The 230,424-nt window shown below is 37.1% G+C and overlaps 7 protein-coding genes across 20 annotated transcripts; 2 read left to right on the forward strand and 5 right to left on the reverse strand.

Moving 5' to 3' along the window:
- The first annotated feature begins 19,946 nt into the window (after window positions 1-19,946).
- Window positions 19,947-30,257, forward strand: LOC128858678 (probable isocitrate dehydrogenase [NAD] subunit alpha, mitochondrial). The gene is made up of 6 exons (XM_054095129.1): window positions 19,947-20,106; window positions 21,085-21,252; window positions 27,983-28,377; window positions 28,453-28,588; window positions 28,832-28,945; window positions 29,218-30,257. The coding sequence occupies exons 1-6, from the start codon at window positions 20,080-20,082 to the stop codon at window positions 29,440-29,442; spliced, it is 1,065 nt and encodes a 354-aa protein (XP_053951104.1). The 5' UTR covers window positions 19,947-20,079; the 3' UTR covers window positions 29,443-30,257.
- A 3,092-nt stretch (window positions 30,258-33,349) lies between these two features.
- On the reverse strand, window positions 33,350-143,742 carry LOC128858679 (titin homolog). Of its 3 annotated transcripts, XM_054095131.1 has the most exons (9): window positions 142,720-143,742; window positions 139,024-139,180; window positions 58,650-58,977; window positions 58,485-58,561; window positions 58,177-58,406; window positions 49,589-55,245; window positions 44,807-46,622; window positions 39,837-41,135; window positions 33,350-34,669 (listed from the first exon to the last, which is right to left on the reverse strand). In XM_054095131.1, the coding sequence occupies exons 3-8, from the start codon at window positions 58,814-58,816 to the stop codon at window positions 40,026-40,028; spliced, it is 9,057 nt and encodes a 3,018-aa protein (XP_053951106.1). In that variant the 5' UTR covers window positions 58,817-58,977; window positions 139,024-139,180; window positions 142,720-143,742; the 3' UTR covers window positions 33,350-34,669; window positions 39,837-40,025. The 3 variants fall into 3 exon arrangements, with proteins under 3 accessions (XP_053951106.1, XP_053951105.1, XP_053951108.1); XM_054095130.1 differs by lacking the exon at window positions 139,024-139,180; XM_054095133.1 differs by lacking the exon at window positions 139,024-139,180 and having other exon boundaries at window positions 33,350-35,341.
- LOC128858680 (6-phosphofructo-2-kinase/fructose-2,6-bisphosphatase 1) lies at window positions 81,455-141,111 on the reverse strand. 4 transcript variants are annotated; one of them, XM_054095135.1, is made up of 2 exons: window positions 140,955-141,111; window positions 81,455-85,047 (listed from the first exon to the last, which is right to left on the reverse strand). In XM_054095135.1, exon 2 carries the CDS (start codon window positions 84,591-84,593, stop codon window positions 82,356-82,358), a length of 2,238 nt encoding a protein of 745 aa, XP_053951110.1. In that variant the 5' UTR covers window positions 84,594-85,047; window positions 140,955-141,111; the 3' UTR covers window positions 81,455-82,355. The 4 variants fall into 4 exon arrangements, with proteins under 4 accessions (XP_053951110.1, XP_053951109.1, XP_053951111.1 ...); XM_054095134.1 differs by lacking the exon at window positions 140,955-141,111 and adding an exon at window positions 114,056-114,582; XM_054095136.1 differs by lacking the exon at window positions 140,955-141,111 and adding an exon at window positions 86,447-86,522.
- A 4,150-nt stretch (window positions 143,743-147,892) lies between the features above and the next one.
- Window positions 147,893-148,515, reverse strand: LOC128856668 (protein kish). The gene is made up of 3 exons (XM_054091982.1): window positions 148,399-148,515; window positions 148,226-148,335; window positions 147,893-148,161 (listed from the first exon to the last, which is right to left on the reverse strand). The coding sequence occupies exons 1-3, from the start codon at window positions 148,399-148,401 to the stop codon at window positions 148,056-148,058; spliced, it is 219 nt and encodes a 72-aa protein (XP_053947957.1). The 5' UTR covers window positions 148,402-148,515; the 3' UTR covers window positions 147,893-148,055.
- A 515-nt stretch (window positions 148,516-149,030) lies between these two features.
- On the forward strand, window positions 149,031-150,928 carry LOC128856670 (U3 small nucleolar RNA-associated protein 15 homolog). The gene is made up of 2 exons (XM_054091983.1): window positions 149,031-149,263; window positions 149,322-150,928. Exons 1-2 carry the CDS (start codon window positions 149,174-149,176, stop codon window positions 150,804-150,806), a joined length of 1,575 nt encoding a protein of 524 aa, XP_053947958.1. The 5' UTR covers window positions 149,031-149,173; the 3' UTR covers window positions 150,807-150,928.
- A 15,696-nt stretch (window positions 150,929-166,624) lies between these two features.
- LOC128858682 (ubiquitin-conjugating enzyme E2 Q2) lies at window positions 166,625-212,377 on the reverse strand. 9 transcript variants are annotated; one of them, XM_054095146.1, is made up of 9 exons: window positions 212,134-212,376; window positions 210,715-211,549; window positions 179,462-179,578; window positions 178,814-179,077; window positions 178,637-178,711; window positions 172,639-172,930; window positions 172,430-172,578; window positions 167,861-167,939; window positions 166,625-167,806 (listed from the first exon to the last, which is right to left on the reverse strand). In XM_054095146.1, the coding sequence occupies exons 2-9, from the start codon at window positions 210,874-210,876 to the stop codon at window positions 167,775-167,777; spliced, it is 1,170 nt and encodes a 389-aa protein (XP_053951121.1). In that variant the 5' UTR covers window positions 210,877-211,549; window positions 212,134-212,376; the 3' UTR covers window positions 166,625-167,774. The 9 variants fall into 9 exon arrangements, with proteins under 9 accessions (XP_053951121.1, XP_053951120.1, XP_053951118.1 ...); XM_054095145.1 differs by having other exon boundaries at window positions 210,715-211,647; XM_054095143.1 differs by having other exon boundaries at window positions 210,715-211,647; window positions 212,024-212,376.
- Window positions 212,378-213,867: 1,490 nt separating this feature from the next.
- On the reverse strand, window positions 213,868-218,012 carry LOC128858681 (hypoxia up-regulated protein 1). The gene is made up of 3 exons (XM_054095138.1): window positions 217,855-218,012; window positions 217,235-217,714; window positions 213,868-216,925 (listed from the first exon to the last, which is right to left on the reverse strand). Exons 2-3 carry the CDS (start codon window positions 217,624-217,626, stop codon window positions 214,381-214,383), a joined length of 2,937 nt encoding a protein of 978 aa, XP_053951113.1. The 5' UTR covers window positions 217,627-217,714; window positions 217,855-218,012; the 3' UTR covers window positions 213,868-214,380.
- Between the last annotated feature and the right edge of the window lie 12,412 nt (window positions 218,013-230,424).

Raw genomic sequence — 230,424 nt, forward strand, 5'->3', positions numbered from 1 at the left:
GACTTCCATGCTGCCGTAGCAGGTGGATTTTCTCACATTTCTGTGGGTACCACTTGGAGACTGGATTCCTTGCCGGCTTAAATTCATATTTTTATATATGTAGCTCGAAACACTTGGAGTACATCCGTAGGTTAAAAGCCCAAAGAAAATTTAATGAGCTCCACGGGGGAGATGACCAGTTACTCAATAGCAAGAGACCGCTTCTAACTTGAAGAACAGACGCTTTTTGCAGCCGCTCGCTCCGTGGCAAACGCTGCGAATTTCGGGAGGCCTTTAAATTGTACCCTATGATCGGAAAGTTCCGGGAATGTTTAAATAAAACAAAACGAAGTTAAATTTCAGGCAAATTTATTTTATCTCCTTCAAAATATGACCCGTCTAAAGGAACACGCATGTGCCAACGTTTAACTCAGTCCTCCATGCCCCTGGTAGACCGACGAAAGGATGGCCTTCAGCTCCTTCGTCGCATTCTCCTTGATCTCCTCTATCGCCTAAAATCTCCTTCCACGAAGTGGTAACTTCAACTTGGGAAACAAAAAGAAGTCGCACGGAGCCATATTAGGGCTCGGTGCGATGGCGCGTTATCATGAAAAATCTAATATACGAATTGTTTGTCCACATTTCCGGCCGTTTGCGACGTACAGTATCTTTCAAACGCTTCAATACGGATAAATATTATTCGTTATTGACTGTCTGGCCCGATGGTTCACTACGCCTTGGCAATCGAAAAAAACAGTCAACACAACCCAGGGGGTTATCATAGGGTATATGTCAAAGTAGCCCCTGACCATGCCTCTAACGCGATTCGGATATCTCGTCTTCAGATATGGTTGCTTAGGCTACCAGGGAGTACCATGAGGAGGTGCGAGTAGGAATTGAGGTTATAGAATGCTGATAGCTGCTTCCTCAGTTTTCTAAAACCCCCTTAATATTGTGCGTAGATGCAAATAAATCAATTTTCAGAGCCCACGAATCGGTACCCACGCCACTATTGACAGTTATGATTTAGAGGTTGTAACAGACTTCGTTTATCTAGTGCCACTTTGGACTAAGTAGGCAATTAAGTAGTAAAGTTTTCTTTCAATGACAATATCCAAAGAGACGTCCCTTGAAGTGTTTGAGAGAAAGACCCTGCGGAAGATTTTTGGACCTTTTCACGTTGGCGACGGCGAGTATCGTAGGAGATGGAACAATGAGTTGTATGGGCTTTACAGCGACATAGACGTAACGCAAGGAATAAAGATCCAGCGGGTTGGTTGGGTCATGTCGTCCTGGGGGTAGCTGGGGGTAGCAGAGGAAGAAAAAGAAAAGGTGGAGAAGGACTTGGTTTCATTTGGTTTGTCCAACTGGCGTCGATTAACAAGAGTAAGAAATGACTGGCGCGCTTTGTTAAACTCGGCCAAAATAGAGTAAGCGGTTATCGCGCCAATCAAGAAGAAAACAACCAAACAAAAACTTGTATTTTACGGTGGTGAAATTCTCTCAACATAAGATTTAAATACAGAGGGAGAATTTTCCATTTTCTTTTATGTATGGCGCTCGACTCGGTCCAATAACCCTAATCCCATGTCGTTGGTCGTTCGTGTACGGCCCGTTTTTTAAGAAACTACTGCACGGCGCATGTTTAATACCATTTGTCTATGAGATATGGGAGGTTGAATTAGTTTTAAAGGTGACACACAGATGGCGCTATTTATCACTTTATCGCGTTGGCAATACTGAATATGTATTCATGACAAAGTCTCATCCCTAGGCTTTGTTTATTCATATCTGTCATTTCGCTGAAGTATAAACAACGCAGTGTTTTCGTGCTCCGAGTATGTCAACTTTCGTGCCGTCGAAACGCAATTTGCGGGAAGCTTTGCTTTTCTGCTTCAATTTGAAAAAAAAAATACAGCCCAAGCCCGTGAATTGCTGCAGAAGGCCTACCCAGACCATACTCCGTCGATTTCAACATGTGAGTACTGGTTTCGACGATTCAAAAGTGGTGATTTTCACACTGAAGACAAGGAGCGTCTTGGCCAGCCCAAAAAGTTCGAGGACGCGGAATTGGGGGAATTGGTAAACGAGGACTCGTGCCAAACCCAAGAAGAGCTTGCTGAATCATTGGGCGTTGATAAATCAACCGTTTGCAAGCGTCTAAAAGCGGTGGGAATGATCCAAAAGCAAGGACATTGGGTCCCGTACGAGTTGAAGCTGCGCGACGTCGAACGGCGATTTTTTACGTGCGAATTGCTGATCGAGCGACAAAATCGGAAGGGTTTTTTGCATCGGGTGGTGACTGGCGACGAAAAATGGATCCACTACGATAACCCAAAACGCAAAAAATCATAGGGTTTGCCCGGCCACGCATCAACCTCGACGGCCAAGCAGAATATTCACGGCAAGAAAATCATGCTCTGCATTTGGTGGGATCAGGTCGGCGTCGTATATTTTGAGCTGCTCCAACCGGGCGAAACAATCACGGGGGATCGTTACCGACTGCAATTGATGCGTTTAAGCCGGGCATTGAAAGAAAAACGGCCGGAAACGGTAAAAAGGCACGACAAGGTTATTTTGCAACATGACAACGCTCGGCCGCATGTTGCTCAACCTGTCAAAAAATACCTTGGAACGCTTGGCTGGGAAGTGTTACCCCACCCGCCGTATAGTCCAGACATAGCTCCCTCCGATTATCATTTGTTCCGGCATATGAGTCTCGATTTGGCGGACCAACGGTTCTCCTCGTATGAGGCTACCAAAATATGGGTTGAGTCATGGATAGCCAAGCAGCGGCCAGAATTTTGGAGAAACGGCATCCGGAAATTGCCCGAAAGATGGGCGAAAGTTGTAGCTAGCGATGGCCAATACTTCGAATAAAATATTTTGTACCATTTTTTCACAATAAAGCCCCAAATCTTTGAAAAAACCCTTTAAAACTAATTCAACCTCCAATATTATTAAAATAAATTTTTTTGAATAAATCTCTTCGGATATGTTTAGTTAAAGCTTAGAAGGTACCCTATAAATTTTTTCTAATTTTCTGCTGGCATTATAAATATAATAGAAATAGCGCCGACCCATCGACATCGGATTAAGGTGCCAAATCGAACAACATGGGATTAGCGATATGTATGCAAGTGGAACAAGTGCCCAAGTACGCCTAAATCTCACGGTAGGCCAAATAACGATCTTACAATATCAGTTCATACCAATCACCGGTTTTTTCTAACTCACCAAGCGACTTTATGAAATTCGCCTTGTAATGAAACGCCACCTCGACTGCGAAATATGGTATCTCGAGAAAATGTACTTATCATCACGAAAAGTCGAAGTGAGTAGATCGGCGAATAGTTGTTAGCTTAGCTCTAGAGTCACACCAAATCAAAGAGCGAAAATATTCACGATTTAATTCCATTTTTCGACCAAGGCTATCAGTCATATTCTGGAGATAAAAAAAAATCCACCGAAATCTGAAACCAAGCAATTTTCCGTTAAATTATTACTCAAGCAATTCTATAAATTCACGCAATCAACAAAATGGTGGGGGTAACTGTAAGACAATAAACCGCTCAAAAGTATGCACAGTTGGGGACAGGTGTTGTCAATGAACCATCGCGTATTCGTCACGCAATCAACACTCGTGCAAGCGCCGTCGGCATCTCGTTCGCGCTTGCTGGCAACAACAGACAACAGGGTAGCAACGGTAGTGTAATAATGATGAACAAGATTGAAAATTTCTTTTCACTTAACTAAAAAAAAAAGAGTGAGTATGTATGTATGCGTGTGTGTGCATGTATGTAGGCGGTGCGCGGTCTGTGCTTAATTGACGATGAAGATCTGAAAGCAACAATTTCATAAATCATTTACTGCAGTGAGCGATGAAATTTTGTTTGTCGCATTGAAGTCAGATGGCTGGCGATACACGCTGGAGTTGGGCACGGAAATTGCTGTTAAAGCAGCGACGATATCAAAATTATACGAAAACAATAAAAAGAAAAGTTAAATATGCATAAAAAATTGCTGGCGGTGATTTTGTCTGCCGGCGGTGTGGCAACTGCCTGCGACAAGTGACGTGAAGTGTCGTTGGCATAGCGTCGTAGGTAGGGTATAACTCTTGGATGTTGGTGATTTTTCCAGGATATTAATTTTTACACCATTCATTGATTTTTGCTATGCAAAGTTGGTGCTTTTGCCGTTAATGTCATTGTCGCTGGAAAAGTCGTTTCCGGTTTTAACACCAAATGCGTTTCGGCGTTTGGTTACTGTTTGTTTTTTGTTTGCTTTTGTTTTCTTATCAAGCAGATTGATTTCATTTATTGGTGGAATTTTTTTACTTCTGTTTGTTCGCAAAAAATACAGAACTATTGATGCAGAAAAATTGCAAAGGCCGACAATTCTGATAACGAAGTCTGGCATTATTTGCGAAAACGTTGCTAGCTCATGGCGTTCTCATCTGTATTAATATTTTTTGCCATTATGAATATATACATACATATGTATATATTGAATTTTTATGGTCGTGTACGCTAATTGAGTTTGCTTCTTTACGTAAAATAAGGAAATGCTGACGCTGGTTTTATCCGTGTCATTGCAGCTTTGGCTGATTGTATGGTAAGTTTTTGAGGAGTTTCGATTATGTCAAAGCGAGCTGGTAATCCTTGAACTTGTTGTTTTTGTTGTTGTTGTTATACAAGCATAAACATTCTCCATAAATGTACGGGGAATGCTGCTGAAGTGACAGTCCTTGGCCAGATATTAATACGGGTCGTTCCGGTTACGAAGAACCGACTGTCATGGGAACGTCTCGAGCTTGTCTCACATAGTGGTGTTACCAGAAATATTGACGATCCCTGATTCCTGATTTCACTAACCAGTAGCAATAGTAAAATTAGAGAGAGTGCAGAGAACTGCATGTGTGGGCATAACTGGTGCCTGTAGAACATGTCCCACCGTTGCGCTCAACGTTATTCTCCACTTAATTCTGCAGGTTAAATCCATTGCTGCTCAGAGTGCTATTAGGCTGAAGGAGTTTGGCCTTTGGAGACAACTTCCTGTAGGACATAGTAGCATCTTGAAGCAGATCTCCCCTTCCTTCTCTGATATTCGCACCGACTTCTCCATCCGCAAACTGTGCTTTGAGGGTTTTGCTAGGGCCATCTTTCCCAGCAGGCAAGATTGGAAAGAGGGGAGAGTTGGTGCGGATATAGATGCTTCTGTTTTCACTGATGGATCCAAAATGGAGTCTGGAGTGGGAGCGGGGGTCTACTCTAAATCAGCCAACATTTCGGTCTCCTTTAAACTGCCCGAGTCAAGCAGCGTCTTTCAAGCAGAGGTATTCGTGATCCTGCAGGCATGCAAAATGCTTCAGGATCGCCGTTGGGAGGGAGACATTAATATTTTTTCCGATAACCAAGCTGCAGCCCTTCTCAGACATCGGTATCCCCTTGGCCGTCGTTAAAGGGAAACTACACAACTTCTTTCTAAGAAAAGCGCAAGACAGATGGAGGTCTGTCTCATTGTGTGCCATTTCAAAAGCACTATGGCCTCAATACGATATAAACAGAACGCTTAAGGTATTGGGAACCCCCCGCCATTCAATTTCCAAACTCATTGCGGTGATCATTGGTCACTGGGTGATCGGCACTCATGCGGAGAAGCTTGGAATTCCGTACAACCCCCATTGCAGAAGCTGTGGGGATCCTGCAGAGAAAGAGACTGTGGAACACTTTCTCTGCAAATGTTCGGCTCTAGCGGCTAAGCGCCTGAGATTCCTCAGCGTCCCCTTTGGGGATGACTTGATGAAATTCTCCAGCCTAGATCCCTTTTCTCTCCTCCGCTACATCAACAGCACTGGATGGCTGTAGACGGTTTTATCTCCTCCCTTAATCCTTTCACAGGTAGTGGTCCACATTATGGTATCAAAACGGCCCGTAGCACCTTGTAGTGTACCTGGGGTACTCTTGCCATCTTACCTACCTACCTAGCAATAGTAAAAAAAGCGTACAGTTGCTGGGGTATGCCGATGACATTGGCATCATCTGCCTCAACAACTGCGCTGTTAGTTCTGCTTTTTCTAAACTATAGAAGGAACCAAAGCGAATGGGTCTGGTGGTGAACGAGGACAAAACGAAGTACCTCCTGTCATTAAATAAACAAACTCGTGTATCGGCCCCACATCACTGTTGGCAGTTATGATTTTCAGTTTGCATGGTAAGTAACTTCATTTGTCTAGGAACTAGCATTAACACCAATAACAATGTAAGCCTTGAAATTCCAAAGTATTGTTTACGAGCGCGCGGAAGCATTTTGTCGAGAGTAAACGCGAGAGAAGAAAATCAGTAATGGATTTCAAACGTAAAAGTGTGATTGCATTATATTTGGTTGGAAAATCAATGCTTGTTCGTGAGCTCGAGCACCTTTGAAGGAAATAAAGTTTTTGTTTACCGCACCATGACTCGTTACATAGCAAAATGTAGGTCGTCACGTGAAATGGTTCAAAAAGTGAAGAAGCGACTAAAGCGAAATCCCCGCATAATCTCACACCAAAGCAGCAACAAGTCAGACTTTAGGGAGTGAAGCAGTGGTTTCGCTTGAAGCGGTAAATTTCCGAACATTGAGTTTTCTGTCGAGAAAATTTTCCAAATTGAGCAATTCTTAAACTCCCAAAACGATAGGGTTTATTTGACCGACCGTTCATACGAGAATTTGAGTCATCGATTGGCCACCAGGAGGCAGCACCCGCCGCAGGTAATGATTTGGGCCGCTGTAACCGCAGATGTGCACTCTTCAATTGTTTACATCGAACCTAGCGTCAAGGTAAATGCGAAATATTATGGGGAAAGTATTCTGGAGGTTGCTTTGAAGCCATGGGTAGACAAACATTTCGGTGGCAGACCATGGACGTTTCAACAGGACTGGGCACCGACTCACAAAGCTCGAGTGAACTAAGAATAGCGAGTAGCTAAAAAACAACGTTCCGAACTTCATAACGTCCACACAATGGCTCTCAAATTCACCAGACTCGATTCCTGCTGATTATTTTCTTTAGGCCATTTTGAAGAGCAAGGTCTGAACTAAAATATCCACCAGTCTCGAGGCGCTGAAAGAAGCCATTCTCCGCGAGTGGGTCAAAATATTTGCAAGTCACATTCGGGCAGCTTGTGATTCATTTCTTCACTGGCTCAAGGTCATAGTCAAGGCAAAAGGTGGTCATATCGAGCAAAAGTAAATTGATTCTAACAAAACTAACACTCTACAAGCCTCTCATCATACCCGTCCTAACGTATGACGCAGAAGCTTGAACGATGGCAATACCCGATAAGGCGTCCCTTAGAATGTTTGAGAGAGAGGTTTTGTGGAAGATTTTTTGACCTTTTCACGTTGGCGATGGAGAGTATCCCAGGCGATGGAACAATGAGTTGTATGGACTTTACGGCGACATAGACGTTACGCAACGAATAAAGATCCAGCGGCTACGTTGGCAGGATCATGTCGTTCGAATGGATGCAAACGCTCCGCTCTGAAAGTATTCGATGCGGGACCAGCTGATGGTAGCAGGAGAAGAAGAAGGCCTTCTCTGCATTGAAAATATTAGGTGGAGAAAGACTTGGCTTCACTTGGTGTGTCCAACTGGCGCCGGTTAGCACGAGAAAGAAACGACTGGCGCGCTTTGTCAAATTCGGACAACATCGCTTAAGCGCCAATCAAGAAGAAGAAGAAGAAGAAGCAATAGGCTGTCACTTTGTTGAGCTGGCGTTTTTGTGTCATTATCGAAAATCGACTCCAAACGCTAAACTTCCCTACACAAAGCAACCTAAGTCGTAGCATGTCGAGAGACTGAGACACACATAGTACATGATCCGTAGTTCTCTATTTCATCTATTTAGCATTTTCTCAATTTTTGTCCCTTGGTATATTCGGAGGTTTTTTCATGCCCGGTATTTCGAACCTGTGCATTTCGTCATGGTAGTCACGAACCAGCCAGCCGTCATGCACCGCGGTCGCCAACTACTCCTAATAATTGGTGAGTTTTCCCACACGTGACAGAAGCATGCTTTTGATCTATAAGTTGTTAATGTATTCCTCGAGGTATTCTTCAGCTTTGGCATCATTATTTTGTGTCTAAGAGTGCGGTGGATATGTGACAAGTTGGCCAAAGAAAGACGGATTGGTAGATTGGTACATATATGAGACAGGCATTGCGGCATCGTGATACATTTTTTAATCTACTTTTCACAATACCTAAACCCCTTTGAAACGCTCGAACGGTATTTGGTCATAGCGAGAATGTGAGTATGCTTTAGTTCTAGTCTCGTTGAGCCCACATATTTGCCCGATTCCTTAATATGGTATCACATTCTGTAGATACCCACTTGCACCGATTTGTCCAGCAATTCGGTCTTAGGTATTATGAAGGGCATTACAAGGGCGGTTCAATAAGTACCCGAGTATGATGACAGAGGGAAGTTGGTGTTAGCATCGTGTGCTGGCATCTATCAAACGAAAACAAATTTCAGACTAGTTGGTGGATTAGTTTAGATTTGGTAGCTATTCAAGTAAGACGTGTTTCGTGATTTTCGCTAAGATCGAGAAAAAGCAGTATCGTTTGGTAATTCGCTTATGTTTTTGGATGGGAAAAAATACGAAGAAGCAAAGTTGAGTGCTGTCTATGGGGACACTTCGCCATCTATGACCACAGTTAGATATGGGTTCAACGAATTTAAACGTGGGCGAACATCCGGTTTGATGAGGAGTGACGTTATAGAGGAAATTATTCAAAAAGTCCACGACATGATTCTCTGAACGAAAGTGCGCGAAGCAACAGAGGCCAGTTTTTGGAGCAATTTAAGCGAGTCCCGAAGGAATTTTTGCGTCGAGTTGTCACGTTGATGAAATCTGAATCCATCATTACACACCAGAAACTAAGCTATAATCAAAACAATTGGTTTCTCCCGGTGAATCTGCTGCAAAGAAGGTGAAGACAGTCAGAAAGGTCATGGCGACGGTTTTTTTTTTATCCTCATTGATTTTTTAGAAAAAGGAAGAACGATCACTCTACAATACTACAGTGAGTTATTGGACCACTTTCGCAAAAAATTGAAAGACACACGACCGCATTTGGCGAAGAAGAAGGTGCTGTTTCACCACGATAACGCACCCGCACATTCATCCGGAGTTGTCGCCGCCAAACTGCATGAATTTCGTTATGAATTCCTGCCGCACCTCCCGTGTTCACCCGATCTGGCTCCCTGCGACTTTTTCTTATTCCCTAACATGAAGAAATGGCTTGCGGGAAAAACATTTAGTTCAACCGAGGAAGTCATCGCCGAGACAGCGGCGTATTTTGGAGAGTTCGACAAATCCTATTTTGGAGGGGTTAAAAAATGGACGGAGCGTCGGGAGAAGTATATCTTTCTAAAAGGGGACTATGTTGAAAAATATTTTTTTTTAAATAGTATCTTCATTTCTTATTGAACCCCCCTCGTAAACACCAACATCACAATGTTTTTCATTTCATACTAAATTTGTAGTAGAGTGGAATTATGGGCTTATTCATTTATTTATTTATTTAATATATGCAAAATAACAATAAATTATTATTTTACAAAAAAAAGGAGCATTAGCTGCCAGGTATGGACTTCTTATTCATTATTATTTGTTCAATGAAAATTTTGATTTATTTTGTTACCAAAAGTTGACAATTGAGCTGTCACGCCTTCCCTAAAGCATGCAAAATGATTACCATAATTTGCGTAGCGAGTGGCGTAGTAAATTGAAATTCAACCTAATTGCAGGAAATTTATATTCGAGCACGGCACGCTCGACAGATTTCGCTGCCGACCGACTATCCTATTCAACTTTCTTTTGTTGGCTTTATACAAACTTTCATACCTACATTAGGATCGAAGTAACGCGCTAGTGCAGAAGGACTTTTTGTGAAGTGCTAGCAAAGATGGGCTTATGTTTGTTGTTGTCACTGAAGAATTTAAAACGTTACTTTTGCTAATCATAAATCTTCAGCAAGTCTCATAATTCACCCACCACATTTTTTCTATTTGATACGAGTACTTGCGAATACTTCCTTGAGCGCTTTCTCACAGCGCGTTGATGTTATACTCACATACTCCTGATTTAAGTGCCTATGTATGTGTGTGTGTTTGATTGTTTGTTTTTTAGAAGCCACTCAATATCTTCTTGGGCTTCTACTCGGTCGCGCTTTGTTTGCGTCAATTCGAAAATCTTTGTTCATTGTATTTTTTTTTTTTGTTTTTGTTATTTGTAACAACCGCAAGTCCCAAAGGACTTGCACAGCTAAACTAAAGGAGTGATGGGGTAAGCACACAAAATAAGCTTGACGGTCACCACCCACTTTGCTATTGTGATAACAATGGAAAATATGCTTTTAAAATAATTGCCTGGAAATTGGTGAATGACAATTAATTTGCTTGCTTTCTGGATGGTATGAGGAAAATATTGAATAAATAAACAAAAAAATGTGTTAAGTTAGGCGATCGTCCTTAATATTATGAAATTATTTATTTATTTATTGAAGTCTATGATTGCCAGAGCCTTAAAGACTAGATACATATATTTACTTGTATTTATTTTTTCAAATCTTTGAAACATTTATTTAAGTGGCACAAAGAAAAGCATTCGCAAATACTATAAGTATATTGAGCTAAGAAAGAAGGTCTTGACTGCGTGAAATCAAAATCTAAAGCAATGAAGACTAGGTTAGGCACACTTGGACGAAGAGGGATTTGTCCTTTGTGATGCCATTATGGAGGGGTGAGGCGGGAGAGAAAGACCGATGGGATACAGGGAGAGGGCGGAGAGAGAAGGTGCTGGGATGGTTAGGAGCGCGCGGATTACGAACGATAACTATATTTGCGTCGACCGCTTAATGCTGCTGATGAAATTCATGAGATTTTTAATATCAGCACCAGTTATATCAGCAGGCGTGCCAAAAAAGTAGGAGCCAAGATGCCTAGATCTTAGCCCCGCCAGAGCAGGGCAGCTAAGGAGAAGGTGCTGAGATGATTCCACTCGAGGCGATTCCAAGTCTCACAGCATTCATTCCTCGCGCATTGTGTCCTGCGAGAGAGCCCACGAGATTAGAGCCAGCTCATCTGCCTCACAGTTTCCAGCAATGTCGCTGTGACCAGGAACCCAGATGAGGCTGATGTTAAAGAATTTGGACGCAGTCGAAAGCGAGGTCAAGCATTCCTTGACCAATTCCGAATGCACCGTCATAGACCCGAGGGCCCGTATTGCCGCTTGGCTGTCGGAGTAAATATTTACTTTCTTGACCGTTAATACGCATTTGAGCAGCCAATCGGCTGCCTCCTTGATTGCGGCTACCTCTGCCTTCAACACACTGCCGTGATCCGGTAGCCTGAATTTGAGTCTGATGGGGAGCTGCTCGCAAAAGACTCCTCCGCCAATGAAGACTAATTTTGAAGTTTGGGCAGTCCATAAAGCCAGCTATGATGTTAATGACAAATGAGCACGCTAAAATAGATCATCTGTTAAATAGAATTGTAGTGTAAGGCCAAATACGCTGCATACTCCAGTCTTGACCTTACCAATGCACAATACAGAGATTGTGCAAATGAATCTACGGCATGGTTGAAAAATATTTAATGCGCTACCCACCTTCAGCGAAACATATGTCTTTCAAGTTTCTTATCCAAGATTCTTCTTCTTAATTGGCGCGATAACCGCTTACGCAATTTGGGCGAGATTAACAAAGCGCGCCAGTCGTTTCTTTCTCGTGCTAACCGGCGCCAATTGGACACACCAAGTGAAGCCAAGTCCTTCTCCACCTGATCTTTCCAACGCAGAGGAGGCCTTCCTCTTCCTCTGCTACCACCAGCTGGTACCGCATCGAATACTTTCAAAGCCGGAGCCAAGCTCTGCGCCGTACGTTAGGACGGGCATGATGAGAGTATTGTAGAGTGTTAGTTTTGTTCGTCGAGAGAGGACTTTACTGCTCAGTTGCCTACTTAGTCCAAAGTAGCCTTTGTTGGCAAGAGAGATTCTACGTTGGATTTCAAGGCTGACATTGTTATCGGTGTTAATGCTGGTTCCTAAATAGACGAAGTCTTTTACAACTTCGAAAGTATAACTGTCTACAGTGACGAGAGTGCCGATACGCGAGTGCGCCGACTGTTTGTTTGAAGACAGGAGGTACTTCGTTTTGTCCTCGTTCTCCAAGATTACTCTTAGATATTTAACTTCGTCAGGAAGTGTCATACCTTTCAGAACTGGAAGACTAAGACCAATTTCCGTTTTCTCTAAGGTAGCTTTGTTCGGGTTGACGGAAGGACCTTGTCTTGTTGCCGAGTCATCAATTTTATCCAGAATTTTCTGCACTTTGGTATGCCTACTTACTTTCGAGGGCGGATCAATAAGTCCGTGACTTTTTGTATTTCTGACCTCTTTACTGAAAAAAAAATACTGCTCCTGTCAACAGGCATCTGTCAGCTGACTCCTGTCAAAATTTGAACGTGCTGCGTCAGTTAGTTTGTGTTTTACAGCTACCTTTATGTTTATGTGATGGTTGATAAATTTTAAGGTCATCAGTGGTTAGGGCAAACAATTGGCAAATTTGAAGTATGAGCTAATATCATTGATGAAAAGAACAAAAAATGCTATCTTGGGGACACCTAAGTACTCAATGAATGGTATTGAATTAATGTTTTCAACAGCGACAAAGCAGCTAAGTAGAGATTAACTTGGGAAAAGAATGTTGAATGAAAACCTAATGAGGTCAATTTCATCAGAAGCAAACGATGTGATGCCTTGTCAGAAGCTTTCTAGAAGTCAGTAAAGATAATATGCACCTCAGACTTATTTTCAAAAGCAGAGAAGCAGAAATCAGTGAAAATAGTCAGATTTGTGACCGTTGAGCGATCGCCGTTGGACCCATGTTGGCTTGTAAAAATAAGGTAAGACTCCGGAGCTCCTTTACAACACCACAGGCGGCTTATAAATTGGCCCTATTCTCCAAAAATCATATAATAGAGAATAGAACTTTGCTCTTTTGTGGAGATAAATATTTCTGGTGTATAACTGATTTCAGTATTAGACTGGGTTGTACTAGAACCAGCTAACTCGCCAACTTTGTAGTTTCTTCACATATTAGGCGAAATACCCTGAAACCATGTAGCAAATACAACCCGCTCCCCCTCAACATTTTGCAAGTTTTGACTATTTGTCTTTCATTTTTTAATGCCAATTATTTTTCTTTTTACAAAGTATAGCTCAAAGTATAGCAAAAACCATATAAATTCAAATTTCACTCTTTACAAAAATTTGAAAAATTGGGCAAATTTTCATTAAATTTTCCTCAAAATCTCAAACTTATCGATCAATAGCCCAATAAATTTTAGTATAATAAAGTAACAGTTTGAAGTTGCTAGAAAGTCTAGTTGCGTTTTCTCTGCATATAAAATACATTCGTAGATTTGTTATATGGAGAACGATTTTCTAGCCACTTCAAACTTGCTCTTTATTACTAAATCAAAGGGGTATAAAATTGCGTACCCAATATTTTTTTATTCTGATGAAGAATTTTGAAATTCGCCGAATTTAAAAAATCTTGCACAATATTTGACAATGGCCTTTATTATAAAATGAGCAACATTTTTATAAAGAAATAATTTAAATAAAAAAATAAATAAATAGTAAAAACCTGTAAAAATGTTGAGGTGATAAATTTTTTTCATGGACTGTACCTCAAATCGGCCGCGTTTCACAATTACTTTTAAAGTTAGCGACTTTTTTAGAGTTTTAAAGCCACCTAGTCGCCAGTGAAAATTGTAGATGCCAATACAAGGAGTCATACCACATTGTAGCGGTGACGCTGCCTTCAATTTAGTTACTAGGTTGTTCAATGAGTTTTGCGGGTCGAAGAAAAATACAATTTTATGGTTCGGAATACTTTTCATTATTCAGTATAGCTTCTCTGAACCTCAATACACTTGTTCCAACGAGATTCCAATTTAATATATGAATTCCATCCCTAAAGTGAGAATCTGGAAGGGCTGCAAAATACGCTTCCACAGCTGTTATGACCCCATCATTTGATGAAAAACTCCTTCCACGTAGGAATTTTTTAGGCCTGTAAACAGATGGAAGTTGCTAGGGGCCAAATCTAGTGAATACTGTGAGTGCTCCAGCAATTCGAAATTTAGTTCATGGATTTTAGCCATGAAAATGATTTTTTTCTTTTGCAAACTGTGCCTTTTTTAGGAATTTTTCCCTTCAGCTGATTACAATAATATTCAGAATTAATTGTTTTACCAGTGTGCAAGTAATTCACAAACAAAATTCGTTTTTGCATCCCAAAAACTGATACTAACACCTTCTTGGACAAGTTCTGGACGCGAACTCGTTTCGGAGCCGAAGAACCAGGGTCACACCACTCTTTAATCTCTTGGTGATTTTTTTTTTCAGGGTCGCCTGCTTTGAGAAACCTATGCTCAATGCTCTTCAATATAAGTTTCCATTTCACGTTTCTTTTTTCGGATAATATCCTCCACAAAATTTGCGACGGATTTCCAGTTTTCTTCGCTTATCATAATTTTCTCGATCACTTCTTCAGGTGTAAATACACCAATATTTCGTTGCAGAGCTTTTCTCCCTACGTTCCACCTCTCGCATTTAAAGAAGGTGTGCTCCGCATCATCATACTCAGTATCTCCATATATGCAGTTTGGTAGGCTCACTTTTCACATTCGCCACAAATACTTGCGAAATGACCCATATCCGGACAAAAACTATTAACCTTACCGTGCTTTCTTTCTACCCACTTTTTTAGATCGGGTATTAGTCTCGCTGTCCATCTACCGTACCGTTCAGAATTCCATATTGCCTGCCAAAGTGTGAGCGTGTGGATTCTAAAATCGGAGAAGCGAGGTACTGGGATTCCTGTGATTTTTGCCACCCATCTCCGTTTGCGCTATTGTGCCAGAATAACTATAGGGATGGTTCCGCTGATAACTAACACCGCTGCTTCAGATACTGTTCTGTAGGAAGAAGCTACTCTGAGAGCGCAGGTGCGTTGCACAGATTGCAGAGTTTGCCGCCGGCATTGCACTTTTAGCGAATCTGCCCATATTTCGCATCCGTATAAGAGAATCGAGTTCGTTGTGTCCATTAACAGTTTTAGCTTGTTCTGCGTTGGACCTCCAAGGTTTCCCATGAACTTACTTAACATGCCGCTTACCTTGGTAGCTCTTGTGGCAGCATGGTTTATATGCGCCCAGTAATTGAGCCTTGTGTCTAATTGCACTCCTAGGTACTTGACCACTCTTTTTGTCTATAAAGTGGCATCGAGTAATTTTATGTCTACTTCTAATGGGATACGTCTGTTCGTTAGAAGGATTAGCTCTGTTTTCTCTGTGGTCAGCTTTAATCTATGGTCTTCTAGCCATGTCTGAACTCGTATCATCACCTGATTTACCTTCCTTTTGGCTTCGTCAGTGTTTCGAGGGATTATTACAGCTGCGATGTTGTCTGCGTATCCCACTAAGTGCACATACTCAGGCATTTCAATTCGAAGGATTTCATCGTAGCTTATATTCCAAAGTGCAGGTCCGAGTATTGATCCTTGGGCAGCACCTGCTGTTATTTGTTTAGTCTTACACCCTTCTCGCGTTTCGTTTAAGAGCACGCGATTGCTGAGATAGCTATGAATAATCTTCAATAGATTATTCGGGGTCTTGAATTTTACCTTCAATGCTTCAATTACGTCGTCCCAACTTAGACTGTTGAAAGCATTTCTAATATCCAGAGTGGCTAGTAATACTAAGCGTTTGGAGTATCAATTACCTGCCTGGGCATGTTCTACGCAAGCTATTACAACTTGGATGGCCCCTAAGGTAGATCTGCCACTTCTAAAACCATGCTGCCTGTCAGACAGGCCGCCACTGTTCTCTACGGCTTCGCTAGGCCTACGCTTTATCAATTTCTCAAATAGTTTTCCTGCGCTATCTAGCGTACATAGCGGTCTATAAGCGGACGCAAATGTTGGGTCTCCCTTTCCCTAATTAGTACTAGTTTTTGTTTTTTCCATATTTCTGGAAAAATTCCCTCCTTTAGGTATGCGTTGTACATGTCTGACAGCAAAAGAGGGCGTTCGATTGCCAATAGTTTCAATATTTCCGCAACTATGCCTTCAGGTCCAGGCACTTTATTGCATTTCATTGCTTTTGCAGCATATTTTAGTTCTTCTTCTGTGAATGGGACAGGTTCCGTTGCTTCATACTCGAGTTCTTCCCTTTTAACACAGTGTGTTGGGAAGAGTGTGTCAACTATTTTCCTTACCACTTCGGTTTCCATATCAGCAGCAGGGGATTTGACTCCTAGCTTTTTCATAACGATTTTGTAGCCCAACCCTCATGGGTTTCTGTTTAGATCGTTTTTTAGCTCTTCCTATTTGTCTTTTTTGCTTTGGCTTATAGCTTTCCTGAATTCTTGTCTGCTCTTTTTGTATTCTTCAGATTCCGTTATCGCCGGGCCCAATCTTCTGTCGCATCGCATTGTTGTCTTGACTAGTGTTTTTGTTGTAATATTCGTACATATCGTTATTTTGTTTTCGTCAATAGTTGCAAGGAGCGTCGCTGGGTTTAACTTGTTTATGTTCCGTTTGCGTGTACTTTTATTTCGATTTTCACGCGCTCGTTTGATTTCCATTTCAATGTAAAATGTGATGTATTGATGGTCACTCCCATTGTAATCTTCCAGGACTCTCCAGTCTTTAGTAAAGGCGACTATGCTTTCCGATGCTAGGCTATGTCAGGTGTGGTGCCTTCACAACCTGGCTTTCGGCAAGTCTCATCCATAGTTATGATCGAACCCTGAGACCAATTTTTCTCATCATTATGTAAATGGAAGTGTCACAGACTATATAAAAATAGGTTTTACCAAGCGGACTTAGCTCCTTACACCAGCGATACACTCTTCTCTCAATAAGTGATTAACGATTTAGCTCCATATTTTTCAGGTGATGCATTTTTTCTGCGGTTGAAAAGACTTAGATCTTAACGCTTAACTCTTTAATTGAACTCTCAATAGTTTTGAATATTTTTAATTATTTTATGAAAATATAGGATCCCTAGTTATGCTGTTTAAAAAAATTTAATTGCGTCTTCATATTTCTTGCAACCAATCACTGTGCCACAATGCAAAAAAAGGTGTCCATCGAATCACTGCAGCGCAAATATTTGCATTTTAGTAGCAAAAAGTGTAGTAGAAAATAAAAAACGTCAACGTAGCTCCACCCTCCAACGCGCATATTTTTTCATTTTGAATTTTCTTCGCCTTCCTTTGGATTGGGTGAATTGATTGCGCTGGGTTAGCGAGTGTAAGTGAAGGAGGGAAATTGAACGCGAGTAGTAAAATAATAGAAATAAAAAGTATTTTTTAGGAATGGCGAAGTATTGATTTTAAATTAAATTTATACCTATATATTTGTAAAAAATTTAAATATATTTACTTATTCATAATTCGGAGAATAATTTCAGTAACAACTAGAATCATCAAAAAAAAGTAATAACACAAAATACCATTAAAAAGTTATAAAGATTATTAAATAATCGCAAATTATAAATATACTTTTTGCAGTACAGTCCGACAAGGGAAAGAGGTTTGTAGGCATATTTCTAATACAATTTTTGTTAAATATTATTAATTACGCAGTCATATTACAGAAAAAATCCTGTGTCCATAGACGCTTCGACCAGTTATTGCTTATTATTATTATTATTATTATTAGAAGGCCATTACGCACTGCGACCAGAGCTGATCTATTGTGAAAGGCCTATTTTTGTAATCCTAGAGTTTTAGGCTTTTTAAATATTTTAACACAATTTTGGGTTTGTTGTTCCAAAGATTGCATGGATATACTACGATATCACCAAGGTGATGAAGTCTCTGTCTGCCCAACGCAGGACATTCACAAAGCACATGTTCTGAGCTTTCTATGTCCATTTCGCAAAAGCGGCAGACATTGGTCTCAAATAGACCAATATTGTTTAGATGATACCTCAGGCTGCAGTGACCTGTAAAATATCCTGTTAAAAGACGCAGATCTACCCTGCTTAGTGAGAGAAGCTTGTTAGATATTCCTTTGTTGGGACTTAGGAATAGTTTGGCTTGACGCTGGCCGGCACAGTTTAGCCAGTGTGCAGCAAATTTTCTTTCTTCCCATTTCCTAAGGAATTCATTAATGTGGCCTTTTGTGAGTCCACAGAAAGGCTCAGGACCAGTAAGTTGCATATTTGCTCCTTGTTCTGCAAGGTCATTAGCCATTTCATTTCCCTCATGTCCTTCATGTCCCGGAATCCAGCGTGGTGTTACGATGTTGAGGTTCCCTAACGTGTTGAGAAGGTTTAGGCAATCATTTACCAATTTGAAGATGATAGTTGTTGAAAGCAGGGCTTTTAGAACCTATCTGAAAGTATGTAGATGTGAGTACCTCACATTTTCCTGCTAAGGCATTCTCTCACACATATTTCAATGGCATGTATTTCTGCCTGGAATATTGTTGGGTAGAATCCCATCGGAATCGATTTTTTGAATTTAGGCCCATTGATTCCTGCCCCTGTTCTACCATTTTCCAATTTGGACCCATCAGTAAACCATAGTTGGGAGCCAGGGTTGAAAGTGATAGAGTTAGTTCTCCAGTCTGTGCGTTCATTAATTATAACTTGGAAGTTCCTGAAGAGTATTGGTTTGGGTGATAGTATATCATCCTTATGAAGAATAGGACTATGTAGGAAGTCTTCTAAGATCTTTAAATGTCCTTTCATATCCCCACTTTTAAGTTCAGATATACCTTTTAATCTTAAGGCACTCGAGCGAGCTTCCCTTTCAATCAAGATTGGAAGCGGTGGTATGTTCAGGAGCACACCCAACGCATCCGTGGGACATGTTTTCATTACCCCTGTAATACCAACACATAGCAGGCGGTGCAGTTTGTTTAATTCGTTTACTGCTTTTCTTTGCTTGACCTTGGGCCACCATGCTAAGGATGCATAAGTGACTATGGGTTTCACAACTGTGGTGAATGTCCAGAAGGTCATTCTAGGGTTTAGTCCCCATGTCTTACCAAAAAGCCTTGTGCAGGCAAAGAATGCCCTTGTGGCTTTTGAAGTAACTCTCTCAATATGGGAATTCCACGAAAGCGTTTTATCAAGACTGACGCCAAGAGACTTCGCTTCTGTCGAGAACTTATTATAAAATGAAATATATTTGAAAATAGCCTTGACAATTTTGCAGCTAATCTGCCATAGGTATATGAACCGGTAGATTATTTCTTGTGGATTTATTTATAACCACTGCATACGTGAACGCACTTTAAGTTACGGTTGGTTTGAAACAGAATAAAATTGTCAATTCGATTTATAGAGTATTTTTAACAGATTAGAATAAGGGCCTGTATTTAATATTTAATAAAATATTTTGAAATAACAATGAATAAATAAATAAATAATTGTGGCGTACACCTCTGTTAGGTGTTTGCCCGAGCTCCTTCTCTCATTTGTGGCATGCGCCTTGCTGCTATTCCACGAATAGAGGGACTCCCTACAAGGACTCCGAACGCCAAATGGTTTTATGTGGAGCTTTTTCATGACAGAAATACACTTGGAGGTTTGTCATTGCTTGCCGAGGGGCGGCCGCTATTAGAAAAAAACTTTTTCCATTATTTGATGTTCTTACACAGAGATTCGAGCCTACGCATTTCCGAATGATACTCACGCACCAAATATTCAGCTAAGGCGCCCACTTCAACAATTACTTTGCGTAAATATTTCATAAAATATTATCGATTGTGAATGATGATAATTTTCTTGTATGCTATTGTGAATCGACTTGCACGTGATTTGATAAAACAAAAAGGAGACAGAAAATTTGTTTGACAAATGGCAATCGCCAATCGCAGCCAAGTTCGTTGTTAAGAATTTTTAGGAGTTTTTAGTTTTCCGACGAATTTCTTGGGAAGCGTGAAAGGTGTTTGTGCTGCTGCCGATTTAAGTTGCGAATATCTTAAAATCAATTTCGTGCGAATTTACGTGAAATAAAAAAGAAATGGCTGCAAGATTTATTCAAAAGATTGTGAGTGAGCGTGTTGCCATTAGCAATCCAAACTAAGGAAGCTTTAATACTCATTTGCTCCCTCTAACCATATATGGATGTTTATTTGTTGAAATTCCCTTTGCATCTTTTGTTTTGCGTGCTGTATTTTAGTTGAAAAGTTTTGGAGTTAATACCGCGCGTTATGGACAGGAGCAACTGACCGATGCAGCGACCAACGTCAAGGTTCGTCCTCTAGAGCGTATAGCTCTTTAAATTAGCGACGTCCAGCGAAGTCGATGCTGCATCGCTGTCAGATTTTTACATAACACCAAATTGAATTCAAAATTTAGCAAATATGTATGTGCCATAACAAAATTTTTTTCTGCCAATTTAGGACAAGTGCAAATAAGTTTGCATGTTTTTGCAGTGTCCCAACCAGTTTATGTCCTTATATATTAACTACTAAATTTGTACAAAAATGTTGACTAGCTATATTTTACGAAGTAGAAAATTTTATAACCTCAACAAAGTACCGATGATATACGTTACCGTGGCTAATAAGAATCAACCCCACAGCACCTGCATCAGCTCGGTATTGTCGTACTGCAACGAAGCATATGCGGTTCGGTTTTGCCAACAAGCAGAGCGAACGTTGCAGCTTTCGTGGTGGGCATAGATAGGCGGGAGACAAACAGACGGACGGCAAATACGACAGACCGTTTGGAGGAACTGACTTATGTAATATCAGTTGCTGTTTGAATGAGCGTATCCCATCAGATATGAAAGTGCGCGTGCCTATTTTCATTGATAAGCTAAACTAAGCGTCTAATGATAAAAGCGTCACTATTTGCATGTCAATATTTAATTAGTAAAAGAGTTGGTTTTTTTTTTAATATGTACATTGTTAAACATTTATAGAGCATGTAAATATTTGATTAGTAGATGTGTGCTTTATTTTTTATATTAGCTAAATATTTATAGTTAGTTTTAATTAAATTTTTACTGTTGCAATTGCAGGTTAGCACTGCACCCACATCTGCACGCGGTTATGCATCTGGCGCCAGAAAGGTCACTCTAATTCCCGGTGATGGCATTGGACCAGAAATCTCAGCCGCAGTGCAGAAAATCTTTACAACTGCCAATGTGCCCATTGAATGGGAAAGTGTCGATGTCAATCCTGTTATGGTAAGTAAAAACTTTTTTTGCTAGTCATATATATTCTTATATTCTAGAAAAAATAAAGGGGCAGATATTTTACAATAACTTGCGCAAATAAAATGGATATGAGTTTGATGTAGAGAAGTTAGATAAAAACATTTTAGCTGCTCTTAGTAAATGTATGCCCGCCCATATGTATAATTGATATGCACAATGCCGCTTTTTATTGCTTTGGTTGCTTAACTTAAAAATATGACAGTAAGTGGGGGTTTTTTTTTAATTTGAAATAAGACATCTAGCAATTATTTTAAGCACATATTCGCATATAAACTCACCCAAGGGTGTGTGATTTTGGAAAGCAATTTTGCTTGTTGGCATTTGATCAAATATAATTATATGAATGCATGCATATAAGAAGCTTTACTAAGTAGCTTCGAAATGTTTTTGCAGGTACTTGAAAGCAAAGAGATATCTGGTGAAACTGGAAATTTCTTGAGTCAACCTAAGGAAAAGTTAAGATAAGCACACCACTTTACGGCCGCATTGAGATTTTTTTTTGTATTTTTTATTTGAATCATACTGTTACTTTTCATTTGAGGTTATGGGTGGGATTTTCCTTATATCATTCGCAATATTAAGTGAAGTTAAGTGTTAAATGAAGCCAAAAGGATTTGTTAACTGCAAAAGATTTAAATGAATTACCTAAGTTCTTTTGGTCAAAGTCCATTAATACCATGTTTTTATTCAATTAGAATTTTAGAGGAAAAAACATAAAAGTAACTGACGCTGGTCGCTAGAGTAATTGCAAGATTTTATGCCGAACTTCATTTACAATTTCCCTTTTACTGCAAATTGAGAATCCTCCAGTATTGTACTGCCTCCAAATGTCGCGTTGGTTCGTTTAGAAGTCGTTTTTTATGACAAGTGCTTGTTGTTACAACAACCGCATAACATTTCCCGTGCATATACGAGGAATGCTGCTGAAGTGACAATCCTTGGTCGGATATAAATCCGGGTCGTTCCGGGCAGAAGTGCTCTTTGGTTTCTGTATTCATTGCCCAAAGCAAATCGACCGCTGTCGTAAAAAGGTTCCTTTTTTATGTATTTTAAATCTTCCGTCTGCTATTGACAGTGTGTCTTCAAATGACTAGTTTTTGTAGTTGATTAAATGTATGCACGTATATATGTATACGCGTATGTATGTATGCCGCCTAATGGGTAATTATATTTGATTTTATTTCAAGGTTAAATTTGTTTTGACAATTTTTTTTTACTTCTTTCAGCTTATAAATTTGTATGTGCGCATATGTGTGCAAAAATGTAGATATGGCAGACGGAAAGTTTGCAAACATTAAACAGTAATAAGTGCATCACTTCTTGATAAGCTCGGACCAGCGTGAGTTGCTGTTGAATAGTAATTTTCTTGTTGTGTTTGGGGTCATTAATTCAATTTTTGTGTTTATTTATTTACGGGTTGATTAGTAGAGATTTTAATTACTTTTGTTTTTTGTTTTTTTTGCTTTAAAAATGACGATTTTTTTTAAATCATGGTCTAATAAACCAGACTTTTTATTAGAGAGGTGATTAAACTTTGTTTTGAAATGGATCGAAAAAATAGGTATTTTACCAAGCATTGATGCATAGTTGTTTATTATATACACTTGTGACCTAGACAAATTGAAATGTACTAGAGAGGCTAGGCAATTGCTACTGAAGTCCAAAACCGCCACAAGGTTTTCAAATCGCTTGCCGGTAGTATCAGGTCAGTCCATAAGTTCGTCCGTTTTTTAAAGGTGGTTTTAAAAATAATAAAAAAGATGTTTAAAGTATTTATAAATCAATAATATATTTTCCTTCATTATTTACAATGTCTTCCCAACGTTTAGGCAAATTTTTTAATTCCCTGCTCAAAAAATTGTTTGTGATTGGAGCCAGAATACGCTTCGATATTCCTTTTTATAGCTTCTTTTGAGGAGTAGTTCTTGTTACTCATATGGGATTGAAGTCCACGGAAAAAGTGATAATCACAAGGTGCAATATCCGGAGAGTATGGTGGATGCTGCATTAGCTCCCATCCGAGCTCGTTCAGCTTGCTTAATGTTTGCCTTGCGGTATGAGGTCTTGCGTTGTCGTGGTGAAAGAAAACTTTGCGTCTATTCGCTAAAGACGGTCGATTTTTTTTAAGTGCCTCATTCAGGTTTGCTAGCTGATGGGAATAATAATCAGCATCATCGTCAGGTTTGGTTCCAGAAGTTCATAATAAACAATACCGGCCATATCCCACCAAATAGACAGGATAATCTTCTTGGGGTGAAGGCCATCTCTAGGGGTCGGTTTTGGTGTTTCATCTTTATCTAACCATTGACGTTTGAGAACAGGATTATTGTAAAGGACCCATTTTTCATCACCAGTAACGATACGGTTCAAAAAACTTTCATTTTCAAGCCGTTGCAACAGCTGAGAACACACATTCAGTCTCTGCTGAAGGTTGGCGTCCGAAAGTCTATGCGGTACCCATTTTCCCAGCTTTGAAACCTTTCCCAACTGAACCAGGTGCCTGTGAACTGTACCATGCGATGAATTTAACCTCTGAGCTATCATATCGACTGTCAAATTTGGATCAGCTTCCCCGAGTTCAAGCAAGGCGTCGGAGTTAAAGGCTTCAGGACGACCAGCGCGCGGGGCATCCTCCACGTCGCAGTTACCACTTCGTAATTTTGAAAACCACTTTTGCGCAGTCCTTACACTCACGGTATCCTCTCCGTGAACAGTATTTATTTCTGCAGTAGTAGTTGTTGCATTTTTACCACTTTTATAAAAAAATACAAAATATGCCTCTTATACGCGTTCGAAGATTCCATTTTATTTTTTAACAACACGTGCTTCTATCCGCGATTAAAATCACTTGTTGAATGCACAATATATCAAAGAAAATATAAATAGTTCCGTTATATAATTTTGTGTGTGCAAAAATCATACAAAAGTGAAATTATGGGTAAAATACGCACGAACTTTTGAACTGACCTGATACTTCGGGCAAAGGCAAAGAAATGTTGCTGGCGACATTTAAAGCAACTGGCCGGCCGGTTCTGAACTATGCTGCGCCTGTCTGGTCGCCTGGAACTAGTGATTTGCAGTGTATTAAGCTTCAGACATGTCAAAATACTGCATTCAGGACAGTCACGGAATGCCTCCTGATGTCCCTCCCTCCTAAAACAGCCGAGTCACTAATGCCTCTCGTCAAGGAGCACAGTAAAATGCTCAGCAAACAGTTTCTGCTTGAATGGCACCGAAGGTTTCACCCCTGTAGACACCTGCTAGAACCTTAGCCGCCACCCATGCGCGTCAGAAGGCATCTCTTTAACTATTCTGACGAGATCGTGCACAAAACGATCCTAGAACTACTGGATCGAACAGTATATAGAAAAACGCTCATTGACATTCATCGGGAGACCCTCACCACCTTCTAAAACTCCCGACATCTGTATGATGGAGTCTGAATCAGAGTCCAACACACCACCTATTGCAGATGAAGAGCTTCAGCTACCCGGGTGACCCGCGTACTTTAGCAGACTAATGCCCTACCTATCCAGGATCGATCCCGACATACCCAACTTTTGTCCAGCATGTGAAAGCACTCCGCACGATACTAACCACTTTTTCACATGCCCCATCAAACCTACAGGTTACATATTCTCAACTTTTAATTCTGATTAATTTAGTTTTGCAAGGCCTCCGATTGTATGTATATAATTGGCGCTTACACCCTTTTTGGGTGTTTAGCCGAGCTCCTCCTCCTATTTGTGGTGTGCGTCTTGATGTTGTTCCACAAATGGAGGGTCCTACAGTTTCAAGCCGACTCCGAACGGCAGATATTTTTATGAGGAGCTTTTTCATGGCAGAAATACACTCCATTTGCCATTGCCTGCCGAGGGGCGACCGCTATTAGAAAAATGTTTTTCTTAATTTTGGTGTTTCACCGAGATTCGAACTAACGTTCTCTCTGTGAATTCCGAATTGTAATCACGCACCAACCCATTCGGCTACGGCGGCCGCCTCCGATTGGTGTACAGCTATTCAGAGTCAATTCCATTTGATATCTTGGGGTAGTGTTCTCTTAGAAGATGTTGTTCATTCTACTTATTTTTGTTGTAACATCAGAAAAGGGGTTGTTGTTGTTGTTTTTGTTGTTGTTGTAAACAACACCAAGTAGAAATATCGGAAAACGCTTTGTTGTTGTAAACATCATAAAATAGTTTTTCTTGTAACATAAAATGGTTCTTGTTATTGTTGTTGTGACATCAACATGGTTGTTGCTATTGTTGCAACATCAAAATGGTTGTTGTTGTAACTTCACAAAATGGTTGTTATTCTTGTTGTTGCAGCATCATAAAGTGGGTGTTGATGTTGCTGCCATATCATAAAATTGTCGTTGTTGTAACATAATAAAGTGTGTGTTGTTGTGTGTTGCATAAAACATTTTTCCCCGCATACGGTTTTAAGTAATGTACTGAAGCAGTTAATCAACAGTTCTGTCAGTACGGCGTAGTCACCGGCGTCATCGTCTATCGCATCTAACGGTAGTCCCAGGAAACATGCCGTTTGAACAGGTTGGGCCCAAGGAAGAGGGGTGTTAAATTAGTGGGTTTAAATGGGCATGTCCGCCGGTTCTATGTACCGGAATGACTCCAGCTTCTCCCAACCAGGCGCTGCCGCACCCTGTACACTAGCCCGGTCTAGTGCGCTGAACCTCACACCCCTCTGGTGGTGTATACTCGAAGAGCAGTCCCTTTAGTCGAATGTGTTGTATGTGGCATAATAGTAAATAATCTGCAATTTGTTGCTTTGATAGCAGCTGCTGGCATAAATTAACAAAATTTGATAAAAAAAAGAAATTATTTCAATAGTACGCCTAGACAGGCTTTGACAGGAAACACTTGACAACTATAGATTCAAAATTATGGCTACTGTTAGGCGTTATCTTAGTTGTTATAAATTCTATTATTATTATTGTTATTGTTGTATGTGTAATTATTAGTTTAAGCGTTATTATTACTGAGTGTTGCTTATTGTTTTAAGTCATCGTTTGACGCAACAGATCATTGTTCGCTTCGCGCTGTTACGCTTTTCCATACATGAATGGAAAATTAGTCATAGAGTTAGAAATCTATACTCTTCATCTACGTGTTTTGAATGAATTCTGATATCACAAAGATATATAAAATTTTACTTCAACTTCCCTCGAGCTCGTAAAAATATTATTCAGGTTGTGTTCGAAACCTAAGGCTGAATGGCATTAAAGAATTAATAGTGGAAATACTGCTTAAAATTCTGAAATTTAGTGCCTGACAGGCGGGAAGTGTTAAGCAGAAATAAGTTCTTTTTTAACGAAAGCCTATCGATATATCTTTCAGCTTAATTTGTATTGCATTTATTTATATTTCTAAATCAGTGCTGTCCATCCCATAGATCAATTGATCACACGTATTCTTACTCTCCATCGTTCAGTCGTAAGCAAACCAGCAACGAATAAACACCAAGTTTGTCCGCGACGCTTAGTGTATGCAATAAAATGCCCTGTGAGAACTTTTTTTATGCTAGAAAATGCCTTTGCCGTCTTGCAATGCCTTTTATGTTACAAGTCGTTCAAAGGAGGTTATAGATGTAATATCAAAAGGCATTTCATTTCCTCCCACAAAAATATACAAATTTTAGACAAAAAAGCTAGTCAGGGATTATATGAAGAAAAAAAGTCGTGGTGGTTGTCTCAACAGGTTATTTGAGTTGTGGGAAGAAGTTTTGCAATTTCTTGAAATTAATTGTAATGAAGACACCCTAGTTCGATCTTTAAAAGATGACAATTTTATTTTGGATTTAGCATTTTTGGCTGATGTCTCCTTTTTTTGAACAAACTCAATTTAAAGCTTCAAGGAAAAGAAACAGGAATAAACGATGCTGTGAAAAATTTGCATCAATTCCAAACAGAACTATTTTTGCTTTTAAGGGAACTTCAATCTGGCGATTATGCCCATTTTCCGAAAACTTTGCTTATTATTACGAAACATGAGGGTGTTACGCCGAGTGATCATATTGCAATTCTCGAACAATTGTTTAACAATTTTGAAGACAGATTTCAGGATTTTGTTTGTTTTCAACCATTTCTTGACATCTTTGAAAACCCTTTCAAATGCGATATAAGTAAGTATGAATTTGCAATTCAGTCCGAGCTAATCATCTTGCAAAGCGAAAACGTTCCACCACATGGAGATAATATTGAATTCTGGAAAAATTTAGAAGAATCATTATATCCAATATTGAGAAGAATATCTTATCAGTGCCTTTCACTTTTTCCCACAACATATTTTTGTGAGAACATTTTTTCGGACTTAAAGTTCATTTGCTCCAAGCAGCGCCACAGTTTAACATCAAGTCATTTATCGAATGTACTTTTATTAAGAAGCTGCCACGAAAGTATTCATATTAAAGATTTTATTAGAGATAAAATATAGATTTACAAACCCAAATATATATAAAGAGTTACATAACGTTCCAAATTTTCTACTCCAATCCAATATTTATTTATTTTGGTTTAAATTTCCTACTGGGCTGCTCCCATTCTCTCGTTCTTACTTATATACTCACATTTTTCATTCTGGACAGTAATGTTCTAAATAAAAACATATTGCAATAATGAAAAAGAGCGAAGTAAATCCTTATTAATAAATGTTCTCTCTCTATCTCTCTCTCTCTCGTATAGGGCCCCGATGGCAAGTACGGTATCCCACAAGCTGCCATCGATTCGGTGAACACAAATAAAATTGGCTTGAAAGGTCCCTTGATGACACCCGTAGGCAAAGGTCATCGCTCGTTAAATTTAGCTCTGCGTAAGGAGTTCAATTTGTACGCCAACGTGAGGCCCTGCCGCAGCCTTGAGGGCTACAAAACCCTCTACGACGATGTCAATGTGGTGACCATTCGTGAGAACACCGAAGGTGAATACTCTGGCATTGAGCATGAAATTGTTGATGGCGTTGTGCAGAGTATTAAGCTGATCACAGAGGAGGCGTCGAAACGTGTCGCCGAATATGCCTTCCAATATGCCAAGGCCAACAACAGGAAGAAGGTGACCGTAGTGCACAAAGCCAATATCATGTAAGCAAAATCCATATATCTGTGAAAATGTATAGAAATACCAAATAATTAGCTAGCGATTTTATGTTGTTACAGGCGCATGTCGGACGGTTTGTTCTTGCGTTGCGCGCGTGACATGGCCGAGAAATATCCGGAAATTCAGTTCGAAGAACGTTACTTGGACACCGTGTGTTTGAATATGGTGCAAGATCCTAAAAAATACGATGTGCTGGTATGTTTAAAAATAATCCAGATATTTGTATGAAATTTTAGCATTCCAACTGTCAACCGCTTCGACAATTCTAATTACATTCCCACGACAGTCGGTTCTTCGTAACCGGAACGACCCGTATTAATATCTGGCCAAGGACTGTCACTTCATTAGCATTCCCCGTACATATATGGGGAATGTTTATGCTTGTATAACAACAACAACAACAATTACAATTACAATTAATTGTATCTTACATTTCAGGTGATGCCTAACTTGTATGGTGATATTCTGTCTGATATGTGCGCTGGCCTGGTCGGTGGGTTGGGTCTCACACCATCCGGCAACATGGGTCTTAACGGCGCATTATTCGAATCTGTAAGTGACTGTTAACCCTCCATTGGATACCTTTTTTAAAACCTTCGGCTGGTCACCCGGGTCTGTTTTTTTTTTCATCCTGTTCGAGCATCCTTTTTAAAAGATTATATCCATAAATCGATAGAAAATAAAATTTTTGGAAGCTCAAGTCGTTAGCTCTTATAGAAATATGTTAAATTCACGTCCAAGGCCGTAAGAGTATGGACAGACCCGGGTGTACAACGGAGAGTTAAAGAAAAAACACATTTGAATTGTATATTTTTGTCATGCAGGTTCACGGTACTGCCCCCGATATTGCTGGCAAAGATTTGGCCAATCCCACTGCTTTACTGTTGTCGGCTGTTATGATGTTGCGACACATGGAGTTGAATGAACATGCCGACAAAATTCAGCATGCTTGTTTCGAGGTGATCAAAGAGAGCAAGTATTTAACCGGTGATTTGGGTGGCAAGGCTAAATGCTCCGAGTTTACAAATGAAATTTGTGCTAAACTGTGAAGTGGTGAGCCAAACGCTTAAGGTGAACGTGTACGCCGTGTCGTGTATATTCGCCAGTTTCTCATTCGGCCAGAACAATAAATTTTACCCACTGCTGCTTTACCCAATATAATAACTAAAAGTAAATATAAAAACCTATAAAATAAAACTTAAGTATGTATGTAAAAACAAACTGCTTGAAATGAAAGTATTGTGCGTTCGAATAGAAAAATATACACGCATATGCCATAATGTGTAGGAAATTTAATACGTACACGAGTTGCTCACCTAAAAATGAGATAGCAAAAAACAAATCAGGAACAAGTCAAGCTATAAATTATGTTAGCTATCCATACACATTTACTTCACTTGTTAATGCGTCTATCATCGTACTATAGAAGTATTCATTTAAATTTTTATGATTTCTTTCATGTTAAAATTGCCAATCAGGTATTTAGTAATTAGATTACGTTTATTAGTCAATATTTATGTAAAGATATTTGATTTAATTTTATGTTTAGTTATCGCCAAGGGTCATTTACCTGCTGTGTACCCTTACAATAGTTTTTAGCAAACTCAAAAGCGTTAACATTTATTTATTTGCTTTTTGACGATATTCAATAGTATTGGATGAAGAGGCGCGTGCTTGCAAAGCACACAATATCGTAAATTTTCATTGAAAAGCAGTGATGAATTAAAATTATTATTTTTGTCAGAACAATATCCAACAATAGAGAAATGTTCAGACTTCAACAACAGTCATTATGAATACTACAAAGTGTTGAATATTAAGATACACCAATAAACAGTTATTAAAAATTGTAAACAACTAAAAATAGTGTGTTTGATTTTGTAAGATGATTTAATTGAGTTCGTGAAACAAATCTGGTGCATTTATGAGTGAGCTAATTTTCAATGGGTGAATAGAATTGGTCCTTTATGGATGCCGTTCTGGGCCCTCCCGAAGTAATATAGAAAGCAGTTCCAGGAAGGGTGTCTCCACAGAAGGAGAGGAGGGATCGTTTTAGTGGCCACACCACACGACGCAGTAGACGAAGGTCGCTGTAAGTGCGAAGGCATTTTGAACCCTATCTCACCCACCAAAAAAAAAAAAGGCAATGCCCCTTCTGATAAAAATTAAAATTATACGCAATAAGCACTGGACTTTTTATTTTACGTATCACGTGATTGTTTGTCGTACGATTGCAGATATAATTGCTTTCAAAATTGGATAATATTTAGAAAAACTATAAAACTATTTTCATTATTATTTTACTGTGTTTCCATTATTGGACGCAAAATGTAAAAGGCAACCCGCGTACAATGGCGACCTAGCCCCCTCCCGAGTGTTTCATGCCACCGTTACGCATCGAACCTAGACCAACCGAATGGCTCGAAACACTGACGAAACCAAAAGGAAGGTAAATCAGGTGATGATCTGAGTTCAGACATGGCTAAAGGACCGTGGATTAAAGCTGGCCATAGCGAAAACAGAGCTAATCCTTCTAACCAACAGACGTGTCCCATTATAAGTAGATATACAAGTATTCGATGCCACTTTATCGACAAAAAGAGTGGTCAAATACCTAGGAGTGCAATTAGACACAAGGCTAACTTACTGGGCGCATATAAATCATGCTGCCACAAGAGCTGCCAAAGTAAGCACATGGCAAACCTTGTAGGTACAACGCAAAACAAGCGGAAACTTTTAATGGACACGACGAACTCGATTCTTTTATACGGATGCAAAATATGGGCAAATTCGCTAAGGCTGCAATGCCGGCGAAAAACTTTGTAGTTTATTCGATGCACCTGCGTTCTTAGAGTGGCTTCTTCATACAGAACAGTATGTGAAGCAGCGGTTTTAGTTATTAACGGAACCGTCCCTATAGCAAGTGGGCAAACGGAAATGAGAGGCAGAAGTCTCAGGAATCTCAGTACTACGCTTCTCCGACATTGGAATTCAAACCCTTACTCTTTGGCAGGCAAGATGGAACTCTGAACGGTACGGTAGATGGACAGCGAGACTAATACCCGATCTAGAAAAGTGGGTAGAAAGAAAACACGGTGGTATTAATTAACTATTACCTCACACAGTTTTTGCCCGGACATGGGTCCTTTCGCAAGTATTTGTGGCGAATGGGAAAAGTGAGCCTACCAAACTGCATATATGGAGATACTGAGTATGATGATGCGGAGCACACCTTCTTTAAATGCGAGAGGTGGAACGTAGGGAGAAAAGCTCTGCAACGAAATATTGGTGTATTTACACCTGAAGAAATAATCGAGAAAATGATGATAGATGAAGTAAAATGGAATGCCGTCCCAAATTTCGTGGAGGATATTATCTGAAAAAAGAAGCGTGAAATGGAATAAATGAAACTCGTGCTGAAGAGCATTGAGCATAGGTTTCTCAAAACAGGCGACTCTGGATGCAGGGTGAGTAAGTAAGTGTCCTTCATAGTCTTGGCCCTCTAAATCCAAGAGAAGAGCAGGGGTATTTTTAATGGAATCACAGCACACACATAGGAGCTACGTTTACTATATATACAAGGTGACGCACAAGTAACCTTGCGATGTTTTTTTGCTGTAATTTAAAAAAAAATTAAAAACTTTGATTCTTCTTGTGGATAATTTTTATTTGGTCTTTTAATTTTTTTTACATCAAGTCGAGAATATAATGTCATGTAAATGGCCGCCGCCACAGTTGATTGCCATTTGAGCCCTTTTTCCATCACTTTGGCCAAAACTTCCGGAGATAGGTCCTCACATTCTTGACGGATATTGTCTTTAAGAGCTGCAAGAGTCTGAGGCTTGTTGACATAAGCCCGCGACTTCAAAAATCCCCGCGAAGTCTAGAGCGGTCAAATCAGCCGATCTTGCTGGCCAGTGCAAATCGCCAAAACGGGAGATTAGGCGCCCGGGAAATGCATCCTTCAGCATATCGGTTGTGGCACGTGCAGTGCCGTTGCACCATCCTGTTGGAACCACATGTTTTTCTATCCCAATTCATCAAGTTGCGGCAAAAAGGCACAGTAACCGTTTGGCCCGCGACGTCTTCGAAGAAAAAAGGTCCGATGACTCCTCCAGCGAAAACAGCACACCATACTGTGACTTTGAGCGGGTGTAATGGCTCTTCGTGGGTTACACGCGGATTTTCAGTGCCCCAGAAGCGTAAATTTTGCTTGTTTACGTACCCGCTAAGATGGAAATGGGCCTCATCACTCATGATTATTTTTGATGAAAAATCATCTTCCTCTTGGTGGTGATTAAGGATGGCTTGAGCGTATGTTAGACGCGATTGGCGGTCAGCAGCTAACAGCTGATGCACCGTCTGCACTTTGCACGGAAACATCTTCAAATCTTGTACCAAAATTCGCTGTAAAGACCGTCGACTGATACCCATTTGCGTGGCACGTCGTCTGGTCGATGTCGACGGCGCTTCCATGATATCCTCGGCTACAGCAGCAATATTCTCTGCAGAACGGCTACTCCGGGGTCTGCCACGCCTGGCAGCATCTCGTGTTGTGCCAGTCTCTTCGAGACGAGCGGCTAAACGTCGCAGTATTTCACCAGTACGCGTTGGACGGCGAGGAAATCTGCGACGAAATTCACGTTGTGCCAAAGTCACCGACCGATTATTGGTCAAATAAATAGTCAGCAATATTCCGCGTTCTGGAGCAGTGTAGCGTAACATTGTTTATTGACGTGTATTTCGCATGTGTTTACTACACAAATGTCAAAACAGAACTGACATTAGGGGCCAATCGCAAAATTTATAGCATTTTCTGATAGGAGGATTACTTTAGCGCCACCTGTTACAACCTCAAAAAAAAAAAATTGAATGGCATTTGAGGCTATGGCTTATGGCTGTGGCTATGCAAGTGAAGAAATACAAATTAATTAACGTGCAATTAAAAACCACATTTATATACATACATATGTATACATTTGCATTTGCATTTTATTAATATCGTTTTATTATCGTTTTACGGTAGTAAGTTGAGAGTTATACATTTTTAGAATTTACATACCGATGCATTTGTATGTGCTTATATGTTTATATGTATGTATGCATATTAATTATATAATTTTCTTTAAATATTTATCTTACTAAAACTACATACTTTTACACATACATATACCATCTGTTTTTATAGTATTTTTTGTTTTTTTATTTATTATTATTTTTTTTTTTCTTGCTGCTAGTGCCCGCCCCCATCATCATTGCTGCTGTGGCCGCTGCACTTAATTTGTGTGTACACGTGCGCCTTCTTTTAAATATTTACATACATACGTATATATTTAAGCATGTGTGTGTGTGTGTGTGTGTGTGCCTAAACAAATGGAACAGCAATAAAGGGTATGAGAAGTACCAAGCACAACAATAATGGGCAATTTTGACAAATTTCATGTGAACGTTCAACGTCGATTCACGTTTTTTATGTTACAATTATTAACACACAGTTGATGTTTTTTAAATTTAAAATTTTTTTTTTTGTATTTTTTATAATTTTTTTTTTTCGATGTGTGTTTTATTTTTAAATTTTTTTGTGGTTTTTCACCTTACTTTTTATCAAAATTTGCATACATCAATTTTTTTGTATGTATGTGTATGTATGCATGCTCTTAACGATTGCTAATTTTTCTTTAAATGTACATATAATTAAAGGAGTAACCCATTTTTTACTTAAAAACTAATTATTATAAGTAAAAATATTGCAGTATATTTGCTTTACTATGTTTTACTTTTTAATAACTTTACTCGTATGTGCTTAAATATACTCTCTAATTGCTATTATTTTTTAATTTTTTTTTTTCATTTATTATTATTTTTATTTTTACTTTTTTATAATTTTTCGCTTGAGGCATCAGCTTCAAGTGAATATTTTTTGCGCTTAAATGAAATATTGTTTTGATTTTATTTTTATAATTTTTTTTTCTTTGCTTGTTTTTTGTATTTTTCAAAATTCAATGAGTGTAATTGCTTGCCAAAGTTCCAACAGTTTTGCGCAATTTTTAGCACAAATTTAATAAGCATATCTTAAAAAAATATATAGACTTATGCGTATGTATGCGCAGATACAGATTTATTGATTATTTTGCATCTTAGCTTTCTTTGCTTTTTTTTTGCATTTTTTATTTTTGTATTTTTTTGTTTTTGTATTTTTTATTTTTTTTGTTTTTAATGTACTTATGCAATGATTAACACCTCGATATTCTCAGCTAAGCAAGGCTACGTGTACAGCTGGTTGTGCATGAGTAGGTGAGTGAGAAAGACAAGCAGCAAGAGAAAAAAAGAGAAAAAGAAGCAAATTAAATTTGGTTTCTAAAATATTATAAAATATTGTATAAAATAAATAAAAGTTAATCTTAAGAAATGAAAGAAGAAGAAGACATATAGCTAGTCAAGCAAATGGACTACACACATACATATGCACTTTAAATAAGAGCAGAGCTACAATTTCCTAGCAACTCTGAGTTGCTGTGCACTTTTGACAGAAGCACCGACTTAGTGCATTTTTCGCCAAACAAGTTATTTTCATGAAAATTCAATATTTATCCCCCACTGCAGAAGCTGTGTGAATGCTGCAGAGAAAGCGACTGTTAAACAGTTTCTTTGCAAATGTCCGGGTCTGGCGACTAGACGCATGAAGTTCCTTAGTGCGCCTGAGGCAGTGCTCCAGCCTAGATCCCCTTTCGCTCCTCCACTACATCAGCAGCACTGGATGGTTGAAGGTTTCTCACAGGTCTTCATTAGGGTCTTTTTCGCAGTTTCTTCATCACGAGAATGGCACTGGGCTGGAACCCGCAAGGGAGAAGGTCGATGTTGCGCGAACTAGCAGATGCCGACATCTCATAGGACGTTGCAAAAATAACAGTAGAGAACCGTGTACGATGGAAGAGTCTTGTCGAGGCCCTATGCTCCCAAGAGGAGTAAACAAGCAAGAAAAACAAAAAAACATTAGGGTATCAAAACAGCACTAAAGTGCTACTTGCAGTGTACTCATGGCAATCTTACCATCTAACCTACCTACCACCTACCAACCTCAGTATTTATTGGTACAAAGGCAAGAAGAGCTAAAGTGAAATAAGTTGCTTTGTTAAAAGTCTACAAGTTTACTCGCGTCAGATGTATCCCTATGATACCGGAAGTGTTTAATAAAAAGTGTAAGTCTCTTATGCGAAAATAATAGCAAATATTTTGTTCAACTAAGACCAGGTTTTGTGCTGGTGGAGTTGCCAGCAGTCCCTTTAACCAAATAATCACTGATTAAGTTCAAATTAGCTGTTTGCTTGAGATAACGCAAAATATATTTCGCTGTTGGAAAATGGTTCATATGCGGGTGGTTATGAAACTGTGAAAATTTTGACAGCGTATGGACAATATCTGGTCTTGCTATGACAATTAACTACGAGGGCGGTTCAATAAGTACCCGTGCTTGATGACAGAGGGCGTTAGAAAAAGAGCAGCATCGTTCGGTAATTCACTGTTTGTTTTTGGATAGGAAAAAAATGCAAGGAGATAAAAGCAAAGACAGCATCCGAGTCTATGTTGACGCTTCGCCATCTATGGCCACAGTTTGATATTGGTTCAACAAATTTAAACGTGGGCAAACATCTGTTTTTGGTGAAGAGCGACCAAGACGCCCGGCAGACGTGGCTATCAAGGAAATCATTCAAAAAGTCCGCGACATGATTCTCGCTGATTGACGAACGCAACTGCGCGAAATAACAGAGGCCATAGGTGTGTCAACCGGAACGGCAATTAATATTTCACATGATACGTTGGCGATGAAAAAATTGTCGGTCTGATGAGTGGCGCGATTGCTCACGGATGCGGCTGTTAACTTCGAAGCAGTGTTTGGAGCAATTTAAGCGAGTCTCGAAAGAATTTTTGGGTCGAGTTGTCACCGTTGATGAAACCTCAAATCATACCGGTGAATCTGCTCCAAAAAAGGCGAAGACAGTCCCATCTTCCGGAAAGGTAATGGCGACGATTTGTTTGGATGTGAACGGCTTCATCCTCATGGATTTTTTAGAAAAAGGAAGAACGATCACTGGACAATGCTACAGTGAGTCACAAAAATTTGAAGGAGACACGGCCGCATTTGGCGAAAAAGAAGTTGCTATTCCACCACGATAACGCACCCGCACATTCATCCGGAGTTGTCGCCGCCAAACTGCATGAATTGCGTTATGAAGTGCTGCCGCACCGCCCTATTCCCCGATCTGGCTCCCTGCGACTTTTTCTTATTCCCTAACACGAAGAAATGGCTTGCGGGAAACAATTTATTCGGTTGGGGAATAAGTTCATAGCGTTTTTATATTTTCTTTTATTTTACGATTTGTTTGCTGTTTGGCAAAGGGTAAGTATCTATTCGATAGAACTCTTTCTGCTCTACAAAACTATGTTAATTGTATTTCTAAGTGATTTAAGTTTTTATTTGTTTTGACACCTGCTCTTCTTTGGTTTTCATCGAGGTCAAAAAATTGTCGAAGCAGCCTGGGGCATTTGAGCCGTGTATGGAAAAGGTGTCATAAGCGAGTCTAAAGCACGGAAATGGCGACTTTGATGTCGATGACACATCCCGCAACAGAAAGCCTTCTGAATTCGATGAAGAACGCCTCAAATCACTCTTGAAGGAGAACGGTCGCCAAACCAGTAGTGAATTGGCGGAAAAAATGAACTGCGATCATAAAACGATTCTCAATCACCTTCATTCAATGGGATTTACCGAAAGATTGGGTGAATGGGTGCCTCAGGAGTTCAACGAAAAAAACAAAGAAAGTCGCCTTCAAATTGCTTCTCAGCATCTCGCCCGCGCTTTTTATACCGAATCGTTACAGGAGATGAGAAATGGTGCCTATACTCGTACTTCAATATGAAGCAAAGAAAGGAAGTGGGTGGCTCCACAAGATACGCCAAAGCCGAGAGTCAACCGGATTTTCCTCCAAATAAGATCATGCTATGTGTTTGGTGGGACTGGGAGGGCATCGTGCACTGGAAAATGCTCGAAAAGAATGCTATGGTCAACAAGGACCTCTACACTGCCCAGCTTCATCGCGTACACCGCATGAATGAGGCTATTTGACTGAAAATATCTGATTGACATGGTCAAACCGTACTCCTTCACGACAATGTCAGGTCCCATGTTGCACAAGTCGTCAAAGCCGCACTCCAAGAGTGGGAGGTCCTTCAGCATCCGCCGTTTCTCTGGACCTTACACCGAACGATTACCATCTTTTCCACTCCCTGTCAAAGAGGCCCTTAAAAACTGCCTCAACAACTTCTTTGACACCAGATCAGACGATTTTTGGCGGAACGGCATCAACAAATTGGTCGAGAGGTGGGAAGAGGTTGTAAACACCACCGGCGAATATTTAATTGATTAACTTATTGATATGATATAATTATTGTTTTGTGTTTAAATAAATGTCTTCGGTAAAAACGACTTATTTCCCAACCTAATATTTTACTCTTTCTAATAAAGCCGCTATATACCTATATACCAAAACACTGATTTTTGTTCGTTTCATTTTATTGTAAAAAAAGACATCGTGTTTGGATTACTGTGCAGCATAAATTTGCCAGTTTTTTCGAACAGGTGTTTCTATTCTAAGACACTTTAACGCTAAAGCAGTCATACTTAAACTCAATTATTACTACAGGGTGAACGATATGAAGTGTTACCTATTCAAAACACTATAACTTTTTTGTGTGAAATTAGTTCTTATTGATTTCAAAGACAAAATTGTTCAAAAATGATTACAATTTTAACATAGGTATATTCACTTTAGCTCGATATGACCACCTTTTGTCTTGGCTATAGCCTTCAAACGGTCAAAAAATGAGTTGCATGCTGCACGAATGTGATCTTGAGGTATTTTGGCCCATTCTCGTATAATCGCTTTTTTCAGCGCATATTTTTTAGTCCTCACCTTGCTCTCCAAAATGGACCAGATGGAATAGTCCATCGGATTGGCGTCTGGCGAATTCGAAAGCCATTGTGTGGACGAAATGTAGATGATTTTTTAACCATTCTTGGTTCACACGGGCTTTATGAGACGGTGCCGAGTCCTGTTGGAACGTCCATGGTCTACGATCGAAATATGTGCGTGTCCACGGCTCTAAAACAGCTTCTAAAACATTTTCCCGATAATAAGTCGCATTCACTTTGACACCAGGCTCGATAAAAACGATTGGAGAGCGTCCATCAGTGGTCACTGCGGCCCAAACCATTACTTGCGATGGAAAATTGCTTCGAGTGGCCATACGTAGGCTCAAATTCTCGTATGAGCGTTCGGTCAAGTAAACACGATCGTTTTGAGTGTTTATGAACTGCTCAATTGGGAAATTTTTTTCATCAGAAAACACAATGTTAGGAAATTCGCCACGTTCGTGCAAGCGCAACAACTCCTCTGCTCTTTCGCACCGAACTTTTTTTTGCTGGGGTGGAAGATCGTGTGCTTTTTGGAACTTGTAAGCCTTGACCTTGAGATCATTTTTCAATATGCGTCGAATGCTGTCTTGCGATATTTTCAGTTCTTTGGCCATTTTTCTTGCACTTCGACGTGGATTTCGTTCAAGCCGAGCCTTCACTTTCCGAACCATTTCTGGCGTTGTTACGGTTTTTTTTGGTCCACCTCCATAGCGTTTGACGTTGATGTCATGAGCTGTTTTACAGATACAAGCAGTGTGAAGTTGGTAACACTTCATATCGTTCACCCTGTACATATGTATGCATGTGTCCGTTTTTATGGTCATCTAGATTCCCAGCAGTAAACATTCAGAACACTTTGAAGAAACTAGAGGCAAAAAACTCAAATCGCAACCATCTAAAAACTGCTGCTGGTCACTTGTGATAAGAATTTTTTAGCAGCAGCGCCAAAGTTGGCTAAGCTACAACGTTCAATGGGCTGTGAGTACTGACAGAAATAGTGTAAAGTGGATATTGACAGTGAACTTTATTTTAAGGATATAAAAGATTCTACTTATACATAAAAACTAGGCCATTTCGGAAGCAAAGATTACACAGTTGAAAGCAACGTTTGGGTGGCGGCACAAGATGACCGCAAAAGGTGTCAGTCCCTCACTACTTCTGAAACGGTACGTTTTGCTGCTGGGCCATATTTACATACATTAAACTTAACTAATTGTTGTTGTTTATTTAACACGATTTTACAGTTTCTCGCATTACACCTGTACACAGCTACATACTAGCAATAAATGTAATGCAACTACTACATATGGACTACAACTAAATCATACTAAATGTAACTACTAATACATAAAGAAATATTTGGGAGCATGTGGGGGAAATGTCTAGGGCATAGGGTGGAGGGTTGATTATACGTGGTAGGTGATTGTGTGATGGCGTCTAATTGAAAAAGTAATGTTCGTTGAAACCTACCACATTTGCATCCATTTCAGTCACCTCATCCACCTCACTCACGCCCATGCCCATGCTGACAACACCAGCTCCCACATCTTCCACCGCATTACCAGCGCCAACATCATCCCCCATTGCACCCTCCGCACCGCGCACCTCATCCTCCAAGCCACTTGGCAGATTGTCTAAATAAAGCACGTTCGGACAATATTAACTCCCAGGATCGTTGTAAATTGCACGTTGTGCATGACGATATTGCGCATGCATTTGAGCAGCCGTCGTCATGTTTGGTATTAGATCGGATTTGGGCGGCGCAATTGCCGGATTGGTAACGGTGGTGGGCAGCAGTGTAGGTTGTGTCGGCACGACGCCTATAACAGCCAAACTATCGCCCAATGTGGGTCGACAGGCTGGCATAGCACTTCCTGTGTCGGCCGCTATGAAACCGGCTGCAACCAGTTGCTCGGGTGATGTTGCGGTTGCCAAATCGATGTGCCGTCCAGAACTATCGGCTAGCAAAGTGGTCGCTGCCGCTGCGGTGGATGGCTTCTCAAGTGGTGACATAATGGGTGTTTGATTGAGTAGCGCATTGGTGGCATTTGTGAGCGCAGGCCGCGTGCAAGGTGGAGAAAGTGGTGGCTGTGCCAGGGCCGGTTGCAATATTAGATTACCATCATCGGTGCCAATCAATTGCAACGTCTGAGTTGTGTCTATGTGCAGCAATGGTATCATATCCGTTTCGAGGCCCTCTTCACCGGTAACTGTAACTGTTTGCAGCTGTTGTATGAACTGTTGTTGTATCAACTCTTGCTGCTCCAGTTGCTGTTGCTCTTCCAATTGCTGTTCCTCCAACAGCTGCTGCAGCTGACGGTATTTTTCCTGCAGATTAGCATCTTGCTGCAGTGTTACTAATGCGTCTCGTGTCAGCTGGAAGACGTGCCCGTTTTCGGCGCGCAGATTGTACACGTCATCATTGGAGCGCATCACTTCCAAAAACTGATCCCATTCCATGTGCACGTAATTATTACCGATTAGTATGGTGACTCCAGTCTCCTCTTTGTAAGCGTCATTAGCGGAAACCGTCTGCACTTCCTCGGTTTCAACTGGGAACTCTGTTGCTTTGTCTGTGCTCGGCGTCAATATCGGTCGTCCGATCAGCACTTCTTTCGGTATAGGTCTCAATTGTTGATCACTTCGAGTATAGTAAAAAGGCTGCGCTACCACCGGTATCCACTCTTCGTCGACTCTACGGCATAGCAGCAATGTATCCGGGTAGCCTGGTACTGGTTGTGATGGCACGGCTATTACCGAGGGAGTATGCTGCAATGCAGAAAAACAAAAGAAATTGTGAGTAAAAAAAGGTAGAATACAGGTTAAGAAATCCAAAGAGATCGAATTTGTTAAAGTTGTATTCGTTTTTTGGTAACTCGGTAGCCTTTTCAGAGTGTGAACGCCCCTTTACTCTTCTTTTTCATTTAAATGAAGACGAAAATGCATTTCTGAACTTGTTTTACTTTTCGAAAAGAAATTTTGAGTTTAAAAACAATAATGTATCGGGTGTTTTTTTAAAAGCTAGAGAACTTAAAATGATGATACAATACAGAAATATTGTTGGAATGAATTTTTCTTTATTATAATCTGGTAATTATTCGGCCGTCGTAGCCGAGTGGGTTGGCGCGTCACTAGCATTCGAAAATCACAGAGAGAACGTAGATTCGAATCTCGGTGAAACACCAAAATTAAGAAAAACATTTTTCTAATAGCGGTCGCCCCTCGGCAGGCAATGGCAACATTCCGAGTGTATTTCTGCCTTGAAAAAGCTCCTTATAAAAATATCTGCCGTTCGGAGTCGGGTTGAAACTGTAGGTCCCTCCATTTGTGGAACAAAATCAAGACGCACACCACAATATATATATACATATATATATAATTGGCGCGTACACCCTTTTTGGGTTTTTGGCCAAGCTCCTCCCCCTATTTGTGGTGTGCGTCTTGATTTTGTTATACAGTGGAATTCCTTATAACCGGACACTCACCGTCGCAGTGTTTTTGTCCGGCTATGGGAGATGTCCGCTTATAAGGGATGAAGTCACAAAATATAATAATATATATACCACACATATAAATTGTATTGTGCATAGTTTATTTAAGAAATTTTTGGAAGTAAAGAATATTTGCATACTTTAGTATTACATATAAATACATATATGTACATATATCGATTAAGTATATTGTACAAGTCTTTACATTTTAATACTAATACAAACTAAGCTTCTATAAAAAGTTTTAAAATTTTGGATTAAACCTCCAAACCTAAACCTTGATCAAGGGGTTGGCTAACTGCCGTGTATTTGGCGGCAAGAAAATAATTTTTATGTTGGTTAAGTTTAATTCCTTTGGGTGAGAAGCCGCGTTATCTAAAAACAAGATAATTTTTCAATTCTGGGCTTTCATTCTTCGATTGAACTGCTGCAGCCATTCACTCATTACTTCTCGAGTCATCCATGCTTTTTTATTAGACTTCCAATCCACTAGCAGTTTTGCGATTGGAACATGTTTAAAAGATAGAGGACGGACTGCTTTACCTATAACCAAAAGCAGCTCCTTATCTCCCGCCATGTTAGCACAGAACAAAATTGTGAGTATTTCCTTTGATAGTGTACCGTCCACGCATTTTTCGGATTTAAGAGCAAGGGTTTGGTCAGGTAAGGCACGAAAAAAAGCCCACTTTCGTCTGCGTTGTAAATGTCTTGAGGCTTGTAACCGGTCAACAGAGATAGCAGTTTTGTCCTAAACTAAACACCATCCTGGTTTACATCTGCAGCTTCACCAGATACGCATTTGAAAGCAACATTATTCCTTATTCGCCATTTGTTCAACCATCCATCTGAAGCAATAAAATTAGGTACACCCAGTTTGCCTGCAATTTCCATTGCCTTTGCTTTCAAAATGGGACCAGAAATCGGAATGTTTTGACTTCTGGCCTTAGCGAACCAATTAAAACACATCTTGTCTATTTCAGAGCCGCCTTCTTTAAGAAAGCTTCGCTTTTGATGAACATTAACTCCAGACTCCCATTTAGAACGAATGTTTTCTTTATTTTTATTGATTTCAGCAGCTAGTGTTATTGAACCTTTCAAAGCAAAAGAAACGTGTACCTACCATTCAATTTTTGGGCTCACTATACTTTACCTTTTTGCAATTCCACGTACTGATAATTTATCTTTTTCGAAAACATTAATAATTTCCATTTTTTCTTTAATAGAAACTGCCTTCTTTTTCGGCGCCATGTTATTACGAACTTTGATGCAACTGACTCCATTCACATGCAACTGACTTAACAAACTGAATGGAAAACTACTCTTAATTTAAAACACAGGACTTGAATGTGTGCATTCATGTTAAAAGGGGAATCACCTATTTAATTTTTATAATGAACAACAAAGCTTGCTTGTGATATTTTTGAATTTTGTCCGTTTATGAGAAATTTTTTTATGAAAATGGTTTGAAATACTTTGTCCGCGTCCGGTTATTAGAGTGTCCGTTTATTAGGATGATATTTGTATGAAAAAATGAATGAAAAACCTGTGTGCCCAAAATTTGTCCGGTTATTGGAGCTGTCCGGTTATAAGGACTGTCCGTAATGGGGAATTTCACTGTATATATATATAATTATATATATATATATAACGAAATCAAGTAATTTCATACTTTTTTTTTTAAATATAATATCCGGCATATGTCCGCAGCGGCTACCGTTACATGGTTTATTTGATCAGCCCTATTTTTAACCATTTTCTGCCCCCAAGAAGTGTCTCATAAAGCAAATCTGCCGTTCGGAGTCGATTTAAAACAGTAGGTCCCACCATTTGTGGAACAGCATCAAGACGCACACCACAAGTAGAAGGAGGAGCTTGGCCAAACACCCAAAAAGGGTGTCAGGGTGTAAGCGCTATATATAAAAGCCAAGATCCTTACATAAAATGTTCCACGTAGCCAAAGAACAAAGGCCAACCAGTTGAGAATGATGGCAAATCGACATTTCAGCGACTTCTTTAACACTTCGCTCTGTGAACTTCACGAACAGATTTATTTTATTTCTTTTATTTTTTTTTTTTTTTCAAAACAAGTTTCCACAATTTGGAATCGTTGTTCTGGCATTACACTATTCATGATGGCTTGCCAAATCTTACTGAAGAGAAATGTCAACACAGTTCGCCATTCTCAGCGGTCAAACCGATAGATGTCGATATCGATAATTCTCTTAGCCAAAAACAATCCCCAATAATTTTAATTAGTCAAATTTCGACAGCCGGATCTTACTTAGTCTCAGTGGTTATACTATACTTTGATTTAGTGTAGACAAGTGCAGGGCATATGAAATTACTAACTGTAAAGAATGATGGAATACAAGACTACGCAGTTTGATGTGGAATTTCGAAAGTGATTTCGCCATGGCGTAACTATAGATGAGCTGTTTCAAGCAAACATGAAAAGCATGCACAGCTACTCAACTACCCAGTTCTAGTAATCTAGTTCTTCACTGGACACGGATGTTTTAAGTATTATCTGCATCGACTCAAACACGAACTTGATCCTGTATGCGGCCACTGCGGAGGGTACGCCATTGAAGATGTGCCTGGGGGCATATTCGGAGAAAATTGCACCCCCGAATCACTCGTTCAAAGTATGCAGGCAAGCAGCGAAAATTGGAGGTTGGCAAGCGACGTTATAGCCGACAATATGAAGAGGCTGAGGATGCTAGAAAGGCTTAGGCGTGGCAGCGGCGACTAATTCGCATTGTAAACAAACAATTTTAAGTAAAATTCTAAAATATCGTCTATTCAACAACTAATTCTTTCAAATTCACTGAGAGCTGCGTCGCGAAGCATCTAAAGTTTCAAAAAATTAAAAGATTTAGCTCTCAGTTCTCCTTTCTTACATTTAGTATGCCACAGGCATTCCACATTTGAGAAAAATCGTGTACTTACTTCATTCGCTTCAAACTCTTCAGCTAGAATTTCTTCGGTGTAAACCTCCGGTGCTTCCTCTTGCAGCTGTACCGCTTCATACTCCGCTGGTATAACGTCGGATGCTGACGGCGACGCAGCCAACTCTGTTATATGCACAGCAGCTACGTGTTGTTCTTGTTGTTGGGCTTGTTCTAAACACTGATGTTGCTGTTGTTCCAATAACACCATTTGCGTTGGCTGCAGCCGCTGCAGTTGTTGTTGTTGTTGTTCTTGTGCGCATGACTGCGTTTGCGAATGCGTCACCTCAGATTTTGTGCTCATTCTTCGTTGTTGTTGCGACGAATGACGTTTGCGATTGTGTAGCGGATGCAGTGGAGGTGGCTGCGTTGCACTGATAGACACACTCGTCGTTGGGGATTGTACTTTTTGTCGTTGCTGTTGAAGATGTTGCTGTTGCTGCAACTGTAACAATTGTTGCTCAGCCGTCGCCGCAAATGTTGACTCACTGTGTTTGTCGGCACTTCGGGAAATTTTGGCAGGCGACGGTGCGTGCGCTTCTGTATAGCTGAGGCGTCGATGCAAAAGGGTAGTAACTCCGTCAACAACATGTTGTTGTTCTTGCTGACGCTGCAGCTCTACTAAACTGCTGGCCGTGGCAGTTAGTCGCCGTTGCTGAACGATCTGCGTTTGTGAACGACGCGAATTCGTTGGGTGATTACGCTTTTGCGCTTTATTACCACTTACAGAGGCGGACTGGGTTAATTGTTGTTGTTCACTAGTTGTAGCCTTTGTGGTCGTTCCTGTAGCGGCTGCACTTGTCAGCCCATCCGTTACTTTTTGTTGCCGCTGCTTTACGGTTATGCTGCTGGGCAAAGTTATTGTATTGCCAGCCTGTTTGCGTCCACCGGTAGCTGCTGCTGCCGGCGACTTCGATTTGTTTGCAGCGATTTGTTGCTTTTGCTGCTGTTGGCGTTGTTGCTGTTTTTGTTTTGGCTCAGCTATCGGACGCAAAGTAACACCCGAGCCCAGATTGTACATGGTCGTTGCATCTGCAGGAGATGTCGACAATTGCTGCGTGCCTCCAGCGGCGATCGCTTGCGCCTGCTGTTGTGTCACTTGCAGCGTCGGTGACTGTTGAATGATCAAATCACTCGGCGCCGCCTTGATTATAATAATGCCGTGCTTATTACTACCCACTTGGCAATTTGCGCCGCCTGTTTGCTGCACCTGCTGCTGCTGCTGTTGATCCGTGGAACGTTTGCGCTGTCGCTGTTGTGCAGCTTGCAGTGATGATCTGTAAGCAGGTTGAAGAATTTGTTGTTGTAGGATTTGTGGACCATCTGTACGCAAACTCGTCTCTGCCTCCGCGGACGATGTCAATACGATTTGCATGTCCCCCTGTGCCGACATGAAGTGTTCATTACCCAGCACAATGGGCATATTGCTGATGTCGAACATGGCGCCAGAAGTGGCCACAATTGTGTCCTGTTGTACTACATTATCAGCAGTGAGTGGTTCTTCAATAAATTTCTCTTTGCGTGTGATTTTCACCTGTGGACACATTTGCTGTACGTGCGCAACGGCATCCTGTTCGCCAATGGTAAATTCAAGGCCTGAAGTCGACGCATGTTGTTGATGTGCATTGCCGGCCTGTCCCGGCCTCTCAATGATAAATGATGGGATGGACTCTTCAAGATTTGCCTTTCTGTGTTTTACGGCCGTTGATGCTGCACCACCTGCTGATTTTGTGGCCAAAATATTAGCTATTTGCGTCGAGAGTGGATTGGCGACGTCCACGTTGATGCGGACCTTCTCCATAGGAGAAATATTGATGCTGCAAAAAGGAAAAAAATTACAGTAATTACAAATACGATAAAGAGAAAAAATTTAAACTTTTTTTTTTCTAATCTTATTCCGTGATAGGCTTCTCCCCTACTTATAAGTTCATCACTCCAAATACCCAACAACAACTACGAAATTATCAGGCTGGCGAAAATACATCAGAATTTATTTTTTTTACTTTATTTTTACCAGAGGTTTCAACCACTTTTAAACCAGAAAAACAAACAGTTGAAATATCTGAAATTGTTCTGAATGCCTGCAAACGTATGCTAGGAAGGAGATGGGGTCTTCAACCGAAGTATACTCGTACTTTATGGCTGTATAAGGCGATTATACGACCAATTTTTTCATACGGATCGATAGTTTGGTGGAAAGCTCTTGGAAGAGATTACAATATCAAACTGCTTAGCAGAATACAAAGATCAGCCTGTGCAATTACGGTCGGTGTATCTAGATCATGTCCTAGGGAGACTCTTAATGCAATGACACATGTTACTCCGGTAGATCTCCATATCAAGAAGAGGGCTGCCATGAGTGCATTTTGGTTAGATGAAGCAGGTCGCTGGAGGGAAAAAACGTATGGTATTATTGCCGTCTATTATTGCTACAAACTCGATTAACCTTGGGGAGGACTGGACATTCAATAGGAATTTTGCCACTATCTGTCCATCTCGGAAGAAATGGAGTAAGACACTTTTACTAGACAATGTGACGAAGTTGTTGTTGTAGCAGCATAAAAATTCTTCACACATATACGGGGAGTGCAGCTGAAATGACAGTACTTGGCCGGATATAAATCTGGGTCGTTCCCGTTACGTAGAACCGACTGACGTGCGAAGGAACAGTCTACACAGATGATTTGAAAATGCATTGTGTTTTTGGAGCTGGTATATATTTTCATAGACTTAAAACTGAAAAATCGGTGCGTCTTTCACAATACTTGCAGTGTCTTCCGGCGATAGAGGATGCTCACAGACTCCTCTTTTAAGTGCAATATCGCACTATCTTTCGGATAGCCAAGCCGCAATCCAGGCACTAGATTCAGTTACAAAAACCTCTAAAAAGCAGAAATAGCCTTACCACCTTGCGTGTAAGTCATACATTTACCTTCATCTGGATGCCGGGACATCGGAACTTTGACGGAAACGAAAAAGCGGACGAAAAGGCAAGAGGTTGATCTGCCATGAATAACATTCTTGCATAATCAGTGTTCACACCACCGGATGCATTCAAAAACGCAATTTCCTTAAAATATCTACAAATCGCGGAGGGCAGATGAAGAGACCAGACAACATGCAAAATTAGGAGAACTTGTGGCCCACCTACAACCACAAAAAAACGTCAATGTTGACAAATATGAAATATTAAGGGATATCGGCAGACTCATGGTGGTAGTAACTGGCTGCAGGTGATAACAAGCAGCCAAAATGGGCAACACTCACAACACGCACTGGCACAGTTGTAAACAATAAGAGAAAAACGATTTTCCATTCCCTCTGTGAATGCCGCCCTGCCTTATGGAAGTAGAGAATGTCAACCCTTGGCAAACCACTATTCGAGAGTCTCGAACAACTGTATGGCTTAGACGTCAACTATAGAAAGTTCTTAAACCCCACAGACTGGATATAGCCACGCTGTAAATAACCAATAACAAGTTGGTAGTGAGAATGTAGCACCAAAATGGTGCGGAAGCACCTACTGCATTCTGGATGAATCCCAACTTTAGTCAGCCAATCAACCAAGAAAGATTGCCAGGAGCTCGCCTATTATCACGCTATAAATCTGATATGTCAACGTTCACCGATAAATAAAAATCTCAGGACAATGAGTTGCAATCCCTCATCATCCGCGACGAGAAGAAAACTAACATGGAAGGTTCGGATGAAGGCATGTTCATTGAAATTCAAGACCTGGCACGCCAGGAATTTTAAGGAAGGCTCTTTATTGGTAAAGGGAGGTTTTTGGAATTTGCACCTTTCCATGTTGATTATTTATGGAGTTCAGAGTGAATATTTAAGCGGGACAACGCTTACCGCCAATATTTCAGAGACAAACCCAATTTTAATATCAAAAAACAATTCGTCTCTCGATTGGCCTGCGGTAAGCTCTGATCTGAATCCTGTGCTGAAGCACTTTTTGCTTAATTGGACAATTGGACATATGACTCTTGTCATAAGGTCGCTTTGTTTGTATCTACCTATGTAATAGTCTGTAAGCGTCTTGTTTGTTGATAAAATAAATAAATAAAATAAAATGAATATATTATTAAATTTTGTTAATTTTCATTTAGTTTTAATTTTTTGAGTCTCCATTAGCGAAATCTAAACGTTGTCCCTGTGCGACACGCGTGAAATAGCTTCAACGCACTATATATATAAATGGTGCGTACACCCTTTCTGGGTGTTTGATGGAACTCCTCCTATTTGTGCCGCGCGTCTTGATGTTGTTCCACAAATGGAGGGACCACCTACAGTTTCAAGCCGACTCCGAACGGCAGATATTTTTTGAAGAGCTTTTTCGTGGCAGAAATACACTCGGAGGTTTGCCATTGCCGGGGCGACATTAGAAAAAACTTTTTCTTCACTTTGGTGTATCACCGAGATTCGAACCTACATTTTCTCTGAATTCCGAATGGTAGTCACGCACCGACCCATTCGGCTACGGCGGCCAGCTATAAGAATTGAAATTTAGAAAATCTAGTGTAAAAATGTTCTTCCTATATTTAAGGACCACCTTAATGGACACTCATTAGTTGTTGTTGTTGTTGTTGTAGTATCATAAACATTCCCCATACTTACATACGGGGAATGCTGCTGGAGTGACAGTCCTTGGCCGGATATAAATCCGGGTCGTTTCGGTAACGTAGAACCGACTGTCGTGGAAACGGGACACTCATTAGTATTCAATATCACTTTTTACATGCAGTTCACTGACGTTTCTCAGTATTATTTTACTCACCACACATTATCTGCCGTTGGCTGAGCATCACGTGTTGAGGCTCGTCGCTGATTCAAGGTCACATTTGCGTTATTCGTGCTGGTGTTTAGACTCTGCAGCGTGTCGCATTCCGTCGCCGCTTCTACTGTGTTGGCATCACTGACAATCACCTCTTCTATCGGCTGCTGATGCTCAATTGAGGCGTAATCGACATACTCCACTGCATTGGGTACATCGTGTGGACGAAATGAATTTATCTCCGAGACTGTTGCTTCTGCAGCATCTTCCACAGTTGCGGTATTGTCGTTTGCAGAGGTTTCAATTGCTATTTGTTGCATGGACATTGTATCGTTTAGGTACACTTCTTGAATGATGCATTGCTCCTCCTCTACGACAAGCGGACTATTGGCGTCATTACTTTGTAATTGTAATTGCGGACTAGCCATATTGGCGCCTTCATTGTCTTCAACGATCAATTCGGATTCGTCCACTTCTTCAATTAAACTTTCACAGTTGTCCATATCGATTGAGGCATTCAATTCTTCCGTTGTTTGAAATGTTTCAACATTTGCAGTGTTGTCTATATTTGAGCTCTCTTCCAATTTTCTAGTTTTTGCTCGCTGCATCGGCTCGTCTTTGTCTGCTAATTCACTCTCACGAGTATTAGTATTTGGTGTACCGCTGGCATTACGACGGGGCGTTATTATAGTTGCGCTACGCCGTTTACGTGAGGATCCTCCAGATTTTATAGCAGCTACAATTGCGTCATTCGATTGCTCGCCATACTGTTGTAGATCTAGCGGTTCAGTGAGCTCAGCTTCGTTTGGTGTTTGCGTGCGCTCGTTCAATACCTCTGCAGTCGCTAACTCTTCGTTCACTACTTGTTGCTCTATGGCAACAACTTCAGTTGTCACAATGTCCATGTCAGGCTTTTCATTTTGTTCGTTCACTTTTGCTGTTAATTTAGAGATTTTCGTTCCTTTTCGTTGGCGTGCTGTCGTTTTTAATGGCTTCGTCAACACTTTCTCTTCACTTTCCTCTTTGGTGGTTGCTTCGTGCAAATCGGATAAATCTAATTCTTTCATAAAATCGTTAGACTTTGATTGTTGCTGTTTTGTAGCTCGGGTCTGACGTCTTCTGCTACTCGTTTCTTTGGTAAATTCGGTTATGTGTTTCGGTGAAACGTTTGACTGTTCTGAATACGTTGGAGTGGGCCTTCGGCGCTCAACGCTATCTTCACTTTGTGTGCTCTCTTCAGTGTTTGTATTATCAATTGCAGTAATCGTACGTCGCTTTTGAGTTTTGGTCAACACTTTAGTTTTTGCAGACAATAGTTCTGCATCGCCTTCGTGTCCAGAAAGCGGTTCATGCGGCGGACTCTCGATAAAATCGTCGTCCATGTCAGATTCCTCATTTTCCACATGCTCAATAATTTCTGTAACTGATTCTTCTGTAGGCACGACTTCTTCTATGCTATTTAACTGTCTTGCGGTGCTCGCTACTTCGTCCACTGCTCGTTGCTCAGTGTTATCTGTAAGCGACTGATCTTCAACTTGCATATTTGCTGCCGCATTTCCCACTTGCGCATTTTGCACATTTCCAATGCCTTCCACTTGCTCCTCAATGATTTTGTGTACAAGTTCGCTCGCGGGTTCCTTATTGTTTGCCTCACTTTCTACTTCACCCGACGCCTCTGCAGGAATTGCGGTTTCATTTTGCATTTCTGGCGCCTCACTTTCTGTGTTTACTAATTCGCCATCTCCAATGTTGTGTGCACCATCTACGCCTGCTTCATTTTCTGCACTATCTTGTTGGTTATTATCTCGATTGTTTTCGTCACCACTGCATGGCTCCGCAATGTCTGTAATGTCACATGCATCTTGGAAACTGCTTTCATCCGCTTTTTCCACATGCTTTGCTTCCTCCAAAAGAAGTTCTTTCGACGCCTCCTGAATTTCGGTATCCTCCTGCTCAGCGATTGTTGCTATCAACTCATTACCTTTATTTTCCGTGGGATTGACGTCTTCTTCTGCAGTAAAAGTCTCAGTCGTTATTTCACCCATTGGTATTCCTTCTATATATTCTATTTCGCCTGTTTTATCATCTACATCAACCGAAGTAGTTTCCTGTGCTAATTCGACAGCATCGTTTTGTACTCCACTGCCATTTTGTAGCTCGTCTATGATTTCTGTTTGTTGTTCAACTTCTAATGCTTTTGCATCTTCACTACCGGCTGGCATTGCATCAATCAATGCATCGGTGGGAGTCATCAATCTACCAGTTATGGTTGGTAAACGTTCATCATCCAGCATTGAGGTGGGCGAACCGAATTCTGCGCCAGCCTCCGAGATACATATCGAACTGTTGTCGTCAGTGGGCGAAGTGAGTCGACTTTGTGGTACTTCTTCGCTTATCAAAGCGATATCGTGCTGCTCCTCCGCTATATCATTTTTCAGCGTAGCAGCTAAAGAATCCTCAGCTTCGTGCACCAGTTCCGGATCAGCGATGCGTGCCGGCAGCTCTGTTAATTCCACTTCTGATTCTTCTTTGTCTATAGCCGCTTGTGTATTTATAAAATTAGTTTCAGCAGTAGTTTCATTGCTTGCTATTGGCATGTCTGGAATCTCATTTGAAACACTTTCATTTGAGAGTTCCATTTCGTGAGCAGCATTTTCCTGTATTTGTTCCATCAGATCTTCCTGCACAACTACTAAGTTATCCCCTTCACTTGCATCCCTGTTGCTGTTTTCATCACCGTTTTCATGTTCACTCTCTGGTTGAACAGCATTGGCAATTTGGTCACTGAGACCTTCTTGTGTCTGCGAATTGTTTTCTTCAACTTTTTCTTCTGCAATTTGCGTCGTAGACTCAAAATCATCTCCATTACTTGGTGCTTCATCTGTAACAGTTTGTTCTGATTTCTCCTCGTTGTCAATATTTTCCCCATTCAGTCCTCTACTCTCCCATTGTTTATCTTCCGCACTTGCATGACCTGCAGCATCCTTTGCAGTTGGCGTACTGAGCACACCATTATTAACGGTTTTTACTTTTAAAACGGTTGGTTCCTCGTCGAACTGTTTTTTAACAATTTCTGCATTTCCCTCGTTTTCATTCTGTATTTCAAGTGTTTCCACGCCTTCCATTTTTTCAGCAGTAGTTTGTACAGCAGGTGCCGGTGGTGCATCAGAGGGTTGTGCTTTTTCATATTCATCAGCTCTTTCCACGCCCGCAAATTCTTTATATTGACCAACTTTTTCTTCATGGTCCCTTTCCCCAATAATTTGTTTATGTTGCTGCAGTTGGTTTTCCACAGTCACATTTGGTTCAACAATATCCATTATTTGTGCGGGCACCACATTTTCCATTCCAACTCCCGCTAATGGTGATGTCTCATCGATACGTGAACGGTTACGCGACTTGAATATACGCTTGCCTCGTTCCTTGATTGGCAACCCCTTCACAGGCAGCTCCTCCTTGCTGCTGCCGAATGAGTGCGTGCGCGCTACAGCAGCAGGTATTGCGGCATCGACAATGCTTGGTGCCGTCGCTTGTTCGAGCAGCTTTTCGATGTCGTATGCCAACTGCTGGTCCTTCTGTTCGGTGGAACGTCGTCTTTCGCTTTCGGACGGCAAGCCGTTATCCGCTTGCGCTTTGTCTTGTGATTTTTCCGGAGAGAGATATTTCTTTTTGAAATCGGCTATCGACTTTAAAGCATCGCTGCATGTATCATCCTCTTCCTCTTGAAAATCAAAACAATCTGTGGGAAGTTGTTGCTGCGCAGCTGCCAAGCTGGTTAACGGGCGTTCTTCTTCTTTCAAACGCTGTGGCGACCTAGGCATATTCGATTCCTCCGCTCCCAGTGAAAACTGTTCATTTGACAAATGCTCTTCTTTTGTTGGGGTTTCCAGGCTATATTTTGGCGCTTCATTTGTAGCTTTCTGTCTTCTTTTAAATTTTGATGCTTTGTCGCGGCTTCTTTGTTTTGTCGATTGTTTGCGTATTTCTGAGTTGATGTCGTTCACTTTACTTTCCTCCTTCAAATCGGCTCTATCGCTTTCTTCACTCGACGAACTTCGCACCATTTCTTCTCTGCTTACAACTTCATCTTTTGCTAACTCACCGGACATTAAAACAAACTGTTCTCCATTTTTAAGGCGCTCCGCATGAAATTCTTCTTTCCGCCGTTCGTCATTCCTACCGTCCCTTTGTATATATTCCACAAGTTCCTTCTCTACTTTAGCCTGAACTATTTCCTGTAATTCTGTACCAGGCTCTCTTGTTGGATTCTTCAACACGACTTCTGCATTGTCCTCGCCCACAGTGCGATTTTGATCTCCTTTTGTAACGTTAAATGGCAAATCGGACGCTGGTATCTCAGTACCTTTTACTACGATTTCGCCTCCTGAAGTTTCCGCTTCACCATCGGTTCCGCCGTTGTCATCAACGACAATGGTTTCACTATTTGGTGGCACCACCGCCACTACAACCACTGAATCGGAGCTGTTGCTGCTGCTGCAGTTGATACTCTCCAGATTCACGACGGCCGCTGGCGACTCGACGGTGTAGTCATTTATGAATTCTTTCAATACCGCATCTCGCCGATCCTTTTTCGGTATGTTTCGAATACGATTCTGATTCGAAGTTTGTGGCCCGTTATTACATATCGCTGAACTTATTGGTGTTGCCATGCCATATACAATCGGCTCATCCTTTTTAATGACGTCTGCCTGTACCGCTAACTTGTTTATTTCAGATTCATGTGCATTTGTTGGAGGTGTAGCGCTTCGAGTCGCAAGTTTCTTAAAGTCGTTCACCATCTCATCTTCCTTCTCACCGTCACTCCAATCAGCCAGTAGGCGTTGTCGGATTTCCTCAGCTGTACTGTTCAACACAATCGCGTTACTAGCGGTGTCGCTAACATCGATATTGTGCTTGCGCGGACTGCATGCCCTCAGCAACTCCTCCGTTGTAGGTGATGATGAGTTATCGGTGGTGTCGTCATCAGTAAGTTTAAGATCTTCTTTTGATGCACCTACCGGCATACCATCTGGCAGAGTAATTTCTGTCACATCGGCATCTATGCGCAACGATGAACGTAGTTTCGGGCGCGATGAACCAGCAACGCCACGACTTATTCCCTCGCCTTCGACCGTTGACAGTTGTGGTCTATTTTTGACAGCACTAGCACTTCGACTATTCACCGGAGCTGCACTGTTCGCTGACTTTGGTATAGGGGCTGCGCCGGTGCGGATTGTCTCTTGGCATTTACGTTCAACATCTTCGCTCAGGAAATTGCTTGTATCTTTAGATGATGTTGTAGGTGGTGGTGTGGTGCAGGCAGTACTATTAGTAGACAGCTTAGCTGCACTCGTTGTCGTAATGGTAGCAGAAGTGGTTTTCCGTGAAAGTATTGCAGCGGATGCTGGTGTGCCAGTTCCACTATGTGTACGGCGATGCATTATCATGACATTCTGCCGCTGGCTGGAGAAATTGCACAAATTACACCGATAAAAGTTTGTATTGGCGCTACTCGCAGCAATCGAATTCGTTGTGTTTGTATAGTTTGGTGTGATAAGCGGTGATGTTAATGATTTCACCGTTTCTGGAGTTCGCATGGCTGTTGTAGTTGCTGTTGATGTACGTTGTGGTGTAATGTTGAGGATTTTCGTTACAGAATCCTGCAAAAACATGGCAGAGAAAAGTTGATGAAATCAGAAAACCGAAAATTTAATTTGATTAAATTGAAAATAGCTGTAAATTATGAAATGAGATGATTTCTTTACAAATATTGTAAAAGTTTGTAAAAAAACTGTGGCCCGCATTATGTTCGCCCCAGTGTATTTATTCTAGACAAAATCTCAAGTTGCCTTGTCCATCTGTTTGGGCGCTTTAGAAAGTCACTTGCGAGCATATTTGGAGCGTATTTCAGCTTTGCCTTAAATGAATATGGAATTCAACATTTGTACATAAAATCTGAAATCTGTACATGAAATCCGAACCTGATACCTTTGTCTTCACTGACGGCTTCAAGATGGAATCGGGAGGTGGAGCGGGGGGTTTTTTCTAAATCAGTCAATTTATCTATTTCTTAAAATTGCCGGAATGCTGCTAGTGCTTTTCAGGCAGAAGTCTTTGCGATCCTGCAGACCTGCAAAATGCTTAGGGAAAGTGGGAGCGAGTGAGATATTAACATTTTTTCCGTAGTCAAGCTGCGATCAAGGTTCTGACGACGCCATGCTGCAGAACGAAATTAGTCAACTCCTGTAAGGGGGAGATCAAATCTCTTGGGTGTGCGGATGCATTTGTCTGATCTGGGTTTCAGGACATAGGAACATAGAGAGAAATGAAAATGCTGATGAAGTTACCAGGAAGGTGACTAAATTGGTATCAGAGACCTTCTACCCGGTCAACGGCATCCCCCTAAAGTGGAATTGCACAACTTATTTCTCAGGAAAGCGCCGAAAAAATGGAGCTCCCTTTCTTTATGTGATTTTTCAAAAATCTTTTGGCCCCGAATACAATAGACAGAGGATCTAGAAAGTTATGGGGACTCCACGCCATTCAATTCCCAAACTTGTAGCTGTTTTTGCCGATCATTGAACAATCGGTACACACGCAGAAAAGCTAGGTTTACCATTCAACCCCCATTAAAGAAGCTGTAGGAATCTTTCAGATACGGAGACTGCTGAGTAATTTCTCTGTAAACGTCCGAGTTTTGTAGCTAGACGATTAAGGTGACTGGGTGCTCCTTTCATCGACTGCCTGGAGCAGTGAGCCAATCTAAATCCCATCAATCTTCACCATCTACATCAACAACTATGGTTGACTGTAGATATCTGCCTCTTGGAGGTCTTATAATAACGGTATCAAAATGGTGCTTTAGTGCTAACTGGGGTACTTAAGGGGAGTCGAATTTTGAAAAAAAAGAAATTGTTTGCTAACACTACTGCAACTGGTTTTTTTTTAATATCATTTGCCTCGCTAAAGAGTTATTATCGTTCACACTTAGGGCATACACTACGACGTTGGGTCTCTCGACGATACGCAGATCCGTCAGGAGGAGTACCCCTCAGCGCAGTACACGTTCTCCTCTGCTGTGGATCTTGGCAATAAACTGATTATTAAAGGATCTATAGGAGTGAAGGGCACATGTGGTGGCCTACGCAGATGTAGCAACACTAATAAGCGGAAAATTTCCAAATACCACCTACAATATAATGCAAAATTCTTTGAACAATGTAAGCCGTTTGCGGAATCGTACTCTCGGGGTAAATCCCAACAAAACAGAACGAATCTTGTTTACAAGGAAATACAAGTTATCTGCTCTAAAATACTAGACGAATACACCACTTGATACCCCAAACAACAGGCCTTTGTAACTCAGCAGAGCTACACTTAAATACATCCTTTACCACAACTTTCCCAACGAAAAAAGATTGGGGCAATGGACTAATGGATAATGGAAGTGTAGTCAGTATCTATACAGATGATTCCAAGCTCAATGAACACGTAGGCGGAGGCTTTCATTCTGAGAAGACAAGTGGCAGTTTTTAATTCTGAGCTCAGTCCCTGATTTGTGCAACAAGTGGGATGACGTAGCCAGAATGGAATATGGACCGCACAAACCGACTGTTGCAACTTAACAGGAAGGACGGGAGAAACCTTTTTGGGGATTTAACATGGCATTGTCTTATAGGCAGGCATGCCACCAGACTGGGAGCACCCTATAACGACTACTGCAGAAGCTGTAAAGACATTGAAAAAGAAGAGACTGCAGAGACTGCACTTTCTGTGAGCGTGCATAGCTCTGGGTTGCTGCTTTCAATTGTCAACATATACGTGATAACGTACGCAACGCCGATAAGGGCAAATGCGAAAAAATCGCGTAAGAAAAAAATAAAAAAATTTTTTTTGGCCATAAGAGGTTCGTTCAAAAGTTCAGTCCTCAAAAAATGGTCCCCCAAAACAGGATTCCGCGACTCACAGTTGTCTGAAATCACCTTCTTTTTCAGTATAAATGTAGTTATCCTGAGAACTACGATCTTTAAAACAAAACAAAAGTTTGACAAAATGGCGGACGTTCAAAGGTGAAAAACCATTTTTTGAACCTTTCTTTTTTGACTTTAAAGGTACGAAAGAAATACTAAAGAAATTGTTTTCTCCGAATGATCGTAGCTCACACGATAACGACATTCTACGTCCTTTAAATTTTATTTCATCAAAATCGATTCAGTAGAACTGGCTATATCTGTGTCCATTGTCCATGTGAAGACCATTTTTGGAAGGCTGACAACTTTTTGAACGAACCTCGTATCGCCAAACATTTTTTTTTTTTATTTTTTAACAATGGATCAAAAAACAAAATACTGGCACTAAAAATAAAAAATCTTTTTTCGTTTTCGTTTTACACGCTTTTCAAGAAACATACAGAAAACACCATTTCAAATGAGACGAGGGCCTTAAATACGCGAAATTGCGCTCAGGGAACGTTGAGGTATAATGGGTTAAAGTGAAGAAACGTGACAGAACTTTTTGCTTCACCTAATAAAATAAGCAATCAACATTATTTCTTACAAAATGAATTAGCAATGCAAATATTTTCAACCTACCCCACTTCTGCGCTTATTGTTATAGTCAGTATTACAACTACTATTGTTGTACTCAGTGTCGTAGTAATCGCTACTGCATCGGGTATACGTTGGACCCAGTATAGCTTTGACAATACTATCCGGACGATCGTTGATGATTAGCAAATCTGTAGCTTTGCGCGTTAAACGCTCAGCGATCTCCACATCGGAGGGGAACTTCTCCATGAACTTATTTTTGGCATTATATAATGCTATGCAATGAGAAATGAAAATATAAATGTTAATAATATATACGTACGTACATATGTATGTATCTATTATACACTTACCAGTACCCTTTTTGATGAATTCATCTTTTTTGCTGCATTGGAAAGGAAAAATTTGCTTTGCACTCTTTATATATTCGCTAAAAATACATAAAAAGAAAAGAGAAAGAGAAATGCAAAATTATTTATAGAATCTTTCGCTTTATCTAACAAATCATTTCCACTTACTAGGCATCTTCTTGGAAAAATTTCACAACGCAATATGGCTTCTTTTTCAGGTGTTTGAGGAGACCTTCCGGTTGGCGCTGCACGCCGGTCACCTCACCAGGCCACCAGTTGTTGCCCAGCTTCACCCAAACGATGTCGCCATCTTTATAAACGCGATCGTCTGACATCTTTGCAGCGAAGGCGCTTATCTCAATCGGTCAATCAGTCAAAGCACTTCTCACTTGCGTACTCTTAATTTGCTGATTATGTGTTGCAATTTATTTAAAGCGCCACTGTCCTTAGGAGACCCCTTAGAGCAGGATTTCAATGTTTCACATGGTTAGATGTTCTGAAACGATAAAACGAGAAAATAAGTCTCAATGTAATTTACGTAGACTGATATTGATTGATTAGCTACTTAAATTTATGTATTGCAGTGTGTACGAGTATGTGTGCATGTGTGCATATAAGGGGTAAAATCTAATTATAGCTTCTAAGGTTTAAATTTTTTAAAAGATTCAATTCTGTTTTTATAAATCAAATCTGATAAATCTAGACATTGTCTGAGAGAGGTTTTGAGGCATGGTTCCCAAAAATACAAAGTCGCATTTTCTCTTTTAAAATCGTTTTTTATTTTCTGAGAACAAATATACTGTTACAAGTTAAGTCTGTTATAGATATGAAATTATAATACTTTTTCAATGAATTTAGTTTTATTTAATCACGTGAATATTGCAAAAAGTTTTAATTTTCATTCGATTGCAGCATTTGAAACTCTGACTGAAATTGTTTGAGACTCTCCAAATTGAACTCTTCGACGGGCTGTGTTCTCCAATTCCAACCACAAACTGTAGTCCAATGCATTCAGATCTGGACTTCCAGATGGCAAATCTTCTGCGGCTATGAACACAGGAATATTGTTAAAAAGCGAAACTTGCCACGAAACTCAGTATAATTTACGAGTAGACAATACATACGAACAAAAGTAAAATAACGAAACTTTTTTCTGCGAATTTGTTCTAGCCGTATGCATTGTAAAATTTGTCACAGAATTTATGGCAAGACTAAGTAGTTGTTTTCTTTTATTTAAGAATAAAACTAATTTTTAATGGAAAAATATGTCATAAGAATAGTAATAATACACTGAAATCAGAGTATAACGAAGCTTAGGTAAAATGGTTGAAGTACCACTCTGACACTCCCCAAGTAGCACTAAAGCGTAATTTTCATACCTCTATTAGGCCTTCAACTGGCAGATATCTACAGCCAGTCAGAGATGTTGATTTTAAGGAGAAGATAGCTGGGATTTAGGCACTACCCCAGGCTGTCGAAGAAAGGATCACCCAGTGACCTTAATCATCTAGCTGCCAAAACCGGATATTTACAGAAAAAATGCTCTAGTGTCTCTCTCTAAAACGTCCCCACAGCTTCTGCAATGGAGGTTAAATGGTAAATTGAGCTTTTCTGCGTGAGTGCCGATCATCCAATGACGGGTGAACACAGCCACGAGTTTGGAAATTGAATGGGTCCTTTGAACATTTTGAGTCCTTTGCACAGGGGTCAAAGGGTTTTCGAAATAACACATGAAGAAATGGAGCTCCATCTTTTCTGCGCTTGGGTATGAGGACTCTGAGATCAATTCAGTCACCTTCCTGGCAAGCTCATCAGCAATTTCATTTCCCTCTATGTTTCTATGTCCTGCAACCCAGATCAGAAAAATGTTACTTATATACCTAAGGGACTTGATTTGGTTCTGCACCATGACGTCATCAGAGTCTTGATCGCGACTTGACTATCGGAAAAAATGTTAATATCTTCCTCGCTCCCACTTTCCCTAAGCATTTCGCATACCTGCAGCATCGCAAAAACTTCGGCCTGAAAAACATCAGCAGCTTTCGGCAGTTTTAAGGAAATAGATAAATTGGCTAATTTAGAGAAAACCCCTGCTCCACCTCCCGATTCCATCTTGGAGCCGTCAGTGAAGACAGAGGTACCAGCTTCGGTGCAGATTTCCCCTTCGTTCCATTCCTGTCTACTTGGAAAGATTGTCCTGGCACGACTCCACTTTGCGGATAGAGAGATCAGTCCGAAGTTCAGAGTAATACGGTGTTAACTGCGCAAAAATGCTACCATGTTCCTTAAGAGAATACCTCCAGAGGCCAACAACCTTTAACCTGATTCCTTCCACTTTGGGCAGCGATGGAAATAACGTAAAAATCAAAAGAAAGTAAGTGCAATACGACATTCAGTGCAGCACAGGCGCAAGTTCTACACGCTCCGTTGATGCCAGTGCATGCAATAGAACCCGTGCGTTGTACATCCAAATCACGACCTGTGGCTTAAGCCCCCCCCAAACGAAGCTTAAGGGATGAATAAGTATTTCACTATACTAATAGTTTAGACGCAAAAGATCTTTTAGGTCGAACTATCGGTCATTGGGCACACTGAAGATACAAAAGTTGTATTAATAAATCCGTCATAAAGGGACTTTTAAAAACGCGCCTAGATGTTATTGTAAAATAAAAAATGTAAAAATTTTGATTATTTCCAGTTTCACTATTTTTATTCAAACTACTTATATATATATTGCTTTTGTTGTAATAGCATAAAACAGTCCCCAAAAGTGTGTGAGTAAGACTGGTTTTTGAGCCCAGCCTTGAGGCTTTTTTGCTACCGGCCACTCGAAATCATACATCTAGACTAAAATTATACAACACACAACCTCGGACCGAAATGGCAAAAGGAATTATATCCAAAATTTATTATTTCCAAAATAAGTGCTATTTTATACAAACAGCGGGCCCATCGAAAATATTTTACTCAAGTTTCGCGAAAGGTTCGGGAGAATGGCTCACTAGCGAATCAGACTTAGAGTCGTCATCGTCGTACGGCGAGTATCGACTAGAATGTAGCTACTCTGGCTAAGATCCAGATCAACTCGCTATCGATCTTAATAACTGTATATTTCACGCACTAATCTAAAGAGAATTTTGAATTATTTCATTAGAAGGTCTCAAAACATCGCTTTTCAGTTTGAGTCTCAAAGTAGCTCGAATTCGACTTCCGAAATCATATTTTCTGACGAGGTGCATTAAAACAAATAAAATGTGTGAATCTAAAAATCAGAAAAAATGCACGGTATTATCAGATGTAGCTGAGGGGACTTTTCGTAACAACCCTTAGGTGGATTTCGGGCTTAATGCCTACATGAAGCGATAGGAAAAGTTTTTCCAGTAGCAATTGCGACTGCTCAAGCAGACTCTGAAAAAAAACCAACTGCTGTTCGAAATCTTCATAAATCTCAAATTAATTACCCATGAAGCAACAAAAGCCCACTCCAAGCTTCCTAATTTTCGTCAACACCCCCAAGGCCCTATACGAGTATCATAAGCAAAACAGCTTCCATTTCTAAGTGAAGAGTGAAAGTGCAGATGAAAAAGCGATAACGCGAATCTGCGGTAAATAAGCTCACAAGCGATGACATATTTGCAAAGAATTAAGTGAAACCACGCAAATAACTTAAATCTGGTCGTATTAACTTATCAAATAAACTTAACGAGAGATTTGTGCACAATAACTCATGCGAAGCAAATGTAATAAATAATATGAACTATGACGTGAAGTCTCAGGTTGTGATCATTCGGTTCATGGCTGCTTTTACTAAAAAAAAAAAAAAAATAAATAAATAATTGGCGCGTACTCTTCTGTTAGGTGTTTGGCCAAGCTCGTCCTCCTATTTGTGGTGTGCGTCTTGATGTTGTCCCACAAATGGAGGGACCTACAGTTTCAAGCCGACTCCGAATGGCAGATATTTTTATGAGGAGCTTTTTCATGGCAGAAATACACTCGGAGGTTTGCCATTGCCTGCCGAGGGGCGACCGCTATTAGAAAAATGTTTTTATTAATTTTGCTTTCACTGAGATTCGAACCAACAACCTCTCTGTGAATTCCGAATGGTAGTCACGCACCAACCCATTCGGCTACGGCGGCCGCTTTTACTAGTGTATCGAAAAAAAGTATTGAAAACTATATAAATATAACCTAAGAAAGTCGAGTGGTACGAATAGTGAAGAAAAAATTATTTAAGGTAATTGTCACAATTTTTGATTAAAATTATCTTTAATCGTTGGTAATTTAACAGAATGATGTTTGAAATTATAATCCCAATTTCACTGAGGGCTGACTTAATTCGACCATTGTGAATACTTTAGAAAATAATACACAAATACCGACTGTGACTGCATGTAAACATCACTCAGCTGAGTTTTGTTTATAATTATTGTAATTACCCTGAAAGAAATGTCGATAGATTTTGTGCATCGATTCATCACTATGGACGAGACTTGGGTCTATCACCATGATCCTAAATCACAAACAAGAGGCTAAGGAGTGGTTTGACCCTGGTTCTTCGGCTCCGAAACGAGTTCGTCTCCAGAAATCCGTCAAGAAGGTGTGAGCACCAGATTTTTGGGATGCGAATGGAATTTTGTGGAATTGTGGCTTATTGCAAACTGGTAAAACAATAGATTCAGAATATTATTCAAATTTTTTTCACCAGCTGAATAAAAAAAAAGTCGTAAAAAAGATGCAGTTTGCAAAAGAAAAAAAATATTTTTCATCATTGGACAATGGCTAATATTCATCAATTAAAGTTCGAATTGTTAAAGTATGAATTGGAATCTCGTTGGAACAAGTGTATTGATGTTCAGGGAGGCTATACTGAATAATTAAGAGTAAAAGTTACTGAACAACCTAGTGTTCATATAATTAAATTGTTTCCTTTTTTTTGGTTTGATGCCCTGAAATTAGTCATACGAGGTCTGTTAGAAAAGTATCCGACATTGTTTTTTTATTTCTAACACCTGACAAATTTGAATTACGCGTGCTTGCATAATCAGACCTGTAACCTTCCTCTGCACATCTTCTTCTTGTTAATTGGCGCAATAACCGCTTACGCGGCTTTGGCCGAGTTTAACAAAGCGCGTCAGTCGTTTCTTTCTCATGCTAAACGGCGCCAATTGGACACACCAAGTGAAGCCAAGTCCTTCTCCACCTGGTCTTTCCAACGCAGAGGAGGCCTTCCTCTACTACCACTGGTACCGCATCAAATACTTTCAGAGCCGGAGCGTTTGTATCCATTCGGACGACATGACCCAGCCAATGTAGCCGCTGGATCTTTATTCGCTGCGCTATGTCTATGTCGTCGTAGAGCTCATACAGCTCATCGTTCCATCGCCTGCGATATTCGCCGTTGCCAACGTGCAAAGGTCCAAAAATCTTGCGCATAATCTTTCTCTCAAACACTCCGAGCGTTGCTTCATCGGATGTTGTCATCGTCCAAGCTTCTGCGTCATACGTTAGGACGGGCATGATGAGAGTCTTGTAGAGTGTTAGTTTTGTTCGTCGAGAGAGGACTTTACTACTCAATTGCCTATATAGTCCAAAGTAGCACTTGTTGGCAAGAGAGATTCTACGTTGGATGTCAAGGCTGACATTGTTATCAGTGTTAATGCTGGTCCCTAAGTATGCGAAGTCTTTGACAACCTCGAAATCATAACTGTAAACAGTGACGTGGGTGCCGATACGCGAGTGCGCCAACTCTTTGTTTGATGACAGGAGGTACTTCGTTTTGTCTCCGTTCACCACTAGACCCATTCGCTTTGCCTCTTCATCCAGTTTGGAGAAGGTAGAACTAACAGTGCGGTTGTTAAGGCCGATAATGTTGATATCATCGGCATACGCCAACAATTGTACGCTGTGCCCGAGCGATTAAGTTCTGTGGGTCGTACGATACTCTCCAACACCAAGTTAAAGAAGTCACACGACAGCGAGTCACCAGTTCTAGTCTAATATATAAGTATAATCATATTCCATTCTTATGCTTTCCATAAAACAGTTCTTCCGATAAATAAGCTCCAGTTATGACCTACTAAATGGAAAATTTTTAAAAAAGTTACCTAAAATAACATTGCAGTTCATAAGAAATATATTTTACTGCATGCTAGAGACTAAATACTTCTCACGACCATGGGAAATTGCTCAAATTACCGCCATACCCAAACCGGGAAAAGATGCCCACAAAATTGCCTCATATCGACCCATCAGTTTATTACCAATACTTTCAAAAGTGTTCGAAAAAATATTGTTCGGACGACTAGAATTAATTCTGACAGCGAAACAAGTGACACCAAGCCATCAATTCGGATTTAAATGGCAACACTCAACAGTCCAACAAATCCACAGAATTGTCAACAAAATACTGAACGATATGAATGACAAAAAAATATTGTGTAGCTGTACGACTATACTTGGACATTGATAACGTTTGGCATAAAGGTCTTTTGCATAAACTCCAACGAATCTTTCCACAAAACTATTATGAACTTTTGAAGAGCTGCCTAACTGATCGAAAATTGTGTATACGATTTGGTGATGAATATTCTGATATCTTGCGTTGCTTTTTGCTTTCCACTTGCTCTATGCATTTTCATGTACATCTTGTTACTTTTATTCCCCTTATATTGTTTTTGTACTGAGAATAAATAAATAAAATAAAATAAATAAATAAATAAACAGCTACTGTATATTTAAGAATTAATATTTTCAAGTTCAACCTTGATTATTATTTTCGAAAACACCCAACAGAGAGTGCATACATACCTACATCTCGTATATGAATTTAATAGGACAAGAAAAGGCCATATATAGAACATACGTGCAGACGTCCTTGATAACATAGGTGAAAGTTCATGGAATTTATAGAATCTCGATTTCAATACATATTTATTTAATTTATTGTTTTCTTTGTGTCTGCGCCCGTAATAAATTCTTTAAATGCATTTGGATGATAATGCCTGGAAATTCACTGAAACATCTGCGCCATCACAAACAAGCATAAGTAATATAAAATAATATACATAATACAAAACGACCAATGCATACTCCCAATTAAAAGAAAAATATACGATTTTCGCACTGCCTTTAGTAATTGCAGATTTTTCTAATGAGTTTCTTCAAACTACACCACTATTTCGGGTTAATTTAAAGCCTATTGCTGCCAAAATGCCTCTGCACAACTTTGCGCCTCTGATGATTCTCAGCTATACTACTCTCGCCCTTTTGATCTAGGAGAACATTTAGGGTTTACACTATTGGGTTGCCCGGAAAGAAATTGCCGATTTTTTAAAAGAAAGTAAATACATTTTTATTAAAATTTAAAATGAACTTTAATCAATTATATATTTTCCATTTTGCTCGATAACCTTTTGCCATCTTTCCGGCAAATTTATTATTCCGCGTTCATAGAACGTCTGGCCTTTATTTGCAAAAAACTGAACCAAGTGCGATTTTATAGCCTCGTCATTGCCGAAAGTTTTACCATTTAAGGAGGTCTACAAAGACCGAAACAAATGGTAGTCTGATGGTGCAATGGCAGGGCTATATGGTGGATGCATCAAAAGTTCCCAGTCAAGCACTCTCAGTTTTTGGCGAGTGACCAAAGATATATGCGGTGTAGCGTTGTCCTGATGAAATATGACACCTTTACGATTGATCAATTCTGGTCGCTTCTCGTTGATGGCTGTATTCAATTTGTGCAATTGTTGGCAGTAGACATCCGAATTAATCGTTTTGTTCCTCTGAAGCAGCTCAAAATATACCACACCCTTCCAGTCCCACCAAACTGACAACATAATATTCGTTTGGTGAATATCAGCCTTTGAAGTCGTTTGTGGCGCTTCATCAAGCTTGGACCATGATCGTTTTCGATTGACGTTATTGTAAACAATCCATTTTTCATCACCAGTGATAAGCCGCGTTGATTCGGTTTGTTAAATGAATTTCTTTCATTTCATGTGGTACCCAAACATCAAGCTTTTTTACCACTCCAAGACTCTTTATATGCTCATGAACGGTTGATTTTGGTATTCTTCAATCGCAAAGTTAAATGACGATCCAATTCGATTAAAGCCTTGATAACATCTTCATCGACGTCACTTGGTCGACCTGAACGTGGCTCATCTTTAAGTAGAAAATCTCCAGAACGGAATTTGATAAACCAATTTCGACACTGTTTTACTTTTAAGACTTCATCACCATAAAAACTTTTTAGCAACCTTCTCTGCGCTTTTTTCTTTATGGAAATAATAAAGTAAAATATGACGAAAATGCTCTTTTGCGGGCTCCATATTAAAATTGACGCCAAACAAACAAATATAAACAAAATTACGCCCACTTATTTTTCTAAAGCAAGTTAAAAGTGACAGCTAATTACTGTCAAAAGAAAAAAAATTAAAGTAAATAGTCAAAAGCTGTTCAAAACAATTATCAATGCTGTCTATATGTAAAATCGGCAATTACTTTCCAGACAACCCATTAAATCATTGTCTATTAGGTCCGAGACGGAATTGCTGCGGAACAGCGGGTAAAGAGCTGGCGGGTGGTGATTAGCAGATCCACTTCCGTCGGAAAATTCAGTCGGGTAAACACAATTGCTACGGAACGGTGACGAGCTAACATTTTGTGGTTACAATAAAATTAATTTTGTAGTGAAATGCTTTCATTTGCTATATTTGTACTCTGTATGGCGAAACAACAACCTGAGTTCCAGTTTAAAGGTTAAGCTCTTCAAGCCGAATGTATCTGGAAAAACAGCACCGCTATAATCAATCGCTTAAAAGTTTTTGCCAACCGCTATCTAAGGATTATACACCGAATTTTCTGGCCAAAAATAATGCCAAACAAGGAATTGGTCGAAAAAGCAAACATGGAGCCGCTAAACATTTGGATTAGAAAGCAGAAATGGAAATGGATTGATCACACTTTACGCCAGGAAAACGGTAATATAGCGAAGAAAGCAATGGAATGGAACCCACCCACAGCAAGAGGAAGAGCGCCTGACAGGCCAAGGGAAACGTGGAAAAGAATTGTGGATCACCAGACGGCTCAACTCGGGCGAAGCTGAAAGCAGGTGAAGGTGTTATGCAGTAATCCGACAAGATGGCGCGTAGGCGTTGTTGGTGTCCTATGGCCTGTTAGGGATTCAAGGAAACAATGGTAATGATGATATTTGTGAAACAACTCGTTGAAGCCCATCGTTACAAAACAACAACCTCTTTCTAAATTATCGATAATTTGCGTGTTTTCTTCTGCAAATCGAATATTATTTGCCTGCTGTTGCTTGTAAACAAACAAATTCATCAATTAATTAGAAAAACAACTCTAAGTATTCGACCCGTCGGAGAAAATAGAAATGAATCTAATTATTTTACCGCCGCACTATGGAAAATAGTAGAACAACGGCATATCAAAAATGATTTTTACAAATGTCGCTATTGTCATCCTTTTTTATTTTTTCCCCATAGTTTAAGGATAGAATTAAACTATCTTAAAAAATTATTAATAAATTTTATGAAATTAATTTTTTATCATTCGGCAATTTTTGTTATTTTTGGAAACGTCTAGGTGAAGCCACTTCACCTTACTACATTTAAAGTGATTTTAAGGTCATACTTTGTACGAGGAAATATAAAGTGTTATATACTTTCGGAAAGCTTATTTTTTGCAGATTATTAAAAAATTAATATGTCTTCAAATTTGTTTTAAAATTAGTACAAAAAACAGTTTCAAATAACATAAGTTAAAAAAAGGTTTTTAAGTTTATCGAAACTTTCAACAGTTACCCACGCCTCCCACGTTTAAAATTTAAGTGGCTTTATTATTGGTAAGAAATATTTATAAAAATTGGCTGCGGATTCTTGCGATTTTCAAAGTTATTGACGAGGTGCATTAAAACAAATAAAATGTGTGAATCTAAAAATCAGAAAAAATGCACGGTATTATTAAATGTAGCTGAGGGGACTTTTCGTAACAACGCTTAAAACATTAACTGTGTTAAACGCAGTTCGGCGAGGTCACTTTCGTTAGAAAATCTCAGTTCAGAATCACTTCCAAATACCAGAAGACAGGAACAGGACGTGTCAGCCAGCGTTAGGTAAGGATATTCTAACTTTAGTGTATTATTGTACGTATCGTTAATGTATATTGAAATACAAATAAATTATTGATAACGACAAAATACTAAGACATTTTCTTCTCTCCATCAAAATATCATCGGAGCGACCGTGGAGGATCCACATGCAATCACTACAACTGCGTCGCCATCCGATGATTACAGTAACCCTCCCTTTTCCACTTTGCTTTTTTTCTATACGAGGGGTGCCTTTTATATTTCGGGATTTGGCAACCCTGGTGTTGCAATCTGGCAACTGACAGCTGTATCGTAAAGTTTGACATTTTTTGGATTTTACGTACTCAGAACGTTTTGAAATACCAGCGCTATTTGTGTTGTTTACAGTAACTTAAAAGATTCATCTCGGTCTAAAAATGGAATTAAATCGTGAACATTTTCGTGCGATTATTTTTTACAACTTTCGACGTGGATTAACTCAGCAACATTGCATGGATGAACTTAATTCATTTTTCAAAGACCAGTGTTTATCGATGGTATGGTGAATTCAATCGTGGTCGTAGTTCATTCCAAGACGAATTTCGTGAAGGTCGTCCAAAATCAGTTGTTGTTCCGAAAACCATTGATGCTGTGCGCGAACTGATATTGCAAGAGCGTCATGTGACCTATCGTGAGATTGAGACAATCTTAGGCATTAGTGGGACCAGCATACATTCAATAATGCATAAACATTTGACTGTCAAAAAAATTTATTCGCATTGGATCCCACACAATTTGACAATCGCTCAAAAAAAGGCTCGTGTCGATTGGTAGAAGGAAATGCTCAAAAAATACGATCGCGAAATTCGAAACACGTCTATGACATCGTGACAGGTAATGAATCATGGATTTACGCGTATGAGCCCAAAAGTAAACAGCAGTCGACTGTATGGGTGTTTCAAGATGAGCCAAATCCAACAAAAGTTGTTCGCGCACGAAGCACTTCCAAGCAAATGGTCGCCTGTTTTTTCGGAAAAACTGGACATGTCGCAACCGTACCACTAGAACAACGCAGAACAGTAAATTCTGAGTGGTACACAACCATTTGTTTGCCAGTTGTCTTCCAAGAAATTAGGAAAACTAATCGCCAAAGACGGATCACTCTTCACCAGGACAATGCGAGCTCTCACACATCGGCTCAAACAACTGCATTTTTGAGCACCCAAAACATCGAATTAATGAGTCGTCCGCCGTGTAGTCCTGACTTGGCACCGAATGACTTCTTTTTATTCCCGTACGTAAAAAACAAACTGAGAGGTCAACGTTTTTCGACACCTGAAGAAGAGGTTGCGGCATTCAGAATGCATGTTTTGGAGGTACCTCATTCAGAGTGGCAAAAGTGCTTCGACAATTGGTTCAAACGCATGCAAAAGTGTATAGATCTTCATGGAGAATATTTTAAAAACCATAAAGTGATTTTCGATGATTAAAATTTGTTTTTGTTCTCTAATACCGACATATAAAAGGCACCCCTCGTATTACTTTTACTCGCATATTAATTTTCTTTTATTGCTAATTTTACTAATTTTATAGTACAAGTGCTAATTTAAGTAAATTTTTGCAATTCAATGGTCAAATATGTGCATTGAAAAGACTTCATATCTTATCATGCTTTCGCAAATAAATAAATAAGTAAATAAAACTGTATATATAACTACATATAGACACAGAATATGACACCCTTTCAAGTTTTTGAAGAATGCCACTAATAATAATAATGCCATCCTTCTACACTCGCCATATTGATTTCATGACTTCCGAGGGTAAAATATTGAACTTCATTTAGTATAAGGTGACCAGATGGCAATACTCGTTTTTCCAATTACAGCGCACGCTCGATAACGTGAACGCTCTAAAGCGTGAACACCCCAAAACGTGAACAGACATTTTTGTGCATTGACTACTCTAAAACGTGAACAAACCCAAACAGCTCTATAACATGAACAATAAACATTACAATTATTTGAATGTAGTTTACATTGATCTCAAGTAATTCTGAAATCGGGAAATCCCCTAACTATAAAACAGGCATTTTATTCGTAATTGCATGTAAGGAGTAAAATATTTCAGTTGCGATTTTGGTGTTGCAAAGAGTGTTTCGTCTTATGTTTTGTATGTTTTGTGGAGAGAGCTCTTTATCGTTGGCTTATCCGAATGCGAGATAAAAACTGGCCAGTAAATGCTCTAATGTTGAAAGAAAAGGCAAAAACACTGCATGCAACATTTAAAGAAAATGAAGCAAACTTCTTTGCTAGTGATGGATGGCTCCAAGGATTCCAGAAGAGGTACGGTATTCGTCTTCTTAAAATATCAGGCGAAAAACTGTCTTTGCAACCTCAGCTAGTGAATCCGTTTAAAGAAAAACTTAAAGCTAAAATGGTCTGATGAGTCGGCGTTATTGTGAAGGCTTTTGCCAGAGAAAGCGTACGCGTCAAGTTTGGAGAAAAGAGCCCCAGGGGTAAAGGCCGAGAAGCAGCGAATCACGTTTTATGCTGTTCAAATGCCACTGGATCCCACAAATTTAAGCTTTTGGTAACACTGTGGAACAAATTCAGGTTAGCAAAAATTAGCTCCATTCTGAGAGTGGCGAGTGAAAATAGAGGCGAAATTAGAAGACCCGTATCGCGCCGTTTTTTTATGTTAATAGGACTATCAATAAGTTCGTGCGGTTTTTTTTTCGAAATTTGAAACTTTATTGACGTAAAATGGTTACAAATTTAATATTCAAAATATTGTCCATCGCTTACTACTACTTTTTCCCATCTTTCTGGCAATTCACGGATTCCCTTTGTGAAAAATTCGGTCGGTTTTGCCGCAATCCACGAATCGATCCATTTTTTGACTTCATCGTAATTACGGAAGTGCTGGTCAGCCAGGCCATGTTGCATCGATCGGAAGAGATAGTAATCGGATGGCGCAAGGTCTGGACTATACGGCGGGTGGGGTAGGACATCCCATTTGAGCGTTTCTAAGTATGTTTTGACCACTTGTGCAACATGTGGCCGAGCATTGTCATGTTGCAAAATAACTTTGTCGTGTCTATCGGCGTATTGCGGCCGTTTTTCTCGCAGTGCTCGGCTCAAACGCATCAATTGTCGTCGGTAGACATCCCCCGTAATCGTTTCATTCGGTTTCAGTAGCTCATAATACACAACACCCAGCTGGTCCCACCAGATACACAGCATAACCTTCAGGCCATGAATATTCTGCGCCGACGTCGATGTTGAAGCATGGCCAGGGTATCCATACGTTGCCCGACGTTTTGGATTGTCGTAATGGACCCACTTTTCATCGCCAGTCACAATTCGATGCAAAAAACCCTTTCTTTTGTGCCGTTGAAGCAGTTGTTCGCATGCCATAAAACGGCGTTCAACGTCTCTTGGCTTCAATTCATACGGCACCCAATGGCCTACCTTTCGGATCATTCCCATGGCTTTTAAACGTTTGGAAATGGTTGATTGATCAACTCCCAAAGTTTTTGCAACCTCTTCTTGCGTTTGAGCCGGATCTTGATCGAGCAATTCCTCCAATTCGGTATCCATGAACTTTGGCGGCGCACCCTCGCGTTCTTCGTCTTCCAAGCCAAAATCACCACATTTAAAGCGTGCAAACCACTTCTGGCACGTTCGCTCAGATAGAGCATGCTCACCATAAACTTCCACCAAGATACGATGACTTTCGGCTGCTTTTTTCTTCATATTAAAATAATGAAGAAGAATTCCCCGCAAAAACACATTATTTGGCACGAAATTCGACATTTTCAAGTGTGGTAAAAATATTGTTGTTTACGCTTCAAATAAAAAACTTATACTGACGTTTGTGCCTTACGACAGTAGCTCTCCAATGAATGTTTGGAAATGTGGATCGATGGAATAATAATCAAGTTACGCCATCTGTTGTAAAACCGCACGAACTTATTGATAGTCCTATTAGTTCGAATTTTTTTTTAATCGGCCTTCGAAGTTGCAGTAAATGCCGATTTTCAGTATATTGTTTCATAAGTACCACAAAAATTTTCGAAATCAATTTTTTCAAAAATTGTAATTGTTGCACAGGTCTCTAGCAATAATTTGGCTTTTACAGATTGAAAAAATATCAATTAGTCGACGAGTTATAGCCAAAAAACCATACAAACAATTTTGCTCCGATTTCGGACCTAATTTTTGCTAACCTGAATTTGTTGCACAGTGTAACCGCAACAAGAAAAATAGCTTCTTTTCATAGTTTATTTTGTTTATTTTTACTAAAAATTCATTTTCCGAACATGAAACTGAATGTAAAAAAGTCAAATAACACTGGAACAGTATTTTAAATTTTGCGGTAAACAATGATGATCCCGCAGATAATATTCCGTTGGCGGTTTTAAAAGAAAAATGGGAAGCTGAACTTCGCACCTTGATGAGCAACACCCTCGATCTCCTTAGTATCATATTTTAAATCCTGAGGTTCGTTCGTGTTCGCAGATATGCTCAAAGATATGTGGGTTATTGAAAAAACTTTTTTTTATTAAAAATTTCAGATTGAATTCACGTTACCAGCCATTCATGAATGGAACGAAGATATCGAGGAGGGCAATGCAGACGACGATCATCTACAAAAGGACGAATCCGATGATGACAGCGTATCAGAGCAACTGGAGAAAATTAGGCCGACTGAAGCAGTTGAAATTTTCAACAAGGCTCTAATATGGGCTGGTTATGAAGACGTCTATCAAAATGATATGAGTGTGCTAAGACGTTTAAGGGAGAAAGCTGTGCTGCAAGTTTTAAAAAAACAGAAGATACAATACAAAAAAAGATGACTGATTTTTTAAATAAAACCATCGTATGACTTAATTTTCAATTAATATGTAACGAAAACAAGAATAAAATGTGAATTTAAATGTGCAAAAATATATTTACTTAGTCTTTTTGGGCATTCCAAAACGTGAACACTTTTGTTAACGTGAACCGCCTTGGTTTGAATTAGTTCACGCTATCGAGCGTGCGCTGTATTATGTTTCAACAACTGGTAAGTGACCAATTGCACCCAGCCAGCAAAAAATCATATGCCAATGTTGGCTCAGCGACTAAGTAAAAAAGGCAAATTGCCACAAGAGTGCAACCCAGCATCAATGCAGCCACAAAGATTAACTAACTGTGCGGTTTATGGCAAGATGGCATCCATGAGCAAAAATACACCCTTACCGTTTATTATCTTTCTATGGTTGAACACCAACCGCGGACATAAAAAAATCAAATGATAGAAAAATAGTTTCTAATAACTTTCGCCCCTCACCTGACAAAGGCCAACTTTTAACCGTATTTCAGTCATGAAAAGATTTCTCATAAAAACCATCTCCCATTCGGAGGACTGACTGTACAGACTGTAAGGCCCTTCCTTCACCTGTTGAACGATATCAATACACACACTGCAAGTAAAGAGAAAAAGTTCGCTCTAAAAAACCCAACAAAGATGTATACGATAAATGGCTATTATTACAATAGTTTGTGTGTCCATAAATCGATTTTTATTGCTTTATTTCTGTTTTGAATTGTTGCTAACCTATTATCAAAATTCCACAATTTTTCATTATCTGCAATTGTTATCAATAAAAGTCAGGTGCTATGGCCAGAACTTTCATTCCGAGTGTCGTTTTCTCAAGTCTTCGAACAGCTTGGGAAAGAGAGAGAGAGCGGGTGAGGAGGTAAAAGATGGGTTTTATGAGTTAGTGTGTGTGTTTATTTACTTTATCGGTGGGCTCGGTGCTAATGCGGAATAGTCTGCCACTTCTTGGCTGATTAACGCCAACTGTAGTCCCCCAGATTATCACCGCATGATAGTAAGTCATGCGGACTATCAAGCAGACTGTGAATAGCGCAACCTGCTATTGCGAATTTCATTGCATCGTATTGGCGGGGGAGACAATAAAGCAACCCTTATTAATAACATAGACAAAATTATGTTAGTTAACATTATTACCACTATTTGTGCATGAATCTTTTGCCTTAATAAATAAAAATAAATAATTGGCGTGTACACTTCTGTTAGGTGTTTGGCCGAGCTCCTCCTCCTATTTGTGGTGTGCGTCTTGATGTTGTTCCACAAATGGAGGGACCTACAGTTTCAAGCCGACTCCGAACGGCAGATATTTTTATGAGGAGCTTTTTCATGGCAGAAATACACTCGGAGGTTTGCCATTGCCTGCCGAGGGGCGACCGCTATTAGAAAAATGTTTTTATTAATTTTGCCTTCACCGAGATTCGAACCAACGACCTCTCTGTGAATTCCGAATGGTAATCACGCACCAACCCATTCGGCTACGGCGGCCGCCTTGCCTTACAGAGCCAATATCCAAATTTTCCATCGAAAACATAATTCGGCACTAATCTTGTGCACATATTTTTGTATGTGGGATGTGGGTGTTCAATTTCAATGAAATTTTCCATGCTTGGACTATAGCTCATTTATTTGTTTCATTATCAATACACACATATGTACATACATACGTCCAACAAAGTGAGCAAGCAGATTATATTACATTCACGACGTACGCGCATATGATTAGTCAGTTCATTGTGGGGCAGACAATGTGGTAAAAAAAAAAACAAAAAAAAAAAACAAACATATGGAAAAAAATTCGATCTTACGTCCCTTGTTAGAAGTTTGGTAAAGCTTCTGCTTCCATTCGTGGTGTGTATCTTGACGCTGCCATACAAATGGCGAGTCCTACAGTTGTATGCCACCTTGAAACGGTTGATGGATTTTATGATAATTTTTTCATGGCAGAGTTACCTCCGAAGGTTCTCCATTGCCTGCCATGAAGCAACCGCTTAAAAAACGTTTTAGACTTTAAATGCTCGCGTTTGAGATCGAATCCAAAAAATAATATATGTGCCGTTTAGAGGCCTTATATCCGCTCTCGCTACCGCGTTTTGCGGTCCCTGCTACACCACTCATCTGCTCAAGTTCAGAGCGGTAGCGACAGTTAAAATGAAAACTAGAAATTAGCGGAGCAATTTCCATCACTGATCGGCTGTTGATTGCCTGTTTTGTGTCTTTTGCAGAAATGATCAGAGTTGTGCTAAGAGGTTGGATTTTTCGGTTACTATTGGATCAGTGCAAATGGCATTCGTAGCCAATATGAGCGGATATTGTTGATCGCGAGCCATCTTTGAAAATTTAATAAGTCAAATGCTAAAACCAGGGGTATCTATATCAGCGAATATTGTTAGTCCCATGATTTCGGGATATCGAAGGTATCCTGATATATATACATATGTATATCCTCGAAAATTCAGTCTAATACTAAACCTAGTGATACCGATATCAGTGGGTATTGTTAATCCCAGGATTTCGGGATATTCTTGCGATCCCGATATTTTTTCATTCTTGAAGTTTCAGTAACTATTTCATAAAAACGGCCGCCGTAGCCGAATGAGTTGGTGCGTGACTACGACTCGAAAGTGCGTAGGTTTGAATCTGCGTGCATGAGACCCCTAAATGATTTTTTTCCTAATAGCGGTCACCCCTTGGCACACAATGGCAAACCTCCGAGTATATTTTTCCCATGCAAAAGCTTCTCATAAAAAATATCTGGCACTCGGCGTCGGCTTAAAACTGTAGGACCCTCCATTTGTGGAACAACATCAAGACGCACTCCAGAAAGCAAAAGAGGGTAGAGTTTGCATGGACATAGGTACCTCAGTGTTCACCGACGGATCCAAAACGGAATCTGGAGTTGATGCGCGGGTTTTCTCCAAATCAGCCAATATTTCAGTTTCCCTTAAACTGCCGAAATCTAGTAGTGTTTTTCAAGCAGAGGTCTTCGCGATCCTGCAGGCATACCAAATGCTTAGGGATCGCTGTTGAGAGGGAGGCATAAATATCTTTTACCGATAGTCAACCTGAGACCACGGCCCTGTCGTCGCCATGCTGTAGCTCTTTTCAGGTCAAATCCTGTGTTGAGGAGATCAAACACCTCGAACGTGCAGGAAACATTTATCTTATCTGGGTTCCAGGGCATAGGAACATAGAGAGAAATGAAATTGCCGATGTGCTTGACAGGAAAGGATCGCCAGAACCAGTTTTAGTTGTGTCCATCTCAGACATCGGTGCCCACTTGACCGTTGTTAAAGGGAAACTGCACAATTTATTTCTTCAAACAGCGCACACAGATGGAGTTCTATCTTATCGTGTGCTATCTCAAAAACAGTACGACAGAAGCAGGGCGCTTAAAGTGCTGGGGATCCCCCGCCATTCAATTTCCAAACACTTAGCGATGGTCACCGGTCACCGGGTGATCGGAATTCATGCGAGGAAGTTTGGACTGCCGTACAACCCCCATTGCTGAAGCTGCAGAGAAGGAGACTGTTCAACACTTTCTTTGCAAAGGTCCGGGTCTGGCGACTAGGTGCTTGAGGTTCCTTAGTGTGTCTTTTGTGGATAACCTGGGGCAGTTATCCATCCTAGATTCCTTTTCCCTCCTCCACTACATCAACAGTACTGGATGGGTATGGATAGATTTTTTTCCTTTAAGTTTTGAAATTTTTTGCAGGTAATGGTCTGCATAAGGTTATTTAAACGGCACTCCAGTGCTACTCTACTTGTAGTGTACTCCTGGTACTCTTGATATCTAACCTACCTACCCACATGAAGCAAATATAACTCGTTAAAAAAATTTTTTTTTTACTAACAGCAGTAATAGGAAATTGAAAATTCGGAAAATAATGGTTTATTGCTTCTTAAATTTTAACTTAAAAATAAATATTATCCGGGATTCAGAAAAATTACTTTCGATAGTCAAATAAGTATATAGCGGGTTTACACGAGACATTCGTAGTTCAAACCGAGCAAAGACCTGTTAAGCGGAGATCTTCTCAGTCCGATGCAACTACTACATTTTCAGGACGAACAGACTCTGTAACTCTTATTTTAATAACTGTTTGCTTACAATTACGCATTACATGGAAGTGCGGATGGATTTTTTCGGTATTTTGAAACAATGTTTTTTTGGTTTTGTTGTTTGATTATTTGTTTTAATTAAAATTTTTTTTTATATGCAAACAAATGCTCATTTTTTCCGCCACTATAGTGAGCTAACTCTTCAATGATTTTAAGAAAAATTTTACCTTCTCGTGCATTAAATACTAAAATTAAACAATAAAAAATATTTTTTGTTTTTTAAGTTTGGATCTTTATTGAATACTTTACTTGTAACAACTAACTAATAAAATAATTATAAAGCATATTTTAATTTCTCATTTGATTAAAATTTCAAAAAAAATTTCTTATATAATTATAGAATTTACTTACCTTATAGGATAATATTACGAAACGATCGACCAAAATATGTATACTTAATTTGTTTGATATTAAAACAGAATTTCTGTAGGGGAATTTTGAGTTTTTGTTTTGAGTTCCTTTTCCAATTCCAAACTCCAAAAAATTTACTATCTACTTATACCGCCTTTCCTCATTTAACATGACTGGTCGAAAACGGTTTACCAGCGCCAATAAAAAATGTAATATCTATGGCAGAAGATGCCTAAGGTATTGGCTTCTAGGGAAGACACATTCAATTTGCATCAGTATTTATTTTGATCTTGAATATGTATTTTTTTTAAGTTGGTATCAACTCCGACAAATATATCTAAGGGGATTTGTGTGTTGTTGTTGTAGCAGTTTATAAAACCCTATCAAGTACGGTGGAGTCATCAGTCGTCGTCGTCTATCTCATGTAATGGTAGACCCAAGAAAAAGACTGTTTCGACATGGAGCGAACATAGGGGAAGGGATGTCACATGAGTGGGTTGTGGTGGGTGTTAGTGTCTCTATATTCAGGTTATAGTTTATGAGTATGCTCGAGTCAAATCTTTATAGGTAAAAGTTGAACCTGCTACAGTATCCAGCACGTAAGTGGATTAACGCGGGTCTCCCGGGGTAGCTGAAGCTCTTGGTCTGCTATAGTTAGTTGGTGATTGGACTACGATAACAGCTTTCGAGAAGCGAGAGTTCATGAAGGTGGTGAAGGAGGCTCGGTGAATGTTATTGATGGCCGGTCTATATGCTATAGGGTTCAGTGGTTTTTATTCAAATGTCTGAAGCGCCTAGGAGGTGACACAGCCTCCATCAAGTGAGACCCACGGGTGAGAGTGTTACCCACAGCTCCTTAACAAGAAACATACACATCTCACTGTGAAGATGTCGACTTCAAGAGACATCCAGTCGCTGTCTTGATTGTCCTAGTCCCCGGCGCCCAAATGCGCGTTGCATAATTTAAAACCGGCCAACCTTGTTGTCGTTTCGGATCGTAGTAGCGATCATGTTTTTATGAGCTGAGAAGGAGAACAAACAATCGAAGGTTATATTAAATAACTTTTGATTGTTTACAAACAAAATTTACTTCCAGTTGTAGTTTGTGTTTCCTAGTTCAGGTGGTTGCAAGGCTCGCCACGGATTTAGTGGAAGAAGGTGCTAAGCTCCTCGTAGTGAAGAAGCGAAAAAGATCGGAAGAATAGCCAACTACTTGGGAACACAAGTCATCAATGTAACTGCTGAGCAGTAATACCGATCAAACGTCAGTCTAAGAAATCAGGGAGCTGTGTGTCTGGATTTTTTTATAAGAATATACATTTCGTTTTTTCCAAAATATATGCTGAATACATGAACATATTAAGAATTACTGCAGAAGAAGAATCCCGTTAGAGTCTGCAGACTATCACTTCAGCAATACTTCTTAAAAATATGGAATATTTTAAACTGCTACAACAACAGAATCGATGATGAGGGAGAATATATTTGGAGGGCCCTAACCCGTTATCAATCGACCGAAGTCCAGCGGCGAGAGGCAGCAACTGCTTGTAATGTTGTGCTGATTGACGATGAGGTGATTTCTCCAACACAAAAGAATTTAGGTGTTCTTTAGCTTCCTGTAGTTAGCAGCTGTACATGCAACGTTACAAGGTCCGAAGGGGTAATGATGTATTGAACGATGAGTTAAAACCTTCTCAGTATTTGCGTCTCAGCTCTTGCTTCAAGCTTAGTTTTAGTTAGTTCTCACTGCAGTAACACTTGTGAAAGGCACAGGACGCAAAAGATCTGAGAGGTCGTAGACTACATTCTGAGGATTTTGCGGCGGTGTATTTCTGTTGCCTGCGGAGCTGTTCAAATGATACGCAGTGTTTCTTCAACTACTTAAATATATATCGGGTGTTTTTTTAGCTGCATGAGAACTATCGATATCGACAACTCAGTTTGACAGCAGAGAATTGCAATTGCATTGTGTAGACATTTCTGTCCATTAAAGTAGGGCAACTCATCATAAATCGTTTAACGCCAGAACAACGCTTCCAGGTTCAACTTGTAGAAATTTACTTAAAAAAAAATAGTATTAAAAAATCTGTTCGCGAAGTTCATAGAGCGAATTGTTGAAGGAAAACGCCAAAATGTCGATTCGAGGTCCGAACTTTAGCGAAGTTCATAGAACACTGGCGGCATCACCGGCCCCTATGGCGAGTGCTATCGGGCCATACTGACCGAGTTTATGTTTCCAAAAATTAATTAACTAAACATCACCGACATTTGGTTCCAACAAGATGGGGCATCTCGCCATACAGCGCGTTTAAAAATCGATTTGTTGCAATATTCAAGCCGCTATTGACGCCATATGGACAGATTTAGTCAAAAATTAGACTGATCGAATGGAATATGCAACTCGCAGCCGCGACGAACATATATCGGATATCATATTCAAAAAATAAATGCCTTGAAATTATCTACCAGATTGTTATAACAACAAAAAAAACCCTTGCCATAAAAAACTTTACAATAAAAAAAGTTCATGGCAATAATATTTTTGTTTTGTATTATCATTTTAAGTTTACAAGCGCTTAAACAAACATCCAATATACATCATTTAAAGTTCTCAAGCTCTTAAAAAACACCCGATACATTATATAAAATTTTCAGTTCTCAAGCTTTAAAAAAACATCCGATATCTACCACTTAAAGTTCTGAAGCTCTTGAAAAACACCCGATATATATCATTTTAAGTTTTCAAGGTTTTTTAAAAATCTGATATATTATTGTATATATAATTTAAAGTTCTCAAGCTCTTAAAAAACACCCGATATATATCATTTAAAGTTCTGAAGTTCTTAAAAAAACATCCATACATATGTACATATCATTTTAAGATCTCAAGCTCTTAAAAAACACCCGATATCTACCATTTAAAGTTCTCAAGCTCTTACAAAAACACCTGATATGGATCATTTAAAGTTCTCAAGCTCTTAAAAAACATCCGATACATTAGATGCCACAGATAAAAATTTAAGTTTTCATGCTCTTAAAAAACACCCGATATCTACCATTTAAAGTTCTCAAGCTCTTACAAAAACACCTGATATAGATCATTTAAAGTTCTCAAGCACTTAAAAAACATCCGATACATATATAAAATTTTAAGTTTTCATGCTCTTAAAAAACACCCGATATATATCATTTAAAGTTCTCAAGCTCTTAAAAAGCCCCCGTTATATATCATTTAATGTTCTCAAGCTCTTAAAAAACACCCGATATATATCATTTTAAGTTCTCGAGCTCTTAAAAAAACACCCGATATATTGTATATCATTTTTAGTTCATCATTTTGAGTTCTCACCCGATATAATTAAGGTTATATTTTACACCGCTTTGCATTTTTCCATTATTTTTGTAATTGAAAGCGGTCGCACATTGGAAGAAGCAAATCAACTTAAGCTAACTTTTAGATATCAGACTAACTTTTAGATGGACAACATTTCAGGTGAGGGGTAAATAAATAAAACCATAAACGGTGTGTTGTGTCTTAATCATTTGATAGTTTATTTGGGATTCAGTACATGAAGCTTTGAGTTTATTTAATGACAAAAAATATATTGTACTTACAAAGTTAATTTAAGTTTGTATTAGTTTACAACAATAAATTTTATGTAGGGTATGTTTGTGTTCGTAGTGTTCGGTTGCTTGCTACTAAACAGTTTCAGCCTAAAGTCTTCTTACCTCTGCAAATATTATTTAATTAAAGTAGAATAAAATTGTAATAGCTTTAATAAAATAACAAGCATTAACAAAATAGCTGTTATGGAAAATATATTAAAAACAGTAAACAAACTAATGTGTTTTACAATCATTTTAGTACATACATTTAAGTTTACGACTAACAGATCTTCTTAACTTTTAACTCTTCACGTAAATATATTGAATACGATAATATATTTTAAAATATGTGTGCATGTGTTTGTGTGAGTGTGTGTGTTATTTTTTTATTTTTTTTTTTTTAATTTTTTGTTTTTTATTTTTTGCTTTTTAAATAGCTCGTAAAGTAGACGAAAAACATCCTCTCACAAATGCATACTACGACATACATAATTACATATCAATAGAAATATCGGCATTTAGCTAAAATTATTACAAAATCGAGTCCAGTCATATCCAAGTTGCAAATAGTAAACTTTCGTGTCATAAACTTTTTAGAACATTCGACATCCCTACTAAGTTGTGTTAAAAAAGTACCTATGCAAATTCACCATCAACTATCATTTACATTTCAATCAAAATCATCACTTAATTTCAGTTCGAGTGCCATGCATATTTATGTGTTATGTATATGCTTCCTTATGCTCAGTTTAATCTTATAACGTATTGAACCTTTGAAGGTGTGCTAGCAGTCCTCTCTTTAGTGGTGCGCCGGTTTGCCGTCAGAGGTGGGCGTTGTTGTTCGGGGCCGCATCGTTCGAGCCCACAACTACACCCTCCGTGACCACCGCCAATCCATTGCCCACAGCTCTGGTACTGCCATTTGCCGTGGTGACATCGTCACCTACAATCAAAACCTTACCCACGCCATCGGGTGCCACCAATTCACCACTCAATCCGTCCATACCTAAGGACACATCGCCGGGTATCTTCGGTTTTGGACGATGTGTATCGACCGCGTCGATGGGCAGCTTAATATGCTCCACCTTACAGCCATAAGCTACCGGTGTCAACTTGATAACCGTATGCAACGGCACAAATAGGTATGGCAACTCATCGGCAGACTTGTCCAGGAAGTAGGCAAACAAGCAGCGCAACACAGCTTGATGTGACACTACCAACACATTACCTTGACGTTCCAATTCCATTATGACCGGCTCGAGACGTGCTACCAAATCCTCATAACTCTCGCCGCGTGGATAACGATATGCAAACTTGTTGACATCGCGCGCTTTGAACTCCTCGGGGAATTTCTCTTTTATCTGCTCATAGCTCATCTCCTCGCAATGACCAGCATCAATTTCATTGAGTGCCTTCCAACGTTCCTGTGGTGCTTTCACATCCGCTACCGTTTGTATGGCACGCTTCATCCATGAAGTCCACACACGCAGCCCATCAATATGCTGCTGCTCGATGTATGAGGACAATGCCGCGGCGTACTGCCGTCCTCGTTCACTCAGATTTGAATCGCCACCAATCAATCCCTTAAGATTATGTTCACTTTCGCCATGACGCGTCAAATAAATAGTACGAGGAGTTATGTGCGTGTTCATTAAGTAGTAGACGATACGCGATTCTACATGCCCCTCGTTGTTGTACACTACGGTTTTCTTGCCGGCGTTATAGATTTTCATAAAACTTAGATGGGATTCTGTCTCCTCGTCAATCGGTTGGTAGCGTTCCTCGTAGTGTTCGATGCGCTGCAGGAAGTCCCGCACCACAAGTTCCGTATTCATATTGATATAGTCGGGTGAGCTCACCTTTACCTCCTTAATATTTTGTTCAATAATGCTAGGATCGTCACAAATCGATTCGACAAAGAACAAACGGAAGTTGTGCTGCTTCACTACAGTATCGTAGATCAGCTGCCGACGATCGCTTGTCGAGTTTGTCGCATCAAAAACTGCGACACTACCCAAGCCGCTCAACAGCCATTCACAGGAATCGTGAAGTGCCTGATTTGCACAGCGCGCCCGTATTGCCATGGCAGCCTCGTTGTCGGCACGGAAAAACTCATGCGACTTGTAGGCGGTGGTCGCACAACGACGATATTCACCCAAATTGAAAACGCGCGTCGATATGCCTATCCAGTTTAAGTAGCGTGCCAATTTCTTCGATATAAAGGTTTTACCGCGTGCCGGTAAACCCACCATGGCGATGACATGCGGTGTAGTCACATCGGTTATGGCGCGTTCACCACGCACCGGAAAGGGTTTAGTCATCACCGTTTCGGACGTGGGCGGCAGTAGTTTACGCAACTCGTCAGACATGACGCTCGGACAAACATGCAGTTCGTTCTCGATGGCAAGATCGGCCGTTTTCTTAAGTTGATTGAGCGAGGTGGTACGCACGCGGAGCGAGGGTGACGTGTTGAAAGGCATATCCATTATGCTAGTGGCGGTCACAGAGCGTACAAGGGACTGGTGCTTGATTGCAGCGGCAACGGCGGATGCTGTGGAGGAGAGCAGTAGGGAATTTATGAGGGTCAATTGGGTTTGTGTCTCTTGATTCTTGAATTTTTCAATGGACGATTTGGGAAAGGAAGGTGAAGTGGAGTTCGATGAACGAGGTGACGATGAAGCTAACGACGACGAAGACGATGATGATGACGATGAAAATGAATCGATTATGGATGGTGGTGGTGTTGGTGGCGGAGTTGGTGAAGTCACCAATACCGGTTGTAGCGTTTGTTGGTCTTCAATGCGAGTTTCAGCGCTAGATTGGCTATAAGATGGCGAAAATGATGTTGTCAGTGCATTTGGCGAAGATGTGTATGTAGTGGATGAAAGTGGCGCTGTCGCCGTAGTCGTCGTTGACGAAACGGATGAGTTTAATGAAGCCAGCGCGTTGAATGAAGTAATCGCTACTGGCGTGGATGATGATGAATATGAAGATGATGATGATGGTGATGATGACGATGATGATGACGCGACTACATTGATACTTTCAATATTATTCATAAGTAATCCTTTTTTACATAAACTTAGGCAATAAAATTCAGAAAATATTGATTTATTTTTAAAACACTAGCTAGCTGCAGTCGTCTATAACTCTACGACAATTTTAATTGTGGAATTTCAAGTCTGTAAAGACCAACGAGACAGCTTTTTCTCAAGCTTTTTCAATATCAATCAACGAAGTTGTATTTCGTTTCAAGCGAAGTTGTTGGACGTTGTGGTGAATTATTAAAGTTGCTCAGCCAGTAAAGCACAAATTTAACTACACCCTGCCTGTCTGCCTGTCTGCCTGCCTGCCTGCGGGCCTCTTGGCCAGGCCTATTGTAGGGCAGCCGCGAAGCGCTTTCGTTGTTGAAAGGAAGTTGTTATGATCAAAATTTTCTGTACAAAATTTTCACTGCTTTCGTTTCGTTTTGAGCTCAGTTTGGTAAGACTTTTTTCTTGTGTGATTTGCTTGCTGCAAATAAAATTCAGAACAAAAAGAAAATTCTTTTTAAACACCACAAAATTCACATATGCAACGCCAGAAGGTAAAGAATGAGAGTATTCGTATATTTCCAATTAAAAGTTCTGCTACACTATACGAATACAATCGATTTTTTTTCTTTGTCGATTATTAAGGAATGAAATCGAAAGTGAGATTTGACTAATTCTTAAGTTTTTTTAAATATAGGATTAAATAAAGAAGTAAGTTGAGAGAATTGAGAAACTAGAAAAGCATCAAATAAATCTGAAATAAAAAACAGAAAGCAGAGTACAAATATTAGTGATTTAGATTTTTTGTTTTAGATTCACGCCAAACTATAATAGAAGTGGGTAAAATGACCGTAACGTAGTTTGAACTGCTGTAACAACAACAAAAACCGTAGCGTCTGTCCTCACGTTTATTGCAAAATATCAAATAATTTTATAAAATCGCACTTAAAACTGTAGCACAAACTGTTTTTTTAAACCCCTTGCTACCTTGATTAGTTATGTCTGATTTCCTTCGCTCCTTCTGTGAAGTACTGAAACTATCCTCGTCAATTGTCTCAAACCGCCACCTGCCCCCTGCGCCCGTAATGTCCGATTTCCTTCTCTGCATAATTACAACGATTTCGTGTCCTTGCCAAGCGTAACTTTGTAAAAACGAAACCTTGAATAGAACTTTCAAAAAGACCGTGTAAAACAGTTTACCGGTTAGCCAAGCCATTTTATACAATTTTTATATGCCCATATGGCCTGATAGCTTATCAACTAAACAAGCTAAGGTCGGAAAAAAGTCAAACCTAATCAATAGTCAATGCTAAAAAGCGCATCGAAGGAAAGACTTATTAATTCTGGGGTCACTAATAAATACAGCGATCTTGCGAAAATTAGCGAACGAAGTAAACAGTGAGAGAAGCATTGACGTAGGAGTTAGCAAAGGGTAAACAGTATTTTCCAAGTAGTCTAGGCAAACTAGGTTATATAAATGCCGTTGACTTTCATGTTGTGCGAAAGCGATGGATTCACTTATGAACAGTCGATTCATGCCGATAAGAATGCAGAGAGCGAGCGAAAATAAAAGCCAGTAACAGTTAGTTTTTGCAAGATCATTCACGCACCAAATGCAGAATTTATTTTTTTATGAAATGTGGCATAAAACTTCACAAATGCAAAACCAACTACACAAAACTAGTTACAGTTGCGAAAAATGGCATCATTAGTAGCAGAACGTGCAGATGAAATATAAATATTCAAATGCCACACACAAACACACAAACTTTAGCCATATGGCATTCACAAGGATCTGTTTATTTGGTTTAAACGAGTATGCACCACCATTTCTTTCATTTTATATTTTCACAAATTAAGAAGAAAACCAAAGAACGTACAATTCTCAAAATTCTTTTCTATGAGAATAGTCCAACAAATGAACCGACTTGACTATCGAGGAACGAAGAACACGTGTTGTCTGTGAAATGTTTATTTGCACACTGTCCTTAGTTTCAGCAATAAAAACTATTCTATTCCACTACACAGCAACAAAACAAAAATGCGCACACATCGTTTTTGCAATAAAATTCACTGTGAGAAATTGTGAAGTAGATTTGAATTAAATAAATAATTTATGGAAATAAAAAGAAAATATATAAAAATAAAAAAACCATTAAGTAAAAATAAACAATATATATGAAAACGATAAAAGGGTAATTTAAATTGAAAAAAAACGATTAAAAAAACAAAAAACAATTAAAAAACAAAAATATTAAAACAAAATATTTACAACGAAAAATATCAAAAAGCAAAATTAAAGAACAAAAAATTTATTTAAAAAAATATATATTAAAAAAATAAAAAAACATATTCTATATGAAAGAAATTAAAAACAATAGTATACATTAAAAAAAATAATTATATAAAAAAAGTAATTATATAAATATTATATACCTTCTGCTCAAATATGAACGAAACGTTATCAATAAAACGGTCCGCGGATGATATATGGCAAAAATAAATTTTTTTGTTTTTTGGTAGGACTGTTATAAGCTTACATGGCAAATTTCAGCGTGATATGTCACATAGTTTGTTTTCTGTGCTACTGTAAACAAGTCAAGCACGAGTGTGTTCTTCGAATTTAACGATGGAAATTCAAGTTGAACAAAGAATTTGTTTGAAATTTTGTTATTCCAACGAAATTTCGGCTTCAGACGCCTTAAAAATGTTGCAGACAACCTATGGGGACTCTGCTCTATCGCGTGCACGTGTTTCCAGTGGTACAATACATCGGTTGAAAACTTGCCTCATTAACGTCGTCCAGCAACATCAGTAAACGACGAAAACATCGGAAAAGTAAAGGAAATTGTGCTTGAAAATCGCACAAATAGCAAAATCGGTTAACGCTGAATATTATTTAGACGTTTTAAAGCGTTTGCGCGAGAACATTCGTCTTAAAAGGAAGGAATTGTGGGACAACAAGTCATGGTTCTTGCATCACGATAAAGCACCAGCTCACACATCACGTCTTGTTCGCGATTATTTGAACAAAAATAATTTAATATCGTTCCGCAAGCACCGTATTCGCCTAATATGGCTCCATATGACTTTTTCCCGTTTCACAAGCTCAAGTTGCCGCTCCGTGGAAAACATTTTGAGACAATTGAAGTCATAAAAGAGAATTCGAAGAACACACTCGAGCTTGACTTGTTTACAGTAGCACAGAAAACAAACTATGTGACATATCAAGCTGAAATTTGCCATGTAAGCTTATAACAGTCCTACCAAAAAACAAAAAATTTATTTTTGCCATATGTCATTCGCGGACCGTTTTATTGATAACGTCTCATTCATATTTGAGCAGAAGGTATACATATAAATTTAAACAAAAATATTATATTTAAAAAAAAATAAAAATTAGTATACATAAAAAAATTATATATTTAAAAAAAAATTATATAAAAAATATTACATACATAAAAATATTAAAAAAAATGTTTGTATTATTGTATATATGTTCAAAAAATTAAAACAAAAAAATATTTAAAGAATTAAAATAAATATAAACAAAATTAAAAACAAAAATAAATACAAATTTAATTTTAAGAAATTGAAACACATTGAAAGGAAAAATAAAAAAAATTAAATTTTTATGAGGGTTCAACAATAATTTTGAGCAATTGGCTGTGCCTGGTCGGAATAAAGAAACTAAAATTACAAAACACAGTTTAAATAAATATAAATAATTTAAAAAAATTTACATACTACATTATTTAAAATTTGAAGGCCAAAAACAAAATAAATTATTTTAAATAAAATAAATAAATAAATTTAATAATAGTATTTTTTATTTTTATTATTATTATTAAATAATTAATAACAATATTTTTTTTTTTTTACATTTTTTTTTTTTTTGTATGTATGTGTAAATGTATATTTTATTAATTTTTTATCCTATTAAATAAAATATAAAAAATATTATATTAGTTTGAAAGAATTAGAAGACTACATGGAGAAATACAAAGAAGAAAAAGAAAATTAAAAAGTTTATTTTGGGTGAAAATCAAGGAATACATGTGGCGGCATATGAAATATTTGTAAACAGCATTTCAGCGCGAATACGGAATATACTTTATGGTGTACTTTGTTTACTTTGCAAAAACTAGTATTAAAAAAAATAATAATAATTGGAGCATACACTTCTGTTAAGCGTTTGGCAGAGCTCTTCCTATTTGTGACGCGCGTTTGGATGTTGTTCCACAAATGGAGTGACCTACAGTTTTAAGCCGACTCCGAACGCTAACTGGATTTTATGAGGAGTTTTTTCATGGAAGAAATACACTCAGAGGTTTGCCATTGCCTGCCATTTTGGTGTTTCACGGAGATTCAGGACTACGTACTCCGAACGGTAGTCACGCACCAACCATACAGCTACGGTGCCCGCCCACAAAAAATAGTTTTCGGTTCAACAAAAAAACATGATTTAAATAAAAAAAACATCATTAAAAAATACTTTTTTCTTTTTAACAAAGAAAGTTTCAACAAATGCCAAAAAACAAGTGTAGAGGCTCCTTCAAAACTGTCAGTACTCCAAGCTGTTCAGAAGTGGAGTAGGTTCTGAAATAATTTGTTTCAAGTAGAATCGCAACTTGTTTAAGAACAGCTAGAAGCCAGACGTTTTTTGCTGCCATATTTTTCTTAATTTGTGGCAAATTTCGCGATCTGCAGACAAATCCAAAAGAGGTTCCGTGTAATACTTGACAGCAGATGTTCCAAACGAGTCACTAGTTAAAAACGTATTTTTTATAGATTTTGACTTCGCAACACCAGACACGCGAAAAATTTTGCACTTCAAATGAAGTGAAAAACGTGAAATGAAAAATAATTCATTACAGACTTGAGCGACGAACGGGTTCGGTTTGCATGAAACAATAAAACCAAAATCCGAGTCTATACTAGTCGGCATAAAACTTGAGGGATCACCCATTTGTAAGAGAACAGCCTGGCGATCCCATCAAAACTTAGGGTTGAAGCTCGGGCCGAAATCGTCATCGTATTTTTATAAATATTAAATATAAATGATTTTTGCACTCAATATTTATCAATTAAACCTAAAAGGTCGCCAAGCACGAAAAATTATTTTAAAAATAAATATAATATTTATTCAAGTGTATCAGACACGAAAAAAATATTTTCTTATTTTATTAGTAAGTTGTATGTATGTATGCAGAAGATTTAGCGAAACATTAAACAGTTTAAGAATTAAAAATAATCACGTATGTTACACTCAACTGGCATACTTTCAAACGAAACACATACGTACATATGTATGTAGGTATGTACTTATTACTATCAGCTGAGGGTACAATTACATGCTATAAACAACTAAAACGACACTACTTATACATATATCGCATGATAGAAATATTGTATGATGAGCATGAAATCATTTAACGAGTAGGGTAATCTGACAATAAATTCACTTATATACATATATGTGTCTAAGAAAAAATTTTCTACTATCATGCCACATATACCCTGCGCTAACTGATCGATTAACGACAAAAATAAATTTTTTGTATATTGAAATATGCACATATTTCTATCACACAAGTAAGAAGAAGAGAGAAGAGTTTGTTAATTCTAAGCCACCCTAAGAAGTTATTAATATAGAAATGCTCAGTGAAAGTAGCCTTTATACAAAAAATATGCTTTAGGACGCCACTGTAGACACATTTCCAAATGCTAAGCATTTAACCGGCAGAAAGGGGTGTTAGTGATCACCGTAAATAACTTAAATAGCTGAGATTAATAGCTTTTGGCTTATAGATTATGTTGAAAAACAAACAAAAAAGTTAATAAATAAATAAATTTAATTAGTGGCCCAATGCATTTAAGCGCAACTCAAGGAAGACTCCCAAAGAAGGCTTCAGCATCAAACATTTTTCTCACAGCGGTCGAACCTTAACAACAGGCAATGGAAATTCTGAGAGCATATTTATTCTTTATAGAAAAATCATTCACCAGACCCATTTAAAGAACGCCAAGATTTTTTTCTTTTTTTTCATTCAGATGTGAGTTAGCAATGGAAGTCAACAAAGAGAAAATTTGGTACATTTTACAGTTTTTCTTTAATAAAAGCGAAAATGCACGCCAGGCCGCTGCAATTGTGAATGGTGTTTAACATCGCCCAGGAGCTAAAGATGCACCATAAAACAGTTTTAAACCACTTCCGCAAAAATAATGGATCTCGTTTTCCCCAAAGTAATATAATAAACAAGCCTAATGCGAGTTTATTACTGCTTTCAATGCAATGTGTCAAAATTTGAGGAGAGAGTGAGAGCAAAATAGTTTAATGAATGAAAGATAATTCGAGTTACATCAGCTAATTTTGCGTTGCTAAAACTTTTTGTCATTTTTTTTTTTTTATATTTTTATTTTTTTATTTTACCCGTTAATGTAAATTGTATGAAAACTAACCATAAATGATCTATGTTTATTTCAGTTTATGGCTGTCATATATAAATAATGTGATCTGCACTGCATATCAATCGAGCTAAGCGAACTAAGTGTTTTCCTAAGCTAACAAAAATGCCGCTAAACGTAAACATGCCTTAAGCTAAGCGACCAAATTTGTTCAACTGTCATTCCTTGAGTTGCTTTGTATTATTGATAAAAAAACATCTCCTCTGTAAAGAACCTAAATATATATATTTTTTTTTAATTGAGACTAAAGCGGCTAAATGTAAATTCGCCTTAAGCTAAGCAACCTAAATTTCTTCGTATGCCATTCCTTGAATTTATTTGAGCTATTGATAAAAAAATACAGCTACACTGTAAGGAACCTAAAAACATATTTTTTTTTATAATAAATTAAGACAAATGCCGCTAAATATAAATTCGCCTTAAGTTAAGCAACCTAAATCTCTTCGTACGTCATTCCTTGAATTTCTTTGAGCTATTGATAAAAAACAAAATACAACTACACTGTAAAGAACCCAAAAATAATTTTTTTTTGCAATAAATTAAGACAAATGCCGCTAAATGTAAATTCGCCTAAAGCTAAGCAACCTAAATTTATTCAATTGCCGTTTATAAAAAAAATACATCTACACTGTAAAGAACCTAAAAATATATATTTTTTTAAATTAAAACAAAGGCCTCTAAATGTGAACTCGCCTTAAGCTAAGCGACCAAATTTGTTTCGTATGCTATCAATTAAGAGTTTATTTGAGTTACTAATAAAACAAGTGTCATATGCACAGCGAAGAACGTAAATATTAAATATGTTTTCAAAAATTGAAAAAAACTGAAGTTTTGCTTCTTAAATGCGCGGCACTTTTCTAACAACACATAGGTGTAAGCCCATCTATAGTCAATGTTCACCTTTTTGTATGCATCTCTATTGTCCATTCTATACACCCCCATGTACACACTTTTTATGAGCACCCAACCGGGAAAATTTAAACTACAAAGTGAAACTAGTTTCTGGCTGCTCAGCACTAATACCAGTTTCACCAATTCGGAACATTCAGGATTTTGTCTATCTTCGCTGCGCGAGATCTTCAAATATATAGTTTTGCCTGCATTTACTCTAAGCGAACTAATCTTGGTACTAAAATCACTAGCAACGCATCAGCGCAGTGCTAATGAATTTCCCTGCTGGGTAAAGTGGTCCGTGTGATTACGTTCAACATTGCGTTGAAGTGCAACAGGTTGTGTGTACTATTGCATACGTGCGATCACATATGCATACTCGTATGTGCGTATGAATGCGCACGCTTAAAGGAAGAGGTAAGAATAATACACCCTCGAAATGGTTTAAGGCCAAGCTGCGCTCTAATTTGTGGTGCGCATTTTGATATCTTCACATAGATGAGCGCACCAATAGGTACGTTGATACAATCTCGCAACTGTTTTTATGAGAGGAATTTGTATGGCAGAAATACACTCAGAGGTTAGCCGTTACTATAGAAAAACCTTTTAATATCTAATCTCCGTAGTAGGCAACGAACAAACGACCTACTACTACCTGTACGCTATGCACAAATACACAAAGCTGCAGCAAGCGAAAAATATATCATAAAATACTGATATTTTCCATATTCACATATTCATACATACATACATACATCCATACACGAGTATTACGCTTCAAACGTCTTCGGCCGATACTGGCCAGCCAATCGGCTACATCAATCGGAAGGTAATGCATTCGTAATTCGAGTAAATAAAAACTAACAATAACAAAAACAAAAACATGAGCAAATATAAATTGTTTTCTTTTAATGGAATTGCAATAATTGAAAACTATTTACTTTAATGACGACTGAAGGTATGTAACATACAGGCACACATACGCATGCAATCGAAAAATAATCGTACAAAATTTACATGCGAATTTTCCATACGAGAATGCCAGCAAGTGCCATTTGAAAGTGTCTATGGTTCAGAGTTTTTTCGAAGGAAAAATGCACTATTAATTAAACCAATAATGATTTTTTTTTATCGTAAAAATATGAATGTTGTTCATAAATATTTAAATGGCTCTTGTTTGTGTGCGATTTCTGTTCTTTCTTGAGAAGTTTGTATGCAAATAAGATAGCAGGGGATTTACATACGGAGCCAGCACACCCCTGCGGCTGCTGGCAAGCTCACGATTAGTGAGAGGCTATAATCGCATTATTTGCATAATTTAATGAAAAACGCATAAAAATTTGCACAGATAGGTATGGTATGACATATAAAAATGATAGATAAGAGGTGTGGCTATAGAATAACGAGACTAATGCTGTAAAATATTACTCGGCAGTCGGCTCTACGTTGGCAGAATGAACCAGATTTATATTCCGCAATTACTATCACTTCAATCACGCAATTACTACTTCACGCCGACGCATATCACCGGTGACCTGCACTTAACTGTCTCAACGGCGGTGCGTTTTATCGGTGGTACGCGTTCGATTGTGCCATTGAAAAAAGAAAATAATAAAAAATTTCATTTATGTTCATTAGAAACATTTATTTTTAACAACAACGCGGCAACAGATGATGTGCAGCATGGATTCGCACGCCGCCTCATTGCGAAAAACATTAAAATCTGCCCCGGCGGGAAAGTATTTAAGGGGTGAACGTATTACACACATCAGTATGCCCCGTTAATTAAGTATCAGAATCGATAAAAAAAATATATAACATTGTTGTCCTGGTCTCAAATGGACCTGTTCAGAACAATCCTGTTGCGTTTTTACCATCAATGCTGCTTCAGTTCACGTTCCGCAATTTGTAACTTTTTATGCTGCACCTTACAAAGTATGCACCCCTAAACCGGTTTATGAAATGGTAAATTGCGCACAATGCCGGCATATTACGATAATGCGCTTGCCACTTAAGAACAAGTCCTTTCACAAGGTTCTCGAGTCAAAAGCCTATCAGTTGAGGGACAAAAATGGTGGTGAACAGCGCCATAGGGACGTGTGTCTACGAACCATATGAGCTCAGTTCGGCTTACACGTATGCCATGGTATAATCTCACTAGCTTTAATCAGGTTATCAAGTAGCACCGTACCCACCGTACTTCAGCTGTCAAGTTGAAATGAATTATTTATAAACACGGAAAGGAGAGCTTAATTGTGCACACACCACTCTAATACTAACCCCACTTCTCGCCTCTTTGCTACAGGCTCTCCACGCTACCTCATTTATACCAGAACAATATTACTTAAAACAAAAAAGTACCTTACAATTATATTAATCATTATTTACAGGAATTGATTATTTGACTAGCTTTAACGAGGTATTTGTAAACGCTTTGTTTTGTTCTTTCAAAATTTCATATGGTAAACTCATGTGCAGTAGGTAAGTAAAATCTACGAACGCATTTGTTCGATTTAAAAAAAAATATTTTAATAACTACCTAAATTTTTAGAACATATTTTTTTATGTTGCAAAGAATTCAGAAGGTGCTCCTAGCGAATTTGAAAGAATCTGGTGATTGGTTGACGTCAACGAGGTCATGACAGCGGTTCGTTTACAAAGAAACTGAGATTGTGTTGGTGATATACGAAAAAAACAAATCAGTCTTCGCTTATGTTTCTTTGTTGCCGTCTGAAAAAAGACTGATTGGACGAGTGTAAGAATACGTGTGAAATGAGCGAGCAGAATTGTGTTGCCGAATCTCCGGCGACGTGGCAGCCGTAGTTACTCTCACTATTTTGCTTCGGATGGCCAAACCTCGTAATCAATCATCTTTGTCACCAATTGCAAGGCGAATCTAAAGGTGTTGCTTCATTAGCTAATTGGTGACCAATTGTTAAAGTGAGAGCAGTTGAATCTTCTTTTCCTCTTCTTCCTTCAGCTGAAATTTGCATTAGAGCACCAAATGTTTGCATTTATAAAATCGATATCATCTTGCATATATTCGCCTTTATCAGTAACATATGAAGTTTAACACTTCTTCTTTGCTGGAAAATCGCCATAAGTCAAAAATATAAAAATTCTAGAAAAATGATTTACAATTGTCAATTGAATTTTCATCAAATGAGGTATTCTTAATAGATATCGCCATGCATTTGCATAACATAAAAGAAGAGCTGGTGGTAGTTTCCATATGCTTGTCTAGAAAATTATACTTGTTGGATTACGCCATTCTGGTAACAAACGAACGATATTTTATTCATAGCAAAAATTTTAACAAAATGCCGGTGTGTCAAATTAAAACGATGCGAATAGTAATTTTAGTGAACAACAACACTAAAAATACTTTAACGAAATCACTAAACTCCTAAATAAATGCCCAAGAATGATAGAAACAAGATTGCACCTATCAGAGAGTGCGTGAAGTCACATTGGTGCACTTGCATGAGAGAGATGTGAAAATGTGTACAAGAATGCAAGAAGAAGAAATTACACAAGCAATACACGAGTAAATTGCAAATTGCGATAATTCTGTCGAATTCGCTGAGAGCAAAGTAGCGGCACCACCTTATTATTCTCACCCAAAATGAGATGCCATGAAACTCTCTATATAAAACTCACGATTTGCCAGCAGTTTACCCATTCAAAAGTATGTATTCTGCAACATGGCCGACTAACTCGTTAACAGAATTTTACAGGGTTGCCCATATTCGACGGATCCGACGGATTTCGATCACTCTTTGGGCCCATTACAATCGACGAGGCTTGTCCGCAGGCAACAATCTTTGCGTCAATTGAATTTTATACGGGAATAAATGCAAATCAATGCGGATAATTGGTTGTAAAGTGGTCCGAGCAATGCCCAACTACTGAGAACGGCGATTTTGGGATGTCCTTGGCGACGCCTTGGTCGGTTTTGATTTGGCCTCTTTGGATTAGAGAGAAAACCTTTCACCAGTCGAAAACCTTTCGTACAAACGTTTAATGGTGCTCTTAGAAGGCGCACTTTTCACATTATTTAATTTTTTATACGCACGTTGAGTTTTCACAATTGACTTCTTTTGTTGAATGTAAATTTCAACAATTTGGGAGCGCTCCTGTGGCGTGTACTGTTCCATGGTAAAAATCTGCTCGGACAGACGCTTCCAACGCGGTATGTCATTAAGCGATCTGACGTCTCTGTTAAAAGATACAGGGTTACCAGATGGGTCCGTCGAATATTGGCAACCCTGTATGTTGGTACTTTTGAAAATTGGCAATCAAACTACTACCACTCGTTAGCGCTGTTGTTGTTGTTGTTGTTGCCCTTTCACTACCACTGTTCCCGTGTGGTGTCTTGGTGTTTTTCTTTTTTGTAAGAGTTATGTATAAGCACTTTGGATGAAACGAGTGTTCGCAGAATTTACGAACCCACTGTATCTAGCATGAGCCACGTACCATTCACATGGTGAGATTAAAATTGTTGATGTTGACACTTTTTATAGCCCCATAAATCATATATAATCAAAAACTAAATAAAAAAGAATCCAATGGAACATATGGCCAAGTCGTAATTTACGATGCGATGAAAAGAGAGAGTAAATGCAGGCTGCACAACAAAAACAAAGAAAAGTATTATTTGGGAAATGTACCGAGGAATGTATCAATAGCTTATTAGGTGCATGAAGTGAGTGTGGACTATCGAGTTCTTAACCTTTTAGCATTTATGTATACGAGTACTAACGAACATTATGGGGTAAATATTCATATTAAAAATAAAAATAAAAAAAGAAAAATAACAAAAAAAATAAAAAAATTAAAATAACAAAAAAAAAATATTCATAATAACGAAAATAAATATTCTTAATATTATTCTATAATATTAAAATATCCATAGTAACAAACCAAAAATATTCATAACAGAAAAAAATATTTACAATAAAAAATATTTATAATAAAAAAGTTCATAATAAACGAGCAAAGTTCATAATCACAAAAACATATTCATAATAATAAAACAGTAAAATATCCAAGTTCAAAATTAATTAAAAGTTCATAACAACAAAACAAAAATGTTAATTATAAAAAAACTCTTGATAATCAACCTTAGGTTGATTATTTTCTTGCAATAGTTTTTATTTGCTCATGGCAATTAATGACACAACGCCTGCGAAAATGTGTGTGTTATTAATAAAATAATTACATAAAATAAAAAAAATAACATAAACAAAATTAAGCAAAGAATTTACTTTAGTGGGTATCAAAGTTAAAGCCCCTTTATAAACACCTGCAATTTAATTAAATTGCTCATTCATATTTCATTTTTATGGTGATTTAAAAATCATTTGTAAATGCCGCTTAATTGCCAAAGACAATTCTTGTTTTTTTTGTAAATATAGCGCTTAGTTCACATACTCGTATATTGGGTTATCTAAAAAGTGCGGAAACAAATTGCAGGTCGATGACTTGAATTTTTCGTGTGGTATACACTTGCATCTGGTCACACTATGACGCATTTGTAAGCTGAAATTTTGTTTAGTGAAAAAAAAAAATTAAATCGAGAAAAAAAATTGAATTGAAAAAAAATGTTATTGAAAAAAAAAATTTGGTTCAAAAAAAATTTAACTCAAAACAAAACTCATTTCAAATGGAAAAAAATGGAAATTAAAAAAAAATTAATTTTAAAAACAAAAAAATTGAAATTGAACAAAAAATATATATTAAAAAAAAATTTTAATTGAAAAAAATATAAATTGAAAAAATATATAAATTGAAAAAAAATTTTTAATTGAAAAAAGGACTATATGGGCATTTCCACAGAAATGTCAACCGAAGCCAAAAAATTCAAAGTCTATAAAATTATGTTGTTTTAACATATTTTTATAGGGAATCTATCAAATGTAACTAATGTAAACAAATTTTACATTTGTACAAACCACATTTTGAAATATTCGAATGCAAAGTCGAACCAGTGCAAAAGTTCCATTTTAAACATTTCTGTTGCATGTTTTGTTTTGATTAATGATCTTGATAAGATATATTATGCCGTGACATTTACTTTTCTAAATCTCGGTTTATATGTAAAGAATGTAAGAAAAATGTAAAAGGAACGATGCGATTGCCAATTATGGTAAATTTTTTCTTTGATTTACCGTATAACTCGATGTCGCGTGCGACATTGAAAAAGAACATTTGTTATCAGTGAGTCGAAGGTAGTTGTACAATTTGCATCAAATATTAGTAGCAAATAGATATTTTTATTGCTAATTAAATAAACAAAACTTAGCTGGAAAATAATCAGCGCTTTGCTCTTTTTACTTATTTAAAGCTTGTAGCGTGCGACATCGTAAGTGTAAAATGTACAGATTCAAAATAAATTTTCGTTCGAAAATATCTTTATTAGTATATGTAAATACAAAATATAAAATTTTTGAATGTAGATGAGTAAAAACGGCGGCGAGAAAAATAAGGCGAACTGTAAACGGTGGAGAGAAAGGTTAAAGGATGATGGAACAAAATTACAAAACTATAAATTAAGAAACAAGGAAAGAATGCGAAAAACTAGACAGACGTGGAGAGCACTGGCTGAAGGCAAAGAAGATATAATTCAAGAAAAACGGAAATATAATCGCATACGACAACGAGAGAGGCGGCAAAACTCTTAGAAAATGGAATGTCATATGCACGTCAAAGCCAAAACGCATCTTACGAATGTAGACAAACCTTGGCGAAAGCTGTTAAAAAAGTGGAGAAAGCGATGCCAAAAGACATGCACAGAAGGCTTAAAGTTCTTGAAGTCCTGGTAAAAAAATATAAGCAGTTTGAAGAAAAGAAAAACGTTAACCAATCCAACAGAACCGTACCAGAAAGCCTAATTAATGCCATCAATGCTTTTTATCAGAATGATAATATTAGTGTGCAAGCTTCAGGAAAGAAAGACGCCATTATAATTGAAGGCAAATTAGTAGCTAAGCGCTTTATGTTAATGACTTGTAATGCCAGTTCTCACGGAAAGGGAGCCGTTGATGGAGTTGGAGCCGTCATTAAAAGAAAAGTGTGGCAAATAACAAAATCTAAAAACGTTGTTTTACCAGATGCACTATCGTTTTATCAATGTGCACAAAACAACACAAATGGAATTAAAATGTATTTTATGCCATCTGCTCAAATTGAAAATTTGTCTCTTCATTATAAGTTGGACGAAAAATGGAAGGAAGTGAAAAATATTCCAGGTATATCCTAGTTGCATTCGTTTTGTTGCGATGGCCAACAGTTAGAAGCAGGTAGGACTGCATATTCCATTAAAAGAACTTTATTTGACATTAGTAATACTATTCTCAGTTAAGTTAGTTTCCGTTCTTTCCTTTTACATAGTATATAAGATTAATATACTTATTTTTGTTTTTCTTTATTGAAGATATTTTGTTAAGTTTATAATTTTGGTTGTTAAAATAAATATATTGAATATATTAAAAATCATTTATAATCATCTTTTGCATGTCTAATTACATAAAAAGTAAAAAAATAAACATAAAAAGTATGATGGAACAAAATGTCGCATGCGACATGTCACGTGCGACAGTGATTAAAATTAAATAAAAAATGAACTACTTAATATTTTTGAATAAAATAAAAAGCATTATTAAGATACATAAATGCATAACATTTAAAAATTAGTCGCATTAATATATTTCTTCAGGTTTCGCTGAAAAAAGTGTTTGATTTTTTTGCTTTGAAAGCGACTTCTGTTTTTGTCGCATGCGAATGGCTTGATTTTTAGTAATTATATTATCTTGAAAACGAACGATTTCCCAAAATCAACCTTGGCACCAATCATAGTGCTAATCAAGTGCTATAGCTTTCGCCTTTTGTCAAAATAAAATAATGTATTGGTATATGTTTTTTTTCAGTTTGAATGCGTACGAATGCCGCATTCGACATTGGAGAAATGCCCATATGTAAATTGAAAAAAAAAAATTTTATTGAAAAAAACAATATAAATTGAAAAAAAAAAAAAAAAATTTATTTGAAAAAAAAATCTATTGAAAAAAAAACAAAACATCAATTAAATTAAATCAAAAAAATTTTTATGAAAACGTTAAAAAAATTTGAATTTTGAAATTAATTGGATTTTGAAAACATTCATCATACTTTATTTTACAACTCTAATAAATTCTTTAAACAAAAAAATATATACGAACAAAGTGCGCTTTCCCACTATTTGGAAATAACGAGGGCTTAGGCTTAAGGCAAGATGATAGATTTCATGAATGCGACATCCGTGAGAATACTTCTGGCCGTGACGTAGCAATTGAATAAGCAATAATGGAAACGACGTTGTACAGGAAATTCACTAATGAATTACAACAAAAAAGGAAAAATTAACAAAAACAAAAATCATTCATAAAACAAATTTAAAAACATAAAAAATTACAAAAACAATATATAAAATAAAATAAAAAAATATATAAAAATAAACATTTTAAAAAAATATATACATATATATAAAAAAAGTTATCAAAAAAAAAATCAAAACACGGAAATTAACAAAAACAAAAACATATTAAAAAAAAATATTTAAAATATATATAAAAACAAAAATACAAAAAAATATAAAAAAATAAAAAAAAATATATAAAAAAATAAAAAATAAAAATTATAAAAATAAATAAAATTATTATACAAAAATAAAAAAAAATTATAAAAATAAATACAAAAATTAAATAGATTCATAAAACATAAAATTAAATAAATGTATAAAACAAAAATTTAAAAATTAAATAAATTTATAAAACATAAAATTAAAAAATTAAATAAATTTATAAAACATAAAATTAAAAAATTGAATAAATTTATAAAACACACAATTAAATAAATTTATAAAACATAAAATTAAATAAATTTATAAAACACACAATTAAATAAATTTATAAAACCCACAATTAAATGCATTTATAAAAAAATAAAAATATTAATTTACAATAATTACGTCAGCTCAATAGCTTCATTGAGTGATTGCCACCTTCTGTATTCTCTCCACCGAGAGCTTAAGATGCAAAACCGCCCTGAAATTTTCAAAATATCGAATTTTTTGCCTAACTTGAAATTATCGGGTGATTTTTTAAGAGCTTGGGAACTTAAAATGATAATACAAAACGGAAATATTGTTGGAATGAATTTTTTTTTTCTAGTTTTTTTTTAGTTGGGTAGTTAATTCCACGGCATTTATTTTTCGAATGTGATACCCGGTATATGTCCGCAACGGAGCATTTATTTTTCATTTTATTGTAGCATTGCTTTTCATTTTTATTATTATTAACGAGCGAATTTATCATACTACGCTATTCCCTTTCTTGTTTGCCACTTGTTGCGTCACAGCCAGGAATACTCTCAAGGATTTCGATCTATCATTCTTGCATATCAACCACAATTGGTCGTGTTTTAACGGAACGAGCGACGAATGATGCGAATCAGGAAATTTCGATTTATCGCTGAGCAAAGTACCGACCTGGTCAATTAGAAAAATGGCATTCCGCTTTCGGATAACGAAATTAATTGTAATTTATGTTAGCGTTTTAATAAATCCCCTGTATAAGTACACGAAATTAATGAATAGAAAATTGTATCAAACAACTTTTATACTTATTTAAATGTTTCTTTCGTATGCCTGGCTCTCATTATGTCATTATTTAAGACAAAGCGTGCCATTGTTGTAAGAACATCTGGGATTTTGAGTCATTTCGGCTCGACGCCGTATAAAAATTCTCAAATGTCAGTAAGCTGTCATTTTCTTTGAAATTTCGCCATCAAAAGTGTGACATAATGAAAACCAGACCCTAATTATAAACCTACTTATCATATTTATGAAGCTACAATCACAAGCTCTCTATTGGTTCAACTGCATTAAGCCTCTATTGTTTTTCTACATGCATGGAGATATTCTCCATGCATTTGAAAATACGCTCAAAACTTTTCACCACACTATCTCTGCTAAGCGCTCGTGAAATTCACCATTTTACCACTCCTTCTCTCATGAAGAGTAGATGATCAATTTTGAACCTTCCAGCCAGTGTTACGAAAAAATATTTACTTTTTTATTAGCTATTCCTCAATAACAGTCACCTTAATTTTGCATGCATGCTTTTTCTGATTTGTGAAAAAATTAAACGTTTCACGCTAGTTTTGTGAACAACGTGAAATCGCTAGTTTATGAACACTCAAATTAGATGGAAAACAAATTAATTCAGCGATTCGAATTCCCATCACGCAAAACGAATTCGCTGTATGCCTTCACAGCCTTTCAATAAATCGATTTTTCAAGCATGTGATGCTTACAAATGTTTATGTTGATCCGCGGAAAAGTTAATGAAAAAGGTATACAATTTAAAAGGAAGTCCGGTTCTGCTTCAAATAAATGTGAATTGAAAACTTTAATTTATGAGGTGAAATTATTCGATGTAACTGTGTGGAGAGGAGGTAGCAAATTTTACACCATTTTCTTGCTTTTAATTATAATCATCAGATATTTCTAAATTCATTCCAATTACAGTATTCGCAAACGAAAATATACAACTTTTTCGAGTCTCCTTAAAATTTGGCAGTTTATTTCAACAAGACTTTTTTCGGCAAACAAAAAAACTAAAAGCATAGAAAAAGAAGAGAGTGTAAAATTTACTAGCACACCGTAAATTCAAGGTTAAACAAAAGTTTTTCTCATAATTAAATTTCTTATGCAACGGAGATCTTTTATTTTGAAAAAACAATCCTCAAAAAATTTGCAAAAATCAACGCCATTTTTCAACGACTTCAAACTTGCACTTAATTACACTGAAATTGAATGAGCTACAAAATTGCATAACTGAAAGTTGCTAAAAAATCTGGTAAACGCTGAAATTATGATAACAATTTTTGGAATTCGTTGAAATTTTTATGAATTTGTTGAAATTTTTGTGAATTTTGAACATAATTTTAAATTTCGATTTAAACTGCTTTTATAATAAGAACTATATTTCTTTAAAAAATTAGCGAAAAAGATTCAAAAGGATAAACATACTGAATATTGTGGAAAGAAGAACTGAACGCATATTTTTAGTGCCTAGTGTATGCACAAGCTGTTGACGAGCAATCTAAATAACATTTTATAAGCACTTTAATTTTTTTATTTGATTTTTTTGCGTATCATAATTTTATCTAGTAATTTTTTGCTGCGCATATGCGTGGCGTGCGAACAAAAGCAGAAAAAAGGCAGGAATATAATTTTTTTTGTTTTTCTTTTTTTGTTGTTTTGAATGTTGACATAAAAAATTAGCAAATAAAATACGGGTTGTACTAATAACTCAACTTTAAATTATGACTGATGGTAAACGGCGGGTGCATTGATTACTTTCTACTTCGCTTAATATACAATACGAAATTTTCACTTTTTTTCTTTTTAAGCTATACTGAAGCATATAAATTGAATGAAGTGGAACACTCTAGATTTCGTTTTAAAATTATGATAGCAAAATATAAAATATGGGCGCGGGCAGATAATTGTGATTAGAATTTATTTGAGAAATAATTAACCACCCGTCTGCTATTGCATTGATAAGTGTCGATAAGAAAATTAGACCGCCGACTGATCTTTACTTGTCACAAAATATCCTCTGGAGAATTAATGAAGTGCGCATGAAAAATTCATAATTCAATCGCACATAAACAGCTCAGCTGTGAAGATGATTTCAGCTCGCCATCCTTTAAGAAGAACAGCCGCTTTAACCACTTTCATTTATCCCAATGAAAATTTCTGGCGATTTCATTGAAATTCACTCGAAAGTGAATCACAGAACATGCCCAAATGATTAGTGTTTACACTGAGCCGCAACGCGTGAATTACCATTGAACAGTGTCATATTGCGACCACAACCACTGTTGCAGGCAGTGGCACAAAGCAGTGGCACCGAGCGTACGTCATTTTAACGCCAACTCATATCTAGAAAGACCTCACGACCTTTCATGTACAGTTGACCATCTGGCAATTCCGAGCAAAGCTAAAATACACCTAACCAGGCGCAGCTTGCAAGGTAAGACAAATAACAAATCGTCAATTTAAGAAATCCACTTCGCGAGTGTTCCGCCCTGGCACTTTTTCGATTCTTAACTGAGACTAGATTATTGCTGTGCACTGCTAACCGTATAAGTTTAGACAGCATAAGGGAAGTATGCTCACAAACTTGGCGAGTGTCTCCTGTAATTTATAGTGTAAGGCTTGACATTTTGTTACGTCTTAGAATGGCAAATCATGTTTATAAACAGCTGCTTTTACATATAATTCAATTATCTTTGTGTCGATTCCGACCCACAGCGCATATGCCACACAAGTCACCTCAGCACAAAAAATTCAAAAGACCAATATTAGCAGTCAGCCATTAAAAGTGGGCTAAACCGGAACTCGAAAAAGCACATACATTTGCTCGTCACTGATCCCGCGCCTTTACACCACATAAAATCGCACCCTCGCTAAGCAATGCTCAAAAAGTCAAAGACACCCTGGAACTCATCCAAACGAAGTAATAACAGCAATAAAAAGGCTCAAAACAAAGAAAGCTTCAGAATATGTTCACGTCACTGGGGAACTACTCAAACTACTGACCGATTGAGGAATCTCTTTTCACACGGGAGACTTCAATCACACCCATCCAACCCTTTAATCCCAGAAATAACTCTCAATGCCATCTCTGGTAAGAGACTGAAGAGGAAGTCAACAATGGATTTTTATGCTAGTAAGCTACAGTGCCAGAAAAACGGAACCGGTTTTTTTCTTGTAACTTCAAGATATATTTCGTTCTCCTTGTTACTGCATAATACATAGTCCCACCCAAGGGCTACGACGCTGGTACTAACTCAGGTTAGTGTCGTTCGAAACTGAGTGAGAAGTACGCGAAGCGTTTTGAGGCGGTATTTTTTGCGCGCATTCGAAAGAGCCGAAATTATCTTACGCCGCGGCTGCAAAAGTGATTAAAAAATCAAAAAAGTTTGTTGGGATGTGGAATAAGCGGTACAAGGTGTACAAAAGTGTTGATGATTTTTTCGAGCGCGGCTTGAAGCGAGTGACGACAACAAAGCAGGATAAAGTGATCGTCCAACTTTTTAAGCGGGACCCTTCTTTGTGACTAGGCCAAGCACGATTACTTCTTGCTAAAAAGGGAATAGATGTGAGTATCAACCCCATCGAATGTCGACTGAAGGAGACGAACATATCCCACCGTTCCACATAATCAAAACCACAGTATTGGATTGGCCTTCCCAGTCCCAATAAATGGAGTTAAAAACAAGACACCTATAAATCAGTTGTACTGGAAAGTACGGTCGAAATCCCTTGGGGGAGCCTGTTATCCCTAGAGGCGCGTCCCCGGGTCCCGCAACCACCAAGAGTCGAGAGCTTTTTTCTAACTAGCTTTGCTCTGTATACCCAATTCCGGTCCGACAATCAGAGTAAAGGTTTACCTTTTTAAAAAATGTTACACGACTGCTTTCTTGAAGGCGGGTGCCTCTATTACTCGTAGAGGCATACCAAAGTGATGAAATAACTAAAAATAACTTAAAACTTTTACGAAATCCAAAGGAAAATATACCGTTTCCAAACACTTCTTTTCAGCAAGAGCCTACTAGTAAAAGAGGTGTCGCTGCTGACACTATTTTTGTGTTCGTTCTAGTAATATACTGGTGATTTGAAAGTGTATATGTGAGGTCACGATCGCAGTAGTTGTCATTCGTTCGTAGCGTAAAGATCAATTTTTATCTGACGTCAAAAATGTCTACGATCGTCCCGAAAAAACAGCATTTGAGGGAAATCATGCTTCATTATTATCTTTTAAAGAAAAGTGCAGCTGAAACGCAATGAGAATGGTCCAGAAAGCAGATAACTGGATGCCACATCAATTGAAGGAGAGGGATACAGAGAGACGTTTGGTGACGTGTGAGATGCTTCTTGAATGGCAGAAAAGAAAAGGTTTTCTGCATCGCGTTGTCACTGACGACGAAAAATTGATCTATTATGACCATCGAAAATGTTGCCTGCCAGTTGAACCAGGTCCATCGACAGCGAAAAAAAATGCATGATTCCAAGGGTATGTTGTGCATCTGGTGGGATGAGAAGGGTGTCATCTATTATGAACTCCTTAAACCATCTGAAACAATCAATGGCGATCGTTACCGACTTACCGCCTGCAGCTAATGCGTTTGAATCGAGGCGTCAAAGAAAAGCGGCTGGAATGGGACGGTAGACATGACAAACTGATTTTGCTGCATGACAACGCCAGGTCAAACGTTGTTAAATCGGTCCAGAAATATTTAGAGGGACTGAATTGCGAAATCTTGCCCCACCCGCCATATTCCCCAGATATGGCACCTTCGGATTACCATCTGTTCCGATCAATGCGGTCAGCAATCAGCCCTTATTAGAGAGCGGTTCACTTCTTACGAGAGCATCGCAAACTGACTCAATGAAAGGATCAAGTCAAAAGAACTCGAATTTTTCGTCAGAGGAATCCGTATGCTGCCTGAAAGTTGGAGTTAACTTGTAGCTTCCAATGGCACATACTTCACATAATATCATGTATTATTTAAGTGTTAAAATAATTCGTCACTTTGGCTAGGAAAGGACAGAAACTTATTCCCATACCCAATATATCGATCTACTTGTATCTTCATCTTATAGATTGGCGCCAAAAACCGCTTAGCTTACGCGATTTTTACTGAATTTAACCAGTAGTTTTTTCGTTGTCGTTAAGTTGTAAACACCCACTGAAGCAATGTCCTTCTCCACCTGATCTTTCCAACGTACAACACCTAATACAACCCTGCAAGCGTTCAGACAACAACAAAATACAGTATATGGCTTTGTTATGGCTTTTATCTTTTTCTGATAAGTATTTGCGAAAAGAATTTGTTGCACAGATACACGTTTTTTTCGCCTTTTTTTCGCTAATTTGTGAATTCGGCCAATGACCTTTGGAAGCACAATTTTCAATAAAGCAAACTTTAAACGGATCATAAATATTTATAATCTTGTTTGTTTCCCCTGTTGCTATCGGTTTTGGCCAGCAGTTCAAAAGTCAATGGATAATTCTGAAAATATTAAGAAAAATATTAAACTTTTTCCAATGAGACATTTTAATTGAATCATAACATTTGACAATTTTTTTTGTTCACGGTGTTCGGTGTTTTCTTCCATATAAAAAAATGTGGAGTAGCCGTTAAATGGAAAAATGCGCTAGACCGCAACAAAAAAATCTGAAAAATCAGAGTGATTTCTGATCTACTCGAAACTTGTTGCACTTTATTCAAAATTGCACAAAATTCACCCGAAATACCCGAACTTTTTCTAAAAATTCTGAGTAAAAAGTTTGAAATTATGATGAAAATTTGTCGAATTTTCACAAATTTTATACAAATTTCAAACTTTGCTTTATATGATTTTGCTGTAGTGTGAACTACATTATTATAAAAAAATAATTGAAATTATGAAATATTTAAGACCTATTGGAGGTTTGCACTCCGACCTCTTTATCTTTTGTGCCTCAAAACTTATCAATATGTGGTGTACACTTTCTTTTGACGTCAACTGTATGTATTTCATCCACCACCTAACTTCAGCCATCGGCAGGCAATGGCAATCCTGCCATAAAAAGCTCCTCATAAAAATGCCTTAACTGTAGACCCATCCATTTGTAGAACAACCTCAAGACGAACGTCACATATAGGAGGCCAAACACCTGACGAAGTGTGCGCGCCAATTATTTATTTTTTAACTTCAGCCATTACGAAATAACCGCTCTCAACTATGTGATAACTTGCTTCCCCGACAGTCGGGTCTACGTTACCGGAGCGACAAGGATTTATATACGCCCAAGAGTGGTCATTTTAGCAGCATTCCTCAAAGACAAATTCCTGATATCTACCTGAGTGACAGTGGCATAGCCTATAAAGCTTGTATATTTTCGCAATTGTGTTCCATGTGAGTATTATTCACATTAGAGGCTTTCAAAACAAAAATTATACATAAAAAATTCGCTAAAGAGTTTATGTTTCTTCCCCCTCTTCTTTTATATTTCCGAAGCAGAGTAAATTTGGAAGGCAAAATACGATTTCGTACGCAAATTGCAAAAGTTAAATCTCTCCCATGCACATAGGTACAACACTTTTCAACAAAAATAGATTCAGTTCAAAGTAATGACGTCATTCGCGCCGAAATTTCTATTGGTGAAGAAGTTTCACAGCAAAATACATAAATATTTTTTTATGCAATGCCAGCGAGATAAGAATTTCACATAAACCCGGATTTTTTTTTTTATAAAAATTCGTTAGCTTTCATAACAAAATTCTTTCATAGGTCGACTTAAGCTGTTATTGTTTGTGAGGTATGTGCACATACATACATACATATAAAAATCTGTTAAATTTCGTAGTGACAAAAAATTGAAGGCTTAGGTTGATGGAAATGCTCAGCGCTAATAATTTACGTTTTATTATTTTAGCTACAACTGTAACGAAATATCAAAATTCTTATCACAGCTAAGCGTAAATCTTCCTTGAACCTCTAACCAGTAAAAAATTTTAAATTGTGCGAAATTCTAATTGAGAATGGCCAAATTTCGAAACCGGCACATACATACATGCGTACATATGCGCTTATATGTATGCGCGTGTATATTCAGCAAATGGCATTAGTTCGAACCGGTTGCGGTTTGTTGGCGCTAAAAAGTATCCAAGTGAAATTTAATTAGTTTCAAGTGTGAGAAATTCATCTACACACGGCGTCGCTCAATTGCGGTTTGAGGCGAAACAAACCTGGTAGAAAAACACGGATGCCAAGCGTGATCAGCTACGCGAACCCAGTCGTTATTCGTTACTCAATATGCCAAAATATTCCAAAAAGCTCAAAACAAAAGTAAACAACACAAAATCTGACACAAATACACATGAAAACGAAAGGAAAAAAAAAACAAAAAATATTACCAACGCGAGATTAGTGCACATGCAAATACAGTGGCTCGATAAAGAAGTCGAACAAAGTGTGGGTCGAAGTTTCGCGATGAAAAATATACATAAATAATGAATTTGCGCCATTTTTTATTTTATATTTTTCTAAAGATGCCTAAATGTGGCACAAATAATACTCGCAATAATTTTGAAAAGGTTTAATTTTCTTGTAACACAAAACAAATCCCTTAAACATAAAAACAAAAAATAAATAAAAATAAAAAATTAAGTAACAAAAAATTCAATAAAAATAAAAAATTAAAAAAGAAGAAAAAACAAAACATATTACAAAAAAATATATTAGAAAAAACATATTAAAAAAAAATTTTCTTAAATAAAAAAAAAATTACATACGGTGAAAAATGTGCATAAATGATCAGCTTGCGCCATTTTGTGTTTTATATTTTTCTAAAGATACCTTAATGTGGTCTAACTAATATTCGCAATAATTTGGAAAACCTTCAATTTTCGGGTAACACAAAAAATAAAATGAATAACCCCAAAAACATATCTAAAACAAAATTACAAAATACAAAAACCGAAATAAAAAATATGTAAAACAAACATATTAAAAAATTAAATAAAATAAAATAAAAAACAAATCTATTAAATAAATAAAAAATATATATAAAACATATGAAAAATATATAAAAATATAAAAAATATGTAAAAAAGTATATAAAAAAAAAAAAAAAATATACAAAAATATTAAAATAAAATAAAATAAAAATATTACAAAAAGTGTGGAACAAATTAAAAAAATAAAATAAAAAAACAAAAACAAAACCAAAATCCCTAAACGATGAAAATTAAAAATAAAATAAAAAATAAGAACAAAATTAATGAAATAAAAAATAAAAATTAAAAACAAAGAACATAGAAAAAACATCTTAAAAAAAATTTCATAAAAATAAAAAAAAAACTTAAAAAACAAAAATAAAAAAAACCTAAAAAGAAAAATAGAAAAAATAAAAAAATCCTAAAAACATTTTTAAAAAAATAAATAGGACTTATGGAAATCTAATTATACTTCTTCACGCTCAATTTCATGACAGCGGAGTCGGTTATATATACATATATAAGAATAATATAAAAAAGATATAAAAAAATATTCACAAAAATATAAAAAATATATATAAAAAAATATACAAAAAATTGAAATAAAATAAAAAAACATATTACAAAAAATATAAAAAAAAACAATATAAAAATCCCTAAAACATAAAAAAAATTAAAAATTATACAATATAAAAAGTAAGAACAAAATTACTGAAATAAAAAATAAAAATAAAAAATAGAAAAAAATTAAATAAAAAATAGAAAAAAATTAAATAAAAATAGAAAAAACATTTGAAAAAAAAAACAAATAAATAAAAATAAGAAACAAAAATAAAAAAAAAAACCTTAAAATATTAAAAAACAAAAATAGAAAAAATAAAAAAATCCCAAAAACATTTTTAAAAAAATAAATCGTACTTATGGAAATACAAGTATAAATCTTCACGTTGAATTTCATGAAGGAAGAGTCGGTTCTACGTTACCAGAACGACCGTGTTTTATATTTGGCCAAGGACTGTCAGTTCAGCAGCATTCCTCTAACATTACAGGCAAATTTTTCTACTGGCAAAACAACAACAAACTTTTTTTTGTAAAGTAAAAACCAAGAGTTATAATCTGTACTAAATTTAAACTTCGAAGTATTAAATGCATACCTAAAACCAAATGTGCGACAAAATAGAGTCATTCAATTGAAGTCAATTTTATTTTCAAAATTAATTACTCTGTCCAAGAGTTTTCCTAAAATGTCACTCAACATGAACAGACGCTAGTAATTATGAAAGATGAGGTATCCAAGATCAACATTGCTAATCCAGAGAGTCTGATTTTTATTACGCGACGAAAGTACGAATAGTTTATCGAAAGTATTATAAATAAAACAGCTTGAAATATAAAAGATGTTTGTCCGTAGACGTCTACAGTAGAGTAGGGGATCTTTCTTGCATCAGATCATTTTAGCCCTCTATCTCCAACCTAAATGCGCATTTTTTACCCTTTCTCATACAAGTTAATGTTAGTTAGAGGGTTAAATTGAGTATAAGTGTGAACTATGCACGGTTTTGCTAGAAAAAATATCAAAAATTTGGTTTGATAGCACTTTTTAAGCTGATTGCAACGATACTAAATTTTTATGATTAAAAATGGAGGGGTTATCGAAAGTAAAAGTGGAAGGCTCGCGGTGTTTTGCCAGAACATTTTACTGTATATAATTTTTAATTAAATAGTAGTTTTCGAAAAAAAAACAATTGTTTTGATTATTCCGTTCTTGGTGATAAAGAAAGTTTTGGGTTGGGGATTATTCCGCCGAATGATGCAAAAGGGCAAAGCTCTGCTAGCGAAGATTTGGAGCTTAAAATGATCAAGCGGCTTCACTGTTTGAGCTAATTTGGTCTTGTAAGGGTGTAGGCCAAAACGGCTATGCACAAAATTCGCCATAAGGTGGACTTAGAGAGATGCTCAACGGCGTAAGCACTCAGCATTTCGGCACTAATTCATAATTTATTTCGGATAGGATATCGGTCTTATTTTATTTTTTAATTCATAAACTTTGCGCGTTCGTTAACTTCACGATGATAAAAATGTTAGTCATCAATAAAAAATCAATTTGACAAAGTTAGATCATGAATCAGTGGTCCTATATGGGCTGTGAAATATTTTATGCGACCGCTGCAACAATAAAAAAGCTTAAGACCTTCATAAATCGCTGCCTTAGGGCCATCCTGTGGCCGTTGTAACAACAAACAAGCTTAAGACCTTCAGAAATCCCTGCCTTAGAGTCATCCTGCGTGGTGGGTGTCAAATGATGAGCTCCTCACACGAAGTAGGCAAAGGCCAGTTGAAATTGAGATGCGCGAACATAAATGGAGACGGATTGGTCATACTTTGCGAAAATTTGTGACTGGCATCAGGCTCTCAGACTCACAGTAGAGGTCGAGCGAAAGGTTCTTGGAGACGAAGCATATACCATGAATTCACGACAGCTAACAACCCGCTGGCAGGGCCGCAAATAAAGTCAAATAAGCCAGGAATCGATGCCAATGTAATTTATTTGTTTCGGAACATTGCACCCCCAATTGGCGCGCCAGCAAAATATTAATAATAGTCAGATCATATAGGAAAGGTAACGGGCGTGCGTTATTAGTGAAACACACAATTGTTAACTTGAGTTACTAGAGAAATTTATAAGAATTTAATTGAATTATTAAAAAAAAAATTTAAAAAAAAATAAAAAAAAAAATTAAAAAAAAAATAAAAAAAAAAATTTAAAAAAAAATTAAAAAAAAAACATTAAAAAAAAAATTAAAAAAAACAAAAATTTAAAACAAAATAAAAAAAAAATAAAAAAAAAAACATTAAAAAAACCATTTAAAAGAAAATTAAAAAAATATATATAAAAAGAAAATTAAAAAAAAAAATAAATAAATATTAAAAAACTTAAAAAAAAATTTTAAATAACAACAAAAATTCAAATAATAAAAAAAAAATTTAAATAAATAAATAAAAGAACAATTTTAAATAGGAAAAACATAATAATAATAACCATAAAAAAAAACATAACAATAATAACAATAAAATAAAAACATAATAATAATAATTTAAAAAAAAATTCCGACATAATACCCACACCCCATTTTTTTTTTTAATTATCTATTATTTTCTTTAAATGTTTTTTCATCCTTTCTGACAGGAGTTGAACTAAATTTGCTTTCTATTAGAATTCCAAAACGAAAATACTAAATTTCTGATATTCGATTTCTATTTTGTCCGACTTCTTTATTGAGCCAGTGTGCACCAAAGTGAGTGTGCTTAGAATAATTCTTATCGTAATTTTTTTTAATATTTTTGTCTTATTGTTTTTTGCTTGTTAAGTGCCCCTTGGCACTTTAGACCGCTCATCACATAATGCACCAAAGTAATAAAATAAGCTTTTCGTTGAGGTTGAATAATCTGGTTTTGATAACACAGCTGACGCACATCACATCGTCTATAATTGGCGCTAGTTTATTAATTTGGTAACATTTTAGCACCCGAAGTCACAGCTAAATTTATATACTATAATTTTTCACCATTTTGGGTTTGAAAATCTCACTTTTGAACCCTTGCTTGGAGTTACAGTAGCCGGTTGAGAAGAAACGGCCAACAATGGAAGAATCAAATAGAGCTCGAGTTGTTTTACTATACGCTGAGCTTTTGGTATTTGTTTTTTTTTTTTTGTGTTTTTCTTTTTTTTACTATGCAATAAAGAGAATACTGCAGCACCATAAACAACGATACAATGCCAACAAGCTAACAAGTCACACTAAAGCGGAGACAAAAATGTCACACGTGAATGGTCGAAGTGTCGACGAAAATGGCCCAAAAATAGGCAGCGAATATCAAGCAGAAGATTTTCTCGCAAATAATTTTATGGATGTTTGTCGCTGCGTAGATGTGTAGTGTAGTTTGTGTTGTTTCAAAGTCACAAAGAGAATATAATGAAATAAATAAAAAAAAAATGTAAATAAAAAAATTTTAATGAAAAAAAAAATTTTTAAATAAAAAAATGAGAATGAAAATAAAAAAAATAAAATTGGGGGAAAAAATAAAAATTTAAATGATAACAAAAATCAAAAAAATTAAATCAAATCAAAATGTATGCGTACAAAAGTGTATGCATAAAAATGTCCACTCTGAATAACCAGCTGGCACGCAGCATACATACATATGTACGTATTTTTGTAGCAACAAAAATCAACTCGATATTTGCAAAAACCGTTCGGCTGACAACAGAATATCAAAATAATAATAAAAGAAATCTGCAGTCAAAACACAATCGGCAATTTCGCAGCTCTAGCGGCGGCTGTGATTGACGCCCAAAAGCAAAATGGTATAATAAAAATTATACGTCGCTCCTAGCAATTTAGCAATTCTTACAGCGTTGTTGGTAATATTGACTTATAAACAATAATTTCAAAATTCACTTTCGATTTTCCTTCTCTCTTCATGGCGTCTACAAAAAAAAATGTTCAACTTTTATTTTTCTTCTTTTTTACCGCTTAATAAATAAATCCATGAACTAAAATGCCGTTGGTGGCCAAAACGCACAGCGACCTCGGTGCCAAAAAATGCACGGCGAGTTATCCAAAATGCTTTTGACTGCGCTCCAGTATATCAAATAACGGCATATGCGAGCAAAATGGTATTGAGCAAAACCACAGTGCAGTAATGCGGTGTCAGGCAATAAAATAAACAAAACTGATGTCAGCACTTTTAGTTGGTCACTCAACTTTCAGCACAATTCGTAGTGGCAAAATATGAGGCGACCGGTCTCCGCACTTTGGTCGTTACTTTTATATTTAATTGGCTTGCTGCTAATGCCAATGCTCCAAGTGGCTAAATGTACTACCACTACAATATCAGTGGTTAATACCAATTAGCGCACAAGAATCTGCGACTCACTATTAACTGACTACTAACTAGTACTGTGTTCGCTCGCCTTGACGTTCAAGACAAGAATGAGCGGAAACAAGCGAAGCTCGCACGCAAGCAAGCAAAAAAGTATGGGAGCGCACAGTGTTGAATGTTGAATGTGGACTACTAGTGGTGACAGCAACGATGCCGATAATAATGTCGGCACCACCAATAAAACTGAGATAACAACACTAACAATGAAAGGGAAATGTAATTCCAGGCGCCATCAGTCAAGCAAAAAGGGGGGACAAAATAGCGGTGCTGCCCATTCGTAAATCGATTCTCACCACTGGAAGTGTGCAAATGAACTGCATATGCGAGTAAATGAGTGGGCTTACGTAGACCTGCAGGAATATCAATAGAAGAGTAATTTGATGAAGACTTATGAAACCATACACATACACAGTTTCTTTCGCATTTTTTTTTTTTTATTTCTTATGTCATACCTAAAATTTAGATATACATATATAGAAAAAAATCAAACAAGCGAATTACAATTTAAGCCCAATTCCATCAAAGACGCAGCGCAAACAGTTGACAATTCGCGCAAACCAAAAAAACCTGCAAGTTCTGGATTTGTCGATGGTGGAAACGTATAAGAAGCGAAGAGTGTGAATCAATAAAACCAGCTGTCGCTACGACGTTACCGATAAGATCGAGATTTATGGGCGTTCGAAGATTGTCACAGCGGATAACTGAGCCGCAAAAAAGTGCTATTGCAAAATATTAAACTCCTAACGCGAAGCAGTCTTTCAGTAATTCTATACGTATTAAGCACTTCACTCCTATTGGGCTAAAATTAAATTAAATTAAAAAAATGCATTGATAATAATTAACTTAGTTTTATTTGTATTTGTGTCGAGTCTGTTTGCTTTTTTCGTTAGATTTTGTTAAGTTGCTTAGTATACTATACACGAATTCGTATGGAATACCTGCTTGGGACATAAACAGCATGAAAGTACTTATGGTAAGTGCCCGTAAGAGGCAGTTAATCAGTCAGTAGCCAGACATTCACAGTGTAAAACTTGCAAGCACTTTTGTTATTCTTCTTCTGCTGCGCACTTTTACTCCCACCACATTGACTTGTCTCTTTATCTAAAACTCTTTTCCGTTGGTCAATATCCTATACGTATCGCAATTGTCTATTGTTATGCACATACACATATGGCTATAGAAATAGCTACGCTCTGTTATTTCCCAAACATTTCACATATGACTATAGAAATAGCTACGTTTTATTATTTCCCTATTATTGCACAACATCTAACCCTCCATTTTCCTTAAAAGCGCTTTCCTTAAATTCGCAATTGGATTATGAAGTACTTAAATGACAGAGCCGTATTTTGCAAATATACGCTTAGCTTGCATTCACCTTCACTATGAACCAAGTCTTCAACAAACTGTTCGTCTCAATCCTCAAATCTGCTTTCAGCTGTATGACTTACAACTTTCCCGAGGTGGGAATCCAAATTTGTGGTGCGCTTGCCTTGACGTTGTTCCACAAATGGAGGGACATACAGTTTTATGCCGACTCCGGGCGGCAAATGGTTTTTATGAGTCTCTTTTCCATGGTAGAAATACACTCAGAGGTTTGCCCACGACAGTCGGTTCTACGTTACCGGAACGACCCGGATTTATATCCGGCCAAGGATTGTCACTTCAGCAGCATTCCCCATATATGTATGAGCAATGTTTATGCTGCTACAACAACAAGTACGGCGGCCGCAAAAGTGTTTCCCAATGGTTTTAGTACATGGTTTAATACATTTTGGCACCGGTCCTCTACTTTCTCTCATCTGAAGAGCTCTATTAACTCAAAAATTATGTTTTGAGGCAATTCATGCCACACTTAGTAGACACTTTGTTTTAATTAACGTGCAATTCCTATGAGGATTAAAACTCTATTTTGTCCAATTTGCGAATTTATTTATCCCATCTTGGGACAACTGAACATTTTTTCTTGTAAAGCGGCGTACTTATATCTGGGACAACATAAGGGCGCACACCAAAAAAGAGCGAGAAACTCGACCTAAGCACGTTTAAGAACATATGAAGAGGTCGAAAAGACCAACGATAAGCTACAGATGCCTTCAGTTTTAGGAAGAAATCGAAATTTTAAGGTCGAAGAATTATTTTAATGAAGCATTTATTAGCAAAAACCTTTTATATTTTGATGGCCAGTAATATTTAGGCCATGGTACGATAAATACAAAACTCGTAGCCTCCTCCTCTTGCGGAGATTTTTAATTATTATGAGTATTTAAATAAAGAATTATTCAAACTTTGCTTAAAACTTGTAAATATGTGAAGAGAAAGCACAAAAATGTGGCGCTCTTAAGCACTCGTACTTAGTTCAGTGACCGTATGTGTCTACATTTAGGTATTTGCAAAGCAGCGAAAAAATGACAGGAAACTACTGACAATATGCTGCTCTGCTGTTGTAGCGCCAGACAGGTGAGTGCGAAGCAGTGTTACCACTCAAAAGTTTTTTTCTAGCATAATTGAAATTTTTTCGGAGTAATCAAGCATTCTACCGGAAATATATTCTCCTAGTACGACTTTAGTAAAATTCATCATTTCTGAAGGTTAGATATCATCCCGCTGATAATCAAATTGCAATTTAATTTAGTCTAAGATTTCATGCATGGTTTTAATTAATACATTATACTACTTATATATTTTTATAGATAATTCGCGCTTACATCTCTTGCGCCTCCCCCGATTTGTGGTGTACGTTTTGAAGTTTTTTCCAGGAGCTGTTTCATGGCAGAAATACAACAGGAGGTTTGCCATTGCGGTCACCAACTTTTGAAAAAAACGTGTATTCGGCTACGGCAGCTGCCGTGATTTAAGCAAAAACGTATTATCAAAATATAGTCAGTATTTTTCCGTGTTGATATTGCTAAACATGCATCCATTTCAACCAGTCAGATAAAAAAAAAACCTACTAATATCGGTGGGAAATGCACAAAAATGGCATCTTTGCATGAGCACCGAGCGACAAGTGGTAAGCTTTCGTACGACGAAACGAATGGTGAGGATCGGTCAGTTAGACAAATAGCTGATTGACAGCAACAGCTAAATGCCACACATATCTACATACATATGTACATACAAATGTATTGTAATACATAAAGCGATTTTGTTATTTTTGCTCTGTTCACTTTTATGTAATTATGTTTGTATTTGCAAACACAAAATTCCACTTGTTGCTCACCCTCTCATTCTCTCTTTGTGTCTTTCTTCGGTGGATAGCGGATAGTTGATAGCTGAAGACAGCTTACATTCGTTGTATGCTTTGAAATTATATACGTATACATTATTACGAGCTCGTTACGATTCATTTTATTCGCGATCACATGTTGATAATTACAAGAGGCTGTTAAAACTTTTGATGTGTTGTTGTAACACGTGTGTAACGTCGGTGATTTTAGGTTTAGATAGAGAGTTGCAGCGCACATTTAATATTGTTTGTTGTTATTATAAAAAATCATTGTTGATTTTGTATCAATTTTTTGCGCTTATGACTAAAATGTTAAGAATGTATACCCTACAAGCAGACAGACGCAGACGCGTTTTCCGACTGACCAAAACTAATGCAATCAAATTACTTTTCTAGTTGACACAATGGAATTTGGTCTCTTGTGGGGTATGCCAGCCATGATATGTTACAAGGGTTGGATAGCTGCAAATAATGGCGGTATTTACAATCGTAAAATTTGTTTTTGACATCAACAGCGCCGTGTAATATTTTTGCAGTACTTAAAAGCACGATAATTGCGAGTATAGGTGATTTAAAATATGATGGCATACAAATGGCTTTATTAAAAAACCAATTGAATGCCATTTTTGGGTTGTCTATCAATTTTTACCCGATTTCCACTGATAGAGCTGACTTCGAGATATCCTCATATGCTACAAATGGGCCGCTGGACGGCGCAATGGGCGAGACATTTTGAGAAATCGTATTTATGATCCGACTTTTTTTATTATGATTCAAAATCAGAATATTTGTTACACACAAAGGAACGTTGTGCTTGAGATTTGTATATATACCTAACAAAAATTTGGTATTTATTTGAATGTTTCTTATAGACTCTGGAACTGCATACTTTACCGAATGTGTTCAGGTCTCAAACAGGGAAAAATATCGCAGATTAAAACCTCTCTCTCGTACGCGCCAATTATATTATATACACTGAAGAGCAAAACTGTAACAAAATGTAATACTTTCTATTTCAAGACATTTTTTTTAGACATGTTTTAACAAATCAAATATTTTTTTTGCATAACTTTATTGGCATGTATAGAGAGTACATTATTTGCATTATTGCTTGCTACTAGTGTTGTTGTTGTTGCATTGACACCAAACCGGTTTGAGAGAGAGAGTACATACATGCCAATAAAGTTATGCAAAAAAAATATTTGATTTGTTAAAACATGTCTAAAAAAAAATGTGTTGAAATAGAAAGTATTACATTTTGTTACAGTTTTGCTCTTCAGTGTATATACATATATATATACATATATTAGGGCGGGTCGATTTAAAAATCGCTCATTGCTCTGTGAAAATCGTATTCTACGGATTAAAATAAGAAACTTTGCCGAAGGAACCATACCTCTAAAACAAATTCTGATGTCCCCCCATTTGGGTCGAACGAAAAATCCCACTTTGACCCATTTAGAGTGCTCCAATCGAGTCCAAATGTATAACCGACCCCCACTAACTTTGGACGGCCGATCCACCCATGCCAGTGGCACACCCCCTGGAACTCCCCTGGGGGCTAATAAAAAAAATGAATTCCAAAAATATTTCTGTTTCGTATTAGCATTTTAAGTTCAGAAGCTCTTAAAAAACACCCGATTCCATGTTTAATCACAAACTTGTTTGGGTAAAAGATTTTGCTGATTTTGAAGTTGTGTTCGATAGTCATTTTACGTTCGAAAATCATACCTGATTTCTCCTTCCAGATGCTTAATCAAAGGAAGCTGCTCCACAACTCTTTAGTTCTTTCAAAACTCGCGGATGCCCCTAATATATAGAATCCGATCTCTATTTGCTAGGCTACTAGAAGTGAAATGGTGCAACGTAAATCGATATAAATTTGATAAAATAAAACCGATAAAATTTAAAGTACTGCTACGCTCTTACATTTGAAAGCAGAAGGATAATCCTGTTTTCTCTTTCTTTACAACCAAAAAATTAATCCAAATAAAAAACCAATGAATACTGGAATGGCACAAACGGTCATAATCACTCTAAAAAAAGTGTTAAATTTTAATACCAGCGGGGCAAAATGTCATCTACCACTAGACAAAAAGGGCCTCAGATTGCGCTGTGGAGCACTTACAGGCCACTTTGCCTGCAATAAACAGTTCAATACATAGGACTGTGAAGCACTCGCTTATGCAACTTCTGCTGTGATACAGTTGAGTCTATGGAACACTTAATCACCAATTGTGAAGTTTTAGGTCACAGATGGCACAGAATCCTGAGCTCGTACCTACTAGAGGATGAAATCTTACAAATGCTCCCTCCTAAGGAGCTGGTTCGATTCCTCGGAATACTAAATAATTAAAATGAAACACTTAGAGGCGCACAACAGCTCAATCAGGTCGCAGTGCATAAAGGCCTTCGCCTAACCCATACTACACCATTACTATTTTTTCCATTGACTGTAATGAATCTCTCGGTCTGACTAGTTTTAATATTTGCGGGATATATTAAAACATTTCGTATTCAAAATCAACTTTATCTTCATTTGCTAACAGCTAATTATCTTTCGCAAGCACCTATACTTAGACCGTTTTTGGAACATAATAAAATCTAAAAAACAAAAAAAAAGATTTCTTTTGCATCTTCAATATCTGCTTTTAACTTTTCCATTAACGCTTTGTACTGCTACATAGTTTATGGTATCCTTTTGTGGGCCATTTTATTTTTTTACATGGACAACTACTTGTAGGTCTTATCTTTAAATCATTTTGTATCTCCAGTCGTAGATAAAATAAAAAGGAAAAAATGAAAATGAAATTTCCATTAAAATGAAATTTACATTTTCGCTCTGACCTCAACACATTGTTGTGTTTGCTGTAGTAACCTTGCTAAATCCTGCTTAAAGTATTAACAACGAGACATATTTGAAGAGCTGATTCATGTAATGGTATATTTCAGTCTCCGTTGTAGATTACCTTTAAATAGCACTTAGTATCCGTAGCATAAGTAAGCTCCGGCGACGGTATCTACAGTGTAAATAATTGAACGAAATTAAAATAATTCAATTTAATTTTAATAAAAAATGCAGTAGAAAAAGTTGTTCCACGATTTTCTCTTAAGTGCCAAAGTTCTTCAATGCTCCGTATTCGATACATGATTCGCTCGAAATGCGATCTTGTTTTAGTTTTATTGCTAGAGCTACTTAATTTTGCCCTTAAATGCCGTTTTCCTGCTTATGGTTCTCATATGCTAGCCATTGTATACCACTTGACAGCCATAATATTTCAGCAGTAGGCCATCAACAGTGTAACGCTTTGTCTAAGATGCCATTTGATTTCAAAGCGCGTGGAGTGGTAACTAAGATTCGATTAATAAGTCTACTGTATTTTTGTTGCACGAAGTATAAAGTGGATATGCACATAAATACGCACTATGTGTCCTCCTACAGTTTTCCTATTTTCGCTATTCGGTATTTCACGGTCGAAACCAGTTTGGCTGCTAAACATCAGGCGAGAATCTTCATGTAATAGTCAATTAGTGTCAAATATTTTTCACTCGATTTATGCTGTTTATTCACTACAACCACACAAGTGCACAAAAACTTCCTTTTAGAAACCTTGTGAGTTCGATGTTAATCAGTGGCAGTAAAATCAATTATAACACTTATTAGAATCTTCTGACGTCATTTGTTTACTAATTATGAATGCGCGTGACAATAGGGAGAGCAATGAAATGAAAAATTAAAGAGCTGGTTGAATTAGACTGGAGTTAAAATTTTAATAGGACTATCAATAAGTTCGTGCGGTTTTACAACAGATGGCGTAACTTGATTATTATTCCATCGATCCACATTTCCAAACATTCATTGGAGAGCTACTGTCGTAAGGCACAAACGTCAGTATAAGTTTTTTATTTGAAGCGTAAACAACAATATTTTTACCACACTTGAAAATGTCGAATTTCGTGCCAAATAATGTGTTTTTGCGGGGAATTCTTCTTCATTATTTTAATATGAAGAAAAAAGCAGCCGAAAGTCATCGTATCTTGGTGGAAGTTTATGGTGAGCATGCTCTATCTGAGCGAACGTGCCAGAAGTGGTTTGCACGCTTTAAAAGTGGTGATTTTGGCTTGGAAGACGAAGAACGCGAGGGTGCGCCGCCAAAGTTCATGGATACCGAATTGGAGGAATTGCTCGATCAAGATCCGGCTCAAACGCAAGAAGAGGTTGCAAAAACTTTGGGAGTTGATCAATCAACCATTTCCAAACGTTTAAAAGCCATGGGAATGATCCGAAAGGTAGGCCATTGGGTGCCGTATGAATTGAAGCCAAGAGACGCTGAACGCCGTTTTATGGCATGCGAACAACTGCTTCAACGGCACAAAAGAAAGGGTTTTTTGCATCGAATTGTGACTGGCGATGAAAAGTGGGTCCATTACGACAATCCAAAACGTCGGGCAACGTATGGATACCCTGGCCATGCTTCAACATCGACGTCGGCGCAGAATATTCATGGCCTGAAGGTTATGCTGTGTATCTGGCGGGACCAGCTGGGTGTTGTGTATTATGAGCTACTGAAACCGAATGAAACGATTACGGGGGATGTCTACCGACGACAATTGATGCGTTTGAGCCGAGCACTGCGAGAAAAACGGCCGCAATACGCCGATAGACACGACAAAGTTATTTTGCAACATGACAATGCTCGGCCACATGTTGCACAAGTGGTCAAAACATACTTAGAAACGCTCAAATGGGATGTCCTACCCCACCCGCCGTATAGTCCAGACCTTGCGCCATCCGATTACTATCTCTTCCGATCGATGCAACATGGCCTGGCTGACCAGCACTTCCGTAATTACGATGAAGTCAAAAAATGGATCGATTCGTGGATTGCGGCAAAACCGACCGAATTTTTCACAAAGGGAATCCGTGAATTGCCAGAAAGATGGGAAAAAGTAGTAGTAAGCGATGGACAATATTTTGAATATTAAATTTGTAACCATTTTACGTCAATAAAGTTTCAAATTTCGAAAAAAAACCGCACGAACTTATTGATAGTCCTATTACTTTGTTGTACTTTATTCATTATTTTATACAAATTAAATGATTACTGCTAAATAAATTGCGGACTATTGCAGATATGTATATCCCCAAAATGGGCTGTTAAATCTAAGCTTATACAGACAGAAACTCAGTATCACACGTACACCCATGATCAAAATATTAGATACGCGATATTGTGAGTATTTTAATTTTTATGAACAAAATATTACATACGCGATATTTTGAACAGTTTTGACTAGTTTTTTTATTTTATTATACATTTTTTTCTTTATTAGTTTTTTTTTGTTATTAATTATTTATTATTTTTATTCATTTCTTCATATTTATTTACTTACTTTATACAGATAGAAACTCAATATCATAGGCACATCCATGAGTAAAATATTAGATACGCGAATTTTTGACTAGTGTTTGATTTTTATTTTTTGATTAATTTTTTTAAATTAATTTTTTTTTCAAACTGTCTTCTTTATTAATTTTTTATTTAATTTTTAATTTAATTTATTATTTTTTGTTTACTCATTTTTTTATTTTTTTTTCGGGTTATTAATTTTATTTTTTTTATTTTTTGCTTATTAATTTTTTTCTTTATTATTTTTTTTTTTTTTGTTTTTCTTTTTTTTTATTATTATTTTTTTATTAATTTTTTTGTTTATAAATTAATTTTTATTAATTTTTTTCTTTATTCGTTTTTTTTGTATTATTTTTTTTTTTTCATTTCTTTATATTTATTTTATACAGACAGAAATCATATGTACACCCATGAGCAAAATATTAGATACGCGATATTGTGACTATTTTTTTTTTCATGAACAAAATATTGGAAACGCGATATTTTGACCAGTTTTGACAGGTTTTTCATTTTTATTTTTTGATAATTTTTTTTTTGACAAATTTTTTATTAAGTTTTTTTCTTATTAATCTTTTTTTGTTTATAATTTTTTCTTCATGAATTTTCTTTATTATTTTAACTTTTTTATTTTTTGTTCATTAATATTATAATTTTTTTTTCATTTTTTGTTTATTAATTTTTTTGTTATTATTTTTTATTAATTTCTTATATTATGTTTTTTTATTAGTTTTGACTAGTTTTTTATTTTTATTTTTTGATAAATTTTTATTTTATTAATTTATTTATAAACTTTTTTAATTTTTTTATATATACATATTTTTTTATTATTTTTTGTTTATTAATTTTTTTATTATTTTTGTTTATTCATTTTTTTATTAGTTTTTGCTTATTCATTTTTTATAATTTTTTGTTTATTAATTTTTTTGTACATTCATTTTTTTTTTATTAATTTTTCTTTTATACATTTTTTTTCCATTCTTTTTTTTCTTTGTTATTTTTTTTTAATTTTTTGTATTAATTTTCTCTTTATTAATTTTTTTCTATTTTTTTTTTTTTTTGTTTTGTGATTAATTTTTAAATATAGTTAATTCTACAACAATTAACATACAAATGAATGTTTCCAGCATTGTGCAAGACTTATAAAAGTTCGACAAATTTTCATCAAAATCTCGAACTTTTTAACACAGTTTTATAGCTCAATAAATTTTGGTATAATAAAGTGTCAGTTTTAAGTGGCCCAAATTTGTTGATTATTTATCATTTTTTCCCCCTGACGGTGTTGCATATTTTCTTCATATAACGAATGCACGACAGATTTTTATATGAGAATAATTTTGCACAAACACCACACCCTATTCACTAATGAGCTTCAAGTAACTGAGAAAACGAAAGCAAATAACCATTCATTTCTTCTCTGTATAGGTTTTGGGGCAGCCACCTGGCAAATCATACATTTTTTTCTGAAAATTATATTTTTTTCAAGCGCCACATTGTTTAATTTCAGCGGTTTGGGGACCCACGCAGTAGCAGAGAAGCCAATTGACTGTTTGGAGTGGATAATTAATCGGAAGGTCTCCTTTTTTTGTTATGAATAGTGTTTTTCTATAGCATTTTAAAAAATAAACCAGCCATGTTAGTATGTAGTAATTAATAAATATATAAAAGTAATATACGACCCCAGTCGACTAACCCACATAAAACATGGATACATTTAAATTGCTAAATACTATAGCTGTACTGTTTATACAAAATTTAAATATGAACATTAGTAAACATAAAAGTAAATACCAAGAAAAAGAAAAAAAAAACCGAAAAACAAATTTAAAAAATAAAAAAAAAAAATATAAAAAAAAATAAAAATATAAAAAAAAATAAAAATATAAAAAAAAATAAATACATCAACATAAAATTTTTCCCACGCATAAAAACTTAAAATTTTTAAATTTCAGATGGCCAGAGGTGCATACCTACTTGCAAATACAATACTTTCATATAATATATGCAGAAATATGTGCACTAGGGTGGGTTAAATTTTGTATCTACCTTTTTCGGCGATTTCTTACGTAAAATAGAAGCATTTCGAAAGAAATGTAAATCCGTTGATAATCTGATTGTCAAAAACTATATTTTTAGCTTTGAGGCAGAACATCAAAGTAAATCCGAAATCATTTTAGAATTTTGTCAAATCTAAAAAGACGAGTTCAAGTAAACCTGCTTCGGTGATGTTAGATCATAAATTTATGATACTTATTTGCATACTGTCAAATAATGACGGCTTCGTTTCTAAATTTTGGCAATTTGCACATCTCATTTGATAACATTTTCAAGGGGATGTCTTCCCTCAAACCTTCGTCACATATAGTAAATGCTGACGGTTTTTCGGCTATCTTGCTCAAGAATTGACCAACGTTGGAAATTCCTCTTGAGATTATCTATAAAAAATCCTTATATACAGGCACTTTCTCAAATGAAAGGAAATTTACAATCGTCACACCATTCTTAAAACCGGAAGAAAAAATTATGTTCGCATTGTAGGCTGATTTCCAAGTCGATGTTTGAGTGCATTGTAAAACAGAAAATTTATTTTGCGGTTAAGTCTTTAATTAAGGTAAACCAACGTGGTTTTGTAACTGGCTGCACTACAGCTACTAAACTTGTCGCACGAAATTCTAGACGTCGCACGAGATTCTAGTAAACAAGCTGGCTCCCTTGGACTGTCACTCCACCTTTCTGCCATGGCTTAAGTCATATTTGACGGACAGAGGGTGCGCGGTAAAAATCGATGGAGTTTTATCGAACCACTTTGTTGCTACTTGAGGTGTCGCCTTGGGGAGCATCTTAGGGCGACATCTTTTTGCTATTTTTATTAATGGCATACGCAAATGTTTTTCCTTTTCAAATTTCTCGCTTTTCGCGAATGATTTGAAAATTTTCTCATCAATTAAGCGCTCAGTGATTGCTCAGGAGCTTTAACTCGACTTGAAAATCTCAATCGTTGAGAAGGTCAATTATAGTGAATTATGATGAATATAACTCTTTCTGAAACATTATACTCCTAGAGTATGTCTTATTATCAAATACTTTTATGCGTTTTATATATTTTTTTCATAATTTCAAATAAAATAATTGCAATGAATAATTTTTTCTTTATTTAAAAGTAGAGAAATCGGGTTTCGTCCTTTGAAAATAATAAATAAATAATAAATAAAAAAATAAAAGAAAATTTATTGGGGCTTAATAACTAAAATTAAAAAGAAAGTGGCTCGAAATCCGATTTGGGGCTAAACTTGCCTGAATTTTTTAGATCAAAATTGCCAAACAAAAACAATTTCGTTCAAAATTGCCAGTGGAATAGTGTTAGTAGCTGAAAAAAACTCGTTTATATGTTTTAAGAACAAGTTGACCCGCCCTAATGTATATACATATATCATTATTTTTAAAAACAAATGACAAGATTTTTAAAAATGCACACTTAAACAAAAAAGAAATCAGTAAACAAAATATTTTTGTCTGTGGCATTCTAAGAGAAAATACAGTGTTAAAACAACAACGTTATGGCTTATGATCCACAGATCGCCGTGTGAAGCCAATTCATTCAACCATCAGTACTCGTGCATGAACCCATGTACAACACACATATAATACATACATATGTGCAGACATACATATACATAATACATACATACATCCATAGATAAGTACACACATAAATATACACTACCATATTCGAGGTACAGTTGACTTACATATATTCTCATAATATACATTTTCAAAATTGTGTATTTAATTATTTGCACTGAATTTTCACACATTTTTAACGTATACGCACACATTTGCAAGTAGCAACAATATGCACACAGTAAATCAGTTTGTCTCGCAACTAGTCCGATTGCCATAGACTTTGGAACAGTACTAGTCCACGCTAAATATTCATAGATATGCACATATACATATATATAATTGGGGCTTACACTCTTTTTGGATGTTTAGCCGAGCTCCTCCTCCTATTTGATGTTGTTTCACAAATGGAGGGACCTACTGCTTTAAGCCGACTCCGAACGGCAGATATTTTTATGAGGAGCTTTTTCATGCTAGAAATACACTCGGACGTTTGCCATTGCCTGCCGAAGTCGACCGCTATTAGAAAACACTTTTTCTTCGATTTAGTCTTTCACCGAGATTCGAATCAACGTTCTCTTTGAATTCCGAATGGTAGTCACGCACCAACCCATTCGGCTACGACGGCCGATATGAACAGTAAATCGAATTTGAAGAAACAAATGGAGGAGACTACTTGTGGTGCCCTATGCTCCGCCGCGAAACAATAAGAATTAATATATATCTTAATTGCAGAGTTGTAAAATGTGTTGCTCTCTAGAGGCGGAAGACTTTAAACAGGCGACACTATTTTCTCTGACAGTTGATACGAGTTTTCAATTGTTTTGAGGCTAGTTGGGATTTGGCATTCATCAGAGCAATGTTTTGGACATTGTAAAAAACCTCATCGAAACACCATTACACCCAGAAAAAATCACCGTTTGATGACACAGGGATGATATAGGGCACCAAAGACGATGAGATCGAAATGCAAAGCTCGGAGTTATCTATCTGAAAACTTTATGAGCTGGTTGAATCACTGGCAACCTCGTTCGTGTAAATTGACCCAACTACATATGTGAAAAGAAACAGAGGCACTGAAAAGGACATACAAATGAAATGTAGAACTGCTCAAGTCTGGAATAATGGACATTTTTTTTAATCGCCTGTCAAATAAGTAATAATAAAAAAAAAAAAATTTAAAAATAAAATTAAAAAATAAAATTAAAAAAATAAAATTAAAAAAATAAAATTAAAAAATAAAATTAAAAAAAAAATTATATAAAAAAATAAGGTTAAATAAAAAAAAAAATTTAATAAAAAAAAAATTAAATAAAAAAATTAAGGGGGTCCTCTAGTTTCTTGGGTCGAAAATATCGAATCGCCAAAAGGGAAGAAGGAGCAGCTCTGCGTGACTTCCAAGAAGAAGAGGAAGGCCTATTGTATGGTCCAGGCATAGCAGATTGACGGTAAGATGAAATTTTTACTATAAATCACATGCGCGAACTTTGAAACGCGTTTTTCTCGAAACACTATTTTTCAAAATAGTGACCACGATATTTCAAAAACTACTGAACCGATCTTGTTCAAATATATACCTCATCTTTAATATATTATAAGCCAGCGATTGAACTAGGATTATCATGATTGCTTCGATAGTTTTTTTCCTATGAGCGAAAAAATTAAGAAAAAATAAGTAAAAAATAGAATTTAATTTTCAAAAGTGTATACAAAAATTAATTTTTGTAATTAAGAATTCATTCTAGTTCAATCGCTAGTCTTAAATATGAAGATTAAAATGTCGTTTGGTTTTTCGATTTCAGATAAGCCAAACAGCCGCAATCTTGGTCACCGTCAAGCACCTCTTTTACTTTATGTCTTCTTGTCGGCCACTATAACTTTTATTCTATTATATATTTTGTCTTCAAAAAATTTGTAAAGCTCATTTAAATGTTACTAAAGATTATGTGAACACAATGAGATTTATTATTTTGATCGTTTGCCCGTTAAAAATTATTGAAAAACCCGAAAAAAAACAGACGAGAAACTAGAGGACCCCCTTAAATTAAATAAAAACAGAAAATAAAATTAAATTAAATTAATAAAATAACATAAAAAAATAAAATAACAAATTAAATAAAATAAAAAAATTATTAAATAAATTAAACAAAATAAAATAAAATAAAAAAGTCTGGAATAATTGACATTTTTTTAATCGCCTGTCAAATAACCAAATTATAATAAAAAAAAATAAAATAAAATAAAAAAAATTTAAAAAATAAAATTTAAAAAAATTAATATAAAAAAGTAAGGTTAAATAAAAAAAACAAAATTAAATAAAATAAAAAAGCAAAAAGGTAAAAAAATAAAATAAATAAATAAATAAAGTAAAAAAGAATAAATAAAAAAAAAATAAAAACAGAACATAAAAAAGAAATAAATAAAAATAAAAACTTTTCGATGCTTTTTGGATGGATCTAAAATAAAATTGCCGAAATTCCCTCAAAGTAAACTTTAATGCAGGGATGGGCTTTTAAAACTTTTTCGTATGGAGACTGACTGAGTCTATTGTTATACTCAGGAAATTTTTTGCAACAATTTGCAGACAATTAACGAAATGGAACTACTTACCTATTGGCGGTTCTTACACTTTTTACTGCAGGATTAAATTTTCATGTATTTATGATATGTATGTAGATGTACAGAGGGTGTGTTTTAAATAAAATGCGTAGCTACGACTGATTATATTGTCGCCTATTCATTATGCTTATTATGCGTAGTTCTTTTTTGCGCTTTTTTCATTATTTTACTGATTATGTTTTGCATTTTTTTCCATTCATTGACTACTACATTGGCGACACAACCACTTAGTATCATATTTGAAATTGTTGTTGGGGTTATTTTTATAGATTTTTTTTTTTTTTAATTTTTGATGTGCGTACAGTTTATTGTTCTCATACGTAAATGAAAATATAATAAAACTAGCATCACCCAGTGGGCTTCGCACCACCATACATAAAATGTTTTTTTTTATATCGCAAGAAATTTTTCATATTAAATTTTCTTTATAGAACTCGTAAAATGTTTAAACAGTTGAATTAGTTGATTTTTTTCATTCAACATACTTTCTAAAGATGTCACAGTAGCCTTTTCTGTACTTTTTTAAAATTTGATTGTGGTGGTCACCTATATACAGGTAAGGTGAAAGAGCCGATAAAAACTTGTAATTAAACTTTGATTCTTTAATTTCCATTTCAATTTTTTTACGCTAAATAAATTATGATAAAATAAATAAAGTTAAAAATGTTTTTCCAGTTCCTTGAATGCTCCAGTTTTTATTATATTTTCGCCCAAAATTAATATTAACATAATACACTTACAACCACAACAGTACAACAGAAACGCTCATAAGCGGCTGTGTATTTGTTATTGTTTTTCCCATACAGGCATTTCGTATGAGAGGAAACCATTACTCACATAAAATATCATAACTCAGGAACGGCTGTACCGATTTCAATCAAACTTCACACAAACCACCTCCTCAAAGATAGAAAAGTGTCAATCAGTTCGGCAGTTCTTGAGTTATAAGATTACCAAGGAAATGTAATATATAACGACAACTTGAAATAACCCAGGATCAGCAGTGTGGTTAGGAATTTCAGCTGATATAAGGCTATCGATTTGATCCGGAGTTATTTTATGTACCAGCCAAATTAGTATATGTGCGTGCGGCAATCCCCTTTTCTGCCATTCGATGGAGTACATATGGCAACGCACCTCCCCAAATACATATAATTTCACAATTAAATACATAAGTGCTTTATATTTTTGCCGAAATGGATACTCATGTGGTTCAAACACATCCTAGGGTTATCCAGGTCCACGTTTTGGTCTATATCTCGAGACCCTAGTTACGGAGGGGCATTAAAAATACTCTATACTATAGAATCATCAGCAGCTTCCATTTGCTACCCATATTGTACAAACACATCCTAGGGTTACCCGGGTCCACGTTTTGGATTATATCTCGAGACCCTAGTCACGGAACGGTATGAAAAATACTCTATACTATAGAAATCATCAACAGCTCCCATTTGCTACCCATATTGTACGAACACATCCTTAAGTTATCGGGGTCCACATTTTGGGCGATATCTCGAGACCATAGTCACGGAGCGGCATCAAAAATACTCTATACTATAGAATCATCAGCAGCTTCCATTTGCTACCCATATTGTACAAACACATCCTAGGGTTACCCGGGTCCACGTTTTGGATTATATCTCGAGACCCTAGTCACGGGACGGTATGAAAAATACTCTATACTATAGAAATCATCAACAGCTCCCATTTGCTTCCCATATTGTACGAACACATCCTTAAGTTATCGGGGTCCACATTTTGGGCGATATCTCGAGACCATAGTCACGGAGCGGCATCAAAAATACTCTATACTATAGAATCATCAGCAGCTTCCATTTGCTACCCATATTGTACAAACACATCCTAGGGTTACCCGGGTCCACGTTTTGGATTATATCTCGAGACCCTAGTCACGGAACGGTATGAAAAATACTCTATACTATAGAAATCATCAACAGCTCCCATTTGCTACCCATATTGTACGAACACATCCTTAAGTTATCGGGGTCCACATTTTGGGCGATATCTCGAGACCCTAGTCACGGAGCGGCATCAAAAATACTCTATACTATAGAATCATCAACAGCTTCCATTTGCTACCCATATTGTACAAACACATCCTAGGGTTACCCGGGTTCACGTTTTGGCCTATTTCTCGAGACCCTGGTATCCGATTCTTAAAATTTTAAAACACAAACCATCTACTGAATAGTCCAAACAAAGCCTAAAAATTTGGTTTGGATAGGTGAGCCCGTTCTTGAGTTATAAGATTACCAAGGAAATGTAACTTCTTTTTATATATATAGATACTCATAGGTACAGTGTCGGCCCGAATACTAATGGCCTAAATTCAGTTAAAACAGAAAAATCTAAAATTCGTAGAAAAATTATTATTTTAAGCTGCATAAAATATATATATGATATTACTTTATTTATTTACTAATAATTGCACTACAGACATTTATAAAGGGTAATCAGATTGGAGGTACTTTTTCGAATAGGGTTTTTTTTCACAGATCACGCGTTACTACTGTCAAACTAAATACATTTTTTTTCAGTATTCGTTGACATTTCATCATGGAAAGACTTACGCCTCAACAACGTTTAAAAATCGTACAATTGTATTACGAAAATCGACGCTCTATGAAAAGTGTTTATGGCGCACTCAGTCCAACTTATGATGTATAGCTATCAGGCCCATTTATGGCTTAATGGCTACCTCAACAAGCAAAATTACGTATTTGGGCTGAAAAGCAACCCGAAACCATTCAAGAACAGCCATTACATCCATTGAAAACAACCGTTTGATGCGGCCTATGGCCTGGAGGAATCATCGGCCCATATTTCTTCAAAGACGAGACTGGCGCCAATGTAACAGTGAGTGGCGTACGCTATTGCCCCATGATAGACGACTTTTTGATGCTGGAAATTGAAGCCCGTGATCTCCAAAACATTTGGTTTCAACAATAGCCGGTGGAACAATGGATTGACTGCGTCGTCGTTTCGGTGAGCAATTTATTTTTCGTGTCGGACCAGTGGATTGGCCACCAAGATCGTGTGATATCACACCTTTGGACTTTTATTTGTTATCTTTGGACTATAAAGTTACGAGATAATCGACCGAAGTCCTCCAACGAGTCATTCAAAATTGATTTTTACGGATGGCGGAATTACGGCGCAGTTACGGCTAACATTTGAAAAGGATTATCTTTAAAATATAAAAGTCTTGAATGGTTCTACACAAAAATAATAAAAATTGCCCAATCAATTCAAATTTTCGTTGTTTTATTTCAATTTAAAAACCAATACCCCTAAATTCATCACCCTTTAGGGGGCATCCATAAATTACGTGAGGTGTTTTTTCCAATTTTCTGACCCACCCTCCCCCCCTGGTGAGATGTCGTGAGATTTTACTCAACCCCCTCCCCCATCCCCCAATCTCACGTGAGATTTTTCAAAATGTGGGTTTATTATGTAAACGCGTTGGATATTTATTGTAAAAAGAAAAAAAAGTTGCTTCGTGCTTTTATTTACTAGTTAAGACTAGTAATCAATATTGCTGAGAGTTATAAGTGTAATAAAAATTTAACAATAGAAGACTTAAATCGTAACTACTGCGATTAAAAAAAGAATATCTACTCCAATTCAGTCCATGGAGAATCATGCGCGGTTTCAAGAGAGACTATTGGGACCAACATGTCCATATGATTTTTAGTAAAATCATGTGCTCCTTCAACTTCGTTCTAATCTAGCCACTCTAAGCCGTTGACGCTTGCGCACAGTAACTCATTAGCTCGCCTTGTGACAATCCGTGAGGGTCGCACTTTGCGGAACATACGCGCTTGCTTAGCTGGTGGAATGTGAGCTGCTCGGCTGTGCTCTGCAGCTCTTGTGATAGATGCGAAGTAAATACCGCATGTACGCAGCATATTTTCTCTAAATCATCACGTATACTTGGGCAATAGAGATCAATAGGCGTGCTGATGAAGGCATTCAGCGGTTCAATCGGTATGCGTATTAGAAATGGAGCAAATGATTTTCCGTCATGTTCTTTAGAGTCCGGAATTGTCAAACGTCAACCTGAGTGATAGAGCGTTCGGCTCATAGTGGCGCGAAAACAACCGACGGGCTACACTGTACCGCAAATTCAGATTAAATTGAGCTATTTGGTATAAAACAAATATGGTGGTTTGACAGTAGTAATGTATAACGTCGAAGTATGAATGAAATTATTTTCTTTTGAACGAATTAGTGAATGATCTTAATCATACTACGATTACGCTTGAGATTAAATCTTAAGCATGTACAATTTTTTTGTTTCAATCAAAAAAAAATTGCGTGATATTTGCCGAGACCCCCCTCTCCCCAACGTAAGATTAGATGAGATTTGACTCGACCCCCTCCCCCCCTTAAACATCTCACGTAATTTATGGACGCGCTCTTATATGATATATTATTATTTTTTGTTTATTTTTCTTGAGTTTGAGCTTTGAGTTTCTTTACAACTCTCGTCTTTGTCAACTGTCAACGAAAGTTTTCAATGCTGCCAAATTCATAGGCCAGCAAAGAATTCATAATCTGCTACCAATTCACCATTTTTTGGCTCGCTAGAGAGTTCCGGGACCCACAAATTAAAAAATTTGTATGTAAAGGCAACAGTTTAGCGACGGGCAAGTGACTTCGTTTTTGGGCGCTTACAGTATAAGTAGGGATATTTCTTTTTATATTCTTACTAGCCAAGAGACCCGTGCTGCGACGGAATCAAATCTTTTCAAATCCGATCACACGAGATGTTTCCAAAAGCAAAGAAATTCCTTAACGGTTTGACAAAACAAAAATAATGCAGATACACCAAATCTTATGGAATATTGGGGATTTTTTATTTCATTCCCCATTCGCATTTATAATTTTACATACATACATACACGTATTTTATAATAATATATGTAAAAATTAAATTTGGTAATGTTATATTAAAAAAAAAACATACAAAATTAAAGTTAAATTAAAAAATAAAACAAAAAATAAAAAATTAAGAAATAAAAAATAAACAAAAAAATTGAATTAAATTAAATAAAAAAATGAAAACAACAACAAATTAAAATTAAAAAAAATAAATATAATAAAAAATCATACCTCATGTATTATAAAAATTTAATTCGGTTATATATTAAAAAAAAAAAAAAACAAATATGAAAAATAAAGTTAAATTAAAACAATAAAAAAAAATTAAGAAAGAAAATAAAAACAAAAATGAAAATAATAAAAACAAAAAAGAAACAAACAAAAAGAAAAAATTACATTAAAAAAAATTAAAAAACCAAAAATTTAAATTAAAAAAAATTAAATTAAAAAAAAAACTAAATTTGGTAATATTATATTAAAAAAATATATAAAAAAATAAAGTCAAATTAAAAAAATAAAATAAAAAAAAATTAAGAAATAAAAAAATTAAAAACAAAAAAATAGAAAACAATACATTAAAAAAATTAAAAACAAAAAAATAGAAAACAATACATTAAAAAAATTAAACAACAACAAATTACAGTGCACTCGCGGTAACTCGAATAGCCGCTAAGTCGAACGACGTGCTAACTCGAACACATTTTTTCCCCTATTGACTTCTTTGTAACTCGAACAATAAAAAAGCGCTATAACTCGAACAAAAAACAAACTTATTTGTACACACATTCTTTTCAAACATGTACATTTTGTACATAGATACATATGTAATAGTATATGTATATAAATTATATGTATACTAGTGTATTGTCCATATGAATATTTCGGCGTTAATATCCCGTTAGTTTTCTGGGAACAACATCTTGCATTGACCAAATTGCTTTAAATTTGCCATTTGTAGTGTATCAGTGCAAGTGAGTAATGGATCGTAAAAGGTTGAAGTGTTTAACATTAAAAGAGAGGGCTGAAGTCCTTAACAAAATTAAACGTGGACGTAGTGTTACTTCTTTAGCGAAGGAATATGGGGTAGCCAAGTCCACCATAAGTCTTATAAAAAAGAAAGATAAGGCAATTTATGGCTTGCACTAACGCTACCGGCAACCATAAGCTTAAACTTCTCGTTATTGACAAAGCAAGAAATCCTCGTGTTTTCAAAAATTTTAACTGTCCGGTGGAGTACAAAAATTCCAAATCAGCCTGGATGACTTCGGCGATTTTCAAAGACTGGTTTCATAATTCGTTCGTGCCGCAGGTAAAATCCAGATTCATTAAAACAATTTTTTTAACCAAGTTAAATGACTTTAATATTTATGTAAGAAAATATTTGAAAGATGGGGGACTGCCTGAGAAGGCTCTTCTTCTAATTGATAATGCCCCATCACATCCCAACGAAATCGAATTAAAGTCCGAGGATGGTTTAATTTTAACTATGTTTATGCCGCCGAATGTGACACCATTGATCCAGCCAATGGACCAAAATGTAATTCGTATAACGAAACTATACTACAGAAATTTTCTACTGGCTTCCATTTTCAACAATCGATCGAAAAATCGATATCGATGTCTGTTTTTTTAACATAGCACACTCAATTGATAAGTCGAACAAATTCGATAAATCGAACAGCGCCTGTTTTAATTAGTTCGAGTTATCGCGAGTGCACTGTATAATTAAAAAAACTAAATAAAATAAAAAATCCCACCTCCTGTAAAAACTAAATTTGGTAATATTATATTAAAAAAAAATATAAAAAAATCAAGTTAAATTAAAAAAATTAAACAAAAAAAATTGAAAAATAAAAAAATTAAAAACAAAAAAATAGAAAAAATACATTAAAAAAATTTAACAAATTAAAATTAAAAAAACTAAATAAAAAAAAAATCACACCTCATGTAAATATTAAATTCGGTAATTTTATATTAAAAAAAAATATATAAAAAAATAAAGGTAAATTAAAAAAATTAAACAAAAACATTAAAAAAAAAATATAGAAATAAGAAATAAAAACTAAATAAAACAATTAGATCAAATTAAAAAAAAAAAAAAAAAAAAAAAAAAAATTACATAAAAAAATTAAAAAAAAAAATTAGAATTGAAAAAATTAAATAAAAAATCACACCTCAAATCAGTGCCGACATCACCTTCTCCAGCTTTTTAGATTAAGATATTATTCAAATTGATTATTTTTTAAAAATAAAATCAGATATGATGTTTTGTCTGGCACTGTATCTAAATACAGTTGTGGTAAAATTTGCTTTGACACAAAATTTTACAGTATGTGTCTATAAGCTAGTTTTACGATTTACACTGTAACACATAAAATCCAACAATCTTCGTTCACTTCGAGTTTCCCTGTTGTCGAACCTAATCTCCCTCGATATTTTTTTGAAAGTCTTCAAAGGCATAGTTGCAGCGAATATTTCATCTTCCGGTTTCAGGGTTCCAAAGACTTTCACAGCTTTCGTTATTTGATCGAAAAACGCCAGCTAATATTAGCAATCCAATAAATGCAAATAGTTCGATGTTTTCAATATCCAGCCATTCTTCACCATATATTCGTTTTCCCTCAATGTTTGTGTATGTTAGGTCAATATCATACGTATCAAAGGAGGTGGAAAAAATAGTTCAAAGCCAGAAATTTCTTTTTCGGTAATTCGTGAGCACGAGTAGCGCGTTAGTCCAGGAATCAAGCTGATAATATTTTCTCTTGAAGCTCTTCCGGCACTTGTTACAAGAGGGGTTTTTGAAAAGTTTATTTGACCATTTTTTGACGACATCATTTCAGAAGGCTCAAGAGAATTTTCGTCATCACTAAAATCACTGTCGGAAGAATCTGCAACCTCAACATGATCTTCGAATTCAGAACATGATTCCTCATCATCCGAAAACGCGGCCAAAGAGAATTCACTTCCACTATCACTCATCGTTACGAAATAAATAGTCGAATAACCAAACAAAGCACGTGCTTTTAAATTTGTGTTTACTGTGAACTCAATAAAAACAGATTAAATAATACAATGCAACCGCTGAGCCGAAAATTTGCAATTAGCAAATAAATTTATCAAATAACGTCTGATTTATACGTTGGGTCAAATTTGACCCGAGGGTCGTAGATGTATAAAAATTTCTACGCGACAGAGCCTAAATTATTTTTTTTTAATTTTACGCTTATTACATAAAATATAATAAATTAGAAAAAGTCACGAAACATCAAGTCCTGAAAAAAATTGGTTCTTGAAAAAACTTAATTTTTTTCCTGAAATGGGTCAAAAATGACCCGAAGACCGTAGGAAGGTTAAGGAAGATGAAAAGTTTTGCGCAAGAGCACAAGTCATGGTGTGGATCAGAGGATTTGAAAAAATGGTATCACATACTTTGGAGCGATGAAACAAAAATAAATTTATTTGGAAATGATGCTGGGCGAAATGTCAGACGTCCTAAAGGACAAGACCGCAGTTAAAAAATAATAATAAGAAAAAAATCTGGCACGATGGCGGCAGCACAATGATTTGGGGATGCTTTGCTTGGTATGGAGTAGGACCTATTCATCCGATAACCACTAAAATGGCCAAATTTATTTACAAGGACTTCAAGAAGCGATGCTAGATTTGCTACAGAATATGCCACTTCGATGGCTTTTTATGCAAGATAATGATCCAAAACACGCAGCGGTACCAGCTGGTGGCAGCAGACGAAGAAGAAGGCCTCCTCTGCGTTGGAAAGATCAGGTGGAGGACTTGTTGTTTGTTGTTTTTAACAGTAATGGTAGCCCTGTCAGTGTAGGGCATATCACCGGTCGTCTTCGTCTAGCTCATCTAGGGGTAGGCCCAGGAAACATGCTGTTTCGACAGGTTGGGTCCAGAGGGGGAGGGGTGTTAGATGAGTCGGTTTTAGGGAGCATGTGAAGAGTAGTTGTGCCAGTGTTACACGAGTCTCACGGGGAAGCTGGAGCTCTTCGTCTGCAATACGTGGTGGTTGGACTCCGTTTACAGCATTCACAGGACGGGAGTTCATGAAGGTGGTGACGGTCTCCCGGTGGATGTCGTTTATTGACTGTCTAAATACTGTCCGGTACAGTAGGTTGCGGTCAGTTTTGTCCCATTCCCATGGCAGCCGGTTCTACGTTACCGGAATGACTCGGGTTTTTCACGACCAAGGGCTGCCGCCCCAGTATACTAACCCTGTCTAGTGAACCGTATATCACCTGTCTAGGTGGAGGACTTCGCTTCTCTTGGTGTGCCCAATTGGCGCCGGTATGGGAAAGAAGCGACGGCCAAAATCGCGTAAAAGGCAATCGCGCCAAAAAGAAGAAGAATTACCCAAAACACTCATCAATGTTAATACGTGAAACGTGACAAAATAATGTTGAAGTTATGGATCGGCCAAACCAGTCACCCGAGCTAAACCCCATTAAAAACTTTGGGGAGATTGAAAGAAGCGAGTCGGGAAGGAAATATTCAAAAATAAGCAGGATTTATGGCAAAAAATTCAAGAACTATGATATTCCATTCCCTCAGAAACCTGCCGTAGGATTATTATTGGTAATCATGGTGGACACAGTGGTTATTGATTAAACTTGAATGGTCCTATTTCAATGACCATTTGTGCCAAGCGCCAAGTACATGTGCTTGGCGTAGATATTTCGAGTGAATGGCAATAGCGCCATAATTCTCCAAATTTTACGAATAAAAGGTGGTTGTTCTTGTAGCAACTTACAGACCCCTGTTTAGAGCGGTAGTCGTCGGTAATCTCATCTAACGGGAGGCCCAGGAAATGGGCTATATGGAGCGTCCTGCCTTCTCGGAGTCTTGACAGGGAGGATGTTGTTAGATAAGTGGCTTCTAGCAGGCGTATCAAGCAGGCGATGTCAACTCTGGAATAGTAGGATAAGTAGTAGTAATTGTACCGGTTAAACAAAGTAACAATAGATGGTGGTAGTTGTTCAACCCTATTACGCGTAGTATTTCAACGCAGAACTCGTTTCTCTAGCAACTTTTTTGTATGTGGACTTGCAGAGAAGCATACGAATCTAATATAAATTTTGAAGTGAAAATAAAAGGCACAAATGGAAACAATTTTTAATGGCCTGGAATTTTCAGAAATAGAATTGTTACTAGTTTCAAACACATAAATAATTAAAATATTTGTATTTAAAAATATATAAAAAAAGAAAAAACACATAAACAAAAGAAAACTATATATAAAAAAAGAAAAAAATATTTAAGAAATAAAAAAAATATTAAGTATGTAATATTAAGAAATAAGAAAATATGTAAAAAAACTATATATGTATGTAAAAAATAGAAAACTATATAAAAAAAATATATAAAACAAATATATATATAAAAAAAAATATATATATAAAAAATATATATAAAACAAATATATATATAAAACAAATATATATATAAAAAAAATATAAAAACATATGAAAACAAAATTTCGAAATTTTTAACTCTCCGAACTTTCACCGCTTGTGAACTAGTGAAAGATATCATTTCCACCAAAAGATTAAAAATCGCAAATTTTCCAGCGTGAATTGTGGTTGAGAATTCAAGTATTACATCCCACTATAATTTCGCAGACACCATGTAGACAGACAAGTGAAGAACAGTGTTAGTCAGTGTTACTAAAAAATTAAGGCGCAACAACTCGACAGACGGAACTCAATACGATTTTAAAGCACCGAACAGGCGTATGATATTTGCCCTCGACAACGCCCAACGCCTTAAGTCTATGCATAAGTCTACCGCAAAATCTTTCTTAGCTAGATATTGTTGTTGTTGTAGCAGTCCATAATCCTTGCTCAAAACACACACTTTTTGGCCAATACTACTCTGTGGCCGGATATCAATCCAGTTTGTTCCGCTAATGTATGCTTACAAAAGTAGCAACAACATTTTTATCACTTGTACGAATACATATGTATATTTGCTAGTTAGAAATAAAAAAAGATCTCTCAGTGCACCCAATGCAGCAATGCATCAAATTGAAAAAGCAAAAGAAAGTCAAAATATAAATAACATTACGGTTCAGCAAATAAACCACAGGTCGATTGGTCTTTAGTGCAATTGTGTTGTATCGGCTGAAAAATGACAAATCACCACCAACCGACCGACCCTACTCTCTCATTTTTATCCTCTATCACCGCCAACAATACTCTTATTGTGGGAAATTTTCCGCAAACGAACTTGTTGGTATGCCACTCTTACTCAAACAACAACTCATTCACTCTATACTAAGGAGCGCACTCTTTTATCGACAAAACCCCAATTTGTATGATTGATGTTATTTAAAGCATACCGCGAGCAAAACAAAATTGTTTTTTTATTCTCGTTTTCATCGCTGCTTTGGTATGACGGCGACACCATAGCAAAAGCTGTGCCAGAGTATCACAAAATACATGTGCTGTTAAATGCGGACAAAGCAACAGCAATGCATACAACAGAAACGTGTACTAAACATGATATTAAATGAACACCCTAGGAAGGGCTGATTTCTGCTTTAATATTACTGCATTATCTACACTGCATGGCATGACAAGAAACAGAAAAATATAAAAGCCAACAAAAGAGGTAGCAGAATAAATGACAAAATTTTGGTTGTCCATTTAGTAATGAAAATAGTTCTAATAATCGGTGTCTCACCTTTCTTTTTTATGACAACGAGAACGCACCTTTTCCTACCAACTCAATTTAGTTTAATTAAAATTACTTCTGTACTTTTAACTCAATGAAACACAATTTTTTAAGTCTGCAAGGTAAAATCTTCCTTCAGCTCAAGACGAGAAAATATTCCTATTACCAGAAGGAAATGGCGAAGAGCAATGAAAAACTATATTACTGTCTCCTTCGCACGCGATTATTTTGCAGGCTGTGTATAAAAGAGACAATAAACAAACACGTCAAGGAATTGTGAATGGACCATCAAGCGGGCAGGTCAAAAAGGACAGTGATGCATTTGATAATCCAATAAAAAAAACAAAATAACAGGCCGTATGATGCAAATACTGTATGTTGTCTTGTGGCAAAGTATAAAAAAAATTCCTTGTACTAGACATCATTAAAATAGAATAAAGTGTATGTAACCAACCCATTGTGAATGGCTAATGGAGACATTTAGTCATGTCAAATACTTCATACAGCTAACCATGGGGCAATATTTTGGGGCATTCACAGTTTTTTACACAAAACACACATGTTTGGGATAACAAATTAATAATTTGAAATACAATTAGAGCAAATTTTAAATTAATGACCCACAATTTGGAAAAAAAGCTAGCTTATAGCTTATAATTCACCAAGAAAAAGCGCTGATATACAGCTCAAAAACCAGCACAATAAAAAACACCGTCAAAGATAATAAATGAATAAAAATATCAAATGTTATGGTGTATATTAATATTTTATGCATCATATATACATATACAGCGTAACCTTTCCTACCGGACTCCTCTATTAGCCGGACGACTCCCCATGAGCGGCAATTTTTTTCTATACCAAATCTTATGTATCGGAAGAAGTTACCTTACACCTCTCGTGGATGGACATAAGCTGGCTGACGGTGAGTGTCCGCCCAAGGAGGCTCCACTGAATAAATATATATATATATATATATATATATATATTTTATTTATTTATTTAATATATGGAAAATAACAATAATATATATAAATATTAATATTTAAATTTCCTGTGTTTGATCAATCAAAACGTTTTGATAGATTTTGTATATCTTGATATCTATATTAAAATTAATATTATATTCAAATATATATAAACAATATACATATATATTCTAGATGCGAGGGCGTATAATTTATAATTATATTTCTAATAAATAAATAAATATTATAATTTAGGGGTTGTAAGCCCTATCCTCTTGTTGTTATCAAACTTCTAACAAAAAAGTGTACACGTAAATTGTGTTTAATTTTGCTTTGTTTTTATTCGCATTCAATTTGTTTTGTTTACGTCTCGCAGAGAACCATTGCAGCCATGCTTTTCAGCTAAATGTTAATTCTGCTGGCTGATTCATTTATTGTACATACAAACGCTAAGTGTTTGAAACGTGTGTGTGTTACAAAAGATCTATCGATGATATAAAGATATGTGATAAGAGATAAGAGCACGTCTTATATCAAAATTTGTTGTAGATATATAAAAAATTTTACGAACAAATAACTTAAAAGTCTATCATTACCGGAATAGTGCTGATGTTAAATTTATAAAAAAAATAAAAACTAACCAACATTTCCTCCGATTTCCATTGGAGAATTCTTAACAATTCTCATAAAAAAGAGCATGGTGCATCATAACACACCCATCCCAAACCATTAGCTGCTATTTTATTGGAAACCACTTTCGGTGCATTCTAATGCACCTAAGTAAATAAGTAAAATATTTAACTTACCGTAATGGCATTAGATAAACATTTTCCTCAATTTTGTCGCTAGCAAGCGATCTCTATTTTGAACAGCCGCGTTTACTCAACATTAAAACGCACCGTCTTCACAGTTCTCATTCACAGTAGACTTTATCCACTTCTCTGTTGCAACTTTTTTTTTCTTTTTTTATAGGCATACAAAGAATTTTCGTCTACTCAATTTACCACTATGGACACACAATTGCTATTTTAATTACTTTAATCTAAACATTTTGTCTATTCTCGTTACATTCTGCGTACAATGTTTTTATTATCATTCAAAGAGCTTGTCAGCAGCAAGCTTCCGCGCACAGATCAAACACAACAGAAGCTGCTATTGCGGACTCGAATCCAATCTCCGACAGTGCGAACACAAGATCCCGCAGACCTTCATTCACTCCATTTACAAAAGGCAATCAAATGAAAACTCACTATTGACACAATTTTACTAAGCAACTTTTGAAAATTATAAATTCACACTTTAATTTATATCACCACGTCCGATTTTAATTATCATTCGATAAAATGCAATTCAACGATAGTTTTCCATCAATTCTGTAAATATTCACTTGTAATTTGTAGGCGATTTTATTGTCTTTGCATTGTGAAAAATTGTTGACGACCAACACGAAATACGAAACTTTTCTATACTAGAGCAGTGCTGTCAAAACGCGTTCATCGGCTCAACGACCCGCCAGGGGACTATATAACTCAATAAGCATAAGCAAGACAACACCTTAACACGCCCGTTCGTTGATGTCGATGCATTTCGCACTCGGCAGCTTTTCGGGACCACAATGTTGCCTAATTAATTTGAGTACCATTTTCATATGCCGCATACAAAGCAATAAAATATTCACTATTCATTCTATATGCCCTATTCTGGTACTTTGAAATCACATTTGTGTACGTTTTCAGAACACTTGATTAAATTTAATGAATGAAATCATTGCAAAGCAGTTATGTACTCAATTTACCGCTTTTTGCAATTGCATTCTACACGTAAAAGAGATGACTGATGTGATGTTTTGGAAGTTGGAGAGTAATCGTTTGATGGATGAAAAGGTTCCCAACTTCCAAAAAGGCTATTGTGAATTTTTATTATTTGGCCAGAGATGCATGACGATACAGTTTGGACTCCCAAGCTAAAATTTCTCCGATTATATATTGTTTATATTTAATTAGTGAATAAAACTTCTATAATTTTAATAATTACATATATAAACATGGAAAAATGGTATTGCAGCAACTAAGTATTTCAAAACCATTTGAGATCAAGGATATTTTCCATTGCTAATAAAAATTACTACGTTCAACTTGCAAAGTTGGGGGGACGTGAGTATTTTCTGCCTTCGGAAATGGGCATTTGGCTCTTTAATTTAAGTTTATTTATTTAGATTTAGTTTAGAAAATATAAAAATTTCCTAGCAGACTATTTATAGTTAACAAATGCGAAATAATTACTAATTAAAATAGGTCAGCAATTGCTGAAATATAGATTTTGGTAGAGAAAAATCTATGTCAAAAGAATTTGGTAACATCTTATAATAATTATCGCTCTAGCAATACTCTTTGCTCTTACTCAAAGGTTTTACCAATAGCTATGGTAAAAAATAAAATTGTGAGAGGAACTTCGGCTTTCACGACACTGGGATTCGCTAGCCGATCAGTCGTTGTTCAGAGAGCAAAGAAGTCATGGTGAAAAGATGTGGCCGGAGTGTCATTGTGTTGATTTTTTTTGCATATCACCAACACAATCGTAGTTTTTTCGTAAGCAAACCAATTCGTGACCCCAGTTACGTCAGCCCCTCAACTGATTTTGTCAAATTCGCTGAGAGCCGAATAGTCTGTTATTGGCTCCACTTTTGCTTTTACTCGATGCAATACAAAAATATCAAAATGGAGTATTAAAACTAATGTATTCAAGTAAGAATGGCGAAAAAATCTCACCACTTATTATATCAAAAATAAATGCCAGTTATAGAATAATGCTAGTAGCGACCGAAGATCAAATCCTATATAAGTTTTTGACGTGATAACGTCTTATAATTCGATGCAGCCGGCTTCACGCACCAAAAACTGCGTCGTTGTCTTACTCATGCGTCGTTACCTTGATTGAACTGCAAGCCAGAGCGCAGAACGAACGACAAAGAGGCACAATCGGCCCCCGCGTTCGGCAACGTTCGACATCTGGCTCTCTCTTACTTGAGTGAGCATATATATGTATGTATATGCGCATATGTATATAAATTCACATACTTGTGTTTGCATATGCCTTCTTTCTGTGTGCATGATAATGAACCATTTCTCTGTTTCGAAAAGGAGGATGATTCGAAAAGTAGGAAATGAAAGGGAGTGTTTCGAATGTAATGTGTCTTGAAACAAGCAAATCGATAATGGTGCCTCTTAGTGTTGTTGACTTCTTAACGTCTGATGCACAATCGAAATTGAACATATCTTTCATGAATTTGATAAATGTTTCGTAATTTTGTGTAAATGTAACTGGATCAATTCCATTGCGATTCCATTTACCTCCTTCTCTATATCCATACAAAATATGTATCAAACAAATAAAATCAAAATTTTCTTTTGAAAAAATGCAACCATTCCGTCAGTATTTTTTTATGACGTTGTCACGTTAAATTATCGTCAGTAAACCGACTTTACAGACAACCTCTTTTTGAACACGCTCAAGCCGTTTTATATGACACATATAATATGAAATATAATTTCGATCGTTCCAGAGATGTAAATAGTAGTTTAAGCGTATATGGATCAGTGAAATCTAAGCTAAAGGGTCGAACGAATGCAATCATATAGTAAGACTTTACGATAATCATTCCCATGGCAGCCGGTTCTACGTTACCGGAATGACTCAGGTTTTTCCCGACCAAGGGCTGCCGCCCCATAAAACTACTAGTGGCTGGCTGACCCAACCCCGGACCAGAGGTATTTTACTTCTACATCTGCCGCAAACGGCTCCACCCGAACCCCACCTCGGTTAAGTGCAACAAAGGCAACGGGTGGTGCCATCTTAAGACCTGTTTAGGCCTTAAGACTCATAGGGAGTGGTCCAACAAAGCCCTAAAGCGCCTTCATGCGCAACACAACTCCCCCAACGACCCCACAACCTTCCTGCTCCTATCCCAGTGCGGGGGCAAACCAGCAGCTCTTGGTCCCCCGCACAGTCTGCTCCGTGTGTCAGACCAGAGTTCCTCGGAACCTGACAACAGTCCAATGCAATTCTTGAAATGGCTGGTGCTACTTTCGGAGGTGCTCTGGCCTGCGCACCACCTGTGAGTGGACACGCGATTCTATTGCCCCCCTGCTGCAGAGCTCTGCACCCGCAACCGTCCTCCGCGGAATAACTCTTGCGGAACGCACAGCAGGACCAACATAGACAACACCACGCGTCCCTCACCCCCCGAGTTACGATCACACTCCCGAGGAACTTTAAACTCCTACAACTAAACTGCAACGGACTTACGAGTAAGATTGACGAGATAGTCGACTTTATGAGCCGACATGGTATCAAGATAGCTGCGGTCCAAGAGGCAAAACTGCACGCTAGCTCCTCCCTGATCACCAGGGACGGATACAATGTGCACAGAAAGGATCGCGAGCGAGACCACGGTGGAGGCTTAGCGTTCATAGTTCACCATACAGTGCAGTATCGTCTTATCGATGAAGGCATCGACCGCAGGGACACCACCTTAGAATGTCAAGGGACAGCTGTCCAGCCAGGCGATGCCGAGCTCGAAATATATAATATTTACATACCCCCTGCTGAACGGCAGGATATCACCCTGATATTGGTGCGCTCATCAGGGGTGAAAACCGATTGGTAGTAGGTGACTTTAATGCGCATCACGATCTTTGGCATTCAAGCCTGCCAAATGATCGTAGGGACAGCTATTGGCAGAGCAGATAGACGACTCGACATTCAGCACTGTAAACGACGACGCCCCCACCAGGGTAGTGGGCAATTCAGCAGCTCACCTTAAATCACAATTGCTAGCGCAGGTCTGATAAATAGCATAACCTGGCGACCTATGCTATCGCTTGCATCAGACCACTTGCCCATTATCATCTCGATCGAGAGACTTGCCGACTTTGTTTCCGCGGATCACCGGTCATACATCAACTTCAACAAAGCTGATTGGACCAGATTCGCGGAATTTACTGAAGACATCTTCGTCGCTCTCCCCATTCCCACCGATGTGCGCGCAGGCGAACGCGCATTCCGCAAGGGGATCACAGCTGCCGCTGCTCGTTTCATACCCGCTGGAAGGATCAGGGACTTACGTCCAAATTTCCCAGATGAAGCAGCTGTTCTGGCGAACGAGCGTGATCGCCTACGCCAGGCCGATCCAGGGGATCCTCGGATAAAGGATCTCAATTCCGAGATACGGCAACTGGTAACCCTACACAAGCGGAACAAATGGGAAGAGCATTGGAAGTCCTGCAACTTCACCTCTAGTGTGAGCAAGAGCTGGTCCACCGTAAGGTCCCTGTGGTACCCGACGAAGCACAATGACAAGGTTGATATCACCTTCAACGGTCGTGCTACGTCGGATCCGAAGAGATGCGCGTGCTATTTTTTGCATCCTCCGGCCGACAGATCCAAACGTAGTGCCACCAGTCGGCTGCACAAACTGACATACAACAGTGCGCCATTTGCTTTCTCCAGCGACGAGGTTCAGGGCGCCATCAAACACATGAAACCATCCAAAGCCATTGGCCCTGGCGGACTAAACATGCTGATGTTGCAAAAGCTGGGCCCATTGGGAGTAGAATATTTCACCAAGGTCTTCAACCTGTCTATGGCCACTCTCATCATTCCTGATAAGTGGAAATTAGGGAGAGTGGCCCCACTACTGAAGCCTGGGAAACCCGCCAACCAAGGAGAGTCTTATCGCACGATAACTCTCCTTTCCCCAGTAGTGAAGACTCTTGAGAAGACATTTTTACGTCATTTGGTGTTGTCGTTTCGTAGTGATGCGCGGACAACGTACAGACATTCACATTTATAGTATAGATGCATATCGCATCTGGTAGCATAAATATATATGTATGAAAAAACAACTACGATAAACAGATCTAAGAGTGCTGCTCACATTACATCTTACTAACATTATCATAAATAAATTTACAGCAATACTTCATCTACATATTTGTACATTCCATGTATTCAAATGCAAACAATTATATGCACATTCTCATAAAATACAATACAATATTTCACAGAATTATAAAAATGCAGTTTTATTTCCCACCAGAAACACAATTCAATTCAAACTTGAGTAGTAAACAAACTCTTAGTATCACGTCCAGAATAATATCGATATCGCCATTACCACACATGCCGCTGCCACATATGGTGACTTTCTCTCTCCTATTCGTGCTAGTTTCCAAAACACCCCAAGTAACCTGCGAGCAGGGAATAAAATTTTATTAAATAATCAAATATTTCAAAGCAATAAACCCAACTTACCCCGTCTTGTTTCGGTCTATAATACTTGGGAAAAGTGAACGTAAATAAGCACAAGTGCAAATCAATAGAAGTATGACTGATAGCAAACTTTGAAAGTTGAATAGCGCACTCTATAAAACAGAAATTTACCACATTGTCATCGCGTTCAATTGTGTAATTTATGTTTAACTTACCATTTCGGGTTTTTATATCTCCTTAAATGAATAATAATAAAATAAAAACGCAAATAATGGTTTGTTGTAGGATGACGTACGTGCCTACATGGGTAACAAGATAAAATTTGTTTAGTTGCTAAAATGTCAAATTCAATGCAGAGGAAGAAGTAGGCATTCACAATAGTGTTTGTAAGAGAACCCAAGAGGGATAAATTTTTATTATGCTGAATAACAATATTGCTCTCAAAATTTGTAAATTTTTAGAGCTCTTCTTTTCGACAAGCGTTAGCAACTGGCGAATAAAAGAAGCAACTGGTATCAATGAACATATCTTCGCGTTCCCACGACAGCCCACGCTACCGGAACGACCCGGACTTATGTCCGGCCAAGGACTGCCACTTCAACAGCCCCGTACATGTGTGGGGAATATGTATGCTGTTACAAAAATCTTGGCAACGCTGGAATACGTATTTGTAAAATAGTGAGTTATATCAGTTTAATGAGGTATAACCATACTCGCTAGCGGCGAATCTTACTCGATAGCTTTATTATTGCTTTTACATGCAATTTTTCGTCAAGTTAGTCGAGCAGAGAAGTGGCGAATAAAAAGGCCTTTAAATTTGTATTAATATTTTTTTTTTATATAATTGAGGCAACACTGTTTGTGAGATGTCAACACGTGCCAGAAAAAGTCAAAACATTTGAGTGCCGCTTTTATCACATTGCATTTAGTTTACATTTCTGCCTAGCAATTTCCTTAAAATTTGTCTCAAAATCTTATTAACAACAAAAAATGATACAGTTTAAATCTCTAAATACGAAAAAGTACATTAAGGCCGGGAAGGTTGTCACACCCGACACCCTATACTGGAAGCAATTAAGTGTAAGTTCTAAATACACTATCGCACGGATACAATAATCAAAGTAATTCGCTTTTGCAGGTGCCAACGCTAGTAAAAGAATTTGGTGCCATTGACTATGTAGACTTCAGTCCTATAGAGCCCCATTACTTTGCTGTGACCTGCTCGGTGCGTGTACAGATTTACAATCCAATCACAAAATTGGTGGTGAAAAATTTGTCGCGCTTTCAAGAGACTGCTTACGGAGGCACATACAGACAAGATGGAAGTTTGCTTGTAGCTGGCGATGAGCAAGGTTTGGTGAAACTCTTCGACCCGTCCAGCAAAAACGTGCTGCGTTTATTTAAAGGGCACAAGGCGCCAGTACATCGCGCACAATTTACACAAGATCTCGTGCATATTGCCAGTTTTTCGGACGATCGCAGCGTGAAAATATGGGATATTGCCACCGAGAAAACTTTACATACATTTGCCGAACATGAGGATTATGTGCGTGCAGGTGCCATAAACCCCAAGTCCACAGATACACTAATATCGGGTGGTTATGATGGAAAAATTAAGATGTACGACATACGTACAAAAGAAGTGTCATTTAGCATTGATCATGGCAGTCCAGTTGAGTCATTGCTTTTTCTGCCAACGGGCGGTATATTCATTAGCGCAGGTGGTACTGAAATGCGTGTTTGGGATGCCTTTGCTGGTTGCCGGCTTTTAACAAAAGTATCACAACACCACAAAACAATAACAAGCTTGCGACTTGGTTCCAAAGGCAAACGTATATTGTCTGGCAGCTTGGATCGTCATGTAAAGATTTATGATGTTGCAACATATCAAACTGTACACACACTTGACTTTCCCAATGCCGTACTAAGTCTTGCTGTGGCGCCTGGTGATCAAACTGTTGTGGCTGGCATGGTAGACGGCCTAGTTTCAATACAGAACATGGAAATCCACCGCAAAAAGAGTGGAAAAGGCAAAGGGCCGGCTGACCTCAGTCGGCGACGAGTGACTTCGCTGAAAATAGATCATGTGGTAAGTGATACACGGCTGCCCAAATTAGAGAAATATGATCAGCTTTTGCGTAAATATGAATACGTAAGATGCATGGATCTTGTGATGTCCAAGTTTTACGCGCAGTCCAATCCGGAAATAACAATCAGTGTTATGCAAGAGCTGATACACCGCAAGGGTTTACATCGTGCGTTGGCGGGGCGCAGCCATAAATTTCTTTCGCAACTAATTTCGTTTATATGTCGCTACATCGGCGAATATCGATTTATGCGTATACTGATTGATGTTGCAGCGGCGTTACTGGATGTCTATGCGGCAACCTTCCATGAATTTACGGGTGAATTGGGAAAAGATTTCATAAGACTTGCGGGTGTGTTGCGACGTGAAATTAACCTGACATACGATTTGCTGGAATTACAAGGCGGTTTAGAACTACTCGAAACTGCTGCCGCAGGAGGGGAAAGCAATGACGATTATCATCGATTTGTGAAAGGTGAAAGTGACCAACTAAAACAATCTGCTCAAGCAAAGGAGTCCTCTATTTTAACTGTATAGCAACTGGATTCGTTCAAAAAGTGAGAGGTGTCTTATAATATATAATATAGATTAAAGCTTCAATTATTTTTCTAATATTGTACAAATGTATTTTAAATAAATAGATAAGTATTTTAAATTTACTCGCAAAGCTACGATCAATAGATTTTCAACTATGCTGCGGATAGTCTCGAGGAGGAAATGTTTATTCCATTTGTAACGAAGTTCGTGGAAGTAGAAACAGTACGGCGACCGCCGTAGCAAATGGTTTGGTGCGTGACTACCATTGGGAAGTAGGTTCGAATTTCCGTGTAAGAACATCAAATAATAGTAAACGTTTTTCTCATGGCGGTCGCTCTCGCCAGGCCGCGGAAAATCTCTGAGTATATTTCTGTTACGAAAAAGTTCCTTATAAAAACCATTTGGCTCCCGGAGCCGGCACTCAAAACTGTGTGCAACAACATCAATACGCACACCGCAAATAGGAGGAGGATCTCGGCTAAACACCCAAAAAGGGTGAACGCGCCAATTATTTATTTATTATTTCTTTTTTTAGAAGCAATCTTTTGCCTCGAAGATGTTGGCCAAAGCAAATAATTCCTTCATAAATCTTTTTTTTTTTAAGGCGGCTGAGCGACAAAATAGAAAGAGCGCATAAACACAAGTAGCTGCAATCGCACCTCGTTTCTGCTAATAAGAGTCAGGTAGGAAAATTGAGTATTTTAACTAAAGCAGAAGTAAATTGCACTAAAAAACTGGCCCTTTTGGATAGTTCACTACCCACCCTAATGCTGCTTGCCACCCTAGTTTTGTTAAAGGAACTGCACAGAACCGAAGCTTCTTAATGTTGGTGTTATAGCAGTTCCTGCCAGGCCCGAAGAAGTCACCTGTGCTTGCCGGTGAAGACGCCTAACGACAGTAGGCGTACGTTCCCTCGACAGTCGGTTCTTCGTTGACTGTCACTTCAGCAGCATTCCCGACACAAGTATGGCGGGTGATATGCGGTACACTAGACAGGGCTAGTATACTGGGGCGGCAGCCCTTGGTCGGGAAAAACCCGAGTCATTCCGGTAACGTAGAACCGGCTGCCACGGGAATGTTACCGCAGGTTTCACCCCTGCTTGAACCTGAGCCGCCTCCCAGGCACGTCAGGAGACACCTCTTAGACTACGCTGACGAAATCCAGGACAAAACTGACCGCAACCTACTGCACCGGACAGTATTTAGACAGTCAGTAAACGACATCCACCGGGAGACCGTTACCACCTTCATGAACTCCCGTCCTGTGAATGCCGTAATCGGAGTCCAACCACCACCTATTGCAGATGAAGAGCTCCAGCTTCCCCGTGAGACTCGTGTAACACTGGCACAATTACGTTCCTAGAATCGACCCCGACATACCAAACACATGTCCGGCATGTGAAGGTACCCCGCACGACACTAACCACCTCTTCATATGCCCCTTCAAACCTACCCATCTAACCCCCCTCTCCCTCTGGACCCAACCTGTCGAAACAGCATGTTTCCTGGGCCTACCCCTAGATGAGCTGGACGAAGACGACCGATGATATGCCTACACAGACAGGGCTACCTATGCTGTTAAAACAACGACAACACAAGTATGGCGATTGTTATGCGACTCCAATAACAACAACTACAACTACGATAGGCGCAAGAAACATTTTGTTTCGACTAGGTGGATTCAACGAGCGAGCGCTGTTAGGGGCACTTGATTAGTATCGTGCGGGGTACCTTCACTAGTCGGACTTATGACTAGTATGTAGATTCTGGTTAGGCTGGAGTTTAACCTGACGTAATTGTCCTAAGAAGACGGCTGTAGTTGTTGTAGCAGCATAAACATTCGCCATATTTACATATGGAGTAACAGTCCTTGGAGTGACAGTCCTTGGCCGGATATAAACCGGGTCGTTTCGGTAACGTAGAACCGACTGTCATGCAAACGATGGCTATAGTGATGGGTGTTGGCTGGACTTCGATGACGGGTGACCACCTCTTCAGTCCCGGCGGGAGGGTAGATTCCACAATATCATCTAGTAGCGTGGAATGGCTAACTGCATCGAAAGCTCGATAGGTCCAACGCTACTAGAACCGTTCACTCCCAGGGATTAATTGCATTTAGTGCTGTGGTGGTACTCTGCACTTTGCTGATGTGTAATTCAGATGTTTTGTGAAGAACGGGAGTAGGACTTCAAGTGTCTTCACTCCTGCGGAAAGGATATGTTTTTGGCGATAAGATTCCTCTTAATTGGGTGGTTTTCCAGGTTTCAGGAGTGGGACCACTCTCCCTAATTTCCACTTTTCATGGATGATAGAAGTGGCAATGGGTAGATTGAATACACGTGTGTTTCCAACATCAGGATTAGATTCCGTTGGAACTAATGGCATTGAAAGATGCAGTTTTTTTGATGGTCACTTGGACCTCATCGCTGGAGAAAGCAACCGGTCCACTTATGTTTGGCAGTTTGTACAGCCATTCGGTAACACGACGTTTGGACCTGTCAACCGAAGGATGCAGTATAAATTGTCGGCTAAAATAGGTCGCGCATCGCCTCGGGTCCGATGTCATTGTGCTTCGTCATACTGTGCAGTTTTGTTTCTTGAACCGCAGCTCGTGGTCGGCTCTCACACTGGAATTCGAGGGCTAATGGTTTCGATAGTAGTGCTTAACCGAAGTACTGACGCATTTTGCGAAATAGCGACCCTAAAGGCTTTTTTTTTGAAATTTGAAAAGATCGTGCCAAGGAGCACCAGCAGATTTGGTGGCTCCTAAAACACTCAGGCTAAAAAACCCATTGTATTTAAAGCTCTGGAAAGGGGGTAGATAGTCAAGGAGGGAAGGAGAAAAGTATCAGAGAAAGAGATAGGAAAGAATAGAGACAGAGATAGAGTTAGCTAATCCTGTGAGAATCTTTCACATCTGAAAATATCCTCCAGTTTGAGGAACGAATTTTACTTATTCTCATGACACTTACAGAGAAAGAGCTCAGTGCTATCCGCCTCCTACAAGCACGACAGCCACATTGAGTCCTCAATGATTCCAATGGTGGTCATATGCTGACCCAATGGGTTGTGTCCTGTAATGATACCGACCATCAACCGAACGTCTTTACTTCTAAGTTTTAGTAGAAAGTTTTCAGTTCGGACTTGTCACAAAATACTTTGCAGTTCTGCAGCGTTCTAGACCGGACCATCGCTCTTTATCTAGATTGCCTACATAATCGCTGATCCAATTTTTAATTCTGGCCCTTGTGGGCTTTCAGGATGGCAAAAACTTCCGTTTGGAAAACAGTTGCCATTTCCCCCATAGCATAGTGATACTTATTACTATCGTTTAAGTACCATCCGGCTCCAGTCCCTATTTCATTCTTGGACCCATCGGTAAAGAAAATATCCGTCAAACCTCCCTGCATGTATTCTGGATTGCTCCATTGCGTGACATCAGGCCGTCTTTAGGTGCCAAAAGCAGTGGATACTGCTCAGATAGCAACCTAAAGATTTCTCTGTGTCCCGAAGTTTCGTCTTCGCCTTCTTAGGGATTTATCCGAAGTTAGCGCAAAGGCATTGTCCGCTTGGACATGAAAACCGAGTTCCTGCATCTCCGCTAGTAGAGAGTCTACGACGAAGCACCACAGCAGCGGAGAAAGAACACCCCCTTGATAACCTTAAAGGCTGGAGGCGTCTGATAACGAGGCGAACACGAATCGTGTGGTTCACTCTCCGTCTGAAGATGGCACCACCCGTTGGACTGATTACATCTAACTGAAGTTGAGTCGCCTTTGGCAAACGCAACAGAAGTAGGCTATGTTGAGAAACGCATTATAATGCGCAGTACTTGCAGCGCTGGCAGCACTGCCAATGTGACAATTCATGCAACTGATAGATTTGTTGAAAAATTGCAAATAGATTTGTTGCATTTATGAACGCGCTGTGCAGTAAAATGGAATTGTTATTAAGTTTGGTTATGGCCGAAGTATGTGAGGAAAAAACCGATAGTCTTTAATTAAATTTAAGAAAAAAAAACCGTGTAAAGCTTAAAAGAAGGACATATCTTGTCAAAAGTTTAATATCAAAACGGAAAATACCCAAAAATAAGTATTTTTTTGAAACAATTTAACTTTTTTTACTTCATCTACGACCTTACCCCAGAGCACGCTCTTTTTCCTCCTTCCCGACGTGAACTCGTTCTCCATGCTTAGTCGGACTCTGAGCAGTAATTTTATCTCGGATGTACTAAAGTAATCACTAAAACCAAGAAGAGTATAATAAAATAAGGTTTAAATATCGTATTTTTCATCAATTTTTTTATTAAAAGCTAAAATAAATAATTAAATACCCACTTTTCATCAGACATTGTACTAGCGTATTTATTGGCAGTGTGAAAATATTTGCTGCAAATAATGCACGACTTTTGATACAAAAATGACGTTTAAGAACCCGTTGCATTTGCAGTACTGCCATATTTGCATTTTTGAACGCACTGCTCACTCTGAAATGGTATGTTGCGCATTATAATGCATTGTTGAACATACCCGTAAACTTCTTCTTCAGGGTTTGGCTCGATGCCAGCTCTTAAAAGAAATTTATGGAGCAGCTTTGCTCCAGTGACCATTAGCGTGAGGTGAAGTTCAGCGCACTGGACACGGCTAATTTACTGGGGTTGCAGCCCTTGGATAGGAAAAATCCGAGTCATTCCAATACATAGAACCGGCTATCATGAGAATGGGATCATTTTTTTTTTGGTCTTCTAGAGCGTTAGGTTAAATTAGCCAGGTTGCTTGTCTAAGACGAGACACTCGGTGGCCCTAAGGCCCATTAACCCATCTTTTAACTAAATTGCTTAATTTTAATTCGCTTTGGAAATAATCTGAGAGAATCTGCTTTTGTATTTGTGAGCGTGCGTTAACATGGAACTTAACAAAACCAAAAACAGAACTCAAATCAGTTGATTTAGTACGTTACCTGGCGGTTGTGCCGAGACCTTTTTGCTCAAGGCGGTATGTGTCAAATCTAGGAACTTAGTTACGCACCTAGTAAGCTGTTTATACCTAAAACCCAATCCAGCATAGAAATATCAAAAAAACTGAATTTGCCATTTTAATTGGATATTCCGATTTATTCACGTTGATGTACTTTAACTTAAGTAGTGTTGTCGCATTTACATCTTTTATCAATGAAACGAGTCACATACCATATAATGTAAAATATAGTATACCTGTAGTTTATAATAATAATGCAGCTATAATCAATCGTAGTTGTAATAATTATAATGCAGTTACATTACTCATATTTAGGTATGCAGTTTATTATTATTTATGTATATGTGTATATATAATTACACTTCGACAATTTAAAATACAGTATATGTATATTTATATATATATATATATATATATCTTTCGCTCATTCTACGCTCTTAATACCATTTGCATATAGTACACAATTTACGTAGCTACATAGTTGCAAGCCTGTAACTTTTTTGCCTTTTGTTTTTAACTTATTCTCAATTACTCTCACTACCTTTAACCTGAACTGAATAAAATTTTCGTTAATCATTCCAAGTAATTTAAGCATTATTTAGCAAAATTTCATAATTGTTAGTTTTAACTACATTTATTGTAGGTGTATGTACAGCACTTCTCAGTTTACGTACCGCACAAGCATTTGCCAGCAATTACACACACACACAGAGCACACGGTACGTGCATATGCATGTGGGCTCGACAAAAGAAAGTGCAATACTATACATTAAGAATTAACGCTAACTGTTTTAATCGATTTGTTTTTGTTTTTTTGTTTTGTTTTGTTTTATGAATTTTACATTTCGTATTGGCGCAAATTGAATCACTTTATTCTACTATATTAAATATTTCACTTAAAAAAACACTCTTTATTGCATTGCTGTTGTTGTAAGTATTTATATTTATATTTAAGGTGCGATGAACTTAAATGAATTATTTATTTATTTGTTTACTTTTTTTTTTAAATATGGACACCTTAGTTGCACATAATCAATATTGATGTTTTTTGGAAGAGAGAAATTTGCATTTAAACGAGTTTTTATTACAATTACAAAAAAATATTATTAAAATAAAAACAAAATATAATTAAAAAAAAAAATAAAATTAGAAAAAATATAATTTAAAAAATATTATTATAACTAAAAAATATATAATAAAAAAAAAAAGAAATTTAAAAAAATAATATAATTAAAAAAAATATTATTTTAGTTAAAAAAATATTATAATTAAAAAAGAAATAATATTAAAATTAAAAAAAAATTATTAATATATAATTGAAAAAAATTATAATTAAAACAATTTTAGAATAATATAATAAAAAAAATATTATAATAAAACAAAATAAAAATAATATTAAAAAAATATTATAATAAAAAAAAATAATAATAATAACATTAAAAAAAAAATATTATTATAATAAAAATATATTATAATTAAGAAAAACAATAATGTAATTAAAAATAAATATAATTTATAATTAAATAAAAGTATTATAATTAAAAGAAATATTATTATAACTAAAAAATATTATTATAAGTAAAAAAACTATTATAATTAAAAAAATATTATTATAATAAAAAAAATATTATAATTAAAAAATAATATATTAATAATAATAATATTGAAAAAATATGATTATAATAAAAGAATATTATAATTAAGAAAAACAATAATGTAATTAAAAATAAGTATAATTTATACTTAAATAAAAATATTATAATTAAAAGAAATATTATTATAACTAAAAAATATTATTATAAGTAAAAAAACTATTATAATTAAAAAAATATTATAGTAAAAAAATATTCTAATTATAAAAAATAATAAAATTAAAAAAAATATTATATTTAAAAAAAATATTATATTTAAAAAAATATTATCATTAAAAAAACGTTTTATAATATAAAAAAATATTATAATTAAAAGAAACATTATTATAACTAAAAAATATTATTATAAGTAAAAAAAAACTACAATATTATAATTAAAAAAATATTATTATAATAAAAAAAATTTTATAATTAAAAAATAATAATAATATTAAAAAAATACTTTTTACCCCGGGCCCGGAGTACTCAGAGGGGCCCGGAGTCGAAATTATACGTATTTACATGAATTAGACATAATTGGAAAGGGCCCGCATTTGCAATTTTCCCCCGGGGCCCGGATATGCTCTCTACGGCCCTGGAAGTATGTGCTTTTGGAAGCTACAACTTTACTTCAACTTTAAGGCAGCATATGGATTTCTTTGACGAAAAATTCGAGCTCCTTTAGCTTGACCCATTCATTGAGCCAGTTTGCGATGCTCTCGTAAGAAGTGAATCGCTCTCAAATAAGAGCTGACTGCATTGATCGGAAGGTGCAATGTCTGGAGAATAATGGCGGTTGGGGCAAGATTTCCCAATTCCATCCCTCTAAATAATTCTGGACCGATTAAGCTACGTGTGGCCTGGCGTTGTCATGCAGCAAAATCAGTTTGTCATGTCTACTGTCTCATTCCGGGCGCTTTTCTTAAAGAGCAACGTATTAGATGCAGTCGGTAAGTCGATAACGATCGCCAATGATGGTTTCAGATGGTTTAAGGAGTTCATAATAGATGAAACCCTTCTGATTCAACCAGATGCACAACATAACCTTTGAAGCATGAATATTTTTTTTTCGCTGTCGATAGACCTTGTTCACCTGGCAGGTTCCAACTCTTTCGACTCTTAGGGTTATCATAATAGCTCCGTTTTTCATCGCCAGTGACGATGCGATGCAGAAACCCTTTTCTTTTCACACGTCACCAAACGTCTCTCGATATCCCTCGCCTTCAATTAATGTGGCATTCAGTTACCTGCTTTATGGACCATTCCCATCGCGTGCAAACGTTTACCGACGGTTGATCTATCAACAACCAACTCTTTAGATATATCATCAAGGGTTCGGCATGCGTCTTTATCCAATAATTGTTGTAGTTGAGTATCTTCGAATTATTTTTCGGCGCCCCTTCGCGATCTTTATCACCCACGTCGAAATTGCCACTTTGGAAGCGTCGAAGCCACTCTTTACAAGTTGTATTTGATGGAGCGTGAGTACCGTAAATGTTGATCAATATACGACACATTTCAGCTGCACTTTTCTGTAAAGGTAATAATGAAGCATGACTTTCCGCAAATTTTGTGTTTCGGTACGAACTTAGACAGTTGACGTCAGATAAAAAAGGATTTTCACGCTTCAAACGAATGTGAACTATTGCGATCGAGACCTCACATACACACCTTCAAATCCCCAGTATACTATTAGAGCGAACACAAAAATAGTATCAACACAAAAATAGTATGAGGGCGGAAACTTATTCCCATATCCAATAAATAAAATTTGGAAGGACAAAAATAGAAAAATATGTGCCCAAGTAATTATAGTAATTATCAGCAGGCAATGGCAATTCCCGAGTGTATTTCTGCCATGGGAAAGCTATTCATAAAAAACCATCTGCCGTTCGGAGTGGGCTTAAAACTGTAGGTCCCTTCATTTGTGGAACAACTTCAAGGCGCATGCCACAAATAGGAGGAGCTCGGCCAAACACCTAACAGAAGTGTATGCGCCAATTATTTATTTTTTGTTTGTTTTTAATTATAGTAGCCATATTGAAGTACTTATAAATAAAAAATTAGATTAAAAATAATCCAATTGTCAAATCAATCTTAAAAAATGGTATTACTAAAGTCATACACGCCAGGCATATTAAATTGAAGGAGCTCTGCGGGCACTCTGAGTAATTGGGACATATTTGAATGTTGAAAAAAGATTAAAAATTTAAATTGAAAAAAAAAAGAATTGTTAATCAATTTTGTGTGGCTGACCAGTATCAAGCACAAACTTTAAATTTTCAGCAAAAACAAAGGTATTAATTCTTAAATTAATATAAATATCCATTTTTAAATTAACTTAACTATTGTAAGTAATCCTCATCCTCATCTTATTCTTCTGTTTTTAGAAGTTACTATAAAAAAATTGAAAGATAAAAATGGTTACTGTTGAGAGAAAAGTCATTTCTTTTCTAATAAAAAAAAATTTTCCCCTAAATTATGGTACGCATTCCTAAAAATATTTCAGCTCACAGTGGATTCTGACTTCCTACTATGATTACAGTATTGCAATTTAAACACAACGGAATACGGTTTTTTGAGGAAAAAAATTAAAAAAAAATATTAAAAAAATTGCATTAAAAAAAAATTAGGTGGTGTTACCCACCCTTCAAATCAAAAAAAAAAAAAAAAAATTTGTTCAGCTATTTAAAAACAAAATCGAAAAAGAATAATAAAAAAAATTAAGTGGTGTTAAAGCAACAAAATTAATTTGCTCCCAGCAAATATATGTTTTTTTTTTACATATTTGATTATTGTTGCCACTTAACAAAGAATTTTTTTGACCAAAAAAACCACGAAAAATTATTTTGAGCTAAATTGGGCTTCTAAAAGTTGTGGAAATATAATATGTAATTGAATTAAATAATTCAAAGAAAACGAAATATATGTTGCAAGTATTAATTATTATTAAAAAAAAATATATATAACAGAATGTGTTTGGGAAGTTTTCTGCTTCAAATGTTCATTTTATATTCTTAAGATGCTTTCCATTTCAATTCAACCGGACTATTCGGGTCATGTTCTTCGATTTCGATGTAACTGAAATATGTTGCTCTCTGGTCAAAATAATGAGATACGTATTTTTTTGTTCGCCCGAAAAAATTTTTTTCAAGAGTTATCGCCAATTTTGTTTTTCGGCTCAAACTCGATTTTTTTTTAATTATATAAGAAATTTTTTTTTTAAATGCTCATAACTTAGTCAAAAATGAACCGATTTTAATAATTTTGGGTTCAAAATGATTGTCAGTTGCAAAAAAGTAGTTTAAAATTTTTTATTTTGCAGAAAACAAAAAGTGCGAAACAGGTTTTTTACTCAAAAATGCATTACAAAAACAACGCATTTTAGCTACTGGGTATTCAGCTTAATTGAAGTTTGAGGTGTCCTCTTGATTTGGAAAAAGTTATAAAAAAAAAAAATACTCTTTTTGAAATATTGAATTTCGAAAAAATTTCAATTTTTTTTCTTTTTTGCTAAATAAAAAATTTTCAACTACTTTTTTGCAATTGCTTCTACATGAAGTCGCTCGTGTAAGTAATTACGATCATTTTGAACCCAGAATTATTAAAATCGGTTCATTTTTGACTAAGTTATGGGCATTTAAAAAAAAATTTTTCTTATATAATTAAAAAAAATCGAGTTTGAGCCGAAAAACAAAATTGGCGATAACTCTTGAAAACAATTTTTTTCGGCCGAACAAAAAAATACGTACCTCATTATTTTGACCAGAGACAAACATATTTCAGTTACATCGAAATCGAAGAACATGACCCGAATAGCCCGGTTGAATTGAAATGGAAAGCATCTTAATTAACATTTAAACGAATTTTTCTTGCAAATTTGTACTAATATTCAGTTTTCATCCTTATTTTTTATGTTTATCATCTACACTTTACGGGCACGTTGGAGAAAATACAGAAGGTCGTTTAATCGGTTCTCAGCGAGTTTGATGGAATCAGCTGATTTGCGTCGGCTAAACTGAGTTTGTGTTGGTGATATAAAAAAAAAATCAAGGCTACCACTGCTCATGTTACCCCGTTGCCGTCTGAACAACGGTTGATTGGAAGACTGATTGTATTCAAATAACCTCACTTTCCATATTTTATTTTCATTTCATTCGCCTCTCTCGCTGTCTAAGTCCCTATGACGTAACAACCAAAATTACTTTCACAATTTTTACTCGACTTCTTTTTTTTACGAATGTGCAGTATCCCCTACATTTCTATGTTTTTTCTATTCTGCATTTTTTTCTTGAGAGAGTAGCAGGGAAATCAAGAATAATAGAAATAAGATTGCGCCCATCAGAGAGAGCATGACGTCATAATGGTGCATGAGAGAGATGTGAAAACGCGAATAAGAATGCAAGAAGAAGAAATTACACAAACAACACACGAATAAATTGCACAATTGTTACGTCTGTCAAATTCGTTGAGAGTAACGTAGCGGTACCACGATCCGCGCCACCTTATTATTCTTGCCATTATGCAGAGAAACTGATCTTATATGAGTGCCCTATCAAAGTATATTCCCAATACTTTTTGATTTCTTCTTGCTACAAATTCTCTTGCCGAGTTTAAAATTTTAGTATAGAATTTATATTAACTGCTTTATTTTCGTTTCGAGATTATTGTTTATTTCTTGAAACAAAAACTTTCTCATATTTTTTTATATAACTTATATATAAATTTAGTACCGTTATATGGTTATTTTTTTAATTACAAAATTGCTCTACGCTTTTCCTTAAAGTTTTTAAAAACCCGCTAAATTTTGTTAATTTTTCCGCAACTTCCTTTTACATAATTTATAACCAACTTTTTTAAACTTTTTTTTTCCTCTTAGAATGAAATTTTTTGCGAATCTAACAATTTGGTATAAAATTTGTGTTGAAAGTTACAGAAATTTACTCAACTCTTTTCCTATTATGTTTATAAAAAATTCATTTTTAATTTTATCCTAAACATTTTTTTTTTTAACTTTCTTTCTCATAATTTATAACCAACTTTTTTAATCGTTAGAATGGAATTTCTTACAAATCAAACAATTTTGTACAAAATTCATGTTGGAAGTTTCAGAAATTTACTCAATTCTTTTTCTATTCAGCTTTTAAAAAACTCATTTTAAATTTTATTCTAAAAAATTTTTGTTCAACACTTTTTCACATAATTTATAACCAATTTTTTTTTATCCTTAGAATAAAATTTCTTGCAAATCCAACCATTTGGTAGAAAATTTATGTAGAAAGTTACAGAAATGTACTCAAATCTGTTTCTTTTAAGTTTTTAAAAACTCATTTTCAATTTTATCTTGAAAAAATTTTCTGAATTTTCTTTCATATACAGTCAAACGTCTATCACTCGAATTTTCTATAACTCGAACTAAATCGAGTGGCAACAGCGTTTAGTGAGCAATATAGACTAAATTTTAGTACCATAACTCGAACTTCTCTAACCCGAATTTCTCTCTAACGCGAATAAAAATTTGAGCAAACGCTTCTCTAAGTCGAATTATTTATGGGACATTTCAAATTATATACTTGTTTATTTATTTATTTTTTTCGAGGTATTCGAAAGTTTCTTTTTTGGCTTTTTGACGTTTCTTTTTTGTGTAACGTTCGCTAATTAGTTTTAATAGCAGGTTTTCCCACAGACGACGACATTATTAAGTACCTTAGCAGTGGTATAAAAAGTGATGATGAGAGTTGAGTGGAGGAGATTATTTATATTTGCAAACGAATGACAACTAACGGCCCCTGTTCCTATAAGGCTTTGAATAAATTAGGAACTATTTTAAATGAAAACTCCAAAAGCCAATTCGGTTTTCAGCCACTCATTTCAGATTATGTTAACGCATTGCAACTTTTACTTTTGGTTGCAGTTTCTTTAAAACAAAAACATAATAATTTTCTACAACTCGCAGTCTCCATAAGTCGAACACTTTCCTGGGATAATAGTGGTCCGTTTATAGAAGTTTCACTGCAATTTATAAATAACTCTTTTAAGCGGAAGAATTTCTTATTAAAATTTTTATTAAAATTCACTAGTTGGTATGCAAATTTATGTCAATATTTTACAAAAACAAAAAAAAAATAATAATCTAAAGTTCACCTTTGCTTTTACAACACTTTTTCCCTTGCGTTATTAAAAATGCGCTGTCAGATGTTATTTTATGTGTTTCCTACTAAAGTTGCCATTTAAAGAAAGTTCTATGTTTTTGTTTTTTTTTTGTTTTTTTGTATAAACATAGTTTTTTTTTCCTATCATAATTCGAGCTCGATGTTGGACTATAATTTGTAATTGTTAATTGTAAAATAATTCTTTTAAGGGTAAGAAACAAATGTTTACCAAAGTTCACTAGCTGGTATACAAATTTACTTTAAAATAAAAAAATAAATAAAAAAAAAATGAAAAAAGTTAAAAAAAATCTCAAGTTCACTTTTCGTCACTTTTCCTCTTGGGTCATTAAATAGGCGCTGTCAGCTTTTTTTCATATAAAAATTTCTCTTGCCCAACCTTAGAAGTTGCCATTTATAGAAAGTTAAGTTCTGTAAAAACAAAAAAAAAAAAAAATAAAACAATGGTAATCCGAGTTCGTAATTTATAAATAACGCTTTTAAGCGTAAAACACTAATTTTATATCTCAAAGTTTATGTCTGTATCTGAAAAAAAAAAACACAAATTTCACCGTTGTTTTTTCAACATTTTTTATCTTGGGTTTTTTAAAATTCACTGTCAGCTTTTTTTCATACAAAAGTTGCTTTTTTCTAACATTATCATTTTCCTGTTCCTCCTGTTAAAGTTGCCATTTAAAGAAAGTTCAATGGTTTCGCTTGCAAAGATATTTCATTTTCCTATTGTTTTTAAAAAAATTTTAACGAAAAAAAATTAAAAGAAAAATAAACAAAAATTAACATCTAAAGTTCACCGTCGTCTTTTCAACACTTTTTCTCTTGGGTCATTAAAAAGGCGCAGTCAGCTTTTTCTCATACAAAAATTTCTCTTTTCCCAACCTTATCTTTTTCCCGTTTCTCCTGTAGAAGTTGCCAGGTAGAGAAAGTCCAATGGTTACGAAAAACAAAAAAAAAAAAACAATGGCGATCCGATTTCGTAATTTATAAATAACGCTTTTAAAGGCAAGAAACCCTGAATGTAAACCCGGGTCAAGTGTCTCGAACAACTGTCTGGCTTAGATGTCAACAACCTAATAATAAGGTTCTTAAACCGCACTGACATGCCGTAAATAACTGGCAAACAAGTTGGTAACGAGGATGTGGCAACAAAATGGTGCGGAAGCGCTAGTCGGATTCTGGATGAATCTCCACTCTAACCAAACAACCAAGGGAAAGAAACACATTTTATACCTTAAAGTTTCTGTTTATATGTATCTAAAAAAAAACCAAATAATAATAATAATAAAAAAGTATAATAATAATAATAAAAAAATAATAATAATAATAAAAAAAAAATAGTAATAATAATAAAAAAAAAAACATAAATTTCACCGTGTTTTTTCAACACCTTTCTCCTTAGGTTTTTTAAAACAAAAGTTGCTTCTTTCCAACCATATCATTTTCCTGTTTCTCCTGTTAATGTTGCCTTTTAAAGAAAGTGGTTTTGTTAGCAAAAATATTTCTCACTCCCCATTGTTTTTCAACAAAAATTGAATTTTTTTTTTGTTGCATAAAGATATTTTTTTCCCTATCGTTTTGAAAAAATATAAATTCTTGTATTAAAAAGATATTTCTACTTCCCTATCGATTTTTTTTTCTCAAAAAAATTTTTTTTTCCTAAAGATATTGTTTTTCCCCATGATTCATTATTAAAGGATTGCTCACTAATGACATTAGAATTCTGACACTCCCTTACAAAAGGTCGCATTTAAAAAGGATGAAGAAAATCGAAATATTAAACAACTTTTTGCTTAGAATGGTAGTAAAATAGTCCTTTTTTAGTTAAATTACAATATAAAAAAATATAAAGTATAAACGGAAATTGCCAAGTATGATATTAAAAAAAATGGTTTAACTTAATGCCAGAAGTATATTTTGTGAATTAATTTTTAAATTCAAAACTGATCAGATACTTCGTGATTACCTAAGTATTATGACCTTGAATTCTATCATAGAATAAGCGAATCCATCATGAATTTGGTTGACTAAAAACAAGCTTTGAACATACTCTCGGCGCTTTACTTTACCATGCCTTGCCCACGTAAGTTTGGAGTTTTGACCACCCAGTCAAGAATATTCTTACATTCATAAATACTACTAACAAACTACCTGCACTTATTTAAACTAATATAATTATTATTATATCGACGGCAATTGCCGTAGTCGAATAGCTTGCTGCGTGACTACCATTTGGAAGTGCAAGGATTCAAAGCCCCGGGCATGAAACACCAAACGATAGGAAATGTTGTTTGTAATGGCGGTCGCTCTTCGGCGGCCAATGGCAAACCTCCGAGTGTATTTCTGCCGTAAAAAAGCTCCTCATAAAAATCATCTACCATCCGGAATCTGTGATTAATTAAATATTGCTAAATGAGCTCTTGTTGGTAACCTATGTATTTTTAAAGTAATCTAGTAGGCACGTTCATTGCCCCAAAAAGATGCGCTATCATATCCTGATTTAAGCTGTATGTCAGGATGTTTTCCATATCGTTTTGGTTATGGATTATGGACATACCGAGCAAGTTCTTCTGTTTAAAAACCCTTTTCAAAGCACAATTTTTTTACTACAAATTTTACTTTTCTTCCACTTTTGATAAAAATTTCTAGAGTTAGCAACCCAGTGTCTTGCTAAGGGAGCCGATTTGTCAAGAGGAAATGAGAAAGCTGCTTACTGAGCAAACCTTTTATTATTGAATCGTGGTTTTTCCCCATCGCTTCGAAAAAAAAGAAATTGAAAATCTTGTATTATAAAGACATTTCCCTTTATCAAATAAAAATTTAACATTTTTTTTAAAGATATTTTTTTTCCTATCGCTTTAAAAAATAATGGAAAATCTTGTATTACACACATTTTTCTTTCCTTATTTTCAAGAAAAAATTAATTTTTTTTTATTGCATAAAGATATTTTTTTCATATCGCTTTAAAAAAAAATAGAAAAACCTGTATTATAAAGATATTTATTTCTATTTCCCTATCGCTTTTCAAAAACTCGTTTAAACACAGATTTCTCTTTCGCAATATTCCCTTCTCTCTTTATTATTTATACATTTATATGTACGCTTTGCCGTTGCGAGATTATATGCTAACACGTTTTATTTAAAATTAATATTATGTGAATTTTATAAATATACAGCCTTAAAATTAGATTTCGCAATTCAGTTTTAAATGAAATTTAAGCACAATTAATATTTTAATTAAATTAGTAATAGAAGCTTTGCGTTTATTACAACTTGGTTTTCGTACTCTCATTTTCTTGCCTATTTATTTTTTCGTTTCATATTTTTAATATATTCTTTGCTTTGTTTTTGTAAATAAACATTCCCACATACTACGTTCGTTCTGCATTACAACACACACAACTCCACTAATTTACGCTAGTACGAGAACATTTGCAAAACATAAATTCTACATTTGGGGCTGCGCGAAATTCCTAAACATACCTACAAGCATAGAAACAAAATGAAATGTGTAGTTTATTTTCGCACATACGTGAAAAATTTCTTCATTTCATGACCAATGCAACAGTTATACAAAATATGTTTAATTATTATAATTATAATTTTTTTATCAATGCCTAACAAAATGGTTATGGTTTTTTGTTGTTGATTTTTTTCAAACAGTGATTTCTACTACTAAAAATACAATTAATGACATTTTAGTTAAACAACATGCATTTTTATAGAAGTTTTTTTTAAGAATATTGGTCTTTTCACAAATGATAAACGGAAAATTTCTATGTAAAAAATGTTGTACGCTATTTTCGTTTTCGTGTCTTGTGGTCACATGCTTCCAACTGTATTATGCACAATATTTATTTATAAAGTAATTTTAAAAATTATGTGTGTATGTAATATTTGCGCTTTCCTGCCAAGAGTTTTCATTTTTATGATTATTTGCTTACACCTCAATGTTGTGTTTACTAATATTTTCTAGTTTTCTTACATGCTTAGTGCCTTTTATGTATACATGGATAGATTTGTTTGCGTTTTATATCAACTATAATTTAAGTATATTTATAAGGTTTATATTTTATGTTAAGTTTTTTTTGTTTCTTTTTTTTTAACCAAGGAAATGATAAAAACGTGTATTAATATGTATGACGAACTACTCTATTTATGTAGGGTAGAGAAAAAATCATCCATGACGTTTGCTGCTTAGCCATCTTCTTTTGGCGGGGTGAACCAACCTGTAAAAGAAATGTAATAATTTTTATAGAATTATGCAAGCACATTGAACCTACCATTTTTCTCGTGTATTTGCACCAGTGATTTGAAGCTCTGCTGTGCACGTGCCAAGCTGTACTGGCCCTGTGATAAGGCCTAAAGTTGGGATTTAGAAATTCCAAAACAAACAACAAAATAGCAAAATCTCACTAACAACTTAAAACTCTGCAGTGGGTGGCCAAATTATTAGGGACAGCACTCATATTTGCTTATTGACTGTTTTGCGTTCGGTTTCAAGTAACGCTCGGGAAATTTACTACTAGAAAATTTTATTACCAATTATTATTTGTTCCCAAGACAGTCGAGTCGAAAATAATGGAATTATTCTATGAAATATTTCGTAAATATATTTAATTACGCAGTAAAACAGATTCTATATATTTAATGAAACCACAACAAACAAAGGCTAATGAAAGTTTACAACTCGCATAAAAAAACCTAAGAGATTTTTTAGCCCATAGATCTGAGCTTTTAAGGGTGGTCTAGGGCACGAAAATTTCACATATTTTCACGATTTTTTTTTTTTCATTAAAAATTTAAAAAACGATGTTTCAACTTTTCGGGCTTATTAGTACGTTTATTGAGCATACAAAAAAAATTTTTTTTTTACTTTTGAAACAATATTTATTATTATAAAAATGCCGCTGAAGATGACCCTCTCGAAAAATCTAACCCGGATGGCGTAGATGATTTCGAGACTTCTAGCCATCTGAAACACAAAATTCAAGAAGATTCTTAATCAGAAAGAGTGCAGTTATGGTCGGAACTAGAACAAATCGAATAATTGACAAAAAAGTTCGTAAAATCGGGGTTTTTCCACTAGATTTTTAGTTTAAAAAATAGGAAATTATTTAAATAAAATTATGATTCTAGTTCCGACGATAGCCACCCATGTTGTGAACAACATATCCAAATTTCACGTCATTCGGCTGAATAGTTTTTTTGTTTTCATCCCCGCCGTGCCGAAAAAAGTCGTTTCGAGATAAATGAGTTTAAAATTTCAGGTACAGGAGCGCGCAGATCGCTCTCTACGTAGTTAATGGGCTGTACAAGCTATAATATTGAGAATTTTCGTATGAAAATTTCACAGTATATTCTTAAAGCTCTATACTTTCGAGATATCGAAAAACAAAAAAACGATTTTTTGAAATTTCTAGACCACCGAGTCCCCTTAATACAGTTTGTCTCATAACACATGGGCTGAAAAGTCCCGGGCCTAACACATAGATGGCACTAGTTTTATTGCATTCACTTTCGTCGAGCTCCTCCTCCAATTTGTGGCGTGCGTCGTGTTGTTGCTCCACAAATGGAGGGACCTACAGTTTCAAGCCGACTCCGAACGGCAGATATTTTTATGAGGAGCTTTTTCATGGCACAATTACACTCAGAGGTTTGCCATTACCTGCCGAGGGGCGACCGCTATTAGAAAAAACGTTTTCTTCATTTTGATGTTTTACGGAGATTCGAACCTACGTGCTCCGAATGGTAGCCACGCATCAACCCATTCGGCTACAGCGGTTGCTAAGCTAAGACAGTCAGTTAATACTAACCTTAAAAAAACAGCTGTTAAAATTTCATGTTATTCTATTCATTAGTTCGTGAGTTATTGTGCTAACTTTGTTTATTTTTTATTTTCAAAACAATGAACCGAAAATAGTTTCGCGTTTTAATTTTACACTGTTTCTTGATGGAGAAAAATACCGTTCTGGCGAAACAATAGCTTGAAAAGTGTTATGGGGACTCCGCTTCATCAGACACAACAATAAAACGATGGTTTGCTAACTCCAAACGTAGTCGTAGACACCAGAGATGCACAACGCAGTGAACGTCCAAATGAGGCGGTAACACTAGAAAACTTCACAAAAAAATCCACAAAATCGGTTTTCTTTATCGAAAAGTGAACTTGCGTGAGTTAGCTGACATCGCGCGCAAAACTGCCGCTGCACGTACTGCAATCAGGTTGAGAGGTTCGGGCTTCAGGCTTGACCTCACTTACGGACACTCAAGTATCCTTAGAAACTTTGGGCTCATCCCCCCCGACAACGGATCAGTGTGTACCCTCGCTTAGTCAAAGCGCAACTTTCTCCACCTATATTCCATCAAGGGAGGAGTGGACTGGGTGCAACACTTGGCGTAAGGGTTTGGTGAACGAACCTGTTCACGGATGGCTCGAAGTTGGACGATAGGGTCGGAGGAGGAGTATTCTGCAAAAAGCTCCCCAACAGACTCAAATTCAGATTAAGAGTGTGTTCCAAGCAGAGGTAGTCGCAATGAAAGAAGTAGCTGATTGGTTACTTGCGTAATAAGGTAAATATTTACTCTGAGCGCCAAGCGGCAATTAGGGCCCTGGGCTCTATTATGGTGCACTCGTAACTAGTCAGGGAATACCTGGTTCCACTTACAATTGCAGCAAAATTCTTTGACATAAGGCTAATCTGGGTACCTGGTCATAGTGACATCGCCTGAAACTGAGAAGCGGACGAGCTGGGCAGACAGGCGACCTGTGAGGTAGTGTCCCCGCGAAAGGAGAGGATCGGGATGCCCTTGACATCCTACACTCTACTCCTGGAAAGATGGGCTTCGCGTCTACTCAGCGAGTGCTGGGCAAATACACAACTTGCAAGGTCGCTTCAATCCTTTTGACCGCATGTGGATGACAGAATCTCAGCTCTCACTTCTTTCCTACGCCTGCTGTCATTGCAGGCCTTGCTATCAAAAATCGTATAAACTTCAGCATACAGCGTTCAAAATCCACAAAATTTTAGTTTTAAGAGAACTTTTGCTTCGTGCCCTACTTTCACACCCTGGTGGCCTGCGACTAATATTCGAGGGCTGCACTGTAGTTTTTCGTCAATTTTGTTTCATTATTGACCTTTCCACTATTGGCGTGAGCTTTTCTGGTCTGCCACTGGAGAGTTTTAACTCTAACCGATTTTCGTTTTCTAGGCGATTTATAATGCTGTAACTGTCCTTGCATTAATAGAAAACATTTCAGGCATTTGTTTTGCGGATTTAGGTAATTATAATAAACCAATTGTATTATATTTTCACTCGCACGATAACCCAGGATTATTGCAAAAACTTTTTTTACTGATGCGCTGTAATGAATACATAGTATGAATCGCTTGTAACTGCCTGGCACATCGAATGTAAGTGCAGCAGCAACCAAAACTATACAAAAAACATACATAGTGTACCGTTAAGTTTCTGGTTTTTGTTTACGTTTTGACGAGTTGAGACAACGCAAAATATGATGCATTTTGGTTTTTGTTGTTGTTCGTTTAAGTAACTATTTTTGTTTATTGGATCAAATATTAGAAGGCATTAGTAAAGTGTTCTGCTACAAAAAAACCAAAAACAAAAAATTCAAAGTAATATGCCATAATCGAATCTATATACAGGGTGGGCCATATAGCGTTTGCTTTTTGAATCACCTATTTTTTTGAGAATGGTAACACAAATGACATGTCAAATGTGTTCATAATTTACTTAAAGGTTTGACATTTACGAAATGGGACGCTATACGCTTGAACAAAATTGGGAAATATTGAAAACCTATTTCCAAAGTGGTGAGTCTTCTTCTTCTTTTCTGATTAAGCTCATGTTCACATCGGTGGCTACGTCAATAAGCAAAATTGTCGGATTTGGGGATCAGAAAATCCACACGTTACTGTAGAGAAGCAAATGCATCCACAACGAGTCACTGTTTGGTGCGGTTTTTGGTCTGGCGACATCACCGGGCCATTTTTTTTCGAAAATGAGCTAGGAGCCGCGGTTACAGTAAATGGCGAGCGTTACCGTGACATGCTCAACGAGTTGTTTCCAAAAATTGATGAGGATGACATGGACGACATTTGGTTTCAACAGGACGCTGCAACTTGTCACACTGCCAAAGTTACACTCGAACTTTTGGCTACCGTTTTTGAATTCCGATATCAATTGGCCGCCTCGGAGCTGTGATTTACGCCCGTTGGACTATTTTTTGTGGGGAGCCGTTAAGGACAAATGCTATGCGAACCATCCAGAGACGATTGATGCTTTAAAACACGAAATCGAAGTTGCCATTCATGAAATTGGAGCCCAAACAATCGAAAATGTGCTTAAAAATTGGGTTGATCGAATGGCCTACTGTAAGCCAGTCGTGGCAGTCATTTGAACGATATTATTGTTCATTCATAAATGACAATGTTCAATCTTCAAAATAAAAAAAAAAGTTTGAAAAAATATTGATTAGTTTTTTTTTTATAGCCGATTCCCACCCTATAGAAAATAATTCTAATATAATATACAATATTAAATTGTGAAAAGAATATGAGACAAACTGTATGTATTCGGAGGCATGAGCCTCAATGTCGTATCACTGTATTATTTAAAGATATGAAATAAATAAGAATTTGCCGGTTAGACGAAATTTTATTTCCAAAACCACTCGGAGTTCAAATTTTTTTTCCTTTGTAGCCCCTCACCGCTTAACTGAATACACTTCGAGTATCAGTTATATGTTAGAAAAAAATCTTGAACTAGAAAATATACAAATCTGTGTACTGCCCCTATTAAAATGGCTACCCACTGCTCATGAGACTTACCTTCGTGGCGCCAAATTGTATTCTGGCTTTGCCCTTTACTAGTGTTGCCGCAATTTGCATGATTACAGCTTCTACGGTGTAAGCAGAACTCCAGCCCTGTTTTGTGAGCAACTCCATACAAATGGCACCGCCCACAAGTACATAACCCCCTAAGAAACGTTCACAATTTTAAGTAAAAGATTCCATTTTTAATTTATATTCGCACACACCTGATATTATCGGATGCACGACGCGTACGAATGGCGGTTCGAATGGATAGGTTTCTTTGAAAATAATATTCAGCAATATGCTGTCTTTGCCTTCCTTCTCCTTGAGCATGACCAAGTCGTTGTGTAGCGGGCTGTCGGGATCCACCGATTTCAGGCGTATATTCCATTCGTATATCGAATCGTTTACCAGATCTATTGAGTACATATTACTCTTAAACGAATCGGAACGGTAAATGTCACGCAGCTCTTTCATGAGACGATCGGTCGCTTGAACGGAACCGGAAACTGAACCCTGCAGAATTCAAGAAATTAGAAGAAAAAAAAGAGAATATTACTAGATTAGAAAAAAAACAGTTTAGTTTAGTTTAGTTTTCTAGTCAATTTTCCTTAGCTTTCTAGTCATTTCAAAAATAGTATGAAGATATTAGAGTAAAAAAAAGTTCTTTGAATTTTTTCAAAAATAATTATCTGCCTTAAATTATAATTAAACAAATTTCATTCTTGAAATATGCAAAGCTTTCGATAGTAAAAACTCAATAGTTTCCAAAATTCAACGGATGTGTAATCCGCGCTCAAGGCGGTATATTAAAAAATCAATAGAATTTAGAAACGCGTTTTAGTTCTCCCAGATTTTTTTCTTTTGGTTCAATAAAATTCAATTTCAGAGAAAAAAAATCTTTCTTGGATTAAGATTATAAACTGGTAAAGCATAAAAAATGTGACACAGATCAAGGCTATGGTTTACTAACTCATTTTAAAGATGGATGTTTCTAACACAGAGAAACCTACATATATAGGATTTCGAAGAAAATATTTGAACTGCAACTCGTTTTCGAATGTAACCAACTGCAGCATCTGAGACCAAAATGTTGCAGTAGGGACCACAGCAGGAGTTAATTGCTGCAGGTTGCGTCATCTCGTAGGCACGTCAGAAGGTTTCTCCGTCAGAGAAGACGAGATCTGATTACACAACAACAATCACTGAATTTCACAGTATACAGAGAGGCTGTTAACGACATTCTACTAGAATTCTTTACCACCTTTATGAAGTCTCGCTCAACGAATGTCGTTATTGGAGTCCAAATCTCATCTATCTTACGTTGGAGAGAAGGTGCGGTCTCGGCAAATATTACGCAATTTTTTTTTCTGATTGAAACAAAAAAAACAGTTATACTATTTTGGTCCATTATACAGATTGTACATGCTTAAGATTTAATCTTAAGCGTAATTGCAGTATGATTGAGATCATTCACTAACTCGTTCGAAAGAAAATAATTTCATTCACACTTCGACGTTATAAATACATTACTGCTGTCAAACCACCATATTTGTTTTATACCAAATGGCTCAATTTAATCTGAATTTACGGTACAGTGCAGCCCGTCGTTTGTTTTCGCGCCACTATCAGCCGAACGCGCGACTCGATGAACAAGAGCGTACGAGCTGAGTGGCAGCGACACACGGACAGGTTCCAACCTTCTTTGTTTAGAGAGAGCCAATATTTACTCCAGGTACATTGCAGATGATTCATATCAAATTTTTATGCGTGCCGATTTTTTTTTTTTTTTTTTTTTTTTAGTTTTTTAACGAGCGCGAATGTCAACAAATTTTTATTAAGAGTTACAAAAGGAAATTGTTTTTAATTTTTTTTTAGGTTGTGAAATGCGATGATCAGAACTGCTGCAGCCCACGCCGGAGTGATCTGCATATGATTCTTCACGACCGTTTTCTGCCACCTCCATATCCTATCACTTAGGTTGATTGACGTTTGATAATTCCGGACTTTAAAGAACAGGACGAAAAGTCATTTGCTCCATTTCTAATACGCCTACCGATTCAACAGCTGAATGCCTTTATCAGCACGCCTTATGATCTCTATTGCCCAAATATACGTGATGATTTAGAGAAACTATGCTGCGTACATGCGGTATTTACTTCGCATCTATCACAAGAGCTGCAGAGCACAGGCGAGCAGCTCACATTGCACCAGCTAAGCAAGTGCTAATGTACCGCAAAGTGCGACCCTCACGGAATGTTGCAAGACGAACTAATGAGTTACTGTGCGCAAGCGTCAACGGCTTAGAGTGGCTAGATCAGAACGAAGTTGAAGGAGCAGGAATTAGAGTAGATATTCTTTTTTTTAATCGCAGTAGTTACGATTTAAGTCTTCTACTCGTATTGTAAAATTTTTATTACACTTATAACTCTCAGCAACATTGATTACTAGTCTTAACTAGTCGTAAATAAAAGCACGAAGCAATTTTTATTTTCTTTTTACAATAACAATGTAATGCGTTTACATAAGAAACCCACATTTTGAAAAATCTCACGTGAGATTGGGGGATGGGGGAGGGGGTTGAATAAAATCTCACGACATCTCATCAGGGGGGGGGGGGGGGGGGGAGGTACAGAAAATTGAAAAAAAAACACCTCACGTAATTTAGGGACGCTTCCAAAGAATTTTGGGGTTTGCTGCTGGAGTAGCAATTTTTTGTCAGATATAAATCTGGTACTGCAGATATGTTACGACCCTACAAGAACACTCCTCGTTATAGGAGAAACTACATAAAAGGGATATTTGACAGAAATCTTGAAAATCAAATCAAAATAGGTTCTAAAGCTCAATATAACGAATCTGATGAATTCCATCCTGCACGTGTGATTTTACATCTCTTTCTAATGCACGTATATTTGTATCACGGACGATAGATCACCCATCATCTATGGGGGGAAAACGAAATTGAGTGAGTAACTTCGGCTGCCACCTCATTGGGGATTCGCCAGCAGAATTCACATGCATTCACACACTCGCCCGTCAGTCGTTGTTCAGACGACAACGAAACTAGGTGAGCGAAGACTGTATTGATGTTTTTCGTATATCACCAACACAACCTCAGTTTTTTTAAACCAGTCGTTGCCATGACCTCGGTTAGGTCAGCACATCAACTGATTCTTCCGAATTCGCTGAGAGCCAGTTAACGGTTTGATCTTGATCACACCTCAACATATTGGGCACAAAATAAAAAAACTAACTGCCGCATGGGTAAGGTAATCGACCCCAGATGCATATACTGCGAAGCACCGAACGATAACGCGGAACACACGTTCTTTAGTTGCAACGACTGGCTCGTGGAAAGAGATGCTCTGATGCAAGATGCTTCAGCGCGAGGATAACTGGAATGCGGTTAAAAGATACGTTGAAGGCGTATTACGGAGAAAAAAGATAGACCTCGACGCAGTACAACAAAGCGAGGACTCACAAGCAGAGACATAATGGTGGAGCCTAACGTGGGCGAATAGAAATATCGATAAAAAGACACGTCTGACTTTTTGAGTGTCTAGATTTCAGTGTCCGCCACTGTACATTGTCTTCGTGTTCTGAAAACAAGCACTAAAAAGGGCACTATGCACTAAACCGTTTTTTCTTTTGGCGTCTAATTTTTAAAAAGAACTTAATTTAGTGCCTAAGGTTGCTTATTGGCATTCTTCTATATGGAAACGTTGTCTGGTGGTGTGCTATGCAGAAAAAAACCGATTCTAATTTATTGAATACGGTGCAGAGATCAGCGGAATTAGCAATATGTGGCGTCATAAAAACCACGCCATCCATGGTTTTGGATATCATATTACATCTGCCACTCCTAGATCTCTTCTGCAAATACTCAGCGGCCTGTTCCGCTTTAAGGCTCAGAGCGAGCTCACAATGGAAGACTGTCACACATAGACATTCCACCATCTTAGACTCCTATACGGATATATCCACTGATTATGACTATCACCCTCCCATTCTCTGCTTCGAAAGGAATTTCTTAATGACAACCCTTTCTAGACTGGAATGGCTTCAAGAAGATCTATCACCCAACACACCCAGATTCAGATTTACACGGACGGATCTAAAATGGGCACCGGTGTAGAATCAGGGTTATATTGCGAAGAGCTTTTTATCAGTGAATTCTTTAAACTACCGGATCGCTGTAGTGTTTTTCAAGCGGAAATAAACGCTATTTATGAAGCGTTAAAATGGCTCATCAACAGATATCTGCATTCTATCGGACCGCCAAGCTGCCATATGAGCATGAATGCATTCCAAATAACATCAAGAAGTAAGTGTCTTACATTGTCGCCAATCTCTTAATGAGATGACCAAACAATATCGTATTATCTTATGCTGGGTTCCAGGCCACAGAGATATACCAGGAAACTGTAGGGCTGACTAACTTGCAAGAAAAGGTACTTGTATGCCAAACATAAGTAATTTTATGGGGGTACCTCTCGCAACTTGTAAGCTTCTTGTTATGGACGCACTAATCAGTTCTGTAAATCAAAGATGGATTAGTGCCAATACCTATGAAATTGCTAGGCAAACATGGCCAAGGCTAAATCTACGTCTGTTCAAGAATATTATACAATTGAGTAGACTTCAAATTAGGGTCTTAGTAGGAGCCCTCACAGGACATTGTCTCATAAGAAATAATGCAAGGAGATTAGGCGTTTACATGCATGATTTGAGTCGTAGCTGCAGGAAAGAGGAGGAGTTGGAAACAATTCAACACCTTTTTTTGCACGTGCCTGGCTCTAAATCCTAGTTCTTAATGAATACATATAATCTATACACTTTAATATGAATGTGGAAATGTAGCCCAGCACCTGCGGTTCACAACAGACCCATTTCGTGGTGTAAATGGCATCGCTGTCTCTATGTGCGATGCGGCTGCCAAACCCAACCTAACTAATCTATATAAAGCCCCAAGTTGGCAACTATGGACGTAACAGAAGAAACAAAAGCGTGTTGAGTAATTATTGCAAATTTCTTAAGTTAAGGGGGGAGCCTGGTTTATGAGGTCTTAAAATTGCATCTCTTTGCGATTTTTTTTTTTTTAAGGAAAAAATTAATTTAACACTGCAAAGTTTTTTCTACAATATCTTTTAATGAACATTTAAAAAGTATAAAAAATTTTTGTACTGGTTAAAATAAGTTGAAAAAAATGTTTAACATAGAAATTAGTAGAGCGCTGCAACGCTGGAGTTTCCAACTGGCGTACAAGATACAGCTCGTAATTATTATCTAAAGCAAAAATTTCAAATGGATTTCTAATTATCATGATTTTTTATTCTAGATGAACTAAGAAAACTTAGAGAAATTCCAAAATTTCAACTTTTTGGAGGTTTTAAAGAAAAAAATGTCTTTCTATAAAAAAAAATTCACTTCAACTTGGTATAAAAATCTTGAAAATTTTATCTATTTTGTTAGTTCAAATAGAACAGAATTTAATACTGAAGGGAACAAGCTATGATTCATTTCAAAAGCTTCATTAGTTTTTTTTTTTCAATTCAAAGAAATCATAAAAATGAAAAGTCGAGAAAAGAAGATAAAGTTTGTACTACAACTGTCCGGTCACGTTAGGTAGTTAACGCTCGCCTACCTTTGGCTTTGTATCTACGGAAATATTGAGAATTAGGCTCTGTAACTTTGTGTGAATATTCTGAAATATATTAGGAATCGCTTAAAACGAAAAAAAAAAATTGATTTTTTTGACTTTATAAACCAGGCTCCCCCTTAAGCCTTCACTAATTGAGTTATAACTGTTTCGAAATTCAAAATTTGCATTCTCACATTTTAAACGTAAAACCTGCTCAAGGAAAATATAAAATGGCAGAACTGTTTCTCGTGAAATAATAAAACCTGAGAGCGGTTTTTTGAATTTCAGTTAATTATAGAAGTCATTGACTTAGTATAAAATCTGGCTAATTCCACACAATGCGAGCTTAAATGTAAATGTCTTATATCATGAATGAAGATATGAAAATAAATTTAACACGCTTTTACGTACTTATTTCATTTTCAAGGTCGAAGCAATGTGAGCAGGCAATTTCAATATTATTCGTACTCCATTAATAAAATTTGTATCACTGCATTTCCCCATTTCTTTTGATTTAATGGTATACATCCTCAGATTTAAAAATAGAATACCAATTCCGATGCAACCACTCAACTCACCTTTAAATAGTCTTGCCTTTGACTTTGTCGCAGTCTTTCTAATGTGGCCAGGTGTTCAACTTCCATTTCATCCTTCTGTGAAATGCCAAAAAGAAAAACAAAAAATCAAATATGTACATCCAAACCAAAAACGCATACATACAAATATGCAAACAATTTAAAACTAAATATAGTTACCTCAACTTTATTCGCGCTACGTCCGTCGTCCATTTCCAATGGCAGATCTTCATCGCCCTCACTCTCTTGTTCACTCTCACAAATCAGATCTTCCACCTCATCTTGGTCCGAATCGATGTCCTCGATCTGGTGCTGCGCTGCGGGCTGTTGATGCAATGGTGACGCACTTGGGGGTGGCAATTGAAACGGTATGGTGAGATTATCAATATCGGGTGGCAGTGGGACATTGTGCAGGCGGCACAGTTCTCGTAACAATATGCCAACCTATGAACGAACCAACAACAAACAAGCATAAACAACAAGTGCATAACTGCATTATGAAAACGTCAAGCGAAGAGTATACCGAACTGATAAAACAAACGAACGAACAAAATAAAAATAAGCACACGCAAAAGTGTACATAGTATTGCTGTTGCTGTTGTTGCGCTGTTATAAATGGTCGCTACCCAGCACAGCTGCTGTTTCGGTGTTTATTATTATTTTTTTTTTGTTCCATTTTATATACATTGACGTACTTAAGTACGTATGCATGCGCCTGTATGAATGTAGGTTTCAATCGGCGGTGTGCGGTCGGAGCTGTCACTATGGCCGTGATGTGAACTAGGCGCTACTGGTGGTCTTTGTGAATTTGCTGATAAGTTCACTCACCTGATTTATAACATGATTATCACGTCCATTCGTATTGCTGAGTATTTGTACGGCATTTGTTACGCTTGTCTCTTCACTCTCTGCAAACCAAACGGGCGGTGAGGATGGATACGTTTCCTGGAAATGAAAAAAAAATATTCACATGTAAGTATGTAATGCGAAAATGAAATTTAACTACTAAAGAAATGCTAATAATAAATGCTACAATAATTATCATTAAGCAGCAGATATCCCCACAGGATGCGGCAGGATGTCGGTAATTACTCAATACGAAATTTGTTTTTCTAATTTTCAGATTAGACGGCCGCTGTAGCTGAATGCTTTTGTGCGTGACTACCATTTGGGAATGCATAGGTTCGAATCTCTGCGCATGAACATCAAATAATAGAAAACGTTTTTTCTCAGCCCGGTCGCTCCTCGGCAGGCAATGGCAAACCTCTGAGTGTATTTCTGCCACAAAAAAGCTCGTGATAAAAAAATATCTGCCGTTCAGAGTCGGTTTACAACTGTAAGTCCCTGCATTTGTGAAACAACGTCAAGATGTGCGCCACAAATTGGAGGAGGAGCTCGGCCAAACACCTAAGAGAAGTATACGCGCCAATTATTTATGATCAGATTGGCGGTACTTTTTCCCAATAGGGTTTTTATGACAGATCACGCGTGACTACTACTAAACTACGAGGGCGGGTCAATAAGTCCGTGACTTTTTTTATTTCTGACCTCTTTACTGAAAAAGAAATACTGCTCCTGTCAACAGGCATCTGTCAGTTGACTCCTGTCAAAATTTGAACGTGCTGCGTTAGTTAGTTTGTGTTTTACAGCTACCTTTATCAGACTACCCAGTAATTTGAGGAGAAAATGGAAAAAAACTGAATTTCGTGTGCTTATTAAGCCGATTCACCCTTAGAAACCCACTGTTTCGACTGTTGTTTGGTCTCTGGGGTGTGGTGATGGATCCATGTTTCGTCCACGGTTACAAAACGGCGCAAAAACTCCTCCATATTGCGATTAAACAACGCCAAACCTTCCTGTGAAATTGTTACACGATTGCATTTGTGGTCGACTGTGAATTACTGGGTAGTCTGATAAAGGTAGCTGTAAAACACAAACTAACTGACGCAGCACGTTCAAATTTTGACAGGAGTCAACTGACAGATGCCTGTTGACAGGAGCAGTATTTCTTTTTCAGTAAAGAGGTCAGAAATACAAAAAGTCACGGACTTATTGATCCGCCCTCGTATATACATAATTTTTTTCAGTATTCATTGACATTTTATCATGAAAAGACTTACGCGTCAACAACCTTTACAAATCGTTAAATTGTAATACCAAAATCGACGCTTTGTGAAAAGTGTTCATCGCGGACTCAGTCCAACTTATGGTGGCCCATTTTTGTTTTAATGTCTACGCCAATAAGCAAAATTGCCATATTTGGCAAGAGTCACTCGAAGCCATTCGAGAACAGCCATTACATCCATTGCAAACAATCGTTTGGGCAGGAGGAATCATCGGCTCATATTTCTTCAAAGACGAGGCTGGCGCCAATGCAACAGTGAATGCCGAACGTTATCGCGCCATGATGAATGTCTTTTTGATGCCAGAAATTGAAACACTTGATCTCCACAATATTTGGTTCCAATTAGTTTCAACAAGACGGCACTTGCGCTTGCCATACAGCCCGCAAAACAATGGATTTACTGCCTCGTCGTTTCGGTGACCAATTTATCTCTCGTCTCGGACCAATGGATTGGTCACCAAGGTCGTGTGTCATTACACCTTTGGACTTTTGTTTGTGGGGTATGTAAAGTCTAAATGCTTTGTGAATAAGCCAGCTTCGATTGAGGCACTGGAAGCCAGCATTATTAAAGTTATTCGCGAGATACCGACCGAAGTCTTTCAGCAAGGCATTCAAAATTGGTGTTTATGGATGACCGAATTACGTCGCAGTTGCGGCCAACATTTAAAAGTCTAGTGTAAGTGCAAGTCCCAAAGGTTATGGGTTCGAATCCCACGTAAATCACGGTCCTCGTACTTTTCCAAATTTTCCTACTTTCCCCTGTTTCTCAAAAACAAAAAAAAAATCTCGACCCCAAACCTTATCCTCTTCATACTTGCTCCCGCACAATAGTCAGCGCATTATTTGCATTGTGCATTGTGGCAACCGCGGTAATAGAGCAGACACACCAAATTTAGCGAAGCCTTCAACCATCTGTGCGATTCTTCTGACAGAAAAATGTGAAACACAGATGGCGCTCTAAACAGTTAGAAGGCGTCTTTCCTAAGCAACGACATAATGCCCACATGCCTTCTAACTGTTTAGAACGCCATCTGTGTTTCACATTTTTCTTTTTCCCACAATTTAAGACTGTCAGAAATCAAAATAGATTAACCAACGCAAGAGTGAGTCTTGTCGAGGCCCTATGCTCCCGAGTGGAGTGAACAAGGAAAAAAAAAATGGTTTTAATATAAAATAAATGAATGATTCTAGAGAAAAATAATAAAGATTGACCAATCAATCTGATTTTTCGTTGTTTTATTTCAATTTAAAATTCGATACCTCTAAATTGCGCACGGTTTACATAGTCAAACTTCTCTAATGCCGCTTTCGATTCACCACTTCCCTGCTTGCTATAAAATCCTACCGCTTGTCAACCGAAAAATTTGTATGTGAAAGCAGCAACAGGTAAGCGATGATGACGCGACTTTGTTTATAGCTTTTACCAGCGACATACTTAGACCAATGCTGCCAAATATAGGCATCGATATTTCCTTATATTTTGCATACATTCAGGCAGGATGTTTTGAAGGAATTGCATAACAGTTTGAGCGGTATATAGTGAGGAGCAGGACGCTTGTCTTTTGATCATTCTACGCCGGAATAAAATCATTTTGCATACTTTCAGGGATTACACATAACAGTTTGTCAAAACGAATATAATGCAGTGCTGCCAAGTCATATGCACCGTTGCTTTCAAGGACATTTTTTGTTTTATTCCCTACTCGTTTGGCGGCTGGTGAATTGAGAGCATCTTATAAGGAGCTGTTGAATAACGAAATCATCTCTCTTGCGAATCAATCTTAAGAATGTTGCTTTTTCGTTTTACTTTTATATTGTTTTGTTCTTCTTATAACGAATTTGCATTCGCTATCGAATTTTTTCTTATAACGAAACATTTTTGCAGCCTTAATTTGAATTTTGAGCAAAACAATTTGTATTTTATTTTCTTCTTTATTGGGCTACTACTACTTTTATTAGGCGATTGACATCCGTTTTTGGGATGCTCTGTACCAGTTCATTTTAAACTGCTGCTCATTTTTAATTTCTTTCTCGTTTTTAACAATTGCGCAATATTTTTCAATGGGTCACAGTTGTGAACAGCTTCGTGGGTTGTGGTCCTTTGAACAATATTTACGCCGTGGTTTTCATACCAGTTTATAGCAAGACGGCTATAATGAACCCATGCGAAATCGCACCAGAACAGAACTGAGGTCTGTATGTTGGTTTATGAATGACAGCAAGCGTTTTTGCAAACAGTCATTCATATAAATTTCGTGATTTATAGTGTCCGTGGTAATGAACGTTTTGCTTTTCATACTACACTGGCAGATGGTTTGCCAAACCTAATATTTTTTAGGGAACTTGTCCAATATTTTTAACTCAAAGGCACCTAGGACTCCTCCTCTCTTCATTGTATGCTTAAAGTCGACTTAAGGCAAACATACGTCAAGTTTTCTCGTCCATAACGACATATTTATGGATGTCTTGGCTGTATAATTTTCACTCTTATTTTGTTCATCATTTCGATTGGGTGCTACAATTTTGTTACATAATCGTAAACCTTCACTTGTGCGCACTTTTTGAACGTAACATTTCGACATATGGACCTGTTTTGCAGCATCTCGAAGTGAAATGTCAGCTTTTTTCGAAATAAAGACACGAATCTTTGGTTTTTGTTTCCAATGCAAACCTTTTTTCTTCCACTACCAGGCCAAGCTTTCATTTCAAACTGCTTTAACACATAAGTTACCATACCTTTCGGACAATTTAAAGTTTTTTCCTTGGCCACAAATAACAATTTTTTGCTTTTTGGGCACAATTTTCCCCCCTTAAGCGAACACATTTTGAAAAATACGTAGAAGTTACAAAAATTTAGTACACTAAACTAATAATAATGACAACAAACACTATGAATATGTAGACAAACTTTTATTTACAGTTAATTTTACGTAACTGATGAGCAAACACAATCGACTATTTTTTTTCGTGCCCATTCTCTAGTTTCTGTCTTTACTTCCGCCAAACAGAAAATCAGTTAACGTGGGAAATTGTTGAATGAGGCGTAATGTTTCAGAGCAGCTAACTTATGTTTGTTGGAATTAACTCACTTCTCTTTGGATAACTAAACCGGAACACAGGTGTTTTTTTAATTCTCGATTCCACTTAATATTAAATCCTAAAACAGCAAAAAACTATTGTGGACATGAAACACTAAATGAAAGAGAAGGTGTTTTCTAATAGGCGAAAACCCTCAGATGCGATTTAAATCTGTACGATAACATCAAGAGGCACACACAATATGGAAGGAGCAGGTAAAACACTCAATATTATAAATGCGTAATTTGAAGTGATTCATTTAAAAGTGTTTACGCGGTCTTATTCGTATTTAAGTTGACATTTCATTTTTGAATCTCTTTTGTACCATTGAGTTTCTTTACTTTTCTAGCAAATAATATACAGCTGTCCACAAAATAATAGGAGTGCCGACATGAAAAAAGTTCAAAGTTCATTTTTTTAGAATAAAATGGTTTTATTTCAAAACTTTTAGCGTAACATTAATCACATGAGCTATATACATATATTCGTAGTTAAAACATTTCAATTAAACGTATACATAAACTTAAAATTTAATTCAGGTAAAGATATATAAAAAATTGCTTCCACATAAAAATAGGAGTGATTTGTATAATATTTAGTTTCTCTAAACTTTTAACACTAAATGGTCTTAAAGCTCTTCAAAACTATTTAAAGACATTAATACTTCGTGGTATATCCTCGATTTCTTAACACTGCTTTGCACCTTCGTGGCATTGAGTCGATGAGATCCTGACAACGCTTAATTGGCATTCCTTCCCATACCTCTTTTACCACCTTCCATAAATCTTTCGAATTGGTGGGTTTTTGTTGATCAACACATTTTTTAATATCGGTCCATAGATTTTCTACTGGGTTGAGGCCGGGAGACTGAGCAGGCTGACTTAGGATCATTATCCTGCTGAAATATCCATTTTAGTGGCATATGGTAGTATAACTTCTTCTAATATCCTCGCATAAACCTTTTGATCCATAAGGCCTTCGATTAAATATATTGGACCTACGGCGCCATACGAAAAGCTAGCCCATACCATGACCTTAGCGCCACCATGCTTCACTGTTTTTGTTGTGAATCGAGGATTATATTCCATATTGGGTGGGCGTCGATCATACTTTCTGGAGCCTGAACTGCCAAAAAACTCGATTTTACTTTCATCTGACCACAAAATATTTCGTCATTTACTAGCCGGCCAAGATTTATGCTCCTGTGCAAACTCTATACGGGCTTGCACATGCTTCTTTTTTAGAAGGGGCACTTTCCGGGGACTTCTTGCCTATAAATTATGATTGACCAAATGTCTGCGTACAGTTTCAGCACTAACTGGTAAATCAAGATCGTCGCGTATTTTCCTTGCGGAAACAAATGGGTTACCTTTCCAGGTGCGTATGATGTTGCGATCGTCCTTAGAGGAAAGTTTTTGTTTTCGCCCGCGTTTTTCAGCTTTTGTTTTATAATACAAGGCGTTTGCTATCATTTGTGCAGAACATCCAAGTATATTTTGAATTTCCTTGTACGTTTTTCCGCTGTTCTTGAGACTTTTGATTAAAGCTCGCTTCTCTTCCGTACAATGCTTTCCTCTACCCACTAAGACAAAACAAATCAACCCAAATATTAACAATAATTCTTCGAAATTACTAGTAACCTTCTTACTTTTCGATTTTTGTAAATATGTTTGCTAGTTTATCGATATTTTAAGAAACAAAGTTCGCACTCCTATTATTTTGTGTAGCGCAATAACAACCTTCTACAACAAAATGTATTACAGTTTTAAAATAGGGAAAGCAATAATAAATTTCGATTCACATTTCAATACTAGTGACCCGTTAGGTGTACCGTTATGAATCGGTGTCACTTGCGTTAGCGATAAAAAAAATTGTGCACTCACTTATATTTTTCATATCGGCACTCCTATTATTTTGTGGACAGCTGTAGAAGTAAATTCAATAACACATAACAAGTTTTAGGCCTTGTACTTGATGTACTCCAATAACTTGAATATTACTTGCACGGAGTGTGTCACTCCAATTTCAAAGAATACTCTCCATCATAAAGGTTTATGTATTAATTTTAAATTTTATAATTTTGATACTCAAACAGCTGTTGATGTGGCAGAACACAATTATGTAAAGGCCGATTATAAGGGCAATAGGAGTTTCTTTGATGAAACCGATTGGAACTTTTTGGATTCAGCAAGTGATCCTGCTGATTCCTTTGAAATTTTATGTCGAAAACTTTCAAATGCAGTTTCAAAATTTACTCCTTTAAAGAAATCAGTAACCAATAATAAACCACCATGGTTTAATCCTAGGTTAGTGAACTTAAAAAACAGAAAAAGCAAAGCTTTTAAAAAGTTCACAGCTAGTAATTCAAAAGACGACTACGCACAATTTCTAAAGTTGAGGAAGGAGTTCAATTTCAAATAATTTTTTATTCACGCAATATATGCTTTCTATTGAAACGAGACTAAAATTTAATCCATCGAGTTTCTGGCATTACATTAAAACCAAAAGAAGAACTACGGGTTTTCTTGCTAGTTTAGAATACGATGGAGATATTTCTGATAATACCCACAGTTCATGTGACTTATTTGCTCAATTTTTTCAGAAAGTGTATGATAGATATAACATCACGTTATTTCCTACCCTACCAGCTTCACCTTTGCAAACTATCAGCTCCTTTGAGATTAGTAACGTTGAAGTGCTTCTAGCGATTTCTAAACTTAAGCCCAGCGCTAGGTCAGATAGCGAGGGATTCTCACCACATCTTTTTACAAATTGTGCCGATTTACTAGCTCGTCCTCTTTGATTGATATTCAAAATGTGTTTAAATAGTGGATTTTTTATCGATTCATGGAAACTTTGCTGAATTGAACCAGTCTATAAATCAGTTGATCGGAATGACGTCTGTAACTATAGGCCTATTGTCAAGCAGAGCACTATTGCAAAGTTGTTCGATCAAATAATACAAATAAAGTTGTTTGAGCATATAAATTAGGTTATATCACATTGCCAGCATGGATTTTTCCCGGCAGGTCTACCTGCTCTAATCTTGTTTTAGCTACAAATAAAATAATAAATGCATTTAAAAACTCTTCCCAATTAGACGTAATTTATACAGATTTTTCGAAAGGCTTTGACAAGATGGACCACTCAATACTTTCGTATAAGTTGGAACACAATGGGATTGGAGGAAATCTCTTGAAGTTCTTCGCCAGTTTCTTAAAAGGTAGGAGACTATTAAAGAAAATTGGACCCATTGTGTCTAAAGTCAGAGTCAATACATGGTCTGGTGTACCGCAAGGAACTCATAGCGGACCATTACTGTTTACTATTTTTGTAAATGACTTACCTAAACATTTCAAGTTTGCAAACTGTTTAATATTTGCGGACGATATAAAACTCCCCCAAGAGGTACATAACTTAAAAGATAGTCAAAACTTACAATCGGATCTCGATGCCTTTCAAAATTAGTGCTCATCAAACCATTTATTTCTGAATGTCAATAAATGTTTTATTTTAACATATACCAAGAAGCCAAATTACTTTTGTGTTAACTACAAATTAAATAACTGTAGCCTAAGTAGGAAGTGGGCATTGAAAGATCTTGGTATTATTTTTGATTAAGGGATATCTAAAGCATTTGTAATGGTTGGTTTCATCAGAAGAAATTCCATTGATTTTAACCCCTCAAACGTTGAAATCTCTCTAAGTTGCCTTAGTACGATCCCGCATAGAGTACTGTTCATTAATAAGGAACCCATACCATGAGGTTCATTCGAGGAAAATCGAAAATGTACAAAAGATTTTCACAAAAATAGCGTTGTTTAAAATGGGCTGGCAAGATTATTCTGCCCCTTATATAAGCCGCCGCAAATTACTTGGTTTACAGTCATTACATGATCGACGAATATATGTACTTCTCAATAATATTTGTCTATAATATCATTAATGGTAATATCGATTGTAAGGAGTTGTTAAGTCAAATTCAAAGCCATATTTCTTTTTATAGTCTAAGAATTAATCGCTTATTCAACATTTCTAATAAAAAAATAAATAAATAATTGGCGCGTACACTTCTGTTAGGTGCTTGGCCGAGCTCCTCCTCCTATTTGTGGTGTGCGTGTTGATGTTGTTCCACAAATGGAGGGACCTACAGTTTCAAGCCGACTCCGAACGGCAGATATTTTTATGAGGAGCTTTTTCATGGCAGAAATACACTCGAAGGTTTGCCATTGCCTGTCGAGGGGCGACCGCTATTAGAAAAATGTTTTTATTAATTTTGCTTTCACCGAGATTCGAACCAACGATCTCTCTGTGAATTTCGAATGGTAATCACGCCCCAACCCATTCGGCTACGGCGGCCAACATTTCTAATAATACCACTAATTATGCCTTTAATCAACGTCTTGTGTAACAATTATTATAACATCATTAATTTTACTGATAATATTGTACAATTTAAGCTTGATCTGTTTACCATATTTAATTAAGTGTATTAGTCTGTAAGAACATTTTCTGTAGACTGAAGTAAATAAATAAAAATACCCAGGCCTAACACATAGATGGCACTAGTTTTATTGCATTCAACTTTTTTCAGTTGGTACTAACCTTCAAAAGCCAGCTGTTGAAATGGAAAATGGAAATTACGTTGATGAATAAAGCTAATTTGGGAAGAAAAACGTGTTTTCTTTGTTCGGTCCGGGACTTTTAGCCTTGTGTTACATACATATGTATGTATGAGGTAAACAAAAGCTTTAGGCAGAGCTTTTGGTTTTTTGATGCGTTCCAAAAAAAAAAAAGTCACTTTGGCACGCATTTGCTTTGTGATTCTGTTTGAATGCGTTGAAATGCGTGTTTTGGCTTCACTTTTCATTTTTCTCGCCCAAATGGTACACTTGGGCTCAATGTAAATGTAATATAAAGAAACATTGCCATCGAGGTGAAAGAGTTCCATGTAAAATGATGATTTTTCGGTAAAAAAAAAATGCTCATCTTCAATCCAACACTCTTTACTTCATTTCTTCAAGCCAAAAGCGACCAATTTTGTAAATGACTAACCTTCAGTCAAATTTCTGGCATTTATTGGGCCGGTTGGCTAACCAGTTGAGAAAGTCTTTGTTCCAATGGCTATATCAAAACGCTTAGAACTTTACGGTTTTCGTAGGCATCTGTTGCGGTTATTACGCCACCACATCAATCAAAATTTAGTTTTCTCAACTTCTTCTAGCTGAACGCCATCAAAAGGAATATTAAATATCACACTTTTTTTTTAAAAAGTCCTTAAAGTGCTTCCTTCGCACTAATACAAAACGCTATCCGCAACATCTTTGCAATGCACAAAAACTCTTTCAGCTGGAGGTAAGGAATGTCACCACATCTGATTGGTCAACTTGAATACTCTACTTAAGTTACAAAATTCCAGCTTAATACCCAAAAGCTATCAAAATATGTATGCATGTATGTTTATAGTAATATATGTATGCATGCACGTGTACCTATATATGTACATATGTAAATGTTTAAAGTTCAACAACGAGACCAAGCTCAGAAAATTCAGATGAAACATGGCGCTCTGTATTTGGCAAACAGGAATGAGGACACACACAACAAACCAGAACCAGAGGGAAAAACAAAAGTAAAAAAAAACGTGTAAAGTAATTTAACCTTTAATTGGAGCATTGAACCGGGCCGAGGCAGAAAGTGCAACGAATCATAATTTATTAAACGAACACAGAAAAAATAAAAATAAAAAAACACAAGCCGCAACAACAAATGCAGAAGTAGCAACAAAAATGACAATACAATGACACAACTGTTAGTGAGAATATGAACTGTGAAAGGTGACCGAAAAAATCGACATACAAAAGAGAATCATTCATATAAATAAACAACAAAAGCAAAAAAAGAGCTAAAAAGAAATGTGCGAACAAAACAAGGGTTCAAGATAAATAGCAACAAAACAATACAAATACGCACATTGCACTGTATTGCAAACCAAACAAAGCAAAAAAAACAAAACAAAAAAAAAAAAAAAACAACAGCGCCAGAGGGGGAGACAGGCAACCGAACCGAGAACGCGGCAGGAGAACATAAAATTGTGAGTATATGCGAATAGTTCAAAAGAGACAGTCCCAGGTTGGTATTATTTGCTGTGAGCAGGATGTATGCGAGAGGGATAAGTGGCAATACAAGCAATGCCACCTACCTTTCTTGCGTACCTAATAAATGAAATGCCGCTTGGTATGGCACCAAATGCCCTACACAATGGAGAGACCGACCCGCATGCATTGAATTGCGAAAAAAAACAATATATGTATGTATATATAAAAACAATTAAATGAAGAAAGAAGAAAGCAAACTGAGCGGCCTACAAAAGTGAGTTGCCAACTGAGTGAGTGAAAAAATATTGCTAAGCACACACTTTGACAGATGATTTGGTTTCGGGGCGGATTGGATGTGTCGCATGCCGGTCGCATACACCTAAATATTGGGGTACAATGTCAAGGAGCGTGAGCAGCAAAAGTTTGTACTAGAAAGAGCTTGAAAATGAAAGGAGATGCGAAAGCAAGTGTAAGAAAAGGGGGCACCATAAAGGGCAACGTTGTCTCGACATTTTAATGCCAGTGCAGCAGGCAAACAACATAAAGACTAAAATACGTAGATATGCACATATGTACATACATGCATGTGTAAGTACCTATGTGCATATGCATATATTTACATATAATATGAACCGCTCAATGCACACATCGATTAACTCCACTTTTTGAAAAATCTTAAATTTAGGTGTCAAAGCCCTTGGTATAGTCATAACTTTTTATATTTATAATAACTTTCCTGAATAATAAATATTAGCACAAATTTTTTTGGCAACTGGATAATAAGTAATTTACTTCAGAAGCCATTTCGATTAACTCCATACTCTAATATAAATCGTTTCAGTACATAATGACTTACGCTACAAACTTCGAAAAAATAATAACATATTCGGATTCGTTTACCAGTCAAAACAGAAATCGTAAAACCGTCTTAAGTTTATTGAAATTTGTTAAAGCGCGGAAATGAAAGCTGAATCAATTGACATGAAATTTTTGATAAGTGGACACAGCTATTCGCCCAATGACTCAGATTTTGCCATTAAAATGTGACTATAATGAAGATACAGAATTTCAAGACATTAATATAAGAAAATCTTTAGTTGGGTAGTCGCAAAAGTCTTTTCGTATTTTGTCAATAGATGTCGTTGCAATCATCTATCTCCAGTGCTACCAATCACATTGTGTCATAGAAAGGTGACATTTTAAGCTTCATTTAACCAAAAAAAAAATTAAATTCGGAGAAGTTGCAAAAAAGTTACAGCTGTTCAAAAATGAGTGAAAATAATGGAGAAATTCGCTATATTTTGAAATTTTTGTATAAAAAAGGGAAGAATGACACGCAAGCCACCAATGAAATTTGTGAAGTTTACGGAGACGATGCTGTATCAGTTCGTGTAGCACAACAATGGTTCGCTCGCTTCCGTTCTGGAAATTTCGACGTGAAAGATGCACCTCGCTCCGGTCGACCTATCGTTGAAAAAGTAGATGAAGTCGATGAAATTATGGAAAAGATTGACCAGGACCGTCACATAAGCAGCCATGACATCGCCAAGGCACTAAACATTCATCATCAAACGGTTTTGAACCATTTAAAAAAGGCTGGTTACAAAAAGAAGCTCGATGTTTGGGTACCACATGAATTGTCTGTGAAAAATTTAATGGACCGAATTAACATCTGCGATTCTTTGCTGAAACGAAATGAAATCGAACCATTTCTGAAGCGAATGGTAACAGGAGACGAAAAGTGGAGCTAATACGACAATAATGTGCGAAAAAGATCATGATGCAAGGGTGGTGAAGCTCAACAAATGGTCGCAAAGCCAGGATTGACGCCTCCAAAGGTTATGCTGTGTGTTTGGTGGGATTGGAAAGGAATCACCCACTATGAGCTGCTCCAGCCTGCTCGAACGATTGATTCTACATTTTACTGTCAACAACTGATGAGATGAAGCAAGCAATCGAAAAAAACGGCCAGAACTGATGAGCAGAAAGGGCGTCGTCTTCCATCAGGACAACGCTAGGCCACACACATCTTTGATGACTCGGCAAAAACTGGGAGAGCTTGGCTGGAAAGTTTTGATGCATCCACCATATAGCCCTGACCTTGCACCATCGGACTATCATTTGTTTCGGTCAATGCAGAACTCCCTTAATGGAGTAAAGTTGGCTTCAAAAATAAAGTATGCGGTATTTTCTCGCAGTCTCGGTTCAGCTGGATTTTTAAAACTGTGGAAAAAAAACATTTGTTTAAAAAAATCGTTACTTTTACAGTTTTCACTGTATGAAGATGAAAAATAGCTTATTTCGAGCACATTTTATTAGAGTTTAAAAATATGTATATATTTGTGGTGCCCGTTGGAGAATAGTGGCCAAAAAATTGCATCACATTGAAAAAAAACGTGGAAAAATTGCACAAATCAGAGCTTGTTATTGAAAATTTCTTTTGAACGTCAATCGTTCAATCTTAGAATTACATACATACATTCCTAACGCACATACACTTCCCTTCCCAAGACCATATTGAAATAAAAAATCGGTTGAAAAATGGGTTAGTTATGTATTTTTACTTCATCAAAAACACCATGAATCGGTTTTTTGACAATAAATAAAAAACTTGAGGGTATTTTGAATTTTCTAAACACAGTTTTGTGTTGTACTGGTCTTGACCTAAAACGTGCACTATATCACTTGAAGAGTTCTTTCTATTTTTTTTTATTTTGTAGCACCGTGTTATTATTCCCATCAGCTATCAAACCTGAATGAGGCTCTTAAAAAAAATGGACCGTCTTTAGTGAATAGACGCCAAGTTTTGTTTCACCACGACAACGCAAGACCTCATACCGCAAGGCAAACATTAGGCAAGCTGAACGAGCTCGGATGGGAGCTAATGCCGCATCCACCATACTCTCCGGATATTGCACCTTGTGATAATCACCTTTTCCGTGGACTTCAATCCCATATGAGTAACAAGAACTACTCCTCAAAAGAAGCTATAAAAAGTGTTCGATATCCCCTATTTTGGCTCCAAGGAAAAACATTTTTTGAGCAGGGAATTAAAAATGTGCCTAAACGTTGGGAAGACATTGTAAATAATGAAGGAAAATATATTATTGATTAATAAATACTTTAAACATCTTTTTATTAATTTTAAAACCACCTTTAAAAAACGCACGAACTTATGGACTGACCTGATATTTCTCCCCTTTATTTTATTTTTGAAAAGTTATGGACTTAGATAGGAGAGTTTTTGAGCTCTTAAAAGATCTCATTAATGAGTCATCCAATGAAGCATCCCTTGGAGTGCTTGAGAGAAAGAGAGATTCTGCGGAATATTTTTCGTAACTTTGGATGTTGGCGACGCGAGTATGAACTTTATGACGACATAGACATAGTGCAGCAAATAAAGATCTAGCGGATTCTCATTGGATGGGTCTTGTCGTCGGCCTGTGGACGAAGGCTCCGACTCTGAAATTATTCGATGCGGTACCAGCTGGTTGTAGCAGAGGAAGAGGAGTGTCCTCAGCGTTGGAAAGATCAGGAGGCTAAGGATTAGGCTTCTCTTGGTGTATCCAACTGACGCCGGTTAGCACATGAAAGAAACGATTGGCGCGCTTTGTTCAATTCGGCCGAAATCGTGTAAATGGTTATCGCGCCAATCAAGAAGAAGGAAGCAAGTCAACGTTTTCAACGCTTAAAGAAGCCGATGAATCTTTAAGCGGCTCGTTTTGGAGGCATCCACTTCCGAGTTGCAAAATGGCTTTGAATAGGGGTTGAAGCGAATGCGGAAGTGTATTTTATTACATAGATTAGGGACGGGCAGCAGAGTGGCACGCTCGCAGCAGAGCGTGCTAGCAAAGTGCTAGATGGGGGGGCGACAAACTTACATCAGAAGGGTAAGCAATAGGCGTGTACGTATATTAATCACTTCTGAGCAACGCATATGTGTTTGTAAAAAAGAGAGTGAAGCTTTGCCAATAGCAATGTTACCAGATAAGGGTACTTCATTCCATGTTAGGGGATTTCGAAGTGTTGATCGTTCATATTAAATAATAAAATGCTTTTGGTTTTTTTTATTGGAAACGCTTCTTTGAATATTAACATCATCTTTGCAAATTTCTATTTTATTTACTTTTATAATTTTTGTAATCAAGAAGCATAGACGATTTTATAATCAAGAAGTTTGAACATTCGCATGTCAAAGTTTCATAGTTGCTAAACTATGTGGAGAAAAATTTGTACTGACAATCGGTGTATATTTTTCTGAATGAAAAAATTGTCTTCGTTTATATATAAGTATGTATGTATATCGTATGTTTTTATGTTAGTGCATTTTTTTAAAGAATGCTGGCGAACAGTAATCTCAACCAGCCATGTTTTATTTAAACAATGCATGTTATACATTTTATTTTGTTAAAAAGGACAATTCATACATGTTTCCATTAAAAAAATAGAGGATTTTTTCAAAAAACATTGAGGAAATTATCATAGCAGAGTGGGTATTCTTGGTGAGTACTTAGTTGCTCTCAAATTCAAATCACACGCATATGGCAATGCGCACAGTATGACAAAGTACACAAAAATGATTAGAGAAATTTGTTTGCATCCGCTCATGGATTTCGCACCATCGGTGGTAACGCAAACCACTTTTCGCCATGATACACCCATGCGTTCAGTACATTCATTAACACATTGAAATAAATTTTCACCTTTAGTCGTCCCTTTCATTGGAATAATGTCCAAAGGTTCTTCACATATATTTAGGTGGGCATCAACTCCTCGGATGAAAATCGCTAATTGGTCTATGTCGGATACATCTGTACTTTTGTCAAATACATAATATACAAGACTTCACCAATTCGCCATCCGAAAATGCACGATTCTCAAAAGAAAGGATTACCGCGATTTCATAAGTTGCACGCTTTACATCTACAACGTAATCTTCGCTTTCCTAAGAAATTAAAAAAAAAAATTTAATAATTTGAATTTTTCTGACCTTCTGTAATTTGGCACATCGAATCGGGCTCTTCGTTTAGACTTAAGGATTTGTATATACTTTTCCTTTCTTCTCCTACATATTCATCATATTCACTTCTGTGCAGCTCATAATGTCTCTTTATGTTAAATACCTTACACACCACACGTTTTTCACATACAAGGCATTGTGATTCTCCGTCTACATATTTGCATAAAAAAGTTACACTCCACTTCGGATTCAAATTAAACAATGTTCTTTTATTTGAGGTCATGTTGAACCAAATGTTTTATATTTAATATTTTATTTATATTTGCTTATCTAAATTAAAAGTTAAAGCAGAATAATATATTACACATTAGAAATAAATTTATGTTTTTGTCGGCAGTTGAACACTGTGCACTTTGTTTTGACGTTCGCCGTTTCAAATTTTTAAATAGAATTTTCAGCACTTTCACTGCATCCACACCATGCAAATACACTTAATATTAGTGGTTTTTTATGCGACAATAGTATGTAACTTACGGTCTCAAAAAATATCGTCGTAAAATGAAGAAATCACGAAAAAACTGATTTTATTTATGAAGTGTCAAAACTTATGAGTAAGAGTTGCCGCAGTTGTTAAATGTGGGAATAAATTTTGGAAATTGTGGATTTTATTATTCATGATTTATATACATATGTAAGTATATAATATACTATTGGTTGTTTATTTTTATTTGCAGTTGTGCATTTCAGAGTGTATTGGATTTAGATGGGCGAAATTAGTTTTCAATCACGTCCTCTTTTTATGAAAAATAAAAGAAAAAATGGTATCATATAGTAGCTAGAAATTCTGAAACATTGACAAACTTCGATAGCTGAAGAGAGTTAGGAATTTTTTAAAGTAATTTGCTAAAAAATTTGATTTTCTGGATTTCTTAGCTCAATTTAAAAAACATCAGTTTAAAAAATTATATCAGATCTCAAAAAACATTTAAGTAATCATAAGATAAGTGTGAATAATATACAGATTCGTCAGTATATGCACTGATCAATATTATTGAAGATTTAACTGTCATTGCTTTCCAATATGTAAGATTTTAATTTAATCTCAAATTGAATATTTTCAGAGGTCTTAATCTTCTTTACATCTAGCAATTAAAAAACAGTATTACGCGAACTTTTGAAATGTTTAAATGCTTGTTTATTGTTCTTCATTATTTTAATCCATTATTATAATAGAAAGTTTAATATGTATTAAATTTAGTTATTGAAGAAAAATCTACCAAAAAAACCTATTGTTTTAGAAATTTGTTGATATGAAGTTAAAAGTTGGCATCCCTGGTAAGAATTCATGAATAATTGCTCTCTCATTCAGGATACAAACACAGACACAACTCGCTCAATTTTTCCGTTTCTTCCCTGTGCTTTGTTATCCCCCTTCACCTAGCACTTTTAAGCACGCAGAAGCACACGCTGCCGCACAGTGCAAATGTGCTGAGTTTGCCCATCACTAACATAGATGGATGGAGAATATTTTGGAAATCAATAAAGCCATTTTAATTTTTACTTTACTTTGTTCTTCACTGCGCGTTACAAATTTGGTGCTTTCTCTACTCCTAACTGACCAATATCAAAATGATTGTTGCGTAGAGTTACATTCCGCTGACTTGCTGAGGTTATGCTTTCGAGCAGAGTTGCATTTAATTGGACTGACTTGCCAACACTGCACACAAGACGGTGTACTCTCTCCCCTATTTTGATGCTTTGTTGTGGACTCTTTCCTTAATAATCTGCAGGAAATTGGACACATCCAATCTTATGCGGTCACTAGAAGCTATATGCAATAAAATGCAGATAGCTCTAAACAAGATTGAGTATTTGGTGAATCTTACAAAAAGGACCATCGAAGAGCAATATGGAAGGCCTGTTACTACCCACTTTGAAATTAGTAACACTGCAACTGTGTTCTGAAGTCAAATACTTAGGGGCAATCCTAGATAGTAAGATGACTTGGAAGACGGACGTCGAGCAGAAGCTCTCTCGAACACTGAAAGTCTTCTGGCAGTATAAGACATGCGGTCAAAGACCGGCGATAGTACACTGGTTGTACATCACCCTGATTAGGCCCATTATCTCATACGCCTCTGTAGTCTGGTGGAAGGCTACTATGGTTAACTCCAGAGTAAAACCCCTAACCAGACTACAAAGAAATGTGTGCTTGGGTATCACTATGTGTACGACATCTGGCGATGCCCTGAATGACATCCTGAACTTGCAACCTCTAGATTTTCAAATCCGAAAGGAAGCGATGAAGGCGACTTACAGGTTCAAGCTAATGGTAGTCTGGAGAAATGATATAAGCACTGGATACTGTCAGATATACCACCAGTTGTCGGAGCGGTTCACACCGTTCTCGATGCCAGCGGACAATCGGCTGCCTTACGTTAGCTTCGTAAGGAAGTATGTTGTTTTGATAATGCTTAAGTCCAGAGGACCTATTAACCTATTCCAGCACACTTTCTACATCGACAGATGCAAAACCAGTGATGGTAGCGGTTTTCTTAACGGAAGTCTATGCCATCTTTAATGTACCATACTGGCTATTTGAGAAAAAGTGGTGGGGCAGCAGTATTGGAATTTGTAGTGACAATCAAGCTGCTCTAAGAGCCCTTGCTAACCTACGCTGCTTCTCGAAATTAGTCGGTGAATGTAAGACAAAACTGTACAGTGTTGCAAAACACAACAAAGTTAGTCTTATGTGGGTGCCTGGACATTGTGGTATTACTGGTAACAAGTTAGCTGATAAATTGGCTAATGAAAGCTCTGCAAGCCTAGTGGTATGGCCCTGAACACTTTCTAGGTGCCAATACTGCTTCGATTCAACTATGGACTGACGGCTTCATGAGGTCTACGACGTTGGTCTGAGTTGGCCTCCTGCTGAGTGCAACTGGTTAGTGAAAGGAAACTAGCGATCTTTCTCCTAAAACTTAGTAGGAAAGGCGTGAGAGTACTGCGTGTAATAACAAGGCAAACGCCTGTGGTCAGGTCATTGACGAACCAAGTGGATGAATGATGCATTTCAAGTGTTGCGGCTACTGAGTCTGCTGGTTTGAGGGATGCTACTTCCTTCCTATAATACAATTTGTTTCGTTTGGCATAGCGATATCATAGCACACCTATGCACCTTTGCACATGCATACATTTATACACTTGTGTGCGTGCGTGTATATGTACGCAATTGGGTGAATGTCTGCTATTTACTGATGTCCCGTACAAAACGAGTGTTTTAGAAAATAAAAAGTTTTTTTTTTCTTGCAGACAACCTCACACATGCTTTAGTCTACAGTCCATTCCACACACACATATAAAGATATCGCATTTTTAACACATTTTTCAAGAATTTGTGTATATCACTATTTACCTAGATGGATGCATATGTGTTATTGTTAGAATTGTGCGAACGTAATCTAGGTTAGGTTAAACAAAAACAAAAACAAAATAAATAAAAGCAAGTGTGAATCAAAATTGTGTGAATAGATTTAAGCATATAATGAAATGCCATTAAAAATATCTAAAATTAAATGGCATTAATATAAAAAAATAAGCATTGAAAGGAAATCGATTTTTTTATGCGTTCATGCATTTGGAAGGCTTAAAGTGACACCACCATTCTTCAATGCGATAAAATGGAAACAAAACTGCTAAAAGTATAAACTGCGTTTATTCTAAAGGTGTTTTCATTAAAGACATGACATAATTTTTGTAAAGCCCGACCGGAGAAGTTTCGGCGCTCCAAATGACCAAATAGCTTCCCTTGAAAATTGAAATGAAAATTTGAAAAAGGCGAGCCAAGAAGCACCGAGAGAATAGGAACTCCTTAAACTCCCATTGCATTCGAAGCTCTGGAAAGTTAAAGCGTTGTTAGTCAAGGAGGAAAGAGAGAAGTGACAGAGAGAACGATTTTGGATAGAATTGAGCAAGAGACAGAGATAGCTAATCCTGTGAGAATCTTCCACATCTGAAAATATCCTCCAGTTTGAGAGAACGATTTTACTCATTCTCATGACATCGAAACCCAAAATTCATAGCCTTGCTCTAGCAAAGGAGGGACACTCACAGAGAAAATGCTCAGTGCTATCCGCCTCCTCTAAGCAAGACAGGCAAATCGGGTCCTCCTTCCCTAACACTCGGTTCTAGGCTACCAGAACGACTCGAACTAACTGTCAATTCAGTTGGATAAAAATTTTAAATTTGTCCGTTGTTATACCGTACAAGAAGAGGGGAGGGGAAAAGGAGTGGGGGAGGAACCAGGCAGGTGGCAAAAAAAAAGGAAGAAGGTGCTTGGATTAGAGGATGACGACCAACAGTGGCGATTTACGTTTATATTAACCGCTTCAAACTACTGATGAATTTCATCAGATGTGTGATATTTAGACCATCATTATCCGCCGGTGTAGCGAAAAAGTGAGAGCCCAGATGTTTAAACCTTAGCCCGACGAGTGGAGGACAGCTGAGAAGAAATTGCTGAGATGATTCCACCTCGTCCTACATGCAGTTTCTGCAGAAAGGCCTTTAAGCAATCCCAAGCCTCACCGCGTGGATACCTAAAGGACTGTGTCCGGTGAGGATACCTACCACATTCGATAGCTGTGGCTTTGTTAGCCTTAGAAGTCCTGTCGAGCGCCCCCGATCTACCCGCGGCCAGAAGGATCTCGCGACTTTACACTTTTGCGTACTAGCCTACTACTCGCTGAGTTGACGTGAGGCCTATCTTTCCAATCCTCTCACATTTTTGCTCGGGGGGTTTCAATACTCTGAGACTGACCGACCGTTGAACTTATTCCTCGCGCCTTACCTGTAATTGATACGGCGTTTCACAACAGCCGGACGTCATCCGCCTGCTTCAACTGCTTGTCGTCTAACTTGCTAAATCCTTTCCAGCTGCGCTTCCTTCACCATGGAGAAAAGATTTCAAAGGTGAGCTCTTTAACATACCGTTATTCGGCTCTGAGCGAATTTGGCAGAACCAGCTGATGGGCTAACGTCACTTGAGGTGTGTTTACAAAAAAAAAATTGAGACTTGTTTGGTGATATACGAAAGAAATTAACCAATGACGCTTCGATGCCGTCTGAACAACGACTGATTTGATGAGTGTGTGAATACATGAGAAATTATCGTGCATTTTTCTGCTGTCGAATCCCCAAGTGACGTGGCAGCCAAAGTTCCATGCACAATTTTCTTATTCACCATAGTTAAGCTATCATCCTTGACTTGTAACTATCGTATCTTCGTAGCTCTCGCTGCTTTAACTGTTTTTGATTTAGATTTTTGTTTTCCGCGGCATAGTTAAAATTAAAAAAATACAAAAACAGACTCGCGTAATAAAACAAATAGGATATTTAGAAAAATAAATAAACACACAATACAGCAATTTTTTCTATTAAAGCTCAAATAATATGACGGGTGTAGGTTAATGACGAAAATTGAAACAGTGAGAAAAAATTGTTACCGAATTTTTAGTTCTTATTAAATTCCATATTCAAAGCCTCCAAAAAATTTTATGTAAATTTTTTCTTACAAAAATATTTGATATGGCTCATTTCAACAAAAGTCAAAATGAGTCAACCAACCAAAACAAAAAATGGCAGTCGATTCTACGTTATCGGAACGACCCACGACCCGTTTGTACTATATCCCACCAAAGACTGTCAATCCAGCAGCATTCCCAAAACGTGAGCTCTGAATGATTGGAATTATGGCGGAATTTTGGAGTCCCTGAAGTTTGTAGAATAAAAAAAAATTTCCAAAACACAATAAGTTTCATTCCATGCTTATGTATTTTGAATTGTATTAATGCTCAGTATTTGGAGGCAGGGTCTGGTGAACCTGTTAACGGATGGCTCGAATTGGGATAGCAAATTCGACGGACCATTGCAGTGTATTCTAAGCAGAGGTAGCGGCAATTAAAGAATCAGCTGATTGGCTGCTTACTTGTGTAATAGCTGTCACGGAGGTTAATTTTACTCCGAACGCCAACCGGCAATCAGGGCCCTGAGCTTGATAATGCTGCACTCGAAACTGGTTGGGGAATGCCTGACTTCAATTTCGACCCCGTCCGAATTCTTCAATATAAGACTCATCTGGGTAGCTGGTCATAGCGCCATTGCAGGAAACTGCGTGGCGGATGAGCTGACTAGACAGAGAATGTGTTAGGTAGTTACCCGCGGAACGAGAGGAATGGGATCCCGTTGCCTATTTGCAGTCTGCTCCTGGAGAGGTGGGCTTTGCATCAACTCAGCGAACGCTGAGCAAGTATACACACTTGTAAGGTTGCGAAATCTTTCTGGCCACGGGTGAATCGGAGGCACTCGCGGGCTGTCCTGAGGTTAACAAAATTTCAGCTCTCGAATTTGGTGGGTGACCCTGCAGGACATTGGCCGTGAGGTATACATGCTGAGTGACTTGGCCTTACTTTGAGTCCTTTTTGCGTCAATTGTATGAAGGATGAGGTGGAATCATATCAGCACCTTCCCCTTAACTACCCTTTCGAAGAGCTAAGATTTAAGTATCTTGGCTCTCATTTCTTTGCTACGAACGCTGATATAGCAGTACGAAGCCGGTAACATCACCGTAAGTCAGTCATGGCTCGGTCGTCTTCCCCCTCCCCCCCAAGGGGGAAGATCCTTGGTCGGATATAAATCCGGATCGTTCCGTCCAACCGTCGCTCATGCAAATCCGTTCAGTTGTTTTCGCGTGATTGAGCCTCAAACACCCAAAACTTTCAAATTTCTAATATTAGTAGGATATACATACATCGTCGACAAAATTTTATCAAACATTGCATTTTCTTAATATTTATTAATTTTAACAAATTTTCAATAAAAGTATAGTTCATTCTTTAACAGATGGCATACGTATAAAAGTTCAAAAATTTGCACGAAATTCAAAAAATTTCATTAAATTGTCATCAAAATTTTCCACCTTGAATCGAAAACTACGTAGATTTTTTTTTTGCTTTCTGTTGAACTTTTCATCCATATAAAAAATGCGTTTTATATGGAAAAAATGCGTTTTATATGAAAAAAATGAACGAATTATCAATAAAAAATTTGTTAAAAATTAATGTCACTTATTTGATTGCTTGTAAATTTTTTTTCAGTTTTAAACAACTTCACGATTTTTTATCTCTTATTCTCGATCCGACGTCACTTAACGGATTCAGTTTTTAAAACAAACATTTACTTTTAACTCTTTTGCATCACCGCTCGAAATGCGCGACTTTTACTGTTTGTTCTAATGATTACCAAAATTATTTATTTTCTCAAAATTTAACAAAACAAAAAAAAATTATTGCGGATAATTTCGTTCTTGGTGATAAGAGACAGTTTTTGTTAGCGAATTATTCCGAAGAATGGTGTAAAACGGCGAAGCAGTTCAGATATACAGTTAGTAACAGAAGTAAGTATACACCGGATACGTTTTCAATTCTACCCCAATCGATTCATTCCAACAACCTAAGTTATAACAAAATTGTGTTTTATTTACATGATTGAAATACAAAAATCATATTTAATCCAAATAATGACAAAATTTTAAAAAGCAACCAAGTTATAGCTTTTTATATTAAACTTTTTAAAAATTCATATCTCAAAAGTAAGAATACAGTTTATCATATTATTAATTTGTGAAATCAAAAACATCATTAAAATCAAATCCTAGTATTTGGTAGGATAACCATTAGACTTTGCAATCGCTTTAAGTCGTGATGGCATTGATTGCACCAAGTTTTCAGTTACAGCTGGTGGTATTTTATTCCATTCCTCTTGAAGGACGTTTTTCAGTTGTTCCTTATTTCTAATGGGATGTTAACGTATTTGCCGCTTTAAATGTTCCCATAAATGTTCGATTGGGTTGGTATCCGGGGACTGTGGGGGTGTTTTCAGCTGTTTTCGCACATTGTATAACAGCCACTCTCGAACAATGTTGGATGTGTGCTTGGGGTCATTATCCTGCTGGAAGATAAACGTTGCTCCAAGGCCCAACATCGTAGCGCTTTCTTTTAAAATATTTTTCAAAATATTTAAGTAACCATATCGGTCCATAATATTTTCGATAAATACCAAGTTTCCAACCCCGTTCGCAGCCATACATCCCTAAACCATCACAAACTTTTTTACGGCCATCAGATCCACAGATACTGAACTAACACTCATCAGAAAATATGACTTGGTTCCAAAACGTCTCGTCCCGTTTACTCCGATTGATACTACTCACGAAGAGCTTTTTCCTAACATTGCGCCCATGATAACCAGCACTATGCAAAACGCGGCGAATAGTTTGGGTGCTTAATTGTTTTCCAGTCTCATTTTCATCTTCAGATTTCAATTTGGGGGCACTTATTTTGGGCTTTGTCCTGATTTTCCGTACGACTAAGCTTTTTTCTCTGGGACTTAAGAGCGGCGGACGCCCACAACGCTCTTTATTAGTGGTGCTTCCCGCACTTTTATATTTATTCACAAACTTTTGAACTGTAGCAAAACTCCTATCTATCAAACAACCGATTTCTCGCAATGATTTATATGTCTTGTGATATTTTATAATCAGTTTTTTTTAAATCATCAGAAAGCTCTTTTCTTCTTGGTGCCATTACTAAAAACGTCGCAAAAATTAATACAAAACGTACTTCCCTAAATTTGTATACTCACTTTAATTATTTCCTTTTAATAGCTTTAACTTTTTTAATCAATACGTAAAAATAAATGTTATGCTAACTGAACAATCGTTTGCTGTATACTAACCTTTGTGACATAAATTTCGCTGGCATCAAAGACAAAGCAAAGCGTGGATAACGGTACCTAAAATTTACAGCTAAATTAAAGCGCATATGAAAGCTTATCCCAGTACTCAATTACCATGTGTAAAATATTTTGATTACACACTAAGGAAAGCGTTAGCGTCAAACAATTCCATAAATCAGGCTCCTGTATACTTATTTATGCTACTAACTGTATTCCGCACGCAAATATCCTGCCCAAAAAGCAAAAAAGCCGAACAGCAAATACTTGCTTTCATTCGCCGTTTTTGTTCGACATTTACTGAATGATTCATTAATTTTTCATTTCTCATTATTTTAATATTCTAGGCTTCTTTGCCTACGGAATTATTAATTTTTTTATTAGAGGTAAACAGAGAGCTATAGTAAATATTAGGTATAAATCTCCAAAAAATATTATAAATCTACAAATAAATATTATAAATCTCCGAATCTTTCAGAGAATAAATATATTCAACAGCGTTTTTTTTCTCTTAATAATTTGGTATTCATTCTACTCTGCACTTCGACTTGATAAAAGTGCAGCATTCTCCCCATTTCTGAGGGTGAGCATTGTCCAGCTCATTTTCATTTATTAGTGAGTTAGTTATGCGAGAACTTTAATTATTCCAAAAAATTATTTGTGAAGGTATTGAATATTTCGGGTTCTTTAGGGCTCTTTAGGTACGGCAATATTTTCGAAATATCACTTAATAAAGAAATTATATTTTCTTCCCAAGAAGAAAATACTATTGTATAATTTTAAATTGTTGTTAACTCGCTATGTTAAAATAATATCCAATCAAATTATCTTCACCTATGTAGAATATAAGCAAAGTTATACTTCCTAGACTACAACAAATCAATAAATGATCAAACTGTTAGCGTTTTTTTACTATTAATGTAATACCATAAAAACGGGAAAATATACATGGCAGTGCACAAACAAATGCATGCATGAATGTAACGGCCCGCTTTCGTATGTACTTACGTGCATAGGTACAACAACTTACACACACATACTTATATGTTGTAGCAGTGACGTGCAGCTTTACACGTAAGCAGCTAGTTGTAACATCCCTTTTTGATAAGGCCAACGTTTGTACAGATTTACATATCTGACAAAACAACTTAAGCCGACTTAGCACTTTCTATAAGTTAAGCATTGCATTGGTGTATTTAATGCAATATTAATCATTCATTGCTTTGGATTAGGAACGTATTATAATGAGAACTTAATTAAGATATTAAAATTTTTCAGAAGCTAAAATTGTGAAAGTCAAATGAGTTGTTTTGTTAAAATCTTCATGTATATGTATACATATGTACATATGGATGTTACAAACATATGTAAGTAGTTGGACTATCGCATATACACCAGTGGTCAAAATAATAGACGCGCGACATATTGTAAAGTTTCTAATAGTTATTTATTCAGAACAAATCTTTTGTTATAAAAATATAGTTCATATTAGAACAAAAACCATATAACTCAAATTCTCAAACTTTGTATAAAGGTCCTCGCCTCATTTCAAATGGTGTTTTTTGGGTGTTTCTTTAAAAGCGTGTAAAACGGTAACGAAAAAAGATTTTTTATTTTTGTTTTCAGTATTTTATTTTTTGATCCATTGTTAAAAAATAAAATTTTTGTTTGGCTATACGAGGTTCGTTCAAAAAGTTGTCAGTCTTCAAAAAATGGTCTTCACATGGACAATGGACACAGACTTCTACTGAACCGATTTTGATGAAATAAAATTTAAATGACGTAGAATTGATGTTGTTGTCGTATGAACTACGATCCCTCGGAAAAACATTTTTTATTAGTTTTTCGGACCTTTAAATCAATCAAACAACGGTTTTTCATCGTAGAACTTCCGCCATTTTGTCAATGTTTTTTTAAAGACCGTAGTTCACACGATAACGACATTCATATTGAACCAGAACCTTTTTGCCTTCAGATACCTTCGATAATGACATTCATATTGAACCAGAACCTTTTTGCCTTCAGATACCTGTGATTCCCGGAATCCGTGTCGCCATGTCGACATACCTTTTTTTGGAAGACCATTTTTTGAAGGTTGCCGCAGCAAATATAATTAAAATAAATAAATATGAGTGTATATATCAATAGGGAAAATATAAACTTCTATCTGACAGTCAACGAGGAGTTTTATAATTTGCAGCTATTCGTCGGAATACAAATAAATCAAGCTGGGTTAATATTTATAAGGCCACAGAGAGAACGTTGGTTCGAATCTCAAAAGAAAAACATTTTTTCTGCAGTTCGGAGTCGGCTGAAACTGTAGGTCTCTCCATTTATGGAACAACGTCAAGACGCACACCACAAATAGGAGGAGGAGCTCAGTCAAAAACCCAAAAACGGTGTACATATTATACATATATATATATATAAAATAAGTTTTAGTGTAGTACCGATTTTGGTGAATTGGTGACTTTAGTGGTGGTAATATAAAAACTACAAGTCATTGTCCGAGATTGCATTCTATGCCGGCACAAAATAGTATTTTTGTGGGAGCTCATGAAAACTAGTTTAAAGAATTGGGGGTTGCATCCAGTGTATGCAACTTTACCTTCAGTATTGCTCTTAATCATCCAGATTTATTTTAAATTAAGGTTATTAGTCTTGCACGATTTTTCTCGCTGAGTAATTAAATATTTATTGGAAAGAAGCATGGAATAATCTATGCATATTTTTCTGGGAAACCTAATGATTTTTGCACAAACTGGCGAATATTGTCAACTGCACTAACAAAATGCTGCCTCAATTAAAACGAAAAATGTTTTGTTGCACACTTGCGTAATTTCTGTTTTTCGTCTAACTCAACAGTAAATATCTTAAAAATCAGATTGTTGCTAAAAAAATTAATGCTTATTATGGTCTATTTTTCAAATTTACATAAGAGTATTACAGCTCTCTTTCTTGTCTCACGTCTTCATTTATATTTTCAAAAAAATATCATCTCTTTTAAATGCATAAATACGTATGTAAATAATATTAGGGATGTTCAAAAATAAATAAAACAAAACAAAAGGCTCATTTAATTTGCTTAATCATCATTTTTGGAATTTTTGTAGATTTTGGAATCACTCATTTTTTTGGTTTCATATCGAAAATCGACTTTTTCATTTGGAATTTCACATTATTATTATTTTATTAAGCTTGAAAGCTATCTGTTTATATAAATGTGAGTTCAAAGAATTGGTATTTTTGGTAAACCTTGAGAAAAACGTAAAAAATTAATCAAGTGGCTACACTGCTGATAAATTTGGTGGCTCTAAGAGCAGCACAGCACAGATCAAGGCGAATTCACATAAGGTGAATTCGCTGTAGCAGAGGAAAAGGAGAGAGAGAGAGAGAGCTGTACCTTTTATATATCTTACAAGGTGGATTTAATAAGGTGACAGCATTCACCCAGCTGAATTTTTCGCCGTAGGTATGGCTTACGTCAAAATGATATGCTTTCTTTGTATGTATTGGTATGTTTACATTCGTATGTTTACATTTGCTTGCTGATTTTGACATGATGCTTGCACCAAACGCAACAACAAATACATGTAGGGTTTTACTTATATGTGTTTGCTGTCACCTGTAATAAATTCGCCTTGATATCTTAGATACACTTTTCCTGAGTTTTTCCTTGTGGTTGCTAATTTCTAGTGAGAAATAATACTGCCTACTTTTTGGCGCTTGTTTGTTGGTGCAAACTTGTAGGAAATATAAGGTTGTCAAAAAATTCTTGCGGTATTTCCGCAAGCTTGTCTTTGCAAGCGCGTAGTTCTAGTTGTATTTGTCGCATCGGTTCACGCTAGAGCTTTTTGGAAAGCTCTTTTCACGTGCTAACACGTGTTTGATTAATTGTTGTTTGCTTTTAGTCGTTCGTGAGTTATAGCGTCGCAAACATGGAGCAAAATAAAGAGAAAATACAGCATATTTTACAGACCTACTACTACGATAAAGGCAAAAATGCATCTCATGCTGCCAATAAAATTTGTGCAGTTTATGGACCCGATACAGTTTCCATTTCCACCGCACAACGCTGGTTTCAACGTTTTCGTTCTGGTGCAGAGGTGATCGAAGATGCGCCACGGTCCGGAAGGCCTGTCGTCGAAAATTGCGATAAAATCGCTGAATTGATCGAAAGAGACCGGCATAGTAGCAGCCGTAGCATCGGCCAAGAGCTGGGCATGAGTCATCAAACCGTTATAAACCATTTGAAGAAGCTTGGATTCAAAAAGAAGCTCGATGTATGGGTGCCACACGACTTGACGCAAAAAAACATTTTTGCCCGTATGGATGCATGCGAATCGCTTCTGAATCGCAACAAAATCGACCCGTTTTTGAAGCGGATGGTGACTGGCGATGAAAAGTGGGTCACTTACGACAACGTGAAGCGCAAACGGTCGTGGTTGAAAAGCGGTGAAGCTGCCCAGACGGTGGCCAAGCCTGGATTGACGGCCAGGAAGGTTCTTCTGTGTGTTTGGTGGGATTGGCAGGGAATCATCCACTATGAGCTGCTCCCCTATGGCCAAACGCTCAATTCAGACCTGTACTGCCAACAACTGGACCGCTTGAATGCAGCACTCATGCAGAAGAGGCCATCTTTGATCAACAGAGGCCGAATTGTCTTCCATCAGGACAACGCCAGGCCACACACATCTTTGGTGCCGCGCCAGAAGCTCCGGGAGCTCGGATGGGAGGTTCCTTTGCATCCACCGTATAGTCCGGATCTCGCACCAAGTGATTACCAACTATTTCTGTCCATGGCGAACGAGCTTGGTAGTCGGAAGTTGTCCACAAGAGAGTCCTGTGAAAATTGGGTCTCCGAGTTTTTTGACAATAGGGAAGCGAGCTTCTATAAGAGGGGCATTATGAAGTTGGCATCTCGCTGGGAACTCGTCATCGAACAAAACGGCGCATATTTGACTTAAATCGCATTATTATAACCAATTTTATGAACAATTGAAAATTCAATAAAAATACCGCAATACTTTTTTGACAACCTTATATATCATTGGTGACTACTTTCTGGCGTTATATTTCCTTGGTGCCTACTGTTTGGGGCGTTTTTGGTCCCAATTTTTTTGGTGCCTAATTTTTGGCGCTTATTTCCGTTTCCTGACTAGTTCTTGTGCGTACTATAAAGTGCTATCCATTCTGGCGTCGGATTTATTGGTATTGCCTTGCGGTAATTTGTGCCGTTGCTGCGGTCATGGAATCGCTGCGTTTGTGCGGGTGAAAAACCCTATATTTCAAATTAAATGTCACTAACCTAAAATACAAAAATATGTCGCTTAAATGTATGCTTTAATACTGAATACTGAAACAGCTCTGGCTGGCTGTAGATACAATATCTGTCTGTTGGAGGTCTCATATTTTTAATGACAAACTTTTTCATGACAGAAACACATTCGGAGATCTGCTATTACCTCCCAAGGGGTAACCGATATTAAAAAAAATCTTTCTATTATTTGATATTTCATGCAAGTAGATTTGAGCCTACGTGCTTCCGAATAGTAGACACTCACCAACTCGTTCGGCTACGGCGACCGCCATAATATTCATAATGAAGTAAATAAACGTCTTAAGCAGCGATTTAAGAATGTCTTACAACTTCTACAACAGAGAAGGTGAAACTGATTTACTAAAGTTCGGGAAAGAAATTCACCATGGCGAGACCCAATTAGATCTAATCTGAATTCTAATTAACCCTATTAGGTTTCGCACCATAGATAAAGAACACCATTCTTTTCTCGATAGATGGATGGAGTGATCGATATCTCGTAAATTATCGATCAAACAAGTTTGTGCTCGTTGTCAAGGAGACATTTCACACTAAAAGCGCTCTTTCGCTGAATTTTGTTGGTGCCATTCAGTTGTGAGCTACAGGGTGTTAACAATGGAGATCAACAGAAAGAAAAATTGGTACATTTTACATCTTTAATAAAGGCGAAAATGCAAGCTAGGCTGCTGAAATTGTGAATGGTGTTTATGGTATAGCTAATTAGGGGAAATTTTGGTTTCGTCGATTCCGTTCAGGCATTTTTGAGAATTAAAGAATATGCCGATAAAATCACAGAAATAATCGAGGTTAACTGGTATGTTAGTAGTCGCAGCATCGCCCAGGAACTAAAGTTCGACCATAAAAGAAATTTACACCATTTGCAAAAAAGAATAGATTTCTTTTTCCCAAACTAAAATATTATATTAAAGATATTTGTTATTGTAAATTTGTTTATTGCAAAGATATTATTTTTGGTCGCTATTCTATTGTTTTTAATGTTACCATAAAATTCAAATTTGACATAGCAACTCCGACGATACGCTCAAGTAAAAATACCAACCACACCATCGCACTCCTAGGTGCCTGTCAAAAAAAAATAAAAAAAAGTGTTTTGACTTCCAATTTTGTGCAATTGACATCAGAAACGAAATAGTACGAAGAGGAGGAAAAGAAAAAATGTCAAAATCCCTTACAAATGCAAGAATGGCATAAATGATAAACAAATTTGCGCACGTTGATGTAAAATTGTACAAGAAAGAATATTTATTAGCTTATTATGAAAAGAATTGTAAATAAAGAATAAAAGAAAGGAACGAAAAATAACCAGATGTTGCCCAAGTGGTTCTGTGATTTTTCTTTTAGTGTTTGACGTCGCATGCAAACAACTTTCTGTCAAGCTCAAACCAAAACAGATAACGGACCATCGAAGGCGCAATCTTCCATTCTATCATTCTTGTTACGAAACTCCTTTTCCATTCCAAATAAAAATCACTTAGTTTTATACAGAGTAGGCGACTTTTTCAGATTCAACTTTTGGTTCAACTAGACGCCTGTGAGAGTATAATCATGTAAACCCTCTTTAGCGTTTACCATTCCTATTATGCATAAGAGATTTTCTTACGTTACTAATGCAATGACATACATATGTATATATGTATGTACATGCTCAAGTGTTTTAAATAAATACAACTATTTGCCTGCCCTACTCACCGTAATGTTAGCATGGATATCATAACGCTTGCCATTTTTGCCGATGAAGCGACATGTCAGCTCGTCAACACTCGAATTCAATATTTGAAATCGCTCGTGATTCTTGGTAAATATCTTTTCCAGCGTTTTTATTTCCAATTTTAATGTGTTCAAACAAGCCATCTCGAAACTTCAGCGTCAGCTTTGTGTTATTGTGCAGTTGGGTAAATCAAGTGATGGTCCCCACTACGGAGCACACCACAGAGGGGGGTGGTTAGTCACTTTCCTTCCACAAAATCACTTCGTCTACCCTTTATTGGCGTTGGCGTTGTCGTCAATATGGATGATTCTGCTGATGCTAGGCCTACAGAGACTTGCTGTCACAGTTAGTTATTTTGTTTTGCAGCAGTGACGAATTTTTCCCAGTCGTTTTATGTGTGCTTTTGATTCCGTTTTGTTGCTTTGGGTGCATTAACTGTTAAATTGCGAACGCGATGATGCTGGGATGCTCGGCTTTGTTCGCTTATCGAGCACTACGCAGTGGCGCACCGACGCTTTAATTTACTAACCGAACGCACGAAATCAGTTGTCAAAATCAGACAGGAAAGGACGCAGCAATGGATTGACTGGTAGTGCGGGTGTAAAGGGCAACCAGGCACACGGCACTTTTTCCACCGAAATGGTAACCGTTGTTACCAGCAACGCCAACTTTAACGCTGATATCTCTGCTGACTGCGCAGTAACAGTCGTCAAAAATCGGTGTTACAGGCCGAATTGGGGCGGATTTCACTTTTTTAAATTTAGTTTATCGCTTTTAAGTTTTCACAACTTCGTTCTTTTAAACACATTGACACCACTATAATTTTACATATATAATTCACACTTTTAACATTTAGCAAATTGTAAACTAGGCTTTTTTTCTACTAAAATTCCAGTTTTTTATCGCTTCTTGTTCTAATAGACAAATTTGATCAGGAAAATGCAAAATACGTACATATTCGTAGTTACAAAATTGTATGGAGTGAATAAAATAAAATCGAAAACTCAAAATCGGCAACAAAATTAGAATGAGAAACGACAAACGACGACATGAAATTTACATTGCAACAACAGAGGAAAAATAATCTGCAGTGAAGAAATCGAACCGAATCGAAGAAATTTACCGAGCACAAACTTGGAATTGGCCACAGCGGTCTACCAGTCCCTTGCACTTCAATACCGCTGACGATGACTTTAACCAGAGTTCCAACGTCTATCCCTCACACACCGTCCGGGATCCTATCTCCATTGTTCATAAAAGTATTAAAATAAGATTTCTTTTCTGTCGTACATTTATCGAAATTCCAATTCGTTTTAGTTCTTTCATTTGCAGATTAACTACTGTTTCTTGAAAATTCTTATTCGCTTTTAATTATTCACACACGCACTCAAAGTTTCTACCTAATAAGAGCACAAATAATTCGCAGAGTTGTGAAAATTAACCAAACCGAAAAATCACTTTCGCCAACAAATACAAGAAGCAAAGTGAAACAGAAGGCAAAAATTAATCAAAAGCAAAAGACGAAAACGAAGACAATTGCGATGCGATATTGGCCTTGCCATATTGGAACCAAAGCGAATTATTTGATTTCTTTAAACACTGCCATTGCGCATCCTAACAATTTTTAATTATGTATTCACGACTATTTGCAGGTCATAAAAATAGAAAATAGTCTATTAGATAATGCCTAAAATAAGACTTCAAACATATAGGTGTAATTCATGCAAAAACATTGCTCTTTTGTTGATGTGTTGGGTTTATTGTAATACTGCATGCGCAATTTTAGACAAAGAATAATGATTTGTTTAATGAAACTTGGGAAGGGTGTGAACAAATTTATAGCACCCAACATACCATAAATTATAGTTTTTCAATTTGCCTTCAAAATGCCTTCAGCAACTTCGCTACAGTTGGGCACATTATGCTATATTTTGTTCTAAATTCCACTTCAATTCATAAAAAATGCAGTCACACACGTGTTTTCAATCGTTTCTATATTTTTTAAGTTTTTAAGTTATAGTTTTTAATTGAAATTAATAATAGAAAACACTTATGTACTCATAATGAATTAATCGATAAATTTTAACAGCTGTTCACTTGAAATATGGCAACATGGATTCACTCGATTATATATTCACATTTGTTTTTATGCAGGCAAGTTCCAACAATTAGTAAATGTGGGTAATGCAGTGCAGGATCCACTATCAAACTCAAGTTGGCAGATTCTTTTTTCACAACACTTAAACCACCGCTGTCAATATATCATGGGATTATATCGTCGCTAACTAAATGGTTGAAACATTGTATATATATTTTATTTCTTTACTGCCATTTTTCCCCTCTAATAATTTCAGCGTCAAACTATCAGAACACACACACACTTACGCCTACTGCAACTGTTGCCACTTAGGAAAATCATCGTCATGGTTTTAATGTGTTCGAAATAAGATGAAATGTAATTCTTTTAAGACTATCTAAAGTACGTAAAAATCGAAATAGATCTAAAGATTATTGACAGAAATTTAAATTTGTTAGAAAACATTTTTTTTTTTGTGTTCTTCATATAAGGTTCAACGGCTTGATGCGACTTAGAATATCCTTAAACTTGGAAGCACTCTTTCATTTATGGGGAGCAATGCTGTTGGGACAGTAATTGACAAAATATCAATCCGAGTCATTGAGAGCATATCTTATTTTCTTGTTGTAGCAGCATAAACACTTCCAATAAATCTTTGGGGAATATTACTGATTTCGGTAACGACATGCATGAGGAATATATATGCTGCTGCAAAAGCTCCTAAAACTGGCATTTGTTTGGAAGCACTTAATGAGAGTAGTTATGAAACTTGCCTAATGTCAGAAAGGAGTGTTGGCAGCACTGATAATAGTGAGTAAAACCAGTTTCATTAGGCATCACCATACTCGCTAATAGCGAATATTACTCGATAACTTCGTCAAGCGAGCAGAGAAGTGGCGAATCGAAGACGGTTTTTTTCTAAACTTCTGTTGTAGCTTTTTTCAAGAAACTGATTAAAATTGCGGATTTAAGTTTTTGTATGTACAGATATAATTTTTAATTTGTTGCTATATCCTTATAATCCAAATTACAGTTGTCTGTTAAAAGTATTCGTACATACTCAATATGTTCAGGCCATGCTGATTTATTTATTTTTCTTTGAAAAATATTTTCAAATAAATTAGATACATAGTACATAAATACCTGTTTGGGAAATATAAAAAATCAACTAAATTTCTCTTTATAAAAAATTATTTTATAGTACATAGACTCTTTCTGCATACAAAAATGCGTTGGACTAATGGATACGTATTTATCGAAGGGTTGATATTGATTACATTACGAAATTCTGCTGAGATAAATATTAGACGTAAGATTGTTAAAGATGATCTAAATAGCTCAGTTCTAGAGTTCTAGAGAGAGAGAGACGTAATATTGGCATTTTAAAGGAGTGTGTGGTGGAATGGAAAATGCTTGCATTCTATTTTCTGGCTATATATACCTTGATGCGAGTAGCTGGATTTTAAACTACGTTGTTTATACGGTTAATGCAGTCATTAGCTTATTACTATGAGACCAATTAACGGTCTGTGTTATATGAATTATCACATACTGCTCAGCTCCAACAGTCTTACAAATCAGAGCGCGGAGTGTGATCATTCGTTGCCGATGGTGTTGACTGCTCGTCTTTTGTAGATTCATCAGCGTCAGCGTTATCATCTAAACTGTCGCCATCAGTAGCTGGTATATTAACTTGCTCACCTCCCTCATTGGTAGATTTTTCTGCTTCTGACTGCTCGTCCTTTAACGGCTCATCAGCGTTAACTTCTGAACCGCTGCCTCCTTCACTATTTTCATCAGTGCCCTCAGTTTTGGCTGCTTTCTTAGGTTTCTTAGTCGGCTTAACTTTGGGTTTCCAAATCTTTAATTTGTTTACCATATACTTTACTTCTCGGTCGAGCAACATCATCTTGTCGGTAATATCCTTTACGGATAGGCGCACTTCGTCGTGGCGTTTAAGTTGCTGCTGTGCCTTATTTTCAGTCTTCTTCCAATCGCTGGTCTCATCAATTACTTTGCTGAGCGTTTCGATTTCTACTTCTGTGAATATATCCTTTTCCGGGTTGGACTCTTTAGTCAGATTTTTAGCGCTTTTCAAGAATGTCTTCGCACTATCAATCAAACCATTCAAAGCCTTTATTGCATCTGGTCGCTCAGCGTGTTCCCAATGACGTGACAGAAAAACGTTTGTCAGTTTTTTTAGTTCCTTTAAACGCTGTTCATACATTTCAGGTGTAGGATTTTCGTGGTCTTCATAAAGCCAATCGGATATAGCAGCGCACAATTCAAGAATCTTTTCCTTTTCCTCGGGCGAAGCACAGGATGCATACTCATCTTCATCTAATTTTTGTTGTATTTCAACGACATGTGATTCAAGTGCATTCAAACTGGATTCCAAGCGGTTACGGTCAGATTCGGCAGCATTGATGGATGTTAATTTTTCTACAGATTTTTCAAAAGATTCGCCCGCAAGTGTGCGTGTGAATAATTCCGTTACTATATGCGCCACTGGCTCTTTAACGGTAACTAGTTTGATGGTATCATTTTTAGCGAGTAATTTGTCTTTCTCATCTGCTGATTTAGTTTCCTCAGTTTTGTTGGAGGTTTTAGTATCTTTTTTGACCTTTTTCTCGCTTGTTTCGGCCTCAGGCTTTGAAGGATCTATTTTCTCGTAGTCCGAGTGCTCTCCCTCGCTTTCGGTATCAAGATTAGCTTTGGCTTCATCCTTTGTAAAAAGCTTACTAATGGTGCTTCCCAACTTAGCAAGAGTTCCTTCATCCTCTTTTTGTTTTTCATAAACATACTCCACACCCACGCAATGGAAAATACCTGAGTCGTCCAAGGTAAAGTAAGCCTTGATACCCTTGGATTCGACCACATCGTTTTGGTGTTGCTCAAGCAACTCTTTTACTTTCGTCAATTTCACATGCAAAATATTCAATGAACCAATATAGGAAATCTCTTCAGCGGACAGGTGACTCAGATCACCGTAATGGACATCGAAATTAAAGTCTTCCGTATGTTTATTGAATGTGATGACTTTCTTTTGCGGATATGAGTTCATTTGCCCGAAGAGCACTCGTTTCACTTGACGCACAGCGCCGCCATCACCCGGATCGCGCTCAAAGGTAACTTGAATTGGAAAGATGACAGCATCCTTCACAACGAATTTTTTCACCTTAAAACCTGTTGCCAAATCTGCTGCCTTGTATACAGCGCCCATTGTTGCCGCCTCATCCGCGTTCAGACTCTTACCCAATTCTTGTTTGATGGCTTGCTTAAGGATTTCTTGCACTTTAGGCACTCGGGTGCCACCACCAAACAATATAACTTGAGAAATGGTGTCCAATGAAAGACCAGATGCCGCTAGAGCTTGTTCAAGTGGCTTAACAACTCTTGGCCACAAGTCTGCACCTAATTCTTCCAATTTTTCACGTGTCACCTGTAATTTGAAATCCTGATCTTCTAGCAAGTTCTCTATTTGCGCAAAATGATCGTTGTTGGCTGAAAGCACATTCTTTAGACGGCCAGCCTCCTTGAATAGCTTGGCAAGGGCGCGTGGGCTGGTGGTCACATCAGTTTTAGTTTTTTTCATGGCATTGAATTCGGCCGCTAAATAATCACGCAGACGCAGTTGAAGTTCTAGGCCACCCAAAGTGCGATCGTAAGCCACTCCGAGAACCTGTACTACAGGGTTCGTTTCTTTCGTTACCTTATCCTTCATTAGCTGATAACTAACCACAGCTGCCGAAGTTTTATAAGCACCCATGTCGTAGAAAATGAAATACTGTGCGGTCTCATTGATCTCTGCGCGATGGAATACGCCATAGTTAAGTGCAACGGCGGTGTAATCATTAATCAGCTGCAAAACTTTTAGATTAGCCAATTCAGCAGCTGCTAGCAAAGCTTCACGCTCCGCCTGTGCAAAGTAACCGGGAACAGTAATAACGCATTCCGTTACGGGTTGTGAAGTGGATTCCTGTGCGAATTCTTTAGCTTTAACGAGGATTTGTGCGACAAGTTCTTCAACAGAAAACTGTTCCGCATCGCTTTTCTTGAAAATAACTGTATTCCGCTCTGGGTCGGCAATTATTTCATAATATGGAAAACGTTTTCTGAAATAAAAAAGTGAAGGAGATTCATTATATAAAAATGAAAGTGTAAAATTTGCGCAATCCCTCAATACAACACGCAGATATTCCAAATTGAGCAAAATAAATCTTTAATTTATAAATCTACGTATATGTCGGATTAAGAGATTAATCTTATTTTATAGCCTTAGTCGTCCTATATTACGGCATATATTTCTAGAGATAATGAATTTTCAATTAACCGAACAATACACATCTATGTACATACACGTGTATGTATACTGATAAAGAAAGCGAATTGACTTCAGTAATAACAATTTCTGACTTGCTCACCTGTATAAATCCACAATTGGGTTGTCAATTGTTTTGCCCAGCAAATCCAGTAAGTACCCATAAGCGGCAGATGGTTCGCGTATACCCACAGTCACAGCATCTTCTCCAAATGTACGCAAACCATCACGGAAAGCGAGTATTACCGGCGTTTTACGTTTCGATTCACGGTTAAGCGCTATTTCCATTGGTACACCAGGAGACACTACACCAACTTTCATCCATTCCGTACCTAAATCGACAGACATTACAACTGCAGCATTGGTGCCTGGTATTTGGCTGCCTACAAATAGTAGGCATGCAGTGGTGAGTAGGGGTAAGACATATGCCAATGACGTGGTACTCCACCGCCGTCGGTGTGTTGTATTTTGTTTGTTAGGCTTGTCGGCAAACATGTTGACGTGTTGTCAATGCTTATGGACAATTTACTTTCAGTAGCTAAAATTCTACTGTGATGACTTTTGTAATCCTGCTTCCTAATAGCTGGATAATCAATTAGTGGTTTTCAATAAATAATTGTTGTCAGTACCGCACAAAATAAAAAAAACAAGTTAGGTTAGTTTTAACGAATACATTTTTTGTAATATTAACACATTTCTTTTAACCAACACAATGGAAGTTACCTTATTGTTTCTTTTATTGAAATGCTGAGGGCAGAAAAGTAAAATTGTAGAAAAAACCCCAGAACTTTCGCCCACTTTTATATATGAACGGATATATAAGAAAAGTGACAGCAGGCGAAATAACTGACGTGTTCTATAGGCTTTCGGTTTTCAGCTGAGCTTGCCGCTCTTCGCAACTGATAGGGTTGCTGTGGTATTTGTAAATTGAACGACATACTAATTATGCGTTTCTTTGAATTTTGTAGAAAGAAGTTAATTATTTACAAATTCACTAGAAGTAGCATCTAATAACTAATGAAAAAATATTAATACTCCTTTGCTAATAATTTTTTTATTTTGTAATTTTGCGGTTGATGTATTGGTAGATAATGCAGTTCTCCTCTAGTTGAAAAGATGTTAATGATTTTAGATGTAGATGTCGCTGTGCATGGGGGAGGGTGGCAGCTTCGTCATCTACTGTAGGAGTTTGACCGCAGGCTTCGCCAAGAGAGCTGTCAAGAAATTTCCCTCTCTGGTCGGCGTTTATAAAACAAAGGATTGTTATAAGCCGTTATTCTAACGCCACAAATGCAGATTTTCAATGAGAAATAAAGAAAGAGTTTGTTGCACGCACGCATTTTATACCGTGCTGATTTTATGTTTCAATAAGTACTAAATATATTTGAATTAAAACCATGGGGCAAATGTCTATCCATTGGCATCGTATGTCGAAGTCCCTCAATGTGGTATCAGAGCAGGTTGTTGTTTTAGTAGTTTAACGAGTCCTGCTAAGCGCGGCGAAGTCATTGGTCGCTTTCGTTTATCCCATTTAATAGTAGGTACAGGAAGAAGACTCCGAAGACGACACTCGGGAGAGGTACACCCGTTGAATGTTTTTTATGTCCTGCCAGTATACTGCTAGGTTCAGTGCTTGCGACTGTGGTCATGGGTCTCATTAATCAAGTTAATGAGATGTCTACTGGCGTGTCTAGGAGATGGCTCAGCTTCCAAAAAGTGTCAGTAGCATAAACGCTGCTGTGTACATGTTGAATAGTCATTCCGATTGCAGTATTTTGGCAGATCTAGAGCTTCTGGCACTGCGTATAACTAGTTCCAGGCAACTAGATGTGCTATCGGCTAGAGACTTGAGAACCTTGTTGTGGTTTTGGATTTTTGTATAAGCCGAGAAGGAGGGCCAACTATCAAATGGTATGCCTAGTAACTTGGGGTTATTAACTGTCGGTTTTGGTGTATCATCGGAGAGGCAACCGTTCACTTTTGAATGCAAGTTATCGATGCTATGGAAGTTTAAGCAAGAGAGAAAGCACATGATACAGCGGCACCTTGCTTTATCATCCTCTGTATAGAGATTTGATCTGGAAATGGTACTTAGGAATGTTGACCATCTCTCGTTGTTTAATTGGTTTGCGGGTTTCCTAGTGGGACTACTAATTTGGTTTTCCACTTTTCGCTCTCGCATCGCTTCTGGTACGAAGAAACACAAACACCTATTGCGATTGCCACTCTGTCATTGATCTTCTTGGGATTGGACAGGGACTTTCGAATGGATCAGAGCTTACTCACACTAAAGGTGAATTTGCAGGCCTTCAAGAGCTCCACCCCTTTAGTGCGATTTTCATAATTTACCAGTTACTAAATTTTCAAATTGAGATCCTTTATCAGAGGATCTTCGGGATCGGCCTAGCGTTGGTGACCATGTTTGTTTTTTAAAACGGTTGCTTCTGCTGGAGAAAAGGAGCGGTTTCCTTGATATGTTCAGCAGGCATGAAGTGAGCCGCAGCAGCAGGGATGACCTTGCGAAATGATATACTGTTCACTAGACAAGGCTAGTTTACAAGCAGACAGCTTGGCAAACGAGTGTGACCACCTACGCCAGGCCGATCCCGGGGATCCCCGCATAAGGGATCTCAATTTCGAGATCCGGCAACTGGTAGACCAACACAAGCGGACTAAATGGGTTGAGCACTTGAAGACCTGTAACCTCTCCTCTGAGGTGAGTAAGCTCTGGTCCACCGTTACACCGTTCGACAGGGACGAACCCAACGAAGCACAGCGACAAGGTGGCATCACCTTCAACGGTTGTACTTCGTCGGACCCGAAGAGATGCGCGAGCTATTTTAGCCGGTTTTTTATACTGCAACCTCCGGCCGACAGATCCAAGTGTCGTGCTACCAGAAGGCTGCACAAACTGACGAACGACAGTGCGCCACCTACTTTCTCCGGTGATGAGGTTCAGGGGGCCATCAACAAATCAAAAACATCTACGCTACTAGATGATATTTATTAGTCGACACTCCCGCTAGGGCTGAAGAGGTGGTCCTACCTGAGCGGTCGTCACTCGTCATTGATTTTTCGAGATTAAACATCAAAGCAGAGGAAGATAAACCAAGGTGTATCGCAGGGTGGTGTCCTTTCTCCGTTGCTGTTCAACTTCTACATCTCGAAGCTCCCCCCCACCAGCGGGAGTTTCCCTGGTCTCATACGCTGACGACTGTTTCCTTTCTCGCTTTTTCACTGCGAGGAATCTCCAACTTTCACCCACTAAATCCACGGCGACCCTTTTCATCACCTGGACAAAGGAGGTAAACCAACAACTCAAGGTGAATGTCGATGATACACAAATTCCGACGGTTAACAACCCCAAAATATTGGGAGTTACCGCTTGCTCCCCTTCTGGATTACTGGCTACTGGATCGGTCAGTGTACAGACAGGCCATAAACGACATTCATCGGGAGACTCTCACCACCTTCTTAAGCTCTCGACCCCCAAATGCCGTTATCAGAGTCCAAACACCACCAATCGCAGACGAAGAGCTCCAGCTTCCTCGTGAGGCACGTGTAACACTGGCACAATTACGTTCTGGATATTGTAGCAGGTGAAACTCCTACCTATCCAGAATCGACCCCGACATACCAAACATATGTCCGGCATGTGAAGGCACCCCGCGTTCCTAACAAATTCAGTTTCTCCATACACTCAAGGACCAGTGAGCACTTAACCTCACGGGATGACACTGCCTTGAGTGCCGCATGACTTTCGCTCAGAATAATAATTTGCTCATTCGGGAGAATTCCGTCTAAATTCATCTCTGCACATAGACAGACGGTATACGCCTCCGCCTTGGAAAACTACCCATCGGCACAGAACGCTTGGTTTTGGGGCGGGCCACATATTCCAGCACCTATGCCTTCTGGTATCTTGGAGCCACCAGAGTACTAGTGCAAGGTACACTCTTGTAGTTTCCTTTCAAATGCAGGCGTGCTCCAGTTTATCTTGTGGTCCAGTTCAATTTTCAACTTCTTTTAGAATTTAATGACTTTAGTGATATTATCCGCGAGTGGGAGTTGCAGAATTAGCAATTCTATGTTCTTCGATGACATCACTTCTCCTTTACAAACACCTTCCTTAGTAATATTCAACAGGGCACGCTTGGCTGAATGCTGTATAACTATGTGGAGCGGTGTCAGCTTGAGCATCACCTCCATTGGAGCTGTAAGGCAGCTCCACATCACCCCCATAATGCTCACGCGTACTAAGCGCTGAAACTTAATTAGTGCTGCGAAAACTGTGGAGAGAGCGGCTTTCGATACCTAAGCAACCGCTCCATATGTTATCATATGCCTTATTATTATGATGTACATCCCTTTCAGGGTTCTTTGGCTAAAACCCCATTCCAGCAATGCAAAATTTCGATAGGCATCGTAAGAGCATCATTAGACAACTTCGCCCTCTTCCCATCTGGCCCGATCTGAAATCCGCTGCCGAATGTTGATACACGCAACTTTTCCGCTTGCTTTCAATGAAGTGTTGCAGGATTTTACCCAATATTTTCTTTTCATTTGCCCTTTTCGAACATGAACAAACTTAACGCCGTCTTTTGCCCATGTTTTGTGGCGCAGCAAAAAGTATTGCTTGTTTACTTTTTTAGCAAAAGTTTTTATTTCTATGCTTTTGAGCACTTTTTCTTTGGAATTCTGAAAATATAATAAAAGTAGTTCTTCCAAGGAGACATCACGGATTTATTAAGTAGATTAAGCTGGTCAACACAGGGTGAAAATTAGACATCTTACACTATTTTTTATTACGGCTGCATAAAACCTTAGGTTAGGTTAGGTTATGGTGGTAGTCGGTCTGCACGACCAACTCACTTAGACCTTACAGGTCCGTTGTGATACCATTGCGCTACACGGGAACCTCATTTATCTTCCTTCGTGGAACAATTTTGTGGCTCTTATGAAACGTATTATTGATACCAACCACACGCCAGACAGTTCTGTAAGAGAATTAAAAAAGTATTTACCTAGGCAACCTGCTCTGATTTTAGCTAGGGCTGGACAATTGCAAAGGAAGTGCTCGACTGTTTCTTCCTCCTACTCATTTGTGCAACTTCTGCAATATTCATGGGAAAAAACTCCTAGTCTCGAGGAATGCCTGCCAATTAGCCAGTGACCGGTTAAACAAGCCACGACCTTCGAGATATTGTCTCTTGGGAGGCTAAGCAATTCCTTTGTTCTTTTCTTGTTCATTTGCGGCCATAGTAGCCTAGCTGTTAGCCACGTATTTTCATTTCTCCACGACCTATTGGCCTCTTGGATAATGTGGTTTTTTATTATTAGTTTACTCATGGTCATCGGTATTCCAATGGTACTTTTATCACCGAGCAATTGAAGAGCAGTACTTTTTCTGGCTAGTTCATCAGCTTTACAGTTTCCCTCAATATCTTTATGTCCCCGAACCCAAATAAGGCTGACCTTAAATACGACACTAATATCATTTAGAGCTGCCCGGCATTCCTGTGCAACCTTCGATCTTAGTAAAGCCGCATTCATTGATTTGATGGCCGCTTGGCTATCCGAGAATATATTTATAGTCGTTTTTGTTACGGCGTGCGTATTTAGATATGTAGCCACTTCTTTTATAGCTAGTACCTCTGCCTGATAGACGCTGCAGTAGTCTGGTAGTCGAACGGATAGTTCCAGTACTAATTCTTTCGAGAAAACTCAATAGCCAACCTTATCGTCTAGCTTGGAACCATCTGTATAAGAGTTTAATTCCTCCCTTCTCCGTGGTCTTGGTGTCTGCTACTCCCTTCTTGATAGTATACTCCTCTTGAAGAGCCTTTCAAAGGTGAGTCTAGGGATAGAGTAGTCTATTTCTTGTTTGTGACTATTCAGAGAGTGCAAAATAGAAGCGTGGCCAAACCACCGGTCTTTCCAAAGCACGCGGCCACGTGTTTCCCTACCAGATTTAGGGCAGGTAAATTGATTAGCACTTCCAGCGCTTTGTTTGGGGTAGTCCTTAAAGCGCCAGAGATGCATAAAAAAGCTGATCTTTGGACCTTACTCATGATTTTAGCTTAAGTCGCCTTTTGAGCAGATGACCACCATACAAGTATTCCATACATTAAGATTGGCCTAACTACAGAAGTATAGAGCCAAAGCGTAACATGAGGTGTTAGTCTCCATTTAATACGGAACGCTTTTTTGCAAGTAACAGGTGGCGCTGAATTAATCCTCCTATCAGAAAATGCTAAAATCAGAGCAGGTTGTCTAGGTAAATACTTTTTTAATTCTCCTACAGAACTGTCTGGGGTTGGGTTGGGACCAATTCTATGTTTCATAAGAGCCACAAACTGGTTGCACGAAGGAAGGTGAATGGGGTTCCCGTGCAGTACAATGGTATCACAACGGATCTGTAAGGTCTAAGTGAGTTGGTTGCGCAGACCGACTACCACCATAACCTAACCTAAATAAATAGTAAATATCCTTTTTTCTGGCATTGGCATATTCTCTACTTATCCATCAAATACAACCTATTGGAATAAAACAATCATTGGGTTCCCTTACTTAGCACTCAGAGTTGGCTCAGCGCATCGAACTGTCTCTGGCGCTGTAGTCTTTGTGATCAGTGGGAAGATACCTGTTGACCTCATGGCCCGGGAACGAATGGATGCGTGGGTCTCCAACGCCGCGGAATGGAGATGCCAAACCATCCTTTGGCACCACCGATAGGACACTGAACTGAGTGGCAGATGGACTGCGAAAGTTATTCCATCAATAGGTAAATGGTTCCAAAGAAACTTCGGGGAAGTTAATTATTTCTTAACTCAGTTACTCTCGGGCCACGGATACTTCGGAGATACCTACACCCCAAGGACAAGGTAAGCGAACTCAATTGCATATACTGCCCAGCGCCGAGTAATGACGCTGAACACATGTTTTTTAGTAATGACAGATGGCTCGTGGAAAGAGATGCTCTCAAGAAGAAGATTTCCGACATCGCACCGAGCAACATAATCAACAAAATGCTCGAACGGGAATACAGCTGGAACATGGTAAAGAGATACATCGAGGACGTACTACGAAAAAAGATAGACCTCGATACAGTGCGATAAAGTGAAGCGGCACAGATAGGGACACGGGAAGACGAGCCTATCGCAAGATAGCTGGTTAAAAAATATTGAGGACCCAGACGTAGGTGAATAGAATGGGTTCTTTATGGATGCCGATTCGGGCCCTCCGAGGTAATACGGAAAGTAATCCTGGGAAGGGTGTCTCCGCAGATGGAGAGGATAGATTGGTTTAGTGGTCATACCACTCAACCCAGTAGAGGACGGTCGTCATAAAAGCGAGGGCATTTTGAACACTACCTCACCCACCTTCCTTACTTCGCAGGGCAATTTCGAATGGCACCCTAAGAAGCTCCACCCCTAAAGGTCCACCCATGTGTGAATAATTAAATTTAACCGCATGCCATATTAGTTTGTTGGCTTTAAATAAATTGTTAATTTAATTTGTTTGAATAAATTCCTTCGTGATTTGGATTTACTGGTGCAGTGAGCTCGTAAGTATGCGTGTGGAATTACTCCAATTGATTTACATTTAGAACACGCAAAGGTGAATGATTATGGATAGATAATTGATTGAACACTCTACATTGCGTTGATATCAATTACAACGTAATTGTTGTTGTTATACAATTCCTATGGATTTCTCATGCATTTTTTTTGTCACACGTAATTGTATTTACATATTCTTTCATAGTAAACAACAGAGGGATCGCTATGACCACTCGCTTCCATTCTTCCTTGAAAAAAGCACCGCCTACTTAATCCTGCCATAAGTACTGTTACAAGTTAAGTCCGTTTTATACATGAAATTGTAATACTTTTTTAATTAAGTTCTAATAGGTGGCGCTAAAGTAATCCTCCTATCAGAAAATGCTATAAATTTTGCGATTGGCCCCTAATGTCAGTTCTGTTTTGACATTTGTGTAGTAAACACATGTGAAATATACGTTAATAAACAATGTTACGCTACACTGCTCCAGAACGCGGAATATTGCTGACTATTTATTTGACCAATAATCGGTCGGTGACTTTGGCACAACGTGAATTTCGTCGCAGATTTCCTCGCCGTCCAACGCCTACTGGTGAAACACTGCGACGTTTAGCTGCTCGCCTCGAAGAGATTGGCACCACACGAGATGCTGCCAGGCGTGGCAGACCCCGGAGTAGCCGTTCTGCAGAGAATATTGCTGCTGTAGCCGAGGATGTCATGGAAGCGCCGTGGACATCGACCAGACGACGTGCCACGCAAATGGGTATCAGTCGACGGTCTTTACAGCGAATTTTGGTACAAGATTTGAAGATGTTTCCGTATAAAGTCCAGACGGTGCATCAGCTGTTAGCTGCTGACCGCCAATCGCGTCTAACATACGCTCAAGCCATCCTTAATCACCACCAAGAGGAAGATGATTTTTCATCAAAAATAATCATGAGTGATGAGGCCCACTTCCATCTTAGCGGGTCCGTAAATAAGCAAAATTTACGTTTCTGGGGCACTGAAAATCCGCGTGTAACCCACGAAGAGCCATTACCCGCTCAAAGTCACTGTATGGTGTGCTGTTTTCGCTGGAGGAGTCATCGGACCTTTTTTCTTCGAAGACGTCGCGGGCCAAACGGTTACTGTGAATGGTGAGCGCTACAGAGCAATGATCAACGAGTTCTTTTTGCCGCAACTTGATGAATTGGGATAGAAAAACATGTGGTTCCAACAGGACGGTGCAACGGCACTGCACGTGCCACAACCGATATGCTGAAGGATGCATTTCCCGGGCGCCTAATCTCCCGTTTTGGCGATTTGCACTGGCCAGCAAGATCGGCTGATTTGACCGCTCCAGACTTCGCGGGGATTTTTGAAGTCGCGGGCTTATGTCAGCAAGCCTCAGACTCTTGCAGCTCTTAAAGACAATATCCGTCAAGAATGTGAGGACCTATCGCCGGAAGTTTTGGCCAAAGTGATGGAAAATGCCATAAAAAGGGCTCAAATGGCAATCAACTGTGGCGGCGGCCATTTACATGACATCATATTGTCGACTTGATGTAAAAAAAATTAAAAGACCAAATAAAAATAATCCACAAGAAGAATCAAAGTTTTTCATTTTTTTGTTTAAATTACAGCCAAAAAACATCGCAAGGTTACTTTTGCGCCACCTGTATTTAATCATGTAAATATTAAAGAAGAAACATTTTAACTTTCTTTTACACAAGCCTTCAAACTATTAGGCCGTTCAGCTATGACAGCACGCACGGTTTCCATGGATGTTGACATCGCTGCTCGCACCAAACATTGTGCGAGGCTCTTCAAATTTCTGTGAGGTATTCGATGTTCTCCAATTCTGGCCACAAACTGTAGTCCAATGGTTTCAGATCCGGACCAATGGAATATTGTTTTTTAGCCACTGCTGGGTGGTTTTTGTCTTATGGGCTGGAGCGGAATCTTGCTGGAAGATCCAGCGCTCTCCATTGAAGAGAGTACTGACTGGTCAACTGCTTCCCCATGCCTTTTAAGACATCCTCCGAGTACTCTTTTGCCCTGGTCTTAACCCTTTTTTCGCAGAAATGAAGAGATGTAACACCTGTACAAGACACTCCCCACCAAACCACTACGGAGGCTGGACGATGGCCACGCTGACCACTTGGAACAACATTTTTTGCGCCTTGAGAAGTTAATTAAAAACTTCTTCAACAGTGAAAATTTTCTCATCTGTAAAAGGAATATTTTCATGGCCGTCGACTGCGTGCCTGACTGAAGACGCTGCTGGCATTTGTCGAGTATAAGTTTCTTCAAGCGCGTTGTCAAAAGATGACCAGTTGAGCGACAGAAGGCTTTCATGTGGCGATCATCTCTAATGAGCTTTGACATGGAGCTGGTTGATACATTTATTTCCCTGCTCATGATTTTCTGCTTCCTAAGGAGATTTCTGCGAATTCTTTCTCGAATGGCTTTTATGGCTGCACTGGTCGAACCCCGCATGGACGACCACTTAGCTCCCCACTCCATTATTAACAAGCAAAATTTGCCATGAAACTGAGTATAATTTATGAGTGGACAATGCATAGGAACAAATGCATAAATAACGGAACTTTTTTCCGTGAATTTGTTTTCGTCGTATGCATTGTAAAATTTGTCACAGAATTTATGGCAAGTCTAAGTACTTTGCTGCGGACTACAACTTCTAAAGCAAAATGAGTTCGATAAATATTCTAAGAGCACCACCAGCCTAGATCATATCTCTAGTCAAATTTTTCTTCCTTCCGTTTTTGTAACTTAGGAGCTAACTGGAGGATGGTTCCATATGTAGAAGTCCACACAAGTGGGGAAAGTATATGTATGATTCAAGCAGCTCACAACTGCCGGGATTATCCCAAGTATCCTCTGGGTAGTTTCTGCCATTCACGAGATGTGATGGACGGGGCAAGGCAAGAAAAACGTAGGACCTTCCGACGTCTACTACAGCTGCCATGTGAAGGAACGGGAATTTGGTGTTGGATTTGTTGTGAGAGAGAGACTTCGTCGCCAAGTACTGTCGTTCACTCCGGTGGACGAGCGTTTCGCAATGGTCCGCATCAAAGCCCGATTTTTTAAAATCTCGCTCATTTGCGGCCACGCCCCGACGCACATATCGGTATTTTGGTAATCTAGGCGGCCAAAACTATTTTAACGTTTTTTATAGTCTTAAATACTTTTACTCATCATCATTTAGACAATGGACTTTTTTTATTGAACTATTATATTATTAACCCTTAAATGACCGTGGTATCTTTAAAGATATAACCATTTTGTACTAGAATAAATAGAAAATGAATTTTTTTTGGGTATTTATAGGTTAAATTATATAAAATAGACATCATTATTAATGTTTTAATTATTTATTTTCAAATGCCAAGTTTCACAGAAGGTGTCAAATAAAATACATTATTTGAACCAAAAAAAAAATATTTAATTCAATAAATAATCTTACGTCAATAAGAACTAAAGCAAAATGAAACATATTAAAGGAAAAAATTACAAATTTTCATTATCTGATGAACCAGATTCGTTAGGTTGGGCCGGAATGAGTAAACTTAACGTTTCCGCTAAATATGATTTTAATTTTCCTCTTTTCACATTTCTAGTGCTGCTAAATAAAGGGTCTGAACTTAAAAAAAGTCGATTAAAAATGTCTCTATTGCAGTTTTCTCGGGAAAATTTTCTTGCGAAGTCTTGGCGGTAAGTTCTAAAATGTTTATTCCGCGTTGCACACTTTGCCATCTACCATTGTCATGACTAACAAGTGACTGACTTTAAAGGTTAAACTATTTAATTCTAAATCCGTAGCTGACAGCGATTTCAAAGATTCAGTTACGAAGTCAATTTCCTCTTTAGTTATGTCCACACTTTCTTTCACAAACGGGAACCTCAAAGGACGACAAAAAACGAGCTGAAGAGGGCGTTGGATTTTCCCAAACGACTTTATAACTTTTTCCACAGACTAACCTCAATGGAACAAAACAGGTTTGGAAGATATTTGAATCACAATCAGTATCACTTTCTTGTTTTTGTTTAAACTGTGACTGCTGCGAGCCGTCGCATCCCCATTTACAAATAAGTTTCAGGGACAAAATTTCTTGTTCTTTAAGGGCTGAAAGAACTACTTCCAAATAAGTTAATAAGCGTTTCACTGTAACATCGACCAAGGGCTGTAAATCACATTCGGCACTAGTGCGTGTAATTCTGATAGATTCAGTAGGCGGATACAATTCATTTTTTGTTTTTTGAATAAGTGTGTAGCAGGGAAAAAATTACATGTGTTCCTTATAACTTCGTACTGAGCACTTGTTAGATCAGCATCAATCATCATTTTCAATGCTTGCATTGGTGATAAAGAGTGGATTTCTTTTTTCCTAGTATTTGAAAATGCCTTTTTGTATTTTGTCGCACGTATCGGAGAGTTTTGAATGTCTTTTAATACTTTAAAAGCATCTCTCTTTCCACTTTTGATTAACTCTACTGAAGCAGCATGCATAATCAAGTTTTTGTCCTTTACTGTAGATCTGAGTTATGCAGTTTTGCGTCTTTTAGATCTTTCACCTGAGTCACTGAAATGTTTCTGAGGGCGGCCACATCGTTTCGGTATTGCTGCAACAGTTAATTCAAAACCTCCTTCCAACCAAGACTTGTACTTTGATAGGAAAACATCTTCCTTTTTATGTACTTGTAGCCACTTTTTCTTGATTTGTGATTTAAAATGTGAAAAATTGTGCTTAAGAGCTGATATCTGTTCGTCAGAGTATTTTTCACTTGACAAAAGCTCCTGTTGTAAAGAGTGTAATTTTTCGTCCAAATTTGATAAATTCTGAGCTTGCATGCGGTCGAATAGGAATTTTCGAGTCACAATTCGAACCCCTGAAGAGCCTTGAGAACCTTAAACGAACCAAAAAATAACAAGTGCAGAAAACGCTTTTAAAAAAACTGTTCCATGAAACTTTTGAAATTCCACAATTAATTAATCTGCGGTTTTCTGCGGCTAATTCTACTTTATTCTACATCTCAAAGCACGGACCCAGAAGTATAACTTTCAGCTTAACAAATAAAAAAAATATATGTAAAAAAACCACTATTTCTCCTTGTACGGAATTCAATAAGTTACGTTATTAATGAACAAGATCTATAAAATATTTATTAAATTTGGAAAAAACATACCTGAAGCTTCAATTTCCATCATTAAAACGAGACATATAACTTTAAATAGTTATCTTTACTTTTTTGAAGATTTGTTGCTTGCCGAACGCCGAGCGAGATATGTGTAGTGTGATAAGCAATGAACTTTTGACTGCCAATACGGCGGTAGCGCACGCGGCGAACAAGCGCGAGAGGGGGTGGAGTGAATACTCTATTGTGTTATCTTTCTATTTTATTCATTATTAAAATCAATTAATGCATTTTACAAAATTGACTTTTGGCCACCTAGATTATCAAAATACCGGTATGTGCGACGGATGAGAAGGACGAAAAGGACTTTTTGGCCATTTCTTAGAACAGGTGTAAAATCGATTCGTAAAAAGGGCAGTTAGGGTGTCAAAATGTTTCACAAAAATGATCCTTGTGAATTTCTACAGTGAAACATTGACAATAATTTTCCTACCAGAAATCGATTTACAACACCTTTTGCATGGGAAACTTTGAGCCACTGTAAAAGATAAACTGACGTGCTAGATTATAGCTTTGTTCCATAAAAATGGTCTA

The sequence above is a fragment of the Anastrepha ludens genome, chromosome 3 (assembly GCF_028408465.1).
Source record: "Anastrepha ludens isolate Willacy chromosome 3, idAnaLude1.1, whole genome shotgun sequence".
In the NCBI taxonomy this organism is placed as follows: Eukaryota; Metazoa; Arthropoda; class Insecta; order Diptera; family Tephritidae; genus Anastrepha; species Anastrepha ludens.

What these genes read in the sequence shown, in the direction of transcription:
- LOC128858682 (XM_054095146.1), bottom strand. Translation starts at nt 210,876, where the DNA reads ATGGCTTGTTTGAACACATTAAAATTGGAAATAAAAACGCTGGAAAAG. An exon ending in ATAATCATGTTATAAATCAG is followed by an intron (nt 179,078 to 179,461) that starts GTGAGTGAACTT and finishes GTTCGTTCATAG; the next exon opens with GTTGGCATATTGTTACGAGA. An exon ending in GTAGCGCGAATAAAGTTGAG is followed by an intron (nt 178,712 to 178,813) that starts GTAACTATATTT and finishes GGCATTTCACAG; the next exon opens with AAGGATGAAATGGAAGTTGA.
- LOC128856670 (XM_054091983.1), top strand. Translation starts at nt 149,174, where the DNA reads ATGATACAGTTTAAATCTCTAAATACGAAAAAGTACATTAAGGCCGGG. An exon ending in TATACTGGAAGCAATTAAGT is followed by an intron (nt 149,264 to 149,321) that starts GTAAGTTCTAAA and finishes TCGCTTTTGCAG; the next exon opens with GTGCCAACGCTAGTAAAAGA.
- LOC128858680 (XM_054095135.1), bottom strand. Translation starts at nt 84,593, where the DNA reads ATGAATAATATTGAAAGTATCAATGTAGTCGCGTCATCATCATCGTCA.
- LOC128856668 (XM_054091982.1), bottom strand. An exon ending in ATAGACCGAAACAAGACGGG is followed by an intron (nt 148,162 to 148,225) that starts GTAAGTTGGGTT and finishes CCCTGCTCGCAG; the next exon opens with GTTACTTGGGGTGTTTTGGA.
- LOC128858679 (XM_054095130.1), bottom strand. Translation starts at nt 58,816, where the DNA reads ATGTCAGACGATCGCGTTTATAAAGATGGCGACATCGTTTGGGTGAAG. An exon ending in ATTCATCAAAAAGGGTACTG is followed by an intron (nt 58,407 to 58,484) that starts GTAAGTGTATAA and finishes CTCATTGCATAG; the next exon opens with CATTATATAATGCCAAAAAT. An exon ending in CCAACGGCAGATAATGTGTG is followed by an intron (nt 46,623 to 49,588) that starts GTGAGTAAAATA and finishes TCCTTTTTGCAG; the next exon opens with CATCAATATTTCTCCTATGG.
- LOC128858681 (XM_054095138.1), bottom strand. Translation starts at nt 217,626, where the DNA reads ATGTTTGCCGACAAGCCTAACAAACAAAATACAACACACCGACGGCGG. An exon ending in CCAATTGTGGATTTATACAG is followed by an intron (nt 216,926 to 217,234) that starts GTGAGCAAGTCA and finishes TTTTTATTTCAG; the next exon opens with AAAACGTTTTCCATATTATG.
- LOC128858678 (XM_054095129.1), top strand. Translation starts at nt 20,080, where the DNA reads ATGGCTGCAAGATTTATTCAAAAGATT. An exon ending in CAAGATTTATTCAAAAGATT is followed by an intron (nt 20,107 to 21,084) that starts GTGAGTGAGCGT and finishes TTGCAATTGCAG; the next exon opens with GTTAGCACTGCACCCACATC. An exon ending in TCGATGTCAATCCTGTTATG is followed by an intron (nt 21,253 to 27,982) that starts GTAAGTAAAAAC and finishes TCTCTCGTATAG; the next exon opens with GGCCCCGATGGCAAGTACGG.